The following is a 264,679-nucleotide window of genomic DNA, read 5'->3' as shown; positions in this document are numbered from 1 at the left end:
TTTAGCTAATTATTATGTACTCCTGCGCCGCTCCACAATATCTCAAGTTCGCTCGTCGCTGACATATCGCGCACTTTCATAGCCCGTTTAAACACAGCTATTTTATAAAAGTCCATCGTTTAGTGTATACGTACTAAATATAGCTTTGTAGTGCAATAAACTAAAAAGTAATGTCCTTAACCTTATATATATTAAAGTGTTCAAAAATATTTAGTTACGACGTTTTAACAGCCTTTTACTCGGAAAATAGTCGCCTCATCGTCTGGCCGAATGGCAAAGTTGCACGTGACGCACCGCAATAAATTTCAAAATAATTAATATAGAAATATCGCTTAATTAAAATTAAATTAAGGTAAAATATATCAATAATCAATATAATATTAAATTAAGTTAAGGTAAAGTTTGGTTAAAGTTTTTAATTTTTATTATAAAATATAAATAGTCACCAACTTTAGTATGATTAATGATTTAGTTATAACAATTCAGAGGTAAGAGTAATAATTACTGTCAACAGTGTAGCAGGGCCGATCAAGAGCTAAAGTAAACAGTTGCCAATAATAATCATTTATTCGATTTAGATGCGCGTTTACATTACTTTTTTAACGTGAAATTTGAAATGTATCGTTGTATCGGCAATTAAAATATCCGCCGATACCAATATAGCGGTCAACACAAAGTATCCCAGTCCCAAAGTACCCATATATCGGTATCGAATGCATCCCTAGTTTTTAGATATATAAATAAAACTAGCCAAAAAAATCATATTTTTTTCTCTCTTCGTGTTTGACTATGGCTTGTCATATTAAATCTTATATTTCTTATGTACCAATGTTGTAGTCGCATCAGCATGCGACTCTCATCCCTGAGATCGTAGGTTCGATCCCCGGCTGTGCATCAATGGACTTTATTTCGCGTGCGCATTTAACATTCGCTCGAACGGAGAAGAAAAACATTGTGAGGTAACCGACTTGCCTTAGACCCAAAAAGTCGACGGTGTGCGTCAGGCACATGCGGCTGATCGCCTACTTGCCTATTGAAATAACGAGTGATCATGAAACAAATACAGAAAATCTGAGGCCTAGTCCTAGGGTTATAGCGCCACAGATTTTTTTTTACGTCAATATAATACTGGTTAAGTCTAAAGTTTCCGTACATACTATGTGCTGTAATTGCGTTGTAAATGTAAATAAACTTGCGTTGAATAAAGGTTTTATAAAATATACCTTACACTTTATATAAATATATCATTTAACAAAATTATTGGTTTTAGTGCCATCCTATTTTAAGCGATAAATCTTTGATTCACAAATGTGTGTCCGATTCAGCACATCACAGGATATTTAATTGTCACTGAAGCGGTTCGTTTGACATCATAAATTATGATTAGTCATGATTTAAGGTAATTCTACACTGTTAAAGATATACTTTTACCCCTTAGAAACAATATGTTTATGAAGGAATTGATCCTAATTACCCAATACATAATATAAGAGAAAGAGTTAATAGATATAATAATTTGGATGACACGATTTAATTATAAACTTATTTTGTTAATTCGTGGTTAATCTTGGATCGGGGTCTTGGTTAGTTACATCAGCAAAACATTTTTTTTAATATATTGGGACCAATTCGATTGAAGAGTTCGTGCAACGTGTGGAACTACCGTCCCCGTCGTAAATTAGACCCATACGTCAAATAATACACTAACTGTCTATTGAAAAAAAAACTAAAACTAGATACAGAAATCTAATGTTGTCGAGGGTTGTAGGGCAACTGAAAGTCTTCCACGTTCCACTTCACAAGAGATTTTCTTTTGCAAACTAGCAAATCGTGGAATCGACGGGAGTCCAGGATCTTTCCTGGGAGATTTACAACTGTTAAAAAATATACTCAAAGACTGGCAACAACCTACTAAAATGGGTGTCCATGGGCTGTGAAGACTATACTTTTTGGGCGACCCTGTACGTTTGGCTGGTTTTATTTGTTGATCATGCGGTATTTAATAATAAGAAATATATTTCATAGGACGCGAAGACAAATGTTTTATAATATGAAATCTTATTCTCTTGGTATCTTTTAGTCACAACAGAAGCTACACTGTAGTATAGTACTGCATATTATCGCTGTTTATGTGACTCGACTTTTGAAATGATCATGAATGGCAACCCTCGTCATTGTACTGACAGGAAATGGCAACATTTTTGAACTAAACTTTTCTATGCAAAGGTTTCGTACGAAATGAATGACTCAACAATAATAGAATTGATACAAATTTTCATTATGAATTTGATTTTATAGCCGTTGGCTGGGGCACCTTGGCCAAGATCGGGCGGTGAAGGAAGCTTACCCGTGTAAGTGGTCGGAGACCAGTAGGCCTAGGTAGTGCTGGACTGACAGTGTGGAGTAGGAACTGCTGCAGCTGACAGCCTGCAATTGGCGGGAGGTGGCACAGAACAGGGAGCACTGGTAGTTTCTCGTTTCGGAGGCCAATACACTTTTTGGGTCGCAGTGCAAGAGGAGTGTGTGTGAGTAAATTTGCTTACGGAAAAAAATATTTTTGGAATAGTTCTGATATTCTACACGTCGTAAAAAATAAATAGCATAATTGCACCGCAAATACTCGTCTGTCCTTCCTTATTACACCATAAACACAATTGGAAAGAATGAGACAGAAAAAGGACCTTTGTCATAGCGCTTTCATTCAAACTATAACACGCAATTGTTTGAGGAAAGCAGCCAAGACTTAACTCACTTTTAGGAATGATCCCAATATTGATTAGTTTTATTTGCAAATTGCATGTTAATTCGAAACAATTATATATAAATATATCCTATATAATTTCGTCCACAGTTACACATCTTCAAAAGTATTGAAATCAAAACAAATCAAATCAAAATTATTTAATTATGTAGGTAACACAATGTACACTTTTGAATATCAAAAAATAAATAAATATTGAATTGATTTGAGAACTGGCAGTAAATGTAAACATTTACTACAAGGGCGTAGAAAGGAAGAGAAGAACTGGCAATAAACTCTCCGCCACTCTTTTATATCGCCATTTTTTTTGTTTTACATAATATCTGTAAGGAGCTGCAACCATTACACCATGCTCCACATGACATCTTCAGTAATTAATAATAGTAAAATAAATTAAATACAGAGATTTGATCCTCCTCCTCTATCAGCAGGAGGCATGGTGAAATAGGAGCACGCACTTACATTCTCGTGGGAACAACACGCAAATACATAGGCGAAATCACATCACCGTATACACGAATTCAAGTGTGACCAGTCACCACAAGTAGCACACCAAATTTCTACAAGATACCATAAAAACACTATGTTTACTTGGCTTGCTGTCAATAATGTAGCAGGACCGAGCTCAAGTAAACCAGTTGCCAATAATAATCAGTTATTCGATTTAGATAACACAGATCCATTTTAGTAAGTACTTAACTTAAAGACTAATGTCCAAGAAATAATCCTAAATTAAAAATGAAATGAATTAAACTGCGATCACACTTGTTTCCCAGCTTCTTTATTTTTTTAACTACCAGGTGTGAAACCTGATGTTAGATACCTAGGACACTTAATGCTAGAGGGCTCGCGAGTGCGTTGCCGGGCTTATACGAATTGCTACGCTCTTTTCTTGAAGGTTTACTGTTTCGTTAGGATTCAAACGGTTAAAAACCTGAATACATTTAAAATTTTGTTTATGAACGTTATAAATAATAATAATTTATTTATATAAGCAGACAATTATAAGTTGTTAGTAACATTGTCTTAAATATTGTATTAATAGGCTAATAATATGTAAAATAAAGCAGACATTATTTTAAATAACCGTTAAGAGAAAGAAAATTAAAATACATAGTTTAATTAAAAATGCGCTAAGTAAAGCAATAATTAGGTAAAACGACACCGCAGGGTACCAAACCCACTTTTATGTCCCCAACACAATGAGCTTGCTCTAAGCTGTGTTAGTTACGGGATAGTGTTGGGTCGATAACTTATCGATATCGAATCAAATCACTGATGTACTCTTACTAATCCTAATCCTAATCGCGGAATGTTTTGAGTAGTATAATAATAAGATTGTTTTCCATATAACATTTACAACAAACAATAAGATTACAGTATTAGGTATTGGGAGACTGGGCTCCAAACTAGGTAACAACATGTGATTAATATTGATTAGTATTAATATTGTAAATACTGTATATTTTTAGGACGAAAAACAACTCAAGTTCATTGCTTTAAAATACATCTTTTCTACGAAATATCTCGCCAAATCATTGAATTACTAATATTTATAAATGCTTGAATAAAGAAATGTTTGATTTTATTAGTAAATAAAACTATGGCCAATAATAAATATTGCTGATACGTACAAATAAATCTTTCTTTTAAAAATACACTCCTGAAAATCAAATATCAAATCGAAAATATAAGCTATATATCGATAAAATGCACGTCACTAAAAAATTTAATGTGTTCTCATTTAATTACCTCTACCATGACGAACTAAGCCCAAGAAATTATATAACACACGTACAGTGGACTTAAAAGTATAATAGCGCTGGCTTTATGCTGAAATCTAGATTTTTATTACGAATTTTAGCCCGCGGCGTGGTCTGACATGTTTCGATCGTAATTACCCCAGTACTGGCAACATCTACATAATGGCTAGGTATTTTATTAAAGTAAAAATATATTTTTTATTAAAATAACATGTCTTTGACACGGATACATATCTCGACACGACCCTTCTTTTCGTTACATTCTCCAAAACTTGGTATAAAATCGACCAAGGTCAGAGAATGTGTTTGCCGCGCAAATTAGTACGCGTCTAAAAATGACAATTTACAATAAAATCTGTCACAACTGTCAACCATAATATATACGTCACTACAGGCTTTAGTATATTCAAAACCAGTTTAAACATCTAAATGAAGATAAATAAATAGTAAATATAATCCCAATATCTCTCTATTAATGGAGAATAATCCCTAAATCCTGAGATTTTAAAAGTTCTTTAGAAAGTAACGCTTCCACGATTATTTTTCTAATAGGCAAGTAGGTAGCAACCTTCTGTGTCTAACAGTGGCGCTGTCAACTTTTTGGGTTTCCGTTTTGTTTTTTTATATATTTTCTAATAGAATAAGAGCCAAACGGGCAGGAGGCTCACCTGAAGTGCTTGCCCATAGACACTCAATGCTCAGGGCTCGCGAGTGCTCGTGGCCGGCCTTTTAAGAATTGACCCTAAGTCGAATAGGTTCGTTCCGTTCAAACGAGTGGTAAATGCTCTCAATGCACACAAAAAACGCCTTGGTGCTCAGGCGAGGTTCCTATCTAATCTATGACCGATGATGTGAATGGCGTGATCATTGCTTTTAAACAAGCTTCAATATTATTTATATACAGTAATATGATTGTTGTTTTTCATATAGAATTCCAGTGCTAAAGGTTTAGCATGAGTCACGCGTTGTCTACATTTCACTAAATTCAAAGGACGACCCCACATTTCTAACATACTTTTTTCTATGTCAATGTGATTTTTTCTCACAGAAGCCAATAAGCCGATCATCGATCAACTTTCGCACCTGCTCTATAAAAAATCCTTTGTACAGTCTATAGAATGCGTCTAAGTAGCATGAACAAATATTATTAAATTATGGTATTCTACCTCACAAGATATCGAAGTTGGTCTAAATTGCAAATTAAATATTCAAAGCATATAATAAATTCGTAATGGTACGGAGCAGTTGTAACTTTCTTATTTTAAATGGGAGTTATCTGTTAGAATATGTGTATTTCTTGTCGTATTCTGAGCTCGTTGTCATAGTTTAATGACATATGCAGATGGCAGTAACGTCATTGCAGAAAAACACCATTGTCGCTACTCTTCTTAAAGCCACAGCTAGCATCGGAATACTTGGCGTTGACATGTCAAACGACGTTCAGTTTTAGCCTTCACAAAGCGCTTGGTGAGCACACCCAGGCAAGTACCTCCTTGCCAAGCAGTTTGATTCTATGGCGATGAAGAAAAGAGCCTACCAATTTCAAACGTCTGTCAACGCACTCGAAAGCCTTCTACCTTCTACCATTGAGAATGTCCATAAGCGGCGGTATTACGTAACATCAGGTAAGCCTCCTGCCCGTTTGCCCGTTGTTCTATATGGAATAAATATTTTATATATTTGTATGTTTTCTATGAGTAATCGTAAATGCCAGTGCGTATAGGACTTGCTATAATTGGGTGCAGTGTCTAGAACTGCCACTTATTTGGCTGTTCTTAGTATATGGATAGAATTGATAGCTCACACAAAACTTTTACATTTTAGTAACGTTTTTAATTGTCTTATTCAAGAAACGAATGCGCGCTCTATGTTGCCATCAATGACGCAGAGACATTTTATTAGGTGATAAATGATTGCAACATTACTTGCACTATTGGATCACCATGTATAATTAACTGATTTCATTTCAAATGTATTTTGGAAATTCCTAACAAGAATTTTAACTTTTTTATGTTTAAATACTAACTGAGAGTATATATGTACGATTTGTTTATCGCAATAAAAAGAGGAAATGCTGCAACAGGGACCAAATTTGTTTTAATTTTCTTTTTATTATATTATGTAGGTTAAGAAAATTGTAAATAGCGTTTATATTAGTAAATAAAAAAGGAAATTTTAAGGCCAAAAGTTGGAGTTTTTACTGATGATGTTTTTACTACAACAAAACAGTATTATTATCTAGGCATGTCCAGATTACGTTGGTTCAAATATTATTATTAGAACATACAGTTTATTAAACTTTATATTAAAGTTATTTTCGTTATAAAACTCATAACTTGTTTTTATTCTTATAATATAAACTAAACTTGCAGCAAAAGGCTTTATGTATCAAGTAGATTAAAAAATATATTAATTTGATCTAAACAAATAATCATATGAAAAATAAACACCTTTGTAGGTATCTTGTGTGTATCTGTTTCATGATCATGTATCAATTTAATAGGCAAGTAGGCGATCTGCCTGAGCAGAGGAAGCTGATCGCCAGTCGCTGTGGTGTCAGCACCATCGACTTTTTGGGTCTAATGCACGTCGGTTTCATTGCGATATTTTCCTTCACCGTTCGAGCGAATTATCGTATCGAGATCGTACCAACGACTTCAGGGGTGAGGGTCACACGCTGAAGCCACTAACACTGCTATAAAACATATGAAAAATAAGGATTAAACTGAATAAAATAGTTTATATTAAAGAAATGTAGTTATGTAATCGCAAGCCACCGTGTAACCAGAAATAACCAACAATATCATAATTATGAGCCATCCTAAGTAAACACACATACACACGAGTTCAACGGACATATCTAAAGCGTATTTTGACTTTATATTGGGGATTATTAATTTATTATTATGTTTATGTTAAACACTTAATGTTAATTGTGAACCATCGCCCATTGACACCCGCAACACTAGAGGTTTGCATTAATAATAATATTCGTAAAAGGAAGAAATCATGGCTTTGTTGGGGAGTGGGGTGAGAGAGGAATTTTTCTGCATTTGGCACAGGATAAGACACGCTTTAAGAGACAACCTCCAGTAATAAAGAGGCTCTAAAAAAAAGAAGTATCTTCTATGTCTATTTTTCATATAAAATTGAGTAACAAATTGGTAGCTTGATGAATAATTTCTATTTTTATTAAAATATGGAGGTTCCTGGGACCTTTTTTACCGTTTTAGAAGATATAGAAAGCTTCTCACTCGTTCTGCCACTACTACCTACTACTCATGCGCTTACGCATGGCTCATGCTTGATTTGCGATGCATCAGATTTTTATAGATTAGATTATTTTTAAATATATATTTTTTTTTGTAAAAAACGGCTATATTTTATTATAGAGATCTCATATCTTACCCATAATGCCATAGGTTGCCCTTATTTCATTTATCTGTTAGTTTTTAATAGGCACCAAAGCGATAGAAATAAATATTCACGCCAACGTAACAGAATAATAAGGGTTATTAAAACACGAGTGTTTTTAATAGCATGTAAGGACTATAAACGTTATCTATGCCGTAACATAATAAATCTATGTAATAAAACGTCATAGAGTATAGACTGTACAAATTGTGAGAGAAATTGCGAACTTCTTTGACGAATAATAATAAAAACTTGTTGGACATAATCGTATCATAATAAATCGTATTCTTGCATTTAGAGCAATATTTTCGCGTTTTAATATTAGCATAACCTATGTTATTCGTATACAAGAGATTTAAAAATTACATTTCCTTATCAAAATGTCTACTATACTCGTATCCCACTCGTTCCAATGTATAACAATACCGCGCAAATGAGCCGGCCATGTTGTAAAAAAACATCAACGCGCCTTCGAGCTGTTACGTCGAGCTGTCAAAATAGGTTTTTTATGTTAACTGTGTGATTGTATATCTGTATTTTAGCTTTTGGATGGTGTGAAATATACAGGTATTATTTTTATAAATACACCAGTAATGAATTGATTTAAACTATAAAAATATAATAGCTAGACCGTAAAGCCGACCAAGTGCTTTTTTATTTAATGATGTGCGATTTCATTATATTTAACTATGTCAAATTAAATAAAGATGGAATGCGTTACTTTATGGCATTAATTGTAATGGGGAAGTTTTATCAGCCATTGAGGTTGTCCATTCTTATGTGTGGTTCTTACGTATATTTATGTGTGATACTAGCTCGTACGAAATGTGTTAAATATAGCATAGGATTTTGACATGAGTCAAAATTCGCTCTAAATTACGATTTTAAACGTCAGACCCTAAATTGATGTGTAAGGCAGACCACAGATCACATGCACATTAAGAGTTTTTTTAATAATAATAGAGGCAATAATGTGGAACCCTGATATCGATGTTATGTATTGTAGACTTCGTGCTCAAAGTATTTAACTCCCTATTTTCATCAACCATTTGATTTCTATAATCTACATCTGTCCTAAGCTTGACAATTGACATATTTGAAATCCAAATTCTTTTTTCGACCTCGCTCTGTTTACTGAGAATCCCATTCTAGGTCGGATTTTGGCGGTCCTTTGTTTGACGTATACAAACTCCATGATCAAAAAAAACCTTCGCTCCACAGATTACATAATGCTTTTTATTATCTGTGTCACAGAATTAGAATTCGTTCTTTTTTGTTGGGGAATTCGAAGCGTTGGTTTCTATTGTACGTACTAATCCAGAGAGAATAGTTTTTTTGTGCTAAATTCTTTGTGCTCCGCGTAACCCAATACCCGTAGATTCATTGAACATTTTAAATTGAATTTTGCCAAATATGTAAGCGTAAATCATTTATTATCTATTGTAGAATGTGTCATTTTTTCCGACATGTGCGAATCGTTAATTGAACATAAAATGTATAGCAAAAAATATATATTACGTTTTGGCGGATATACGTAATATAATATGTAGAAGGCACGAAAATATTAATTTATAAATAGGCTTAACTCAATACTCATAACAAGCTTATTGACCAATAAATAGAAGTATTAACTTAGTCATTGAAATCATTTTTCGCTTATTAAAAATAATTAGTCGTATATTTTTGCACACTTTTTGTAATTTCTATTGAGTTTATTAACGAAACCACAGGTAAAAGCTTCTATGTAATAAAGGGTGATACTAAAGCAGTGAAAACAATGTCCCCAAATATTTACACTAGCGCCAGCTCGCGACATTCGTCGACAAATACGATGTTCAAACAGTCGTAGCACTAATTTTATAACTACATAACACTTATATGACATTTATATCACTCACTTCTTGAAATTCACGGGATTCCACAATATTAGTCTTAGCCGATAATAAAGAGGTTTCTATTTCTATTTTTGTTTAACATTTTTGTTTGATGTTCTTCGTCAAGGACCTAACTATACCTTCCATAACCATATATTACCTTTTTATCGATACACCTGTACTTCATTCAACCTTTTTACCTGGCCAAGCACCTAGCACGCGTTTACCAATTTCGCAACAACCGTTTTTCCAACTCTTATAACAAACATAAGTCATTATGTTTAGTACCTACCAAAAAGTTAAACATCTAGCGAAACCGGCATGTCTCAGGATAAAATTTAGTATTGAATTTTGACACGAGGAAGAGACAAGACACGTCTTGCTTTTCCTATTTTCCTATAAAACACGAAAAGTTCGTTGCCAAAATTAGGAGACCGTCGAAAGGTTGCCCTGAAGATCTGGTATTTGGTTACTAAAAATACCTTGGACGTTCCAACAGTTCCATCCTCAAAGAACTTGAAATACAGAAAAGGCTTTCGTCACTTGTACTGAGGTACTTCTATGGGCATATTTCATGGAATGAAAAATTTAAGAAAGCCTTATCTATCTGGGCCATGTGGAGGATTAGCGTGCGTGTGTCCATTGGTCGGTCCAGCGTCCGATCTCGAACTCGATCTTGAATTGTTAATTTTAATCTGTGTCCAGTTTGTACTTCCACCACACTGATATAACTTATTGTTATTTCAGATTTTGTATATAATAAATAAATCAAATAAATTGGTGTCGCAACTGGATCCAAATGACGAGGATAGCCAAAAGTAGATATGTATAAATTGGTTCCGGGGGACCATAAACCCACCCCGACCACTCTAGTAAGAGTGCACGATTAAGAAAAAGAATCAATCAACTTAAGTCATAGGATTATTAATTAGTTAAGAACGAAGTAAGGATTTAAGTTGGTGCCTTTAAGATACCGGCGGCTCCAGAGCTGGTGCTTTCCTCGCTCAAGGAATAAGTATCGCAATACAACGAGTAAATGCTGCCAGCGTTAATGATACACAGGGACCAACCTATTTAAATATGTTTGAACTTTCCTAATACTTAAACAATAGAACCTATGTATTAGATTTATGTATTGTTAAATGGGACAGATCCATCGGTGGACGTCAACCGCAGCCTCATTTCAAAGGATACTACTGATGAAAATGTCGACAAACCTTTCAAAGATAAACAAACATAACCACAGTCACTAGAATTTACATGACATTACAACTTACAGAAATCCTCGAGCAGTTAGGACACTCCGTGAAGCCTGCGATGTGCCCAGCAGACTTCTGTGCCTCTGCAAGGAGATAGGCTGGCTTAATTTGCCAGAACTTGACGTACAACAGATCAATTATGAGTCAAAATGTGAAACTTTTATATAAAAAAAAATTAACACCAGTGTACTTGAACCCTATGACCCAAGAGTCTCTACTACAAAGAGAAAGTACAATTATTTCCGCCTGAAAGAACTTTCTAGTTTGCCAAGAGTGACCGCAGGACGTAAATCCCGCAACTCACTTCGCAAATGACATGCAAAATATACAGGTGACAGACGGACATACGATTTAGATAAAGACAAATAACTTGTGCGCAGGGCGAGTTATTTGACCGATTATATGCAGGTAGTGAGTGATTGGCTTTATATAGTGGGTTCAGTATTAATTCCAGTATTGAAACCTGATTCATTTCAATCACTCTCGTGGAACACTCCTCCTGACATCGTCAAGTCAAATTTTACGTAAATTTGCCATACTTATAATAAAAATAAAGTTTTTTTTCTATATGCATAAATGTTGTTAGCATTTAAATCAAAATAAATCAATGGCGTTGCAAATGCCTTTTTAGGTCTGGGCCTCAGATCTCTGTGTCTGTTTCTTGATAGTTTTTTAAAATATAATAATAGGCAAGTAAATGTTCCCTAAGTATCTTCTGTGCCTGACGCACGCCGTCGACTTTTTTTTAAATATAACACGAGCCTTTCCCGACATTCGTCCATTAGTGCACAACCGGGGATCGAACCTACGCCCTCAGAGATGAGAGTCGCACGCTGAAGCCTGCACGCTCAACACTGCTATTGTTGCTAGCGTTTATATATAGCTAAATGTTGATTGTGGATACAGGATAGTCCTCTATGGTGAAGGTCACTATCTTCTCCAGCTAAAAACTAATTAGCAATCTTAAAATACATCATTAACAAATTGTTAATGGAATCAAACTTAAAACCGATAAATTAGTATAATTTATCTCATTTCTGTAAATGTATATACATTTTTGGTTTCAATAAAACTTGAATGGATAAAGGTTGTTAAGATATTCGTGAATAATAGTTGTCCCTTATGGGCTGACGGGAGGCCCCAAGGCCTCCATTGATCGATCCTTTCAGAAGCGTGTTTGATGTTTTTGCCCTTACGTTTGCCTATAAGTGCTTGTGATACTAGTACTTTATTATACGTACCAATGTATCAATGTGCCCAATGTTGACAAGCTTTAAAATAAATGTAAAATTAAAGGTATATAAAAAAATATTATTACAATGCTCGAGTAACAGAGTCTATATTTAATTCCAATTTAAAATCTGCGAAGCGGGCACAAGCAGCTGATAAGGAACCCTGAACTACTCAAGGGCTGGCTTAGTATTTTAAGTTAAAAATCCTTTATGAATCATGAGCGTTATCAATTCGTTTAAACCTTTCGATAAATAGAGTAAAGTAGGGCTCAAAGATTAGTTATCCACAGATGGTAAGTATACTGCGCTGTGGTTCACGTGCAGTTTAGTAACATTTAAAGACAAACTTGTTTGTAGAGCGTAGGCATTATTGGTAAAATTATTGGCTTAATAAACCGAAACAGCTATTGTTTCGCTGATCATCAAACCCGTTATAAGACAAGAGAATTTTACTTACTTATTACTATAAAACGAAATAAATAATAATAATTATTATAAGACGAAAGGATTACGTCTTCAGCGTGGGACTCTCATCCCTGCGAGAGTGAGTTTCACACCTGCCCATACTGTTCAACACTGGACTTTCTTTCTATGTGCGCATTTAACATGCGCTCGAACGGTGAGGAAAAACATCGTGAGGAAACTGGCTTGCTTTAAAACCAAAAAGTCGACGGCGTGTGTCGGGCACAGGAGCCTGATTACCTACTTCCCTATTAGATTGGCAAAATATTATGAAACAGTTACAAAAACCTCAGACCTAAAAAGGCTGTAACGCCACTGATATATATTTATATATAAACAAGGCAAAACGATGCGTTCGCTGATTATTTTATAATTGGACATATATAGACATTCTAATCCCCTGGACGTGAGTTCGATGTATATTATTTCGTATAGTGTTACTCACGAAAAATTTTATACAATGACCCATCTGCGACGTAATCTATGACCACAACATATGCCGGGAGGTCCGGACTTGACAAGCAGATAGCTTAGTTAAGTGCCATAAGTACATGTTTATATAACACTAACGACATGCCCTGACTATGTCTTTGTATCAAGTAATTTTTATGACCTAACACACACGTTGTGTTAGCGAAGTTAAGCATTTTCAACGCGGAGGTCGTGTATTAAAATCCTGACTATCTTTGCATGTCTTAAAGGCGGTGCACTTGCGACCCTCCTGTCAATGTGTCTATCACTTAACATTAGGTGAGCCTCCTGCCCGTTTGCCCTCAGTGATATTTAAAAAAAAACTTTGTCTTTTATTAGACTCGTTTCGACAGATTAGCCAGTTCGCTAGCTCCAGTGTGGAAGACTTCTAGCCATCTAGGTAGTGCGGATAATACCTAAAATTATAACGGCTCTAGCGCTCATGTAACCACGAAGCAGGCATTAGCCCCAACAGTTCAGAACACTCCCCACACATAGTGACGTTATGTCCCTGCGTAAAAAAAGAATCAAGCCGATGAAAAGACCAATTGACAAGACCGTTGAATTGGGTCAAGAAGAGGCTCGAAATCTAAACGGGACCGCATGCAAAACTAGTTATTTAATATTGATTTTTATAAGATTTAAAGTTCACGCCTCAAACGTGTCAGCTAACTGCGGAATTATTTAAATTTTCCATCATTATTTATTATAGATATCAATGGCTATGTATAATGGTTAATGGATAGGATTATGCATTTATAAGTAAGCGTAAAAGCGCCACAAAAATAAACCTTTATTACTGGGACCAACTTATTAACAATAATGTTTTAGATCCCACTACGTACGTCTCTCGCTATGTAACTCCTTAATAGATTTATTGGTTTTGTAGAGAACAAGAACAAGGGAAGAATGATGGAATAGTGCGGTGAATCTGATAAAAGGAAATTATAAAGAAGCAAATAGTTTTTATATTTACTAACACTTCGTTGCAGTAATACAGAAATACAGTAAAAAAAGCGATGGCAACTTTCGATCTCTTCCGTTGTTTCGATGAGAACTGTTAGAATGAAAACATTGATAAAGGCAGCGCAAAAAGTGCAAAACTTTGACAAAACTTATTGAACCAAGCAAAACAATTAAAAGCATATGTAAATAGTGAGAGGGAGAATAATAAAAAGAGAAAGAATATTACGATAATTTCAGATCACTTAGTAGGATTAAGAATATGAGGAGCAGGAGATGTCGAGAGGTAAGGCGTGGACAGTAGAGATTTAAAGGAAGGAAATGGAGCGAAGTGGATAGGGGTGGAGGCGTTAATTCCATAGCCTCACTGCAGAGACCTTAAAGTCAAGAATAAATGAGTTAATTGATAGAAATTCAAGAAAGGAGCTATGTGCTCCTTTGAAATTGTTTTGAGATAGGATTGAAAAAATGGAATATAAGAGATGAAGAACCTGAGCATCACGCCGCTGACGAATGGGTAACCAGCGTATCCACTTATGGATCGCAGAGTTGTGGTCGTACTTTCTTAACCGAATATAAAACGGATATAGTCATTGTGGAAAGGATCCGTTTAATAAGCGGGTCTTCGTTTAGATCGGAAGAGCAAGAAGCAGCGTAGTCTAGTCGTGGCAGAAGGAGAGATTATGCCGAAGAAGTAGTCATTAACTATAATTAAATCGTTCCTTTAAAGCAAATGTCTAGTATACTAAGTATCTAGTATTGACATACGGGATCCGAAATCTGATACGTTTTTGATACGTGGAAGTCATACTTAGCGCTAATACTAGACTCTTCAAACTATTAGTTCTTCGAATGCTGTGAGCGGCGGTATATATTTTTAACCAACCTCAAAAAAGAGTTTTTTTCAATTCGACCAGATATATACATTTTATGTTACGGTTAACTTCGTAATTTACGAACCGATTTTGGTGCTTCGTTTTGTGTTGGAAATGAGATGTATCAAGGGTTCTAGTATCCCACAGAAATCCAGAAAGTTGTCTGTTAAAAAAAAAATATGTGAGGATTCCTTTAAAAGTCGATGTTTTGTTCAAAGTTTTTACATATACAATTAGTAAATAAAATAAATCAGTGGCGCTACAATCCTTTTAGGTCTAGGCCTAGGTTTCTGTATTTGTTTCATGATAAACAATACAATTATTAGTAAACAAATATCAATTTTATAAAAATAAGATTTAAAATAATATTCATAATATCGGCTACCTATGGTATGACGCCATCCAATTGACATTTGGCTAATTTATTTGTATAAAAAATAACCAACTTGGTGGGTCTATTCGGTAACTTATTCAAATTATCACCTATCGCCTAAAAATATGTCTAACTCTATTTTCTTCAAATTATATAAGTAAAATATAAAAGCATAACAGTTCATATAAGTGGCTTTTTTATAACAGAAATCAAACGGGCTGTAGCCTCATCTGATGTTAAGTATCGCCGCCTATAGACACTCACATTGCCGGAATTCTTAAGTGTGTTAACTGCCTTTTAAATTGGTTCGGAAATACTTTAGTGGGCAGCTGGTTCCACAGTGGTAGGTCGCGGTAAAAACTGTCGAGGTGACACCGCTGTTATTTCGTATTCTGCCGCGGTGCCCGATGAAACTCAACTGCAGGTATTAACCTGAACGATGCCTCTGAAAACATTCCATGGTAATAGCAAAAGAAGATGCAGAGAGACTCCGCATTTTTTCGTAACGCCATCAAGCCCCTCGGAAAGGGATTGTTCGTCGAAGATTCGAATCGCTCTTCGTTGAATAATTAATGCTTTATAGAGTTGCAAGCGATGGACCGGACTGAAGTACCATCTTCAGGCTTCTTCTACTTTACAATTCGTTCTTATATTTTTTATGGAGTTAGTTTCATTAATCTTGTTTGCCGGCCTATCGATTATTATTAACAATAGTTTCATCCAAAATCGAACGGAACTAAGTTTATTTATTATAGATCGTTTCAGTATTTTTTTATTATAAAACTTATTAATCAAAGACATTGGTTTATTTAAATACAATTTAGTGCTAACAGATACACTGCTGAAGAGACGGAGCAGGCATAGGAGAGGTCTATGTCAGAAGACAACAACCATAAATTTGGTTGTTAAAACAAAAAACTAACCTTACTTATGATTTTTTTGTAACTTATGGTTAGAGAAAAAAGGCTTTATGTATATTTTATTTAAAACTAGTGCCAAAGTCCCGGGTAAAAAGTATATAGTCGGGGCTATAAGTACCTATGTAATTATTTAATGCAATGAAACGTTTTTATAAACATTTTACGGTATTTTTCATGCGTAATGCATGCAAAAAGCAAAAATAATATTTTATTTTAATTTTGTCATATATTTTAGAAAAGATAGCTTATATATACTGTAAATATAGAATTAATGTGGTAATTTCAATAAACAATATTCAGTTATAAGTCTATTCTTAAGTGTGATTCTATTTAAAAAAACTATTCTTTTCAGGAGCTTTTGTTAAATTATGATTATACACTTTAAAATAACTAAAATGCATAGCTTATCATGCTTTTGAATACGCCCACGTATCCTCGGCCTAGCTGTTCTTTTCAAAATGTATAGAAAACTTAAACTGACGTAAAATCAAAGAGTTTATATTTGTGTCTTGTTACACAAACTATTTAGTTTCCGTTCTAAGACTGATGCTTTGGTACGCGAATTCAATTATACATTCCAATTTTTACCTTAAAATAAACAGGGCGACCTCTACCTCGGCTGACGAATTTAAAAAAGTTGGTTGGGAAGATTGGGAGAAAATTGCTCAAAATGGAGAGATATGGAGCTAGTAAGAGAGCGCTACACTATATTCTTATATAGTGTACCTCTTGGTATATGAAAATAAGTGTGTGAATCATTTGTACAGATAGATAATTATTAATATCCTATTACTTAACGTACATAATGGTTTTAATCCAAGAACAAAAACCGATGATCGAGAATTATTTTAAGCTAAACTGTCAGTCAATATATTATTATGTTTACCACAGATCCAATTTAAGCCAAAAACGTTTTTCTGTCCTGTACTTCTTTAAATAAACTAATCGTACATTAAATTTCGTAGATATAAAATTATCATATCAATCATAGTGATTTGAAATATTTTTATAGAAAATACTGAAATTTGCAAGTAATTAGCGAAGGTAATGTTTAATTTGTATTACGGCAACCCAAAGTGACAAATTCCCATGGTAATAAATATTAATGACTACATACTTACGGAGGTATGTAATGGTGATTCTTATCAGATAGTTACATTACTTATAATTATTTAACAAATTTAAATAGATCTGTTTTCGTTAATATACGACTAATAAGGGGATTTCATACTAGGGGCAGTAATCAGCGTTTTTACTAAAATTCTAACGTTTTATTAACTACATTATCTTAGTAATAGCTTTTGACACTATTTATAGTGCAGTCATATATCTCTATATATCAATTGTTGAACTAACTTCATACATATTTACACAGCTTAGCAGTAAATTGCAGAGCTTAGTAACTTGCGTTCACTAACAAAATTAAGTAATGTACTTATTTATTTAGGTACATTGCAAAAAAATATTAGTTTCACGTTGATATATAATATAATATGCAGTAAAACTGTTATTATTGAAATATTTTAGTATTAAACTAAGTAATTACAGCAATAACTTTATTTTACACGGATTACTAGCCGTGATAACATAATTATATCTCATGTACTTCTGTCAAATGTCGTAAACTATTCCTTTTAGAAACAAAAAGTATTATTGTATTAATGATTATTTGAGTGAAAATTAATATTAATTTGATAATGCAATAATATATTTTAATAATGTGAAGATGTAATGACAAAATGATATAAAAATTGACTATGATGATAAGATTAATATGTAATGTGTAAAATTCTACCTCTAAATTATGTTAAACAAATTTTCACGCCATTACATGGACAGTATATGTTTAGATTGAACCACAACAATATTTTTATACCATGTATTGCAAATAAATTTCACCTATTTATACCAAAATAATAAAGTAAAAATAAAAAAGCTAGTGAATGAGTACACTTCTTTCCGCGTTAAAATCGCTGTTGGTGTGAAACGCCTTAAAGCAATTACAATAAATATAACGAGATGCGATATAAATGCAAATGTATCGTATTAGACAAATTATAGAACGCAAATAAAGGAATTCATTGCAGATTAGGAGTAATTTATTGCCATACAAATTTACATTAAATGGTATTAAAATGGCGGAGCTTGGTTCAACGGCCAACGGATGCGGGTATGAGCAGACATATTTTTGTGCTTGTTTATTAATAAATACATTTTTATTACCTACATTATTGGATATAAATTTATTTATTAAATTTAACTTAAAATAAGTTGAATTATATTTTCAGTGAAAAGAAAGTGTCTTTTCGACAAACAACTAGAAACTATATTTAGTTAAATTCCGAACATGGACATAATAAAAGATAAAAATCACCGCACTAAGTGATTTCTGTTATTTTAAGATCTTCTTATAATTAATCAAAATAAATAATGATACAATAGATTATACCAGGCTTAGGCAGTCTTGAAACTTTTTAATCTTTTATGAAACTAAAATAATTTGAATGTAACCTATTTTAACAATAACAGTTAAACATTTGTAAAAAAATCAACATGAAATAATATCACGCGTATATTTTTGTATCAAAAAATTATGAAACACAACAATTTAGTATTATTAAATGCAATTACTAACTAATAAAGTGAAATATATAATAGAATAAAGCATGAAAATATTAAATAACCTTTTACATTTGAACAACATTTGGGGCAAGTATAAGAAACAAGACTAGTATGAACTATGACTCCTATATGTCAAAATATACAACCTTAGATGCCTCCACGCTAGCTATGAAGGTTGTTTTTAAGTAGTAAAGATATATTTAAACGAGTCATAGTATACGAGCCAAGGCGGTACATTTTGTTCAAACAGGCTTTCTTAATTTTATAAGCGTGGTGATTACTCACTTAAGAATTATCAATTCAGCATGAATAGCATTACTAATTTGTTGAAACGTAAGTGGTTAATATAGAGTGAAAATGTGTGTAAAGCATCTCGTTGACACAAGAACCATACTAGCAGCATATAAAAATGTCTAAAGTTAACTATTTTATAGTTATAATATACCCATCTTAGATTAACATTTCAAGTTTAAAGAACTGACATTGTTCTTTTGAACAATTAATATTCCATGTAATACGTCGACCTGTCAAAAAATAATAAAAGAAAGCTCCAAATATCGCACTGATCAAAAAAATAAAAGTATCAAGACGTCTCGAGTCACGCTATGCTGTCATGTTATTCAAGCGGACACAATTATATTCAAAATGGCTATTTATTGGATGCCAATATACATACGTATTTTTGTTGAGAAATTCCTGTTCTCTAGCTGGTTTTGACTTTGGGTTAAAACAAAAAAAAAACGCTTATGAATATGATTTTATTTTCTCTCATTCCTGTATAATCATCTAGAATAGAAAAATATACCACCTCAAATGTACATCACAGTACATCAGTCTAGTGTATGGCACATTCTCTGTGAAAAATAAATGTTTCATGGAATATAAGCGAAAAATATAAACAATTATCCCCGTGATACACGACAAAATTCCGAAAAATATAAGAAAAAACTCCATATTTGTAATATTGTGAGAATTTTGACATTTATTGAAGACTTAACCTTATTATTCAAATTAAAAGTAAGTTTAATAAATATGTTTTATACACATTTGTTCTATGTTGCGTTTCATTCTCTATAAACCGTCAAAATACATCATTAAGGCAAATACATTTATAAAATATTTTTCGCCAGCCATAATGGCGCAAAAAATCACTTTGGCTTAAATTTTATTAGTTCGGATGACATTCAGAATATGATGCTGTACATGGGAACGACGCGATTTTTTTCCAAATTCCACAACGATATCTGATTTCAAAATTTTTCCCGCGTAAAAATAAATGATTATTAATTAATTAGGGTCGCGAGAGACAAGGGTAATTGTGTAGTACAATAGACGAACACGCAGACGAATACCAGTCGTATTTTTGAAGTCATACATGTGCAAACCGTATGAACATATTGTCAAAAGAACCCTCTTTTTAGTCGTTTTGAAAGAAATATGGTCCTAATGCATTCAATATTAAAGACCAATTTCATTAACAATATTTATAAAATTAAAGGGGTTGATGTATCAAGGAATTTTAGACTTTATACCTTTGGCTAAGAGTACATTTTTGCTCAGTTTTGTCTGAATACAGCGGTTTAAATTTCATATTATTTATATTAGCTTTAAGTTATAAGTTAGACATAAGGACTTGGTAGTCCAATTTTGAAATATTATATTTCGTTTATTAAAACAAATACAACCATCTGCCTGCAATTTTGTCTGATCTCAACTGGGTTCAATTTTGCGAATTCAATTTAATTATGTAATTATAAAATATACGAATACGAAATCGGAAAATCGTTTTTATGAAATATAATAGCTGAAATCAGATGGTATCTCTATTGAGATTATATATCGTTGGAAAATATATAGGTTATTAAAGATTACTATAAAATTCATTTTTGGAACGTTTGTTTTTTTCATCGCAAAAGTCATCTCCGTCTAGAAAAAGTACAAACTATATTATGAGTCATAAGTCGGAGAAGTAAGTGAAAGTATATATGAATTGTCATTTAACATTACATATTATAATTATTCCCAATGTGTTCGTGTGTTATGTGTTTCGTGTTATTGTCCTAACTTACTTACTAATTTTCTCTGCAATAACCTGTTGTGAACTTTTGAGATATATTTAATATAATAATATAAAATATAAAAAACCAATAAAGATATATATACCAATATATTGGTACATTTTGGTCTCAGTGGTAGCCAAATCCTGATACCCGCTGTGGTAGAGCACTGTGAACACTTCTTGCCTTATCCATTGTCTAGGTCCATAACTAAATTTGAAATATAGTGTTATGAACGTATGGGATCAGATATGTCTATGATCTTACGCTAATCAAAGCAGACCTTTGATTTTGTTTACAATATTTAGAAATAAAATTTCAAAGACTTATAAACTTGTTAGTACAAGAATACATGTGTAGATTTTGTAAACATAAACAGTTTTTTTGCCATAGTTCGCCAGCTTCGCACGAGTAATAGTGACATTCTATATATTGGTGTGAAAACCGCAATCAATTCGGTGCAGTAGTTAAGTTTATCGCGAACATACAGACGACGGAGGACAAACATTGTGTAATTTTAAAGTTGGACATACTGACCTTATTGTAGGTATTTGCAAGCTATACTTGTTTCTAGATCTCAATCATATATCTCTTATCGTACGGCTTTTTTATTATTATAAGAACTGAGAAAACGGGAAGGCTAACCAGATGTTAAGTGCCCATGGATACCCTCAATGCCAAATGGCTCGGTGAGTTGCCGGCCTTGAAGAATTGGTACGCTCTTTCATGTGACCCTAAGTTAAATTGGTTCGGAAATACTTCAGTGGGCAGCTGGTACCATATAGTGGTGATGCAAGGCAAAAACTGCAATAAAACAACGCTCAGTCGTGGAACGGCGGACGTCGAGGTGATACGGGTGGAATTTTGTATTCTGCCTCGACGTCCCATGGTGAAACATTTTCTTTCATTAATTTTCCTTCGACTTTGCAAATCTTAATACGCCTACGACACACCCAAATAACATAGCTATCTATTTACTAACATTTCGTCTTTATAATAAATGCGTTTTTAGGATAGATATGATATAACTAAATGATTTTGTATTCACATATTAATAATAAACTTTACTCTTAACAGATACTTACTTTAAACGTATAACAATAGTATTTCCGTCGAAAAAATTGTGTATGTTTAAGGGCTGCCAGGTGGCTGTGGGTGGAATACATTAAATGACAGTTTATTTTACATCTCTCGGTTGATGTCCTGTAAACTTAAACAGTTTTTTGCATTTATTCGTTTTTAGTACACGAAACGTTGCGTAGATGCGTTATTATACGGAAATACTCCCAAACATACGTAACATCACATTCTTTTGTTTTTGGATTATTATTAATCGTGTCATTTAGAGTATCTTGTAATAGTAGAGGGGAGCTTATTGCCTGTTCTTCGGTTTCACCCCCTTAACTGGAGAACTAAGATTAAATGTATATTAATAATATATAATTTTGTAATGTGTTTCATACCAACCTACGGTCGTAACATATTAGGTCCTTACATATGAAATTGGCGTATTTCGTACTGGCCACTTTAATCACGATGTTCTCCTCTTTGGTAAGGAATTCCAAATTCAAATTTGGACAGCTATTTACTCATGTATGTGTGCTTCGATGACCGTCATTCATTTGTTTTTTTTTTCTGTTTTTTTCTGTTTGCATCACTCATTTTACAAAATGGAAAACTTAAAGTATCGCATTATTTAAGAGTACGAGTTTCGCCGTGGCACTAGTGCTGCGGAAACGACTCGAAGGGTGAATGATGTGTATGGCGGTCATATTGCAAAAGAAAACACAGTTCGTTTTTGGTTCCAACGTTTTCGTTCTGGAAATTTCGACCTGCAGAACAAGCCCCGTGGACGGCCTGAGACCCAAGTTGATAATGAAGTATTGAAGGCTATTGTGGAAGCGAATCCATCGCAAACCACGACCCCCAAAAAAGTTACTTGTAAGCGTTTGGTGGACTAGTGCCGGTATTGTTCATTGTAGTTTTCTCAAATCTGGCCAGACTATTACGGCTGATGTCTATTGTCAGCAATTGCAAACCATGATGGAAAAGCTAGCGGCTAAATAACCTATGCTGGTCAATCGCTCCACGCCACTGCTACTTCACGACAACGCTAGACCACACACTGCACAACAGACGGCTACCAAATTAGAAGAGCTTCAATTGGAATGTCTAAGATATCCTCCGTACTCCCCGGACCTTGCTCCAACAGATTACCTTTTTTTTCGAAATTTGGACAACTTTTTGCGATGGAAAAAATTTAACTCTGTTGGGGCAGTTCAAATCCGCCTTCACAGATTTTATTGATTCCCGTCCGACTGGTTTTTTTAGTAAAGGGATCAATGAACTGCCTATGAGATGGCAAAAGTGCATAGAAAACAATGGTTATGAACTTTGATTAACTAAATATATTATATTTTAAAATATTCGACTTTTTGTTCCTCCTATACAAAACGCCAATTTCATATGTAAGAACCTAATATATCATATGAAGTTCTCGTTCCAGATTTAAAAAAACTATGTATATTTTCCGGATTGTGCAAATTTGATACGATTCAAAGCTGAATAGTGTTTGGAGTGAGCAGCAGAAAAATACGATCTGATGAATGAAGGTGTGTAAACGGTCTTATTTAGCTGTTTTTTATATATTCTTAGACCAGTGTGTACTTTTGACATAACTTATTTTTGAAGTGAACACAAATCATGTAAGTGTAATGTGAGATCTATGTGTGATTATATGTTATAATCACTGCTTTAGACCCAATATATAACCCTAATAAATACAAATATAGGATCCGTAAGGTTTTGTAATTAAACGTTTAGTTTTTAATATACATCGCACAGGGGGCTAACGGTCAGGAGGATCATCAGCCTAAGTGATAACGCCTTGCCTATGGAGACTCTCAATGTCCTCTGGGCAAGTGCCGGCTTTTAAGAATTGTTAAACTCGGTTAAGTTGAATCGGTTCGAAAATACTTCAGTGAGCTGATTTAACATAGTGGTGGTGCGTGGCCTCTATGTTAGGATATTTAGGTAAAGATACCTTATAATTATAAGTATTGTCGCAGGCAGCGCTACCTTATAGTGCATTAGGCGTTGCTTGAAAGTTGTATTGTCCCCTTAAACATCAATTATGTATGAAGGCTTCTTAAATAAACAACAAAGACTTAAACATTCATTTTATTATAATTACATAATATATTTTACATATATTTACATAACTTAAAGCTCGCTTCATGTGGAATCCGTGACAAATTACTTAAGTTATGTACAATGCATTTAACAATGTCTTTTTCTGAAACCAATTGTTGGGTACTGTATGGCTTTTGTGTTTCGTATAACATCTTTATTTAAATTAATTTTGTATTCGGGAAATTACTATGTTATTTTCATATAATACTACTATAGTAAAAGCAATAAAGACACCATTTTCCAAACAGATACAACAGATATGATATATGCCAAATTTGAAATAAATATTGAATCTTGCGACTTGCTAAATAAAATGAGTTCATTATATTCCACTTGGCGGCTAAAGTATTTACAAAGTTAATTAAATATCATCACATATTACTGGCACATATATTTTACAATAAATAATTATATTTGGTATCAAAAACGCTATCACTTTTCTCACATATACATTAATTTTATACAAATTTTAAATTCGATTTAGTCAGTTACAATTCATTTATAAAAAGTTGTTTTAACAAATAGAGATCTGTTACAATATTTATACATTGTAAAATGCACTTTAATGGATGGCCATAAGATATAATTTCAATTCACAAAGTACAATCTCATAGTACAAACTGCCTTTTTGTTAAAAACCTTTAATTTTTTTTTTCGTTTAAATTACATTAAACAAATGTTGAAATGATTACTAAAGTTTCTCTGGGATAAGAATCTGAAACGTATCATTTGATTTTAATTGGTCAACGGCATTTGTAGTCCAATCAAAAACACGTGTTTGAACTGTCACAAAAACAAACTAAACACCATTGTCTCGTCCTTTGGTTTATACTCTTAATCCCAGGGCTTACTTATTGCTAGTAACCGTAGTAGGTGAACGAATCTTAGACGAAGCCATGCTAATAAGTCTAGTCGATACCATTCTAATCAGTAAAAGTGATACCTTTATTTCAAATAGTTTTTATGAATTTCTATTGTAACTGATTACAATTGCACTCCTTTAGCATGACTCCGGAAAATATTATAATATGACTATTTCATGGATTTTTATATTATCTGGTTCCAAACAGTCTCTCGCATTTTTCAATTTGACTTACAACTTTACTGATTCTATCTTGAAGTATTTTTGCATTCTTCTCCGGTAGCGGAGGTAATATATCTCTAATTATAGCATTATTTTTCCTATGAAATATCTCACTTAATTTACTACCTATAGATAAATCACTTAGTTCCTTTATAGAGTCAACTGTTCTTTTTCTAAATACACACAAGTTATCTAGCATTAAACTATGATACACATTATATTTTTTTAATAGTCTATAACCGTGTAACAAGCCAGATTCATTATCTAAGAACATAAGTAGTCCACTGTCCATCTTTCTGGCTAAATTATGAGCGGGACCGTCCATTATATTTACATTCCATTGGTAGTTAAACAAATTATTTACTATTCTATCTAAATTGGCAGTTAGATAGTCGAAAATAATCAAATCTGACCATTGAGCAAGTTCTACGAACAATTCTTTCGTTTTCTTATTCAGTTTCATATCAACATGATCGAAATCTTTGTCATCAATTATAGCTTTTACATTCTTTAATTTGAGTTTGTTTATTAAAATTTGTTTGTCCATATCTTTTTCTTTCATCGTTATTTCCTGAATGTCTTTTTTGTTCAGGTGGCGATTTGAGGGCTTAAAAATATCAGGTATAGTAGCCGATTCTAGAGACGGTATATACTGAGTTAAAATAACTGCTCTATTTGAATTCCACTGAGCAGTCGCTATGTCATTTGCTACATTAGACCACAGCTTATCTTTAACATCAACTATTTTAACAACTGTCGGTGCTAAATTAGTAAGATTAAGCAACCTAGCGACATAGAAACTAAATATCTCTCCTTGAATTTGATCTGTATTTTGTCTATACCGCACACAGGCTTGTATTCCATCTTTGAAAGTAACAAGACGATTTTGCATCCTTCCGCATCCGGCTTCCATTTTGACGACTTCACTTTGGTTTACGTACTGTTCCCATATTTCCGCCGTGTTCTCTCCATATCCTTGAGGCATTGAATTTTCTACTTCCGTCCCCCAGTAGATATTTCCGTAGAGTACAGTGTTTTCATTTGGAACATGTAACGTTCGATTGAAATTAAGTTTTTTGTGTTCACGATTCATTTTATTATCTTTCAAAATCTCTTTCATATCGTCAGTGAGACTTTTGGGGTAAATGTCTTTGTATTTGTGGTTGTCTCCCGTGAATGAAACGGCAGAAAATGCTCTTTTATCTAAAATTTCTAGTTCTCTCGTGTCTTTGGAAACTTTTAAGGAGTTCAACGTCCTTACAGTCGAGTTAAGTTTTCTGGGATTCTTTACAGCGATACTTGTTTGAGCGCCCATTAACACAACTCCAATTATAAAACCTAATATAAAACTAATACATACACTTATGAAACAATAGTTGTAAAAACTATATTCTCTTTTTAGAGTTATTCTTTTTAAGTCTTCTTTGTATAAATTGTTATATATTACATAACTAGGTTTTTTGCTAAACATTGTGATGGGTATATTGAATTTTTCAATCATATCTTCTGAGTGTGTTTCTTTAGACTTTATAATGCTCTCAGTGTCAGCCATGTTTGTTTTTCTTACACCATTATAACCTGAAACAAACAGAAGAAATAAATAATTTTGTTCATAGTTGAAACGTCAAATTATCATAGAATTATTATATAGTTTTTTTTGTCAAATTGAGTCATGAGCAACTCAAATGAAGTGGCCAGTAATCCGTGTCGTGATTGACACAACTATTTTTGTTAATCTCTTAATTACTACGATACAAGATAAATATTACTGATAATGTTTTTATTAGGTTTCCGGTTTGTTTTCTATTACGTGGGATATATGTTCATTTGCGTTACATGAAAACATGTATTTAATGGTGGGATGTTCATCATTCGATTATCTATCTACCACAATGCCGGATTTAGAGGTCTGAAGGCCTCAGGGCAACAAAGAAGTTATTTTCCAAATAAAATGGTTCATTTTATTCAATTGAGTTTTTCCATAAATAACTTATTTTGATCTATACTTTGTGTATAGATTATTTCGTCTCTACTGTGAGGGCCCCGTAGATGTAGCCGTAATTCCGTTTGACCAAAACCGTAAAATCAAAACTAAAGCATATTATTGCGAATTTAATTCATATAAATCCGAAAACAGCCCATAAATCAATTGTAATAGCATCTTTTTGGTTTCTCATGTCTATGAATACAGAGAAAATACATAGAAATAGTAAAAAAGTATTGCGAAAGAGGTCTGTTATAGACTTTACGTACTCTATCGGGTTTCTTCATAAAACTTAAAACTCGTAAAATATAAACGGTGAATTCATTTTTAATTTATTCCTTGTAAAAACTCAATGTTTAGGTAGCCATAACATAAATCAAGTAACATTATATAAAAATAATATGATATACTGTCGGCTTCGGTATCTTATTACATGTCTTATAACTTTAACCGTTACTATGAACGTTAACGAAACATTTTTGACTTTTTTAGTTGTTCGTGTTTTTAAATTATAAAATAATGTTCTGTAAACCAAGTACCTGTAGGTATAGAGGATACCTAAACATTATTTAGCTGTAAATCGAATTGACGACCTGTGTTTTATACGCCACAAAGGCGTTTCGTATATTTCCTTCTTCTGATTTAATCACTCGATTTCTTCATATATGAGAATACTCCTTACGTTATGTTCATTAAAATTATAATATTTGATGTTAACAAGTTTCAATAAAATACCATAAAGATATGTTTATAAAAAAATGTACGAGGTAGCTTTAAAATATCATAGACAAAAGTCAATCAAATGTCACAAATCAAGAAACATATCGTCTACCGTTCAAAAACACAAAAACGCGTACAAAAAAAATAAAAAAAAATAACGAGCCATGACACAGAATGTGTTTAACAAAATTCTTACAAGCGGTTCTTACGAGAAATAAAAAAACTGCCCTCGCTTCGATGAACACAAAAAGGCTTGTTAGGTGTTTTTTTTGTAATTATATAGAGCTGTTAATCGTCTTTAATTTGCCGCGACACTGTTTTGTTTTATGTTAGAATTGAACTGGGTTTCAGCGATATGATTTCCTCTATCGCAGAAGCAAAAACATGCCCCAGGTTATTGAAGATTTTGATATGAGTAATTTTTACTTTTACTATCTTTTCTTGGTCAGCATTTGTTCCCATTTACCATGGTCCGAGGCTATATTTGTTTAATCATTTCATTAGGCATTAATTCTCAAAAATATATATTTTAAATATCTCATCTGTAAAAGGAAAATAGTTACTCATAAAAAAAATGGTTATCGGTAATGTTGGTTTTCGGACGATAGTTTCACGTGACAACGTTATTACAAAACATTGACGAAATTATTGCATATTTAAGTCTTCGAGTGGAATAGAAAAATATGCAGCGCAAGCGTACAATGAGCTTAAATCAATCATTCTAAACCTAACCGAAATAACCTGTCGCATTTGTTTCATATCATATCAATTAAGATATCAGATAAGTAAGAAGTACCTTATAAACCAACAATTATTCAAGCAAAATTATTTAAGCACACAATTCTTAAAAAGGCAACAATAAAAATTAATAGAGCTATAAATGAGATAAAATAAAAAACCTTAATCGTGTAATAAATTAAAATTATCGCTCATTTAAATGTTGTTACAGCTCTATAGTCATCTTTGTAATAACCGGTTACCATGGCAACGATATTGTTAATTAAATTATTATAGAACTAACTTAATAATTGGGGGTGTTGCCTGTTTCATAATTTTATTTGTAAAACTTGGTGACTTTCACAATACAAACACACGTTTTCAAATTAGTATTTTTTATCAATTACAAAAAGTCTTATAATTATAGAACTATTAAGCTTAATAGCTTAAAAGTTCTGTATATAATTCCTGTTATAACAGTTGTGTATTAATAAGCTGACATTTTAATGTTTTGACAAGTATAGCTTTCTAGTGATTATGGAAGATGACATGACAATTATCATTCGTTTAATAGAGCGCGCACACTGTGGCATGAACCACACAGCCAAAGGCCACCGCGTCCTACCATCAATTGAACTGGCATTCAATCGGTCCTTTCCGAAACTATTTTACATATAAAACGGTCCTAACACATGTAATATGACAAATAAAACGGATTCATTTATAAGTCCTAAAACATAATGCATGATAAAATCCAAGAATGACGTCACATCAATTATATTAGAACATGTACTACAAACTAGCAACGTATTTGACATGGGCCAGTAGTAGAAACTAATTCAGAACGTCATACAAATTATATATTATAGTGATTAGGTAGTTGTAAAATATATCAATATTTTAAATAAAATTGTTGCATTACAAAGAAAATCGACACAAGTTCCAATTAAATATAATATAAGTAATATTTATTCTCTTCTACAACGGTTTCTCTTCTTTTATCGAAAAAGAGAGTTTGTCTCCTATAGATCGATAGTACCTATCATATTATAAATGACAGGCAAAACATTGAGGCCCGTTTGATTGTGATTGGTCAATATTCCAAAACTTCACATTAATACGACTTAAGGTCCTTCAAGAAAAGAGTTTCTAAATTATAAAGGCCGTTAACGCACTTGCGAGCCTTCTGGCAGTATGAGTGGGGCAGTATCACTCCTCGATGAACCTCCTGCCCGTTTGACGTTGTTAAAAATAGCCTTTTGCCTAATTACTGCCTTTGGTACATTCTACCAGACTTTTTCAGTAAGATAGTTTATATATCTACTACTTAAAGCTATCTATGAGCAGTCTACTCGCTCTATAGCTTACTCAAACTGAGTGAGCTCTTAACAAAACTTGCCATACTCGACCCCCTTTTAAACTAACAAGCTTCCTGAGTGATATGCTTAAGACTTTTTCATAGACAAGAGTCAAATTAAACTAACATACAAGTTAACAGACACAAAAATTAGTTGTGTCAATTTTTTAATCATGAATTTTTCCTTGGGTACTTACAAACTAAGAGTCGTTTATCAGCCATTATAGCTGTTGTCTGCAACAACTGAATTTAGGAATATTTCTCCTTTCATAAAAATTTCCTTACCAATAGCAACATTTACTTGTATGTTACAAATGTCCTAGATACAAGTTAACCACTAAGCCACAGGCTGTTTGACCATAAATAAATATTCTATGAAACGTCAAAAAACTTAGTCATTACCATCTCGGGGGTCCAAGTATGGTATTTTAATGAATTAAACGAGGGAAGGGAATTCCTTAGAGATAAGTGGATTCCGCAGAAAAAGGGTTAGTGCAAATATAGAGTTGCCTAAAGATGTCTGCACAATGGGTTTTAGTATTTATGATTATTATTTTAATTTATCTTAATAAAAATCTCATCGCTTACCTGGCTAAAATCACCACTGTTTTTAACCGATTTTTGGCAACTAATGGCACTATAACCTTTTAGGTCTGGGCCCCAGATTTCTGTGTCTGTTTCATGATTTGTCAATCTAACATTGGTACATAGCCGGGTTCAAACCTACGACCGCAGAGATAAGAGTCCCACGCTGAGGCCACTAGGCCAACACTGGTCTATAGAGCAATATTTTTTTTTAAAGTCGTGGGCGAACGGTTAGAAAGCTCATCTGTTGTCCAATGGCGTATCGACAACTGCCAGAAGGCAATTAAGTCAATACTTTTCTGCCGGCCGGCCTAAATAGTATAAAACTAGATACAATTGTATTAAAAAACACTAAATAACTATGTTTTCGGCCCATGATTTCAGCTATAAATGTATTTTTTTATATCTCATTGTATCCAAAGCTTAACATGTACCGTTGTCGTCTCAAAATCGGTCAAACAACGCCTGATCTCTCACTTATTTGAAGCGCTTTGTTACTTCAACGATTAAATCTCAAACAACAAATTCACGCCATACTTTAATTGTATTTCCAACAGTACGAAAACATTTCAAATAAAAGCGTTATATTTATTTTGTAAAAAGCATCTTTAGGTATTGATAAAACGATAAATATAAACTACAAATATATTATTTACAATATTCTTAACTTATATAGTAATAATTACTAAATAAATGAAAAATATAATGGTAAAACAATTCAAAAAGTTTGGTCTCTGTGGCAACGTAACTTGAAGTTTTGGTCTAAATAATAATTGTTTTTTCATATAAAAAATTTCTTTTTAGACTTATTAAATATATGAAAAACTGCCCCGTGAGTGGTTGACATCTCGCAAGCCAGGAGTGGGGTACGGAAGGCATATTTTGTATTAATTTAAATCTGATAATATAAAATTATATCATATAAAGGATATATACGAGGTGAAAATGACATGAGAAACTAGGAGCCGCTGCGCTAACCAGATTCATGCAACTTCCTCACAATTGAGTAGCCCGGAATATCACAGCTCACAATTCCCGAGGGCACTCTTTGTATCGAAAAATTTCCCATGGTTCCGCCACTTGGCGAAAGGGATCTATAGAGTTGCAGATAATGTCCATGGAGTTATCATAACAGTTTTATTGTAAATTCACTGTGTCGTTGCCCGAATTAAGGAGTATCCAGAAACTGAGTGTCACATCTCCAGTTAAAAGCATGTTATGCCAGTACCAGTTAAGCTATAAAGGGCCAAGGCCCTTGGTAGAAATATAATGAAAAAATATGTCTTATGTAATATGCTTGGGTGGATCATGTGTCAAGTTCCCTCATCCTGTGGGGCTTTGATCGGGTTTCTCTTTAATTGAAACCTTTAAATCGTTACACGTTGGTTACAACAATACAAATCAGCTACCTTTTCTAATACAACAAAGAACGCGTTTTTCAAGTGAAACTTCTTTATCGGCGTTGGAAACAAAACTTACCGTCAATTTTTTCCGTTACGCGCCATCTTTTTCTGGTCCCTACCACAGTTGATTCGAAGAGTTTCGAAGCCATTAATAACAAAAATATATAATAACGATAACAATGATAGTAATAATTATATTACAATTAATGAAATTCTGTAATAATCTTAGTAGTAATAAGATAAAATGAAATAATTGTATTATTTGTATTCTTGTCTTTGATGATAAAAGCCTTTTGTTACACTTTATGTAATTTAACTTTATTTAACCAATTTCTGTGTTGCATATAGTAGTAGCATTTTTCGAAAAATAAGGTCATTGAGAAGTTTCACTTCTTACGTCTGTACACTAGTACTACACACATATTTTTTTTTATTTTACACAAACTCTGAGTGAGATAAAAAATAGTCTTCTTACAACAATTTTAATAAGGTAAAACCCGGAATACATCCGGCAATACTAAACTAATGAAGTAGGATTATTATTTTTACTTGCTTACGGCTGAGAATGCTAAATTTATATTTATATATAAGTCGATTTTCACTACCGAAGTGAAATAAATCAACGATATATTTTGATTTCCTGATAATCTAAAATCACAGTAACAATGATCTACGTCTCGATATAGACAATAATTTTGTCTATGCCCACGTCTAGGCTTTGTGCCTCCTACGCAAACTAAGTCCTGAATATTGGCGCCAGAGAATTGTCCCGAAGTTTACTAACTTATATTATTTTACCCCTTTTGCCATATTCTATACTTGACAACAATTCATTTAGTAGAAAATAAAATATGTAAATCATAATTGTATGGTCAGGGATAAATTAAACCCAGTTGTATAAATAACTTCGATAAATAAAAATAGCCTTGATACTATGTCATTGACGTTTAACAGTACTCGACCTTCGGTGGAGTGTCAGATTTCTGTATCTGTTTCATGATCATTTGTTAATCGAATAGGCAAGTAGGTGATCAGCCTTCTGTGCCTGATGCCCCGCCATCGACTTTTAGGATCTAAGGCAAGCCGGTTTCCTCACGATATACTCCTTCACCGTTCCATTGTTGTACAGTCGGGGATCGAACGTACGACCTCAGGGACGAGAGTCGCACGCTGTAGCCTCTAGACCAACACTGCGACGGAGTGAAAGCCTTCTCCAAATTCTTAAACGAGCCGATCTGGGTTTTGCGCTTATAAACATATTTTGCCATTCATTTTTATTGATATAGATTACAGATTGTGCTATCGAAATTGCGTGATCCATCATATATACTATACTCAGAGCAAATAAAATATGTATTATTATAATTAATAAAAACGTCTTATCTTATGTTAATAAGTTCACCCAATATTAGGTGATACCATAAGACACAATTTTCTAAAAGGCTCTCAAGTGCGCGCCTTCAAGTAATTTAAGTAATAGACAAAACGCACTTTATATTCATACACACACATATATATGATATATATATATATATAACAAAACAGAATTTTAATAAGCGTTTAGCTATGTTACAGTATAAAGCAATAAAGTTAGATTACCAATTACCCACAACTAGACGTTACGGTGTGTGCCGCATTAATCATTTCGCTGCGACAGAGCATTCAAGTTTAACTCGTAAACAGTATGGAATGCGCGTGCGCACACTACACGAGTTATGGTATTTTTAGGAGTGGGCTAATATGAAAATGCTTTAGGAAATATTGTAATTAATGAATATTTAAATACATATGTTATTTTGATAGGTTACCTATAATATTAATATAAATACAAATTAACTATTAAATAATGAATAATAAGAATTAAAAAGTCTATTGTTTTTAACTATTTATATACAAATATACATTAAATATTTAATATCCAGGCACTCATATGTTTCTATACACACGTATAATATACAGACGTGTAAACCCCCTTTATTTAATTTTTAAACCATTTTACGAACAATTAAGAAAAAGCTAAATTAAGCTGTTTATTACTTTTGAAAGGCATACAAATTTCCTTAAACTACATTCAAGTATTGATACTCAAAATTAATTTTATACAGTGTATCAAATTTGAATGATAAACAAAACAAAATTCATTGCTAGATTGTATGTGAATCGTGCAAAAATCTCTGTTAAAACTACTCAACTTAGTTTAAATAACTCAAGCTATAAGTCTTGGTTTCAGATTTATTTATATGTTTTCAATGGGTAATGGCTTTTGTTCCTGATACCGTCGATTTAGGTTGCTGGTTTCCTAAAGATATTTTTGTCACTATTATACAACTAATAGTTGAATGAAGACCACCTCATAATCTTCGCAGCTATCCATTAAACTATCACTGCCTTTTTCCTATGTAAAACTACACATCACCCCTTATAACTACCTATAGTGTGATGTTTCGTAATACCCTAAATTTATAGTTAAAAATAAACATTCTTTCATCAGGAATCAAACTCTGAAAAACGTTGAAACTCCTTTCGTAGCCTCACTAGTTGTAGCCTTTAGCGCATCTCTTGAGCCCGCATTAAAACTGTCCATGGGTCATCATATCACTTAACATCTCGAAAGCCTCCTGCCTGTTTGTTCCCTGTTCTATAGAAAATACATATGGTAAACTATCACCCCGTGTAAAATCCTTTTCAAAAACCCATGGAAATTTAATTACGCCGTAAGCTCCCATTAGAGAAACAATTCTGTGTGTTTGTCACTCTTCACCCATGAAAATGATTTAATATTATTGAAGGTTCAGTTCAAGATGCAATTGTTGTAAGTGGGAATGTAGATTTAATGAATTGAAGGTATTCTTAGAATTCTGATAAACGTGTGCAAGGCATATAAGTCAGTTATTCTGTGTAATAATAGTGGATTCAGCGTGCGACTGTCTTCATTATTATCGTAGGTTCAATCTCCGGCAATGTACCAATAGACTTTCTTTCTATGTGCGCATTGAACATTCGCTCGAACCGTGAAGGAAAACATCGTGAGGAAACTGCCTTGCTTTAGAACTAAAAAGTCGACAGCGTGAGGCATATGATCATAAAACAACAAACAAACATACAGAAATCCGAGGCCCAGACCAAAAAAGGTTGTAGCGCCACTAATTTTTTTTTATTTTTAAAAATGAATTTGAAACATTTATGAGCAAAGTACTATGCGACCGTGAGCATTTGCGCCTCTGGCATTCTATACTTCACTAGCTGCCCGGCGAAATTAGTTTCGCCTTAATATGGTTTACTAAGTTTTTTAGTAGCTACATACCAATAAATGTAACATTTTTCTACATAAAGTGAAGGTTTAAATTTTCTCCCCATAAAAACCTTCCTCAGGGTTCAAAGAATATATAAAAATTTACTCCAATTGGTCCAGTATTCCAGTTGCGCTTAGCAACATTTTGCGATTCATTTTTATATCAATATAATTTTCCAAGTAGTATTTTCATGTGAAAGTTACGTTTGACTTGACGAATAATTTTGTTAAATAGACTTATGACACGTATAGAATAAGTTGGCTTTATGGCTTAGTATAATATACGTAGTGTATAATACGCAAATATATAATAATAATTGTGAATGAGTACCAAAAATCCACTATAATAATACATTTTAATTTACCCTACTTTTATTGCCCATCTTTGTGCCTATGGAAGACCTGTGTCACCAGTCTTCCATCGTGGACAGAAAGTATACAAAAAGCGTGTCTAAATAAAACAAAATCTAAACCACAAGCGGTTCTGGGTGTGTGTATATGTGTAAGGCTGTGTGAATTAAACGTAATGCAAAGCAAAACTTAAATCCTACGTACGCAACGAAGATAGCATGAAAAATATTTCATTGATATGAATATATTGAGTGGGACAAAAATCATTGACCTCATACATTTTTATGGGCCACTTTGCACTAAGCTATATCCTTAAGTGCTCAAAAATGCATCTTATGGCACCTTTTTCACTAAAATATTTGATATTTTACATAAATTACATGTTATTTGACATAAACTACGGCGTTCAGTTGTCCAAGCTTGGGTTTATATAACGCGTTTATATCTGGTACTGGATTCCTTCATTGGAATAGAGATTCAATCAAAACCCTACGGGGCGCCCAAAAAGTGCTCATCGCAGCCCTTGGACAACCATTTTAGTGGGTGCGTTCCCGGCCTTTGAGTGAGGACTATTATTCCCTTTCTTTAAACAATTGGAGATAAGAAGACAAAAACCTTAGTCATACATCTATTGTATGTATTATCTTGTATTTATAGTTCGATGTTTTGTAAGATCCCTAAGTATTTGATAATTCCCCTAAAACAAGCCTTCTTTTTTACCAGGAATCAAACTTTATACTGCTTTTGGACGAACACGTTGAAACTTCTTTTTTTAGCCTTAAAATGATTTGGTCAATTAAAAGTAATACGTATGTAACCCATACATTACTTGACGCCCTTTAAGGTACTAAAAATACTGCCTTAACATTTTATTTAAACAGGTAATAAAAATAAAATTTCAAGATACTGAGACATCCCTAACATAAAGCTGTAACTATCAAGAACAAAGATAAACATTGCGAATTGCAAACGACTATTTTCATATCAAATTACGAGACAATATGGTTAGGGCTGGCACAACAATATTCAAAGGTAATAGACGCCAACATATTTATTTGTCAAGGCGTAACTTTTTTCACAATCAATCACAAACAATAAGTGCTTTGAAATTTGGCTTCAACGTCTTGCCAGTTACAAATACTGAAATATACTTGGTAAAGACTAAATTACTTATGAAATCCCAGTTAATATGGGTTTAAGCTTTATAATTTCAACAGTAACGTGTATGAGGTTAATGGATTTGTGTTAGGACGTTAGTCTTAAGTCCTAAACAGTGGTAAGTGAAAAAATAGAACACAAGAACAGATTGTTTTCCCCTTTATAGAGACTGTAAGTAATGTTATTGAACACAATTCTTATTATTATTATATATTGTATTATCATAAGGTAGGTTTGATCGTAATGTTCCATGGAACATTGATGACCATCCATGATCCATGACGAACATGACGTCGTGACGTTACAATGAAGAGACAATTAAAAATGTTTAATAGTTTATGCTATTTAGAGAGAGAGAGAGAGAGAGAAATCATATATCAGATAAAATGATCGTTTAATAAGAGCACTATGTGAGAACAACACCCACATTAGACCAAGCTGTTCTGGACCAAATGTTCAAGTTTTCGTGCAATATTCGTGAGATACAAGAAATATATTATATTCTAATAAATGTAGAAGCGTTGACACTGGTTAAGGCAAAGCTAATCGTGTAAAAACAAACACCGCGTGTCTCCATTTTGGCGTCAAATTACTCGTGAGGTTTTAAGTCATATTTGCAATGGTGTTACGTACACCGAGGTGTCTGCAATTTCTAGTTAATTAACTTTAAAGGTATGACAAAATTGTATGGTCTATAAAGCTAATGTTATGAAATATCTATTTTGAACACATAACTATTCAGTATTTACAATATCTTTAAACTACATAATAATAATAATTATTTTTTTTTAAAAAGAAAGTTAAAACAAGTTTAAGAAGTGTACATTTAACGGTGGAAGCATTTCCCCGCTGTATTGCGATACTTTTTCTGACTATAAATAATTGTTCTTAAGACATCTTTGTCCCTCTTTTGTCTTTTATGCCCGCTTTCCACTCTGATGGGTGCCATCTCCGCTTTGGTGGAAGCACATGTATGAAAATCATCGTAACGAGTGTAGCGGAGTCCGTAATGGGTCCATTCCGCTCGCAGTGAAAGACGGGCATTATACTTATAGTAAGAGGTCTCTGGCTCTGGCAATTTATTAAACATTTACTAACCTGTATTATTTTTTATGTGAGGATAGATATGATTACTGACCGGAAATTATTCTTTCATCTCTCAAATGTCTCAAAAAGGCGCTAATAGAATCCACAATTTGCATCGAAATTCCACAATTAGCGGAGCTCCCAAATAACGAGTGTAGCAGGGACCCATAACTAGTTTACACATTAGCTCGGGAACAAAAAAATATACAGGTACAAACATGAATGATATGACCGACTGTAGGGATAGCAACGGTCAATTTCGTAATAATTTTTGTTTCATAGTATTAACCTCGTGTCCTTACTAAGACACACCTCCCTTTCGACACTTGACCACCTTTTATAGACATGAAGAGAGAGGAAAGATACTTATTGTGACAGAGTGCATGGCATTAGACCTTAAGGCCATCTCCTACTCTCTGGAACGAGAGTAAAAGCTCTTCCAGCTTCCCCTCACCTAGGCACTGACGCTTACCAATAACAAGTGGAGGAAATTATGCGGCGTCACTAACACTACCTTCAGAATTAAGACATGATATAACACATATAACACATTTTATTCTAGATTTAAACTAGGAGACCATTGCAGGATACACTTTTCTATGAAAAACTTATCGGGTCGAATGTGACATTTATTGTATAAAAGTTTTGTATTGTCTCGAATGAATTTACTACTTTAAATAGCATATAATATCGTCAGGGAGAGAGCCTGGAAACTTTACGTAGTTATATGGTCAGTACAGAGTTTACAAAAGTACATATGCACGTTTACATATGAAATAATAAATTTAATTACATATGAAATAATAAAATTGTTCTGCACACCGTACCCACTATCTCAGCTGGAATATTTGGAATACCGTCGGACGGGCGATCGTATCACAGCTTCGATGCTCGGCACAGACGACTCTATTGGTTTAAAAAAAGGATTAACTTTATAATTTATTAGTATCTGAGTTCAAATAGTTTGGGCTTGACCGATTTCAATAACTTATAAATACTTTGTTAGTAGTTAAAAGTGTTAGTTAAATGATAACGATTGCATTCAAATTGATATGATTTAGTGGATTTATTAATAGGGGGTCAAACGAGCCTAGGGGACGCCCATAAAGGGCAGTCATTGTCACCCATTTTCGTGGGTTGCCTTTGAAAGAGGAGCATACTCTCTTTTAAACAATTGGTAATCGTAATAGTCAAAGTCAAGGTGGTGGTTTGGTCATGGAAGGATGAATGAAGGCTTACAAATTGGGTACCATGGATGGTGAGGTCGGTAGGCCTTGTACTTGGACCTAATTCAGAACATACTATGGAACAGGAAAGTGACAGATCAATAGTAGACCTATTAGGAAACATGCCTGGTCAATGTCATGAAACTGGATGAAGCAAGGAAGTATATGAGGGCTGTAGAATTTGGAGGACGTGGTCTCTGCTTACCACTACAGGGGAAAAGGCGTGAAATATAAATAAATAAAGACACCCATCAAGAAAGTCGTCTCAAGAAGTATTTCGTAACATCACGAATCCACTTGACTATCCCCGTCTCAAAATAGTATAAAACCGTCAAGAATAATAATTATTTTAAAAAATTCTTAATCGTATAATGTAACATTTAATTTAAAATAGTAAAAAACGAGTTTCCGAAACGCGACATCATTTATATGTTTTTATGTGCGTATAATTTTATCGATTCCGCTACGCTTATCGACTCGGAGGTGTTGCAAATTAATTAAAGCAGTTAAAGAGATCTTTATAGCTTTATTTGTATTGCTTGTTAGGCAAATAGTAACAGTGTTTAAATCAACTTGTTTACGACTGATAAGAGAACTGAATGAAGAATATTTCACTTATAATGAAATAAATAAGTACGTTCGTTTAGCCTTCCAAATAAATAGACCACAGAAAAAGACCTCAAAAACAAAAGGATTTGTTAATCTGTATATACAAACATTGTATTAATCTCAAAATAATTTTACCAGACTTGACGGACTTGACTGGAGATCCTGGAATTCTAGTTAAGAAACACAAGGATCAATGGTGTTACAAAAGTGATGTATTTATATGATGTATATCCCCATAGATAGCAATGTCCCAAGATTTTGACAAAGTCATACTTGCTTTCAATTGAGTAAAATATTTATGCATAGTCTACTCGAATGTTATGATTATGCTTTTCAAATGTGTAAGAACTTCTGGTCTTAGAGCCTCCCTTAACCCTATTTAGCTGCCTATTACCATTACCTATTACCGGCTCCAACATTAATTAAAACTAGCTGTATGTAATATGGTTAAGCAAATTTATAAAATATTTGGGACAAGTACTTAAAATACTTAAAACCGAGAATATTGAGTAATAATTTAATTTTCAAAGTTATAAAACATTTGGGACAGTTACTAAGGATTATTGAAAAATAGACAGTCTTAAAACAATGAAAATCAATAAATAATTGCCAACCATTATTACTATTATGAACCATAAGATAATCAGAAATTTATAATACACTAGAGAACATTACTAAAAATATTTTAAAAAATTACGGAGTAAAACATTGAAAATCAGAAACTTATCAAACACTTCGGACAGTTAAAAAGGGTTATTAAAAAATAGTCTTAAAATCCCAGGCGTGATCGTACGCGTATTTTTTTTAAAACAATTTAGCAACAAAAAGCACCATCAATTAAAACAATAGCATCAAATTCTGATGGGGCAGTCGTAATTGTGTTTTCTTCGAATGAATACCTTGACTCTGACATGGGACATTCCGGTATCATTAGCTTTTGGGTTGGTTTTTTATAGTATCGATTGGCAGAATTCCGTTTGAGTCTCGGGCGATGATTAATTTTATTATTTATAACTAGGCAATTGTGCTATAATTTTTAATATAAATTTAATTAATTCAGGTTAAAGTTCATCTGTTAAAGTAAACATCAGAGCTGCTTGTTAAGAGCTATTAGATTTATTCGTGAATATAAAATGTTTAAAGCTTCTTTAAAGGTTGTCTTTCATATATATAATATGATAGACTAAAAATTATGTCATAATAAATCTTGAATAAAAATTGATTCAAAGTAATTGTACTTGGTGTGCTTAAGGAAAATAATGAGTCTTAGTCCTAAATTAAACTAAGCAATTATTTACATGTATGGAGCCCAGTATCTCAGAACATGTTTAAAAAGAAACAATAAATATAATACAACTTATTGTATATTTTTATCATATCATGCAACCAGTACAATATGGTGTTGAACATAAACCTTCCACCGGAGTTTGGTATGCAGCGTGATACCTAGCTGAATTTTGAAAAGGCGTTTTGATGTTATGTGTACTGATTTAGACGTAATTTAATGTAATCTGGCAATTTTTGGTCCACAAGCCACAAGTATTCATGGCTTTTTGTAGTTTTACTACCGCTTCCTTTTCAGTAGCTGACGTAGACACGTTAGCAGCATCGTTAGCATGGCCGCGATTACGTTATCTTCTTGTTCAGAAATATCGCATGTGTATAGGAGGTACAAGACCGGACCTAATACACTCCCTTGCGGCAACCCAGCTTTTATTTCTTTCAATTCTGAATAATCTTCTTCTTGTCTTACCCTAAACTTATTGTATAACAAGGGAAATATCAAGTGCTGTTATAATTACACAATAATTAAGGAGGCGTTGGAACTCTAGTAAGCTGTTGACTTTTTTTTACGAACTCGGTATTTTGTCAGTACCAAGTTTATATAACTTGAAGCAGTTATTTATGACTGTAAAAGCATCCAATATTATTCAAAACATTTAAAGAAACTTGCATATATACCCAACACGGCGGCATGCTGCACCACGATGTATCCAAAAAAATTTTATGCCTAGGCTATCAAACGATTTACTCGTCTTTCTAGAAGTTATAGATCACCGCCGTGTAATTCTTTCAAGGTGATTAAATTTTTAAAGACAAGCGAGTTCTTGGACCATAAGTTTTACACCAATTATAAATAACTTAACTTATCATTATATGACACTATAAAAATTAATGACATTTGTATGCCGATTTATTGTGCTTATTGTGCGGAGTTTTACAATTAATTGATCTAATTATACCACTTCTTTGCAAATAAATAATTAAATATTAAGGAATTTCATCCATACTGCTAAAGAAGTTGCAGGTGCCAGCGAAAAATAAGCAAATTTCACATTAATTTAAAACGTTTTTACGACAGTGAGACAATTTCAGTGAGAATAAAATAAAATTTACGGCTAACTCATAAACAACTTGTATAACGAGCCATAAATTTTGCGAGCCCCGTCACTTCTAAGATCATAATTGAGTTTATGACTTTATATTTAAGATTGATTTCGTAATACCTTTTACATTATAAATATATAAAAAATAATTAATTCGTAAAATAAATTAGGGTCAATTGACTTCTATAGTCTCATAACATTTTCATAATTGAAAATATTTTTTTACAGATGACGTATTATTATTGTATTATTAAAGTTAAATGTTATAATGGGAACCCATCAAAATCGAACCCGTTGCCAATGTTGCTTGACTTTACTGATCTATTCCCAATATAGATATTTACACAGCAACAATGTATTACAAGTGGTGGAACCAGTTTCTAAATTTGTCAAAGCTGTAATAATTTGTTATACATAGTATTATGAATTTTATGACTGGGGCAATAAAGTTTGAAGGTTGTCTCATTTTTGTATAAAGAATTATAAATAAATATTTCCTTAGAATGTAGATATTTAGCCCCTTTAGTTTATGCTACGGAAAAGTCTTAAGGCTTCTGTTACCCTAGTACATTATGTAAAATTGTCAATTTATGTGTTTCTCGATTCATAAGTGTTTTGTATCAAATGGATGCATAATGCATTGCGTAACTGAAGTGGTACTAAGGAATGACAGGGGTTTAGGAATTAGGACTAGAAGCTATGTATATATCAAAATGTGTTTTTCCCACACCGTCATTCGATTTAACACATGCTCTCAAACATCACACATGTTTAGGTTAGGACAATCAAATACTAAATATGTTAAAAAGATATATGTGTGAAAATGACATCAGAACTTAGGAAGGCGTAGCGCGAACGTTGCAACTTCCTCACAATCGACTATTAGTTTTTAGAACAATTTCTCGATGCTGCTAAGAATATCTCAAAGCTCGGATATCTTGGAATTCTAACGACACAAAGTAATTATCCGTGTCAGTAAAATCGTTGAACTCTATTGCTCGTGACCTGACGATTTCAAGCCCGGGTCACTCACCACGTTCCTATTGTCAATTGTATAATATAGGAATCCGGAGCAATTTCAAATCACGAAGTTTTTTCAATTCATTCACTTCTGAGAAATATTATTTTATACAAGGTATAGTAAAATTACTTTGAAAAACTTTAATTTTCTTTCAATGCGTTGCAATTTACATGGTTAACACGAGTTAATTTGGCTGGTGGTTGTTGGAGGGATATTCGTTAATGTTAAACGAAACGCAACTGGCTTTAATCGTTTAAGTTTATCAGCTAGTAACTAACATAAAATTAGGAGCAGGGGGGCGGCGATGCTTACAAAAACTAACTTGGCTTATTTAAGAGTTCTTAAATCTAAGTGACATCTCAATTCGAATTCAATCCCAATGAGTGTAGTTGACCTAGTGGACGTTATCAGAAACTAGAATGTTATATTACAATTTATGAGTGTCGGAAAACTAAAGGGCTCCTTTTTGCTTCCAATCTAAGATGATTGCTTAGCGCTTCTTATTATTTAAATATATGTAACTTATGTCATAGTTATTGTTATAGTTATGTTAACTAGCGCAATACAAGAAATGATATTGTCTTGCCTACGTGGCCCCAATATTCCGACCTCGGGACCAATTTCCGGCAATAATTTTTATACGTTGGCAGGCACAGAAAACCGAATTATTGCTTTATAATGTTATTAAAATAGACGTAAAACCAAGTATATAATGTGTCCGTTTTTTCAGGTTTCCCATGAAAGATAATTTTTATTCGAATCCGATTGTAGTCGTTAAAAAATCCATTATTTATGTTAAAATTATTCAAATACCAAGTCTAGACACAATAAATGTCAAAACAGTTGCAGTCTTTTTAATCCCGATAATTTATTTGAAGTTTTATTATTTGATTCTGTGGAAAATAATATTTCAATAAAAATTCTGTTTTTATTAAAGTAAAGCGCGTTTACTTAGAACGTTTTACGATGTTTGTAGTTCGTAGACTATTATTTACCTAAAGCAAATTACACATTTATGTCAAGCTGTTTCCGCAAACACATATATCACTATGGATATAATAATTTAAACACTGTACACAAAATTAAATAAGAATCGAAAGACTATTCACAACGACTTGGTCTTTGAACTTGCAAATAAGTTTATGCATAGATTATCACACACACATAGTTGCAGTTTTATTTAAATCCTTATTTAAAATTTGCTTACCTACAAAATTCATTTTAATAAAAGGCTTATTTAATTGCAATAGAATTATTTGTTACCATAAATCCAAATTCTTTTTAACATGTCATGTTATAACAATATATTATAAAACATTAAGATGAGCTTTACGTTTTATTAGTATACATTTAAAGGCAACCCTGTTTCTAAAAAAATATAACAATAAAAATGTCATACTAAAGAACTCTATTGTATACTTTTAATCATTAATTAGCAATAATATGTACGTACATTAACAGTTATTTAACATTAAACCACGAAAACAAAAGAAAAACAATGTTATTCATACATGCGATAAAATGCAGATAAATGCACTTCCCGAAGATTAAAAAATATTTACAATGACATTCTGACATCTCACGCCACAAACAAAATATTTGTTTTGCAATATTCAGTTTTAATGAGCCTTTCAAATGATGTGTGTTATTTCGACTGTTTTAATGCAAAAATAAGAATAAAAACAGTTTGTTTGTGTATTTAATGAGATTCTCGGGAGGTTATTTTAAGTTTTAACAGAGTTTTAAATAAGTTTATATAAATTTATTGATATTTAATAATATTAGTAACTTTTTACAGATCAAAAAAGGTATCTATTCTTTCATAGGCCTTGACATTACCCACGAGTATATGTATGTTTCAATCAATTATAAATAATTAACACTTAATTTTAATACATATATATTATGTTATTATTTAGTGAAATTAAAAATTAACGACTATTATTATAGTGGCTTGTTTGTTGTTTAATGGTTATAATCCTTAAATATGTAGTAGATACTACTCTAGTACACCAAAATATACAGTTAGGTATTACGTTATTTTACGGAACGACGTGCAAAACTAATTGAACTAGCTAGTAACATCATTGAAGTTATCATCATTTTTCTCAGTGCTTTTTTTCTTGAATATATATTTCCACAAACTTAATTTAATTTATGATGGTTTCCTGGCTCAAGGAATAAGTATTGCAATACAGCAATGAAATGCTGCCATAAAGGTACACTACCACAGGGACCAAACTTTGAAATGTGTTTTAATATTATTTTTATTAATTTTTAATTATTACTATTAAGAAAATTGTAAATACTGTAAATATAATTATTTTTTTTAATATCCAGAAACTAGTATATTATATCAAAATTTTAATTATATTTAATATGTGATAAATATTTTCCAAAATAAGATGTTATTACCAAAATTGTCCAGGGTTAAATGAAAATATGTTGTAAAACACGTGGGTTTCATTCCGTTTCTATGAAGGCATAAACTATTATAATATATAATATTTTGTTGTCTAGGCTATACATAGTAGACTAAAGCTACCTACGCGTTTTGTTAAGGACATAAAGTCCTGATAATGTTATCTTAAACATATGCTTTAAGATAAAATGCTGAAGTTCCTTATATTTTAAACGTATCACGCATTGTAATTCATGATATTCTATCTTAGTTTATTTAAAAGTCGACAAGGATTAATATCTTAGGAGAACTTCCTTCTTCGTTCCTATATTAGTAAATTAAAGCTTTTTGTGTTACTACTAACAATCATATTTTTCACAAAAATTCACAAAGTCATGGAGTGGAGGTTGTCTTATTCTAAGACAATCCTTTTTACTTTTCGCACTCGGACAATAATTATAAAATCAAAAAATGTGCTACAAACACTGTTTTCCGCGTTAAGTAAAAAATAAAAATATTAATAAACATCTTTATAAAATATCTTCAAAAAATCATAGCGAAAAATTCTCTCCCTGTAAATTCCCTCGTACTTAAATGTAATTTCAACAATTTTTCAACCGGATATCAAAACATATTGCAAGCTTAGCCCTGAGCTTTCTCTAAGAATGCATAAATATACGTAGTAAATTGCCTGAGAAGGGTCACCTACCGTAACGTTTTTATGATCACTATGTCAAAGCTAGCGCCAATAAAATTAGAAGAATGTATAAAAGAGGTTTTATAACCTGTTTTACTATTTCGTAAGATTATCCGATTCCATTTCATATGTTAAAAATAAAGTGCACTAAAATATTATCAACAATTGTAATACTTATTATAACTTTAATAAATAATTGCAGATAAGTTATTAATCTAACAATTCAGTATTGGTGAGATATTTGATATATTCCTTAGCATATAGCTTATATAAATATTAATATCTGAAATTTCTCAATCGAACTAAAATTATAAAATAAGCTGAAATAAAATATGAATTGTACGATGTTGTTGCATTTCAATAAGTTGTGCGATAAATAAAAGGAAACAAACCTTAATATCGATTATGAAAAAAATCCCAAACAACACCAAAAGCACATCAGTTTTAACACAACACAAATTCACAGCACCTCCAACCTACACGAGCTTCAAATCTCGACTGGTGAAATAAAAACATGCCTGGTTGAATAAGAAGTATTTTGTCTCTCTTCAACACAATGATTTACATGCGTTAGAATGAAACAGGTATAATGGCATGCATTATGGGCAATGGCGTTCTTTTTTCGGATGATTTCTTTGAAAGATCCAGTCGATATTATGGGTATAGAGTATAGATGGTGAGCTATGGAACACAATTCATTGATAGGGTTGCCTGATTATGAAATTATAAATCTATTATGCGTACGGGTTTTTATTTTACGGTTGTTTGATCTATATTTTTTATATCGGCTCATAAATAAATATGATATGAAATGATTAAAGTAACGTAGAACTTTAAATTATATAGATGAAAAACGGCTATCATTTATAGACTAAGTTATAATTATATAACATAGTAAAATTAACCAGAAATGTTCCATTTTTCACGATACTAAAGAATTCAACGCACGCAACTATTTTTTAACTTTTCTGTTTTATTACCCAAACTATTATTTAAATATCACAAAGTGAACAGTTAAAGTTTTTTATAGACTTGAAATTACTTATTTTAGCTAATTGATTTTTAGAATCAACACAAATTTTTATACGTATGAAGTATACTTTATACATGATTAAGTGGGAACCCAATTACGTTCTGAAGCTTCTTTTACTGTTTGATTATAGATGATAGAAGAAACTGGTTTAACTATTTGAATGTCAAATAATATACAATTTTTATGAAAAATTTGCTTCTGATACAACACTAAAGTTTTTATACAATACCTGGTAGAGCTAACACTATTTTCCGTCAACAAAGCTAGAACATTCATACCAAACAATTAAATTATTCATTTCATAAGTGTCCGCCCCTTGCCCCATTTACCCGTGCCTAGATAAAGATGTCTAATAAATCTATGAGTCACTACTCCATTTAGTCGTAACCAGATAACAGAATATCAGCGCCAGAACAAAAAACAATGTTATCTTTAAAAAAAGATTTGTGTCGATCCTTATCGTTTTTGCAGGTAGTCTTTTGAAATTCATACTTTTTTTGCAAATTCTTCCCTCTTTTGTTATACGTTTGTTTCCAAATACAGATTAAAACTGTTTTCACATTAAAGTGTCGAGTATTAAGACACCCAAATATACTCCCGTTGCATGAAGTTTCATGTTACAACTAAAGAAATGGATAATCTTGATATATGGCTTTTACTTGTAAATCCAAAGTTTCTCATATTTAAATTGTAATTTATTTCAGCATTTAGCATGTTAAATTGATTTAAATTTATGTGTAATGAGCTGTGTCAGCCTAGTAGCCAGGTCGGTAACGATCTTGTATGATCTCCAGCTGTTAACTAATGAACTTTTCCACATAACTTTCTCATATGAAAAGAACACTAATAACATCTCGCATCTGCTGCCACCGCTGCGTCCTTCGTATTCTGGGTCTCTACTGGCACGAGAAGATCTCCAACGAGCATCTCTGGGAGCGCCGTTAAGATGCCCAGTAAAGTTGGAACAAGTTGAGCGAACGGCATTGAGACTCAGTATAGACGCTCTCTGTCCCATCCACTGGACAAGATTCAGTATATCACTATGTCCAGATTCAATAAAGAAAATATAAAATCCGAGATCATTTATCTATAAATCTTTAGATTATATTAGATAATGCACAATCAAGCAAATATTATAAAAATAAATGGCTATAAAAATTATATAGTGAGTACGTGTATTAGGTCGCATAAAAAGATAAAGTGGATAGTGTTCAAATTCAGCTGCTAAACTGAGTTTATAAGTATATTTGTATTCCACGTCATGAGGTCTGAACCATATTTTGACATTTTTACAATATTTTGCGTGTAATCATGGCCATCTTATATATATATATATATATAGATCTAATCGCTAGCATTAAATAGAAATACATATTTAATGTTTCTAATTTTACATTTACTACCAGTTTTCAAGGACGTAGAACGGATGAGAAGAACTGCCAATAAACTCTCCACCACTCTTTTTAGCATCGACTTACTTCAGTAATTCAAACCAAAGCACGCTGCATTTTTATCTCACCGGGATTCAAACTAAAAAACGAGTTGTTAGCTAAATGCTAGGCGGTTACTCCATAATGGATATTAAGTTATTACCTAGGAAACCAGTTATTAGGCTGTGGTTTGGGCAACGTTTTTTGTATGTAATTGGCCCCGCCTCGGCTACTGTTTAATGATATATTATTATACAAAGTGATATTGCCGTAAAATTGGTTTATCAATAATAAAACTTGAAAAGTCCAGATACTTTTATAACTTGATATTTTTATGGAAGTAAATGGCGAGCTTTTTGTCCGTATGAACTAAAATTATTAATACTTTAGTTTAAAACTATATTATAATAGTATATCGATACCATATATACTATTAGAACCTTATCCTAACTTAATCTTAATGTTACCTAATCAAAGTAAGAACCTAAAGTTTTTATATATACAATAACCACTATTCACTATATTTTAGTTCTTCAAATTTGCTAGCTATGTCTTAGCCATTGTCGTAGACCATAATATACAATACAATTAACTGCACAATTAGTATGTAAAATGTCATATGTATGGTGACGAAAACCTATAACTTAAGAACTCTCTCGTGTTATAAAGGCACTCGTTATGACCTTTCCCTTTAAAAGCATTAGAATGTATGTAATTGAAAGTTTTAGAAGTAGTAGATGATTTGAACTACCTTAGATTTTCTGTGAAAAGGCGATGAACACAAATGACTAAAGGCGCCATGACAAAATTAACATGAAACAAAAGCGAACATGGAAAGATCGCAATATTTCGGTAAAAACAAAAAAGATTAGTTGATGCTATTGTTTCCTATTTACTTATACCGCGCTGAAATTTTGACGAACATCCGAAAGGAGGAGCAAACCCTTGCAATGTGGTGTAGGCTCAAGTTCCTCTGTACAGCGAACAGGATGAATTTATCAATTTTCAGACAACTAAAACTGACGTCCCGTCTTTCTTCATTGTTAGCAAAGGATCCTGGGTTTTTTCTACATATAGCACTCAGAGGTCCCGATTACTTGGAGAAGATTGTGGTGGCCGCTAGAGTGACAGGCAGGAGACCCCGAAGCCGATCCTCTACTCGCTGGACAGACCAAGGTCCTTACCATCTCAGTATACCACAGACGCTAAGGCATGCCGAAGACAGATGGGAAGATATGCAACCTTTAGTAATCAAGGACACGACTTTATAAGAGGAAAGATGTAAATTTTAGAAAGATGATTAAATGGTTTGGTCACCATGGAGTAGCTATTGTAAACAGCTGATTAGATAAGCTAACTTTAATTATTTTTCTACAATGACAGCGTCTAGAATAAATAAACTTGGAATTGTTAAAAACGCAGTATCTTATAAATTGGTCTACACATTACAACTTTTTGACTAACAGAATTATATTCGCATCTAATGAATTTAATTAAAACTATGTCAAAGCGCAAAACTAAGGCAACAAAACAATGATATTGAAGTTGCGTCACGAAACTTTATGAGTTCGGCTCAAACACATAATTTGGTGTAAGTTGATAATATGATAATTATGTTTCCAAGTCAGATTTTGGTATAGCGTTACCCCTAAAATGTGATACTTCTTGATTTTCTTGGTTTTTCTAGATAATTAATATGCCGACAGCAAATTGTATTTCATTTCGGCCATTTCACAGAGGCGATGAAAACTTGGTGAAACTAAACGTGGTTGGTAACACAGAAGGCATGGGTAAAATCCTGGATTAACGTCGTCTTGGTAGAAGGAAACAATAACTGTTGCATAACGTTATGCTTCCGAACAAGATAGGCTTCACGATACTGTCGGCCATCACCACCAATAATGGAATAGCACCAAATGAAAAGCATTTTTTACATAACACTAAAACTATAATTTTTAGTAATCTCCTCATATTATTTCTCATTATCAGATAATTTGTAGTTGCGGGCAGTATATATTCAGATAAAAAAATAAACTGTATTAACATGTATTTGTTTTATTCGTTTTCTTTTTTGGTGCCTCTCCATGACTGGAGCTTGGCCGGTAGTCTCGTGATTTGTATGATTAATTTTGTATAAAGAGACATAAAGTTTTTGACAAATAAAATATCATTAAACCGCAAGCATTCTTAATTCACACTATGCCATCATAACCCTAGTCTTACCTAATGAGGATTGATTCACAAATTTTATTCCCAAGGTACCAAGACGCATCAATCTGTATCAGTCTTTTTGGTATTTTCATCTTTTTGGCCTTTTTCGTGAATGTAATAACAGTGTGACGTGTTGCCAAATTAACGTTGCTCGCGTGATGGATTTTACACCTGGCTTGGATAAGGGCGCGGCCAATGTATTGAAGGATACACAATTATAATTTCTAAACATGTCATACCGTAGGAGTAAGTGTTAATAGCGCACAGTGAAAGACCAATCTATTGGCGATTGGCCTCAAATTTGAGAGATGCAATCATAAATAAACATTATATATATATATATATATCCAGTTACCCCTACGGTTTGACATGTTTAGAAATCCAAAAATATATGACATGTCAGGCTGATTTATAAGAATCGTGACTCATGTAGGGTTGTATATAGCGCCACTGGATTATTAAATATATATATTTACTATTAAGGACTTTTATGTATTATTCATTTAATACGGAGGATCCTGGATCAGTCTACCCACTGGCTCAATCGAAAGCCCCCAGTAGCTTCTCTCATCTATTTCTCTTTAATTATATCTTTTTTTATAACATTCGCTCGAACGGTGAAGGTAAACATCGTGAGGCTGGCCTTACTCCTAAAAAGTTGATGGCACATGAGGTGTATTTTGTGCTCGTATTGCGCATGTATGAAATATATGTATCTGTGTGAAATATACAAATTGAATTAACATAAGTAATAATTAAAGTATATACTTTAAGTGATTTTAACAGTTTCGTCCCAAAGTCGTCCACTACGGACGAGCCCTAAGTCATCAATCATTATCGTGGATACCCAATTCAATGTTTATAATTAGATTTTGAAAAAAAAACCAAAGGTATGTATTGAGTTTTGGCAATAATGCGTTTTTAAGGAGAATTTTAATGAAAAAATTCGTGATTTACCACAATTTGATTGCTGTAATTAGTTATTGGATGAAATCATCCTCCAATGTTTGAAATAATGTATATGTTATCAGAAGTAATTGAGAATTTTCCAACTGACAAAAATATTGTATTTACAATATTATCAACCTAAGTAATAATAATAAGTAAATAGAAAATTAAGTTTCAGTCACCGTGACCACGCACTCTGTAAAGCACGCGAAACGTCGAAATTTTTTAAATTTAAAATAATTAAAGTTTATAATAATACAAATAGCTTTAATCTGGTTAAAAAAATTGTTTTCTATCAATGTGTAAGAGCTATGTTAACCAAAGCCAATACTATAGAAAATTTAAACAAAGTTTCAAAAAGTTTGGTTCCTGTGGCAGTGTACTTATTTCTTGAACGTGGAAAACACCAACTCTGGAGTGACTGGTACTATCTACCAGGCGCCAACTTAAATCTTTAAACGAACTCCACGACCGATGAATGGGGAATAAAGTTGGATAAAAGACGGAAAGTTTTATTTGACCCGTCTATAAGTTTCCGCCTGGTCTGCGGCAGCGCCAGCTTTGTGCTTGTCCGAGGAAAGTGAGACGGGGCTAACGTGTCCACATAAGTAGCATCCAAAGCTTATAAAGCAATTTATTTATATAATAATATTTTAATTGTAAGTAAAAGCTACTGCAACTTAAAACAGCTAAGATAGTGTACGTCAAAAATTTATTGCATTTTAAGATACGGGAGCCAAAGTTCGCACTAAGTCTCGTTTCTGTTCACTAGTAGATTCACTTACTGTTCCTTAGTAGATAAATCCTTTAACTAAAAATCTTACAAATTAGTAAACACTGTTTTATAACTTTTCACTCTTATATGAACAGAAATTTTTCCAAATTCCGTCTGCAAAAACCAATCTAGGAATTCAGGTACCTCTTTTTCGAATCCTTAAAGCAGTACTTATACTTCTTATACTTAGTTCGGTAGTGATCTGATTAATTTTATAGAAAAAAATTGGTTGCCTGCCTATATTTTTGCTGCTTAACAAAAAAAAATGTTTTTTTTATTATATCGTGTATATATTTTAATTATCTTGTAACATTTATGTTTGCCTAAATCATACAAGAGTTTATAACATATATCGTAGATATAGTATAATATGTGATGTGGTAAACTTGAATAAGTAATTTCACAAATCTCTTACAGTGAGGCTGATGACTTTCGAAAATAGAATAAGCGTTGCCGCGCTAAAGTTATATTTTAAAACAAATTACCAGAGATTCGGGAAATTTATGACAATATTGTAACTAATATAAATTTCGATTAATACTAAGTTCTCTTATTGTACATATCAAGGGATACTTTTGCTCGAATTGTATGAAATGAATAACCAGGCTAAATAGGACTCAAAAAATATATAACTCAACATGACGCCGAACATAGTTATACTAAACGTTAAACAAACGTATCGGTTACTTGAGTACGTCACTACACATTCCCTAGTAAGAATGTCTTAACATAGCTGGGTTAAGGCGAAGGTATTATTTGGGTAGTCAATAAAGCGTATAGTTAAAAATGGTAAAAGTCAAGTTTTTAACAGAAATAGTTCTTAGTCATATTAGATACAAATGGTAGCGATACAATATACACGTTACATACTTACGATACTGCCGACGACAATATACTCAGGAAATTAGCTGATTAAGAATTTACCTTTTTTTATAAATCGCTCTATACTCATATTTGTATAAAAAATTTGGTGTTTGCGGAACACAATATTACTTTAATACTATCATTTAGTAAAAATAATTGCTATTAATGGTCTCACCAACCATTCGCTTTGATACTTACCTTGTTCGGTTTAATTTTCCCTAGCCAGATATCCCGAGATAGAACCCGAGACCTCACCTGAGCCCAAAATTGCGTTTTTATACATAACACGGGGAAAACAGACAGGAGGATGTCCGGATGATAAGTGTACTATCACTTATCATTCATAGACACACGTTGCTATTAAGACTATGTCATATTTTGTTTATTCCACTTGTACATCATGTGTGAGCTTCGCCTTAAGAGACGCATCCACACGCAGGCTTCGTTCGGTGAATCTTTGAGTCGCTATCGCTCTGATTTATTATGTATCCGGCCTCAATACGTGAGCAGGTTGTTGAGAGGAGCGAATAGCGATTTAAAAGAATGTCAATGTGAATTGAGACCTTATTCGACATATTTGTAGGGACACCATCTTCACACAATCACAATCTTCAAATAGTACGATGATGGTACCCTGTAACTCGCTAACATTATTCCGAACGCTAATGATATCTCGTTCAGAGAGACTCAGAGCAGTGTTGGCCAGTGGCTTCTGCGCGCCACTCTCATCCCAGAGGTTGTAAGTTCGACCCCGGCTGTACACCAATGGATTTTCTCGAACGGTAAAGGATACCATCGTGAGGAAACCGGCTTGCCCTAGACCCGAAAGTTGATGGCGTGCGTCAGGCACAGAAGCCTTATCTCCTACTTACCTATTCAATTTACAAATGATCGCGAAACAGATACAAAAACAGGCCCAGTCCTAAAAAGGTTGTAGCGCTATTAATTTATTTATTTAACGATATCTCGTACATCTTCTTGCCTTTAGCCACTGGGGCCTTTGAGACGGCCCGACAGTGGTTAGTCTGGTTGTCACTCTTGCTCCATAAATTTAACAAACTTGACGTATCAAACAGAACTACTAACTTAACATAGTTGTAAAATATTGCATTGTAATGCAATGTCTGAATAGGATTATTACGTATATCGCTATTAAGTAATTCGTTTGTATTCATTAAATGCACAGATTAATCAAAACAATTTAAAACAGATTCAGTAATAAGTCATACAACTTTTTGATATCATTTTTTTAGTACGATTAAGATTAGATTATTTATAAAGCCTCAAATTACACTTCATTTCAATTACCTCTTCGTTAGTGAAAAAATTATGTCCAGCGAGCATGCTCGCTCTTGAGGTCTGAGAACAATTTTATAATGACAGTACATAAACACAATAAAATAAATGTGTGTCAAGCAGAAGTGTGTGTTTGAAGTGCACAGACTTAAAATTAATATCCTTAACAAAATATTTAATAAACAGAACAATGAAAACTCCAAGTGAGAGGTTACGCTCCGCTCGTAAACATAGCACAGCCCAAATGTGTCCACTTTGTTTTTTTAACTGTCTGTTTGTCATAATAGGTGGTTATCTATTTAGTGTCTCTTTTCGGGTGTTCGGTTTTTTGGGAATTTATCCGCCCTTACATTATGTTATTAATGATTTATTACTAAATGTTTTGTAAGTGTCAAGCTAACTTAGATACTTACATAACTTATATTATAAATGTGAACGTCAATTTGGTCTGTTGCATTTGAATTTGATTTAACTAGGTACATATGTGTATAAAGTAAGATGACATATAATAATTTCTGTATGTAACAAATTTATCTTCTTTGACTTACAAATATATCTAGTTATATAAAAAAACAATACAACGATTGTTAAATATAAGGATTTTTATTAGACGGTGCAAATTATGTATTAAGGTCAGAGGGAGGATTGAGAATTTGTTATAAAATGTTTTGTTTTATTAAATTGAGGATTTAGTATTGAGGATTTTTTAAATTTTAATAAGAATTAGTAAAAAAAAACACTTTCTTTTTCCCCATCGAACCCTTAGTTGCCCCACGACTTTTTGGTCACCCTGAATAATAAGAATTATATAAAGCGCTTTCCACGAAATCTGTCGGTGGTGGAATGGAATAAAAGTCCAAGAAAGTGTAATTTACTTTATGGTATATTCGAATAACTAAAAATTCTTCAAATCCGCAGACACGCATTAGCTCCTAGTGCTACATAACAATGATATAAATGACATAAAGTTACAATATTATAGATCTGTCTTACTTATTTTATTTCCTATTTCTATATTTTTAACCTTTGTTTATTTAAAGTCGCCCAATCTGAAGTATTGTGACGTAAAACCTTGTGAATCAAAAATAATATAAAGAAAACGCTACCGCAACGTAAACGCCCCGCCATGTTGCTCTAAAATGTACTTTTACTATTACAAATTTGGCTCCAATGCCACAGACTAAGCAAAACTCTTTGAATCACCATAGATTGCTGTACAATGATAGACAACGGTAAAAGTTGACAAAAGGTATAATATTCTATAACAATCCGTTTTCCTAACCATTATTTGTTCTTCGTAACTGTGTATTTTCCTCTAAAAATATTTTTTTTAAATTAACCGTTTATTAAAAGTAAAATATTCAATTGTGTTGTAACACATTTAAGGTAAACATAAATTTGAAACAATTCTTAGTCAATGAGTCAAGACCGGTAAATTAAGACAATGGAAGAACAAACAAAAGGGACACCTATTTTAGGATCACCATATTTTGGGAAATAAGGAGAATAACACCTAATCTATTTATCTTTATAACTAAAAATAAAATATGATTATAAAAATTTTGACAGTCATAGTGGTATAATATATCCGTAGAAATTCGTTCAGAAACAAGACCTTTCACAATAACTCACCCTACCTTAATCTCACGCACTCGAGAATTTCTGATGATTATATTTTTTACTAATCTGATCCTCTATTCGTGACGGGCGGCCATATATATATATAAAGGCCTCATATTTGGTGGAGGTACTTAACCGGATATAAGATATCCCCCCCTGTATACTAATCTGCCACGCTGTAGTAAATCCCGAAATCCCCGCTTGTGCTTCCCTACTACTACAAACTATACGTGTTAAAATGATAATCAAGTTGTTGATGTTCAATAAATGATGATAAATAAATAAACGTTACATTCAATTTTGTGTTCTTCCAACTGAAGGACTTTAATCCATGGTCGAACAATACATTAAAAATTACACTGCTGTTTGCTAACAAGTTAATTATAGATTATATATAGAATAGGGTATATATAGTTCATGCGGAAATGTATGCCGTTTCCGTGTTTCTTTTATCGTTTATCGTTATACAGTTAAATTATTGTTGAAATTTGTAAATAAAAAAAACTCTTTAATTGTGAAATATCTGCATAATTTCAAATGCATACGCACCCTAAATCAATAACAGTTGCTTGTTTGGGACATGTCCTTTTATTATTTTACAACTTTAAATAAATATTTAAATTATATTGTTATAAGGTGCATTCAATAGGGAAGCCATAAATTTTCATTAATAGCATTCATAAAAGTTTAACGGGACTGTATTCGTGACTTTCTCAATTCTTCTACGTACAAGTGATTGTTTTTGTTACTAAATATAATGATTAAAAAAAACTATATAATATTTTATTGAGGACAGGCTGAAAGGTTATTTTACTGACGGATAACTTAATTGGTTTTAGGTTCGTTTTGACAAAACAATATTTAGAAGGTTATGTTTATGATTAATGCCTGGACCATAGATTTCTGTATCTATTTCGTAATATGTCAATCAAATAGGCAATGTGATCAGCCTCCTGTGCCTGTCACACGCCAACGACTCGGTCTAAGGCAAGCCGGTTTCCTTCCGATCTCTTCCTTCACCGTTCGAGCCAATGTTAAATGCGCCTATATAAAGAAAGTCCATTAGTACACAACCGAGGATCGAACCTACGATCTCAGGGATGAGAGTCGCACGCTTAAACCACCAGGCCACAGCTAAATATCTGCAGATATATCTTAAACACACGATATGAATAACAAATTAATATCTCAAGATTATCTTCTTAAATATTATCACAATAATCTGTGACATAATCGTAAATTTTGCCCAAATTAAGAGTAATATAAAATGTGTATAAAATTTTTTAAATTACGATAATGACCACATTTCTGTCCAAATACACGATAAAGCCAAATTAGTGGTTATTTAAGTTCGAGATCGCTAATATTAAATATGGTTATTTATACACGTACAATAAGTTTTAATTATTTATCAGTCACGTTATTGCAGAAGAATGTCTTCTGAATTCAACTTACTAAGCGACTTCTAAACCTGAACAGAACCAATCTCAAAACAATGATAGGGACAATCACGGGCCATTGTCTTCTTGATAAACATCTTTTCGTCCTAGGCGCGACAGACAGCCCCTTGTGAAGAGGCTGTTTCAGCGCAGAGGAATCAGTCACCCACGTAGTCCTGGAATGCGAGGCTATGGCTAATCAACGCACAAAAATCCTCGGAACAGTGAGGTCTCTCCGCGAAGCCTGTGAAGTGCCCGGGAGACTTCTGTGCTTCTGGAAGGAGTTAGGCTGGCTAAATTAGCCAGGGCTTTTACGCACAACGGACCAACTACGCGTCTAAGTGCGGAAATAGAGTCCCCCTTACCTACCCACCTACCTACCGTTGATATAGATCGACATTCAAAGCCAGGACGGGTTTTTATATACTAAAACTTATACATAGTAGTATAAGTTGAAACCACAGAGCGCCGTTTGCGGTGTACTGCAGGAAGCTATATGGGCCCCGTATTTATTGTTAATGTCAAACTTTATGGCTATCCCACATTTCTATAAAAAAGGTTCTACATCTCAGTGAAAATAAGATAAATTTAAGTGTAAAATAATTTAATAACGCAGAAGCGTTATTGAATTATTTTACACTTAAATAGTTAGTTAGTTATTTTACACTTAAAGAAGATATAAGTTTGACTGGTAGACAGTACTGACTACCCCTGAGCTGGTGCTTAACTCGCCCAACAGTTAAGCGAGGCGAGCGAATACAGCGAGGAAATGCTGTCACAAAAGGGACCAAACTTTTAAAATTTATTTCAGTTATCTATCCATTATTAATTATTATATGGTTAGGTAATGTTGTTATTTGGGTTCATATCATAGGCCGGACATAAGCCTCTCCCGTAAATTACCGCAACCATACTCACTATAAAGCAAAACGTGGATGGTTTTTAATTTTATACACAACATAAATCGAAACACGTTATTAAAAAATGATTGAAACCCCTTGATATTAAATGGTTATTTCTTATGTATTATTCTTGTTTAAACAAGAATATTACATAAGAAATATTAACTCAATGTAGGTTTTTTGTTTGAGTAACGATTTATAAAAAAGGATTTGCTGAAGCGGCTCAAACAAAAGCTATTTTATTTAAAGGATTACCTTTAAATAAAATAGCTTATTAAATACTGTAAATATTACTTTTGTACTGTCTTAGTTAAATACGGGCTTTAAATAGGGGAGGATTTTGTTTTTACTCTATATTAACCACTCTCGTAGAACATATATGTATGTGAAATAATTAAATGTTAATTGCTATGTAACGAATGACTTTAATGTAGAGAGTGCCTACGTCTGGTAATACTAGGGGCGTAACTATGACGACGGAAATCGCCACGCTTATAAAAGTCTGAGTGAGCAAAATGTACTACTGCCTTGCCTCGTACAACTATTATGGTTGTATACAACCTAAAAATCACTGAATTGCCAGATTTACATCAGGGTTTAGTGGTATTTCATGAACGTTAAGAAAAACACTTTTTGAATGGATTAAAGCTATGTATTATTATTAACAACTTATAATTATTTACATAATTCTAATTTTTTTTTTTTTTGTTCACCGTGACCACGCACGCTGAAAAGCACACGAAACGTCGGAAAAAATTTCTTAATTAGTTGTTCTTAATGTGTAAAAGCTATTTTAACAAAAGACAATACTTCATGAACGTTTTTAGAAAATGTAACACGTTCCATTACAATTATAGATGTACAATTATGTTTGGCGCTGAGTTAAGGAAAACCTATATGAATAAGTAATGGAAAGTGAGTGCTTCGTCCTTATTACGTTACGTTTAACGTGATAAATTATTAACTAATCCCTCTCCTCTCCGAGCCGCTTGATCTTTTGGAGTTGTGTATAGATGTGGGGTCATAATGCATTGACCACCACCACATTTACCATGGAGAGTGTTCAGAGGAGTTGCTCCGATTAGTAGCTGCAACTGAGTTTCATCATCGGATGTCGAGGCAAATATACGAAATTCTGTATCACCTCGACGGCGTCGTAAGATAGCTTTTGCCACGCACCACCACTATATGAAACCAGCTGCCCACTGAAGTTATTCAGAATCAATTCGACTTAGCGTCCTTCAAGAAAAGAGCGTACCTATTCCTAAAAGGCCCGCAACACACTCGCGAGCCAGAGGCATTAAGACTGTCCATGTTCCGTTTGCCGGTGTACTATAAAAAATGTGGTCATTGAACCCTGGTTTAAATCCTAAGAATTTTTCTATGGTTGCAATTAATAGTCACTCATACAGTAAAGGGAATCAAGGGCAGGAAACTTTTGCGTGTTGAGTCAAAGGACACAAATCTGAGGTCCAGACCAAAGTTTTTAAAAATTTATTATTCAAAACTGTATGCAGATTATATCATAGAAAATAAAAACTATTAATCAGCCTGACCTGATTAATTTCTTTGTGTAGATAAGATGAAATATATCTTAATCGAAGTTTTGGATTGTATGATTGGTTTCCCATGATTTGTATATGTTTAAACATTAATAGATATAACTAGCCTCACAAAACATTAAATGGAAGTCCGATCATTCATTTTACGGGATTAAGATAGGATCTTTCCCGTTTTTATTCAATAAAACTAGATTTTTATCAAAGGGTCACCCAGTCAGACGGCATGGCAAAGCGTGAATCTTTTTATAATGTATGGGTTCTATATCGACAGCTCATTTACTATTTAATACTTTAAATCTTAAATTAATAGACTATGTTTACATTTTATTTTTCATGTAAACTATAGGAATAATGACCTTTTATGAGAAGTTTACTAAAAAATTGTATTCGTTACATAATGTTTTAGAGTAAAAAGTGTAAACATGGACCATAGATTTACTTATATCGCTTTAAAATATTCAAAAATATTATAAAAGTACCAAATCAGACTCGTGCGCTTAAACAAACTTCGTGGAATTTTAGTAGGCAACCCTAAAAGAATAAAAATATGACCATAAAGGTAATATCATTTTTAAATTCTTTGTGATCGAACTGGCAGCAAACATTTCCCTCCCTATCTTATTCATACAGGTAAATAGAGACGGCAAACAAAGGAAAACCTTCTTTTAAATTCAAAAAAGTAAACCTTTTTTAGGACGTTTTTAAATCACGTCACACGCGGGGAGACAAATGTGAGCCATACGTTTTGTTCATGTATTTAGATGTTCGATTTTCGACTTCCTTTGATGTTTGACAATGTCAATGATTATCTGTGCGTGGTTTAGGTTGACATGTTATTGTTTTTTATTTGAATTTCGAATTCTTTAACGTCAAATTGTAAATGTAAAAAATAAGACTTGTTGTTTTTTGAGATTCCTTTAGGTATAGCTATACATTAGGTATTCTAACTTTAGTTATCAATAAAAAATAACTATTTGAATGTTAACCCCTTCACACGTCAATCATGCCTTATTATCATAATAAATAAATGATACTGCGCTTACATCCGCGATTTTTTTACATATCTTACCGTTTTAAGCGTTTTACACCATTCATGGATATACTATATACGCTGAACTATGTGATACCACCGCCCATGGACACTCTCAATGCCAGGGCTCCCGAGTACTCTTTTTTTGAAGGACCCAAAGTCAAATTGATTCGGAAATACTTCAATGGGCAGCTGGTTCCACTAGTGGTGGTTCAAAAAGTGCCTTAAAAAACGCTGAGTTGTCGAACGATTCAATGGACTTCGAGGTGATACGGGTGGAATTTCGTATTCTACCTCGACGTCTGATGATAAAACTCAGCTGTAGGTATTAATCTGAACATCTCCTATGAACTCTCTTCGTGGTAAATGCGCTATAAGATGAATAGATACCCGACATCTCTACGCAACGCCAAGGGATTATAATGTTTTAGTTAACACATTACTTGCATGATAAGGATACTAATTAAAACACAAGTGTATTTTATTTAGCTCATGTGTATAGGAAAAATATTAATGTAAATAAATGATGGCCGCAATATTATTTAATCGAAAACGAAGTTCATACGCTTTTTAATCTGTTTTAGTAATAACAATTCAATATAAAAAAACAATGAGGTTATCTTTGTTTTGAAATTTAGATTAATAAAATTATTAGAGACTAACCTCTAACTCTAATTTTTAGTCTGTGAAATTGTATTTATGCTGTTATCAAAATTTCAGGTTATATAATCTAGATTGAGTAGTATTGGTCGCGTGGTTTCAACGTGTGTCTCTAATCCCTGTGGACGTAGTTTCGAGCCCCGGCTATGCACTAATGGAATGTCTATTAGCGCATCCAACTCTTGCTCGTACGGTGAATAACAATATCATAAAGAAATCGACTTGACGACGGCGTGTGTCAGGCACAGGAGGCTGATCACATTGTCTAATAGACAGAGCAGCCTCAATGATTGACAAATCATAAAACAAATACAAAAATCTGTGGCCCAGACCTAAAGCATCATTGGTGTATAATATATATTATGTTCTATATTACTCATGTCACAAACAAATACACAATGTTTATTAGCAAAATTTTATCAACCCTTAATTACGTGATAAATAGTAGGTACGTTTCGTGTTTCGTACATTTTATTTCTTTAGAACGTATTTTTATGAGTGTAATAAAGTGTCAATATTACAGTTACAAGGAACAATGCCCATACTTTGAAAGGATAAGAATATTCTCAAAAGTACAGTATTAATTGATACGGTATGAGAAATAAAAATGTTTAAATGTATCCATAACTCAGGTAGGGGCATTCAATTTGACAGCTCATATGATAATATTAAAAAATAAAAATCGCACCGCGCTTTTTTGTATTCTCTGTGTAAGGGTCTGTGCATATGTTGATATTATGTATTTGTTATAAAGCTTATACTAAAATAAATACTTCTTAATAAAGGTTTAACTTATTTATTTCTTATTTGGAATTTACATTCACATACATGAGAAAATGTAAAAACTAGTAATGCTGTAATTGGGCTAATAAACTAATTGCGTCCACTAGTAAGAAAAAAGAAAAAATATAACAGTCGAAGAAAAAATTGAAGACAAGATAAAAAACAATTACAAACTAAAAAAAATAAGATGATACAATCAGTGATTTAAATTTTTATGATGCCCAGAGAGAACAGAGCCATAAATGCGAATTTATTACATTACAAGACTCTATGGTCCGAGTAATATAAATATTATTAATAGACTAGAGTTTGATGTTGTTTTGAGATGATGTCTGATTCTCACAGGAAGTGCATTTCACCACGTATTTTATTCATTTTATTTACATATATGAAGAAATCGCATTATTAATTGAAATAAAACTCAGTATTAGACAGACATATGTTTAAGACCTTCGTATTCAAAATCCCATAAAACACTTCGAATTTCCTTCTGTGACCGAATAATCTAACGGCAATTACAAGTATTCTTTTAGCGGGTATAAAACAGTGAGATATATGCCATTGCCATTGAGGAGGATACATTTGCATTGCCCAAAATGTTACAATTTTTATGAAGCCTTTTAAATTTATTTTGATTTTACATTTATATTTATTTATAAATAGAAAACTTAGTAGGTTATAAAAGTTGATAAATTCAGTTGTGGGCTGATAAATTTAAAAACAAATGTTGTTAAGCACATATCAGACGCTTTATCTACTCTTATCTCAAGTACATAATTCGCAAATTAAGTTCATTTAAAATTTATACATGCCTTATCCGTAAGTGTAAAACATCCTTAATTACATGGTAGAAAATTGTGTTATAAATGAACAAAGAAAATAAAAGTTAATGTTTATATAACAACATTGTGGTCACCGCCTTATATATAAAGTTGTATCACAAGAAGTGCCCCCCACCTGAGTTACAAGGACTTCGCACGTACGGACCGAAAATACGAATTATTTATTAATACCTTAAACTTTTTCTATTTGTTTTTCTACCTGGCAACTAATGTGATCAATGCAATACTTATTTATGCCATGTTTTAAATTGTTCTTCGGATTACAGTAAATTTATATATATATGTCGCAGTAAAGTATTTAAATTAGAGAGTTAATTGAATCTCTAGACAGTTAATTAAACATCGATATTCAATCAAGTCGCTAAAGTTCCGTCAGACAAGTGAGTGAACGAAACGTTTAACGAGTTTCCTAAACAACAAGACTAACCTAACCATTGACAATAAAACAAAACACGGAATTTCCAAGCTCTCAATTCTGCACGATCACATCGAAATAACAATAACAAATGAAATTATCATGGCGGAGTCTTGTTTTACATTGTAAATCAACACGCTAGCTTTCGGTCAGATAGATAGTTAAACGTTTTCGACACTGCTTTATTTAAATAAAAATGCTACGACTTCATTGAAAATCGATCTTTAATTAACTGTCTAGAGATTTAATTAACTCTCTGATTTAACTACTTTACTATGACATATATACTAACTCTGTCAAGACGACACTGTGTCCAATAATAATTAATTGGGATATAATTACAATTAAAACCTCATTTTATCAAGTATTATCTCTACTAAAAGGGCAGAGTTAGTCTAGTTACTTCACCGTGCATCGTTGCGGTTTTAGGTTCAAACCCCACCTGTACACCAACTGATTTATGTTTCCATTTACACCAGTTCATACGGTGAAGGAAAACATCGTGAGGAAACCTTATCTTAGATTCAAAAGTCGACGTATCAAGCACAGACGGCTGATAACCTTTCACTGAAACAGAGACAGACATCTGAGGCCCAAACCACTATCGCTTTATTATACCAGACAGGCCAAAAGAATGTGGGCTGATTACTTGATAGAATTAGCAGGAAAATACTGGCAGACTATTGGGCAGTATAAAGGGTTGGAGGAGGCCTTCAGCCAAGAACACCAATATCCACAGGTGACTAACATTTAGCTATAAGCAAATACTACAACCACTAACATTTATAATTAATAAGATTTTTATCTTGATAGTAAAAAAAACCTCATGACAGTACATTACGTTGGTCAGAAACTATTTTTGAAATAGAAACTTTGTAGACTTGTATATGGCGCCATTTATTCCATCCAACTTATGGTTCTATCAATTCGGGTGCTTCAAGAAAAGAGCGTTCCAATTTTTAAAAGGCCGGCAACGAACTTGCAAGCCTTCTGGCAATGTGAGTCTCCGTGTGGGTGGCGGTATCACTATCATCAGATGAACCTCCTCCCCGTTTGCCTCATGTTAAATAAATAAATATATATATATATATATATAATGGTAATGACTAGCGATTTCATGATAAATGTATATTTTGTTACAATTTCGACATTATAATGAAACTTTTATAATATCTCAATAGGGCACAGAGTAGAGTTAAAATATCGACCATAAACAATCGTTTCGCTATCAATCGAACCAAGTAGTCCTCATGTGCAATTATAATATTAATAATAAATAAAACCAATGCTTTATTACACAGTAAAACAGAATTATGAACCTAACCATATCGCTCGGCATTCACTCGACAAATTTAAAATGTGTGTAGCAAACTAAACATTTCATGGATATTTCTCCGACCTGCACGGCCGCAGAGCCGCCGGAAAGTAATAAAAGGCAAAAATATTTCTTATATTTGGGCCACGGACTTCAATTAAAGATTTAAGTTGACACCTGGTAGGTGGTACCGTTGTCCCCAGAACTGGTGCTTTCCTGGAATTTCCTTGCTTCAAGTATCGCATACAGCGAGGCAATGTTACCAGCATTTGTGTTATTAAATTTATTAAATAAAAATAAATAAACTAATCTTTATAGTATACCATATATGTAAGACGATATTTACTTTAAGATATGAGTATGAACACAGATTGCTCCAAAACAAATACTCGATGATTCACAAAGGTACCCTTCAGATAACGAAGATAATAAAACTTTGAGAACATTCCGCCACTGTGCCTCATAAGTCACCGGGTACGGTTAAGCGATTTTGACATTAAAATACAGGTTTATTTACATCGTACTATTCTGGTCGTACGATTCTTGATATCGTTGATATTCAAATTTTATCGTAAACATTCGATTATAAGGTTTACATATTTTAACTTTATTTTACACAAACGTAACAATGAAACTTTTGTTATTTAAAATTGACACTCATAGCCGATTGATGTAGATCGATCACCGGAAAAATAATGAATCTTCGATAAAGTTCCTGCTCTATGCCTCAATGGACATACAAATAATTGATAAATTTTGTAGACATTTAGTTCATTTCGTTAGTATATTCAATTGTGTCTTTATGATATTAGACATTATCTCATTTAGTATTAAACACTAAATTAACTTATTTAATTTCCATAAACAACATGATATATAAAATGATTAACGGAATAGTGTACGGTACTTATAAAACACAACTAGTATTATAAAACGAATATCATAATAAGAAAATCAAAAATAATTAAAAAACTACGATTGATTGTGAAGAAAAAATTAAATACACGTTTAAATAAAATTATATTAATAAAAATTTAATTTAATTTGACACATTTTAAGAACTAAGAAGCTCAGACGGGCAACTTTAGTACATCATATATTTTGTGTTTTTCCTTGCTTGTTTGTAATTTCTTTTCTAATATGAGACTGTGTGTAAAATTTGTAACGTCATACTTCATCGCATTTTGGAAGTTATTAATAAATATTCATCTTATGTTTATATACATATTTAGTAGACGATAATTTTTTATTTCAATTATTCAGAAATCATCACACTCATTCATACTTTACTAGCCAAATCTAATTTAATTTATCATATATTTATATGTCGTGTCGTAGCTTATAAACCTTCCAATAGTTGTTATTATTGATGACTGTGGGGCAGATGGAAGGTTGTTGCGGCAAAAAATGTCGAAGCAAGCTCGGTATTTATTTTCTTCTTTAATTTATTATTCAAGGCAAAGGAATAACTTTGAATATCGAAAAGTTGAAGTCCGCTAATAGCTACATTTCTTAAAATCGATATGCATATTTCTTTCAAAGTATATTTCTCCGGAGAAAGAACCTGTCGCTGCTAATGGAGAAAATGTGATCATTCGAATTTAGCTTATTATTGTGTGAAACTAGTAAAAACTAAAATCTAAAAAACTGTGAAACTATATGAAATTATAATAGTTTACATAATGAACTCAAACTCACCCAGGAGCGAAAACTTGACAGCTTTTTAGGCACAGAACATTAAAAAGTATTAAAAACACAGACTAACTAACACTATTTAAGAAAAGGTAGATTTTGAAAGTGGTAATTTCGCCAAGCAAAACTTCTTTTTTTTTGGAATAAATTTCCTCTTATTTTTCGGTACATTTGAAGAAACCTTAATGATGTAATAATTTGTACATATAATGTGTCTGTAATGAATTTACGATGAAGGCGTATAATTAGGATTGCTTTAATGATAATTAATTAGTAATTATTAACACTAATATAAAGAAGTTGTGGGATTTTTGTGTTTGTTATTCTCGTCGTTACTTTATATTTACAAAACGAGTAGATATGTGGTGGACGGAAACTGTTCCTCCAACCTAAAGGTGGCATCTTCGACCAGTTTAAAGTCAAAGGCCGGCAACGCACTTGCGAGCCTTCTGGCAATGTTGTGTCCATGGGCGGCGGTATCACTATACATCAGGTAGGCTTTTTAAACGTTTGCCTCTCATCACATAAAAAAAGATGTTATGGTGGGATTGTACAAGCTTCAAATTGATTGAAATCAGTTAAGGTATTTTTTTATATATTTATTTTGTAGAGATGTTTAGTTAGATACAACAAATTAATAAATGTTAGAAGGTTAGGTCCATATTTATACCGCAACTTCTAGGTGAAGCCGGGAACATGAACTAGTTCATGAAACCATGGTTACTTGACGCTGTAAACACAAAACGGCTAATCACTACTTTATCGAACAAAATTAAGTAGCTAAAGTGTTTGGAATGATATTAAGTTTAAATACAATAATAAATTATCGAGTTTATTTTATTCGACTTTTTAAAATAATTCAATTAGCTACAGGTCATATCATTACTTCTTGTTTCTTTTATTATTTATGCTTTTCATAGACAATTAAGATCTGTCTTGATCACGGCGTTTTGGGTCTAACGGATAGGATTCAGAGTCGAGTCTTACCGCGAAATCCGACTCCCGTATGTCAAAAACTATGGTTTTGAAGTGTCAAAGCTTCGATATGACGTTTCTCATGACCGTACAAGCGATAGGAACACAACAGATTAATAAAGAAGAAAGGAAGAAGAAGAAGAAGACTAAATAGAATATGAGCTGCTGCAGAGGAAGCTGAGTAAAAAGATTGACGTTTCTTTCTTCAGTTTTTAGCGGTAATTTTAATATTATTATTATATTAACCAAGCTTTTTTTAAATATTAAATAAAGAGTCCTATAGATACTTACATCACCATATTTGGTTTAAATAAAAGTTAAAGTATACTACACTTATAGGAATGTAAGGTTTGGTTTGATGAAAGACAATCAATAGTGTAACTGAACTTTCTGAATGAAGACCGACACATTGTTAGCAGAATTAACAAGATGGCCTATCAGATCCTATCCCAAACATTTTAATTGTCATCTTTAAAATGAACCATCATTATCATAATAATACTTAATGTGGCCACCGCGTACGACATTCCTGCCCCGCGTACAACAGTATACTGACAAAAAATGCATTTAACATTGCCCACGCAAAAAAATATTTTCTTGCCATAAACGAAAAACCATCTCAAGTATTTCGCCTCGCTTAAACACGTCATAACTGAGTCGTGGATGGCGAAACTTTGGAGGTGGTATTTTCTGTGAAAATGATAGGGAATAAATAATAAATAAATGAATCTACTAGAGGTATTGTTTTTTTTTTAAAGATAATGTTTAATGTTAAAGCACTCTCTTAACATTTTTCAAAAGTTAATAAATAAGGAGTATAATAACCATTATCATATTTATTTATTTATATGTATATGACTGTTAATTCTAATAAAATAGTTTTTCTGCTTGTTATCTTTTAGTCTATAAATAACGATAGCAAAATATTCCAATAATATCTTAGACATAATATAAATAAGTCATACTTTTCTCCAACACAATGTTGAGAAAACATTACCCTCTAATAAACATTAAAATCGAGTAATACGATTAAATTACCATTTCCGCAATTCATACTTCCATGCACATCAAAATATCTGTCCCAAAAAGTACTCGATCATCAAAAAAGAAATACCACGGTGAAACAAAACGTACCTAATTACCAACAATTGCTCGCAACCGGTACGAATTATTTTCGATATGTCCAAATGCCTCGTATCCAATCTCAAACCTTATGCCAATAGAATACAGACTATATTCTTTTTATAGTTAGTTACACCGTGCGTAATTTGGCGGGTAACGCCACGCCCGGTTTGATTTTTTAAAGTTAATTTTCGGTTAAGGTGGAGTCTTATGGTACCACCTACATAATGGTTTTGTGTATTCTTGTCTTTGTACTAGGGGGGACATTCATTAAGGAAAGTTTTAAATTCAGACAGATATTTAATCTTAGTATAAATATAAATTTAAAAAAATAGATTATTAGGTGACCGAACTGTATTATAAAATATATATATGTATAAAGTATATATTTACATACAAAACAGATATATACTTGATAGTTCTCAATTTAAAGCTTCATTTCCCTGGATACAAGTTTAAGTGCTTTTCTTTTTTTTACCTCTTTGTTCGCTCGTCTCTTCATTGTTGAAAACGCTGAAAATTCAAAGCATTTAAAGAAAACGAATTTCCCGAAGGGACGTCTCTTATAATTAATGAAAGTTACTGCTTAGCCAGGTTCAAATAACATTTATATCTTTTAAAATACTTACAACAATCCACGCTATTTGTATTACCTAGTTTACCAGCAGAACTATAGGTAAACAGGTTCCAATATAATATGACTACTATAGATTATAGAGCATGCTATGTCTATGCTAGTAAGGGAAAAAACTTTGTCAGAAAACTAAAAAATTACTCAATAGTATACAAAAAATTGTCAATGAATTAAACGTAGAAATTTGTCTGCCCGATACCACACAAGAGTTGTGGAGCTTTATACCGTGAGTGTCTTTACAAAGGCTATTTTTTCTCAGTTTAAGGATATTTAACGATACTGTCTTCATAGATAGATAAATATTTACCATCCTTTTTCTCCTTATCAGGGCCAAATTGTACAACTGTTTGAAAATCCGCGTGGTTGCCATACGCAAAGCCAAAACCAATACGCGATTCTTCTGTTGCTGCAATGAAACTCGATATTAAATATAACAGACTTATAGGAGTTCTATTGAAGTCTGTAATAATTAACAAACGTCAATATAATAAATACATAAATCCGGTAATAATGAGGATTCTTCTACTGCAGTATATACATTTACTAACAGTAGAATTTTTTGAAAGTACATGTTTGACAATATTTGATAAAGTAGTTTTTTTATAGAACGGCTAACGGGCAGGACAGTACCGACCCACCTAATGATACCACTCAGTGATACCGCCCAATGCCAGAGCACTCGCGAGTTCGTTGTCGGCCTTTTAAGTATTGTTACTCTCTTTTCTTAAGTCGAATTGGTTCGGAAATACTTCAGTGGATAGCGGGTGCACGGCAAACAATGCGTTAAACCCTCAGTTTTGGAATAAGTATAGTAAAAACTAAATTTCATACCTGATTAACGTTAACCAAAAGCATCATACCTGTTTTGAATGGTGGTAAAAATTTTAGTATAAAGTCTATTAAAGTGGAAATCTCCTGAGGTACAATGATGGAAGCACTTCCTAAAAACAATTAGCTTTGATTAAATGATATTAAGCCCAAACTGAAGTCATTCTTTGATATCAAAGAAAGTAGTGTCTTCAGTAATTTAATCATAATAATATTTATAAGCTTCTTCCCGCAATTATTGTCTAAATGTAGACTTTTCGATTTTGTTAACAGTTGGGCCGATCACAGGATTATTTAACTCATCGTATTTCGCTCTTAATTCATTTCTACCCATTATGCACATATTTAGCTCATCTTATACATAAAATAATAAATTTTCTATTTATTTATATATAGGGATCTCTTGATTAATTTGCTAAAGTTTTAAAGCAACTTATAGCGTCGATCGTTACATGATATCAGCCCTCTCCTCAGGACAGGAGCCTTTTGCCCTAATACAAGATTTACTAACTGTTGTCGAAATACTATTCAGATATTTAAAGACAATCCAAATCAGTCACTTATGCATTATAAATAAACAAATTTGAACGGACTAATTCATAATTTGTTTAACATTGTGTACGCGTTAACAAATTCTGTTATCCTCCTTTCAGTGGTATTATTCATTTATTTACTCATACTTCGTTACTTCATCGGTTATATAAGTAGTTAAGCAACTGGTGGCATTATCGCTAACAAGCGATAGCTTCCAGGCAACTCTTATATGGAACATTAAAAAGAAACACCTACAGAGGTTAAAGTGCATAACTTTAACAAAAAATAAACAGAAAATAACATGTACACACTAAGACTAAATATAAATAAAGTAAAATCTAAAAGGAAAAAAAATGTAATAATAACATATAAAAACAAAAATGTAAAAACTAATCCAAAGGTTAATTGAGTAACAATTAATATGTATAAGTAGTAGCTAATTACGAGGTAGAAAGAAAATTATCAAAAAGACGGTTTTGAAATAAATTTAAAGATCGAGCTCGTCTAATATCAATTGGTAAGGAATTCCATAGCAGGATACTTTGCACCGTAAGCAGCCAAAAGAAAGCCAATTATAAGCCTCTATTTAACTAACACTCCTAGTGTACACTTCACAGATAGGCTAAAGTGTACACAAGGAGTATTGTAATATTATCAGATATTGTTTATTTTTATTTCTTTAGTTACTTTAAAAGATCAAAAGATTTGTTCTACGTTGATATTGCGTTATTTTTTGGGTTATAAAATCTTTATTTCTGTTTTAAATTCATTGTTTTTTAATCCCACGAATACAAATCACAATAACACACGAATCTATTATATTGTCAGACACAAAGCACGCCAAACGTCTCTTAAAAGTACCAACTGTTGGAACTTTTGATTGACACAATGTTAAATAATTGCTAGTCAAATGTCAGCATTCTCTTACCGCTATTCTTGCGTATATTTATATTATAACTTTAAGAAATACATTAAAACTCACCACATGATACCATAAGCAAAAATAAAATTGACGTTTTCTCCATGATTTACTTGATGTAACTGAATGTTTAAAAGTCCGTCACCCGTATGTTTTACTATAATACTGACATAGGATTATAACTTTCACTATTAAAGTTTGATGTAATGTTGTGATGTAATTCTTATTGAATAAATTATATTTTTATCTAAAAATGGATAAGTGATATTGGGGATACTGTTTACCTAATGAAAATTGCTACTGGTACGGTCGATAGCACCGAGCTGTTAAGCAAAATTAACCTACGTACATGTAACAAAACTCTAAGACACGTGAACCTATTACATGTACCTTAAGTGAATACAAATTATAGAGGGAGGAACTTTATGGTTAGAGCAGTGAACAGATTTAATGAGTTGACTATAGACATTGATATGTTCGCCACGAGTGTCTTGGCAGCAAGGAGAGTTTTGACACAAAATTATTCGATCGTGATGGATGATCCATTGTCAACTAATTCAATTTTCTTTTTTGTTCTACAACCAAAACAAAATAATTGGTATGTTTCCTGTTTATTTGAAAAAAAATCTATATGTGAAGATTTTTTACTGGCCCAAATTATTATATATATATGTATATATATCTGTATTGTGATGTTAATCTTCTTAATAAATAAATAAATAAAAAGTTCAAATTAATTGTTACCTCAGAATCGTCTGTGAACCGGTGTGTCGCCATCACCTCTTAATACTATGGATTTATGTTTAAGAATAATTTCGTCATTAAATTATTGTTGCTTAATGATTCGAAGCTATTAGATTTAAATACTTTTTTATGGTTTCGCTACGAAATATAGTGTATGCAAGTTTTTTTAAGTAGAACGACATTAAAAAACGTAAAATGTAAATACGATGCCGAGGATAAAAATTTTAGATTAGATTTTTACTTTATTCCTTCATTTGGTCCTTCTTATTTTAAATCTTGTTAGATTTACATGTAATTAATAGAGTAATCTTCCTTTTTCATGTGTAGGCAAATGTTTGCCTACATTCCTGAGTATGTTTTAAAAATTAATTACTAGAATAGTTATAAAAGAAAAAAATCTCACAGTTTTTGGGATGGTTCTCTTAACTTCTTTTACTATTATTTTAAAGACGAGTTCTTTATGTGTCACGCTTATCACGCTATCACGCTTAAAAAACCGAACCAATTTAATGAAATTTTGCAATTTTTTGGCCAAGAACGTAAGTTAACTCTTATTATATATTATCCTAAAATAATAAAAATACTGCTCAACGTATACGAACGCGAACGAAGCCGTGAAAAACTTGAAGGCGTAGGAAAAGAATAACATTTATTTGGTATTTTTCAATAAGAGCCTAGCCTCTTTAGATATTTGGACAAGATTAATAATTGCACACATTATAATTATTTACATAATTAATAAGTATATATATAAGTTTGTAATAATAAAACATAGCTTCCGTTTAAAAGTGTTTTCTTAATGTACATCCATGTTAGCGGGTGCGTTACCAGCCTGCATATATCTAATATAATTTTTCAAACCAGACATCTTTGTGTAATTACTAATCTTGTCCAAATATCTAAGGAGGCTAGGCTCTTATTGAAAAATACCCAAAAAATGTATTCTTTATCTACGCCTTTTAGTTTTTCACGGCTTATTTACATAATTAATTATAAGTTTATAATAATAATATATAGCTTCAATCCGTTTCAAAAGTGTTAACAAAAGACAACACTATGGATGTACATGTTATATGTCATATGTGGTGTCCGAAGGCTCGTTTGCCTATCGTATTAATAAAGATTCTGTAGCTATGTTTAAAACATAATCAAGTCGTTGAGTCCTGATTCTCTTCCTCACTTACTGGCTTAGTATACAAAATTATTTCGTTCGTAATTAATTGGTATCGCTTCTCTGTTTTAATGGTCAAAAGTTCATGCACCTAGTTGAATTTAACTTTTTATGGTAAGAATACCCGTAAACACAATACACATACAATACACATGAAGCACACATATTCCTATCTGTTTTATTGATAATTAAAATAAATACGTTATCAAGCTTATCCTTCCAACCCGAAAATCAAAGACATTCAAAGAGTAGAAATTGTCACGCTTGAAACTAAGCCAAAAAATAGTCAGTTGCGTTCCACTATGTGGAGCCACTTAACAATTCGACTTACGATCCTTCAAGAAAAGAGCGTAGCGCAACGAGCAACGCACTTGAGAGCCTTCTGGAAGTGTAAGTATCTATGGGGCGGTATCATTTATCGTCTCCAGCCCGTTTGGCTTCTGTTCGATTAAAAAAACACCGCACACAACGCACAAAGATAACCAATATTTGTGTTCTGCGTATCATTAATGATTTAGTTCCCACTATTTGTTTATATCTTCTTAATTATGTTGCTTTGGTTTTTGTATTGTTATAATAATATTATGGTTGTTTGTTTCGAACTACAGCCTTTCTACCGTAAAAGAGTTTTTTAAAAAAACAATACGGCCCTTCACCTTATTATTATTTGTGACCTATTGCAATGTTTTGTATAACGAATCAAAAAAATATATTAAGTTGTAAAAAGGCAATACTAATTTATTACTTTTTCGACATTGAAATTGCTTTTTTCGCAATTTTTGTGCATATATATTACTTAACAAACACACCTTCCAAACAAAGGTTAGGCAGCTGTGATGAGGTTTTAGTCAGTCTGTCTATATAAGTGTTGCGTGTTTAGGAAAAACAAAGAAACAAATTTCCACCACACATTTATTCTAAATCAACATTCGATAGATCTTCCGTTATCTTCCGAACTTCTTCTTTACTTCTCTTATTATTCTTCGCCTCCGTTTGTTCTGTGGAATTTTCTTTCTCTCCGTACAGTTTTTTCAAACTGTTCATTGCTGTTTTTGACAGATTTTCCGGATGTGGCTGGTGTATTTCGTACTGGCCTTTATCGTTTTTCACCAATTCCACCATGGACTCTTCTAAGTTGGGTGTTTCTGTTTTTACTGGTTTCTTAACAGGTTTTGGATTTTTCATCTTCTGCGCCCAATTTTGTAAATATTTACCGGCCTCAGTTTGTAAGAACTGAAATAAATTATAATTTATTAATATATCTAGATTTTTTTGTTTTGTTCAAAATATGTATTGGATAAAAGCTTAAGTAATATAAAATATACCAGATATGTATAATATTTAAAAAACCTTTTCTATTTTCATTTAAAAAAAATGAAACCCGTGACGCTACAACCTCAAGGTCTGGGGCTCAGAATTCTGAACATTTTTCATGACCATTTGTTTTTTATAAGGAAAGACACACGCTGGGTACTAGGGTTACCAGTTTCCTGGCGAAGTTTTCATTCACCATACAAGTGACTGTTTAAATGAGCATATAGGTAAAGTCAATTGGCACAGCCGGGGTTCTACGACCTAGGATGAGAGTCACACGCTGGAACCGCTAGTCGATGCGAGATTCTATACAAAAAAGGGCCTTTGGGTATGTCAGTGGCCAGTCACTGGTTAGAGTGGTCGAAGTTTAGGTTTGGAGAACTGTTCACTATCTTTCCTCCACATATGAAAGAAGAGAACATACATATGGTTACGTACCTTTTCTCTATTCTTATTGACTTTTTCGACTGGGTATGCAGCTTGACGCTTAGCATTTGTAGGAAAACCTTGGCCATCTGAAAAATACAGGAAGACTTGATTTAACTTCTGGCCAGTCAATGAAAAAAAATTATATCAACATTAACTGGCATATCCGAAAACGTAATGCATACATGATATATGCGCAGACTTATTTACATATATTAATTATTATAACTTATATAGGCGGTTAGGTGCTCTCAAATTTTTCTTCTACTAAGCAAAATCTTACTAATTACTGGGCCAGCGCCACTGTATGTATTTTTATTAAAAGGAAATATGGATCAAGACTTGATTAAGTGATAGGTTTTTTTATTCGTTATGCTATTGACATTCTTTTACGCTAAGGCATAGTGAGGGAATCTAAAAATGTATAGAATATGATATACACGTGTCTCCTGTTATCCTGGATCCTAATGTCATCAATAAGCCCTTGGCCTTTGCCCGAGAGCCTATACGTTCAATCAAATTTAACGTAATTTTCACTTACTCAAAGGTAACGTGTTTGTCTGCGGTCCCAACTCGAACATAACTTGAAAATCGGCATGGTTACCGAACGCGAAGCCGAAACCGACACGGGAATCCGTTCCTGAAATTTAAAAGGCGAATAATTTAATATATTATAACATATTACCTATATTTTAATCTAAATTACGTATGAATGTTTTAATTTCCAATACGCGTTAATCGATCAATATGTTCAACGTTAGATAATGTCGACGGCGTGTGTCAAGCACAGGAGTCCACTTAGAATGTAATTTTTCTAGACAAAAATCTGATACCCAGGCCTAAACAGGTCGTAACGCCACTGGTTTTTTTATTATAAATTAATTAAGGAATTAATACAACTACATTAATAATACTGATCACTGGATAAGTGAATTGTTCGAGTCTTATCATAAACTTTGTAATCTACAGACCTTTTTTAATGGGAGGTATATTCGAGTAGGCCACGGACAGTAATGATGGCAGCTCCTCGGGTATGATGATGGAGCAACTTCCTGAAAAGAAAGAATACAGAGGTAGTGCGTTAAAAAACCTTTCAATCGCCGAAAACTGAATAAGAACTAATTGCAGTTATTGTTTTTCCGGGAATCCAATCACACGATTGGTGGAAGAATTATGTTTAACGATAATCGAACCCAAGGCCGCTTGATGATGCGCTGTTTGTCTCTAAGCCTCAGAAACTATATTACCGATTTATTTTAATTATTTATGCTGCTTTCCGAAAGGATAGGCAGAGTGCCTCTCTCCTTGCTCTCCCCTTGATACGGTTGTGACATTTCTCGCTTCACCCACTTTCATTAAATTCACTATGCGCCTTTTGTGTAAATAACGAAACAAGCATTCGAGATACTGCGCCTCGAATTGTTATATTTGCCTACTGCTTAAAACCACTAACAATCAAATTTTAAAAGTACGGTGTTGGGAGTGTGTAGCATTAGCCTTTCTTTTTCCCACGAATGTTGAGCATGACGCGAGGACTGTGGGGCTGGGTCTACATTAAAAGCCCTCTGCTATTCAGAGAGGTAGTAACTAGCAATCTACACACCTTTGCGATTGGCCCTCGGGGTTCGCCAAGGCATTCAACCCAAAGCCGCTCCCTTGGCTTACATCCCACAAAGAGCTCAATCAAGACCTGCGGTTCTGGGCTGAGCCACCGGCCAGTTTACGCTCAACCCCAGACCTCTCCCTCAACCGCTCAGTTGCCTCATGTAGCATTGGTTGCCTTATCATAGTTAACATGGTATAACTTAATTATTCGACAATCTAAATCCAAGGTAACATTCGTGAGTCGATTATAATAATTATATATAAAAACTGACATTCAATCTAGGAAATCCGTAACGTCGAGAAAAAGTTACGTATTATTAGGTTTCCGCATATAAACATGGTTGTATAATTATCAGGAAACCAAAGGCAATACGATATTGAACAGACTTTTAGAGGGTTTTAAATGAAAACGTATCGCATAATTTCGTATTTTGGTCACTTAGTGTATCGGGGCAACGAGAATCAAGAGAAGCTCGTCATGATTGGCAACACCGAAGGCAAAAGACTTAGGGTCCTTCAAGAAAAGAGCGTACCAATTCTTGAAAGACCGGCAACGCATTTGCGATATTATTTAACATCAGGTGAGACTCCTGCCCTCCTATCACATAAAAAAAGATCCAGTGGACGTCCCAAACGAGAGTCATTTAATGACTATCCATTGAAGTACCCATTTCACTTTTTCTCAGAGGTCCACTCGATGACTTTTGGTGCCTTTTAATGGAACTGAAGGAGGATTACTATTTCTCACGAAACGTTTAGTATACATGACGCATCGTTTAATGAATAACGCTTAATCACTAATAATAATTTCCAGGCAATTATTAGAAACAGTGTAAAAGTGCAACTACATGTAATAACCAAACTATGTAGTTACTGTTACATTTCAGATTCACCTCTTAATAACTACGAAATGTACATACATAGAATCTAATTTAAATTCTCTCCCCCTCCATGAAGATGATTTCGTGCGGATTAAAACATTTCTCTAGTGGTTCCATTATATAAAAAAGAAAGTTGTTTGGGTATAAATTATCAATCCCTGCGGTCGTGTGTTTGAATCACAGTTTTGCACCAGTTGGCTTAAAAAGGTTTAAGATTGGTTGACTCAATTTTCGCACTAAGATTCTCAGTTGGTCCGTTGTACTGGCTCCTTCCAGAAGCACAGAAGTCTCCTGGGCTCTTGGCAGGCTTCATGAAGCGACCTCACTGCTCCGAGGTGCTGCTGCTTCTGTTGAACCTTTTGGGCTTTTCTTATTACTATAATCTCTGCTTTTTTGCTTTGTTGCTCTTAAGCATCGTGTGGAAACCAGTGTGTCGGGCAGAATCCTTGGTCTGCCTTACTTCATTATAAGAAAAACCAGATACAAAAATCCGAGGCTAAGAATCGACATTTTTGAGGAGACTGAAGAGCTGGTAGCTACCTCGCACAAAGAATGACTCTAGCTATTCAAAAGGGGAACGCTGCCAGTATCTTCGGAACATTGCCTAAAGGGACTACTTTTAATATTATATTTTAAGGTTGATTATTGTTTTATAACAAAAATATTGTTTTATTTTGAATAATAATAATATTACAAAAAAAAAGATTTGCGTTTTTAGACAATATTCTTTTGTTATGTGTCAGTTTATTGTCCACGATATTTAAATTTAATATTCAACGTGTGATAAACTTGACTTTTTTAGACGCAGATGACTAACGTCTGTATGTTATGTTGAGCAACCTGCTGAGTTGTTTACACATTTTTGATAATAATCTTTAGCTTTTTAAAATGACAAATACTTAAAAAAACATAATATAACTTACAAGATATTACAAAAAATATTGTGAAAAACATGTAAAGATCACATCATGACTTTGACCGCGCCAACTGTTGCATAACTTGACATAAGAATGATAATAGTTTCTAAAAAGTGTTGCGTCTATTAAGTACCTAACATATATTGGTTTTAACTTTTCTTTTTAATTATTTTTATTACTACTTTGCAGGTTAAGAAAATTGTAAATACAAATTATACGTATTTAGCATGATTCAAGAACATACATATATGTAATTACTTAATATATGTGTTAAGTATGAAGTTTGATGCCTCATAATTCTCCTAACGGTTTTAAATTTAGGCAAGTAGATTTCGAACATTTTTGTTTTGACTGAAATCCGGTAACAAACCGTCCTTTCTATAATAAACACTAAGCCATGGACGATGATAAGTAGACAACTTGAATCTATGTGAAAGAGTATTACGTGTATAATACCAATAGGAATTAAAAAAAATAGGAATGGCAAAAGTGGAAAAGATGAGGAGTGTGTATAAATGTATTTTGGTTTATTTTATATTTTGTTAATTGGAATAGTTTGTAAAATACAGCGTACACTACGGAATATAAGAATTAGTTTCATGATTGACTAAAACTTCTTATTAATATAATATGTACTTATTATATATTTTAGGAAAACAGCAAGGTTTAACATACAAATTTAATAGGAAGTTGGTTCACTTTAGGTAATAGATGTTTCATTTAATTGGTCTTAGATAAATTCAAAATAAACGAATGATAGCAAAAAATTACTTGATTTTAAACTAATGTCTATGGAAACCGAAAAATACATACGATACATGTTTTTTATTTCAATAAAATCTTGTGGCGGATGTTACGTAAAAGACATAAAATTTAAATACTCACCAAAAGAAAGTAAAACCAACGAAATTAACACTTTAATCACCATTTTATAATACGAAATTACACTAATCCAAACATAATTTAAAAAAAGGCAAATGTATCTGTCACTGTCGAGTTTTGCCGCCAAACTGACTATAGAACAACTTTCACTATTACGACAATTTAACTTTGGTATTCGTTACACCAATATCAACCATACGTGCATGATACTAAGTCGACTTTTGTTTGCGGTAAATTATAAGTTGTGACATTATTCTAATGAGAATCCCTTTCGAAAATTTAAATCGGGTGGAGGTAAATAAAAACATTTGTCTAAAGAAAAGCGACTTTATATATAACCAATACAGTTTTCTTTTCTTTAAACAAAGCCTGTCGTAGAATACATGTCCTCATTCAGTAAGAAAGTATTCATATTAAAAATAACGCATCTCACTCTGTAACATTATACAATTTACATCCTTATATTGTAAGAAATACAATACAAAATAGGAAAAAACGTACGAGGCATAAAACTTTCTTTTACGAAACAAATTGATATGGAAAACATTAGTCTATAGTAAAATCACACGGAACAGCTGATTGTCTTCGTGTTGGTAGACAGGTCTATTGCCTTGTTCCTATAATTAACTAACGATTCAAGTTAATTTATGTGCACTTTACTAATTTTGTTTTATCCATTTTTAATGAGTCAATGACAGGTGAATTATTTTAACTGTTTCTCGTTAGTACTTTTACGGGGCAATAATTCGACATCGAGTAAAAATATTACCAAGGTTGGTATTTGCTTGAATAATTAAAAAGCATACGCACCTTTGATCAATAATCGACGAATTCACAAATTTTAAGTAATAAATAGATATTTCAATAATAAAATACTCAACGTCTTTATAATAATAAAAACTGCAGTCAAATGAATAGAAAATATGCATTATTGTTTGTCTTAAAAGGTTTTCTGAGGACAATAGTTTTAAAACTACATATATTTTCAGTGTTTTCTTGTATTTACTTTTTTACCATATGTATAGAAAGATTTTTGCAATTTGCAATGTTTTTTTTTTATAGAACAGGAGGCTCATCTGACGATAAGTGATACCGCCGCATGGACAATCAATACTAAAGGGCTCGCGAGTGCGTTACCGAGCTTTTAAGAATCGGAACGCTCTTTTCTTAAAGGACCCTAAGTTGAATTGGTTCAGAAATACTTTAGTATGTAGCTGATTCCACATAGTGGTGGCAATTTTTAAAGATGCAAGTGATGGCCTGGTATGAAGTACCGTCTTGCCTTGCTGAGTACACTAAGCTTCTTGGAGGCTAATTTAGCCTTTCCCTCCAAATGACCACAAAACTGAACCTCTAACGTTAAGTCTACGCCATGTAGTATTATTTTGCGGGAAACGCTCAAACTTGTGTGTTCTTGGTGTTAAATTGGACAAATTTGGTCGACCCAACCGAAGAGGATTTCGACTTCAGACACAAGTTTGTTCCATCATGTCCGCTCGACTTATGAATGTCCTAAGAAGGTGCTTTGCGAACAGCACGTTGCCAGAATATGACTTCCGTCATCGGGGAATCACACCGTGAAACGGTGGGTGGTGACTTGCTTTGGTCATCCAAAGTCGAGTTGGACGTGAAGAGAGAGGCCTAAAAAGGCCTTCTTCTTCTTCTCGGTGCGGGTCAGCGAGTCAATCAGTGTGCCGTGGTAGAATGGAGGGCTTACAAAAATTCCCTTGGACAGCTTCAGCCAGAGACCAGAGGGCTCGAGTCTCTAATCGATCGAGCCAATCTCTCGCCAAATTTGGCAACGTATTCAGACTTTGCCCTAGCAGTCTCCTGTTTGAAGGAGAGTGCAGAGTTATATGCCGAGTGCTTTAATTTGATAGATATAAATATAAACAAACCGACAATATCATTGTTTGCATATTTTTATAGTACCTAATGAACTTAACAATAGGACCTACAGTTTTCTCATCATAATTAATCATTTAAGAATAGAGCTACAGCTGTGTTTGAAAATCATAATTGAGGATTGTCAAAAAATGGCGCGCGTTTTATTAGTTGCTTGTGTGATTTATCTTTTTAAATGTAAGTATATTATGACGTTTATTTATTCTACTTTACGTTATGTTGGTACTTATGAATTGGTTTTCGTTCATAGAGTTTTATTTTATTTTATTAGTTGATTTTTACTCTCTCGATTTCTATCCTATTAAACCATAAATGCGTGAGCGCGTCGTTGTTCTACAAAAGCCGTAAGAAATTAAGATACAGATGGAATAAAAAATATTTTTTAATTCGTCACATTATTAATTCATTTATCTGATTATATGCATCGTTTATAGCCTATATATCATATTATAATAATTACATTTCATTATTAAAAGAATAAATGTAAAAACGAGAAACAATTGAACATGATTTAGAACATTTATTATAACAGTATTTGTTAAACATAAACTTAAGTAGCGTAGTAGTAATTGAACTTGCGAGGTCGTGGATTTAAACCCCGGGTTTGTATTAAGGGATTTCTTCCTACGTGGGCTTCATATTTGCTCGTGTTGTGAAGGTTTATAAAAAATTGTTTTAAAGCAGCAGTTGAAAAATCTACGATGAACATAGTTATGTTGAACACAAGAGGCTGAGTTAAATGTAATCAAAGTAAAAAATGTAATATGATACGAAGATCCAAAACGTCAGTGCATTATTATTTTTGTATAATGTTCAATTGTTTATGTCCATGTGTGAAAATAAGTGACAATCGCACAGTTGTAATCTGTGCCAAGGCTGGGCATTCACTCGAAGCCTGCACCGATTATAAAATAAAGTCTGACAGTCACAGTATTTATTTGATTTTTCAGTTTCAATATTAATTCTGTAAAGTTTATTCTTTATGTTTTAGTCATAAACAACCCATATTAATTTAAATAATGCTGTAATGTTAATTAAATTGTATAAATTAATGATGTTTGGACCCTTTGAAGAGTACCATTAATGTTGTTGGCATTTCCTCGTTGCACGATTTTTGCAATATGCGCCAGCTTTTCATTCTTTGGTCTAACAGGGCAATGATAATATATAAAGATTAATATGCGTCTGTACCTGTACATCATTATTCTATTTATTTTTATAATCGATACTGCACGCTAGGCCGCTAACTACTGTATCGAGGAATTACTACACACAGGAAGCGTATTTATTTCCTAATTATTGCCTTGTCTTTTCAATTATACAAATGTCATAGAACAATTTATAATCAATAATTCATAGTGACGGAGAATTCTAGAGAAATATGCGATACTATACGGAGTTCTTATCGACCTAACTCATATAATCGAACAACTCTGGCTAAGTTCACAAAAATACTTTTATGAACTCTGTCAAACCAAATAGGTCCACATCCGTAGAAACTAGGGATGCATCTAATACCGATATATGGACGATATTTTAATTGCCGATATAACGATACTTTTCAAATTTCTCGTTTTAAAAAGGAGTGCAAACGCGTATCTTGTTTAATCTAGTTCGCAACGAGGCGCAGACTATCTATGCCCACGTTTGAAAAAAAATCAAACTTAATATATTTTACCTTCAATTAATTTTAATTCACCAAGCATTTATATCGGTATCGGTATCAGCGATATTTCCATAAGAGTATCGGCAAAAAGGCGTATCGATGCATCCCTAATAGAAACCTATGACGCCTCGCTAAATTTCGCGGTACTTCTGACAGTAGTGAGTTGTGTTCTCCGACTTAGACTCTTTACGAGACCCAGAATCAGATATTCTCTAATATATTCAGCATCCATATTATACTCCGGACCTGTAAGAATCCTAAATAGGTTTACTAATAGAGTCTGACACAAGGGTTCGGTATATAAGTGAATAAACATTTAAAAAAACATTATATGCATTAGAGTTTATAATTTGTGATATTCAAATTCACATTCAAAAATAATTTAATATTGATAACCTTTACCTAAGCTGTATATAAATAGAGCTAATGATCTATAAAACAAAAAAATCCTGCGGCGTATATATTAAATAAAAAAGAAAATATTCTATAATATTTATAAAAAATTCTTGTTTTTTCGTATTCTACTCTACGCATTGGGTTGATGGCGTCATTAACAAGCAAGTTAAAAACGGAAATTATCCTTGGCCTAGTTACTGAAGTAAAAAGTTCTCACTCCGGTAAATACTACGCACATATTAAGTAACCTTATGACCAATATGATCACGTAAATCTTTGCCAACTTTTTTATGTACATACTGAATGTTCTGCCATTACACTTATGAACTAGTCGTCCTACAATATTGCATGTTATTTACGTTTTTATATTATGTAACTTTTGTAGAGCTTTATTTCTTTGGGATTTATTATTGCATCATTATATTAAGGGTCTGTTTCACAATGTATGGATAAAGTACCAAATAGCTATGCAACAGATAAATCATTTGGAGGATAAAAGTTCCGAATAAGAAACTTCGCGTTTCATCGGACTCATAACTAATGATGGACTTTATGTGACGCATAGCGCTATCTGACAGTCGTGAAACGCAACAATAGTGTTTATCCTACCAATGTATAATAAATAGCTAATTGGAACTTATGTAGAACTTATCCGTACATTGTGAAACAGACCCTAAGACTTTTCAAGTTCAAAATTCTGTGGTATCCTTTATCGGATTGTTGCTTTGTTATTACTTTTTTATTTTGAACATATTTTAATGACAAATGCATCTTTTGGTATAAGTAGGTAATAAAAAATGTTTACTGTGTTTGCGTTTTTCCGTTTCGTTTGTGGTTTTTGTGTATAATATAATTGTTTAGACATTGCATAATAAGCATCTGTAGGAATGCTGATAATCAAATAAATAAATAAAACCATATAAATAGCAGTGTCCCAATATTAAATCTAAGTATATTTTATGATATTAATGAAGTAAAAATAGTGCGTGCCACTCACAATGACTGCATACTTTTAAAATTACAACGAATAGTTCTGATTGATTACCTTATCTTTATATATATATAATTCTCGTGTCACAATGTTCTTTCCCTATATATATATAGGGAAGTTCGACTCCCCCGAAACGGCTCGACTGATACTTTTGATTTTTTTTTATGCATATTCAGTAAGTCTGAGAATCGGCTACTATCTATATTTCAAACCCCTAAGTAATTAGGGGTGTCCACCCCAAATTTTACTTTATTGACAACAAAAATTGTTTTTATTTTTTTATGATACCTGATACAAAAATACGTACAACCCAAAATTTTCATCCCTCGAAACGAAGTTCGCGGGGGCAGCTAGTAATGTATATTTATTTTTAGGCCCTGATGCACAAGGAAGGTTTCTTGTAGTACCGGAGGATGTCGCTATGCTGTTTACTACTATATACGGCTTTGCACCACCTATACACAAAGGTTTTATTAGAAAGAAAATTATATTTATTATATAAAAATATATATTTGTTTGTCTTTAAAAAAAAAGACAATTCATTTCAGTAAAATTAATCGGTACAAATAAAATTTGCCCTGACTAATACAAAGGAACTTACGAGAAAATTTATCAACTTTTATTAGGTACTTCATTCAAATTTATTAAAATATTTCAATAAATAAACTACATATGACTTTATTTCTCTGTTAATTTTATTATATAATATATTATCGAATTATAATATTATTAATTTAATATAAAATTACTATCCAACTGGGATCATTGTTTGTTTTCTGAGTTTGCTTATTATTAATTTCTAGGTAACGATCACCGGATTGGATTCGGTTATCGCTTTGGGAACCACGCAGATTTCCAAGTGCTGTATGAATTAGGACCTCAAACTACTACTAAGGAGTTGCAGTCAATCGGTATGTATTTTTTCTGTAATTATAGTGTTTGTATAGTTTTTTTCCAAACACACATCGAAAATTTTGTCGCGATGTTTTCTAGCTAAGCTATTGCTATTTGCTAATATACCCCAGAATTTGAATTCTTTATTCATATATACACAGTTTAAATGTTTCATATTTAAATCGTATACGATAAACATAATTTCCTATTTCAGACGTAAGATCCCAACCACTGTTGGATCGCAAAAGCCGAAGACCTCTAGTAGATTTGTTGGTGCGCGCTGGTCTTGTCAAAGATGCATCTTATAACAACAACGTTGTTCACGATGAACCGAAATAGTGTTTAGTCCTTGCAAAATAAAATAGGAGATGGGGTTGTAAGACCTTTTTTTTATAACTCGGGCATTAGTTTAAAAGGTACTTATCTCAGAAATATCTTCTACTTTCCTACTGGCAAATAAACGTAACCGTAAAGGGTAAAAAAAAATTACGTTTTTGAGCATTAAAAAATTAGAAAATAAAAACATACAAATATTTGAAATTATATTGTATTATCACTCCTATATTAATATTACACATTAGTCTTTTTCGTTCATGGCAATACAATTTTGAACATTAAATAAAAAAGTTATCTACATTCTTACGAGAAACGACCTTTAGAATAACCCGTCTAACGTCATCACAAGCGGACAATCTTTTACGGTTCCTCGCAGACCAAAAAGTATCGTTTTCTAATACAAGCTTAGTAATAAAACTATAAAGTTTATATCCGCCAAAAGTTTTATTTTTACTTGCATAGATAAAAACAAGTACAATTTCATTAATTCGCGGCAATTGTCGTAAGACACTGTCATTTTGTGACAACTACACTACAGATAAAATATAAAATGACAGTGGAAACTCGATTACCTGGCTATTCAATGACAATCTGTGGTTACTCATAATCTGACATATAAATTTAAGAAAGTTTGAAACCGAATAACCAAGTTTCAAAAGTGTTTTCTTTAATTTTGTAATGGATGAAACATTAAAAAATAAAATAGGTACATAGAATAAAAAGACATGATCGACGATTCTTTGATTAATAAAGAAAGGCGTAATAGAAATAAACAGTAAGATTATACATCCATTACAAAATTTAAGTAAAATATTGAAAGTCTAGTACTTTAAATTTTCCATTTTAGTTAAAAAAAACTTTAGTAATACTCATGTTTTTCTAAACTAAAACAAAAATGCTTACATCTGCTACTTGAAATATGTGAAATTATTATCGACTTCTCTCTCAAAGGTTTTTTATTGAATTAAATGGGTGATCAAAATTTTAACCTGTGTCCGTGTAAAGCACGCCACTATGTTTTTTTTAATTTGAAATACAAAATAAATATTATATAATTTGCGAGAGCAAAAATATAGTGATGTCAAAAGAATTGAAAAAAAATACTATGGAGTACGCTGTATAGTGTCAAAATTAATTTCACAGATCAAAATTTTAAACAGAAGTAACTTACGAGAAATAGTTATTATAATTATGTATTATATAATTGTGACGATAAGCTTAAATACTACATTGACTTACAGGACGTAATAGTTTAAAGTTATTTTGGTTTTCGCTAAAATTCTGTCGGCAACATTGTAATTTCAAAACATATTATAATTGCTATAAATTTTACTCCATATTAAAAATAATACGATATTATCGTGTTATTTTAACATTTACAATTAATATTTCTTAAAATACAATGTTACCTGATCAGATTTTGACTAACGACTGCGATTTTTTCATTATAACAATAATGATTTACATGCTGCATCATGCATAAATGTGCTTTAGTCTATAGTGAGTAAAGTCTATATTAGACGACGCGAAAATATATTATTAAAATGGATAATACATTGGATTATCGCACATCGTAAGCCTTAAAACAGTTTTCAATTAGAAATATAAAAGGAAAAATCGCAGTGTAGTCAATCATAACATGAATTATTAAAATTCACATACTATTATTAGCGTAGGTAATACTTTAAAAATTAAACACATGTATTATACACTTTATTTACAAAAGTCATGCACATATTATAAATGTTTTATGAGAAAACTGACATGATTTCAACAGATTATTTTCAGATTCTATCAGTAATTATCACACAAACGATACACTATGTGCACGCTCATAAATCCCGCGTCAATTTGACATTGACAACCCGAGTGCCAATTTGACATGTCTAAGATGGCGGCCTTGCCTCCAAAATTGGAATGATTTAAATGCGTTTAAGGTTAAGATTTTAACCCATTATTTAATTTTTATTTTTCAAAATCGTTTTATTTCTAACGAAGATTCTAGACTTTATGATGACTAAAGGTCCAATCGTTTTCGTCTGACAGCTCTGAAATTTTCCTTTGTCAATTGTTAAACAGCACACGTATTTTTTTAAATAGCAGATCTTTGTAAAACAATTTAATACTAGCCATAATAAATACAATGTATTCATAAGATTGTCAGCAATTTTAAATGAAATATAATTGTAATAAGTGTTCTACATGTTCAATTCCATTACAAAATCCGTTTTAAGTGGTTCAACCACGATAAAAATAAATCCCAAATTATACAAAAAAAATAGTATTTTAAGAAAAAATACACTTATATTCATATCTACTTATAACAGTTTTTAATTTTTTTATCAAACCTTCCAATCTATTCCCGTCACATATTTAATTATTTTCCAATATATTCAAATAATAATTTACCAAATTATATGTTATCTAATAAGAAAATAAAATCCAGTTACAATTCCGTTAAACACTAACGATTACCATAAACATAAATTTTATTCCATAAATAAGAACATATTAATTCAAAATGGAACTTAAGTAAATATTTTTTTATTTTATATTTTCATATTAATTCCGTTTTTGTTTCCTTTACAATTCCACTTTACACTTATCAATTCCATTTTACACTAAATATACTTCACTTCACTAATCACTAGCTTTCCCCACCCGGTTCTCTTGGGGTGGGGGGTAGACTTTGTGGACTCTGTGAGAACTGGTTCACCATTTTGCTCTGCATCATGTTGAGCAAGATATCCGAGTATTGCTCTATGAGAGTCATTGCTGGGTTGCCAGTTGCGGCGCCTTCTAAAAATTAAATTTAAAACATATTATTTTTACGACGGACATTATTATATATACATTTATGTAAATGACTATACTCTGATTTTTAATTCCGTAGAATTCTGAAAGCTATCATTTTTTGATATGTCAGATTACAAACCTTTTTGGCCGGGCCAATTTTAACAACATCAACTTGGGCCAACGTCTTAGTCTATACATACATTTTATTTCTTAGCGAATGTATCCATTATATTGAGTGCGCTCCTCCACATTAAAGGTGAATTTAGGGCGAGTGATAATAACGTCCCTTTTCATCACAAACAGTAAAAAACGTACAAGTAAAGAATTTTTTTTAAAGGCTTATTCATCCTGGAATTAATAGGCAGTAATGCCAGCGAAAGAATAAAATAAAGTTCGTGATATTGAAACATTTGTTATTTTAAACATAAAAAATAGGTAATTTTTCGGTGGAGAACTTTTTAGTAACAACATTTATGAAATGTCAGAATTCTACGGAATGAAAAATCAGTGTATAGTAATATAATTTATATAGAGTCTTAACTTTTCTTTTCTTATGTCAAAGTTAAATAGACAATCAAGTAAGTCGCTACTAAAAGTTTTACATACGTACCAAAATCTTAACTAAGTATCGTTTATGAGTTAACAATTTAAGCTTGATAAATACCTTCCACATTCACAAAAAAAACTCACCTTTTGAAAGAAGATTGTCAATCCTTTGTCTGTTATTGTCCGGTTCCCCTTGAACAGCGCCGCGCAGGACTTTCTGTGTCTCGAGGATTGCTGCTTCGAGTCCTGTAAATGAAATGAAATATTTGAGTTTAATATATTCTGAGCCCTACAGCATCCCCCCTATGTTCTCCTAGATGAAGCAAAGGGCGTCTACAGTGAGTCTCCATTGCGTTCGGTCTCGGGTCTTCCAACTCTTTGCCTCATCTGCAACTGTACGGCGCCATGTTCGCCTGGGACGGACACGCTTCCTTAGGGGTTCCAATCAAGCGCCTGCTTGGGTATTCCCAATCATATTTGATTGGGATCCCTTTGGAGTGTATGGCCTATCCAATTCCATTTGACTGCTGACTAATCGGGGTTTCTCGGCAGCGCTCCCATAGTTGCTCGTTAGAGATCTTTTCTGGCCAGTAGATGTTCAGAATACGGCGAAGTCAGCGGTCGACGAAGACTTGGAGTCGGTGCAAGATGTGTTTGGTAAATTTCCACGTTTCACACCCACAGCGCAGCACAGATTTGATATATAGCAAGATGTTGTCTCCAAATATTTACTTACCACTGATATCGGCTGCAGCATTTGGTTCCCTCTGCAGTGTGCGATATAACTGAACGACTTTACTCGCCGTCTTAGTTAGCTGTTCCGTGAGAGCCGAACATAGCTGAGATGATGACACTGGAATTCAAGGCATCAAATAAAGATACAGAAGAGGAAAAATAAAAATAAACATACAAATTATCTATTTATATTTATGAATGTTGGTGCGCTTGTACTTTAAATTTTGACCAGTAATACCAAACAGAAGAGAAACCAGACAAATTACCATTATCATCAAGAAAACTATGTATTACGGTTTTTTGTGTTGTTTTCATAACCGAATGAAACGTATCCAGCAACGCCAAGATTAAAAAATATATTTTTTTTAATTGTTAGTCTCTCACCTGGTACCTATTACCCATTTACGAAGGAAGACCAATAGAGCGATGGGCCGACGTGATCAAGAGAGTAGCTGGTAGATATTGGATGACGATGGCACAAAATAAATTAGGGTGGAATAAGTTGGAGAAGGCCTTCTCTCGGACAGGGGCCGCAACTTAGTAAATTTATCATTGTACATCAAGTGTATGTGAAAGATGTGGAATAAAGGCTTATTATTATAATTAAATTAAATAATCAAAATTGACGTGCGCTATACAGCGATCTAATAAACTGGATTATTCTAACGAAAGTAAATTATCACACTGGTATCAGACGAAAATTGTTGACGCAGGATTGTGAGTAAGCGCAATTGCGCCGCGCAGTGTCACCCATACATAAAACAACTTACCATTATTATCAGTAGTCTCTTGCTTGGGCCTCTGTCGTGAGTTAGAGGTGAGCCGATTCGTCACCTCTCGAGCCTTCGCTGATAAATCACGCTCGCTGCCGCTGCGACCTGAAATTTAATTCATTTTTATTTAAAATAAATAATGTTGCCAGAGGGTAGAAACAAAAACAAATATGCTTCTGAAGTCCTACCCACATAAACACTAAATATTATTTTAATTTAATTAATATGAAATTTATTTAAACATTACTAATACAGTGAAGTAAAACTTAGTGTTTATGAATATATAATCCGTTATCAGTTAAATATAGCAACTCACCGGCCCCCAGTCTCCTAGACGCCCTGTCCACCGAGGCGGCCCTTGGTCTTGTTTCTGTCCGTTCTTCAGCCTCAGAACTTGATTCTGAGCGAGCGACGTTCGCTGAAATTGTGCGTATACGCGTGTATGTTAAAGCATTATTGTGCTTGGTTCCGATATATTTGTGTTTATTATATTATTAAGCATTATGTGAATATTTGAATTTAATCAATAAACTTAGTTTTCTTAATTTAGTTTTCTAAATTACTAAAATATTTGATTTTAATAACTCCATAATCACCTCAAATAGCGTTTGAATATTTTTTCCTTATCAATTCCGCTTCAAACAAACAGTGACACGGGATTGCCATTAGAATAGTATTTCTTTAGTTTATGTAACACAAGCTAAGTTGTTTCACGTTTGTTAATCATTACTAAATATAGGTTTTAATAAAGCACTATTTAATAATTAAATTAGGTACTCTTTAGTGCGCTCCTACACAGATAATACGTGAAATTCAGCTATATATTGGCAATTGTTTTCTAAAAGGTTTTATTAATACCTGTACTATACGCATTAGATAGACCACGCCTCCTAGCGGTTGTAGGTGCTTGCTTGTTCATAGAACTTATCGTTGGTCTCATTAGACCTCCGACTCTGGGCTGTCGAGTCGGCTGAGGATCCGATTCAGAGTCACTCTGAAAAACAATAAATCTATAAAATAAAAAATAAGTAAATAAATCAGCCACACAACCTTTTTTGATCTGGGCCTCAGATTTATGTATCTGTTTCAAGATCATTTCTTCAATCTAATAGGCAAGTAGGTGATCGGCCTCCTCTACCAGACACACACACCATCAACTTTTTTGGTCTGAAGCAAGCCGGTTTCTTCAGGAGGTTTTCCTTTACCGTTCGTGCATATGTTAAATGCGCACGTAGAAAGATCGTCCATTGGTGCACAGTCGGGGATCGAACCTACTAACAGAGGGATGATGGTCGCAGGCTGAAGCCAATAGGCCAACATGGCTCTCAAATCTTTAAAAAATCAAAGCCAAATACTTTGGAAGTCCTGTAACTCTGGGGTAGACAAATATTTTATTTTATAAATTACTTTTAATGGGAAGTCCTGTCGGTACTAACCCGATACTCGACGTATTAATAATTCAGATTCATCACACTCACATATCTCTATCTTTTTGGACAAATTTCATAATTTTTGACAAATTATAAATTTAAGGCAATAGTAACATTACTTACTTTTTGAAGTTATACTTCTTTTGGCGCGTTAGGGAAAAATTATCAGAGTAAATTATCACGATGCGCGCGCACATCGACACAAAAAACCGACACCCTGAAGTTAGCATAGCCAACATTTTAAAATACAAAATGTCCATTTCTTTTATTATGCATATTTTGTTGTTACATATAATAAACTTTATATAATGCGTTATAACAAAACTTTCAATTTATTAAATACCTTTTTTCTATTGTTAGCTTCGTTTTTTCTACAAACGTGACATAAGATAAATTTTTTTTAAAGATTTTTATCTTTTCACGCCGAAGAATTATAGCTTCTAACTCGTGTACATAAACAAATCCATACTTTTTTTTAGGTTTTTGGCTGGTTTTATACCCTTAAAACGTAATATATCAAATAAATTTTACCTGGTTCAATACACCAACGCTGCTACTCCTAGTCATATTAGATTTTGTGTATCGTGGTGCAGGGCGGACGAAGCCGCTGGGCGATTTGCTGGTGTTTGCATTTGATGGCACAGGTTTTGAAGGACCTAAATACAAACGATATTAGTGAACCCGCCAAAAATGTATATATTTTGAGTATCGATTATATTCGTAAATGTCGTTTTTCAGTTCATCAGATCAGATCAGAAAATCACTTAAATGAATAAAAAAATATCACTTAATATAATAAAAAGATTTCTAACTACAAATACAAAAAGCGTTAAAGTATAAACATTTTTATTAATGGTTATGCAAGCAGATGCAAAGATGAAGACATATGTTATTGCATGCATTTTTATGTTAAAATTATTCATGCCTTCAGTGTAGTCATTATTTTAACGGGAAATTCCGAAAGTGCGCGTATTATTTTTTTTCTTGTGTCACTATTATCACAAAGTTACTCTAGTAGACCCCATTTTGTACCTTTTTAACATATACGTACGAAATTTCAGTATATATTTACTGTTAATTAAATTATATTCATAAACCCTTCCCATTTCTGGTGGTTAAACCCAACACCACAAGCGTCCCCCATGGCACTCCTATAAAACCCACCTTGCGGCGTCCTGGGAGCCGGCACTGGCTTGGCCGCGAGGTCCGACAGTGAGATAGCACGACGCATACCTGTCTCACTCGCTTCCGGCGTCAGATGCGTGCGCGCTGTATCATATTATATCATGCTTAACGCACAAGGTATGAACGATTTTTACGATATTTATTAATTAGACAATTCGAATCTATTAGATTATGGTAATCGTCCAATACTTTAAAGCAGAGCATGATTAAAAATTCCTAAATTTTTGACCATGCTTATAAAAATTCAAAACACATAAAGTACAATCGTGCAATAAAAACATGCTGCAATCTGAAAACAACACAAGAAGCAATGAAGGTGAAATGGTGAAACGTACAATTTCATCATTTCTAGCATACCCAAGATATCTTGTCATAAGACTGTAAAAAAAATATCTTGTCAACAATGTGATTATCATCATATCTTGGCTACGTAGATCATTAACAATAGATATCACAACATTTGGGTGCTACACATACATTTGAAAAGGCACTGCGAACCTTGCAAATTAAAAGTTGCTTTAGATTTAAAATTGTATATTGAATTTATAAATAGCCAGCATACCACTAGCTCATTATCTATAAAATTATTTGATTAATTAAATAACCAAGTGCCCAACGGAATGTGTAACAACCCTGAGGGACTAGGATTCGCTAAACAAAGCGCAAATTAAAAGAACCGACACGACATCTATTCATGCGATTCGCACCTGGTGAGAATTTCGAAGGCAGCACAGGTACTATGGGACACTTTTTAGCTAAACCCCTTACGGCATTCCCCGAAAAGGGTGGACGCATTCGAGCCTGATTGTCCATATATAACCTGGGTGCTGGTTGACGAATCATTTTTCGAAAGGGTGTTTTCGGACGATTAAACCCATAAAAAGTCATACGTTTCGGTGAATTCGTACAACTCGAACTAGTTGTAGACGATTCGTAGTTTTCACTATCTAAATGCACGTCTGTTTTTGGGAATACCATTTCGTTATACACTCTTTGAGGCAATGCTTTAAGCGGTTTTGGTTCGCTTTGTATTGTATTATTTAATTGTTCGTACGCGATATTAGGGCTATCGTTAGATGCTTCACCACAACCAACTGTCAAGCCAATTTGCTCTGTATCGAGTATGTCCGGAAGGCTTAAATTGCGTTTGATTTCTTTCCCTTCTATATTTTCTGGATCTTCAACTTCGTCTAGAGTGAGGGACGCAAAATTAGGTACAGTAGTCTGTTTCGTTGCTAATTTTTCAAACTTTTGCGACAAAACTTTCACAACCCCTTTACCGTCGTTAATATTAGTTTCTAAAGGTTTCATACGGAATTCCTTCAAAATCTTTTCTTGTAGTATTTTTCTTTCTTCCATTTCGACTAATTTATTTATAATTTCCAATTTGCGTTCAATGTACTTATATTTTTTTACTTCCTCGCTTTCGGGTGCGATGTTTTCCTTAGAGTCATTTTGATTGATTTTAGAGGAAGAAGATGTTTCATTATAGCTTTTCTTATTTATGTTAAGATTGGATTCTTTTCGAGGCTTATTAAAGAATCTATTATCCTGGTCTGCGTAGTAGTCTAGCGAATCTTTAGCAAAATCATGATTATCATCACTAACGTCTAAAGAATCCAGGCTCATTTGCTTTTTCTTTTCTAACTTCTGCATTGCATATACTTCTAAACTGTCCATCTGCATTTCACATTTATTGTCATTTATTTCTTTTTCTTTAACGAATATATCAAAGGTTTTTTCGGTGCCATCTGGCTCCAAAGTATTTGAATTTTTGTCCTCCATTTTTTTATTTGTTATATAATTTTTATTCTGTAAACCATCAAGCTTCGCCTTGTATTGCGAGGATATAGATGAACTTAAACCAGACTTTTCTAAGTTACCTTTAAGTCTGTTATTAAGCTTTGTAGATGAAGTTCGTTTTAATGGTTTTGGCGGTTTATGTGGAACGAACTCCATTGTAATTTTATTATTGTTGTTATTATTTTTTTGACTAGAATCCCTTTCAAGACTTTTTGTAGTTTTGTTATATTTGGAAATATTGACTTTCTCCTTATTCTGTTGATTTTTGTTCACTTTGCTTTGCGTATTTTTTCGTATTTGTTCTTCAAACTTCTCCAAGTTCTTTTGAACGTGCGAATTTCGTTTCTCCATGAGATTTTTAAGTGGATTTGGCTTGGATGCAGGTTCTAAAACAACTTCAAAACTACAACTCTTAGATTTTACCATTGTGTTTGGTTCACATCCTTCCATTTCGTTCTTATATTTTTGTTTTTCAGCGAATTTTGGTTGCAATGACTTGCTTGTACTTGCCATATAATCAGTATTTTTTAATCTAGGTATATCATCGATACCTCTTTTTTCGTCAGAATACTGTCTAATATCACTACCATCAAAATAGTATGCAATATTCTTCGGAGGCCGGGGTGGGTGTTTTGAAGCAGAGTCGTATAAACTTTTTGATCTTGTCACAGTCTTGTGTCCAGAAAATTCAGAAGCTGGTACCTCAAATCCATACACTTTATGAACAGGCGGCTTTTGCACAACTATAGGAGTAGGTTCGTGGTACTCCACTCCCGGGGTTTCGAAATAATTATTATACATATACCCAGTTAAACAGGGCACCTTATTAGGACTAGATCCATAACTTTTGGAACTATTGTCAAATTCATAACAGCTTTGGCTATTAGGGAATTTGCTACGCGTTCTTTTACCTTCAAAAAGCATTTCCAGTGGCGCACTTTTCGTACATTCAGAGTCATCTGATAAAACGCTCTCTAAAGAATTACAATTAGTACGTGACATCATGTGATCATTGTCAAGAAACTCATCCGACAGAATTGATTCTTGACTGCAACTATTTTTCATATACTTCTTTTGGTTTAAAAAGAAACTGGCACTACTGTGTCTATGCGCTTCTAAATATTTCCCATCCGGCTCATTAATATTTTCAAAAGAACAATTTTGGGAGTTTAAATTATATCGACTATCAGTAATTCTCCCTTGTTGAAAGGCAACTTCATTACCGTATTTCAAAAAGATTTCATTAGAAACGCTAGAACAGTTAGAATTGTCACTTAAAACGGACTCATTTGATCTGGTTATACACCTTTTAGTGAGCACACTTTGACATCTGTGCATAGCAAATATCTTAGTGACGTCCTCGTCCATAATATCATCCAAATTTGATGGCATATTTCTAGGTAACGTCGAACTTTTGTGTTCAATACATGGTTTAGTTGGAATTTTAGGCTTTTCGTAAGTCCCATATATTTCGTAATTTGATACTGCCCGCCTCGGTATGTTCCTTGTGTTTTGTTTGTTATGCTTTTTGCAAATTTTCTTAGAGTACAACTTATTTTTGCAACTGACATCTTGGCTTAAGCTGCAGTCTTCTAAGGAATCGGATGAGAAGTTACCATCATCCTTTTCCTCTTTAGTGGGTTGTAAATCTAGATCATTTTGTGCATTCGGTTCAAATTCGTCTAAATCTCCATATTTCTTTGTTATTTCTGCTATCATTTTCTCCGTGTCACTTTTTATTGTATTAACAATGCTTTTACCTTCCTTCATTTTATCAGCCCCAACAAAGAAACTAAGAGAGTTACGTTTTTTAGCTTCTGAAGCATTGAATTTCAGCTTATCATTATTTTGCGCAGGCGGCACTTTATCTGCCCACTTACATTCTTCAGAAACGGGTGAAACTGGGCATGATTTATAGTTTTTAAAAATACTTCTTGCATTTGGCTTCGGAGTTTTTGGTTGAGGTTTATCGGTAAGGTTTAAGTGAAAATTTCTCGGAGGTATTTTCGGTGGGTCTTCTTTTGTCGAAAATAATCTACTAAACACTTTAGAGTTTGTTTTCTTCATATCTACCGCAAAAGCTTGGTTTTGACTATTTTCTTTGTAATGTGATTTATTTGTTTGTTGATTGTGTTTGTCCATTCTTGCTCTGGGTGGGATAAGCGGAGGATTTTCATAATATTCAGGTATTATTTTATGGTTTAAATTCGCGGGAATGGCGTAAGGGTTTTTGTTTCGATAATCAAGATTTTGATAGTTAAGGCTATCAAAGAAATTGCTAGAAAGACTATCAAAGTTTTCCTCCGGGAAAGTAGGTATTTGGAATCCTGGTCAGCATTAAAAACAATGATGTATGTTAGTATGACATCGTGATATGGCAATAAATTTAGTGTTATTAGCAATTTAAAGACAAATATATGGTTCGAGACATCTGAATATTTCATTAAGAATATATTTGTCTTTCAAGATTATTTATGAAAAACTCGCTTTTCTATTACATGTGTAGCAACATTTAACAACTTTAAAAAAAAACGTGTTTTCCACAGCATACACTTTGTTATTAGCTCAGAGAATACAGCCTTAAAATATCTTACCGTAATTCCTAGAGTTACTAGGTGATCCTATAGATAATCTATTCCTATTGGAGCCGTCTTTTTCAGGAATATACGATAGATCTGTTGTCGACTGACTCGACTTTAGATTTGAACGGTACGCCAACTAAAAATATTATTAATATGCATAAAAAATAATTTGATTAATTACAGACAAGGAAAAAATAACTACGCTGGTTCTATGATAGAAGAGTCTAATTATGTCAAACTATCAGTAACAGTTTGGGCGTTCGATTTCTGCAAATTTCTGAACTGATATTATGGCATCTGAATAATAAAGAGTTTTGAAATGGAAATAAATATGAACGTAACTCAGCCATGTACCGTATACCTCCAGATTATAACACAAATAGATATATTTAATGTGACTAAAGAATGCTTAAAAAACTCTGGTCTCTTTTATTAATAATGGCTTTGTTATTCTTCCTTTATATTAAATATTTATTATAATGATAAATGAATCTTAGAACTATCTAGAATTTAGTATGAATTTGTACTTTGTTATATTTTTTGTATAAATAGGTAAAACTGTGCTTTACGTTTATGTTTGAATGTGTATTCCGTTTTTGGATTTTGTGTATAATGTAATTGTTTGAATATTGTTTAATGAGTAGCTGTAGGAATACTTTAATAAAATAAATTATTGTTCTATAGCACCAACAATGGTCGGCTACGAATCACTGCGTTATCGTCATATCCCGAAGTGCGCTAACAAAGTTTTTCAGACCGCTAAGTATGTAGAACTTCTCGAACTAAGCCACTTTGGCCTTTGGGTCAGCCAGTAGGCGCTTAGAGTGGTTTTGAAGGATCCTCGTTAGGTCGGGGAAGAGCATTACCAGCTTTCCTCTACAATTTAATAAAATAAACCTCAAGCTCCTACTATGTCCTAAGAGTTAATCATAAGTAAATAGCCAAAAAAAAATTCCGCTTTACTTTACATCAATTACTTACACTATCCAACTGCCTTCTAGTCTCTTGTATCCTTCTCTGCAATTCTTCTCTATTTCTGATGGCTTCAGGGTCCGGCCTAAGTGTCGGTCCGCGGGATAAGTGTTTCGCCGATAATGAATTATGACCCGTGTTCGCTGAAATATTTTTTTTGTAATTATCAAAGTTATCATAACAAAAATGGAAGGTGAGTATTTTAACTCTTACGCCTTTTGCAATAATGTTGGAGTAGGAGAAATAGAATCTAGATTTGGTTGATTTATCTCTCTAATAAGTAGAGTTAATGCGGTAAGCAATGCAATCATATATAATTAATAAATACATAGTTTAAAATCTTTCATATCAAAATGATAACTGTCTAACTAAAATGAAGTTAAATGTTGAAAACATAACAAAAAAAGGTGAAATCTGATACCATGACGCCTTAGAGTTTCAGACTCTAAGGCCGCTAACTCACCGAGAGGCCATGGCGACGTCGTTGGCTACGTATCTAAACAATTCGTATACGTGGTCCTGGCTGCCAATTCGGCGACGTTGCCAAACCGTTAGTTAACTGCCATAAATTTCAATACAAATTCTTTGGATACGTAGCCAGCGACGAGGCCATGGCTTCCCGGTGATTTTACGACCCAGCAACTAGGAATTCGAGTTTTTTTTTAATTTTACGAATGAACAAATTTTTTATTAAATTCAATAACATGATCACAATTTAGTAAATTATTTGTGTCTTGTTAACTACAGCTTTTTTATAACCACTCACCAGCGTTACCATTATCCATGTCCACTCCACTCAAACTGTCAAACGCAGATTTAATATACTTTTCTCTTCTCCCGGCCGTGTCTATGGACTCACAAGAACCGGAAAGTGGATTACGATCCGCGTTATCACCAGATGGCGTTGACACCTGCAATATAAAATAATAGAGACACACGAGAAATCATTAAATTTTCTGGCCTCGCATTTGAATATGGAGTGTGTATTAAGATTAATATAATATATATTAACTTATAAATAATAAGGGATGGGGAGCCTTCCTCATACGATCGTTCACACACACTCACACATATCACATACACGCAAATTTATCTAAAAAAATGACTTGAATTTTTTTCTTTTCTTGCGTATTTTAAATACTATGTTTTGTACCTCGGAAGAGTCTGGTCACCTACAACTCATTTCCAGTTCTATTGTAGGGACCAGCCCCTGTTAAATTATACAACAATAGAATAAGGTTTAATTTATTTAATATTAATACATTGTCAACGCCATTTAGATATTTTTCTATAGGATTCTGGGTCTTCGATTTTTCGGCATAAAGGAATCTTGCTACTAACCTAACAAGCTTATACTTCCAATGCCTCTATAACGCAAATACGAACCTCATCCTCGTCAGAGTCGTGCGGCGATCCACTCAGAGAAGCAGCGGGAGGCAAGTCCAGTCTTGGTGTTTCGCCTGTCCAACGCTTCGAGCGACGCATTGAATGCCTTAGCTCAGTTTCATCCATTGCTGTCACCATAAATTCACTGTAGAAATAAGAAAAATACTTGTATATTTTTTATTATACATAGTTTATCTAGGTGTATTATTGGTTAACGTGGTCAACTTTCATACAAAATATATTTAGAAAAATCGATTTAAAGTGACTATGTAAAAACTATATTTACCTAGGAGTCTCCGTATCATTGTTTCCCGGGTAGTAGGTGGGTCTCCCTCTCTCTGATGAAGATGTCCTCTCTCCATCAGAAATGTCCTCAACATCACCATCGTGTTCTGTCGATTCTTGATCCTACGTTTCAGCATTAATTACAAGTCAGTAATGGAAAAAAAGTATTTTCCGACATTTTTCAAATACATTAGAACAATAATATAAAGAAAAAAATATAAACCTCAAACTTAAGACTGCCAAGCGACGAGTCGTCAGTGTGGTGTCGCACTCGAGACTCTTGTGTTCTTGTTTTAGTTAAATTAATTGTTACCTAACGAACATACAAAATGAATCAACTTAACGAAAAAGCTGTGTTGGAGCAAAATAAACATTTTGTAAGAACTAAATTATTTTTTCTACGTGCATATTAAAACAAAGTTATTTACTATATTATATCTACTGTTATCGGTATGTGAGTTGCCAATATAAAAGAAAAAAATTAATACTCATAAGAGAAAATTAGTACATAGGTTACCATTTCCACGCAACTAGAAATTGAATATAAATTTGCATACTGAAATTAAATGTCTGTATTTAATTTTAAATAAAACCACTTTATTATGAAAATATATTATCATTAATGAAAATCAAGCATATAAAAAGCACAAAATGTTAAAGCAAGCTATGATGAGTTATACATGCAGCATTCCAGTTACCATCACCTTTCTACATTCAAAACAAATTCAAATATGACATCATAAGGCAAGTCTATTAACTCTTGAAATAAAAAAAATATTTAAGACTTGTACCTAACTGCATTAAAAAATAATATAGTTGTTTTACCGACACAAAAACAATAATGCTAAACACTTATAACTTTACAAAAAAAAGGTGAAATGATATAAGATTGAAAAAGCAATTGAACCCCCCATAATATTTATACTGGCTGCTAATAAAAAAACAACACTTGTCAAAGCGTGACACACGTGCGACAAAACAAATGCAAAAGAACAAAAAATAACCTTCTCTGCTTTTGGAGATATCGTCAAAATATCGTAAGTAGCTCTCATGTTACGGTCAAAATTCCTGAACAAAGCTTCAACACGGGGGAGTTGCGACAAGTTGAGCGATTTCGGCCTCTATTGCAACCATTACCGTAGGAATTAATGACTTTTCGGTCGACTGATCGATCAATTTTATCGACTCAAATTTTACTGCTTTTCGTAGTACAATATTTTTTTGTTGTAGTACTAATAGGACTTTAAAACAAAAGATACAAAATAAAAAGTAGGTTAAACGAAAAGTAAGAAAACCATGCACCAAATTTAAGTCGACATAAAATTAAAAATGATAATAGATTTACAAACATCTTCAAAAACAATGCCATTAGCCGCCATCGTTTATATTTTGTAAAATTACTAATCTGTGTATATATTCATTTTTGATTCAAAACTTATAGAAAACAACTGAGATCTGTGTAATTCATGTTTTTGTTCAGCATTCATTGACGTTACATTAGCGTTACATCAGCTGACCGTCAATTGACACTTGTCAGTTGTCATTTTGACTTGCAGGAACCCAGTATTAAAGATGTTTGTAAATCTTGATAAAAATAACCATCACCACACCGTGTGAGTGATTAGACATGTTACACTAATTACTAACATCCAATATCAATATTTTATCAATTATATATTCCTTGTAATATCAGAATCTGATACTATTTCACTAAGTAAGAAAACTGCATTTTTAACTTATCCATATTGGAAGTCCTCGACCCTAGTTAATTTTTTGTTAGATATTTATTAACATTATTGGAACTATCTACAAATTATCGAAGTTATATTATATTTGAAAAGCGTTTTGTGCTCGCTAGAAATAAAATAATTAAAAAAGAAAACAATTAACATGTAAACGAAATAAGGTACAAAATGTTCACATAAAAAGTTACATTTGATCAAATCAAAACTTGAATAAAAATAGAATTTTTAAGGTTGAAACAAAATTATTACTTCTTTAAGGGGAAAGAGAAGAAAACGTAATAAACGAAAGTATATGGCAGAACTAGTCCCCTAATCATGTTGTGATATTCGTTTTGTTCAGGCAGTATTACACAGTCAAATGGCAACTTTGGGGAAACACATATTTCTTTCTGTCTTTTATTAAGATCGTAACTGTTTAAAAAAATATCAATTATCGCTCGAGACAGTCAAGACTCGGAGAAACTCCCTTACGTCGAAAGCGTATTGGATTGTTAAACTATTATTATGTTTAGTGAAATTATATTAGTAACTGTAATTTATAACTTTTCTGTGAAAGAAAATGAAATTCGTGAAAGAAGTTCGGCTAAACGACTTGACAATTTCACAATTGGATATAATGGTATAGTGTTCGATTTTTATTCAAGTCGATATTTTAAACTGTGTACGTATACACGTATACGTATAAATACCTGTTTTACCCCCTGTTCCCTTCTTTTCTCAATATACCGTGTGTCCGTACCGCTATCTAGCGAACTATCCTTAGAACCGTCGGAATCGCCTCGTTTTTCTGAAGAAAAAAAACATCGAAATGAGGTGCTAAAGTTACAATTTACAATAATTCTGTTATAAAATGAAATACGTATAGTTTACATTTATCGATAGCTCCTTTCGTTATCTTAACCATCGCTAAATTATTAGCAAGTATTGGCTATGTTTACCCTAGACAGCTTATATATTATAAAAGTAACATAAATTGAGTACACAAAAATTCGACTACAAGGATAATTACTGACTTACCATTAGCGGGTAGTATTCGAGTAGCCCATTTTCCTCTCGCAGGTGGCTCTGGGGGTGTTTCCGGTGCTGTTAGCTCATTTCCTAAACTTTTCTTGGCCCATGAAGGTAAGCGTCCTATTCTTAACCTAATAAAAATCGTGGTAAATTAAATATTAACTACAAAAACATATGAACATATTAATCAGGAATAAAAATTGTTTAGAGCCTTAAGAAGCAACACTTAGCACTGTTGGCCTACTGGCCTCAGCGTGCGTTTCTCTCTATGTGTGCATTTAACATTCGTTCAGAATGCTCACCACCTACTTGCCTATTAGATTAACAAATGATCATGAAACAGATACAGATATCCGAGGCCCAGACCTAAAAAGGTTGTAGCGCCATTGAAAATAAAACTTACGTATAGTCGGGCACAACGGGCGCAGCAAATTTGTCGTCAGCCGTCAGTTCCCTGGGCGGTGAACCCAAATGCGAGTCGGTTTCGCTTTCCAAACCTGACATACCGTTAGATGGCGCTTTTCTGTAAATAACATGTTTAGTTTAATAACTATAAAGAAATGATTCGCTTAGTCATATCATGTGGTAATGCAATAGAAAACCTCAAACACTTATTATTGCAAGCCTTTCCTATTCTCCTAATTTTACCATTCCATAACGAAATTATATTATGTACAATTTAAATAACATTTCGATTGGAAAATCTCGCAATGTAATTAAAAGTCGCAGGTCCGTGTTCTAGAACGTCATCCAACCCTTAATCGAGTTTTAATAGCCGTTTTCGCTGTATGTTTTGACAAATTTGACAGCGCTCTAGAAGAGCTTGTGACCCGAGACACGAAGTAATATAGAATGCCACGACTCTGAATCTTATGCTAGTTCCAGATTTATTAATTTTTCCATACATATCGCTTCTTACTTTAAACGTATCCTACCAGCTTAACATCTAATATTATATTCTCCTTAAACTAACCTCCCCTGCCGAATTGCTTGCTGCGCCAGCCTCGCCCGCATAGTGACAACCATGTCATGTGGAACTCGCCATACGAATATACATCCGTCCCCACTCGCCGATATTAAGTGCTGGCAGTCGGGGGTAAATCTGGAAAACATCATTATATATTTACCAGACTAAATCATTTCACCAATTCAAGAATCTCCAAAAATTGCGTAACATATTTTGTATTTGTTTTAATATGGATAAAAGTATTTTTCCTAGTAGGATGACAGTTTAAAAAAAGTTTAGTATGAAAACCAGTAGCTTACCTAAGACCAGTAACAATCTCCGAGTGTCCATACATAGTAGCCATACATTCGCCGGAGTAGTAATCGTACACACTGAGTATTTTATCCGTACTAGACGTTGCAAGATAGATACCACTACTGTCCAATGCAACCTGGCGACAAAATGAAATAAATAAATAAATACATAGTATTGTCCTTTGTTAACATAGCTTTTACACATTAAGAAAAACACTTTTTAAACGGATTGAAGCTATGAATTATTATTAAAAAACTAACCGTGACCACGCACGCTGTAAAGCACGCGAGACGTCGGAAAAATTTAAAATTATAATTTTCTAATAATAAAACATAGCTTCATACCGTTTAAAGTGTTTTCTTAAATAAATACAGTCTGAAGATGAGCAAGGTCAAGTTGTTTAAATTTTCAAAAATCATGTTGTGTGGAGCCAAAATATTTCTGCGTACTTTCTTTATAATCTTTAAGATGCCATCTGTGGAAGTCTTGGTTATACGCCATATACACTATTGCCTGATATAGACAAATAAATAGATTTTATAAATATTAGGTATTTTACCTTGATCAATGTGCCGTCTTCCGCGGTTGTGCCTCTGAATGTCTTCGTATGACGTCCGTGAGACGCGCTGTATACTCTGACGTTACGATCCTGGAATATAATAATAATAGTTATTTTACATTATCTTCAAGAAATCTATGAAATACTCATCGTCATTAAAATTACACTGTCATAAGAGACGCTTTCTTGCTGACCACGACGCTCAGACATGAGCTGTCGATTAAAAAGAGAGAGTTGGACATATATTAGGTCCTTACATATGAAATTGGCGTTTTATCGTACTGGCCACTTTGACCTCAAATACCTCCTATTTGGTTAGGAATTCCAAATTCAAATTAGCACAGCTATTTACTCATGTATTTGTGCTTCGATGACCGTCATTCATTTATTTTTTTCTTCTGTTTTTTTTCTGTTTGCGTCACTCATTTTACAAAATGGAAAACTTAAAGTATCGCATTATTTACGAGTACGAGTTCCGCCGTGGCACTAGTGCTGCGGAAACGACTCGAAGGGTGAATGCTGTGTATGGCGGTCATGTTGCAAACATTGTGACAGGAGATTTATATATATTAAGATATATTTGTGTCAAAACTTAATCCAAAAATAACAAACAGATCGGACCTAATAATACAGCTATGAAACACATATTTCCGAACTAACATATTTTTTTTCTAAAAGACAAAAGAAAGTTTTATTACCAGTCTAGGAAAAGTTTTAATGGAAGATTCATTCAACGTTATAACCATTTTTCATTAGTTATTTATGTTTCCCATTTCAACCGTCCCTGAACTTCAAGAAATATTTCAACATCATAATTAACTGAATGGGTCTAGCCAGCCTCAAAGAGACAAACTGACAGAAATTCATTTTTATATTTGTGTATAGGTAGATAATAACAACAAAAAACAGACATCCTTATCGGTAGGGTTTAAATTTCTTTATTGGATCAAAATACAGCCTGTGCCTAAGCGAATAAAAAATAAACAATAAGCCACAGGGGCCAAATTTAAGTGAATAAAAAATATTGAAATTATATGTACCTGACAAGCAGTGAGTATATGCCTTCCTCCAGCGTCCACCTCCATGTCGTACAAAGTAGTGCGGCCTGATACATTTTGTCCACGAGCGAATTGGTAACTGCCATCTGGCATCTGTAATCAACATTATTGACACTTACAGATTACATACCAGTTGATGTGTGGCCATGTCATAAAATAATAGAAATTGTTAATTTAAAAATTAAAAACACTTACTTAGAATCGTTTGCAGGAAAAATACTTGATTCTAATTAAATTCTATTAAAGTCTTTCTAGTTCTTGATACTTTAATTGTAGTTTACTTTTTTTGTATGCAGTCAAAACCGCTTACCACGCATCGTTTAGAACAACATACCGATTATGACCAAAATCAAAGGTCCCGGATGAATTCTATGAATTCGGTACTTCATCACAACGTCATCTGGCTGACTATCGGTTTTACGACCAAATCAGAGTAGTACCTTCAATGTTCATACAACTGATTTGACTGTATGGTATATTAATTGTTGTAATTTCTTAACATACATTTCGGCTAATTAATTAAAGAAATTTGATTGTAATCAAGAATGCTTTATTATAAAACTTGTCTTCATATAAATAAAAATCACAATATTTAGATATCGTCCATTAGAAAATATACCTTAAAAATAAACATAATGAGAAACTATAAAATTGACATGATGATATATTTCTGTGCTTACCGTACTCAATTGTCTAAACAGGATAGTCTTATCCGCGCCACAGGACGCCATCTGCAGGCCACCGCCAGAACTAAGAAATCGAACTGCTGTTATGGAAGAGGAGTGTTCGTCCAATGTTTGGAGGATTTGGTAGCCCTGTAAAAAAGCGTAAGCGTTAATAAATACGTATACACGGATATATTGATCTATGAATCACCAATCTAATGTTTTACCAGAACATGGATCCATTATTTTTGTTTTTAAGATTCTCTTTTATTTTATTTGATGATGTTGTTGTTGATTTGATTATCAATATTTTGTATTTTTTTGCTAAAGTTCATCTATACCTAGCATATCCTCTCATAAAGCCTAATTATTAACTAAAATACATTTCAACAAAGGTTAAATTGTCTTAGTAATTTATTAGGAACGTCTTTTTTACAAAATTACAAATTGGTCCAAATAAATAAAAAAATGGTAAAAATTTATACAGTTTAAAAAATTATAAATAAATGAAGCTCACCTTATCAACTAAGAAAACATGTATAAGCCGATCTCGCGAGGCCGAAGCCAGCAATCTTGGTCGTTCGGAGTACTCCAGACACAGGACTTCAGCGTCATGTGCCTCTAATGTATGCGCCGGCGTTCCATTTCCATTAACATTATGGATCCAAATGTTTCCAGCCCTGTCTCCTGCTGCTAAGTGACGCCCGCAAGGGGATACCCGTACGCATCTAAAAAATTATATTAACTTATATTAAAAAAAACCACATTTTAGAGCAAGATGAGTATAACAGTTAAATTAACTTCTTTTGTTAGTTAATTTGTCTCTGAGAACGCAACTCCAAGTACAGTAAAGTATAATTTAGTATTCAGTTCTTCAATTTTAATTTACATACACAGATTAGTTGTAAGAGTTCGATATTAACTGCCCCCGCGAACTTCATTTCGCCGTAATATGCCTTAATATTTTTTTTTACTTAGCCTACCTTTTTAGTAGCTAATTACAAATAGTAGCAACATATTATGCAACATGCTATGTTTATAAAATTTCTGAGAAATTTTCATGTCCTTAAACACCTCAAATAATATTATTTTTTTTAATGCTTGAACTGGTACAATCTAATTTTGCTATTCATTTATATTTAGAATCTATTGCAATCTACTCCACCTATTTATTTGTATTTTTCTACCTTTATAGCATCGGCTGTCTCCCCTATATCTTAAGAAATATATTAAATTGCGACTTTTACCTGACTCCAATCTTATCATCATAGGTCTTTGATTTATCGCGATCGCTGGTGGCCGTGAGATCTACATCCTTGAGGAACTTCAATTCTGGGTCTATATATAATACCTTGTTTAATTCCTGTAAAAAACAAAATATTAAATTTTCAATTTAAATGACGAATAAGTATTTATAACATATTGAAAACCAAACAAGATGTGTCTAGATTAAAAGAAAAGACTTTTTTTTTCAACATCGGAACAAAAGTACATCTAAAATCCAAAACAAAAAATAATAATTTGTTATGATTCCTTTATAGTCAATATTAAATAGGAACGTTTATATTTTCCTTTTACAATATTAAACACGTTTGGGAACTTACATTACTATAAATATTCGGTGGTTCCGGTTTCAAATGCCATAGTCTAACTGTGTCATCGCTGGAACACGTCAGGAATGTTCCTGGTGGTAAAGGACCCCCCATCCCAACCATGTCTACGCCCCAAATGCATGCCGAGTGGTATAGCGCTGAGTGGGATTTGCCGACCTAAGTATGAAAGAAAAAGATTAGGTATGTAAGACACATATTAGATTAGCTAAAGAACAATCCGTCTCGAAGGACCAAAATATCGAAATTTTTATACAAGCAATTCAGGCTAAAGTAATATATGTCACTAATTTACCTGGACCGAATATAAACAATTCAAGCTCAACAAATAGATTTAAAAAGATTATGATTTTTTTTTATTATGGATCAGTAATTGAGTACATACCCGTTTAATATCTCGTACATCCCATACATATAGACTGTGGTCGTTGTACACGCATGTTAGTTTGTGGTTCCTCTCATCGTATGTCAACGCTACTGCGTCGGGATACTTTGCGTTTGCTGGCTGACTGAACATATGGCTGAAAATAATACATTAAAAATAAATAAATAATTAACTATAATTTTGAATAAAATAAATGAACAAGACAAAGTGTTTTTAGCCTTATTTTTTAATCTTAACAATCCTGGAAATGTTTCATTAGGTTATGAAAACAACACAAGTCTAAGTAGTTTTCTTGATAGTGTAGTCATTAGTTGCTGGTTTCTTCTATCTTACTTTATTTCTAATAAAAACGTTCAAAGCTATAACGTTGGAATATCTAGGAATGCAACTAAAATTCAGTTCCTTATTTTCATACAAGAGGTTTTTTGTACAAAATGTTGTATTTAGTCTCAGAAAAAATTGTAGTCACTAAACATTCCTTTTATTAAAACATACACGTACATTCTACCACATAGTATATATAGAGGATCCCTTATAAAACGGAAACACTATAACAATAAATATCGTATATGCAAGAGATTTCAATGCGTTTCAAATTAACAATATTTTTTATTTGGTTAAAAACAAGGTTAACACCAATTTATACATACTTGATATTAACACCCTGTGATACATCGACCCCTAAATAATGTGTCCTTGGTAAAGTTGTTACGTATTTTAGGGAATCCGGGGCAAAACACCTTACAATTCCCTCCGCACATCCAACAAATATATAATTTGCTCCTATCGCCATACAATTTGCACTCGTTGTCTGAAAAAAAAATGAATACAATATTTAACAATAATATTTATAAGGTAACAAAAAATCTATAAAATTATTATAACACATTTAAAATTACTTCATTAGACTCTGCTTTAAATATTTTTTTGTACCTACCCTCAATTCCACCCATTTGTCAAGCAGTCTCCGGCTATTGAATTCACATAGAAGACCGCTCCTCGTAATGGCATATGTGCTATCTGCCGCTTCTCCTCTCCCACAAACGACGTCACAAAACTCATTGTCTTTCTGCTCTCCGAGGATGGCAGACCTACCCATGAGAGGAACTGGTTCTTTGAACTGGAAATTTTATACATTTTATTTGTATGATTATATATCAATTGTAAAATATATAAAAATTGTGTTATATGCAATTTCAATAATATAGTTTTCAATACCTATTGGGTACAGTGTACCAATGCAGGTCTTCATAGTAATAAATTAATATGAACATAGGTAAACCCATGAGCGAAATTTCGATATGATCAAGTTATTAGGTTTGTTACCTTAGCACTTCTTGAGTACTCGAGGAACCAAAATTTGACATGTCTGAAGCCAACTGTCACGAAATAATTCCCTTGTTCTGAGAAACTGACAGCCTTCACGCGTGATGACACCTGTCAAAAGTATTAATAAAAAGTGTTAAAACCATATTAACCTTATATTAAACATATAAGATATAGCATATTAATGTTAACTAAATAATAGTTTTTCTTTATTTATTGGTTCGGTGGATTATCGAAAGTAAGAAAAGAATACCAGAATACAACAACCTTTTTAGGTCTGAGATTTCTGTATCAGTATTCTGTTTCACGATATGTCTAATAGACAAGTAGGTGTATAAGCCTGCTGTGCCTTACACACGTAGTGGACTTGCTTCTAAGGCAAATCGATTTCCTCGCTATGTTTGCCTTCACCGAGTAAACAAAATCCGCACACAGACAGAAAGTTCATTGATGCACAGCCGGGGATCGAAAGTAGGAAATCAATTAATAAAACGTCTGAGTAGCACATCATAGAATGAAAAAAAAGTATTTAAATTTAAGCGTAATGATGACCACAATGATGGGTTAACTTGAACATTTTAATCACTAAGTAAAGATACATAACCTTATTGCTAGCTAATTTGAGGTTCGCTCTCCAATCCCATACATTCACTATCATGTCATGCTGCGAACCAACTGATACCAGGTACTTGGAAGACGTTGAGAATGCCTGAAAATAAATATGAAAATTGAGATTAGTATTGTCTTTTATTAAAATAACTTTTACACATTTAAAGAAAACACTTTTTCAAGGGGTTGAAGTTATTAATAATACATAACTTCCATCCGTTGAAAAAGTATTTTCTTTAAATTGAGATTAGTATATACAATCACAAACTTCAATACTTCGACCAAATTTAAGGAAAAACAACTATTTTTAAGGGTTCTGTCAAACAATAGATTTTAAGCAAAAACACGTACAATGCAGGTAGAAATTAATTTGTATATATTTTGTGTAAATATATCGTCATAATGCAACTAAATGCTGGCAGATCCTGCCACCTCCACTACGCGACATCCAAGACGTCTTTCAAGATAAAATGTAAAAGTTATCTTTCGCATGTCAGTCGGCTAGGTTGGGAATTTAGTTGCATTGTCTCATTTTTATGATAGATTTTGTTTTCTTAGTTATTTCAATATTTGTTTTTTTTATTTCAATGCTTATTTATTATATTTTGTTCAACTGTCAAACCAAGATTGTATGAGTACACTGAAATTGCCGTTGACTGCAACTTAAAGCTGTGTTGGATCCATTTTTTTAAAGTGATTGTATTTATTTTTTGTGTGCTTTAATCATATAAATGTTTTTTTTCTTTATTTCTTTCACATTTATCCCATTAGACCCATTTCGTTAGTATATTAAAACCATGTCATTTTGGTCATCGCAATTAAAAAGCAACCGCTTATACATCTCAATGTACACAAGACAAACGGGTTTTCAAAAACGACATAAATCATATCCTCTAAATATTTTTATTACAAAAAATACACAATAAAAACAAGTTTCCTTCATACGCCTAAACGTAATTGGTAAATATATTAAAGTATAGACCTAGACCTAGCATACACCTATTACAATAGTAATAATTAGATAATCATATTATGCATTATGAATTTACTAGAACAATATTAAACAATTACTTACAACACAGTTGACTCCATGCGTGTGACCCGGAAATTCAGCTATTTGTACCGCACCCGACGCCATGGGATCCTATAATATTACAATTGTTTTAAAGTAATCAAAGTATATGTACTCATATATTCTTAGGAAACACTTAAAATGCAAGCACACAGTGAAAGCTAACCGCTGAATATTTATTTGTAAATTTAAATAACGTAACGGCTTTATTATTTTTATTTTTAACCAACAATTTATCTCATATTACAAAAAAAAATTACTTAATATATTATAAAGAGTTTATCATACAAAAATTCGCCTGCCAAATCGCGATTTTTATTATTTTAGTAGACACATTCCAGACATTTCTTATAAACCCACAAAAAAATCATGATTGGACTACTCATATATTCGAGACAGGCGCTACAGAAAACGACTTTATAAATACGAACGATGAGAATAGTAATGTAGACATACATTGCGATACAAGAATGTTATTTTGAATTTACCTTAAGATATAACTGTATTGTTATAAAGAGCAATGATTTGGACATTTGTCCTTAAAGCAGGTGAGAGAGAGATATGTTAGGACCATAGCAATAGATAATATAAGTTAAAAAAAAGGTATTTTTGATATGTTAGTATTGAAAAAACTCAAACCCAACTGGACCAATGCCAAATTCGGTAGTGGTTTTCCAAACTTGATTAAAATTGAAATTAGCTTTTAACCTGTAGGTCCCAAACTCGGACTGCCGGCGCGTGGCCACACTCCCCCGTTGCCAGGTAACGTCCATCGGGTGAAAAGGCAACACACGTGACACTCTTACGTGAGGCGTTCAAAACGTGAGCCTGCCTGTTCTTGCGTACATTGTAGAGGACTACTGTGCATCTGGAATTGATAGGAAATTGTCAGCCTCAGTGAATGTATGTTGTGTAACTGTCACCAGCGGTGCCTAACTAGTGTTCTCTTATAATCATTTAGTATTTTTATGAAATAAAAAAAATCAATGGCATGGCCATTGAAATAATAAATACACTTGGACACTTAAATCACGATTTATGGCAAAAATCTTAAATTTGTATCTACTTAAATTAACACTTAAGAAGTATTTATCACACGAACTCTCTACGACATTTTTATTATGATATAGCTTTGCTACATACACTGCGACCATAACCATAAAATAAACTGTTTAATTATTATTTTATATATACAAAATCATATCACACTTATTTTATTAAAGAATTATGTCTTTTACACGGGGATTACTAAAGCGCTGGGATAAAAAGAGAAATTGAAACTATCATCGACTAAGTAACTTTCCATAGAGTAAAGAATTTAAGTGTGAGTGATACACTTTGGGCGCCTCAGATATCTCACCATTGTTTCTTATCACTTCATAGGCAGTTTATGACAAACAATAAAACTGTTAAGCAAATATTGACGGTGGTATGCGGCCGTGAGAAAGGACGTTCGAAACTGTCATACATACGAATAAGGTGTATTTGTAGACAGTAATAGGCGGTTCTATGGGCGGGAGCGTATTTGTTACGTTGACGTAAGGCGCAGTTAGCAAGCGTTTCAACTATTGTGATATCAAAGCTCGTGCATTATAGAAAACTTCAATTGTTTTGTTTAACTTAAGTTTAAACCATACCCCTAACTTAACTAACAACTTTTAATTTAAACAAAAACAGTGAACGCTTGTAACATTTTTTAGATCTGGGTCTTCGATTTCTTAGTATCTGGTTATCATTTGTAAATCTAATACAGATAGGTTATCAGTGCTCCTGTGCCTGACACGTCATCGTTTCAAGTCATTTGAAAAATAAAGTCCATTGGTGCACAGCCGGGGATCAAACCTACGAGCTCAGGTACAAGAGTGAGATAAGAGTCACACGCCAATGGTAATTAAGTTACACAACTATCGCATTGTCTATTAGCTGTTAGGGTTGCTGTAACAAAAATTATAATTTTCGGTATTATTTCGAAAAAAAAATTGAATAAAATCGCGTTGCTCACTATCGCGGTATTATCCATTCTCATAAACTCATAGTTAACATTCAGGCGTGACTGTGAGACATTATAATATATTCTAAATACGTAGAAATAACCGCTGTTATGGCGTTTGAGTTGACCATTACAACATTCTAATAGTCCGTCCTGCGTTATAACGTTTTATTCATCTTTAAGGTTTGTGTTATTCCATTTTTTAATATTGTTTTAACTCTGTTAACGAAATTATATATCGTATCACATCATATAACTTCCGTTCTACGCCCTTGATTTCAGCACTGGCAGTGAATGTAAAATTAGAAGCATTCAGTATGTATTTCTTCATTGACGTTCATAAGTGTACGTTGTATTACCTATATGAATAAATAATTTTAAATATGAATTCAAATTATTTGAAACATTTACCAGATTTTGGTAGGTAATCTTACATACTAAAAGTATTTACTTTATGTATGTATATACAGTGCAACATTCTGAAATACAATCGGTCTCATCCAGGCACTCAGATAGGAAAAAGCTTTAAACAAATAGGTGTTTTGATAAAATTGGAATCCAAATTCAATTCACTAAAATATTAAATAAGTTGTCTGGAAGACATCGCTCGATAGTGAGATGGCCGACTTTTTTATATAATTGATACCACCGCCCATGGACACACATAGCCAGAAGACTCGCAAGCCCGTTGCCGGCCTTTTAATTGTTCAATAAGTGTTTTTTTTCGCAACAAAGTTTCAAATAAATGTGATGATCTTTACCTATGGCGACCGACAAATTTGCCCATAAATATTGTTTATGTCTACGATTAAAAACACTAACTCATGACTCACTAGGAAGCTACTAGCTATGGCGAGTTCAACGACCTCACGCGACATTGTTTTAGGGTTCAAATTACAGCTAACCTGTTTTACCGAGCTCGAAAATTAAGGAATACTTAAAGTTATATGCACGGAAAAGATTAGAATCGTATTTACAAGGGGCCTCCTCCATGTACGAATGGTCACCATGGTAACAAAAAACAATGGCGTTACAACCTTCTAGATCTGGGCCTCCAATCTCCATATCTGTTTCGCGATCATTTGTTTTTCTAATAGGCAAGTGCGTCATCAGCCTTATGTGATTGACACATGACTATTAGAGCCAAAAGCATGTCAGTTTTCTCACGATGTTTTTCTCATATTAAACGCGCATATAAGAATACCCACGACCTCACGTACCTCACCACCACTGAGAATCGTACGCCACTAATCGGAAGCGTCCACGACACCCAATACAATAATTGTATTACTTTCGTTGCAAACCGCTAACGTTGACACGGTTACGTGAAATTATTGCGGTAATTCTATGGAAGACAACTGGAAATTACCGATAAAATAAACTCCAGATCCACTTTGAATATATGATGAGTTATAATTAATTCTAAAGCCAATTTGAAAATAACCTAAAGCCGAATTATAGCATAATGTGCATATGCACCTTAAACATAGAAAACAGCTCTTAAATTATCTTTTTTTTATACTACAGAATTTTTTATTTAGGTAGAAAATAAAAAAAAGATATTAAAAAAAATCATTAGCTTTACAATCTTTTTTAGGCCTGGGCCTCAGATTCTGTATCTGTTTCATGATCATTTGTTAATCTAATAGGCAAGTAGGTAAACAGCCTTCTGTGCCTTACGCACGCTCTCCACTTTTTGGGTCTAAGACGACTTCTGCCGGTTTTCTCACGATGTTTTCCTTCACCGTTCGAGCTTATGTTATGCGCACATAGAAAGAAAATCTATTGGTGCACAGCCGGGGATCGAACATACGACCTCAGAGACCTCAGGTAGACAATAACTTTTATATAAAATTACAAAGCTACGAGTAATAACAGAGAATTGCCTGTCCTAGTAAAATATAATACTTATAAACATTCGTGCCTGGGCGTACGTGTGTGTTTATGTGTTTGTGCGTGTTTGTGAGAAAGTATGTGTGACTATTTACTTTATAAAATATTTTGTATATGAATTTTGTAGGAGAACTTTGTTTTATTAAAATTTCTATATTTATAAATCAATAAAGTGATAAACAATAGTGTAGTAGTCGTGCATTAATTTAAATTTAAAAAAAAACTTTAATTTTAGTTATAAATGGGCTCCTCCTTGTAGTCAGTAGTACGGACAGATCACCCTTTAACTTTATTAACTTTAGTTAGTAACTTTATTGTGTATAAAATCAATAAAAATAAATATATATATATATATAATATATACTCGACTTGATATATGTATTTCAAGGCTCCGTCTGACCCCCAAAAATTACATAAATATCAAAATGAGATAATAAATCAGGGAGCAAAATTCTATTTATTTACGTTCCGATGAAAGTTATTTTTATTTGTATTTACACTCATATCGTGATATTTAAAAACTAAATATGTGTTTGTTACCACAATTATGATATAAAAACAACCTACTTTATGTTCGACTGGTCGATTTTAATCAAGAGATACAATAATTAATCGCGAAATATGTATTAATGCTAGGTACAACACTCGGCTGGAGCAATAGCAGTTTCGTTTTTCATTTATTACTTAAACTCTGAGGAAGGTTTTTATGGATAGAAAAATTTAGTTTTCATTCCGGAAAAGCGAACCGCCTCTATAGGATCGCATAGCAAAATATTCCATATTGGTATGTAGTTACGAAAAAGGTATGTAAAACAATCATATTAATACGAAATGAAGCTCGCGGAGGCTATATGTAAATATAAGTGAACACATATCTACATATAAGTGAATTCATATATTAAAATAAAATATGTTTATTATGTAATATACGACACAGGTATGGCTGATTCCACGTCATTAAATTTGAATCAGTAGACATCCCTACTCATCGGCAGAGACAGGGTTTAGGCCGAAAGAAAAAGCCGGCGTAAAAAACTCTTTTACAATAGCAAATCATCGAACAACACTTATTTAAAAACAAATATCGCAAATTAATTAGAATACTATAATTATACTAAGAGCAGTGTTGGCCTAGTGGCTTCAGCGTGCGACTCTCATCCCTGAGGTCGTAGGTTCGATCCCCGGATGTGCACCAATGGATTTTCTTTCTATGAAAGTGAAGGTATACGTCGTGAGGAAACCGGCTTGCTTTAGACCCAAAAAGTCGACGGTGTGTGTCAGGCACAGAAGGCTGATCACCTACTTGCCTATTCAATTCACAAACAATCATGAAACAGATACAGAAATCTGAGGCCCAAACCTAAAAAAGGTTGTAGCGCCATTGATTTTTTTAAATAATTATACTATACTATAAAACTTGCTCGTGTTTGTTTTAAATAATTGTTACCCCTCATAGTTACCATGCGTCTGGATAGGGGGACGAACCCAAAAATGGGTGTGGTCTAGGTGTGTACACGATCGATAAGTCCAGCGCCGGTACTCTGTAACTTCCAAGCGAAGAGACTGATCCCGACATTTATATGTTCGAAGTTGTTCTTTCAATATGGCTAATTTCGCTACCTTTGCATCGCGCGGTGCAAATCTCAATTTTGGTATCGCTATTTGAAGTTATAGAGCAAGATCCTGTAATGGCCTGTCAGCTTCCACTTCAAAGAAATAACCGACTTCAGAAAAAGTTTATCCGTTGGACTTGTGTTATTTTTGATATTGCAATAATTAAAGAGCATCTACTAAGGACTCTAAGTACTAAACTCTGTATACCCTCTCCTATTTGCTGAAATATATTCCAACCAACAGTGTAAGCTATAACAAAATCGGTTGCGTAGTAACCTAGGTAACAAGAGGCCTTATCAGTTGATAAGTATATAAATTCGATTTTTTTAACAAATAGTGCGTTTATTCTTGATCTGTTTTTCAGGATCTTTGATTGTTTCGCTTCTAGATATTATTAATCAAATATAGATTCGATCCGAAAAAATTCAGGTCGAATTGATCGTCTTTTTCCAGTTTTTTTAAAGTCTGTTCCAAATAGCTGAAAGCCACAGCAAAACATATGAAGTTAATTGAGACACAGACAAAAAAGTTTCGGGACTAATTTGCTAATTAATTATATATATATACTTGTAATGTCCCGTGGCTTCACATGCGTAGACACCGATCTCGTGGTAGTGAAAAGTCTACTAAGTCGGACTATAGATATATTTCTGTTAACATAATGTTTTAATTTACTTAGTTTTTAATTACTTCCTTTCAGATTATTAGATACACACTTGCATTTATAATCTAATCAATACATCGTTTATACTTTACAACGAATATATATCTAATATAATTTTTTTAAATTCGTAACATAATTTACGTAGAATGTCCAACATTAGTAAATTTCAAAGTAATCTACAGGTACTGAAGAATTCATGATATGAAGTAGATACATTTTCTTGTTCTATCATCAATAGTTTCCACAGCCCACGCGATGATAGATTTTTTATTGATAATTTTTTCACACGTTTGTAATATTCATTTTTTTTTTAAATTTAATATTGCCTATGTCAGTCAGTGAAGATGCAGCTTTGTAATGGTACTACTAACTAATTTTTGTGTGAAAACATAACAAACATACAAACAAAAACACAAATGTTTATAATATTAGTATAGATATATATATATATATATATTGAACATCATTTATATTATTGAGTACCAATAATAAATATTGTATAATCTTCATCATACTAATTATAAACTCTGATGAAATTGGTTTGCAAAGCACCATTAAATATGACCACAAGCGAATTGAATAAAAATGTATAAAAAAATTCTCACTATTTCTAAAATTAAATATTTAGTACATACTTTAATACGTTTAATATATTCATGTTAGTTTATTAATTCGACATAGATACATATAATATATTACAGGGCAAACATGGAGGAGTCTCGCCTGAAATGATACCCTGAGACACACTGCCGAGAAAGCCCGGTAGTACTTTGCCAGCCTTTGGTAACTTGGTACGCTCTTTTCATATACCAATTTCATTTACTCAAAATATTATACAGCTCATGAACGACTCCGTCTATTAGTGTATAAACATTATGTAATGTTTGTGCTTATCGTGGTCAGATGCACGACAAAACACAGTTGTTCGTATATGCAATGAAACCTAATACATACTAAGTACCATTGACACATCATTTGAATTTAGAACAGTCCTTTAGATTGGTAATGCATGAAATTTGCAACTCCAATGTATATACATAATATATTTAATTATAAAACATGATGCCGCGTCTTTTCTTGTGCACTTGGACTTCCGCTTACTACTGAATACTTCTGACAGAACAAACGCTGTAATTAAATCTTTCACACGTAACTTATACCAGATAAAAGTTAGTTTAAGATATTTGTTTCATAGAAAGTATTTTTTTATTTAACTAGTCTGGGCATAAATACTGTGACATAAATACTTTTTTTTTTTTTTTAATTACAATTTTGAATTTGGAACACGGCAATGGGGGGTCGGTCGGCCGTCGGTCATATTCCAGACACTTCAAAAGCAAAATATCGTACTATCAACAGATACAACAACACTTCGTCTGTTAGAACTACAAACGCTGTTAATGCTGTTAAAGCCAGAATTCGTCGAAACCCCATTAGAAAGCAAAAAATCTTATCGCGAGAAATGGAAATTACCTTCCCACTAGGATTATGTCGCGTAAATAAGACTTGAAGCTCGGGGCTTATTGTCGATATACAGGACATGCTCTACAACAATATTTACAATTTGAAGAAAGTGGATCGACCAAAACGCCTTCTGTAGCGATACTATAGGTGAAAAGCACAGCTATGTGATATTTACCGATGAAAAAAATTTCACGATTGAAGAACACTACAATAAGCAAAATGATAAAGTTTACGCTCAAGTTCTAAAGAAGCTCATCAAGCGATCAGAAAGTTACAACATGTTCATCATCCTGCGTCAGTGATGGTCTGCTGGAGCGTGTCTTATTAAGGAGTCACAAAACTACGTTTTGTGAAAAAGGAGTGAAAACTTCAGTCAAAGAGTATCAAGATACAGTCTTGAATCATGTTGTTAAACCTCTCAGTAATAAACTTTTTTACAAACCTACCAGCAGGATTCCGCACCTGGTAACAGGGCACAAACTACCCAAACCTGGCTTAAAACCAACGGGACTTTATAAGAGCTGAAGACTGGGCCTCATCTAGCCCAAACCTTAACCCTTTATACTTCAAATTATGGTCAGTTTTAGAGAACATGGCCTGCTCTAAACGACACGGCGACATTAAGTCTCTTTAAAAATCTTTGGAGCAAACAGTGGCAAAATTTCCCTTGGAAACAGTGCGTAAACCTATAGATTCGTGGCCAAACAGATTAAGGGCCTGTATAAAAGCTAAAGGTGGGCTTTCGAATAGAATTTTCTTTTTATGCTGATACTTTAATAAATACGTAGGTATTCATTATAATAATATTACATTTCTTAATTATGTAAAAATACATTTTCATTTGTAACTTATGGCTGGACTAGGTAGATTCTTTAATAAATTTACCTAAGAATGTTTGAACTTTGTCGGTGAAACAATTTTGATGACGAGCCAAATCACAGAGAACTAAGTTGTGAACGATTGCTATTAAAAACTTGGCTTCGCAACCAACGGCAGATCGTTCGGAGTACGTGTTCACCATCAACATATAAATAAGGCGACGGAAACGAACAGACAGACATGGTTATGTTGCGTCATTTTGCATAATTCATTGACATTGATGACAAATTTAAAATCAATACAAAAAATATCATAAAGCTAATATAAAATATACATTTATTTAAATCAACACTTAGTCACTAATTGGATGCGTAATTGAAACGATGCCTTTTACACGTAACATATAATTGTAGGTTTAACATATAATAGTAGCGGACCCGACAGACGTCTTAAAACCAAAAATTTCAAGCTTAAAAAAATCATTCAGCAAATTCTGGAATCCCCTTGAACACACACAAAACTTTATTTAGAATGGCCACAAAATCTAAGATTATTTATCATTTTAGGGACATTTTGAATTTTTCAGGTTTCGGAAAGATTTTTCATTTTTATCGTTTCGTTTATTAATGTTCTCTATGTTTAGGATTTTTAAAAAACCTTTTTTTATTATAAAGAATAATCAATTGTTGAAATATTTATAAATATGTGAGCACTAACATGTGCATCTACATAACAAAGTTATCTACTGCATTGTTTTTTTTTTATAAAAACATGCGCCTATTTTATTTTAGTATAGTAAGTTTTTGTCACATCGTATCAAATCAATGTATAGATAATATTATAAAAACTTTTTTAAAAGAGTAAATATGTAGTTTCTTGTCCATTCTTCACCATATGAAACCACAGTTGTTTTCTTTGTTTTTTATTTATTCTTCCCCCATATAACATTTACAACAATAAATAAGATTACAGTTGAGAAGGTGTTTGGAAGGGACAATTAGAGATAGTTTTAACATGTAATTTTGACTTTCTAAAGCCTTTTTAAAATGCCTAATTGAAATACATGACAAACTTTGACTTTAATCATATTGATTACCTTAACCTACTATTAAAATTTCGTGTATTGTCCCTCTCATCAGACGAAACTTCACCGATATCCAGATCCAGCATTCTGATAAACGAGCTAGGTCTGGTACAGGTCTCCCCTCACTTTAAAATCAATTCTACTTTAGTATCTTGTATGTTATTTTTCTTAAGTAAAAATTTATGTGTGCCAAGCTTTTGTAAATAAATGTAAACTTCGCGCGAATAAAAACTCATTATTAAGATCTGGATTTTGCTAGTCAGTGAAGACTTCAGAAATGAACCATCGGTTACGTCTGACTCTACAGCATCAGAAATTTGAATTTTCATAATGGTTTGCATCCCCTGACTAATACCTGTACTATACATAAAATAAAAAAAATAATCAATGGCGCTACAACCTTTTTAGGTCTGGGCCTCAGATTCTGTATCTGTTTCATGATCATTTGTTAATCGAATAGACAAGTAGGTGATCAGCCTTCTGTGCCTGACGCAAGCCGTCGACTTTTCTGGATCTAAGGCAAGCCGGGTTCCTCACATAGAAAGAAACTTCATGTGCTTTACATAGAAAGAAAATCCATTGGGGCACAGCCGGGATCGAACCTACGACCTCAGGGATGAGAGTTGCACGCTGAAGCAACTAGGCCAACAGTGCCTGTACTATACTTGCAAAATTATTTCGAAAAATTTAATATCCAAGGCCCTATATATATACTCTTTAAACCGCATTGCAGTCGCAATTGGATTAAAACAATTTGAGTGGAAGTCGGATCGCATTTCAATCTCAACCAAGGTCTGACCCACTGACCTATCAACTATTCGTTTATAGTTGAATGCTCATAATGCATTTAAAAAGCCTCTTACATAAGTACTAATCAAGTTTATCTCGTTAATAAATAAACTATATCAAAGAGATTTGAGGCGGGCTGGTAAAAGGTAGAAGTCGTGATTGCGGAACGTACTGGAGTGGAACGGCATCAAATCCGCCGAGGAACTGTTTAGACTAGGACAAGATGCCCGGCAATTCAAGTTGTATACAGCCATCCTTAGAACTAAAGTGGCACCAGAAAAAGAAGAATGTTAAATTTCATGGTTACATACGCACTGTAACTTCACCTTTAAATATTTATACTAAATACAAAATTTAAAGTCTCTAAAACTCAGCCAATAGTTCTAATGCTTTTGTTTATTTATTAAAGTTCACCACATCCTTTAATGCTATGTTACAAGCTAGCAATTTTAGTTAGTACTAGTAATTTCTTGATTTTTAATTCGGACTAGGTACCAAATAGGCGCTGAACAATGAAATTCATCAGACCAGTACCGAATGTGTCAATCTCAAGTAATGTATATATTCTTATATACATGAAGAAACGTTACCGATTGTTTCAATAAAAAAATTCATCTGAATGCTGTGTCTTATTATATTATGAATATGTATTTGTTGTTTATAAACACCGTTATAAGGTATGACAAAAACATCAGGTTAAATACAATATTTTTATGCGGATTTGACTGTTGTCATAAGCTAATTCATAGTTAATGCCGCCCCTAACCCGCCTATACCTAGATAGTTTTTACATGACAAGTCCGTGTTAATATTATGTCTAAGTACAAAGCATTATAAAGAGTTCATTTTAAAGCAAAGGTAATATACAAATTTCTAACAAATTAACCAGATGTTTTTAACAAGATGCAAGGGGAGGAGGCTCACTTGATGCTAAGTGATTCCGCCGACCATAGACACTGTCATTACCAGAAGGCACGCAAGTAGATTGGCAGCCTTTGAAGAATTGGTACGCAGTTATACGATTTAAGCAACATCTAGACACTAATCTATCCGCTGGATAACACTTATGTTAAATAATATAAGTTATGGAAGATTTCAAATGTTCATAGTAACGAGTATAGTTTTCTCTGGTTTTTCTCACGATGTTTTCCTTTACCGTACTAGTGAGTATTGTATGCGCACATAGACCGAAAGTTGCAGAGCTGGGGATGGATCCTACGACCTACGACGAGCATTTTAAAATATTGCAGTTTTACCCTATCGTTTTCCGGTAGAAGAGGTTATATTAGATAACTTGTAAATTATCTTCCGCCACACGGAAATCTATCTATCTATGAAAATTGTTTTGCCTGTCGAGATCTTTGAATTTTACAATTATAAACTCACCCGGCTGGATATGCTACTAGTTCAGAATTCGGATCGCAGTCCAGTGCCGCATTACTGCTCACTGTCAAGCCATACACAGTCTCCAACTTAATCTGTGAACAAACACACAATATTAATAATAGTTAACCTTGGTGTATAATGAAGAAATAATATATATATAATTAATTTTAATATTACATAGTCATCTTATACAAATGGTATAATTAATTTAAGCTATAGACTGCGCATGCGGCCCATAACGTAAGCTTCAATTCTCAGGGTACGATTTAGATTAATTCATTCATCAAGTATAATAGTATATACGATATATATGTATACAGATATACAACAGAAATATCTTTGTCCCGTGCTCCATTTTTTTATCAATACACATAATTAACATACATACATTAATGACATGTATGTAAGTATGTATGTTAATTATAACGTAGAGTAAATATTCGTTACTTCTTTACTTTATACTTTACGATATGAAAGTAGTATTTCTGAATCGTATCACCGAATACATTTCGGATTACATATCTGTCACTAAATTTTAATGATTGAAATTAGTTAAAACTATATATACTAAATACAAAATTTAAAGTTTCTAAAACTTAGCCAATAGTTCTAATGATTTTGTTTATTTATTAAAGTTCACCACATCCTTTAATGCTATGTTACAAGCTAGCAATTTTAGTTAGTACTAGTAATTTCTTGCTTTTTAATTCGGACTAGGTACCAAATATGCGCTGAACAATGAAATTCATCAGACCAGTACCGAATGTGTCAATCTCAAGTAATGTATATATTGTTGTATACATGAAGAATTCGAATGTTATCTTCACAACTCCAACGCGCTCTATAAATGATACAAAGGTATTTTTTTGTTACACTCAGTATTAAGTGGAAAATCCTACTGTACATAATATATAAAAACAGGTTTCAGTAATCAGTATTATTTACTTGTAATAACCTACAAATATTATATACCTTTGTCTTTGTTTGACATTTAGGAAACCATATTAAACATACATAGACTTAATAATAGCCTAGCAATCAGATCTGTGGCCGAGAAGCTAAGCAGCAATAATAAATTATTGATCGAAACTATTGCGTTAGGTTCATTTTCATGTGTAACAACGTTTGAGATTTGCCGCCAATTCATAAAAACAAATGACAAATAAATGCAATATACTACATTATGATACCAAAGAGTTCTAAAATTGAAATTCGAAAAAGTTTTCATTAGCAATGTTTGTAACGGGCCAGTTCTAAACATTTTCAGTGTTACCCACGTACACATATTTTTCATGCACACATTCACATAAGTTAGTATGTCATTCACACGCACAAAATCACACAGTCATAGGATATATTTATTATTTTTCACTACCATCGTTTTAAAACGAACTGTGTTATTTGATTTGTTAAAAAATGTTAATAAAGAAGAGCGAGGCTTCGCTGTCACAGGTTTTTGACAGACTAAGGAGCTCGCAATCTGAACTCTATATATAGCTAAAAAAATAAATATTTTTTCGACAAATAAAGTTTCATAGTTCATGAAAAATTTGTCTATTCTACCGCTGGTATAGTTTTTCAGACTCATTTACAATATAATTACTAATAGAAATAACATTACTACACGATCTCTGAATTTTACGTCAAAATACTGAAATTCCGATTTAAAATAATGTATACGTATAGGTAGCACAATGTACACTTATGGACGTCAAAAATACAATTTTCATTTACTGCCGGTTCTCAAATAGTAACATATATATCATGTACCATACTTTTTACGCATAGTTATTATAGATAATAAAGACTTTCCTTTCCTTTTTGACATCATTTATGTTATTTAACTAGCATAAAACACTGAAGTAACTAAATACGTAATGCAATCTTGAGTTATAAGTGCATATCAAAAACAAAAGAGGTAAACCCGTTTTAACATAATATGAAGGCACATTTCACAACAACAGAAAATATAATAATATGTAGAATAAATTAAATTAAAGATGTATATTATGTTTAAAGTATCAAAACGTTGTTTTTCTCTCTGTTTGTGGAAATATTTTCTTTTTAACACTTGTTTATCAGGCATTTAAAATATATACTATTTTTTATGGTGGTGGTATACGAGCAAGGAGGCAGCTGATGTTAAGTGATAGCGCCACCCATGGAAATTCACATTGCCAGAAGGCTCGCAAGTACATTGCCGGTCTTTTAAGAATTGGTACGCTCTTGAAGGACCCTAAGTACTGTGGTGTAGCGCTTCAGGACTAAGGAAATATATACATATATATGTACCTCCCACACTACATACATACCTATCCCGTTTTCAAGTATACTATTAAATTTTAATGATTGAACGATACGTATTGAATATTTTTTTATTAATATAGTTTTAAAATTAATTAAATACTCCACAATTTGAATTATAATAAAACTAATATTAAGCTAAGCCAGTCAATCTTTGACGACCTTAAGCCTAAAGCCACTACAATATATGCATACATTTTGATTAACAACTTATACGTAAAGAATAATTATTACAATATTTTTTATATCCCAGTTATATTTGTCAACGAATAAGTTAGTAGTTATCCTACAACTGGGTTTTATTAAAAGCATTGATCATTAATCCTACGGAACATTTAAGTTTAAACGTGAGTAATATAACAAGACTATAAAAATTTTATTACGATGCCAAGTCAAGGCCGTGAACCGGTTTTGTCGTCCTTGCAAAGGCGTCTTCTGAATGAAGATTGTATTAATCTGTTTTAGGTATTTTCTGATTTGTTATTCGTCTTTTGAGCCAGACACGGCCCTCAATTTCCGTCTACTCATACGTCCTTGATTGAAATGATAAATCAATGGCGCTACAACCTTTTTAGGTCTTGGCCTCAGATTTTTGTATCTGTTTCATAATCATTTGTTAAACTAATAGGTAAGAAGGTGATCAGCCTTCTGTGCCTGACACACGCCGTCGGCTTTTTGGATCTAAGGCAAGCCGGTTTCCTCAAGATGTTCTCCTTCACCGTTCGATCTAATGTTAAATGCGCACATAGACAGAAAATCCATTGATGCACAGCAGGGGATCGAACCTACGACCTCAGGGAGAGTCGCACGCTGAAGCCATTAGGCCAACACTGTTGGCATGTTTGAATTACATATTAATAAAAGTTATTTTTATTTTATAACGAAATGACATTGGTAGCCTTTAAGACCTAAGAGATAGCAGAAAGCTACGTTGATTAAGAAAAAAGATACAATTATTTAAAGCTTACCGCTTTTGCGACCTGCATTCCAGCAGTAGTGGGCTTTGTACATAAACAAAATACATTTTTTGGTCACCAACTAAGCTTATAACAAAATATGCACATCACAATTTCACAAAAAGGAGTTTCTATAAAGAAATCAAATTCACATATCGTAATTTTCGTGTAATGTTGTACTTGTCTATGCGAGTCAGTGACAAACTAGTCGTCCATAAACAAACATTGTTCCCACAGAAACACGTTCCAAATCAACAATGTTTTTATAATAGTGACATTACTGCGAGACTACCAGTTTTTATAACTCTACTAAGAAAACCGTTACTGCTGAATAGCTTTCGTGTGAAATGAAAATCCAAGCCAATAGTAGTAAAATTAATAAAAACAATACCTTAAGAAAAGCACTTCTTGAACGGATTGAAGCTATGTATTATTATTAAAAACTTACAATTGTTTACATAATTTAAAATTCTTCAATCCGTTCAAAAAGTGTTTTTCTTAATGTGTAAAAGCTATGTTAAAAAAAGACAAAACTATAAAACAATACCTTTTTGTATATTGTATCCTACTAAAATCCAGCGATGGATAGAAGTATTCTTGGAATTAAACTGAGTTCGAACTAACAAACAGAAAAATAAACAAATAAGCAACATGCCCTACAATTCAATTGGAGATTTGCTGGTCACGTAGCCCCTTATACAGATGGTCCAAAACGGCAATCGAATGGACTGGCCCAAACAGGCAAGGAAACAAGGGTAGACGAGCGATGAGGTTGATTGAGATTGAGGTTGAGGTTGCAAAATGAAATAGGGTAGAAAAAGTTGGAGACGGCCTTCTCCCTGTCTTGTTTATATATTTTATGTTATTTAATTCATTATGTGTAAACAAATAAAGGGTTATTATTACACTATCACTAGACTACTATAAGTCTCCGAAGTGTCCGATAGATGTACTGAAATAAGTTCTGCTTTCCGTCCACATCGCTTCGAAATAATATGTATAATATACATATAGCCCTAATCGCACCATACTACTCTTAGATATGTATCTAAGATATCCCCTCGATTAGGAGTTCCCAGATTACAGCAAATTACATAATAGATACGCCTTTAACAAATTTGTGCACTATGCTTTATCAAATCTCGTACCAATAATCTCAAAGCTCGTTCTATTATGAAATAACATATATGTTGTGCAAGCACACACTGACACAATTCCAATACACGTTCGCCTACGAAAAAATATCGCAGCCTATAATATCATGTCACGATTAACGAGTAAAGCACTCCATCAGATGTGATGCAATTGTTCGTTGAGGAGCACGGCCATATTCGATTTCTAAAGAACGAATGTGTAAGATTTGAGTAGTTGTTCTACAGAAAACAATATATTTGAGATTGATGCTTTGAAGCGTAAACGCATGAAGGTTTATACCTTAATAGGTATTACTTTGATAGTCATAATAATGTAGAAATTCGTTTTATAAATAAACTATTGAAATCCGGTTTGTGGTTGAAAGTAATGAATTTTTTTAATGTTTACTTGCCGACCCGTCACACACTGTCATGCCATCTAAAGATTATTACAGTACTAACATCTCTATGAAAAAATAGGGGTTTGGCGGTAGAAAATTAAGCAAATATGTCAACTGTCAAGTTCTGACGTTTGACGTTCTAGAATAGTCACTTTAATGGAAAATCACAAACAAATTAAAATGAATTTTGTAAATAAATGGGGTTGGTCATCGTTATTACTCAGGGGAAAAGTTTACGCCCTGTTACCAGACCTACCCGCTATACAAAATTTCATAAAAATAGGTCAAGCATACGGAGGAGTTTAGCCACAAATACTGTGGCAAGATAATTTTATACATGTTATCATGTATGATTCAAACGCAGTTCTATTTATATGATACACATGCAGATAGTTAAGTAGGTACTAGTATAAGTACTCTCAGAGCATTCCCTATATAGGGAAAAGTAGGTATGTACTTCTCTTTTAACTTTCCCGGTAATCAAACCGTAATAAAAGTAATATTCAGTCTGACTCAATACTGACTCAGAGCAACTTTTAAACTCCAATTTAAACAATAAAGTCGTCACAAAAATGATATCATTTCAAACAAGAAGATTACTGTAATAGTCGGTGATAAACATTGTTTGTGTGGGTTTATCAAACTACCTTCAGACACGGCGTAGCTTACCTATCATACACTCTTTATATTAATGAATATTTCAACATTTATAACAACAACTCTGGCATTGAGTGTTGTCCCTTGTTCTATAAAAAAGAAACACCTCAGATCTGACCGAGAACGAACTATGTACAGCATTCAACCCTAAGAGTAAGCATATGTCAAAATGCTATATATTTTTGACATACGCAAGTCGCACTTAACGCTAAGTTTTGTTTTTGAATATCACTAAATCCTCCTTGGGTATTTTAGTAGATTTTTTTAGAGTTGTCTAACATGTTTACAAAGTATTAAAATCACTGAGACTCTTTACTAAATTCAATATAGTATATATAAATTCACGTATAAGAAAACATAACTAAACTATTCTCTACAATTTACGATACATTACGTTTTCTATACCTGACCCAGAACTCCCATATTTCTATGTCGTCTAATTGTATCCGGTGAAATTTCAACAAAAACATAATTCTCCTATAATTTCCTGATTGATTACTTATAGTAAACTCACCTCATACGCCGGTGTATGGATGCTGTCCTTAATGACAGGCGCACTGTTCCTCGGTCCAATAAACGCCATGTTCTCATTTTAAAATGTCAATATCAATTAAAATTGCGTTGACACAAGGTCAACTGTCACTTAACGGGACAAATATTTCTTCGTAACAAATCACGCGCCAAGCTCGATAACACAATGACACTGTCAATTTTGAATATCGAATTTAAATGTCACTTCAACTCGTGCACTATCACTGCATTCCAATATAAACTCAACTCCGGTCACAGAATCAGTTTCCCGTTACCATGGCAACGTATGAAGCGTGTAATTGCTGATAATACAAATGGTTTAGAAAAGGTATGATGTCAAACGAATTAAAACGAAGTATACTATTGACTTGTTGAAGCTACGGCGGAATATGTAATATGATCATTTAATAGAAGTATTAAGAATATCCATAGCGCTAATTTGAATCTCCTGCATCATGAGCACACCCCACATACACACCCACATTCACACTATCACACAGCACAGCCGAATTAGATATTACGTTTTTTTTTCCTTTCGTGTATGAACCCTTTTATATATATATATATTGTATTCCATCTTTGGCTAAATTTTTAGTGTAATTGTTTTTTGATACATATAACTTATGTTATCTGTAGGATAATAGTTGAAAAATATAAATAAATTGATTTCTTCATAAAATTAAAAAAAATGTCAAACATTTTCAAGATATTAATTGTAGACTAACAATCGTTTCATAAACCTATGTCTTATCAATATCACACCGAGTCAGTATCAAATAATACCTAATTTGATTGCTTTTTCAATGAAGCGAACACACGAAACCGGTAGATGTAGCGACACAAACTAACGTATTATCACGTTTTTATCAAATGGACGTAAATTTGTTCAACCTTGTGTAATACCTGCACGATAAGGCTGTATAAGGGACCTATTAAAGGTATTTTATAAAAGCAATTAATTCGAGAATTGACTTCCAGTAAATGTTAAATATACCTTCTTTAAGAATCGTTTAAACCCGTGTAGCAATTATTCCACTATAAACAAATAATATTGTTAATAGTTTATTTGTGGAATGGGTTGACATTTTGTTCGCGGACTTAGTTTCATTAAAGGTTTTTATTAAAATTTTAGTATACGGTTATGAGACTCACAATCCATTTTTAAAATATGTACTGTTGCGTAGAGATGTGGAGTCACTCTGTACTCTCTAACGCATTTATCACGGAGAGTGTTCAGAGGAGTTGTTTGAAGCTGATTTCCATCATCGGATGTTGAGGAAAAATACGAAATACCAGCTGTATCACTTCTTACAATATTCAAGACAGTTTTTGCGCACCTACTCTATGTGGAGACTACACTAGCAACACGCTGAAGTATTTCCGAAGCAAGTCGACTTAAATCCCTTAAGAAAAGCACTCGCAATGCCTATATGTATACACGTATGATACACATATCTATACTTATATTATAAAACGAAACATACTATTAATCAGATCATTTAAATGTATGACTTCATGTATGATTGTAACGAAGACAACATAGAACATAAATATGATATCAAAGTATTATAAATGAATATGCAGCCGTACGAAGCCGGGACGGGGCACTACTCCACAATCATCAGTTATCATTAATCATGCATAAAGTCAGTAGAAAGTTGAAGCATTGCCAATTAAAAGGAAATATTTCAAGAGAAAGTCATATCAATTGTAGGGTGGCAACATTGAGTTCTTTAGACCCTTCACCGCAATTACTGCGATGAATTTCGTTATAGTTACATAGGGAAATTAATAATATGGACACATACAACTTTTGTGACAATCACTACATTTAGCGAGCCTAAAAGCAAATTTATTTCTGGATCACCTATAGTCGCATTATCAACGAAGTCTTCGGGTCATAAATCATATTTATCTGTCTGTCTCGCTCACACTTACAGGAGAGGTGTAGTGATGTGCGTAAGAATTGTAGAGGTGCATATCGAACGGGAAAAGTACGATTGATATGCGAAATTATGTTATGTATTATTAGACTATATCCGTTATTTCTATTAAATACTTTCATCCATCGGGATTTTTTTAAACTTGTAGCCGACCTTAGTCAAAATTTTCCTTATTGAAGAATTTTCTAGAATTCTAGCCACTGATGGATATTCCTCGTTGTTCTAAAATGAATCAGTGGTATGTTTTATAGTACGTGCGCGAAGCTACATAGTAACGAGTTAAAGTCAAAGTCAAAAATCATTTATTCATATAGGTAAAACAATGTAAACTTATGAACGTCAATAAAAATGAAGTATACATTAAATGCTTCTAATTTTACATTTACTGCCAGTTCTCAAATCAAGGGCGTAGAACGGAAGAGAAGAACTGGCAACAAAGTTGCATTCGACTCAATTTAAAATACGTCGAATTTTGCGATTTTACGTTAGCGGAAATAAAAATGTCTCTAAAATGGATTCAGTATTCACGGTTACAAGACATGAAAATAGGAGTTTCGGTCCTTAGACACTTGATCACTTAGTTAAATTCCCGTACTAAAAGACATATTAATTCTAATTCAAACATAAATACGATGAACCCTTCACTACACTAGATATAGGAACTGGTAAATGGTGTGTGGGTGACCTCAAACGTGCGGACTGACCTTGTGAGGTTATCCCGTCTGTTGGATTACTATTTCAGTTTTAATTTAATTATATCATAATAATTTTAAATATACATTATGTATATGCTTTGTGAAATATTTTTGTTGCTGTGGGTAGGACGAAATGTTTTGCAATGGCTTGGTTTGAGTGTAGCCACAGTGCCCACGATTTTAAATCTTAGATAAATTTGTTCGAAATCCTCGTGGCCACAAAGTTATGTATAATTTATGTTTCCACCACAGTAATATAAACTTTGATAAACTATGTTTTATAATAATAAATAAATGTAAATTAATATATTTTTTTTACTCAAAACAAACCAGGTTTTGATAAAAAAATTATCGGTTATGTTGACGACAATTATCGCCAATTTTCTTTTGAATATTTATATTAAGAAAAAAATATTAAAGTATATATAATTTATAAAAGAAAATATCTGGATTTTTTAGGCAACGCTCGCGGCGTCGACTGTAAGCCCTTACTTGTAAGTTGTAATAGAACTCTCACTTTCAACTTTCATTTATATAACTTATACCTGTATTGTCTTGTATGAGATGTGATAGATCTTGCTACGCAAGTCAAGTCATAATAACTTTTTGTCATGATAATATCGTATCATACATTGACTAACAAATCTTCTGTCTTATAATCCTGGAAACATATTTCAGCTGTCATTTCTGAATCCCTAACACCTAATGGACTGTGAGTACAATATAACATACCGTATAGTATACTTCGTCATATATGACCACATAGATTCAAATGCCAATTTTAAATCCCCTTACATTACATACTGTGACTGTCAATACTCCAACGAGCCGTTGTGGAATCAAGGTACATTTACTTACCACATGTAAAAACTTAACCAATTTTTCTTTTATTTAAAGTAAAGCTATACTAGACACTGTATATGAACTATGAACTATTCCTATAAGTTTTTTTTATCATTTAGAGAGATAGCAGTATAATAACTATAACAATCGTGATGTACAACATGCATCAATTCGTGCAAATATCGATTATTCTAGAGAAAGTCGATTAATCGATTCACTATTACGATAACTTTTACTATCACCGGATGGCTTTACCGATTTAGTATAATGGTTTCTTAACATTTTAATTATACATTTTTTTCAACGATTTATAAAAAAACTATCAAACAAATGCCAATGCCAATGCAAATAAAAATAAAAATATGTTTTCGATAAAATTATAATTTCGTTATATTTTTGTCTTTAAGTCGCAAAAACCTGTTTAAAGGGCTAGTGCGAGTCCAATAGTCTTATACCTAATCGAGTGCCAAAAATTAAGTATACAATCGCTGATATGAAGATGGGTCAAAGTGGTGTATTTGAATTTATTAAAACATTCATAAAATTCCAACAATAGTTAACGGTAAAGCTTAATACAGCCTTAAACATAATTACGATTCCATATGCGGACATATGCAATAAAAAACCGGTAACTTTCCATTTCTAGCGACACTCGATTTACGGAAACGTCGCCATCTTATCCGGAACATCGGGCGCGGGAAATTGCCGCCATATTTGTTTCGAGGTGACGCCTTAAGTTCTATCATTTATGGTTACCGCCATACGCATTGATGGAATCGAAATGAATGCTTGAATATTCCTACAGTACCTAATATAGAACTAAATAAATTTAATACCGTTTACGATGAACAAAGCATTAATGATGGATTCATGGACCAACCCGAGGTGCAATATCGATTTATTTGTCAAATGTCAAATGAAGATGTCAGTCAAGCAGATGGCAGTCAATTCTCTAAATATTACGATTTATGATTGTTACTGCAAGCAATGAATTAATGTTTAATGGTAATAAACTATTTCAAAACAAGATTATATTGCGTAGTATTATTTATTATTTTATAGATAATGTTTGTGAAACCAGCTGCCCACTGAAGTATCGCCGAACTAATTCGGCTAATAAAAGGACCCTAGGTCCTTTAATATAAGATCGTACCAATTGTATAAGGCCGGCAACGCATTTGCGAGCCTTCTGGAAGTTTGAGTGTCTATACATGGGAGAGGATATCACTCGGTATTTTGCCCGTTATCCCACTGTCCTATAAAAAAAACATATATGTAAAAATAGATATTTAAGGTTACAGTATCTGTCATTTTAAAACCTGGTATAACCTAACAATTTCCGAACTCAGTGATTCGTATAAGGCAATTTCGTGGCAATATGAAAGCTATCTCGTTTCCAAGATGTATTCGTTATAATTTAAATCCTAATACATATTTAATTATATGCACAGTCTTGCAAATTGTTTACTGAAAGTAAGTTATAGTTAAGTAAATTACTGTAATTTGTATATGAATATAAATCAGAACCATAATATTTCCCGTGTCTCTACAACCTTTTTAAGATTCAGATTTCTATATCTGTTTCATGATCTTTTGTTAATTTAAAAATCAAATAGGTAATCAGCCTCCTAAACTCGTAAGAATTTTATGAAATACTTCTATATTTTATTTAAATTATTTAATTTATCGATCCTTAACCATTACACTTACTTTTTAAATTATTACAAAAGAAATAAATGTTATTTCTTCCGCTACTTTTAAGACTTTATGAAATATTATAATTTAATATCCTTGGCCCGCTTGTGTTATAAAGCGTAAAATATTATATAACACTATTATTGTCTTTATGTACGCTTCTTCATTGACATCATATGTTTTGTTGAACAGCATACAATACTTACATATATTCAAAGTTACAAATAAAAGTTTTGAAGCAGTGTTGGCCTAACGGCATCAGAAAACATCGTGTGGAAACCAACAAATCACAAATATCCGCAACGTGACGGACATAAGGCTGATCACCTGAAGGCTTGTATAAAAATTATCAAATAAACGGATAAAATCTGAGGCCACACCCATTTACAATTGTAGCGCAGAAGACAGAAAAGAATTTATTTTAAATAAGAAAATAATTGCCACGGTAGCGATTGGATTATATTTAAACAACTGCTTATGCAACTTTACGTTATCAATTAATCTATCAAGTAAGAACGAACTGAATAATTTAACTTATTGATTCGTAGCAACGTTAGCCTCGCTAAAACGTGCTATTCTCAACCCTGAGATACATATGCAGAGCTATGCACCAATCATTTCTCTTATAAATACAAATTAATGCAGTCAGCAAAAAAATACAAAACTACTACAATCATAACAGTTCTTCTTCCAATAATACCTTGGTAAATATAGACAATCTTTTAGCCAATTATCTGTGGTGCCACAGATTCCGTCTGGCGTTGTCGCGGAACGGAATGGCAGTGGGTTACCAGACCGTAACGCTACATTCGGCAATGCGGGCATCTTCCGAAATCACATTTTGACACGATATCTAGATTATAGATTGAAATGAAACACGCAAGCCTTACTGTATCGAGCTGATATAAAATATTCTTATGAATATAAATAACTCATTTCAATACTTACTAGACTAATAAATAAAACTTTTATAGACCTGTATTAGGCTTAAAAAGTTCTAAGCGAAAGAAGGACCGTACAAGTCGAAAAAACTAGTTATTCTAATTTGCTATAGTCCTAATGTTGTAACAGTGTGTATCGTTCTTATGTCACCCCAAACGACCTTCGATATTGCTTTGTATTACGTAACGTTTAAGTATTTACGTAGCACTTATTTGTAATGTGAAAATTTACCAAAACAGCTTATTACGTGATAAATTTGTTGTTTGATAAGACTACAGCATTCCGTCCTTTTATTTCCATACGTAAGCTTATTTTATACACAAACATTACGTACTTTATATTTAGATACCTTACAAAAGCTTTGTTCAGGTCAATTATTACTTAAGCCACTAGCTTAAGAACCATTTTCAATTAAGTCTAGATATTCTGGAGTTTACACATTTATTCACAAAGTTTCACACATAATAAAATTGAATTCAATAAGACGCAAATTTACGACATCTGTGGCACCACGTATAATTTCAGTTTGTTTTGTTAAATGTCAGAAATTATTTGACAAGTAATTTAATGTCTTCAGCCTGTTATTTATATAGATTTCTCATCATATTTATAGCCATCGTAAGGATTGATCGTACCTGATACAAACTGCGTAGATAATCCATGATGTCACACATTATGCAGTTCCAATAAGGAATCCGATAATTATTGAATTTTAAACTGTGGCTTAAGCTTCGACAATACTCGATATTTTCTTTTATTTATAACGATGGACTAGAAACATACCAAGTATTTACCAAAATTTGTAATACTCTAAATCCGTATAAAGAAATCGCAAAATATGCTAAGCTCAATACTCGAAGATTTCTGAACCAATTCGAGTAGATTTTTATTTATTTCTTGAAATTTGAGGAAGATTGTTATGGACGGCAAAATTTATTCGAGAAAATCGAAGTGTCTATATACGGGTAGCATAGCATGATGTTCCAGGTACTGTTATTAAGTTCTTTCGACAAAGTCTAAGAACGCCCACTATGTCCATTTTTACTTGATTAGTACAAAGTGAAATCGAAAAAGTACTCATTGAAGCATCGCACATCGAATTTCATATAAAAAGGTAATAAATATTCAATCAGCAATTATTGATTATGCATACTTATGACTGCTGATTACAAAAGATATTACATACAATTCATTGTTTACAGATACCTCTTGGGAAACCGCCTTACTTTTAATATTACTACAAGTATCTTTAAATTATTGAGAGCCACGAGAGTGACAAGGACAAAATACTTAAAAGTTTATAAATGAGAGAGTTTTCAACAAATCATACAAATACCGTAAAAACGCATTTTTCACTCAGTGGACCATGAAATAATCGTTGCATGTTAAGTGTTAGATTGCATTATATAAATATATTTAAACCTGATTCTGTATGGTTTTCGAACAAACCTAACTCGTGCATTCATGTAATCGCGAAAGTTTGTATAAGCAGAAAACCACTAAATACATACTTTTGAATTCAGCCTTTCTCTATACCATTTTGGTGCGATAAAAGGAGATATAGTGCGGAAACCAACATTCTTACACCTTTATTCGGCGGCGTGTATCACTGAAGAAAAAATATCAGTGATATATAATATATAACATTTACAACAATAAATAAGACAATAACATTTGTTGTTGTAAATGTTTTATGTTATATATATATGCAGAAATCATTCTATAAAGGGTGTAGGTATCTGGGTTATAAAGGCAGCTAACTGAATTATTATACACAATTTTTCCGGAAGGATCAAACCGTCCATGGACGCTCACCATGACAGAGGGCTCGCGAGTGCGTTGCCGGCCTTTTATTAGATACGCTCTTTTTCTGAAAGACCATACATTTCTGAAATACTTCGGTGGGCAGCTGGTTCCTTATAGTGGTGGTGCGCATAGGAGCAAATAAAACTAATCTATTCGACCTTCAATAAAATAAATCCAAGTAAATAATATTCTTTCCGCATTTATGTAAACAAGTCTATAGAAGGCTTACTCCATTTGAGGCCTAATGTATATTTATCAATCGGAAGTCTTAGGCGGCACTTAAGTCCCATATAAGTTAAGAAATACGATTCTCCATTGACAAAAGACTATGAAAAATATATTAATACCGTTAGTGGTTTTTTTTTTATAGGATAGAGGGGGCAAACGAGCCTAAGGGTCGCCCCAAACGGGTAGTCGTCACAGCCCATGCACACTCATAGTGGGGACATTACCGACCTTTGAAGGAGGCGTATGCTTTTTTTTAAACAATTGAAGGTATATCCCAGGTAAGACAAAGCAGTAGGCAATCATTTGGTAGTCCGATCTTCTTAAGTACTCGAAACAGGTTAAGCTAGTATTTAAAGACAAAAAGAACAAATATAGATTATATTTACTATCTGAAACGTATGTATATGTTTTGGTAAATTATAATACCAAGGACACTGGCCGATTTGAATCATATTCAAACATTGACACAGAAATACGACCTTACCGCCAAAAATACAGCCTACTTACATTACAAACCCACAGACGACAATTAAATCCAACACATACACATTTACTATATCAATTATTCCTTCTTTCTGCCTTCGACAATAGTTTACTAGGTCCAATATTTATATTAATTAGCAATCAAAAAGTTTGTTTCTATTGAAAATTACATTATCGCATTGTTTTTTTTTAATATTATTAAACAAACGAATAGAAGACGACAATTCACCTGTACCGGTATCGATTTGAAATGAACCCTCATTTTTGATCGTAATTTAAAACCTTCACTTCTAAAATAATGTTTTCTTCTATAAATACCGACAATTGCTTTTTATTTTCTTAATTATTAATTACTTAAGAAGTCATGTGGAAAATGGTGTAATGATTGCAGCACCTTACAACATTGTGTAAAACAAAAAAAGTGGCGGAGAGTTTATTGTCAGTTCTTCTCGTCCGTTCTAAGCCCTTGATTTGAGAACTGGCAATACTGGATATGAGTAAATGATTTTGACTTTGACTATATAAGGATTTCCTTTATAAATACCACAGTATGTAAAAACTTTAAATGTGGCATTAGTACCACGAGTATTTTTTCTAGCCCAGATGACGACTTTGCGTCTAAAGTGATATAGTTTCGCCCTAATCGCGATTGGACCATGATCTATGACTTACTCGCAACCGTTAAGACAATCTTTGCTTAGACAGTAAAAACAAGACCTTATCGATATTAACTTTACCGACTTGTTTTCGCTTCAGCTTATCTACTTAAGATTCAGAATTACGGGAATTTCAACTTAATACTAACAGCATAAGGTTTACATTGAAGACATAACATTTGCGACAAATATTACAAATAGTTCTAAGATAACAAATATGCAAATACGGTTAATTTGAGTTAAGCAGGTGAACTATTTTTGGGTTAGTTGGCAACTTGTAACTTCGAACTTTTTTTTAGCAGCCGCTTTTATAAATAATATAAATAATTATCCTTCTAGTGTTCTCTCAAGTGAATCAGTTTAATATGTCCTAAGCATTGAAATTAAATAGTAGGTACTACACCGGTCTTTCCCAATTGCGACCCACGCCCCTTTGATTCTTAAGGGGCTCTAAGAAAATTTATAAAAATTGTTCGGAATTTGAAATGCAGTTTTGTCATTTCAATTGACTTACTGTGTTTCGTTAACAATTCCGTGGTAATTTCTTCTTAAAACCTATCATTTGAGTTTCTTAAGTGAAGTAAATTTTTTGATATTAAAAATTATGTTAGATTCGAAGAGCTTAAGAATTTTAGAAAGGCTAAAGTGGGACATAGCACATAAAATATTCGGAATCACTGTACTAGATGAATTCGAATTAAGTATTTCACGGTGAAAATAATACCCGTAAAACGTTCTAACAACGTTAAAAATTACGCTACTTTGTGGTAGCAAAGCACATCCTCAATTATTATTAACCTCCTTTCAACATCCTAATTCCCTTTTAAACACAGATTTTCTCAGAACGCATGTTTATGGTTGTAATAGTTAAAGTGGTTATCATAACCTAAACCGTAAAAACAACGACATACATTTGCCGTATAGAATCATTTTATTACTTGTGTCATTAATATAAATTTAATTAGAACAACTTTGTTTATTATTCACTATTTATATATAAAAACATTACTTAAATAAAAAATTAACCCCTCTGACCTAATAATATGCAACCTAAAATCTTATTCATTAATCAAACGCTGTATATACAACACATATATTTAATAAACCTATTTAAAATCACAGGTCACGATTAGCGAAACGAATTCTTCCACGCAAATCATATGAACGTACGGAAAGCGATAAAAAAATTCTAAAATTTCAAATTTTCATTTAACACCATACCATAAACACTATTAAACCTTCTTAACACAAAAACTGGCCACTACCACAATTTTAACAAAACTACTCTTATGCAGAGCAATTTTTTAAATTCTATTATCTGTGACTGCACGCTTGTCTAGCGCGCGCGGCGCGTGAATTGACACTGTTTAGAATGTGCTGGTGGGAGGCTAAACGTCGTGGGTTCAAATTGTATTGCAGGTTGCTCGTCAAATTGTATAATTATTACATTCATTACTTTTTTGCAGCTGCAATCCGGTTTTTAAGTTATGAATATAATCTTTTTATCATGTAGATTTATAACAATATAGAAGCAGTATTTTCAACTTAATCATTAAAATCACAATTTGATGTTTCCGTGGTATTATGAGAAATCTTGAGTTTAAAAGACTAAAGTATATGTTATACTGTGTTGTATATCTGTGTTTTTATAGTTACAATTTTATATATGTATATGCGTATCTGTAGCATTTTTTTAATTTATTATTAAAACAAAATCTCTTTAAGGTCGGTAGCTTCCAAGCGTCCTGGTCAGGAACGTAGCATCTGGAGTTGATTATCTGTGTCCCGCACATCTCTGAATGTGATCTGATTAGCATGATTTATCTTATGCCTGATTTGATATTTGGAAATTTGAGATACCAAATATGTAACACAACGTGCAACGATGTTGATGCCAGAACTATTGCAAGTGAAATTCTGGAGCTCTTCCACCACATCATCAATTTGGGTTTTGCTTTATTCACTGCGAGGCTTCCATCAGTTTAACACTATGCTTTTACTCCGACAACCTACGATTTCAATTCTACTTCGAAACAATTATGTGGTTTTCATAGCATTACCGACAGGCTGTCGTTTTGGATGTATAGTTTCTGTTTAAAATATTAGCGACTCCGGTGTAATTTAATCATTCATTACGCGTTCTCTGGGCATTTCCTCAAATCTCCTTCTGAGACATTCACATTTGCTGTTACTTGTCCAATAGACAACATACATAAACATTTACAATACTTATTCACGAGGTCATCTTTGTGTAATACCTTGCTCGGTCTATTTCTCATGCACTTCTTTTTGCTTCTAGTCTCTGTCTAGTGTTAAAAGTAGTCAAATATTGTACCATAATTTTACATTTTCTACCTTATTCTAATTCGGATATTATTAATGTTAGAAATATATTTTGCATTTGATAAACTTACGCTGACAGTTAAATGGCATTATGATAGTTAAATAATATTGTTTGCTTGTTTAATCATAAACTTTACGTAAATGCTTTTTTAATTGTCACACTTTACGAAATTATTGTGTCAAATAGTTTTATGAATTACTCTTTGTTAACATAACATAGCAAAATTACTTTAACAAACAAAGTGAAGGTTGAACCTTATTCGAAGATTTTTTATGGAAATCGCCGTGGGGTCCTTCAAGGTTTAAAAGGCCGGCAACGCAGTCGCGAGCCCTCCGGCGTTGAGTGTCCACGGGCGGTGGTATCACTTAACATCAGGAGAGCCTTTTGCCCGTATACTCCCTGTTCTATATTCAAAAAATTACATTTACTGAAACATAAATTCTAAGTAACTTGTGTAATAAGAGTTTACAGATCTGCTGACAGCCTGCAATAATTGTTCATTATGTCAAGTAAGTGGCACTGATTATGACATCACACGTCAAATTAACACAGCTGAGCATACATTTGCTTTGCGCGGGAAGCATTTACTTGTTGAGGTCAGGGTTGTTGCATTATTTTTGGCCTTTATAAGTCACAAACCAAGATTAATGGTGTAATTTCTATACTAATGACTAAAGAGTATATAAGCACTATGTTAATAACAGGGCTGTCATTTTATTCTTGATAACCTAAGCCATTTACCCTTCGACATAGAAATCGTTACACAGGAAAATAACAGATATATTTATAGTTCGAGCCTTGAAACTATGTAGGCAGTACTTAAGAAAAACCGTAATACGCCCAGAATTAAAGGGCTCTTGATAAACAAAGCCATTGTGCCAGCTTTTACGCAGTTAAATATACATTAAAAACAACAGTATTCAAACATTTAAAAAATACTAAAGACCCAACTTATACATATATTAACATATACTATCTCTTTTAATCACACCATAAACTAGTTGATAGAAAGAGACTGACATAGACGTAGTAACGCCGTAATTAGCCTGATTAGATTTTTATAAATATGGAGTTATGATAATAATAATAATTAAGCCTCATTTATTCCTAGACACATTCAACTTTACAAAAGTTACACACACTTAAAATTTTATACAGATTTCTTCTTTTGGAATCTCTCGAGATCTCTGTCTCTCTCCTCCAACCAATCTCTCGAGCATGTTTCTCCCAATCGTCACCAACTTCTTAGAGCTCGTCAGTCAGTATAAATTTATCATATACACATTATATACCATTTAATACGAGTAGATAAGACAGTTATAATGAGATTAAGTTCAAACTGCATTTTCAATACACGGTTAACTGTGACAAAACGAATATCTAGTGGCACTGCGAATCATGTTTGTGTCAAAAACAGCTTAAAAAATTCTTAAAATGTCGGCAAAGCACTTAAGAGCCTTCAGCCAACTGTCATTGGGCTGCGGTATCACTTACCATCAGATGAACCTCAAGCCCGTTTGTCCCATGTTATTAAAAAAACCTACAAACCTATTGTTGTCTAATAATAAATTGCCACTACTACTAAAGTTTTCTATGTTTTCGAGTACTAAATATTAATAAAGTTTTTTTTTAAATATAGAATGGCCGCTGTATTGAGACTTATTCGTAATGCCTATACAAATACTTCTAAACTCAATTGTTATATTAAAGAAACACGGCAAACAGGCAGGAGGCTTACCTCATACCACCCATAGATCTCTCAACGCCATAAAGCTCGCGAGTGCATCGCTAGCTTTTTAATAGCTAAGATGTTTATAATATCTTTATTATACTTCCATATACAATGATATTCAAATATGTAACTAAAATAAACCTTAAAATCTTGAAACAGCCTCCAATACTCATCTCTAGTATACTTGAGCGGCCTACTTCTGTGTTCCCATTTCCAACTTCAACTAATGATATTAATTTAATCTGTGAATTATGCATTTCGGTTTTCGGTCAAAATATAATATTTTATTTATGATATACGGCGCAATATACAATGCATAGTTTTTATGTATCAAGTGTATTGGTATCTTTAATTATAAAAAGTAATTGAATAAATCTGTTTATATCATTTATTATATTTGATTGTATACAAACACGTGTGTGTACACTATCATTAAATTATCACAGTCATTATCAATGCCACTTCCTTAACTCGATTAATATTTGTGCGATATATCTCAGTATATGCGATTATGTAACCTTATACATGGTTAATTCATTTAGACATAACATTTATAACTGACGAAACACACACAAAATAATAATAATAATCAGAAAATAAAATTAACAAAAAAAATATGAAAAGAAGAAAAAAATACGGTAATGTTGTTGTGACTGGCCCTGGCTCAGCATTATGCTGAGGAGCAGACGTGTTCCACAGCGCTGGTCATTCTACCAGAAACCACAACAGTTAGTTTGCGCCTCAGACGCAACAAATAAAAAGAATGTAAGAATAATAGTAGTAGTAAAAATTAACAAATTTGTGTGAAAGAGTTTCTACTTTGTAAATAAGATGTCAGCATTAAATATATAATTGATAGAATAAACCAAAACTAATGTTAATTCCATGTAAAATTACATGTGATAATTATTCTTACACAATTAAGCCTAGATAATAAACAAATGTACGTGTAATCTCCACTTGTACCAAAAATTCAATAATGTACGATTAAAAATCTACTCACCCGATCAGAAATGGCCTCCTCCATTTTGCCGCGTTTCAAACCGGGCGCGCGAACTACATTCGCCGGTGGCGCCATAACGGCTGACTGTAGAACTTGTGCCGCGCCGGGAGCGCTCACCGGTATATAACCGGCCTCCATTGTCAACTTAACATCACTATCCCGCAATAGATGGCGCTAATATCAATAACACGAATCAATCAATTTTTAACACAAATATTTACGACACTAAATCACTATTCAATTCACTTTTTGGACGTAAATAATCACTAGCCATTTCAAGGAACTATTTCAGTCTTGAGCAATAAACACTTGAGCATATTATGAACGGAATCACGTATTTTTCACTCACAAATAACACTATGGTCGGCTTCTATCACATCATTTCCCTATTTTAAATTATTTACGGTTGTTTTTATTGAAATTTAGGACAAAAATGCGCTAACGCGACGGAGGCTAGGAGAACTCTGCATTTCCACTAGACGACGATCTGCCATCTCGCTCACTGCAGTACCTGTGAAAGAGAGAAGCGATGATTATTGTAATTGACAAAACAAAGATATGAATGGGACGGCGTTCTGCCAATAAATATACGTTATGCGATATCAAAGGATGAATTAATTCAATCTTTAAAAGCAATTGCACGTATTTTGATTTTTATACAAAAAATAAAGCCTTTAAATCTATTCTCCTTATTGTGATAAGTTGCACAAAGGTAAAAACCGCACCAAAAAAAATTTGTTTGTATAATATGATACATATTTGTTTATTGGATAATCCTTTTCAATTTGTTACCATAATATCTTTACAGCATACTGGTAATACATTTTAAAATACCAAACAACTCTTTAACAATTTATACCAATCGATACAATTTAATAGAGAGCCAGACGGACCCTCTGCGTTGGGGATTAAAAATGTACAGGACTTTCATAGATCTCGTTAACAATTGATGTAACCATTGATCTTTTAGCTAAAAATTGTGAAATAAATAACCTTGCCACTTGAACCGATGTTCGGAAAGCTGTTAAGCGTTTATTTATTCAAATGTTTTGCGAAATGAACCTTGTAACTTTTATAACATTTTGCGGACACATAATCTAAAGAACATCATCGTTTAAAAAAGAATAAAACCTCAAGCTAATATAGAAATTGTTTTTTTACTGTCTTGAAAAAAAGTCTGTTATCTATTCGCCGCGTATTTTTTTGTCTATCAATCATATCGATTTTTTATTTCTTATCAAATCATTATACTATCTTTTTTATATAGAATACATAAGAGGAAACTCGACCACATAATGATTAACAGACGAGCAGTTTCAATGTGTTCTTGTTGATAATATTCCTCTCGTAATATAATTATTTAAGTTCGCGTGCATCAAAATGGCGTCTTTAGTACTTTCTGTATACTTCTTAAAACAAATAAATAACGTAAGTTATGTTGAATGAGTCTTGTTCTGTTCTTGGTTACACTGGAATGGTAATCGGCAAATGGAATTCCAGAATAACAAAATACTAACAGTTAGCTTAGGTACTTAGCTAATTAAATGTTACAAAACTTTACTCCGCCATAATTAAAACTATATTTATCGAAATTCCTTCATGTTTGTAGTTATTTATAAAATATATCCTCATTTAAACCGCAGTCAGTAGATAAAGAGAAAATTGAGTATAATAATTGCATTTTCCGCCCATCTTTGGTCAGAGACTTTCATGTGTAGTATGTGATTGGTATGCTCTCAGAGAATTATGTAAACTAACAATCGCGGCGGCTCTTTATTGATACTTTACTTTTGTGTGACTTCTGATCTGAAGCTAAAATATCGTAAACTGCAAATGTAAAAAAATAAATAAATAAAAATCGAATGAATTACAGTAAGAACTGACTATCCATGGTGACTTATATCAAATTGTAAAACTCCTCCGGATCAGTTAAAAAAACAGTACAAATTATTTAATTATTTTCGTAACAAGGTGACTTCAGGCCCACACTTCATACTATAGAAACTAATTAACAATTTTACATTTAAATTTCATCCAAATTCGGGCCATATCAATACAAATACAAAATTTAGTTATTTAATACTTTTTAGTATACTTTGATAACACAATGGGCCTATGACAGAAGAAAATACTTTTATAGTCAGATAAAAGTACATAGATGTAAAAAAGATTTTTTTAAATGTTTTTCTTACAAATTTCTGACTTTGTCGTTTATTTTTATCGGCGTAGAAACCGATCTCGTGGTGGTGTAAAGTCTACTAAGACGGACTATAAATATTTTTGTTTAACATAAGTGTTTTAATTTACTTCCTTTCAGATTATTAGATACACACTTGTATTTATAATCTAGTCAATATACAAATTTTACTTTACAACGAATATATATCTAGTAGGTATATTTTTAAATTGCTCTGGGGCAGCACAATAATTTGGATTTCTGGATTTCCGACTTGAGATAGGCCAACATAGGCATAGGACCATGGGTAAAACATTAATTTATTTAGATACGTTCTATAATACTACACCACATTTCTTTGTTCTATCACTAGTTTTCACTGCGCACGCGATGACAGATTTCTTATAGATAATTTTGACACCTTGGCTTATATTATTACATTTTTATAAGGGATCCCATTATTTTTATATGTAATATATGCCTATATCAGTCAGGGAAGATGCAGCTTTCTAATAGTGAAATAATTTTGATGAAATCGGTCGAGTAGCTTTTGGGAAAACATTACAAACATACATACAAAATGTTTAATATTTATAATTTTAGTAAAGATTGCATTCTAGATCTGGCATACAACTCGTCTCAGTTCTCAGCTCTACTACAAGAAATTTTCATAAATTTTTAAAAATACTTGAAAAGTAAAACCTACTTTATAAATATACAAATTTTACTTTACAAATTATCGCGTACAGATAATGAAGGAATGGCTTCGCACCGTTGCTACCCTCTATATAATTATCCAAAGTTAGTGCTTGTTATATCAAGATGAAAAGTAAACAATTGAAACCTTTCTCTAACAAGAAAACAAAATGAAACCAGAGACAAAAGCTCCGATATAATTTAGTTAATTTCTAAAAATCTGTAATGAATTCTCTTGCATTCTAATAGTACACTTTTATTATTATCTTAAAAGCGTAAAAGCTTCCATGATCACAATCTAACTGGTGATGATTAATAAAAAATAACATTAAAATTCTTGTTATATAGAAAAAGCCACAGGTATCGCTAATATATAATAAATTATGTGACCACATTCCTATGTAAATTCATTAGGTGTTTTCACGAAAACATATATCTTAGTTTTACATGGTGTTATTTGTAACTACATAGACTAGGTTATATAGGACCCTAATATGTAAATGGGTGACCCGTTCCGCAACTTAGTCTGCTCCCCCCAACCGTTTTCGTTGCTAAGGTTACCATTGTTTTACAAAACATCGTAACCATAGCAACAAACACTGTACAATATTTAGTCTATGCTTTAAATTATGTCTATATTATATCAGTTTTTAGCTACAACTTGTTATATAAGTTTAAAATTCCACGAAGGGCCGAATACGTTTTTCTTACAATGTATTTTCTTTAAATAATTAAACACCACAAAAACCTTGACTTTGTACGTCTTTTTATTTTTGTTTGGGTTTTTTAAATGAATTTACTCTCGACTGAGACAACCTTGGATCTCTTAGTCTAGCCAGTAGTCAATTCCAGCCTAATTTACAAATCAGAATATTAATCTTAAGTGTATCTGTATTAAGGGGGAGACATTGTTCTTATATTTTATTCACATACTATTATTTGGGACATAACTAATGCACTTAATTCACTAATTGGAAAGCCTTTTCTCTCTAGTTTTCTTCTAGAACCGTGGTATCAAAAGACATGTGAACTACTAAACTATAGTCTGGAAGCGACTTGTGTTAATAGAGGTGGTTTCGTATCACCTCGAGGTCCGCAGTTCCACAACTCAGCGTTTTTTAAGGCACTACCAACACTTTAGAAATGCCAAATGAAGTATTTCCAATTCAACTTAAGGTTCAAGAAAGAAGCGTACCAATTCTTAAAAGGCCGGTAACGCATTCGCGATGGTCCTGGCATTGAGTGTCCATGGGCAGCAGTATCCCTTAGCATCAGGTGAGGCGGTCCGTTCGCTTCGTGTTCTATCAAAAAGAGGTTAAAGGGTACGTTATAAGTGTCTTGTATGTTTTTAATGACGATAAATTTATTTAAACCTAAAATGTAATCTCTATATATATAAAATTCTAGTGTCACAATGTTCGTTCCCATACTCCTCTGAAACGGCTTGACCGATTCTTATGAAATTTTTTATGCATAGTAAGTCTGAGAATCGGCTATTATCAATATTTCAAACCCCTAAGTAATAATGGGTGTCCACCGCATTTTTTTTAGACAGTTTAAAAAATATATATATATAACCCTTAATTGTCACCCCTCCACGATCAACCCCTAATTTTTATTACAGTAAATAGTTATTTTAATAAACTTAAAAATATTTCCTATAAATAATAAACGACGTTTGCCGGGTCAGCTTGTAGCAATATAAATAAATCACTGGTAAGAATGAAACAAAAGATTATTCATTCAACATATGGAATGTGACTTCATTCAATCCTTTCTTGAATGAAGTGATCGTCATTCAAGCGAGACATGTGAAACTGACTAGGACCACTAATAACACAAGCAGTCATTACTGACTATGCAAACGTTATTACAATGACGACAAAATAGATTCAGCTGGACTGTCACAGCGCAAGTATCGGCATTCATTCCTATTAGATGTTTTAATGTCGATAACATAAATTTAATTTCATAATAGTCTTCTACTAGAAAACCTCCAATGGTAATGCAAACCGACCAGAGCTTTGGGTCATTATCACAAGAAAAATCTACTGGAGTCTTTTAACAAGGATTTCCGTTCAACTATTATTATAATTACAGCAGACCAAACAATAAAAGCACCAAACCGCAAGGAGTTACAAGGAGAGAAACAAAAAGGAACCGGTGCTGGTGGAGTTGTACTCCGTACAGGAGTGGACCTCTGATAGAAAGGAACAGCATTAGCGAAATCCGCGAATTCTGGAGGTCAGTTCGCGAGTTCCACTCAGACAAACATGCCTCCGGGATCTAAGCAAATACAATCTGAGCGTTTTTAAGGCAGATCCACCGCTATGTGGAACCAGCTACCCACTGAAGTATTTCCGAAAGAAAAGAGCGTACTAATTCTTGAAAGGCCGGCAACGCACTTGCGAACCTTCTGGCAATGTGAGTGTCCAAGGCGGCGGTGTCACTTAACATAAGGTGAACCTCCTGTCCGTTTGCCTCCTATTACATTAAAAAAAGCATACTTTAAGCAATTCCGGAAAAACAGTTCGCGCTAATTCACATTTCTGAAATTGCCAAAAATATATAACATTATATGTCAATTAAAGCCTTAATTGTAAATTTCAATTCTGTGAAAATCTGTATTTAAATTGGATAATACCAAGTTCCTTTATTACGTAAAATGCAACACAAATTTTAGAATATATTTTTTATTTTCTAACAAAGGTTTTGTGACCTTTATATTTTGCACGTATTTATCAATTCAGCGAACATATTAGGTCACTTATGTGTCATAATTTTTAGAAACACGTTTTATTATAGCTAAGGAAAAAAGCTTTTATATTTAAATAATAACAAAATAACTTTGATTTTGATAAGAATTATGTACATTCTTCCGTATATAAAAAATAAAAAGTATTCAACAATAAATAGTCAATCCAAAGTGACTTTGTCGAGTTAAATCTCAAAAGACTATCTCTAGGTACAACTACATAATAAACGACAGGTGTAAAATATTTTTTCTCTATAGCACTTACAATTAAATATAACGGCTAAATAAGTTTAAAGCTGCATTAGCTACTGAGGCGGTATCTAAAATATCTATCCATAATCTAAAGAATATTCGATTTTCAATTAAAACATCCATAGATAACAAGTGAAAGCACAGTTATCAATAAATACAATCTTATCTGTAGAAAGTAATTGCAAAAGCTATTATAGGCAGATCCGGTCCACCTTCACTTTTGCTAATACGTAATATTCGCCTACACCAAAATAACACAAGACCCACAGATTAAAATCCATATTTAAATTACCAAGGTTCTATTTGCAATACATATTTCTCGAATTGGCAACTCCATATATATCATAATATACTTCCAAAATGTAGGAAGGAAGAAGAGTACAACAATAGTTTATTTAAAACATTGACAAAATACTACTTGTATATTTGTTCCGATAATTATGTCTGTAAATGTTTATTTAAAAAAAATGCTGTATTGAATTAACTAATAATGGTAAACATTGTCAAGCAGTTAAAACATCATCCAGCTATCGACGGAAATGTCTGCCGTTACGCTCCAATTAATTTATCTGTCATTATAGAACCGCATTTGTAAACATGTACTGAAGTACTGTTATGATATTAAATGGCTGGATCATAATTCCTTAAAAAATGTAACCATATATCGAAAAGAATAAGTTTTAATTTGTTTCTAGTTGTAGCATTTGTAAACATGTACTGAAGTACTGTTATGATATTAAATGGCTGGATCATAATTCCTTAAAAAATGTAACCATATATCGAAAAGAATAAGTTTTAATTTGTTTCTAGTTGTAGCATTTGTAAACATGTACTGAAGTACTGTTATGATATTAAATGGCTGGATCATAATTCCTTAAAAAATGTAACCATATATCGAAAAGAATAAGTTTTAATTTGTTTCTAGTTGTAGCATTTGTAAACATGTACTGAAGTACTGTTATGATATTAAATGGCTGGATCATAATTCCTTAAAAAATGTAACCATATATCGAAAAGAATAAGTTTTAATTTGTTTCTAGTTGTAGCATTTGTAAACATGTACTGAAGTACTGTTATGATATTAAATGGCTGGATCATAATTCCTTAAAAAATGTAACCATATATCGAAAAGAATAAGTTTTAATTTGTTTCTAGTTGTAGCATTTGTAAACATGTACTGAAGTACTGTTGCAATCGAAATCAGTTGGATATAAAATCTCTGTGCAGCAAGTAGCAACCATCAAACGAAAGGAAATACTAAATTAATATATAATATAGACATTAAAAATATTTGGAATTTTTCATGATATTTTGAAAACTTACTTATTGTTTCGTTTACAATTACTTCCTAAAACATCCATCATCCTCCTTGCCAAGGAGTTACTGTAAGAAAATAGCACAAACTTTTACCGATTGAGTTTCTTGTTCGACCAGGCCAAGGCCCGATGGGTACCTCGATGATGATTAAAATGATCAACCTTCTATGTCTTGGGCATGGTACAAAAATGCTTGGGAAACACTGATCTGAACTAACAAGTCCGAATTCGAAAGGCATATAAGGAAGGTTGGAAAAATCAACTCTGCCCTACCAGAGTACAGTATTATCTTCCAATCTTTTCTTACTTTTTAAGTAATTTTTCACTGTTTAAATTCGCTACAATTTACTACTGACCTAGTTACAAATCCGTGCCAATGACAGCAATTAAAACTGTTCTCTATAATCGATAGAGTGATCGAAATTCGACATCGATTTAATGCTCTTTCGTTCCGCAATCGAATCATTACATTGCTTTAGAGTAAAGTATTATACAAAAGAATCATCATAGAAAAAACTAAATACGCCTAGTAGACATCGGGATTATTCTTCTTCTTATCCGGTACACTCTTGACAGAGCGGTCGTGATCGCTATTGAGTAGTGGTAATCAAAGGGGCAGATGTGATGCGCTTCACGACGTTTTAGGGATTATTATAATTGCATTTATTTATTAAGGTTATCTGCAAATAACATAATCCCAAATTACATAACTGATAAAGAGCTCTGGTACGGGTTTTGTTTTACCGTACCAAAGAAAGCGTTCATTGACTTTACTATAACAATAACAAATTATCTATGATTTTCCATAAGCCACAGATGGAATACTCGTATAAAAGAGATCGCATTAAAAATTCATTGCTTCCGCCACATCCTGCCTTTGTCTTACCTCCATTGTTACCTGAATATGTGGATCGAATGTTCAATACATAACTGGAGGAGTGGCAACACTACAATCTTATTACTAATAAAGCAACCCCGGCAGCGTATACTACAATCTGAAACTAATTTTTTATTCCCATTCTGTAGAAGCAGTCTTAAAATTATGTCGCCTGTCGTGTATAAAGTATAAGTATACTTTTGGCAAAATAACTTTATTGTTGTTAATTTTTATAATATCTATTAGTTTAAAAAACAAACATCTTAACATTATCAGTGTACATGCACCAGAAGATCTTTAATACTCTTCCACCATCACTAATACCAGACAAATTAAAAAGAAATCTTTTCAATTATTGACCTTACACTATGTCAAGAAAAGGCACCGTTATCGTAGCCTGCACGCACACACATACGTTAATACTCGAGGTCTAATACCTAAGCACTTAAGAGTAACAACTTTGGTGGCTCTAAATGTTCAGGTCCTATAATAAACATTTTATTATCTATTGTACAGAATCCCTGAGATTCACATAAATAATTCTCGCAACGCTGCGGTTAAATTAATATTTAACGTTCTTCCGAGAACAAATTACTTTCCGATAAAACTTAGTGAAACTACTCAGCACGCGAACTACAAACGTACATAGTATATATAACGGTTGGGCCTTATTCGATTTGCATAGTCTTCATTTCGTAATACCGGGGCACAATTACTGGACATAGAGGATATCGTCCAAAACCCTAGTAACATCGGAACATTTTTCAGCTGTCTTAAACAATAAAAAATACAAGATATAAACTATTTTTATTACATTTATTCTTTAGACACGAAATACATTTATTAAACTCTTGATCGAAGTTATTTTATTCACTGGATAAACTGTACAGACTACTGCTTTAAGTTGGCCTGAAAACTGCGTTACTATGATATTTTTTGTGCGTAATTGTTATAAACTCCCACAGCACAGTTAGCGGGTAACTGGTTCGATGCCCGCTATGAATCATTGAGGTCGCGATGACTCTGCTAAAGGGATATTTTATTTAGATCAAATTGTATTTAATATAAAATAGTTTAAAACTGCATTTTTTGTTTATTGTTAAAAACTAAGGATAAACTAAATTCTTAAATTATTATTCATATTTTATTTGGGTAAACGAAATTAATGACGTCGACAATACTTATTTTTTAAATTAATCCATTTTTTTTTTAGTTAAAATATATAAAACAGCAGCATATAAGTATATAGTTTCAATTATCTAATACGATTAATCAATATAAAAACACGAAAAATTCTTTAATTTGTCCTTCGATGGAACACATCAGGCTTCTCGTAAATTTCACGTAACATAATCCGATTATCATTTTATTGTATTGCGTAAGTGATCTATGACAAAATAGCTACTTATAAAATGGATTAAATTACTTATCTCTGTATATGTAACAGTTTCATTTGAGTTTTATGTTAAAATTGGGGTTTGACACTTACGGGCTTAAATAGTTAAACTATTCTTTAAAAAATAATTTCCTACAATGTTTTGCCAACCCAACATTTTAAGAGTTTAAAGCGTCTTATTTCGAATAAATGAGCAGTTAGCTCTACAATAAGTTTTTGAAAGTGCGTGGTAGTAAATGTGTATCAGTGAACAAATTTACTTTATCAACTAAATATGGCTTTGACTGATAAAAATCCGATATTCAAGATAAAATTTACAACTGATAACACTTTCCGTACTTGAATATTAAATAGAGATTTCCATATTTTTTACCAACACAATATCACTTGAATTTCATAATGCAGTAAGTGATAGGAACCCTTTTTTGCACATATTTTCTAGAAAATTATAGAGCAGCCAAACTTTTTTTTCTTTTTAAACTGAGATGAGAGACCGGATTTAAAATTTAATTTGAAATTGAATTAAGCCAGAAAATAATGCAGCTCATTTTTCTTTTTAATAACTAGCAGGTAATTTAATTTAAAATTTCACAACACTTTATTACTGTCTGAAATAAAGATATTAATTAAAACTAAAAAATTCTTAAATTTACCATCCTAATTATACTTTCTAGTTAATGTACCAGTAACTAGAATTCCACCAAATGCATTTAGAATTATATAAACAAAGACTAGCTGAGGATTTCATTACCAAGGTCATTATTATTTTAATTGGCAAATATGAATGCTTACAACTATTAGTGTCTATAATTAAAAAATAACATTTACAATTTTTTTTGGGTAATTCATATCTGAAGCTGGTTTAGAAGTGACTTAATGTAATTTTTCTTATCTTTAATATATAATTTTTGTATCTGAAATTTAAAAAAAACTTATGAAACTATTGGTCCTGTACTTCATTTAAATAGATTACATTATACATATAACCTTACAAGTGGACCACGAGAATCATGTGTCATTATTATGTGTTGTAGATAACTACAACATTAAAATGTCACTTTAGAAGACTAATAATATTATCTGACTAACAGGTTATATTGAAAAAGGTTATAATATTTTTGTTAATGAAGTTTGTTTATGAAGACTGTAACTACTCAGTGTTTGAACAACCTTTGCAATTACAAAAATATAAAATTTAAAATAATTATTGTATCATAATACATACATTTTTTATAGATTTAAATCAATTGTGACAAATGCATATTTTTAAATGTTGTTCATAATATTTATGCTTTGATAATGGTTTGTAATAGTAAAGCAAGGTGCAATCAATTCAAGGAAAAAATCAGTATCTCTATTAGGGGGTTCAAAAATTAGATAAAGACAAAAAAATAATATCATTTTGCCACGCAATATTTAAATATTAATTAAATATGGTAAAAACTAAAACTATGTGAGCTTGTTTTTATTTATTTTATGTATTATAAATATACAGAATAATGCTAAGCAGTGGACAACTTGTGGACATAAAGATATATAAATTTTTAACTATTAGAAGGCTGTTAATTGCAACTTTCACATGTAACACTCATGATAAGGTACTTACTAACGTACCGTACATTTACATCAATCAATTGCTATATCATTAAAAATGACCTTTTCAATCACTTTCACTACGGATAGCTACTACGGCTGGTTTACAACTAGGAAAAATAGTAACGTCTATAGTTAAGGAAAGTAGCACTTACCAAATAGTCACCGAATTCGTTTTTTAATAACACAATTGAACACAGTCAGTCCGAAAAATTCGTTACAGGCAAAGAGACAAACCTTTCTTCAAAAATGCTTAAACAAACACAACATGTGATCAGTACACAGTATTCACTAAAAAAAATACACATTACACCTTACATTCACCCAATTCTCACGAGTTTTATGCAATTCCCTCCTCGAAAAATACGGCAGCCCGACTCACAGTCTGATCTTATTATTTAATAAATTTACAAATCCACTAGGCAGTGGGCGCCACAGATGATCTAGCTTCACAGGCTACTAACAAGCATAGATAAAGTATGTAATAACTACCTCTTAAAACTTACTTACTTTTAAAACTTAGTTTATCTATTACCTTATATAATACTAGACTGCAGTCTGTGGTCCCTACAACATACATTATTTGCAGGTATTGCGTTTACCTCCATTTCATTGTGATCTCAACCCCATTGAAATGGTCTGGGCTTCAATGAAACGCAAAGTGGCTATGGTGAACATTGGGAAACTGGCTAATGAAATGCCAAGTATGATAATGAATACATTTAATGCTATTACTGTTGAGGAGTGGCGCAATTATTGTTCGCACGTCAAATAAAAAATACAAGTAAATGCGCGTCCCTAATCACATAAGGGACGCGCATTTGGACGTACCGTTCATCATAGACTTAGCCTCTGAAGCAGCGACAGTGAAGACGAAGACGAAGAATTGGACGATATTCGACCACTTAATATTGTACACCTTGATCATAATTATAATAAAACTATTTGAGACATTATTCTTTTTTGCCACCATATGCTTATGTTTGATGAATGATAGGTATACATGTTTACTTTTATAGTTTACCATTTCCTAAAGTTCTAACAGTTAAAAAACTTAACATTCTACTAATCCTATTGTCTGATATGTTCATTAGGCCCTAAGATTTCGGGATAGATACATATGCATGTTCTCAGTTTAAAATTAAAACTACCTATAGTATCTCTTTCAAGTGGACCCTAAATTAGGCAATTTTTATTCACCGGTAACCCCAGCGTTACAATGAAATGACGCTTCGTTGCCAGGTTTGATTTTGCAGGCCACGTTTCCTTTTGCCTTGAGGGTTCCAGTCAACTTACTTGGCCATGTGACTTGCATTTTTCCAGAAATTATAGTAAACCCATTACCTTTTCTCTTTGTTACTTATCACGTTTCGCAAACATACGGTCTTTAGGAATACGGTATTTACATTGGACCAAAAGATTTGCTTGCTAAGTAAATTTTCATGATTGCTAGTTTTGTTACAGAAAGTATCTTATGATCGTGTTGTACTTAATAATTTATTAAAAGAATTAAATGAAACTTTGTTTTCCCATTATTTGCGAAATAAGTGACAAGCTTTTGATATGTTCTCAAATAATAATTTATTCGCTTCGCATCTCTCTTTCTCTGGATTTTTTTTGTGGAAAATGGTCCAAGTCACTGTGGGAATAAAGTAAACGAGAAAGCCGATCAGCTTGCCAAAGAATCTATGTAAAATTATTGTCATGATTTGGCCGCCCAATTTTTGGGAGTCATGGAAAGTTGTTTATGTTGTGTAGTGTTAACGTTTATGCTGAAATTCAACCCAGGTTAAATCCATGGTTCTTTAAAGTTAAAAATTATTCTAAAATTGTCACTTCTACCATTTTCACAATGCGTTTAGGACATGTCTGAGCAACGTTTCGTATTGTTGATAGTAATATTTGTGAGTGTGGAGAAAATATTGGTGACCTCGAACATATTCTCTTTTCTTGTTTCCAATATGACCGCACCTGCTTTCTGAATTCCTTACGATCACTACATGTTCCGTTTCCGACTGAAATCTCCTGCCTTTTGCTTTAACCTTTATTGTATATAATGTATTATCTTCTTTTATAATCAATAATAATAATAAGATTTAATGTGTTTACGTCCACATTTTGTTTTTAACTAGCTTTTGCCTTAGTTTCCTTTTCATGTGTTTTTTTATTTTTTCTCGCGGGTAGTTTCCCTACCTTTTACTTGAAACTGGCATAAATATTAAACAATTGTCATAAAAATATTAAAAACCAAGCTACCAAAAATATTAATTTATTTTTTATATATTTTATCTTACGCTTTAAAAACCCTTGTAAGGGCTTTGCTTTTGGTCTAGTGACGTTTTATCAATAATGTTGAAAGTAATTTCAAATATTTGACACGAGTTAAAAATCATTAATAGTCTGTTCTTTAACGTACTTTACTATTGATGAAACGATTCTGTGCAAAGATAGAGCATAGGTAAAAAAAATGGTTCTAAATATCTGTCGATGAAATATACAGATGACATCTAAAGTCTTTTGCCTTTCCCATTAGGGATAAATTAATATCATCATACAGATGACATTTGATTTATTTATCATTAAGCATTCTTTCTAATGTTTACAAATATTATAGGCTAATAATTAAGTTAAATATTATAGTTAAGTATTATTATTCGTAATTTGTTGTCATAGTAATTCAGAACGTTTTGACTTCTATAAATCCGTGGTGATGGAAGAGACCAATGACAAAAATTCTCACTCTGAGAATATAGAATTTAAAAAGCCGGTCCTAATAGGGCGTATTAGTAAAGTGCCTAAGAAAGTAAAATCTGATGCTGAAAAACTACCGCAACCAGTAGATAACTCTAACGAAGAAAATTCTTTAAAAGCTAGCGAATCGGTAAAAAGTCCATTGCCGCCAGCCGTTCTGTTAAAAGAATTGTCAACGCCTATTCCTTACAAGGAGCCTAAATGGTCTGGGATTTGCCCTGATGGTAAGTCTATATAAACATATAGCCACAATATAAAAAAAATTAGATCTGCATGCCTAAATGCTGTTTTTTTTAAATTGAAGACACTCATGCCATTATAATAATTAGGCATGTTTATTTGGTTTTTGATTATGACAATTAAACTACAATTATCTGTATTCATGTTTTAGGAACAGAATATGCATTAGAAGTGTTGAAATCAGGCATGATTGTGGAGAAAGTAGAATTAACCAATAAACCTTACTATGTGTTTGGGAGACTTGCAAACTGTGATGTTGTGCTGGCACACCCTACCATATCCAGGTGCTGTCACTTGCTTTATACCAATATTATAATTAATTGAATCCTGATCTTAGTTATAAAAGTGTATGTCATTTCATTTCACAGGCACCATTCAATCCTTCAATATAAAGCACTTGCTGATGAAAATGAACAGGCATCTGGATGGTACTTATATGACCTGGGCAGTACACATGGTACATTCCTAAATAAAGAGAAATTGAAACATAAACATTATACAAGGGTGCGTGTCGGACATCAGATCAAATTTGGAAGTAGTACTAGGACCTATATTTTATTGGTTAGTTTAACTAATGCTACTTTAATTTTCTCCTCATTATTTATTTATTACTTTAAATAAGCTCTTTTTATAAACTCAGGCACACTGATAGTTACTGCTAGCACAGCAAACTCTGAGTACACTTCTCATTTGTTTCATCTTTCCTCAGCCGGAAATGATTGAGGTTTTAGCAGCAGTATCCTGGATTATCTATACATTTATTTACTTAATTTTACACATATGTAAAATAATAAACCCATGGCGCTACAACCTTTTAGGTCTGGGACTCAGATTTCTGTATCTGTTTCATGATTGTTTGTGAATTGCATAGGCAAGTAGGTGATCAGCCTTCTGTGCCTGACACACCATTGACTTTTTGGGTCTAAGACAAGCCGGTTTCCTCTCGATGTTTTCCTTCACCGTTCTAGCTAATGTTAAATGCGCACATTTAAAGAATATCCATTGGTGCACAGCCGGGAATCGAACCCACAACCTCAGGGTGAGAGTCGCACTCTGAAGCTACTAGGCCAACACAGCTCTGCAATAAAACGCAATGCAATATTATAGAATTAATACTTATGTACAGCAACTGGCAGCCTTATATCACTTAAATCAATCTTTTAGGCTAAACAATATTTTCCAGCTATATACCAGACCTGATTATTTGATTCCTGTAGTACCTGTGCATACTTTATTGTTAATATTATTGTTTCATAGGGACCAGACTATGATTGTGAAGGTGAATCAGAATTAACAGTTACTGAAATCAAACGTAGAGCAGAACAAATGAAGATAGAAAGAGACCGAATGATACAAGAGGCAAAGGAGCAAAGAGAGAGAGAACGTTTGGAGGAAGAAAAGAGAAAAGAAGAACAGGGAATTGATTGGGGAATGGGTATGTAGTTATTAATATCTATATTTCTTCAATTAAGACATATTCACTCAATATTGCAATATTTTTCAAATAGGTGAGGATGCAGATGAAGCTTCAGATTTGGCAGACAACCCATATGCAGTGACAACGAATGAAGAATTATATTTAGATGACCCAAAGAAAACACTTCGAGGTTATTTTGAGAGGGAAGGTCATGAGTTAAATTATGATTGTGAAGAAAGAGGGGTTGGCCAGTTTATTTGCAGGTCTGTAGGATATATTACTTTTCTAAACTACTCTATCTTTCAAGGGGTTTTCAGTTTTGGTCAGCAAGAGACGGTTGCTGAGAGCACTATCAAAGTAGTGTTTATATACATTATCATTTAAATGTTTAGTACTTTCATGAAACAAAGTATGATATTAAAACACAAATAGTAGAGTTAGAATGATTATTTTAACAATAAATTGGATGTAACATATTTAAGAGCTGTGCTTATTGCTAGTGATAAGAATAATTATTTATAATGTTTGATGTGACCATTTTATTAACATAAGATTAACACTTGGTTTTTAAAGTTAACTCGGATTTATTATTAGATCTTAATATAATACAATTTCAGAGTAGAACTTCCAATAGATGATCCGCATGGTAGACCAGTAAAGGCTGAAGTAATACACCGTGGCAAAAAGAAAGAAGCAGTGGTTGCTTGTGCCTTGGAAGCCTGCAGGATACTTGATAGGGCTGGACTTTTAAGACAAGCAAAGCATGGTAAATACCAATCTTTCTTAAAGTAAATAAAGTAAATGCATAAAGTAAATAAACAAAAATTATTTGTACTGGCTGAGCAATACATAGAACTAATCTTCATTTCCCTTTTTTCAATTGTTTTTGCAATGGAGTGTTTTTAATGGACTTGGTAAATGATAATTCAATAAAAATAGTTACAATAAATTTGCCTGTGTCTTACCAGTCTCTACGATGCAGGCAAATGTATGTTTAACTAGTTAAAAAATATCTTACCAAGCCTTTGTCATTTATATTTGTATGTACATATTGATTAAGTAAATAAATCTCAAAATCTATTCTTACAGAATCACGTCGAAGAAAACAGCGGGACTGGAGTGCAGATGATTATTATGATTCAGATGAAGACACATTCTTAGACCGAACAGGCAGTGTAGAGAAAAAGAGACAGCAGCGTATGCGTAAACATGGAGTTGTACCACGTGAGAATGAGACAGCACTAACATACGATCAGTTGGTAAGCATATATATAAGTAGCTAACAACAGTATAAATCTTATTCCTTACTATCTATATCTAAAACAATGACTCATTGTTTAACATCAGTTCTTTACGAACTAAAAAATATTTTTATTCAGCAGCATGCATTAAATAATTAAATTTTATTTCAAACATTCAATAGAAACCATTTTTAAAATAAACAGTAGGTAGCAAAACTCATACAAATTTTAAACAGAATATAACTAAATAAGTGATTTGCAGAAACTAATATTTATTATTTTTGCCAGCTAAAACAAATATCAGAAATTGAGATGGCAATAGAAAATGAATCTAAATCACTTGAGAGCCTTCGATCAAATAACAAACAGGCAGCCAGTGATGACTCAGATGCATTGGATGAGTTCATGAAGACACTTCCACAGAGTATGGCACATAAGGCTGATATTTCTGCTGCAAAGGTCAGTAATTCAGCAAGGCGTGATGATGGATTACACTTTTTATTTTTTAAACAAGAAACCTTATTGTAAATTAGCAGCAGTGTTAAAAAATGTCAATGTTTGATAAGTTAAACAAATAATATTTAAAACCGTAGGTGTTATCTCTTCTATGAGCTTTTCTTTATACATATTAAAAAGTATACCTACCTTACAGATGAACATACAAAAACTAAAATCTGAATTAGCAAAAACACAGCGGCTGGCAGATTTAGCTCGTCCTGCACATATGCCTCCCATTATTAAGAGAGCTGAGAATACGACATTGTCAAAGCAGGTGAACTCTGTTCTTTATGGAAAGAGGTAATGATAAAATTGTTTTATTTTCATAATTTAAATATTACAACTATATGAATAAAAGTTTAAATTACATATTGAGAATGTAAATTGGATAAACTGTTTTTAACTATAATTATAACTTACAGGATAAAGCTTAAAGAAGATCTTAGTAAAAAAGTCAAAGTAAAACCAGAAAAAGATCAGATTGATCAAGAGTTTGTGGAAGAAATGGACTCTGATGAAGAAGACAAAACCGGAAACAAAGATTCTAGTATGCTTATCAAAATTGATGAGCCAGAAGTTTCTAATGAAAGTAATAATCATAAAGATTCTAAAGAATCTCAACCCATTGAAACACAAATAACTATGGAAAGTACAAGTGATAAGAAAAGAGTATTTGGCCCAATGCGGCCCCCAGAAAACTATATTGTGCCAGAAAGTTATTTTGATCAAGAATCTGATAGAGATTTACCTGAGATTGAGGAAAAAAATGTGTAAATATATTATTTTGTATTTAAAATTTAGTTTTTTTTCTTTAACAATGTTAACAATACATACAACTAATGAACATTACATATTCATCTGTTTTGAAAAAAAAATAGGATCCTAAGATAGGTCTGGTTGAAGATTACACAAAATGAAACTAAGTTTATAGATTTAACAGCTTGGACAGAGAGCTTGCTGTTTCATCGATGTTATATATTATGTGACAGAATATATTAAATTTGTATTATATGTAGTTATTTAATTTAAATAATTTATTTTTTAGATCTTTGATAAGGATTTTTTCGTTTGAGATGGAAAGAAATGACATTTCTTATATTACCTTTATTAACGTTTAATCTTACGAGTAAATATTTACAGCGAGATTTCATAGGTTATGTTCATCTTGTTGATACTGTTGCCTCTTTCCTGGCCGCGTCTTGTAAAAGTTGGGTATCTACCTCATCTGCTGGTAGCTGCACATATCGAACTACAGATCCTCGGATAAAGCAATTCTTGACTGATAACATATGAGGATACTTATCGGGATCAATCACACTAATATCCGACAATTTTATGTTAAGATACTGGTCTACCGAATGCAATGTTCCGCAGATACTTAGATCATTCTTCAATTCTACAACTACGTCTTTTCCTACAAGAGACTTAAAAAAAGAGTAAAACAACATTTTGTATTAAGTCAACGTTAAATGTTACTAATAAAAGTAGAAAAAACAAAGCCGCTGGCGCTCTGTGATCTGCGTGCTAATATATGTATTATGTATTGTTTTGAGTCACAGACGAAAGGGAGATATATATTAATAACGTTTTAAGTTTTAACCATAGATAATAATATTGCAGCAATATATTTATGCCAACTAAGCAACTGTACGGGTAAGCGCAACTAAGTATTACTTAAAGCCTTTGAGTAGGGTCTACTCATCAGAGATGAATTTAAATCATTTGAAATTATTTAACAACAAATAATCAAATAAGTGTATATTTATTACTTCATTTAACAGTTTAAGTTTAAACAGCATCGATATTTTAAAGTTCTCAAATATTATGTATGGTTTGTTGGTAACACTGCTAAGGCTCTACACCTATGTAGTCTTTGATTTAGGATAAATTGCCGTCATTCGATACTGCTGGTTGTCGCAGGACACAGAGTACTTTTGTAATTTTTATTTGCTATGCGGCTGTTTAGTGGTGGCAGATCAGAGGATTTTCCCCTAGTTTTAGGGGTTTCTCAACTGAGTTAGGGGCAGAATAATTTTGAGGGGATTTTTTACGGGACATTTCAAATACACGCCAAATACAGTTTTCGTGATTTTGGAACTAAATTTAAGTACGAACACATCGTAAGAAAAGGATCTGTGTGGTTAACCTTACTAATTTTATATTCATTTAAACAAAAATCGAATAAAACTTGAACCTGTCAATACATTTTCTATTATAGATAAATCCACTTAACCTAGGGGTACTACGGCGAGACCATCTGGCAACACTGGGCTGTTAGTGTTTTCTGAAGCCACTAGCCGCAGCCACTAGCCAGCAAACTCAAAAGAATCTAGACAGCATGGTGGATAAATCGTCATAGAAGATTAATTATTTTTGTTATTTAAGTTGGTTGTAGTAGTGCTATATTATTTCAGTACATATATTGACTAACGCAATCAATAATGTCGATAGATGAAGTGGAAATCGTAAGTTTAATTGAACCTTCTTAACCCATGTCCTAGCGTTAATAAATTAAGTTGTATTTGTAAATGTACATATCTTCTAGGATTGGGGTAATGAGCGTTTAAGCAGGGCTCAACGTGCTGTAGAAGCAAATACATATGATGTGGATTCCTGGTCTCTCCTAATACGGGAGGCTCAAACACGACCTATCAACGAAGTTCGGACTGTGTATGAGAAACTTATTGCTGCCTTTCCTACTACAGGAAGATTTTGGAAAATTTATATAGAGCAGGAGGTAATTAAATGATACCATATTTTATTAGTTTCGTATAATCTTTCAGTTAGTGTAATCTATAGCTTTGAATATAAAATTACCATGTTTTAAAATTAAAATACGTTAAGCAGCATATTTGGTTTCATAATTTTTAATGCTTCCATAAGTTGTTGCAATCAACAATTTACAAATAAGTGAATAATAAAGATGTGCTACAACAATTATGTATAAAGTTCATTTAACATTAACTTTATGTTAACTTATTACAGATGAAAGCGAGAAACTTTGAAAAAGTAGAAAAGGTCAGTATGTTTTAAATTGTTAGTTATAGAGGTAAAGATTCCAATACACTGTGATATTAGAGCTTGTAAATAGTAATAAGATGAAATAAAGATTGTGATCTGTTTTTAAACCACATGTTTTCTTTATGGCTAGGGTAATGCGTGTTCAGACATGTTGGAGGTGATTTTTCAGGCATCTTGGAAAAAAATACATGCTAAGAATTCTGTAATAATATAAAAATATTTAAACCATATTTCAGGAAAGCCTGTAAAGGTCACTTTGGACATGTATATCCCTTTCCTCTTAAATATATACTACCTTTTTTAAATTTGCTAGATACATATTATTAATTACATCAAACTATTTAAAAAATAAACTGTAGCACTAGTTCTACAGTGGAATATAAGTAAATTCTGAATGTTTCATACATTTGTATCTGTGGATTATAAATTCCAAGGACTGGTACATTTTTACCGATTTTGTTATATTGTTCAGGTGAGTTTTTGACTATATTATACTTACATATCGACTGTAATCAAGATGATTTTATCTAGGAATGGTTTAGTATATTACTATATGCCTCCCTAAATTGTCCCTGGTGAGCATAGAAATAAAAATACACTCAAAGTTTATTATTTCAGTTAATAACTAGTATAATTAATATGGTTAGAGGGATTACTGTTCTTATGTCATAGATTAGATTTTATAGGGTAAGAAGTAGAGAATCAATACTATTATTTTATATTATTGTGCAATAATAATCATGTGATGCTATACCTTATATGGATCTTGTTAAGTTTTGAATTAACAAATGCAGGAAACCAGTAGGAACTAAAAATGTTGTTAACTAAATAAGTATAGAAAGTTCAAATCCATAAGACTGAGTGGCATGTTTAAGCTATTAGGCCAACACTGGTGTTATGATAGAACATTTAACTAAATATGGATTGTGATCTAAAATAAATAATCATCATACTTACTTTGCACTAACTAGACTTTCACAACATCATGTCTTAAAACAAAACATTTTCTATAATTATTTCGCAGTTGTTCCAGCGATGTCTTATGAAAATCCTAAACATTGAGCTGTGGCGGTTGTATCTTAATTATGTTAAGGAAACAAAGTGTATGCTGCCAACTTACAAGTAAGTTAGCAATGCAGTTATGACAAAAAGTTATTTTTTTGTTTTGTTCTGTATTATTTACATACCATAGATAAAAATCACACTTACTATAACTGAAACTTACACTCAATACAGAATTAACTTTTGCTAAGACCTAATGACCTAAGTTATGAATGATTCAATTAGTTAAATAGTATTTATTCTAATTATTCAAATTAGAATAAAGAATACTGGTGTGAGCTTGTCTCATTTCGTTAGACTTCTATTAATTCAATTGTTTTCTCTATGTAGAATCATATGTATATATATAATATGCATATCTTTAGGCAACTATTAATCCTATACAAAAAAATATCAAAATTGGTTAATAACTTTGAAACTGGGCTAGGCATCAATATGACTTGTAATTATTTCAGAGAAAAAATGGCGCAGGCCTACGACTTCGCATTGGATAAAATTGGTTTGGACATTCACGCCTACCCAATATGGAATGACTATGTGACCTTTCTGAAGTCTGTTGACGCTGTGGGATCGTACGCTGAGAACCAAAAAATCTCGGCTGTTAGAAAGGTAGATTAGGACATTTTGTTATAAATGTCTATAGTCATGTCTATGTCTATATGTCTGAAGACCGTCTCATTGGCTCAAGGCAATTGTGCATTTGATAAGTATGCTAGGTTTAATTAAAAATATCAGAAAAGTTATTTTGAAACTCACTAAAATATTTCTTCATTTCAGGTGTATCAAAGAGCTGTTATTACTCCAATTATTGGAATAGAGACTTTGTGGAAGGACTACATTGCCTTCGAACAAGGAATTAATACTATTATAGGTAAATGAAAGCTTATTACACCATTTAACACATATTTGGGAGATATTTTAAGTAGATTTTTGTATATAGCCGATAGATCAACTCTTTGCCATTTAATATTCAAGCTAAACTATCAACTAATTAGATAATTATTAGTAAATTAGTTGGACGTACAAAAAAGATGGTACATCGACCAGTATCTCTAGTAAAATATATAATGCCTGGTTAAAGAAAACTTACATACATACAGTATCTGTCTATTTTAAGGGTTTCGGGTATTATTTTAACTTTATATTATTAGAAATAAATAATTTTAAAGTGAATAAAAAAATAAATATATATTATAGCGGAACGTATGGCAATGGAGCGATCTAGGGAATATATGAATGCGCGGCGTGTGTCCAAAGAGCTGGAGACAGTTACTCGAGGCCTTAATAGGAATATGCCGGCAACACCACCCACAGCAGATAGAGAGGAGATGAAACAGGTAAACAACGCTAAAACAAATAACCTTACATAAAATAATGGTTATTATTATATCTAGTGGTATTTCAAGGATGGCAACACAGATTGTAGGAGGCGTCGCCACTTGATGGCCGAGTTAAACTTGATAGATATAGTTTGTTCGTCTTTAAATTCTACGACTCACAAATTCTTTTTATCAATTAACTATCGTTATTGCAAAACCTTGTTTCATTTTATGTTCAATAGCATCTGTTTCATCACAGACGTAAGTAACATTTTCCTCAAGTATGTAGTAGATGCCTCATATTTGTCTAACATAATATATTCTTAATTTTCAAGCATACATTTGGTAATTTCATAGTTGTGTAATAAAAGCCTTATATCACGTTCGCCTTATTACCTATTTTAATTTGATAAAAGTTCTAATATTGAAGTAAAATACATAATTTTGAAAATGTTATGATTTTATTCCATCATAGTTTACTTTACATATCACGCATCCTTATGTATATTGTCTTTATTGATTCGATTACACTGATAATACAGGGTAAGCTCTGTAGAAAGACTACCGCATTTCCTAATATAATACAAAGTTCTCTGAAAAATTAATAATTCTACTATTGTAGTAGCAAGCCAACTAGATCTGTACACTTATAAACGTTACTTATAAACGTAAATTAAAAACATAAGTACCAAAATTTACATAAACTACCAATGCTACTTTTTTTTTAATCGAGACGAATTTTCTCGATTAAGGGAATTTCACTTTAAAACGAGGGATGAAACCTGGAATTTACACTGTATATGGAATAATGGAATTTTGAGTTTTATTTATAAAATTTGTCTTAGGTGGAATTATGGAAGAAATATATATCCTGGGAGCGTTCTAATCCTCTTCGTTCTGAGGACACAGCATTAGTGGCAAGACGGGTTATGTTTGCCATAGAACAGTGCCTATTGTGTCTGGCGCACCATCCCGATGTGTGGCATCAGGCTGCACAGTTCTTGGATCATTCTTCAAAGTTACTGACGGAGAAAGGGGTAAGTTTCTTAGAGGCTATTACTTCAGGGTTTAAAATACGCCCTCTTGTCAAAAATGTTTAAAAAAATCTTTCCAAATGTAAAATTATCGTATGGTTTTTTCTATATTATGTTTATATCTTTAAAAAACCATAAGTTCGCGTTTGTAACAATTTAAGATTTTAAATAATTTAAAATTAAATTCAGATAATCATGAAACTATTAATATTTTGACACTCTTTACAGTATATATTTATTTAGAAAAAACACATTATTTGCCCTAACACGTGACCCTCATAATCAACGAAAATGCATAACCAATTGAGATTCAAACACGAAATAAAAAAAACAAACATTAAAATGAATTAGAAAAAAACAACGTAAAGAATTACATTTAGGTACTAACAAATAATTGAACTTTAGTTTATCTAAGGACAATAAAAAAGGCCAGTTAAGTTATGTATTTCGTTGCCTTATATATATACAAACAAAAGTTCAATTATTTGTTAGTACCTTTATGAAAACCAATAAGCTTTTCATATAATATAATATCTTCACAGGACTCAAACGCTGCTAAACTATTCTCTGAGGAAGCGGCAGCGGTATACGAGCGAGCGACGAGCGGTCCGCTCAAGCAATCGACGTTATTGCATTTCGCGCATGCTGACTATGAAGAAAGTCGGCTGCATTATAATAAGGTATATTGGTTATTCATAAATTATATACAATATTATTTATATGCCTATTTCTACTTTTTGTAGATATTTTTATAAAAATTACAAAACCCCTTATACAATATACAAATACAAAAATAATACATACATTAACAAAGAGTTACCGTGAACGGTCTACCCTAGTAAAATATACTTATAAATATTGGTGTACTGTGCGTACGTATGTGTTTGTGTGTGCGTATTTGTAAGAGGTTATGTGTGACTATGTACTTAATATATTATTTGTGTAGAGGAGGCCTTTGTTTCATAAAAATATCAAATTGAAAAAATAAATCATTATACTGAGCACAAATTGTATTTATGGGTGCGTTACGAGAAATTGTATTAACTCAGATAAGAGTGTCGAGAGTTGTTTTCCGTCTAGGGACAGAAAATTTAGCTCTATTTCAAATAGAGGAGATCTGGGCAGTCATGGCGTCCACGAAGGAGGTCTTGCAGTAAGCATTGGTCCAGAAGTGTGCGTCAATCCTGTGTTATTATAATAAGAAAGCTTGTTCGTAGTATTAGATAACGAGCAAACCATGACTGATATACGTCCTGGATCACGCATTTGTGTTACTGATTTTAGCTTTATTCACCGATTTGAAAAAACATTAATGTTGAAACTTTTTTTTAGGTACACCAAGTGTACACCAGATACTTGGACATGGAAGATATCGAACCCACACTTGCCTACGTCCAGTACATGAAGTTCGCTCGAAGAGCTGAAGGGATCAAATCTGCTCGAACTGTGTTTAAAAGAGCAAGAGAGGATCCTAGGTAAGATTGTACTTGATTTAATTTGTTCTTTTAAAACCCGGATTTGGAAGGAACAACCGGGGCTCCAGCTCCGGGGATAAAAGTCACTTTAATAATAAAATAATCTATATTTAGTTTCACAATAAACTATATATGTATTGGAAAACTTCTTTATTGGACATAGGACCAAGACCTCTAAATCCGTTACTAGCTGATTCGGTGTTAGCGGGAAATTAAAATGCTTAAAGAATAACTTGATAAATTAAAAAAAATATTTCCGGCCAGGAATTTTTGAGGTTAAAATAAAAAAATGTTGATGTGAAACTTTATCGGCGTTGGAAAAAAATGATCGTCACATTTTTCCGTTACGTGCTATCTTTTTCTTGACCCTACCGCGGTTGATTCGAAGAGATTCGATGCCATTAATAACAAAAATATATAATAACGATAGCAATGATAGTAATAATTCTATTACAATTAATGAAATTCTGTAATAATCTTAGTAGTAATAAAACTAAAGTGAAATAATTGTATTATTTGTATCCATGTCTATGATAATAAAAGCCTTTTGTTAAACTTTATCTATTTTAACTTTATTTAACCAATTTCTGTAAAGTTGTTCATAGTAGATCATTTTTCGAAAAATAAGGTCATAAAGAAGTTTCACTTCGTACGTGTGCACAATAGTACACGCACACATTTTAATTTTTAGCTTAATATTATGCATTTCAGATCCCGCTACCACGTCTTCGTAGCAGCTGCCCTTATGGAGTACTATTGCTCAAAAGACAAGAATATCGCGTTCAGGATATTTGAACTGGGACTCAAGAAATTCTCACATATACCCGAATACGTGCTGTGTTATATTGATTATTTATCGCATTTAAATGGTAAGTGTTTTCTATTATTTTTTACGGGAAAGTGAATTTGACCTAAGTCTATTTTTATTGTATCTTTATAAAGGAAATGTAGTATTTTTGTATGTCTGTAACAAATATTGAGTATATTTGTTACAAACTACAAAAAAATATTTATCCAAAGTCAAAGTCAAAAATTATTTATTCATATTGGTAACACAATGTACACTTATGGACGTCAAAAAAGTATATATACATTAAATGCTTCTAATTTTACATTTACTGCCAGTTCTCAAATCATGGGCCTAACATGGAAGAGAAGAACTGGCAATAAACTCTCCGCCACTCTTTTTGATTGGCAAGATTTTTTCTGTATTATATAAAGTTTTTATGGAGCTGCAACCATTACACCATGTCCCACATGACATCTTCAGTAATAATTTATAATAAAATAAATTAAAAACAATAATTGACTCGAGATTGTCAAAGATCTGATTGAAATATACTAATTTTATCCTTGAGTAACATTTGATATATTTGATTCCAAAATATTTTAAAAGTCACCCAATCGTCCAAAGCTAGCTAGTGTATAATAAATACGAATGTGCTCTAAATTAATATAACTTAGCAAAGAGTTACACAAAATAGTGTAAGTATTGTAGAGTAACTCGGTTTTAGCCAATAGATGGCGCAAGACGTTATATTCAAATAATATTGACAATTATTTGATTTTCATTCAATTGAAATAAGTTTAATGAAAATACACAACGAATTCAATTTTAGATTTAAATAATAAAATTATCACTGAACTGATATTTAGTTAGTATAGAAGTGAAATTTTGAATATTATTGTATTGTCTTTCGTTAACATAGCTTTTACACATTTAAAGAAAACACTTTTTACCGAATTGAAGCTATGTATTATTATAAACTAATAATTATTTTACATTATTTTAAATTTCTCCGACGTTTCTTATAAGTTTATATTAATACATGGCTTCAATCCGGTAAAAAAGTGTTTTCCTTAAATTTGAATATTATAATTCATTAAATTTTGTACATTTTTAGAGGATAACAACACGCGTGTACTCTTTGAACGGGTTCTATCTTCGGGTAGTTTGAAGCCGGAGAGCTCAGTTGATATTTGGAATAAATTTTTGGAGTTTGAGTCGAATATTGGAGATTTAGTGAGCATTGTCAAAGTTGAGAAGCGGAGACAAGCTGTATTAGAAAAGGTATGTTTAAAAAAGAATTTCTTTTTATCATATTTCTATAAGCGAGCAAACATTTGTAGTAACTTTGTAAAATTGAAAGTTTCCTAAATATTGTTTATCAAGTTGTTTTGAGATTGTTGGCTGATCCTTATGTTTCGTTAAACATCTTTTTACTTAAAATATAGTAAGATGTAAATTACTATGAGACTTTAAGCTGTAACGTTATTTTCAATGTTCCCATGAAGAGAATTTTATTAAATTATTTGAAGTATGTATAAACTAAAATATGTTTCACCTATATATAAGGCTATGTATTATCATGTTTATTTATTTTAAAGTGAATTTTATAAAAATTGATCACGAATCATATGGTGGCTGTGATGTTTAATGTCATTGTTTGTGACAACCGAAATCAGTGTTGCTAGGTTTTGATATTTAAGCATAGACAATTTGAAAATATCGTGAATTTTTTTATCTATATTTTATAAGTGAATATTTCAATAATAAAAAAACAAATTTTAGCTTTGAAATGTTTGCTTGAGTAAAATTACGGCTATAAATATGAATGTCTATAGTACTTTTTAAAGAACATAAAGAACATTTTTATTTTCAACCTTATTGAAGATATCCTAAAATATAATTATTTTTAATATTTCAGATAAAAGAATTTGAAGGCAAGGAGACAGCTCAATTAGTGGACCGATACAAGTTCCTTGATCTCTATCCCTGTACGATTGCTGAGTTGAAATCAATTGGATATACTGAGGTAAAAATATATTTGGTTATGATTTTGTTAATTAAATTCAAAATGGCGGCAAATGATACCCTGTCGAATACTGTTTATACATTAAAAACGAAAACAACTAGAATTTTATTTTACTATATTTCTGTGTGAATAACATATGTTTATTTAATTGTATAAAAGAGAAATCAGAATGTCTTTTATGTTTTATGTAACGACCATCTTTATTCTTGAAGAAAATCCATCATATATCATCATATCGATCAGGTAATATCAAATATTTTCACCAGGTGGCAGCAATGTCAAACAGATCCTGGGCGCTAGGGGGCGCTTTGGCCGGAATATCACCAGAACTTGCGGCTGTCATTTTGGGGCAAAAGTAAGAATTTTACTTACATTTATAGAATAACAAGAAATATACAAAAATTAAGGATAAAACTATTTAAAATATATAGATTGAGGAAGTGCAAAGAAACTTACATACATATGTGTTTAGTTTTAATTAAGGAGTGGCTGTTATATAATAAGTATAACAAATGTTTTCAGAGATAACGACCCGAACAAGGACATAGCCCGACCTGACACAAATCAGATGATTCCATACAAACCTAAATCAAACCCACTCCCTGGGGAACATCCTATACCTGGTAATGTATAAAATATTGTTTTAATAACAAAAAAATGTCAAACTATTTGTCTAAATCTTCTATAAAAGTATAATAACTGTTTAACAGATCTATTCTCATACGAGTTTTGAGCTTAGCAACATTTATTTATATATATATATAGCATTAAGTGTAAGGTCCTAACTCTATGCTTTTTCAGGTGGGGCATTCCCCGTACCTCCAGCGGCAGCTCACCTGTGCACCTTGATGCCTCCGCCATCTTCATTCCGAGGTCCATTTGTGGCTGTGGACCGATTAATTTCACTCTTCAATAGGATATCGTTGCCCGATAGACGTAAGTATTGCTACGAAAATACCACTTCAAACCCTTTTCCTTGATCAGACTAGGATTGTCTATGGTTCATATTCTTGGTACGTGAAACTTTTGAAACGAAATTTTCATTTCTGCCTCTAGGGCATAAGGTTTAGTTTTTTGGATGTAGCTTCTTTAAACTTAGTCTAGGCTAGTCTTGTCTTCAAACACACTTGTCTAATAATATTATAGGTTAACGTTATGTCTATTATAACGTTAAGCATGTATTAAAATTTAAATAAAGCTATCGCTAATATATAATATAATTTCTGCATTTATAATATATTTTTAAACTTTTAGTTTTAAAATTACTCATAACAAATTCGATTACTTGAATGACGAAAGTATATCTTTCGTAGTTGTCAAAAAATTACCAAAGTCTAATTCGGGTTACCATTAATAAATTTATTTGTATTTTTAATAATTTATTGATTCGTCCCTCATATTATTATACGTAAGGTACAATTCACTTAATTAAAAAGAAATAGTAAATATTTTAAGCTCATATAATAATTAAATCTATATTCTAATAATCTTTGTCCAGCACCTGCGCCGACGCAAGAAAACGGATGTGACACGAAGCTGTTTGATCTAGCCCGGTCAGTTCACTGGATTGTCGATGATGACGGCCTGACTACTGTTACAAATAAGGTAAATTTGATATTTAAATCGTTTTTAAAACATTATACAGAAGACCGTCATGATTATGTATATAAAGAGATGTTCGTAAAACTTAAACATGTACTGAAAAATATTTTTTTTAAAAATCAGTAAATAAAACTAATTGTAAATTTTACACAATTTCTTATAGTAATAGATGAAACGCAGACCTTATTTTACCATAATTACAGTCACACAACAACACGTTTTATTTTTAATACAAATTGTATAGTTGTAACATATATTGTATGTTTGTTCCTTTTAGTTAAAATACGAAGAAGTTTATATGTGTTCGTGTATAAATCGCAGTAAAGTAGTTAAATCAGAGAGTTAATTGAATATCTAGACAGTTAATTAAATTTCGATATTCAATCAAGTCGCTAACATTTTCATTTAAATAAAGCAGCGTCGAAAACGTTTAACTATCTGTCTGACCGAAAGCCAGCGTGTTGATTAACAATGTAAAACAAGACTCCGTCATGATTATTTCATTTGTTATTGTTATTTCGGTTTGATCTTGAAGAACTGAGAGCTTGGCAATTCAGTTTTTGCTTTATTGTAAATGGTTAGGTTATGTTAGTCTTGTTGCCTAGGACCGATTAGGAAACTCGTTTAACATTTCGTTCACTCACTTGTCTGACAGAACTTTAGCGAATTTTAATTAACTGTCTAGTCATTTAATTAACTCTCTGATTTAACTACCTTACTGCGACATATATACGTGGAGACAATGGTAGGGTTGTCTCGCGAAAAACTTTGAGCAAACACAAATTTGTACAAATATAATAAAATATCTCTCAACATAACAGGCCCGAAGAAGAAAAGCCGGCGAAGATTCTGATGACGACGAGTTGGGAGTTGCGCCTCCTGTCAACGACATCTACCGCCAAAGACAACAGAAACGGGTTAAATAGTGCAACACCATCGATACTTGAAATGGCGAATCTGTTCTGCGCAAGTAAAATATTCACATTATCAGTTTCATTGATATCTTTGATTAATAAAACAAAAAATAAGGCATGTGGTTTTCTTTAGTTAGTTACTTTTTTAACATAAATTTATAATTTTTTCTCCGTTTTTATGTTTTTTTTTAAAGAGGTAGACTCTTTTCAATGAAAGGAACCATCTATGATTCATTAATAAATTATAACATAATTGATTTTAGCAGCCTAATTCACTTTTTTATATAGTTTACGTGTTGACGTCCGTGTTCATTGATAGATTAAGGAATCTTCTCAGAAATATTGAAAAAGCCGTACCATAACTATAAAAATGTGATTTTAAGGATTTAAATATATTTTATACATAACGACGTGTTTTATTTTACAAATATATGTAATTAAGTAGCTGGTAAGTAGGAGGACAAATACATACTTTGAACAATCTCTTGCAGTATGATGTCTACAGCACTTATACCCCAAAGATAAGGAGAAAGAAGGTTCGTTTGACCGAAACTATCGTTTACGGTTAATATATATATATTCCGCTACCTTACATAATGAGCGTAACAAACATACGTTTGACCCATGATCGATACGCTTTTAATTATTAAGTATGATTTGAATCGGTTATGTCTTAGGGAAAATCGAGAACTTATATTACACATTAGTGATAATCTTTTAAAGTAATATATGGTTGGTCTTTACAGTTAGTAACTGCATCATGTCAACGTGAAGAAGGAAAAAGAAAGAAAGAAACAAAATGCTGGTTCGATAATTTATTTCTTAAAATTAAGACTTTACATAAACTACTAGATACAATTGATTCCTAGCTTCAGAACAGACGCAACTCGAGATATAGGTAGTACAAAATTTACATATTTTTTTGGAACAAATATTTTATGCTAATATTTAAAATAAAATTTATAAATACAACAATATGTGTAAATAGTAAAACAGCGCCATCTAGGGATAGATTTTCGATTTACGGGAAAATCCGAGTTACGTCCATACATCAGTTTATCGGTCGATTTCTCCGAACACAACATCTAGTGTTCCAATGATAGCTACGATATCTGCCAACATGAGGTTTTTGCCTACTTTCTCTAACGCCGCTAAGTGAGCGAAGCCGGGTGCCTTTATTTTGCATCTGTGGAAAAAATTACAAAATGTTACTAATGGTAAAAAAAGGATGTTCAAAAAAGCAACAAACCGATATTAAGAGTGAACATTTTGAATAACAAAACTGATTATACCACCATTTACATACATTTATTTATATTATTAGGCCAGGTAAGTGCTTGGGGGACGTATTACGTAAGCAGATTTACTGGAATTAATCCCCCCTTAGAGAAGGGGTCTCTTGTCATCAAAAGTAAGCAAAGCTCTCAAAAATAATAGTACACGTAATTTTTTGTAGGAATCCTCAAATGCATTTTGTTTTCAAGCATAGACAATGTATGGGTAATATGTGAATAATTGCTGTCGACGTAATTATCAAATAAGAAAATTAAAGACCCCCCTCCCCCTATAGTGATTACGTAACGTACGTAACTTGAACGGCCCCTTGGTAATAAAATCGTAGATGACTATATAGCTTCTGTCATTTTCATAGGCTAATGACTTCATTAGCCTATGACTAGACATACAATTTAAGTTATATGATGGGTTTGATGATAGTGACTGGGTTTACATAATCTGTGAGACATTTGAAGAAATATTTATCTTGTTTAACGACCCTGACAAACAACTAATATGTAAGAAACTAAAGTCTTATTATAGATGGCAATACTATGTATGTTTATTTATAATATCAAAAAATCATAATTTATTAAAAAATACTCAAGTTCTTAATAATTCACCTGTAAGGCTTTGAGCTGCCATCAGATACGAGATAAATCCCGAATTCTCCTTTGGGAGCCTCCACAGCCGTGTAAGTGGTTCCAGGAGGGACTTGATAACCCTGAGTGAACAGCTTGAAGTGGTGGATTAGGGCTTCCATGGATGTCTGTAAAAGAGATTATTTGTCATGTGTACTCAGCAATTGCAGTAAAAACAGTTATATTTGGCCCTTTGACAATTTAATTAAGAACCTTTTATTTCGCTTCTTCATAATTAATAGCAGCCATAAATTGCAGTTCACCAACGATTTTTCGTCATAAGTTTAATTGTAATAAAAATATAATAACTTTTTTAAACTACTGATTGTGTTGTGCTTTCAAAGTTGTCGAGCCCATCTTTTACCATATTCAAAGTACATTAAATCTATAAAACATTTACAGTGTCACATAATTTTCACACACTCGTCCGGCGGCTGAAATTGGTACTACCGTCGCCATTTAGGTGCGTACAATAAATAATGAAAATCCAACTAAAGGGTGTATTTTTAATTCCTTGGGTTATTAAATACAATGGCAAAGTTTTAATTATAGAACGGTTCTGTTTGTTAGGTATCTTAAAGATACATAGTACTTATAGCCAAATTCATTTAAGCCTAGAACTGTATTTTATACTAGTATACATTTGTTTTACTATATATACTTACTTACTTACTATATATACTATATTTCAATAAATTATTACGTTAGCCCGCATAGCTTTAAATTATTCCCCTTATAAAGGTTAATTTTTATTTACTGGCAATATTAACATCTATGACAGCGACGCTCTTACCGGCCAAAAAAGTATGTGTCAACATTTAGTGATACGCATATACACACATACTAAAGATATATCTTTTCTAAAATTGTCTAGTTTATAAAGGTACCACACATTTAAACAACATTACTCTGTCCGGAATAAAAATATGTAAGCGATTGGAAGTTGAAGCGCTAATTTGGCTTTTTTATGTTGGCAACACTGTTACGTCAGCAGTTTCACAGTAAAAAAAAGGTTTAAATGCCGGCAACGCTCTCGCGAGCCCTCTGGCTTTGAGTGTCCATGGACGGCGGTATCACTTAACATCAGGTGAGCCTTATGCGCGTTGAACCCTGTTCTATAAAAAAAGGAATCATCTTGATCTATAATATTAAAAAATTAAAATATATAATTTTGAATACAAGAAATGAGGTGTATTTCCGACACGTGTTCGGCACAGAATTTATAAGGGAATTTTCAATTTTATCGTATTTTTAATTTGTTATAAATTAATTAAATACCTTCATCTCTTCTCGGGATGGCGGCGTCAGTTTGGCATCATCAGTCTTGACCTCTCCAGCAGGCATCTGGTTAAGGCACTGTTCGATGATACGCAGAGATTGGCGCATCTCTTCCACACGGATTAGGTACCTGTAATCATTTATTATACCAATGTACCCAAGAAATTATAAATTCGTTAGAGTATGTAGCAGAGATTCACATACATTATCGGTAAGGGATTTAGTTTTTTTTTTAATGAGAAAATATCTTTCTTAAGTAGTTGTTAAGTTAATAAAACCATATTACTTAAATCAAAATAGGGAGAATGATTAGATACCACGTTTCCTAGCACGCGATGCCAAGTTTCCATCAATAGCGCTACAGATATATGCCAACAACAAATAAGGTAAAAATCCGTATAGAATATTTTCGAGATCAGTTTTTCTTTATAGAACAAGGAGCAAACGGCAAGAAAACTCTCCTGATGTTAGGTTAAGCCGACCTTTAAGGAATTGGTACACTCTATTCTTAAAGGAACCCAAGTCGAATTGGGTGGGCAGCTGGTTCCACATTGACAAAACTGTCATTGTGCCACTGCTGTTGTGGAATGACGGATGTCAAATTTTTGTAAACGAAGTCAACAATGGTTTCAAGGAATTCGTTCATCCAAAGTAACAAAGTTAACATTAATTTGTATATAACAACTACTGATGGACACTTTTAAGGAAATCCAGGATTTCCAGGTCATATGCCATCTATAAACCACAAACCGGTTCTAAAACGATTTTCCTTAATGTGTTATTATACATATTATTGCACATTTTTTGTTTTGCTTTAGATTTTACTTTATTTTTGCTATCGGTAGTGTTACATATATTTTTTTGTTAATTATTTATGCACTTCTTGTAGTTTACCCTCTGTATGTGTTTATGTATAAGGTAACAAAGTGTAAATATAATGATAAAAAAAATAGTATTCTTTCTCAACAAGGTAGAGCATAGAACTATGTAATTTTTTATGTTAGATTCTTGTAAACGTTACATATATATATATATATATACCTATCATAGCAGTCCCCGTTGGTACCGATAGGCACGTCAAAGTCCACAAGGTGATACGCGTCGTAAGGTTGTGTCTTACGAAGATCCCATTTGATACCAGACCCACGGAGCATTACACCACTGAAATATTATTGAAATTAATATTCAATAGAAATTCTTTCATTGAACTTGTTTGGCTCACAATAACTGAACTGATGACCTTTAACTAAAAGGTTAACAAATAAATATGATTCATTATTGTTTTCAGCCTCCCATGTTTTGAACAGCTGAAATACTCTTCTTATAATTAATTATAATACACTTCAATACATTCAAGAATTATCAAAATTGGCTTAGGAGTTAAAGATCATACAATAACTCATCAGATCATCTATAATATATTTGAAATCAAAAGATTCTATTTTTTTATACATGTTTCCCTTTCAAAACCTTCCACAAATATTTCAAGATCAAAATTAGTCAAACCGGTCCAGCCCTTCTTGTGTTTTAGTGAGAAAAACGAACAGAAATATATTTATACAAATTCATAAGGTCAAAGAGAACAAATTCTGTCAAACTAATTTAGTTTTCAGACTCTATATAGACATGACGAACAATTACAAAAATACTATAATATGTACATAAACATAATACTGTTGTGTGTGTAATGTTTAACATACTTTTTAATCTATATTCTTTATACTTTTATATCTTATCTATATTAATATATTGAAATTCATGATTATGTTGTAGGAAATTTAATCATTTTCAAAAATTCTATGAAAAATGGTTTAGCCAAGAACTCAATTTGTAATAAACATATATATAGTCAACAACTGCATTATTAGTAAATATTACCTAAATCCATAGTTTAGCGCGTCCTGCGCGCTCACAAACCCAATATCCTTGGTCCTTTGTACCCAAATTCTGTTAGTTGTAAGAACATCTTCAACTTCATCCAATCTTTCTCCAAATTTGCTTGCGAACTCATATATATCATCCATTAGACCGAGAGGCATGTCCTGGAATACATATTGACCCAATGTAGCAATTAACAATACCAAAATATTTTGTACTTATCAATTTTTTTTTTATTTTTTTTTTATATACATGTGTCTTTACTACGACATCATGGAACATTACAATCTAGCCTAATTTAAGACTAATAAGTAATTTAAGTCTAACCTAATTTACTAAAAAGGATTGTAATAAGTAAGTGTCCAATAACGCTACTTATAGTCTCTATTAAAGGGAAGACACTCTGTTCTTGTGTTTTCATTTTTTCATTCACTGTTTAGCACTTAATATTAAAGTACACTAACACTAATTCACTAGTTCAAATGGTTTTATCCTTTTCAATCTTCTCACTAGGTCAGTGGTATCAAGGAGTTGAATAGCCTCGACATTCACGTGATGGTGGAGCCTATGTTCGTGTGCTCCAGCAGCCTTTTTTATTAATGTGGTGACGTCCTCTACATTAAGGTCCCGATGGAGGTCGTAATTGCGAATGTACCAGGGAGCATTGACTATTCCCCTGAGCACTTTGTTTTGGAATCGTTGGATTACTTGGATATTACTATTACTGGTACAGCCCCACAGCTGGCAACCATAAGTCCATACAGGTGTCAGGACTTGTTTGTAGATCAATAATTTATTTTGTACTGATAACGTGGAATGCCTTCCGAGCAACCAGTACAATTTAGAGTAACGGAGATCCAACTCTTCGCGTTTCTTTTTAACATGGACCTTCCATCGGAGTTTGGTGTCTAGCGTCATACCTAGGTACTTAGCTGAATTTTGGAACGGCACTTTGACGTAATCAATATATACTGGCAGGTAATTTGATGTTTTGTTGGAAAAGTTTATGTGAACTGATTTAGACTGATTTAGTTTTATCCGCCATTTTTTGGTCCACAAGCCAACAATATTTATGGCTTTTTGTAATTTTACGACTGCTTCCTTTTCAGTAGTCGCCGTAGACATGATAGCAGTATCATCGGCAAAGGTCGCGATAACGTTATCTTTTAGATCAGGAATATCGCATGTGTATAAGAGGTACAGGACCGGACCTAATACACTCCCTTGCGGCACCCCAGCTTTTATTTCTTTAAGTTCTGAATAATCATCATCTTGTCGTACTCTAAACATTCTTTGTGTTAAATATGACTCAAGGATATTTGAAAATTGACGAGGCAGTAATTTCCTTAATTTATGAACAAGTCCTCGATGCCACACTTTATCAAATGCTTGAGCTACATCCAGAAAGACAGTGGAGCAGACTTTTTGTTCTTCTAGTGCTTTTTCAATATTATTTGTGATTCTATGAACTTGCTCTATGGTAGAATGTTTTTCTCTAAAACCGAATTGGTAATCTGGTATGAGCTGCTTTTTGACAATAATAGGGTTAAGACGTTTGAGAAAGATTTTCTCAAATAGCTTTGCTATAACAGGTAACAGTGAGATTGGCCTGTAAGACGTGACTTCGTGTGGAGGTTTTCCTGGCTTGGGAATCATTATAACTTCCGCAACTTTCCACATATTGGGAACATATTGAAGTCGAAATGAGGCATTAATTAAGGTTGTCAATTTAACTACGGCTTTAATCGGTACGGTACTTATCAATTGATATTTATTTATATGCATGAGTCATTTATTTCCTTGATATATGACATTTATGAAAAATGAAAAGACAAATGATTCTTGCTTACTTATTACAGAACAATGTTACTAACTCACCAACGACACTCCCCCTGGTCGTATATAGGCCGCGTGCATTCTCGCGCCACTGACCCTCTCGTAAAATTCCATCATTTTCTCTCGCTCCTCAAACAGCCAGAAGAATGGTGTCAGCGCTCCTACATCCAAGGCGTGTGTTCCCACCGCCATTATGTGGTTAAGAATACGAGTTATTTCCGCGAATAAGGCTGGAATTTGACAACAACTGTTATTCACACACGGGATTTTACTGTTCTGTTGATTTAAGGACTGCTCTTGATGTTCATCAGTATACGGTGGCAATATATTTAGAATTCGTAGCTAGACCTAGTTAGTACCTATTTATATAAAATATTTATACAAAATAAAGGCTATCAAACTATCTCTATAAATAGTATAAAGTGATTGTGATACCAAAACGAAGTTTACGAAATGTTTGAAACAAAAAGTTAACCTGGGCAAAGTAGCTTAATTAGTATAAAATTTTCTTGCCAACAATTATTGTTCTACATTGTAAGTCTTAAGAGACATCAACGGGCTTAAAAAGGAAAATAATAAATTAACAACTGTTCTGTTACAGGCTTTACTAACATAGTTATCTTTATACAAAGCATTGAACTGTGTATGTTTTTTACGCTGGTCAATTAACCCAACCCAACTCCACTGTTCACTTTTTGTGCTACTTAAAAGAATTTTTTTGGCATATAGCTGGGATTTGAACACACCTCAAGGTTAAGAAAGACATGTTTAAACCACTACGCTGATATTGCTCACTCACTTATAAGTTTTTTGTCAGACTGTCACATACATGAACATTATATATTATGATAGTAATTTCAAACTTAATTTAGCACTTACTTCTTATGTACTTTGCTCTCAGTGGTATATCAATATTTAGAAGCTTTTCTACTGCTAAACTGTAACATTGTTCATTGCACATCATAGACACATAATCCAATCTGTCAAAGTATGGCAATGCTTGCGTGTATGTTTTATATTCAATTAATTTCTCTGTACCACGGTGGAGTAGACCAATATGAGGGTCTGCAGCTCGAACTATCTGAAATGGACATATTATATGTCATATAGGAACATGGACAACTTCATATAAAAAAATTAAAAATAACAAAAAATAATTAAGTAAATAAAACTCTAAAAAGGTTTTACTTGAACATTGCTTCAACTTTCATAACAACTGCTCAATTCAAATAGCACTTTAATATTAGCTATTTGTGTCGAACAATCAATACCTCTCCATCTAATTCTAGCACAAGACGCAGCACACCATGAGCAGCAGGGTGTTGTGGGCCAAAGTTAATAATCATGTTTTTAACTTGTTTCTCAGTTGGTGTTACAATACCTGCAATAAAGAAAAATTACGAATTTTTAAGAAATTATAACTTTTTATTCTTGTAAGTGGAGGCCCAAAAGCTCTCAATAGAACACAAGAGATATTTTGTTATATAGTCTCATCTGTTTACTTTATTTGCTAATACTTTCAATTCTGGTTTTAGTAATGTAATAATTATTTTATATAACTATAGCTATCAATTTGTCTAAATAATTATAAATACTCTAGATTTTAGATGATCATGAAACTTATCTATTTGATAAAAGGACCAACTCTGAAATCTTACATACCATGGTATGGTGGATGAGTCAGTGGAGTAGGGAATTCATCCGCAAATAAAACAGGTCCCTCAAATTGTTTCATAAATGTAGGGTCTGGCAGCCATCTGTGGCCTTTTCGGTCTTGGCTAAAACAAAAATTACAATTATATTTCAAAGACTTATCAAGAGAAAAGAAAATCCTCTAAAATGAGCCTGAAAAGTACTTAAACATTAAGTAATGTAAATAATGGAAAAAAATTCTTGTTGATATTTATGATAGTAATTTTAAAAATTTATATTACTTTACCTACAATAATTACTACATATCATTACGTATGTAAACACACTAGCAACTTAAACTCTTGTGTGTATATTGGATTTGGAGAAATCATTAAGTCCTTTAACAAAAGAGTTATTCATTACATAAAGCTAGAATTTGTTTAATTGACGCTAATTCGGGAACTTATTGTTCGAATTCAAAAATTAATTTATCGAGGTAGGCATATTGTTATACTATATCATCACCCAAAAAACTAATGTATGCGGGATATATAATGTTTGTCTAATAGGTTTCTCAACATAAAATATCTATCTTAATATTAGTTCGACAATAAAAATCTACAGTATTTTGCGCCAGTTTGTTTGCGAAATCTCGTAACAATTTAAAGGTATTCTAAAATCTAAGAAAATTACGCAGACAACTTAACCTAAACGTTATTACATAATTTTTATATCCCTCAAACTCGAAACAATAAGGCAGTAAAGCGATTTCACAGTAATTGACACTCACTTCACATTATAAATGGCTGGGATATTCTTTAAAAGTCCTTTAGAATTATTTAAATTTGCGGATTTTCGCAGCAAAACATTGACCAACGAAGCCATTTTACGAGACTACGTTTCGTAATACGGCTCAATGACGTCTAGATATTATTTAATTTTAATTCTTGCTATGTGATTTAAAAATTGTAAGCGTTAAATAATTCTATGAATTGCACATGAAATGAATGAACGTGAGATTTTTTGTTACACTGATTGGTTTCCAGTAAAGTAATGCAAATTTTAACTTCTACGACTCCTTAGAAGAAAACTAAGAATGCTAACTATTTCCGTTTATTGGAAATCGTGTAGTCGTGTAATGAAACACCATATTTATATATGTATTGTATTGTGTGTAAATATTGTCATTGTCAATGTCATGTTTCTCCTTCGAATGTTGCCAGAACAGTTGTATATTTTCAAAGTTTGGTCTAAAAAATTTTTACCTTTGTTTCATCAAAACTATATTTTTAATTATATCTAATAATGGAGTTAAACGTTTTTGAAATTTTTCTTCATTTTTACTCTACAACGCCCTGTAAAATACTTTTATAATTGCGCAAAAACAACTTTAACTCTTCTTTAACTCTTTAACTCTTAAAATTAAAATAATTACTAAATAGTACCTGTTTTTTGAATTTTAGAAATCGATTCTAATGTGGGCTTACTTTAATAGCAACTTTAAAATTTGACACTTGCCATTAGCCAGAAGAAAAGTTGCCCGACAATTGACTACAACCACAAGAGTAATAAAAAAAGTGGTAGTCTTGAATCTTGACGCGAGTGATGCAAGATGTTGGATGCTGAATTTAGCGTCCGATGTTTATAATTTTTAAGTGCAAGTGTACTCATTTACCGTTTTCGTTTACAAACTCGTCTTTTGCTTAAAAATTTAATTTTAATTTCGTTAAAATAAACAACGCACAAAATGGACATGAAAGTTGATCGTGGGTGTAAGTGACTGGTGCAGTGTAGTTTTTTTGCTTCCAGCTTTCGTTCGAGCTTTATTTTATTTTAATTCAGTAAGTATTTCTCTTGTTCTAATCTTTTGTATGTATACGCGTGAGCTGAATGGGTTCAGATTGAGAAATTAACTATGTTATGAATTGTGCAAATCAAAGTTAAGTTCGTTCATGTCTTAAATATGAGTCAGACTAGCATTTTGCTTTTTTTACATTTATCATATTTATACCAGGCGATAATTTGCCGCGTCTGTTGAAAGTGATACAAATTAGCGTCAATTACTTCAATTTATTTCGTTTAGCGATATGTTGTATATTTTAGGAATGCTTTGATGTACAAATTAGTTGAATCATTATTTTGCAGAATATAGTACAGTTTGTTTATTTATTTATATATAATTTTTATTAAATGTACATGGTCAGCTTATCAGGTAGAACATGAATTAAAATATATAAGCAGCTTACTTAAAAATAATTTAAATATAATTTAAAATTTTCATGTTTCCAAATTTTATTAAGAGTAAAAATACAATGAACATCATGTAGTATTATTAGAAAACTATAATTAATATAGAAGATTTGTGGCAATTGTCCTTTCTTGTATGATAAACTGAAATTTCATATAAAATAAAAACTGTAATAAATAGTTTAATTCTAAAGCCTAAAAGTGCCATCAATATGAGAAGCCATCCATCACTGGTATGTGGAATCTAAAATAAATATGTATAGATAATAATCATATTTTACATAAAACTTTTCAAGTAACTTTCACTTTCTACTTTCCTTACATAATTAATAAATAATAATAATATAACCTTTTATTCAGATCCACTTAGGTACACACATAAACAAAGATCATTATATTAAACTAGATATTAGACTGCTGAAAAAAAACTATTCTAATATTTGGATCTTGTTTGATTTCTGCAGATCTGTTTGCCATTCTGCAAAGGCCTCAAAAATTAATTAGAAATTATAATTAATCATCTGCTCTAAGACTAAAATATAGTTATAGTAAGTAGTATATTAACTGTTATTTAAACATAACTGGTTATTGTGTCATTACTATAACAGTGAGATTGATAACCTGGAAGGAACCTATAAGGAAGCTTGAGTAACCTAAATGATGAGTATATTATTTTATATATCATTAAGTGTTTCCACTGTCTTCTAATTTTTGAAAGGGTTTCTAATTTGATTAGTAAGTCTTTTATGAGTGTCATCCTACATGCTAGTAGTGTTTCTATTGGTTATTGTTTATTAAGAAAAAGTTTATCTATACTAACAAAATAAATAATTTGAATTAAGCAAAATAAACACACACTTGTAGTGTGCTTTGAGGAAGACATAAATTTTAATGGTTCTTCACAAACTGTGTCAGAGGTTCTGAGGTCAATGTCAATAAAATGATTTTTTTAGCTTAAGATAATTGATACAAATTTTGTTGCATTGCTAGTTCTATCAACATCTTCTATGTACTTTTTTATTTTTAGTTAGTTTAATGCTTATGATGATAGAGCAGAATTTGGACTTACTCTTTTCTCATCCATTCAAATAAATTTGATTTTAATACTAGTATTCCACAGAGAAAGCTTACATAATCCTGTAATATTGAGTTGAACATATCAATGCCTTTTCAAATTTTAAAGTGTTGACACCAATTGAGTCCAGTAGCTTTTAATTTACTGTAGTTCCTTGAATACTTAATGAACTTAATCAAATAGTGCATACAAGCATTCACTATTTGATTAAGTCATTATTTAGTTTGCAGAGCAATGAACTTTGAAATTTTGTGATAGTAAGAGTTCTCTATTATCTTCTCACATGATTGCAGTTGTTTAGCAAGATAATTAGAATAGAGATAAGATTTATAAACAGTATTTATCTTAGATAACCCAGTGATAACAGATTCTTCACTTATCAATGCACAGATTGCAAGGCATGAAGTACATATTGAGATTATTACCATAGTCTCGACATGTACTTCATTGATTTTTTATATTTATTTCAAGTATTGATTTTCTTTATGGATCTGATGAATTATGTAATATTCTAATACTTTATGTAACATCCTATTCCTTTAGCCGTAAAATAGTTCAGAAGTAAAACCATGCTAAACATAGTTAACAATAATGTATAACGATTAAACGACGAGAAATGTTATCGTGAATATACGTAATAAAGGTTTTTTTTCCGAGCTGATGCGATATAATAAGAAAATTAAAATTCCTTATAGCAACCATATTTGTTATAAATTAATTTAAAAAACGTAAAGTCTATTTAAAAGGATTTGATCCCTCTCTGTGGTGGGGGACTAATGACCTGTTATCTGAATCGCTGATACGGGACTAGGGAATTGGCATTTCATTATTTTACGGATATTTATCAGTTTAATTATATCTTAGACTACTGCATATCATATAATAATATTTATTATTATATAACTGCTTACTACGGCTGCAAGGTGACTCAATGTGCCGCAACGCAGTCGAGCTATGAAATATTGTAATAAAAATATTATATATCTTTGCATAGCGAGCATTTCTTCATTCCTACATATTTTAAAGATAAGACAATTTACCTTTCCTTACTAGATATGACCCTAAATTTAAATTACCGCTACATTATGTACATAATCTCGCGATATTTTAAATGTCGATAAATATTGATACGTTAACACACTACGACTCACTACATAATTATTTTTTTTTAGATTATCGACCCAAGACTTTAATGATCGATACCAATTAATTTAATCTATAGAAGAAAAATGTATCATTAACAATAACAAGAATGTACACAGTATGTTATAAATTTAAATTTGCGATATTTCGTGAGATGGATTTTAATGTAAAGGTATCAATTTAACTGTATCGGATGTTAAATAATTTATTAAAAATTACACAGCGTATCGTTTATTTGATGTGTAAATAATATCTAAATCGATTAATCCATTTCGTAGATGTAGTTCCAGTTACATTTTATCAAGTCATCATATTTAGCTTGGAAAGTATTTTCTTCAGCGTAAATAGGGTTTACCTAAGTGTATTTCACTCTGGTGCCATTTGGCGAGGCCTTTAGAATTTTTATTGGGGTCAAGATGCGCAGTGTCAACTGTCTGTTATCTCCATCAATGTTTTTGCAGTTTGCTATGGTTAATATAGCCAACGCTCATCTATTAAAGCTTTAATTATGATTTAAATATCATAATCGTCCCATTGTAAGTTTCCTAACTGATTAATCCTAGATATGCAAGTGATTTGTTTGTGTGGTCAATAAAATATATTTATTACTATAAATAGAACATTGTTCATATTCAAACCATGAGAAACACGAAGGTCTGCATTAATATCTTTACTTAGTAATATAAATTAATTTATAATTTTTAATAGTAGATGTGACTTTAACACTGCTACTACTATGTTGATGAAGAAATATTATATATTACTTACTAAGTTAAAAGCGAACGGACAAAAACGATTCTAGGATTTAAAAAGTAGTTTCCTCAAAATCGTAAATAAATAAATAATATATTTACTTATACCTGTAATTGTCGTACGTTTATATAACGTCTATTCGGCTTTCATCTTTTTAAGTAACAAATATGATAAGGACAAACGTGCCATTAAGGCAAGAAAAAATAATAAAAAGTTCTGACAGCGGTGGGATTCGAACCCACGCCCTTTCGGACTGGTGCCTAAAACCAGCGCCTTAGACCGCTCGGCCACGCTGCCTTATGGCTTGATTATGAAATATGTTATCATTTACAGTTGGTAATAATTTATTTCAACAGGTTATCGTAATATGCGTATTCATTGTTTTAAAGACGCAATAATAATTAGTAACTTTTGCATATTATTTCTTTGTTTTGATAATAAATAAAACTAAAATTTACTTTGCTTCCTATTTACGAAGTTACGAAAAAGTATGTACCTTTGTTTTTAAAAGAAAAATATTCAACATTATGACAAGGTGTGTTCATCAAAATATGTAAATAAAACTTTTGAATATTCAACCAGGGATCCTTATTTTCAAGTCGAGGGTGTAAACTTTACTGCGTTAGTTGATACTAGATGGGACAATTTTATTCATAACTAAGAAAGGAAAGATGTCAAGAGTCTTGGATTTTGTATTCACATTTCATTTACATAGTGGTTGATGCTCTACTTAATTTTAATTTTAATACATTTTCTACTATGAGGCTTTGGTTAAGTTAATTATATATCGTGGTAATAATCTGGTCTTTAAAAGTTGTGCATTGTATCGTATGTATTGACTCAAACTGGTCTTATATTTTTATTTTATAATTATTTGTGAAATATTTCTGTTTAACTTTTTCATGTATTTATAATTTATTTGTATTAATTTTTTATGTATTTATAATTATTTTTCCTATCTAGTATTTATATGTGAGTGTAGTCGCTAGACGGCGCTATGCATTTAATTTAGCTAGGGCTTCTCTAATCATTGACAGGTCGTTGACACGACGTCAGACCCGTCAGGTCAAGGGTGTGTCGGCGAACAGCTGATTTTTCAGCCTGACTGGATAAGGGCGATGAGTTCTTTGTGTCTGCGGATCCTAATCGATTGAATTGATCTTTAGATGTCTGAACGATCTTATTCACAAACGAAGTATGTTTTATTATGTTTGTTTATTTACAAAGTGACATGAGAGTGATAGAACAGAAAATGTCCTGAAATAGCTGTTTCTAAATTTTTACTACTAATATAAACAGCTGACTAAATGAATATTTTGTACCTACTTCACATTTTTTTGTGTTATAAAATCAATTGACGTGACGAGTTTAATAGGGGACGGTGTGGAGGCTCGGCTGATGTTAATTGAAGAGTGTCCATAAACACCTGCATAAGCCAGTTGGCTCGCGGGTCTGTTGCCAAAAAGTACAGTTAGTAACGTTACTAATCGATGGGAATGGCTGTAACTAAAAAAAATGTATAGGTCTTTTTATGAATCATTTCATGTGTACGTAGTATATAGTAGATGTATGTTTGGTGTTAAAATTGTCTATAGAAAACATAATGAAATCTAAAACGATTGTGTACCTATATATATTGTAGTGCTGGTAGTTTTGCCATTTATGATATTTTGTGAACATGATCTCAGTTCAAAAATAACCTATGAGGACTATGAGTTCTTTTAAATGACCATTGCGTAAACTTTTTACGAAATTTACACGGGTTTTAGCCGTTATTTAAATAATGTATTTAAATTAGTACATAATAATAAATTTAGTTCTTGATTAGGTCCGACTAGGTGCTATATTTCATCGATAATTCCCATTCAAATAAATATAAACATTGCAGCCATTCTTAATAATAATAATGAGAGATCTTGGTTTTAAAGAACAAAATAAGGATTTGTCCTTAAATTTTATGTTTTGGTGCAAATTAATATATGTTTAAAATAGTTCTAGACTTTTCTATATCGATTAAACTTTAATTTGACGCGTTTATGCGGTTAATTAATAAATTATTTTTTTAATAAAACTAAGGCACAGACTGCTCAAAATATTAGTAAATCTATATTAAAAATCATATAGGTAACACAATGTACACTTATGAACGTCAAAAAAGAAATATACATTAAATGCTTCTAATTTTACATTTACTGCCAGTTCTCAAATCAAGGGCGTAGAACCGAAGAGAAGAACTGGCAATAAACTCTTCGACACTCTTTTTAATCGCCAAGTTTTTTTGTTTTACACAATGTTTATAATGACTACACTAGTCTCGACTTATTCTATATTAACTCCAAAACTTTTGTTGGTAATAAGCAAATTGAATAGATTTTTTTAGAATAAGATTTTAATTTTTACAATTGTATATTTTTTACGAAGCTGTTGATAAAAGTTTATAAATCACTACAAGTACATTTTAATATCATTGACACCAATGTCCAATTTGATTGATTCGGGGTTTTCCCACTCAGCTGTCTGTGGGGTCTAGACTGGGGGTTCGCCCAATCAATACTCAACATTGAGGGAATTCAGTTGTAGGGTGAATTGCTGACATCAATAGACGTTAAAAGGCTTGTGGTCGTCTAGTAGTAATGATTTTCCTGTAAAAACCTATATTAAGTCTCATCTTAAGAGAATGATGAAGATTTGATACTTTAGAGTGTCTCCATGTTTAACATATTTAACAACGTACATACACATCTCCCGAATTATAATCAGCGGCGTTAGGCTTTCACTCGTACTCATATGAAGCACCCAAATGTCGAAGTCGTTAATATTTTAAATAGGTGCAGGTTTTTTTAGCATTGTTTGCGTCTCAACTGAGGATGTTCCACACGCTGAAGAAGGTTAAACCCCGGCTGTGCACCAATGGACTTGGTGTCTGAAACATTGTGTCTATGCTGTGATGCAAAAACAGATGATATACTTAAAGTATATTACAGTCAAAATCTATTATAACGATTTAGAAGGGATTACTGATATTTGGTTGTAAAAACCTATAGTCGTAACAGCCGATGACGTTGTTATTAAGTACCTAATACATAGAATTCAGCCGGGATTTTGAGTTTGGTCAATATAACCGGTATATTGTTCTAAACGATGTCGTAATCGGTTTTGATTGTATTTATTTAAGTCAATAGAACTTTTTCTCTCTTATCACGATTGTCTGGAAGAGGTCGTATATTAGCTACAAGGATGGCAGTTACAGTGAGTTTAGGTTAGGATAAATACTATTTAATAGTATAAAACGTGTTTATGGTAAATTTTCTAAACGGTTAACATTTTTGAAATCAGTTATATAATAATAAAATTCTTTTAAAATGCATTAAAGTAAGCATTCCACAAAAAACGTACTCGCTTACATACACTAAGGTTGTCTTAATTTTTTATTTTAAATACTGAACCACCACGAACTACTAGAAAAAGATAAAAATAAAAATGCATTTTATTTTTATGAATACAGTTGTGATACAATGTTCGACGTTCGCGATCCATTGTTCCGTTGTTAGTAGGGTGAAGTTTGTTTATCTCTTGTTTGTAATGTTATGGAGTTCCGCTTGCGGCTGAATTAAGAGGTATTTCAGTATTTTCATGAAACATAAATTGTTTTTTTTAAACCGACATTGAGTAGTATTAATATGCCCTAGTACTTGTTTTAAACGAGAAACTTATCAAGAAGCTGTACCCATTAACGTTGTGTATTCATAAAAACAATATTCTACTTTCGTCCTTATATTATTCGTATTTTTATCAAATTGTGATAACGTGTACTTAGTTTAGTATTGTAAATAAGACTTTTTTCATTACTGCTATTATGTTAACTGGTATAGTGGGTAGTACTGTATTGCCATATTTCACCACGAAAAGACGAGGTATCGCTATCGCTTTTAAGTTCGCCAGTGAGTTATTAATGTTTCTTGGAAATGAGATAGTAAAAGATGATTTCCGTTCGAACTGTATATAGATAAAATTATATTGATTCCAAGTATTTTTGGGTGTTTTGTTTTTGCTTGATACTGACGTAAACTAGTAGATTCTTTTGTTGGACCATAGGATATGCCCTCATGCAGTCTTTTAATCGGAATTGTAATTTATACGTATAAAAATACTTACTCAGCTGACTCTGCGACACAGAAAGTGTCTCGGCCTCCGAAATGACAACATCCAGCGCACATAAAAATAACATACGAAAATGGATGCGGTTTTTTGTTGTGACCGAAAAATACTTTTGTCTAGGCTTGTTTAAGACGTTATGATTGAAGCTGTTTGATGTGATTTGCTAGGGACATTCATGCATGATCACGATTTGGTCCTTCGTAGTTAAAAAGTTCGAACCACATTGCGTTGCGCATCGCTACCGTGGCATTAACTGTTCGAAGCATTTCAAATCAATAAAAAAAAATCAATGGCGCTACAACCTTTTTTAGGTCTGGGCCTCAGATTTCTGTATCTGTTTCATGATCATTTGTAAATCGAATAGGTGATCAGCCTTCTGTACCTGACACGCCGTCGACTTTTTTGGGTCTAAGGCAAGCCGGTTTCCTCACGATGTTTTCCTTCACCGTTTGAGCTTATGTTAAATGCGCACAGAAACGAAATCCATTGGTGCACAGCCGGGGATCGAACCTACGACCTCAGAGATGAGAGTCGCACGCTGTAGCCACTAGGCCAACACTGCTCCCAAATCAATACGTCCTTCGAAAAAACGTAGCTTTAGATTAAGCCCGCAACGCGATTCTGTTTCAGAATTCTATATCTTCATTCACCACTTTACTTCGTTGGATATAAAAATGAAGAGAATCTATATATTTTCAGTTTTCTTAGTTAAAATGATGTACGATGCATTTAATTTGCCTAATTTTTCGTTGCTGCTATTGTTATATTGTTCATGTATAGTCCCGTCGACCACGTTGAAGTTTTCACTTGCTTTTTACTATCTACTTTTCTTATACTCTGTGTATACTTCTACTTTCCTGACATTTGGCTATTGTCAGCTCTATTCGTAGATTACTACCACAAAGGCAGCATATGTTATGAAAGTGTATTTTATACTGAGGTGGTGGTTCGTGCAAATATTTTTCTATTACTTCCTAAAACTAAAACCTTTAAAATTGGTGCCTGAAGGGTCACACCTACAAATACATTTACAAACTATAAGAAAATATACCATCGCAAAACCTCGGTAATGCCGATAATTTGTACGAACAAAGATGTTACACAATCTGGGGCATTGCTTTTAGTGCACACACGGGTGCACGGTACTGTTGAATTGTTAGGAGTACGGTTACGTGATTTAGACGTTTAGGTGAGGTGGCTGTTGCATTAACTCAGCTGTCAAAGGTACAGTTTTTAAAAAAAAATTAAATTAAATATTTAAAGGTCAATTAACAATACATTTTTGTGTTCAAACTGGCTGGTTCATTGGCTATGAAAATATGAAGTTTAAATGAAAATATCGCCTTATTGCTATATTAATTCAGTCTGCGTTAATTATTTATTTCGTAATCCTACAGCTATGAAAAATTAAATATGGAATACAACAAATTTTGCAATTTCAAACATTTACAAGAAGGTAAAAACAATAAAAATATTTAATACAATTTAACTAAGTAATACCTATTGACTGTGTTCTGTGATGGTGTAAAAGGTGGAGGTATGTACATGAAGGTGTGGATGTGGGGTATGCTCATGATGCAGATGATTTTGCGCTATGGATATTCTTAATACTCCTCAACCATATTCCGTGATTGCTCATACAAGTCAAGGCTTATATTGGTCGTAGTGTGTCCGGGCTGCGCTATAGTAAGTAGTTAATTATAAGTATTGTTTTTGTAATGAACGTCAACCCTTCGGCGGGCGGAGAAATTGTGATTCAGTTTGTGTTCCAGCGTCACCTTCATTTCTGTGTTTTTTTTAAATAACAAAATAACTGTAATTTAAAAACTATGTTGTGTCAAGTTGAGATATTCGATATTGTAGTATTTAATACGGTTTATTCTGACTTCAAAAGTCCTGAAGCGAAAGGTTTAGGAGGGACCACGACGCATGTACAGGTACAAAAATACGCCTTTCTTGGGCTTACTTGACTTAATGGGTAGTGGGCGTCCACAGTTAGTCTCCATCGCGTTCGGTCTTGAGCCTCGTATTTCACCTTGCACCAAGTCTTTCCGGCCCTCTTGTTCAGTACTGTTTTTACAAATATAAATTCATGCTAATTCTAAGAGATTCTGATAATAGCTTGTATAAATCTATGAAGCATGAATCGTTCTAAGAATGTAAATATGAGCAAGAATTATCATACGTAGACGTATTTAGTTTCGTCTAGAAATAGCTTTATTCCAAATAAATCAGTTGGACAGACGGATGAAATGGAGCGTGGCTTGCGGTTATATACACGATATATATTAATATCTAAATGTCTCTTTGTCTGGTGGTAGGTAAACACTTATACAAATGGAAGCAATTTTGATATTGAAATGTTTTTACAGGAATACGCGTAGGTTATGATCGCCTAAAAAATCTTTATGTACTAACGCATTTCGATTGTTTTTTAGTATGTTTTGTTGAATTGTGGTGCTTCTTCATATATATGAAATTGTTTAGTCGACGCCATATGGTTATGGTATGGCGTCCCCAAGGGCCTCTTGTGGTCGTGTTGGCAATACCTGGGGTGATTTTATTGGCTATAGCTCACCCGGTACTCTTAGTAACTGAGTGCCTGGAGTGAGTCAAGTTAAGGGAAATGCATTTTCAGAGTGTTGTGACTTGCTATAACTACCTACTAAACCCCTCGCACCCGTCCTGAGGAAAAGCTTGGGGTCGCGTTAGCATTATATCAAGAGACATAAGGGAATGTTTAATTGCCAACCACCTACTCAACATCACAGTCTCCTCTCTACGGTTTGATGCTCTCTGCATGCTTAATTAATTCGCCCGGTACCGTACAACGTTGCCAAAGCCAGACAACATATTTATAAACTTACACTCCGACCGGGAATCGAACCCGAGGTGAGTTACATCTACTAAGACGCTCTTGAGTCGTTCTGCTGCATTCAGCGTGTGGGATGCGCATAAACGAATTTCCCCCATTGTATAAAAAAAGTATGAATAAAAATATAATTGTTATTTCGTATTTATTTTGATTACTTTAGTATTCTAAAATAGTACAATACATTAATCATGTCGCTTGATAGCTATTTGAACTTACGAATGTCAATGTTGATGTCGTTAATTATGTTATGGGTTGCTTATAACAGCCCGTTATCTCTGGAAAGGAAATGAGTCTTTATAAATTAAATAGATACTTTAATTATAGATTTAAGATTAGATTTATATAAATAAAAATGAATAGGAAAATGTATTGCTAAACGCAAATCTGGAAGTTGAACTTCGTGTAATTTTTGTATTTCTTTTATTTATTCCTTGGAGGTTAATCAATAAAAATTGAATATCGATTATATAGCTTAGCAAAATAAATATGTTGCCAATATAGCTACTAAAAGGGTAGACTAATTCAAACAATTATATTAATACGAAATGAAGCGGGTGTGGCATTTAGTAGGTAGGTAGGTAGGTTCCGCGTACATATGTCCCTAAATTGGGGGTAATAAATAAAGACAAAAAGATATAACGAATAATCCTAATCATATGGCGTTATCCAACGTTTTATAGGCAATTCAATTCTGATAAAACAATTGGTTCATCTAGGAGAAAAATATTGATGTTATTATTATATTTATATATTAAGAGCAGCGTTGGATCCCCGGCTGTGCAGTGCACCAACGGACTGTCTTTCTATGTTCGCATTTAACATTCGCTCGAACGGTGAAGGAAAACATCGTGGGAAAGCCGGCTTGCTTTAGACCCAAATAGTCGACGGCGTGTGTCAGGTACAGGCGGCTGGTCACCTACTTGCCTTTTAGACAAATGATCATACGTTTTAAAATAGCCCCTTGTCTCCAGAGCCGAGCCTCCTCAAAATGGAACCGTCCAACAGAAACATACATGAAGTATACAGAAATCTGAGCCCCAGACATAAAAGAGTAGTGGTAGCTCCTCTGATTTATTTATTTTATATATTTGAAAGTAACGGTTGGTTGCTGTGTAATGTCATTTCAATGTCCAATGAAGTATTAGTGAAGATTTATGATAAAAGTGTTATGATTAACAAACATTTCTGTTAATAAAAACGTGTAGCTCAAGAAACGTTGTGGGACGAGTACTTTGAGTGTCACTCATAGAGCTCAGACTTAAGTGCACTAAAGGAAAAGAGAAAAAATATTTCTTCAAAGGAGCAAGGAGCAACATGATTTCATTAGTGTCTCTTCAGTGCAAGTTGATAGTGTTGTATTCTTCATATTGAAAGTTGTAAAAGTTTTCATGCCTTCGAAGGTCTGATCATGTCTCTGTTATTTAATGGGACTTGAATTATTAAAATATTATAAATTTCATGATAAATATTCCATGTTTCATGTTCCACATGTGGGACTACTGAAGTTTCCGAGACAATTCATGTTAGGGTCGTTCAAGGCCGGCAATGCGATTCCAAGCATTCTGGCTGTGTCTTTATACCCTTTGCCCGTTTGCACCCAGTTCTTACAAAGATTTTTCTAATAAATTAGTAAAATCGACCGAGTTTAACTCCTGTTTAACTTGATAGAAAATAAACATATTTAGACTAAAGTCGTGGAATCATTTAAGAGTAAATTAGTAGTGAATCACTATTGAATACATTTATTAATCAATAATCTTTAATCAATTTTTAAAATTTAATTCAAATCGCAGCGGGCCCACTGGCATTAAAAGTGTCCATTAGCGGTATCACTTATCATCAGGTGTGCCTCCTGCCCATTTTTCCCCTTTTATAAGTATCGTGTTCGTTTGATAATTAATTCGACAAACCATCACATTTGAACTTAACTCGTAAAATTGTGTAAACGATTAGATTGTATGCCCTTTAAGAAAGTTATATGAATAAAGTGAATTATATAGGTTTTAGTTAAAATTATTGTTATATAGAATTGCAAAGGAGATATTTGACTAACGCCCGAGTATTCAATGTTTATGACATAATCTCGGAAAGATATGAAGTATCTAATTACGGAAATTGCGGAATTATTTATTTTATACAACGCAACGCTTACGTCAGAAGCAGATGTCGCAATTCCGTTGTTTCAAAGTTTATGACTCGGATGCTTGTTATGCCCTATTTATGATTCTGTTAATGACATTTGAAAAGCCATTATGCAGAATGTTACCATCTAGGCATGAAGATTACAAATTTTAAACAAATCTATCTATCTTAGGATGTACGGTGTGTTCCCGTACTACCCACTCATATATCCGACCCTATTTATCGTACGAGAATTCTCGCCAGTGTAAAACTTAATAGAATTGTTACATGGCAAATTCAGTAATTCAGTAGTACTGTACAGTAGCTTCAATGTGCCTGATGGGTACGTCAGAAGACGAAATCGTCCGTCGTACTTCATGTGGGCACATGATGATGGCTAGGACTAACCATCTGAAAGGAGCGCATATGATTCGCTATATAATTTTTGTTAACGAATAACATTGGTGAACGTTCTATTTAATTGTCCATTGAGTGAACTGACAAAAGTACTATTATTTGTTAGTGTCTTAAGTAGTTAGTTAATTTTGTTTTTTTCCAAATATTTGTTTATGTTTGTTTTCGTGTGTAATTTTTTTCATGAATGCATGCACACTTGTCGATTTAGGATCACCTGTTAGGACAGTATTGTTTTTGAAGTGAAACTTCTTTATCGGCGTTGTAAAAATATTTACCGTCACATTTTTCGGTTACGCGTCACGATTTTTCGTTACGCGCCATCTTTTTCTTTTCCTTACCACGGTTGATTCGAAGGGATTCGAAGCCATTAATAACGATATCAATTACAGTAATAATTCTATTACAATTAATGAAATTCTGTAATAATCTTAGTAATTAAATAAATGAAATAATTGTATTATTTGTATTCATATCTATGATAATAAGAGCCTTTTGTCAAAATTTATCTATTTTAACTTTATTTAACCAATTTCTGTAAAGTTGCATATAGTAAATCATTTTTCGAAAAATAAGGTCATAAAGAAGTTTCATTCCTTACGTGTGTACACTAGTACACGCACACATTGTTTTTATAAATAAATAAATAAACATCCAAAGATGTTGAATATTTAAAACGCGTTACCCATTGTATTTGAATAGACTACTTTTGTTTGAACACAATTGTTAGCTTTCTGTCTGCGAACCGTGTTTGATTAGCCCCGGTCCAGCCAAGTTTAAAGATTCAGTAGAATGACAGATGACACTGTAATCTGATTAAATTGCGGTGGACACTATGTGATGTTAATACTTATGTAAGTAAAGCCTTGTCCAGCTGAACATTTGATGCGTACAATGTACAAACGAGAAGACAAAAGATGTTTCATGATACTGTTATAATTGCTGTATGTTTAATCAATCAAATCATTACAAATATTGGAACACAATCTTTGTTATAATCATCATATGTTTGTGATAAAAATGGGCGTGTCTTAACTATGAAATGCACTTAGTTCAATTCGAATTTCCTCTGACATATTTCTGATTCGGAAATCCGACATGACCGGAAGAGACCGGAAGTCGGAATGACGGATTAACCTGCCTGTGGTTCTGTTAATGTCCGAAATTTAACTCTGCTAGCCCAATGCATAAATTTCCTTATTAACTAGGCACTTTTATATTTAAAAACGAAACCAATACTTGAAGGATAAAAACTTAAAATAAAATATTTTGTTTCATAGGCGTTTACATCTAAACATAAGAATTTAACTCTAAACGCAAAGGTTTGTTTAAATGTATATGTATATATTTTCTTTATAGATATAATTCTACTGTACGTGTGTATGTCACTGAACTGCTCTTAAACAGCTGGACCGATTTGAATGTTTTTTTTTACGTTTAGGTGGTGCCTTGGATGGTTTATATATATACAGTCAAAATCTGATAGTCGTAACAGCCGATGAGGTTGTTATTATGTGCCTAATATATGTATGTATACTTTTACTCGCCGGGACCTTTGATTTTGGTCAATATAACCGGTATGATGTTCTTAACGATGTCGTTGTGAACGGATGTGACTATAATAGTATGTCTGAATAACTCTACCGAACATTAAAATCTGTACTGTACCTGTACAGTACTGTCAATGAAATTATGAAACTATTTTTTAAGTAGTTCATCAAAATACAATGCAGGCAAACAATAATTTTACAATGAGACCAAAATTAGTTAAAACTATATTCTATTAGATGAAGATTGCCCCAAGGAGGTTGACTATAAAGCAACAGCTTCCTCATCTCAACGGTATTGTACGCCTATTATAATTACGCTTTACGTAACCTAAATATTCCCACATGTGGTTGCGATAAACGTTTTACCGCAACTAGAATTTATTAATAATGGCATAGAGTCCATTTTAGTTATATGTATTTTCGACAATGGTAATTAATTCATGTGTGGTAGATTGGTTTAATAGACTTATGGGGTACTCAAGCTTCTGACGAATGAAATGGATATGTCGGCCGTGGCCACATTAGTAAGATTTTAGATTTTGTTTTGAAACCCTTTTATTTCGTATTATATATTATTGTTCTGTTACATAAATGTAAATGTAAAATACAATTTTTGCGAATAAATCGTAATAGGAAAATTTTCTAGAAAAATACTTCTTGACATTACATGAATGTCTAATTTGATAATAAATATATAATAGTTGGTAAACTCGTGGTTTTTTATCCGTAGCGTGTTGTTTCATAATTGCACTAACCGTAATCTTTGGATTCGTTAACAGATTAATGTAGTTGGTTTAAACAGAAAGAGCACAGATAATTTTGTTAAGAAACTACGGCCGAATTTACAAACCATAAACTAGAGCACAACCCAAATTGACAGCGAATAAAGTCCTTTTCATTCCGTACGCGTAAAAAAGCACACAGTTACGTATTAAATATACAAAAGCGTCTGAAATAGCGTTTGCGGCCGTGATACATGATGATTTTTTAATTTCAAACGCCTGTGCAAAGTGCGGGAAATGAGGTCCGCCATAATGGAATGAAGAAGCCATTCAAATTTTGAACTATGGTCTGTAGGGATGGTGTGGGGTCGATATTTATGATTTTTACATTTTGATTTTTTTGAAGAAATTTTGAAACTGTCTGTGAGTGGGTAATAGTTAATTGGGTTTACATCGTATTGAGCAATGTCAAATACTCTAAACTTTATAGAGAAAAAACGGTTTGACGGCTCAGGAAAATTTCTTTAGTTTGACGTTTGACGGTTCGGATTCTAGAACGTCAGTATTTATAAAGGATTATAACTACGAAATTATTGCTGTTCTGTTCCATAATTAAAAATAATTAATGTGCTCATAAAATTAATATTTACGAAAAAAAAGTTATCGTGACTTCTAGTAAAAAAGTTTTGCACTGTTTCTTTGTGGATGGATGGATTGAGCATTCTTTGCATTTTTTTTTAACTTTGTTTCACATAATAATAAGGTTTAAGTACGTTCTAAAATAATAATAGGTTTATTATAACATACCGGAACAGTGGTATGTCGGTTAAAAGTTTATTGATATTTTTATTTACAGGATTCATAAACGCCTACACGTTGCCGGGTTATGATTATGATATATTTTAGAGGTTTTTTAATGCTTTCCGTTCTTGATCTTGACTTATCGGTCTTTGTATAATATTTACATCATTTAATATGATTTACATTTGTTTTTATAGAGAACTAGTTGCCCCTGCGAACGTAGTGTGATTTTCTTAGCCTAGCATTTAGATGTTTCTCTATAAAGCCACAGATTTCAAGAAAAATGGGGTTTGATCTTAGAGGGGTGAAAATTAAGTGTAATGTATTATGGTGTATTATAATTTTTTTCTTCTCAAAAATAAAATTATGGGCATATATAGACACAACTCGATCAAGCTATTTCGGAGTTGAATTACAAACTTCGTGACGCGAGAATTTTATTATGTTAATCATTAAGTATACGAGGTGTTATTGTGTTATATCATTAAGTATACGAGGTGTTATTGTGTTATATCATTAAGTATACGAGGTGTTATTGTGTTATATCATTAAGTATACGAATAAATGTGGAAGTGAAGCTTTCGTATATATACTATGAAGTATAAAGTATAACTATGGACTCTATCAGATTTTTTTTACTAGAAGTATTTATACAATAGTACCTATCCAGATAGATAAGTGGTATATGTTAATGCATTAAGCATTAGTTTTGCCTCCTGTTGCATATAGCCTTTATATCTGTGTTATATGTGTAAAGAAAAACATTATAAGTATTAAAAATCGTGAGTGCACTTATGTACATGCGTTAGAAGTGATATTTCTTTGGCATGACAAGATAAACATCTTTTCAAAATTCTTATTAAACGTTTGTAGAAAAAACGACACCAACAATAGAAAAAAAGTTATTTAATCCATTAAAAGTTTTATTATAAGATATATATATATACAGTAAAACCCGCTTAAGACGATTTGTCAGGGACCCTACCAAAAACGCGTCTTAAGCGAGAAAGCGTATTATACGGGATAGGAAAAATAAAGCGTACTACATACTATTACGTATTATGATCTAATTTTGGTATATATAGGTATTAAATTATACATTTGTGAATTATAATTAATACGTATTGTAATTTTAATAACATTATTAAAAATAATCACTTATTTTGGTTTGACAGAATGATGCACTAGCAATTAAAAGATTTTCAACATAATTCACCTTTTTCAATGCATCTTCGCTTTGATCCAAAGAAGCTACGTAGCGACTTAAATCATTAACAGCTGATAATGCCTAGGCGTTTGACAAAACCGGAGTTGATTCATCATCGTTTTCATCGGTATCATTATATTATAATGAATCGTATTAAGCGTTAAGAAATGTATGAAAATATGTCTCAAGAGAATGTAGTAGTCTGCTGAGACTGGCGTAAAGTGGCGTATTATGCAAGAAATCGTATTAAACGGTAACTGTATACTTATCTCGACAATGTGGACTATGGCTAACTTCAGGGTGTCGGTTTTTATGACGGTGACGCATCGTAAAAATTTACACTCATCATTTTTAACTAACGCGCCAAAAAATTTTGAAGCATTATTTTGTTCGTCGCCGGATTTGATGAGATATCATGTATGACAATCAAGATCAGGTAGATTTTTTATATTAATAAGACCACATGATAAGTGTTTCCTGAATTTGAGTTTATCGAAAATTACAGGAGACTCATTGTTCGCAATGTCGAGATAAGACATGTACAACGTACCTGTATCTAGTTAGATATTGCAATGTTTTTGTGTCTGTCACGTCCTAAAATATAATTAAGGGTATGAATTATACTTGTAAAACTGTTGCGGGTTTTAAACGACATTAAATAGTGGATGTTGTTTTTTATATAACAGGGGGCAAACGGGCAGGAGGCTCGCCTGTAGTAACTGACATCCGCCGCCCATAGATTAAAAATACCGGTAGAGGTTAGTTTGTATTCGAGGTGTTGTTTTTGTTGATATGGTAACATAATTGTCCTTGTCTTCATTATTGACACTTAATTTTGTTTAGTCAATTTGCTGATCGCTCGGCCATACTCTGTCTTAAGAACACATATTTAGTAGAAAAATATAGTTAAATTGGTGGAAGTCGAAGTGGCATTTATATGCAGAATCTAACCTTCGTCTGAATAATGTGAAGAAAGACCGACCTTATAAGTCTGGGCCTTTCTGTATTATTTTCGTGATCCTTTTTTTTTCTAGTAAGACTTACTGTATTATTATATATGTCGGAAAACATCGTCACTCCATCGATATGGACATCGTCAGCGGGCTTTGTGAGCGTCATGTAAGTAAAGTGCATAGGCACTACATCTTAATATATATAAATCTCCTGTCACGATGTTTGTCCGCGATGGACTCCTAAACTGCTTAACCGATTTTAAATTAAATTGGCACACCGTGAGCAGTCTGGTTCAACTTAAGAGATAGGATAGCTTAGATCTTAAATTATAGTCGCAATTTTATTTTATTGCAAATTATTTGTCTATAATTAATTGACAGTCACAATTATCTGTTAACTCCAAAAGATTCTAACAGATGTCGATACTTTTCGACTGGATTGAGTAAGTAATCAATAGATGGCCGATAGTAAACCGAAAAAACGTGTCATAAAAGCTACAATTCAATATCATGATTACCACGTGTTATTGAGGCTAAAGTATAAATTAAATTTATTTTGTAGTAAACGAAATACCGTAAAATTTAATTATTTCTACTTTTTTTTAATTTTTTGTGTTAGCATAGCCAACCGAAGTGTAAATCAAATTTAAATTATAGTGACGATAATACAGTGAATTAGGGTATTAAGGATAACTAAAACCACATTAAGGAGAAACGAAGTTCGCGGGGGCAGCTAGTATGTATATATATTTTATTTTTTATAGTCTATAGCATAGTAGCGCACAAGCTGTTAGAGATGTGTGTCGCACTATCTATGGATAGGTAAAAACAGGAGGAAGAATTTGTAAAGTATCGATGTTTCTAATTACCATCTCTACTGTTTATTGTTGGCAATGCATCGCTATTGTTTTCAACTTTATTAGAGCCGAGTTTGGAGTTGGTATACATCCCAATGCATTAGCCTCATTCACTATTCAAAAGTTTAATAAAATACGGATTTTTAATCGATGTGTACACAGGCTGGTTTCCAAATGAGGGACATTTTGGGTATAGACTCTTCCTTTGTACTGGAAAAGCCTGGAGGTACATCTCTGGTTCAGACTATTAGTGTTAGGTCATTCCTTCCAGTATGTTATAAATATTAACATTAAAAATATGCCAAGGATAGAGGACATTACAAAAAGTATTCGTACAAGTGGAGATGGACAGGACACACCTTGCGAAGAGCTGAGAAGTGGAAATTTTTTTAAAACAGTATGGGTTGGTACCCAATAACTGGAAAAAAGAAAAATTGCGGACAGTATAAGTGATGGGGAGGTGAAATAAAACAGGTCGCAAACAGTTTGGTCAAGAGTGAAGCTAGTAAGGGCAGGATCTCCAGGAGGCCTTTGTTTGTTTTTAATTGATTGTGTGTAAGAATAATTTACTCGCCGTTATAACGTATATTGTAATTTTTTAATTCTTTCAAAAAATACATTTATTTTTACAATATTTTTTTTTAATTTAAGTGTAAGTTAACTTACTCTTGAGAATTTCGTGTACATAAATGAAATTGTCAATTCCTAGCAGAATATCAAAACAAAACTAAACTTTGTTCTGTTTTGATTATTCTTAACCTTAAATTATGTTAAAGTTTTCTAGTCACCATTTTATCATTATGTAAGCAAATATTGGGTTATTGCAGCAGTGGCTATCATTTAAGTAGTACGCTTATATATTTGAAAATATATCTTAATAGCATAAGCATTAGTTAATATTGAGTATCGACTTACCACGTGAGATAAGACACAGTGAGAAATTACTGTTATGAAAATATATGATATTTCATGATATAATTCGAAATTTCGTACTCTATTATAACTGGTTCCGTGGTGTAGTGGTTATCACATCTGCTTTACACGCAGAAGGCCGCCAGTTCGATCCTGGCCGGAATCATATCTTTTTTATTTTTTTATTGAGCTTTATAATTTTTTTTTAATTTTGTGACCTCTTTTAAACTAACAATAGTTACTTAAACTGATTTTTTCGATTACCTATTTTGGTAGGTATGCCGATAAGGAAGCATAAGTGCAATTTGTAATTAATTTGCATAGCTACAATTAATTTAAATATGGTTTTGGTAATCCGGAAATAACTATTTCCGTTTATTTCCGGTTACTTAGTGTTAAAGCCTTATAAAGTAGGCAGATAATATTATTATCGACGTGTCTTAATGGTTTTAATTTTTATAAGAAAAAATTGTTTTATTAATGTACGTTGATTATTTTAATTGTAATTAACAATAAAGAGTTCTAAATATATAATACTTTTCTTCTTGATCTCCAATTTTGTTTATGTTAATTTTTTATTTAAAAAACAACGACTATAAATCTTTGTTATTTTTACCTGTTTGTTAATCTGTGCATGTATTTTTATATGAGGTGAAGGGGAAGATAGTTAAACATAAAGTCAATGTGCTTTTTAGCTCGCGCGAATGTTTAGATCATAAGTTTGACTACAATTATAAATAAATTCACTTATGACATTATTTTTTTTAAATTATTATGACTATGAAAATTAATGACATTTGCAAGCCTATTTTATATGGCTGATTGTGCGGGTTTTTGTAATTAACTAGTAATTGTAAAACACTTAATATAAAAATAAATAAAGCATAGGCGCTACAACCATTTTAAGTCTTGGCCTCAGATATCTGTATCTGTTTCATGATCATTTGTTAATCGAATAGGCAAGTAGGTGATCAGCCTTCTGTGCCTGACGAACGCCGTCGATATTTTGGGTCTAAGGCAAGCCGGTTTCCTCATGATGTTTTCCTTCACCGTTCGAGCTAATGTTAAATGCGCATATAGTAAGAAAATCCATTTGTACCAGCCCGGGATCGAACCTACGACCTCAGGGATGAGAGCCACACGATGAAGCCACTACTGCTCAAAACACTTAATGTATCCATAATATTATTTTTTTGTTTGACATTAATGTGAATGAAGTGTTATTATTTATTTAAACAACAATTACTTATTTGCAATGAGCACCTTTACACGTAAAATTACACGCGTAGAAAACAGCGATGGTAGTGTTTAGGCACGGAACAAAGTGCCTACGGAACACTTAAACGAAGTGGGGCCTTTGTTTCGGAATAAGCGTGTCTGCGTGGAAAAAGGAAAAACTGGAGCTTGTTTGCGAGTTATGAAACGTATTTTCAATTTACAATAGGCAGACGTAACTGAGTACGATAATTATTTTATACAGTTTACGAAAGTATTTGTTGGCACGTGTTTTGTATTACAATGTATTTTCAATTATTGTTCAATTTATTTCGTCGGAAAAACATCCAATTTGTCTAATGACATTCTTATTAATTATTTTACAAATCATAAAACTAATATTAAATTATACGCTAAATTATAACTACAGGGATAGGTAATATATCAAGTATTTTCTAAATTTCTCAGTGAATCCTTAGCCACCACCATGACCACTGGTCATGCTACAGACTGAAAGTTGATCATTCCATTTTATGATAATCAGCTTCTCACTAAGCTTTTATGTTTCATGCTATGAAACACAAAAGATCGGAAATAAGCTTTCGTTCTAGTAACTGACAAAGCATTATTGCCTTTATAGCATTCGTTCCTTACTTGAAAAACATTACTGTGGGACACGTAATAGAAATTAAGTTAGGCCCACAAATTGTATTCTTTGTATGGAAAGCGCGAGCTTGACGGACTTTGGACCTTATTTGCATAGTTTTATAGTCCAGAATTAATCGAAACAATTATTAACAGCTTCCGACAATTGAGATGAAGAAGGAAGTTGGTTTTAATTTAATTATCAAGCGAATTTAGATTTTATTTCGAGAACACGTAGGATTATGTTGGATTTTGTAAGGTTTGAGTGGATTTTGGTGTAGGCAGTGAGGGCCACTTCCTGCTTGGTAAGCGTAAATTGTAGTACATAATACGAAATAAAGTTTATTTGGCTTAGATAACAGATTTTCTGGCTTCAATCTGGAACATTGTAAATAAAACAGATATGGCGAAAGTTGACTTATGTAAGTTAGATGCCTTTGAATGTGGACTCTGAAACTAGCACCCGTACATGAACAATACGTAAGATCGAAAAGTATAACGTAACAAACAAAACAATAAAGTTTTTGTATAGAAAACTTTAGTAGCCCTTCGTGGGAATGTTTTTGGAACTAAACGATAATATGAATATACTAAATGAGCTCACATAAAGTAATATCGCAATACATCGCAGAATATCATTTATAATTTCATTCAAATGGAGATAAACAGGGCACGTTTTACAGATGATGGTCTAAAAATTTTACCGAATACTGCACTAAAAGGACAAAGAAACATAGCAGACCAAAAGATAGTTCAACGAGTTGAATGGGTAGTAAAAATTTGGTACTGATAGCGAAGGATAAAATGGTGTGTACAAGGGTTGGAGGAGAGGTCTCCTGGATGAGGAAAAAAATAGAATAACAAAAGTGTGTAGATGTTTCTTTTTATTAATTCGTATAATAAACAACTTATAGCTGGGTTAAACAGAATAGTACAATTACAAACGTCACGCCCTAGAATTTTTAATGTTGCAGTGGTAGTTTTGGTCGCGTATAATATCAATTTCTTGGTGAATACTTGATAATTGTAAGTATTGTAGCGACACCTACATTCTACGGCTACAATCACTTGGATGACGTCACCTGAAACGCACTAACTACGTTATTGCTGCCGCTAAGGATATTTACAACTTCACGACCTTAGCCATTTGACCTGGGGCATTTGGGTCGGCCAGTGGTTAGAATGGACAAGGATCTCCCTTTAGGCTCAGAAACTCAGCTCAATTCTTCGACCACATAAGTTTGTTATAACCTATGTGTTAGCGAATTTTTTTGACTAATTTCGTTCTTTGTTCTTTTTTTCTTTATTGTCCATAGTCCTAATTCTCTAGCATTGTCTTAGGTTGTAAATCATCAATATTTTATTCTATTAAGGGTAGCCAATAGTGTATATTTGTGTGACGAAACACGTAATCGTTTTTCCTTTTAATTTTACTCAGTGCTCGGATATTTGCATAATCTTAGTATTCTACAAGAGGCGCTTTTAAATTATTTTTAAGCTTTTGCAAAATTCTCTATAGCTAGTACTGATCGTGTTCTGGATATAAATCTAATATCAACACCCCTATTTTGTAATACGAAGCCTATAGACAAACTCTTCTAGCTAATATATTCAACTGAATAAGGATTAAACCTTTATTAATTATTCAAGAGACAGCTGACATCCTCTCATCTTATAATACGTAACCTTGATCGGATCATGTAATCCTATTAGATATAAATAGATATTGTGTTATGTTTACACCGCTTTTCAACGTAATGTACTCTTGTAAGACATAGCGTGATTTTTATAAACGGAGTCAATTAGATACATTATTTTGCGTGTTTTAAAAACGGTTATATGTTTATTAATAAATTACTTTTCTTATTGAATTTTGTTTAGATTATTTGGTTGTTTCAATAAACAATGGCAGTTACTATCAAGGACTAAGACGGAAAGTAATGCTAAAATAATTTTATACATCAATTTAAAAATACGAGCGGTATGACAGAACCTTTAACTGTATGTCAAATTTTATTAAGAACCATAGAGCTGCTGATACGTAGATCATAGACTCAATGCTCACTACCTACACCACTTTAAGATTTTCAGAAGTTTTTTGTTATTTATTATTGCTTAATATATACTTATATAAACTAAAAGTACATAGAACATCAAAAATGCACCAAGGTGTTTAGGGTTGGTGTCTGAAAAATTTGAATACATGGGCGTAATACATTGATATTTGGTTTCAATATTGTCATGACTGACTGAAATTTGGACTATACTTCATAAGACTTCTTAAGAATAGAAAAAGAAACGCTAAGTTCGAGTTGTTGGTGAAATTAAGAAGACACTTTTCCAGTTTGAACAGATAACTTTTGATGATGATACATATAAATAACAATCTCACATTTTAATGAAAAAATATTATTAAACATGAACTTTGTTTTCATTGGGCGAGGATATTTTTTAAAATAAATCGAACCTTACCTTCGAGTGACGTAAGTGCAGTATAAACCTACGTAAGAGACATAAAAGCTAGTTTTAATATTAAAAAGAAGCACGCATCCAGGCACTTGAATGACGCCGAGGCTTGAATGGCCTTTTGTGAAAGCTTGGAGACGCTTTACTTAAGAAAATGTTAACCGACTTGTAAAAACTCGCGTTCTACCCTAGACGTTTCCGAGTGTATTTTTTGTTTGGCTTCTTTAATTTTACAATCGAAATGTAGATGTTGCCAGTTTTTAATTGGTTTATAATTGAATTCGTGAATGGGTAAAATAATTTAATAGAAAATTGTTTTTGTGTCTGTGGCTCCGCAACACAAATATTTCGTTATCTGTGTGATTTGATTGAGGTATGGATTTAAATTACAAAGTTTAAGCTGTTAATTAAATTTTCCAATCTGAATAATTTTGAGTCATTTTATTTCATATGTTGTAGATGTAATATATATTATATCGTAATGTGTGTGTTATCCTATACTGTAGCTTAAGTTATACCATGAACAGATTTTCTAGGCCACCTGTCGTTATGCCTTTCGGATCTTTCATAGAACGGCTATGTCCAATAGAACTTCTTTTAACTTAGCTACTGCATTATATAATCGGTTTTGACTGTTTTTCAGTTTAGAATTTTATCTTGGTCATTGGGCAGTTAACCGTGATTAAACTAGAACTTTATATATATGTACTGTTAGTGACATTTTTAAACACCTGTTTGAAAGATATCTGTACTACGTTATAAAAGACGGAACTTGTATACAGTGAAAACGTTTTAAGTTTATTTCCGAACCAATTCGACTTCGCGTCCTTCAGGAAAAGAGCGTGAAAATTCTTAAAAGGCCGGCAACGCACTCGCGAACCCTCCGGCATTGAGGTGTCATGGGCGATATCACTTAACATCAGGTGAGCCTCTTGCCCGCTTGCCCCGTTCTTTTAAAAACATATCTAAGTTATTTTCATTATTTTCTACATAATATTTAATATTTAATTCTAAATGACCCATCTATCTGTCCGACTTCTAGAACATCAACAACTCTTAGTAATAAGGCTAGATTGTAATATACTTTGTCTTTGTTGCAGGTGTCATGACGCTGCAAGGCCGCCCCGACCAGTCTCACAATTGTGATAGACGTTCCTCTAGATAATTACGTCAATTAACCAAATTATATATCTACCAAAGTTAGAATAAGATGTCACAACCTATATACAGTCAGGTCGCACCGAAACAAATAAAGAAAAAACCGAAACCCCGGGACTTTGATCCCTTAAATTACAATCACGGAGGAAATGTTCAAATTCTAAATGCGTCGCAGGAGAGTAGACTGGAGAAGATGGAGAAACGGGAGGGGAGGAGAAAAGAAGAGACTAGGAGGAGAACGCAAAGGGATCCAACTGAGGGAAAGGTATGTTGAGTAAAATAAAAGATTTTTGTGTTAATATTTCAGCCTTACTCAAATTATGTGTTTTAGGTGGAGGCCTATTTACGTCAGAATCAAGTCAGTATACGACAACAGCAGCATCGGCATTCCGCGGTGCGGCAGGCGGAACATAGAGTTAACCTGAGGTTAGTGCAATTTCTGTCGTCTCCTAGTGATTTAAGCCAAGGGTACATCTGCGACTCTTTGACACAATCTGGTGATCATTCTTCCGTGTATTCTGAACAAACACATTTTGTTTTAACTAGAGGTTGAGGATGATAAAGTTGCAAAATCAACTGAAGTTGTAAAATCAAAACAATACTTAGAATTAAAGTTATAGTATAGTAGTCGTAAATGTTGTTTTCTATTTAAGCAACGCTATGTGGGTGTATTTGGAACTAAACAATATCGAATACGTGTATACCTGCTACTGTAATAAAATTATCATAAAATACTTCCTAAGTACTGGTGCCCAATCACAGTTGACGGTAACGCCCGGATACTTCCTCGCTTAAATTCTCACACCCTAGTGGTGTTACGTGGCAAAATTGCTATATACAATATGTCGTAGCCTAATATTATATGAATGCTATATACACTTATGAACGTCAATAAAGAAGTTCCATTAATTTTAAATTTACATTTACTAACAGCTCGCAAGTCAAGGGCGTAGAAAAAAAGAACTTGCAAGAAACTTTTCGGCACTCTTTTTAATCGCCAAGTATTGAGTCATACAAATTGTTTGAACTAGAGCAAATCAATCTCAAGGATTAGGATCATTTAAATATTCGTCAAATTTATGTTTTATTTATTATTGATTAATTTACGTATAACGAGAGGTTTATCTTCTGGAGCCTGGTTGGTCGTACACTCAAAATAGATCTGTTTCGAGTATTATACTGGTGAAAGTCACCGTTTGTTTTAATTTAGGCTAGGCTGTTGATTAAACGTCTATTTAAGCTGAGACATAAACACTTTACTAACGACGTGAATCTATAGAATATAGAATAAAAGTGAAGTTTTGCATTATGCCTCTCCGTCCATACAAAACTTAGCCTTTGGATTAGTTTGTGTCGTTAACTGCAATTGAGCTTCACGGTACAAACACTACTTATATAACCGTAATTACGGTTATATATATTTTTTTTATTTTACTTTTACAGATCTCTACCTCTCAACGAAGTGACCACTCGTGGACACGATCGAACGCCGACTGACAGACATCGTGGCATTATTGATAGGAGAGAACGAGATAGGGATAAGGAGAGAGAACGGGATTTTGATTTTGATGGTGGTAAGTTCATAAATGGCAAATGTTTTTTTTTGAAATATTATAGTTGTTTAGGTGATTATAAGTTGGACGGCACTAATAAATAGAATGTTACGATGGGTTGACTGAAATGTTTCTCGATATTTCCACAAGTTGGAGTCGTTTTCAGCAGACTGAAACATGGTTTGCTACCGTTTCAGTAGAGGGTCAATAACATATTAGAATAAATTTTTAGGCTGTTTCAAAGCATGTGTAGTCGAAAGGTACGGTCTGCAGGAAACCCGTTTTCAGGAATTAGAATTCAGTGTCGAGCGCGATTCCGAGAGATTAACATCGAAGAGATAAAGTGTGAATATTGAAGACAAGTGATACAGTACTTTGGAAAGTGCGCGTCATTGACCTAATTAGTGACATAATTAGTGTATTTTGCGGCTTTTTAGTGTAAACAAATTCCTGTTGATTGATTTTAAAATAAACCCTTGAAGCTGAAGATGGAATTTTCTACCCGATTCCCTAGCTTGTCTCAATATTTTCATTATTTATACTGTAATTTTGCGAAATGATTATTTTTTTTTACTTTTTGCAGGTACACCGCTAAGCCCGATAGCACCACGGGCGGAAAAAGATTCTAGCCGTCCCTTTCGGAAGTCCTCATCATCGCAGCGTGTGAGCGAGACGTCTATATCAACAGACAAAAGACGTTTCTTCTGTAGAGAGTGGGTTTTTCAGAAGATAGCATATTGCCTGGAACAAAGGGCAGTTAGTAAGACATGTGGAGCGTTGATTCTAGGTCAGTAGTCAGTAGTTTTTTTTTTAAATATTATGCCAATAGTTTTAATTTTATGCCAGTTTCAAGCAAAAGGTTGGGAAACTACACGCGACAAACATAAACACAGACATCAAAAGAAAACAAATGGATACGCGTAGTCAGTAGTTTGTACTTTTATAACATATTACCCATACATTCTCTATGCTTGAAATGCATTTCGAGAATTCCTTCAAAAAAATTATACATTTATGTACTATTATATTTGAGAGCTTCGCATACTTTTGCTGACAAGAGAAGTAGGTTTTAATCGCAGCAAAACTGCTTACGTAATACTTGGATGGCCCCATACTTGTGAAGGGGGTTCCTAATTTTTTTTTAATTTTGCATTTGCCTAAAACATTCTTTCCGTCTTAGTAGGAAATTTAAATATCACTAACACCATGATCTATTGGTTTAAGACCATTATATACAAAAAATAAACAATTATTTGGGTTTCGATTAGTTTAAATAATAACAATATATATTACTACATGTTTATATATACTACTATGTATGTATTTCAGGCGATGCCGGAAGCGGTAAGACGGCGTTATGTCAAGAGTTGAGTCAGCCAGGTCCAGGGCCGCAGGCGAGGCAGCAACGCGCATTAAATAGAAGACTTTTGGCTAGACATTTTTTACAGGTGTTCATTATATACTTACTTATAAGCTTTGTCTTAACATGGTTATTTAAAGCATAGACGAATAGGATTTATAGTACTTTACTCTTTTCTCTGTTAATAAAAAAAACTTTTCTCGTAAGGCGCGTAAATAGAGTTTGTGCCCAGTATTTTAATGGAACAGCCTCCGAGGAAAATTATATACAAACTAATTTATCAAGTAAATAATCACATACATACGTACGCAGTACACCTATCCTGGTTCTTTCATGGTAATTATTTTTAATAGATTTATTAAGTAAAAATATATTTTTTTTGTTTGGCTCATCTGGTATTATGGGATACCGCCGCCGATGGACACTCGCATTGCTGGAAGGCTCGCGTTATGTATATAATATGACATTTGTATCTGCTCTTATTTACTCTTGTTAAAACTCTCTGAGAAATCTATTATACGTATATATTTTTTTAAATTATTAATATAATTATTTTTCCTCCTCAATTACTGCCAATCTGCTTACTGCACAGCAAAAACATTATCCTCCAAGTAACATTTGGTTTTGTAAAAGCTGTAAGCTACCTCAATAAAAATAAATAATCTGGACATGTTAAAGTAAGACTGGTGAGAAAGTAAAAACATAGACAAAAGATAGTTCATTTGTTTGTGATTGGATAAGGGAGCGTTCATGTATTACGTCACGCAATTTTTGGAGATTCTTGGACATGGGGGAGGGGGGCATGTAACGCCGCCGTAACGTATCTGTATCCAATAGTAAAACGTTTCGTGACCAACTCCAGTGACTCTTTAAATCTAAAACTTACCATTATGTGGTGTAAAGTACTGGAAAGTATAAAATAATATTAACGCGTAATTCAATCCCCGCCCCGCATCGTAACGTTTTACAAAAGGACCCCCCCTCCCTAAATGCGTTACGTAATACTAGAACGCTCCCTAAATGGACGTATCATGTCGTGTCGTTTATTGTTAATCAACAGCATGTCTAGTCAGTCATTCTGTTCGTGCCATTCGTCTTCTCTTTAAACTTCTTCCATTTACATTCTCACCTCACAGATATTGCGAGATGGGAAAAAGTATAATGGTACTTTTGGGGGGAAAACTTTTGAGCCACTTAGGCCAATGTATATTTATTTGCCTTTTACTTATCGTTAAATTTTACAGGCACCAGGTGAAGAAATACAGCGCCCTGGCGAATTTGTTCGTTCTCTTGCGATGCAAATACTCAGTCATTCATCACACGCGAAACAATCCGATAGAGAACAGTCCCCTAAAGATGATCAGCGTATGTTTAATAACAGGTAGTGTCTTCTTTTTTTTATAAAACGGCGCAAACGGGTAGGTGGCTTGTTTGATGTTAGGTGAAAGCGCGCTTGGGCACTTTCAAACAAAGAGGGCTTGCGATTGCGATGCCGAGGAATTGGAAGGGAAAGACCCTAAGTCGTTTTGGTTCGGAAATACTTCAGTGGGTAGCTGGTTCCACATAGTAGTGGTCGCGTGGCGTGCCAAAAATGTGCCTTAAATAACGCTCAGTTGTGCAACTACTATTAATCATGTATTAATATGAAGACTGGAAACCGTGTTCGGGGTAGTTCAAGTATTACTTAAGCACTGTAAGGTGAGGGGGTGGGGGGATTCTTTAATTTTTTATTTGGTGATTACGTCAACAGTAATTATTTACTTTTATCACATATTAACCACACATTGTTCATGCTTAAAACGAATTGCATTTTCGAGGAATCCTCCAAAAAATGTTTATGTACTTTTAAGAGTTTTGCTTACGAGAGGAAGGAGGGGGGGGGATTACAGTTAATCTGCTTACGTAGTACTTGAACGGCGCCTTCAGAGTTGTTCGGATTAATACATGATATATCTACGCAACGTCAAGAGACCAAGCCGGTACAATACATAAACGTACCTACTATATTTTATTGATCTTCATTCTATTGTTTATTAGTATGACATAGACGAACAATTGATTCTTCAAAATTGTTACAATTACTCGTATGATTAGGTTTTTTGATACAGCGACAATCCTACAAATATATAATAATTATAGAAATATTCCCGACAAGATAAATGCGGAAAGGTTCTACTAGAATAAAATTAATTTCAGGCACAATTCAGAAGAAAATTTAATACAAAGATTTCGAGAGATGGGCGAAGACACGGAGGATAGTTCTAAACCACTTTTGGGGGATAGTGAAGGTATGATTTTAAATTTATCGCTTTTGAAAGTATTTTAATGTTTAGTATGGGGTAGGGTTTTAGTATAGGGTAACTAGGTTTAATAAAAAGTCTGGCACAACATTAATAGAAAATTAATGTTTTTAGCTGGTCAGAAACGAGATTCTATATTTTTTTTATTAATATAATATTTCTGTGTAATCAAAAACTGTACGTTTTTGATTACAGTAAACCCAAGTAATATTGCGTATAAACAAACACATTCTGGATCATTACTTTTCTTAACAAGACAAGACAAGACATTATATATACTTTAAAAAGGTTCAAAATGATCTGGTATAAACCAGAGACACAAAATAAAGAAAAGCGTATATATTTAAGTTATCAAATCACGCCTGCCTCAAAAACTTTTAGTACATAGCCGGTGTAACCTTGACCTGGCTTTTACAGATTGAGTTAAAGTAAAAATGGATTTGTACCATATTTCCAGATCGCACTGACGATGATGACGTGGGCAGCAGTCGAAGGAATAAGACCATAGATAGACTGCACGAGCAGGACTCTTATATGGATTGTATGGCGGATGGCAACGATGTAAGTAGTACCAAGTACTATAAAGAATTATAGGCAGTTTTGCTTTTATTTTGCCATTTAACTGTAGACAAATATCATTGATATTACATTATTTATTTATTATTATTGCCTTTTATTATACATATCATAGTTTAACGATAAATTAGTTCATACCCATTTTATGGAGCAGCCGAATCCCTGAGGTTCGAATTTTGCATAGACGGACTTTCTGTCATAAGCGCACAACACTCGCTCGTACGGTGATGGAAAACATCGTGTAGAAAGCAATTGCCTTATAAGTCGATGGCGTGTTGGTCAGAAATGTATCACCTACTTGCCTATTAGAAAAAACAAATAAACACGAAACAAATACTGAAGCCTGAAGACCAAGGGTTTAAGCGCCACTAGTTTTTTAACCGCAATAATAATGGAAATTATCGACGCAGTTTCGCGAGACCCAAAACACCTGTAAACGATTAATGAATTCCTCTCCACTACAGGTGCCAGAAGTTTTACCGAAATCAAATGTAAAAGCAACGAACCCGTTCCACGACGACGACTTTCAACTCTACGCGAACCACGAGAACGTGTTTCTAAGAAATATATCACAGAGACAGTCGAAGGAGTCCCGAAATTCTCGCCTCTTACGCCAAAGTTCCGAGCCGTTGAACGAGAAGAAACCAACGCTGCTACAAAAGAGCCTGTCTACGGACACCGAAGAGAAGAAACCGGATTCACCACCGAAATCGAGAATACCGGTCGCGAACTTCCGTTATCCGAATAAAACGGATCTGAAACCGGAGTCGCCGAAGAAGACTGAGGAATTGCCGGAGTACACCAATATTGTGCACCCCGTTAAGGATGATCCGCAGACAGATTTGGAGAAGTTGTTGGAGAAAAAGGTTGGTTAATATGTATACATTTGTCTTTGGTGATGGAATTTTACTTAAGAAAGTTAATCAGAAATCTATTAACTTCTAGGTACGTCTTAATTCATGATACATATTTAGCAATCTATAAGTATTAAGAAAAGTTCTTGCTAGTTTTCGGTATATTATTCGGATTTTATATTTTTTTAGAATTTAATAGAAGTCAAAAAGATTCTCAAGCGATGTGACTTTAATAAATAACTTTTTCCTAATAATTGTATACCTTAGTATAGATTCTTTGTTTTTTTTTAAGTTCTAAAACAAAGTATGCATAAAATTATATAAGAAAATATGACATTTTATACATCATACATCATATTAGAGCATAAGCAAGCTATCAAGGGACAAAATTAAACAAGCAACCGTCAAATTACCAAAAAAAGCTAAAATAATAATAATAACTAAAACTAAATGAAAATTTAAACCTAATTAAGATCATGATAAACAAAGGTACGTTAAGTTGAAAGACTGTTGTAAAATATATCAATACATATTTTTATCAAGTTGTAAGAGCGAGATAGCCTATTCACTGGACCATTCAAAGTAGCAAAATATATCTGGATTCTCTTTAAAAAAATTCAGTGTATTGGCAAGAAATTTATATAAAAAAAATATTAAAGACAATATTCAATGGATTTAAGAGATTACTTTTCCTTTTAGCGTTCACAAGCAGAAGAAGCTCCGCCCCCAATTCCCACACTACCGATAAGTCCACGGACATTAATATCGAACGCCTATTACGACAAACTGCTGTCGGACTGTGAGATACAACAGGCGTTGTTGCCTCAGAATTTAGAGAAAAATCCCGATGAATGCTTCAAAAAGGCTATACTGTTTCCGTTGCTGGAAATTGACCCTCCGAAACAGTGTTTGTTTTTGCTGGTGGACGGTATCGACGAAGGGGGTAATGGTGAGATATATACTAACATAAGACTTAAGCACAGTTGTATATATACATATACATATTATCTAAACACATACGTTCATTGTATAATAAATTAACCGCAATTGATTACGACTAAATTTAATTGATCTCTGTCTTTAAACACTTTTATTCGCTTGACTCCATTACACACGAAGTTATCGGTTTTAATTTCTGGGGAAACAGGAGTTTATGATTTTAGAAATCTGAACACATGATGAACACAGAAACATTGATCAATATATATTTTTAGGAAAATCGGAGAATGAATGTAGTGTGGGAGCACTATTATCGCGACACCAACACCTGTTGCCACATTGGCTTTTATTGGCCGCAACTGCGAGACGACACTCTCGGCATCTCACTAAGATGTTCACAGGTAAATGTTCTAGAAAATAATAATATGAACCGTAGATTAATGCAAAAAATCGATGATGGTAAATTTTAGATAAAAACTGAAACGTCCTCAATATTTACTTTGCGTGTTTTATATCTGTATTAGTAAAACTTTATTTAAGTGATATTATTAATTAATTTACGTATTTTGTAGGTTTTCGCAAGATAACTTTAGACGAACTTCAGCGTGCGCACGTCTCCGCTGACGTACAACGGTACGTGCTCGCGCGACTGGACAGCGAGCCAAGATTACGGTACGGTTCAATACAGAGTGTATTATATTTTTGTTCGTTCAATATTTGTAAACTTATCTAATTACTGAACTAAACATTTTTTAACAATATATTAAATCCGCTTAGCGAAATTTCATTAAAAATCTTATTAATTTTATAATTAAGTCGAAGCATTTGCGTCATCAATTTATTTCCGTAACGTATTTTGACTCGTAAACATAAGAAATTATCGCTATGTTGTTGCATAATTATTTAAAAACCAATGTCTCATTTAGTATCTGATTGAATCAAAGGCGATTTCGTTAAGCAAAATGTTAATAATTCTTACATATATTACAGAAGCCGCGTCTCAAGTGATTCAACGGCAGCTGCTGCGGCAGCGGCGGCTCTAGACCATCTCAGGATCAAGAGTGACGGTTGCCTATTGTACTTGGAGAAGGTAATTAATAAAACCGTTCAGGTAGAGCAGGGGTGGCCTCGTGGCTATGCCCGAGCTATGCGCTCGACTAACTGCTGTGTGCCAATTTGTAATACTCTTTCATACGGTGAAGAAAAACATTGTGAGGAAACCAGCACGTCCAGACTGATGTGTTAGGCACAGAAGGCTGATCACTTACTTGCCTAGTAAGAAATAAAAGAGAATTCAGAAACAGATATACGAATTTTAGTCCAAAAAAAGACCAGTGAAATGAATTCAGTCTCTAAATAAATAAATTTATTTTTAGGTACTAGATGGCGTTGCTGACGGTTTCATTGCTTTGCGCGAAATAAGGGAAATTCCAGGAACCCTAAATGGATTGTATCTATGGCTGGCGCAGAGATTGTTTCACGGTCGGAGGTTTACTAAGGTAATATGTTCTTCAATTTTTGTCGTGTAATTTATTGAACGTTAAAAATATTTACGTTTGTACAAAAAGTACTGGTACCAATATATTTTTTAATATATTTAAATATAAACTCTATTTGCTAAAGATATTTGTTCCAGCCTCTTAAAATAAAAATCAACCAAATCATTAAGACACCACTTTTTAAACGGATTGAAGCTATCTAGCTAGCTACATAATTTTAATACAATTCTCTACAGCTGTGATAATTTTGACATTCAACACCTCTTGTCTTCAGTCACCGTGACCACGTAAGCTGTAAAGCACGCGAAACGTCGGAAAATTTAAAATTATGTAAATAATTATAAGTTTATTATAATGATACATAGCTTCAATCCGTTTAAAAAGTGTTTTATTAATGTGTAAAAGCCATGTTAACAAAAGGCAATACAATCAGCATTACGTATATTTATCGCAGCCAACTAGCTTAATAAGCCGTTCAATTAACAGCCTAGCCTCGTAACTAAACAGCGCTAAGGGCCTGAAAGATATAGGCAAATGACATGGATCGATGACATTTTATTACTTGCCTATCCCGTCTTAAATTTAGTTCCAATTTCTGCCACTCTCACAATGAAACTGTTCTTACTGTCAAGACGGCGTCGGCAAACCACAGCTTTGATGATGTTTTTCATAGTTTACTGAAAGACAACAAGTACAATGGAAGTATAGTTACAATAATAATGTGAATTTAGCTGTTACTGACACAAGGAATTAAATTTAAAAAAAAATCATTTTTATTAATGTCACATGGATCAGTTTATTAGGCTTTCTTTCAGGCCGCTAGTTAGTTAGGCTAGGCTATTAATTGAACGGCCTATTAGGCTAGTGACATATATTTTGAGAGAAATCGCATTAAGCTGGTTTTACGGTATATCTAACTTTTCCAGGTACGAATGCTTCTCGACGTGCTATTAGCTGCACGTTGCGGCGTAACAGAAGAGATGTTATACAAATGCCTTCTCACAAAGGAGTACAGTGTTACAAGAGAAGACTTCAATCGAAGGCTGCATCTCTTACGACGGTAAGTCTAATGACAGTTTTGACCTTATTACCGCTCGTGATTGTAATTTTTTCTTTAGAACAGAAGAGCGTCATTTTGATTAATTATATTGACTTATTTATTGTACATAACAATTTGCTCAGCTTTAGATAAAATCGAGTAATGGTGATGGACTTGAACACTTTTTTTCCAAAGCTATAAAAGCTTTTTCTTAAACTTTATGAAAAGAAACGAACACGCACTATTTCGAATACATCTGCGTACTCGGTGTATCGTGTACCAGACGTTTGAAAAACTTTTTAAAAGTCCTGACAGTAATTTTCTGTCATTAGCTTTGTGTGAATCTCTCTTTGAGACGTGAGAATTCTACGAATTTCTTAAATGTAATTAGAATTTCCCGCCTTCTTAATAGAATATAATTGTCAATGTAAACTTTAGATGTCTCTCTCGCTGTTCGCCCTCGTTGTTTCCTTTATTGTAACATAATTATATAAGTGGCCATGCGAAAGGCTATTTCTTTTTAATATTTCATTGATAGTGTGAAAACATAGAAGGACGATTTTTTCTCTTTATATATGTATTAAACTCAAAGAGCTACCTTATACAGTCATGTGTTTATCAATATATTTTATTTAGAATTCTGGTAATGGAGCGTGCAACGGGCTATCTATCAATTTTTCATCATTCGTTCGCGTCGTGGCTGTTGGATGTAAAGCATTGCACGCGACGTTACTTGTGCTGCGTTGCGGACGGACACGCGGCGCTCGCTATGTATTATACGCTACTAGCTAAAAGGTACAATTACTATTCAAGATTATTTTAACTCACGTTCCAGTTTACAAACGAAAAAAGAAGACATGGACAATTAAGACTCATGATTCGTCATTCGTTTCGTTGATTTTTTTTTTTGCTGAAAACGACGATTCATGATAGTTTTAATTTAACTTGAGCAGTGCCTAGTGCCTTCAGTATGCGACTCTCATCCCTGAGGTCGTATGTTCGATCCCCGGCTGTGCACCAATGGATTTTCTTTCTATATGCGCATTTAACATTCGCTCGAACGGTGAAGGAAAACATCGTGAGGAAACCGACTTGCCTTAGACCCAAAAAGTCGACAGCGTGCGTCAGGCACAGAAGGCTGATCACCTATTTGCCTATTAGATTAACAAATGATCATGAAACAGATACAGAATCGGAGGCCCAGACCTAAAAAGGTTGTTGCGCCATTGATTTTTTTTTAATTATCATATTTATATTATTGTAATTTTTCATAATCATGATTTGTTTTACTTACAGACTGAGCGCCCTTGAAATTCACAATTACGTTTATCACATGACCTACCTCGAACAACATTTATCGTCACAGAAGAAAAATAAGAACAAGTAAGTGTTTTTAATCATTAAAAATTCAATTAAAATGCAATAATAACCCATAATTTTCTATTTCGAGTATTTTTGTTTGTTTTTAGTTTGGTTCAAAATTTTCCCTGTTTTGTTTATTTGTGATATCAACAAATTTAGAGCCAATAGCATCCACAGATAGTAGCTCAGCATGCATTAGAACAGCTCCATTTCCTTATGATCAGCTAAATAAATTCATAAGTATGTGCTCATAGGCAGGCATATTAGGAGTCACTCAAAAAGTCTAGTTGAATGTACAATGTGCAACTTAATGGTAAAATTAATTTTTGGTTAAAGTTAATGTTTTTGTAATTTTGTGTATGTTGCTTAAATCAAAAGCTATTTTTTGCAAATGTAATGGACTAATTAATATTTTTGTTTTCAGCGAAGACGATGTACTAAACCTTCACACACTAGTATTGCTGTGGATTCTGGACTCTGGCTGTGATGTGGAACTGGCTTTGAAGAGAGAGACAGATCTTGTCCGGGAGATGGAGACGGATGTACAGGTAGAGAGAATTTTGCACTTTGTTTATTTGCCCCAGATAATTTGTTATTTTTGGATTTGGATTATTAAAAAATATACTCAATTTCTATAAGTACATTTTTCTATCGCATATACCTATGTTAAAAATGTATATATCTAGTGAAGTTTATTACTTGTCGAAATATTATGTTATTTATTATTTATATTCTTATTATATAGTCTTGCCTTCCTTATCTAATTTAATACATTTTTTTCTCTTCTCACCGTGGTTTCCTGGAAGAGTTCGCTCGAAAGCAATAAGGCCGCCAGTTGCCTTCCTTTTAATTTAATTATGTTGATCAATTGATATATAAAAGTATAATTGTCCACTTTCAGAATGACTCGAAGGCAGAAGATAAAGATTTAGATCCCGAGTCTGAGAGCAAGGAATCCGTTTCGAGTATGTATTGTCAAGTAAAAATACACATCTAAATTTGTATGACACAAAATAGCCGCTTTCTTCTTATATTATATACATACAATATACATATTTAATCATCTAACGTATAATCTTAAAGGTTCAAGGGGGATTATTTTTGTTTCGGGTTGATCGGTATTCACATCAAACAAATATACATGAAATTATGCCTATTGAGAAGTGATATATATATTTTTCTTTATTCAATTTATTGTTAAACCAGGTTATTATTAGTCTGTTTACTAAATATATAACAATGACTTCCTGTTGCGGTGACTATTGGATTTTGATTTGCGTGATGTTTAAGGTAAACTGCCTTCATACAAGGAAAAGTATTATTTCAGCAAAAAGGAATGTTATTACGCGCCTAAAGGGAAGGGAAGGGAACACGATGAATTTTAGGAATATTTGTGAATATAAGTGTGTGAATTTGTTATATAAGTAATAGTGCCCTATAAATGTGTTTATGATTTATGAAGAACTCGTGTTTGCTCAAGGTAATTCGCAATAGTTTGACTAGGTTTAGGTTAAATAATAGCCAAACAAAAAACCTGCCAATTTAATTAATATATTTCAATTATGGTTTAAACATTCCTCTTTGTCAAGAGTAAGATGGTGTTTGAATGTATCTGTAATTAGTAGGGTTTTTAATAAAAACATTACAAATAAAAACCTAAAAATTCACATAATATTTGTTTTAATTATAGTGTAATATAATGTATGCTTCACAACAATTATATCCATCTTATTTTATCGTTAGCAAAGTTAATTGTAATAAAGGTAGAGGAAAAAATATATATTAATTAATTTTTTAGTGGAACCGTCCACTCTAGAAAGCATAATGCCTGAACTGGTGAATGGCGAGATGACGACTCCATGGCCGAGGGACAGAAGGGTTCTTCGCGCTTTGTTGGAACTGAGCCGGGCTGACTCAGTACCCACCGAACCAGAAGTCGATGAATTAAATGATTTGGTAAGTTTTTAGATTGTATTTACTAGATATTGCCTGATCGCTCTTTTAATATCCTCCTGCTGATAGAGGATCTTTGACAACCTGAGACAAATCTTTTAATTTATTTTATTATTTTTAATTACTTAAGAAGTCTTGTGGAACATGGTGTAATGCTTGCAGCTTACAAACATTGTGTAAAACAAAAACCTTGGCGATTAAAAAGAGTGGCGGAGAGTTTATTGCCAGTCCTTCTCTTTCGTTCTACGCCCTTGATTCGAGAACTGGCAGTAAATGTAAAATTAGAAGCATTTAATGTATATTTCTTGTTTTGACGTTCTTAAGTGTATATTTTGTTACCTATGTGAATAAATGATTTTTGACCTTGACTTTGACATTATATCTTTACTATTACTAATAATAGGCAACGCAGCGTATAGCGTTCGATAAATTTACGGAATACCTACGAGCGAGACGTAAATATTATAGATACGTTCTCTTGTATCTGAATACAAATTCAGATTAATAGGATACGATTGTTAACGTTTTTGATGTTCATATGTAGTATGAAAATTTAAAAAAATCTCAACTATAAACAATATCTGCCGAGTAGCCCATCGTAACGAATCGATCTCGATTTTAATTTCAAAAAGTTCCTTCAGGAATTTAATAGAAAAACATTACGCGTTTCTAAAAATTCCATAGGATCGTTTGATTATATACTAAAAAAAATAAATAAAAAAAAACCATACGTCATATGATTTTGTTATCTTTACACAAAATATAGTTGTTTTCCTAGATGCGAAGTGAATAACACGAAACAGTACTCGGCGCGCGACTTGCTTTGAACTTTTGGGCGACATTAAGGATTTTTGTGCTATGTTCAAAATTTGTTATAATAGTATAATCTATCATAACAAAAGAGTTATTCTACTGTATGTTGCATGTACGACGATTACATTGTGTATGGAAATTATTGTTTTATAACGTACGAGGTCTTGTTTAATAAACTGCATTTTTGGACATACAGTATTACACTCAGCGCTTACCTCGGACCTTGAATTTTACCCAAAGAATTCTCAGAGAGGCTCTCATTATTAATGAGTTTAATTTGCTTCTTCTGATTATCTTAAAATAAATTGCATTTGATTTTTTTAATTGTTGTTGGCCTTTTAAAGAATAATAAAAAAAAAATGACAGCCGTTTATTAAATCTATTTTTGACAGATGTCAACCGACCAAGTCGAAAGTGAGGACGTAAATGACGCAACGGGTGATGAGCAAGATGAAACATTGTTACTGGACCCCAGCACAGTGCACGAGTTGGCTACTAAGGGTGATGATGAAACGTTGTCTGCGCTTTTGAAGGTATATTGATGTATTGACATACTTATACTGTCGAAGAGGAAAAATACCGTGTTTGAGCAAAAAACATATTCTTTTGAATAACGTTTCCATTGACGCAAGTAATTTATGATTATTTTTAATATTATTAGCTATTACCCGCGCGATTCAATAGCTTTAACGTATGATAGTGTTTATTTGTTTTAATGTTTAAAGCTCAACGCGAGCAAAGTTAAATAAATAATGTATTATTTCCATAACAAAATAAAAATAGTAAAAAAATAACGCCGCTTTAAAAATAAAAAGTAAAAATATATGATTCCGGCCAGGATCGAACTGGCGGCCTTCTGCGTGTAAAGCAGATGTGATAACCACTACACCACGGAACCAGTTGGAACTGTTAACGAAATATAGCGTCTGAATTGACGCGATATTTCGTAATTGAAAGTGAAAGTTGGACGGAATGTTTCGGTTACTTTCAATTATTCAAATTTTTTATGTAGTTACAGATTACTAGCATTTAATTAATTATAAATTGTTTAATGTTTTTCAATATCGTGAATATTTTAATTGGTGTCAAACGTCAAAACTATGTCAATTTTGTTTGTGTAAAATGTAAAAAAATATGTAAATTTTTTATACATATCAAATTTCTGTGTCTGTTTTATGATTATTTGTCAATCTAATAGGCGAGTAGGTAGGTGGTCAGCCTTCTGTGCCTGACACACGCCGTCAACTTTTTTGTCTAAGGCAATCTGGATTTCTCTCAATGTTTTCCTTCACCGTTCGAGTTTAAATACGCACTTAGAAAGTAAGACCATTGGTGCACAGCCGGATTAGAACCTACGAGCTCAGGGATGAGAGTCTCTGAGCTTTCGTACTGTACGGTTAACAGGTCATTTCCAAGCTCACGGTTTGGTTTTGAGGTCTCACTAAATATTTAGGGAAATAAATTCAGCTAGTATAACAATAGCATATTGTATTGATCTGATGAAGGTTTTTCGCGTTTATAACTGTTTTAAGTTAATATCGAGCCAATGTTAAATTTTCTGGTGTTTAGTAGTGTAAAGTAATTTAGCCATTTGAATTTAAAATCAAAAGTACCTCGCATTTACAGCGATGCCCACAGCTAGCTGATACGCGCGATAGCTCGGGAAGTACGGCTTTGCATTCGGCTGCGCGTAATGGCCGAGCCGCTTGTGCTGCCCTGCTACTGCAAGCTGGAGCCTCTCCATCCGCTGCTGATGCAGATGGCTGGAGTGTGCTAAGAGCTGCTGCTTGGGCGGGACATAGCGAGGTGGGCATAGGGACTAATTGTGTTGTACTAAATTGAAATGGGTTAGAAAAAACTTTTTTTCTTGAATTATTTAAATTTACTGAAGAAATTTTACGTTCATTTTCAGGTAGTCGATGTTTTGTTAGAACACGGCTGTGATGTGGATTGCGTGGATGGTGATAATAGAACTGCTCTGCGGTAAGTTACTTTGCCTATATTGTATATGGATTTTTTAAATTTTAATTTCATTTTGTCATTAGTTTGTCATTCACTTAATTTAACTTTCGCCCATTAAATAATTAACGGCCTAAAACAGTATTGACACAGTATTTACGTGAATCAAGTTCCAGGGCTTCAGTCTATTTTTTTGGGTTGGAGATAAATCGATATTTTTTTAACATATTGTTTGATTTTTATGTTATAGTGCTGCAGCATGGTCAGGTCATGAAGCGGTAGTCGCTCGCCTTTTAGTCGGCGGTGCGGCGCCGGACAGAGCTGATGCTTCCGGGCGCACTGCGCTTATGGCTGCAGCATATATGGGACATGCAGATATAGTAAAAATGCTGTTGGATGCTGGTGCCGACCCTAATAGACCTGACGAGGATGGTAAGTGTAAACTTAATGTGGTAGCAGAGAGGTTATATATTATCTAATTCTGCCTGTGTTTGCCTCTCGCGAGAGTTTTCAAAATGATATTTAAATTCTAGGTAGAACATCTCTAGCGGTAGCTGCATTGTGTGGTACAGGGGCCTCTTGCGCAGCGTTGCTGATAGAACGCGGCGCAGACGTCAATACGCCCGATAGAGATAAAGCCACGCCCCTATTGGTCGCTGCTTTTGAGGGACACACGTCAGTACTTGTTGATATTTCAAAGCTAAAGAGATGTTGTTTTACTGATATTTTTTAAAACCATGTATTATAGCATGGCAAGCTAAAACAGGACCAGCTATCCCCAAACTGCGAACTGCTTAAACCACGAACTGTTATTACAATTATAGTGAAATCTGCGAAGTCCTTCTCGAAGCGGAATCGGATATAGAAGCCACAGACTGTGCGGGCCGCACCGCGTTATGGGCAGCTGCCTCAGCGGGACACGCGGACACCGTACGGCTTCTGCTGTTCTGGGGTGCCTGTGTTGATAATATGGATAACGAGGGAAGGACAGTTCTGAGTACAGCCGCTGCACAGGGTAAGTACTTGGCGTAAGAAATTTTGTGTAAATCTTTGTGTACGAGCAAAGGTTGCTAAACATTTAAATTTCATGATCTCTGGGAATCTTCCCATGTATCAACATAGGCTAGTTTTACTCCATTTTATATGTGAATATATTCTATTGCCGTCAAGGCAAATAAGAAGTAGAAGTAGGAATTTAACCTAAAATATTATTGAATTGAAACTTCTTTATCGGCATTGTATAAAAAAATACCGTCACATTTTTCCGTTACGTGCCATCTTTTTCTTGTCCCTACCAAGGTTGATTCGAAGCCATTAATAACAAAAATATATAATAGCGATAACAATGATAGTAATAGTTCTATTACAATTAATGAAATTCTGTAATAATCTTAGTAGTAATAAGATAAAATTAAATAATTGTATTCATGTCTTTGATAATAAAAGCCGTTTGTTAAAATTATTATCTAATTTATTCGTTTAACCAATTTCTGTAAAGTTGGATATAGAAGATAATTTTTGAAAAAATAAGGTCACAAAGAAGATTCACTTCTTACGTGTGTACAGTAGTACACGCACACATTTTTTTTATTTTACACAATAATACAATGTATATAAGGTCTTTATAAAATATTATGTCTATATTTTAAAACCACTGTTTATATTAGTATGACATTAGCAGTCTTGTCAGGAGCGCGACAAATGCAAAACATGTTGTTTGTTCTCAAAGTATAGAGAGGAACATACGTTATATCTCGTGTTTGTACGTCATGCTCAACTCGTTTTTTCATGTCATCTCGAAATATACCTATACATAAGTTAAGGTGACAAAGATATAGGCTATACATATATACAAATACGTATTTTAAAAACAATTGCTCCCATAAAATTAAAATCACAACATAAAGCGGACTACAGAAAGCTACTTGCATTTTTCAAAATTATACCTATACACGAGAAAGTGCAACTAGGATTATTAAATGAAAACTACTTTACAGAAAATTACCTCAAAACAATTAAAACTCACTATCACTATTCAACACGTAGAAAATTAAAAAACGAATTTCTATTACCCAAATACAATAACTTATATGGGAAAAAAACATTAGATTACATCATTCCAAATTTAATAAACTCGATACCAGCTACACTTCTTATTAATATAACAAGAAACAATATTAAATTTAAATTAAAAAAATACTACATAAGTCAAAAAATTATAAATTATGCATAACAAAAATTATGCTATATACGTCCTTAAAACATATTCGAATATAGGAACTCATCCTCCTGTATGTGATTGAGAATTCTCGACAAGAACAGGTTTCTTGCATCGGCTACCTATGGCGCGTCAGTGTTTAGACGTTTTACGTGCAATTTTAAATCGTTTGAATGGTTTGATTGTTATAAATTTACAGTTTATATGTCACTGGCCTTAGTATATATATATATATATGTTAATGATTTAAATATGTTCGACGTCCTGGTGGATAGAAAAACTGTGTACAGTTTGTGTTTCCACCACACCAACTTCCTTTATATTAAGAACACTTATACAATAAATAAATAAAATAAAATAAAATAAAAATGTACTCTACTTTACATTTTTAAATTAACAGGTAACGTGGAAGTTGTCCGTCAGTTGCTAGACAGAGGTTTGGATGAACATCACAGAGATAATTCTGGGTGGACACCACTGCACTATGCTGCTTTTGAAGGTAATAAATAGCTGATACTTTAATCTAAAGAAGAGGTATTTGTAATTCTATCCGGTGTTTTGTTTAAGCCAGACTGTAAATGTCTTGAAAATGTCTTTTTTTATTTGATATAAACACAGCTTAAATAAATGAATATAATTAAATAAACATAAAACCTTACAGTAGTATTTATTCTGCATTTTCAGGTCACATAGAGGTCTGCGAAGCCCTACTGGAAGCTGGCGCAAAAGTGGACGAAGCAGATAACGAAGGCAAGGGTCCTTTACTTCTGGCTGCGCAAGAAGGCCATTTAGACCTGGTGAAGCTGCTAATAGACAAGGGTGGGGCACCGGTAGACCAAAGAGCTCACGATGGAAAGACTGCGCTCAGGTTAGTTGAGTGGTCCAAATCATACCAAACCTTACAGATCCCTAATGACATTGTAATTTTCAATCGAAAACTATTTTTTTTAAATAAGTAGCCGGGACTTAATAGAAAACAATATTGTCAAAATTGTAAACAAAAATTCAGCACACATATTAGTTAAGTGATTTTCATAAGATGTTCTCGTAAAATTACGCAGTCGTATTTAACAATGATTAGGTCTAAGTAGGCCTTAGCTCTCCGAAATACGACTCGTAATTGCTTCGAGATATTTTACACTTCATAACATTAAAAATATATATAATATATATAGATATATAAAAGATATAAGGTTGAAATCAAAAGTAGCTCAGTCTAAAGTAGCTCAGTCTAAAGTAGCAAAATCTATTTTAAACCTTAATTCTCAGGCTAGCAGCTCTTGAAGGCCAATTCGAGGCAGTCTCTTGCCTCCTTTCACGTGGGGCGGACGTGGACGCTGTCGATGCGGACAGACGTAGTACGTTGTACGTACTCGCTTTGGATAACCGATTGGCCATGGCGCGGCAGTTATTGGCCGCTGGGGCTAGCGTTCATTGCAGTGATACAGAGGTAAGTGAATAGGATAAGTAATTATTACAGGTCATGTTGGTAATGAAATAAGATTTTAATTTGAAATACCGGCAACGGACTCGCGATCCCAGTGCATTGAGTCTACGGGCGGCGGTGTCGCTTAACATCAGGTCTCTTGCCCGTTTGCTTCTGTTCTATAAAAAAATAGATTATGGATGTCCTTATATTGTTCCTTTATCTATTTATCAAAATTATACATCGCAGTCTAAACGTTAACGGTTTAACTATATTGAATATTTTATTTTAGGGTCGCACACCATTGCACGTATCCGCATGGCAGGGGCACACAGAGATGGTTAATCTGCTCGTCAAAGTTGGTAAGTACTGATGAAGAGAGCAAAAGGATTCAGCATCTGGTAGTTTAAAAGATCTCTTTTAAACGAAACTATTTGTATACAGACTGACTCGGCTGATCATGTGCTTTATATGTATTTATCAAACTATCTATATAAATGTCAAGATAGAGTTTATTTAGTATTTAATTTAAAATTATAAAGTACAACAGCCTATACTGGATGCTAGGCAGAAACTCGAGACTTTCTCAAGACAGCAAACTCGTTATATATAAGGCCCATATGGCCTCCAACTGTGGGCTGGAAGTGATACAAACATAAATATACACCAGCGACAACAAAACAAGATCCTAAGAGCAATTGCAAAAGTACCATAATACATAATCAACGACGAAGTTCACGAACACCTTGAAATGAGAACAATCAAAGAGGAAATCCGGAGACTGGCACCTAAATATAAAGAGAGGTTAATTTGTCACCCGACTAAAACGTCACACTATGCTAGAGTTAAGACCGGCAGTAGATGAGTAGATGCTATCAATGGGAAGCCACGCCATGTGATAGCAACACAGAACAGATTCGCTCATAGCCTTGAGCCTGATTGCAAATACCCGCAGAAGATTTTTTTTAAATGCATTGAAAAATAAATCTCTGTAATTTCGGCATAAAGTCTATGTTACGTGTTGAATGAAACGCGCCAATAAATTATTTTTTTATTGATATAGGTGGCGCTGAAGTGGACGGCCGTGATCGTTGTGCCAGAACAGCTTTGCACGCAGCCGCTTGGAGAGGGCGCACGGCCGCGTTACGTGCATTGCTCAAGCATGGGGCGTCTCCCGCAGCTGTGTGTACTCAGGGCGCTACGCCCCTCGGTAAGCATTAATAAAACATTTATTATAGAATAAATGTTAGTTACTTCATGCTACATATAATCATGTTATAACAAATAAATATTAAAAGGAAAATATCTATAATTGCTATATACCCAAAAAATATGGCAAAAAGACTTATTGATATAATATCTACAACAACAACAAAGAAGAAAAATATTGAAAAAAAAATGGAATTCAGAACATTTGAAGTGTGTAATGTGTGTGCGTTGTGGTTGTAACTGTCCCTGGCTCGGCAGGCATGTTCCACAGCGCTGGTCATCCTGCCAGAGACCACAATAGGAGCCTTAGTCTAGACGCCTTATGTGTACGTATGGATGTATGAATATTTGTCGACAACAACTGTCTTTTTCATACATATTTAGTTTGCGACTTTTTACATACACAAATGTAATAATGGAAGTAGTAGAAAAAAAAACGTAAAAATTAACAGTAAGTAAAAAGTCTTCGGAAATTTATGTTTAATTATATAGTTAATAAAATATAAGAATAATTGACCAAAAAATAGTTAGATGTATTGTAATCTCTAAATGATTAAAAATATTAACAAAAATATATATTTGAAGATTTTTTTTATTCTTACCTATATACTGACTTAACTTTTGTATTGGAATCTTTATACGTGATTAGGAATGTCGATGTTCTGTAGGCATTGCGGCTCAAGAAGGCCACGAAGAGTGCGTGATGTGGTTATTACAACACGGCGCTGATCCGTTGCAAGCCGATCACTGCGGTAAGAAAATACGTAATTAAATTACTATTTTATATATAAATTCGAATATTGAAAACAATTTTAAATAAGCAAATTATTAATACATACTAAAATTTTATTATTACCATAGAAAATTAACTTTAGTTAAAGAAGTATAAATAAGACTGATGTACCGTACGTAAACGATGACGTGCTTATAAATAGTTGTTAATTTCATGAATATATGGTTTTATTGGCGTAAATAATGGATATTAATAAAAATGAATTATGCAAACTATTTAAAATGCAGGTCGTACACCCGCCAAAGTAGCATGGCGCGCGGGACACGGTAACATTTGTCGTCTTCTCGAGAAATGGACCGCGCCTTCTGCGCCTACGCAAATACACGATGACGATTTATTAGCACCGTTGAGAACCGGTTAGTATAACATAATTATATTTTATGTGTGCCGAAGATTACTAGCATTTGTGATGGATCCGCTTCCAAAATAGCCTTCAATACTTCATTATCAACTTGGGTCTCTGGCCGTCCACGGGGCTTGTTCTGCAGGTCGAAATTTCCAGAACGAAAACGTTGGAACCAAAAACGAACTGTGTTTTCTTTTGCAACATGACCGCCATACACATCATTCACCCTTCGAGTCGTTTCCGCAGCACTAGTGCCACGGCGGAACTCGTACTCGTAAATAATGCGATACTTTAAGTTTTCCATTTTGTAAAATGAGTGATGCAAACAGAAAAAACAAATGAATGACGGTCATCGAAACACAAATACTTGAGCTGTACAAATTTGAATTTGGAATTCCCTACCAAAGAGGAGAACATCGTGATTAAAGTGGCCAGTACGAAATACGCCAATTTCATATGTAAGGACCTAATATATCTCTGAACGAATACATATATTTATATCTATCAAAGTATTATTATATTAATTTTTTGTTTATTAAAGCATCACCGGACTACAAACGTCGCAGCGTACACAGCTCCAACTCTACCAAGTCTTCGTCGAATCTCACTGGAGGATCGAACAGGTCTCACGAACAGGAAGATACTGTGGAGAAGGTATTTATTATTTAAATATTTTTTAATATTAAATTTTTGCGTTGCTCGTTTATTATTGCGTTTTAAAAATGTCTAAAGTTACGTTTCCGTTTTGAGTCTATACTTGATTCGATGTAGGTGGAATAATTACGTTCTGTACGGCTTTTTCTAGTTATATTTATTATGGGTCTGTATCTGTAGTTTGTGAATATAACAAAATCAGCAAGTTTATAAATTTACCACGAGATGTCGCAAATTGATAAATTGGTGTAAATGTAGGCGTAAAATAATACAATTTATCTCTCGTTTAGACTTTCACGAAAGTTTATAAATTTCCTAAGACATTTTATTAAATTCCGGTGACATATCTAATTCAGAAATACGATTTGGTATGGTACGATCAAGCGGTATACTAGAATTTAATTGTAAGAATTAAGTTAGGTACTTGTTTTTATTGTGTCAGTACTCAAAATTGCGGGTATTAGATCTGTTAGTTCAAGAAGAGTAAACCAAGAATCGGATTGATTTCGGTCACTACATACAATAATTATGATATCAGAGCCGGACAAACTCGTCTCTAACATTCGCTCAACAAGTGGCGCGATGCGGTTGGGGAAGGCGTGACTTGGACAGAGATGAACCCATACCAGAACATCACGTCGTTGAAAACGATCCTAAGTTGAGGTAAGGCTTATTAAATCATATATACAAAATTATTTTTCTCGGATTAAAAGTGTATCCGTAAATTAATTATGTAAAAGTAAGACGAATAAAAAATAAATATTTTAAAAGAAATTTAAAGTTTGCAATTGAATAAGGTATACCTAGGTCGTTCTGGTCATTGGGTACTGGAATTGTGTGAATAATTGTTTTTATTCTTGAAACTTACCAAGGAGCTACCAAGCCAACGAGCGTGACGTGACTCTACGTGGAGGTGTGTCACGATCTCGCGGCCGGGAGATGCGTCACGGAGATACTTCGCCGTTATACGCGTCGCCGCCACACTCGCCACAGAGGGATAAAGACGATAGTGAGTATCTTCTTTATAGGAACGCATATTTTTTCTAATTATATCGCCCGAACAGATGTGTTGCTAAGAATAACACTTTTTGCACGGATTAAAGCTATGATTATTTACATAAGACGTTTCGCGTGCTTTTCAGCGTGCGTGGTCACGGTGACTGAAGACAAAAGGTGTTGAATGTCAAAAGTATCACAGCTGCAGAGAAAGTTGTGTTATCCGTATTTATTGCCCCGAGGTTGATATCGACTAAAAGATGACGGGTTTTTGCAAAATCCTAATCCGTTCAAAAATTGTTTTTCTTAATGTGTAAAAGCTATTTTAACTAAAGACAATATTAGATGTGTTGCTTTTGAGCTATACAGGATGGTAAAGCCTTCGAATCAAAATATTATTTTTCATGTAACTATTGAATATTTAAATAAATGACTAAATTTATATATTTAAGTGATATTTCAGTGCCTGGTGCACGTTTTGAATCGAAGACATACTAGTATTTCCTTTGCCATAGTGGAAGTGCATTTGAAAATCTATAATATTTTCGCAGGTTCCCAACCGCCAAGTCTGACGTCACAGCCTCTAGTTACAGATACGCACTTCAACAGGGACACGCATATGCGAATTATTTTGGGAAGAGAAAGCAAACCCGATAGGAATGAGAGGTCAGTGATATTGGATCCGTGATTGTTAATTTATACAATAATAGAGCAAAAATTTCATAGTCTAGAACTCTAACTAGCTATAGAAAAATTGTAAAGATAAAACAGTACAAAAATGTAAGTAGCATCAATTAAAACTGGAGGTCACTTCAATAACAGGGACAAATGAATGCCTTAAATTAATTAAATAAAAGAAAATCGTACGTAGTATACTCGTAGTGATACGTACGTATGTATAGATATAAACATATGTTATATGTACATACATAAACTATAACATAAATGTCTCTTTTGTTCCTTTATGATTATTTATACATTATTGTTTTTAATTTACTAAATGATAGCGTGGTGTTTTTGGCGTCGAGGCTTGCGTACAACAAGTTTGTAGGCGGACTCGGCAAAGCGAGAGGGAAGATATTTAAGAAAACGTGAGTGATAAGGATGACTACAGACGCAACTCAATAGCTTACGATTACTTTGTCACAATCTTAGAGATTTTCAAGCTTTGAATGCAGTGTTACGTAGAATTATTCCCAAGTATGAAAAATGGCAGATTATATTATCTAATTATTAAAAAATGGACGTGTTAATGGAGTCTGTGCTGAAAAAGAACCGATATTTGTGGTCGCATCAGTGTTTACCTATTTTGTTACGTATAGTTTGATATTGTTAGCTGGTCAACATCTCGATACTTGAACATATTAAAAGTACATAATATATATGTATATGATCGCGTATATGTACGTATGTATACGTGTCCAGTACGTACTAGCTGTCCTGAACAGTCAAATCGTATCAAGCTTTGCACGGTAAAAGCGACTTTATTTTTAATGTCATAATGTCGAATGTAAGCTACTGAGATTGTAATGCGTGAATGCGATTGGCTGATGCTTAGGAAGTTTTCTCTTCTTCATAATTTGATGGAGCCTTTTTAGGTTTTATATTTGGCATTCGTTTATTCTGCTGATCATGTTGGTCAAAGGTTTTCTAACATCTGATTTTGGTGCTATTTGCTGTTTTGGCACATATTTCTCCATATATCACCTTATGCTGATAAACGTTAGTTAACGTTTTTAATCAGTTGATCATCTATCAACCAGAATCAATCGTTAAAGGAATCGTCGATTTTGAAAAATGTCACCACTTTTCTTCATCTCATTCCATCACCACATTGTTGAACGCAAGTCTTGACACGTGACGCTTAAGAGCTTGAAACTAATACGGTCTGAAGGTTATGGTTGCATGGTTTTTTTTCAATTAAATTAACATAAAAATATATTATTTGTCAGTATATTACTCAATATATTATTGTTTTTCAGCAAAAACAAAAGGAATGGAATAGTAACTAATCCGGCAATGAGATTGGTAGCGAATGTGAGAAACGGTTTAGGTAAGTGACGTCATATTTGTGGTTGTATCATTCGTGGACATGTATAAAAGGCAAAAAGGCCGGCTCACTGATATTTCCTAACTGTAAGATGTTTCATGAACATTTTTTTTTCTCTAGATAACGCAGCGGCGAATATTCGTCGAACGGGCGTGGCGCTAGCTGCAAGCGCCAGTTCATCAAACCCAGCTGTTAAAACCAACGCCTTTCAATGGAGAAAGGAAACGCCGCTCTAGATACGAATTTCGTTACAAATATTTACGAAGGTTTGTTCGAATGTGTATTGTTTACGATATGTTAATTGGATTTCTGATTAGTTAGATATCATTACAAATTTTCTGTCTTCATATAATCTATAAAATCATTCAGTATGTATAGAGTCGATACAGATTGTAAAACTCCACTGTCAATAGTTAGAAACTTGTAATATTTAAGAAGAATTAATAGATCAATCCCTGCAAAAAAATATTTGACCTACCAATGTTCGTCTAGTGGTTACACGCGTGACTATTATTAAACAAAATACCGAAATCCATAGCCAAGAATTGTATCGCAACTGATTTAATTTTACAGATTCATCACAAACTGGTCATGCAAAAGAAGTAATTTCTTAAATTAAAATCAGAAAACAATCAATATTCAGGTACCTCATAGTTTAAAACGACCGAAAACATATATAAAAATATGCTTACTCTAACATAGTATTAAGCGCATAAATTAAAATGAGACAGCCTGATTGCTTATTAGTAATTAAAAATATGAACACTGAAATGAATAAAATTATCTTCATTATAAAAACTATCAGGTATTCCTTTTACTCACTATATTTTCTTTACTTTATTTATTACTTAAAGTATTTCTTCGTTCATCTTATGGTCCTTCGAGCCAGAATACATTTTCGTATCAAGATTCTAACTTAGGACCTCCTATCAAATGCTTATTATCAAAACTCATTAAATGTTAAAACTTAACTATTCTAGTATTATTTTAACTGTAACACGTGTATGTACCTATCTATCGCTCCAAAAGTTAAAGAAAATATTTTTTACACGTGATACAAAAATCTATATAAAAATTACAGCTGGTTTTATTAGAACACGCTGTGCTGCATAACTACGTGTGTTTTTGTAGAAAGCAATATATTATACAGAATATATTTAAATATGTACTTATTCTTTTAAAGTGCAATCTAATATTTCATTGAAATTACTTTCAGGGTAAAACATTTTGTGTCCTATACTTGTTAATTTCCTTTTTCCATTTTTTTGAATATATTCTGTATACATTAAAATATATATATGTAGAAAATATATAAATTAGATGGTCATAATAAGCTCTGTTTAAAATTAATATGCCCACGTGACTACAGAGTAAAAAGTCCTGTGACCACGTTGGGTTAAGGGATTTCCCGTTTTCTATTCTTCATTCTTCTCGTCTTAATCAGCGCCGGTAACTTCCAATGGTAAAGAGTGTAAAATTGTACTCAATTTCGAGTTGGTTCTTTCAATATCCGTTACACTGATGTTGCAAATTTGGATTTGCTTGGTACTAATATGCCGATCACTATTTGAGGTTAGAGTAACTGCGTGCTGGATCCAGATTGGGCAAAATTGGTTTTCGGAAGTCCCTATCTTGTTCATGAATAAATGTGCGTGTTTTCTCTTTTTTCCTGTAATTGGCACTAAGATATTTTTAAGCTATTTGAAAGAGGCAATTTTTTTTAATTTATTGTATAAAGATCTCAAATTTGAACAATTTTTTTTAATCGCATTTAAGTAAACGCTATGTTATCTAAAACATTCATCAAGTTTGCCAAATATTGAATTTTAATTTGTTGTCTCAAAACTTACTGAAATGCACGAATATAATGAAGTATTGCGATTAGTGCTTATAATATACTGTCAATAATTAGCAAACTTTATGAAGATGGTCATAGTCGGTCGTAACTATAGTTTAATGTAAAATTATGAATGCCTAGTCGTTAATTGCGTAGGTGCCTATTTCTGAGCGAAGGCAGATTTTTGAATTTTTGATATATCGAAGATTTGGGCCTGTCTTCGTATACTCCTAAAGTGAATCTAAAAATTATTTCATATTACAAAAATATTACGAATCCAGTCGCTAACGTAAGTGAAATTATCGTGAGATGTGTTGTAATCAAACTATTTAAAAATCTGCCTTAATGTAGTTCTAACATATATTTGGAAATAATTGCCAGTGCAAAAAAAAATATTCCTTTTCGCAAAAATATTATTTTTATAACGCATTTTTTTCTAACTACAAATTTTGGACTGGCCATTATTTCCCGGGTAATATAAGTAGGTTATAAAATTGGTAACACCAACGATGTTAAAATATTTTTGTGTGACAAATGTATAAAATATACGTAATATAAAGCCTAAAGTAAAGCCTTAACACATTTTTTAGTTATTATATATTTTTTCAATACGGAATTAACTAAAAACCCAAATGGACTGGGCGATTTCGATTCAGCTTGACTTTGAAAACTTGTATTTTGTTACTTACTATGATTATCTGCGGGAAGGAGACAGCACATATAACGTGTATAATTTATTTAGGTGTAAATTGCCTTGACTAATATTCGATGTATTCAGGAAATAATTGCTTAATTGAAACCATTTAGCCAAAAGCTGTAAGGTTGAGTTTATTGACCTTAGTGTCAATGACCTTGTATTGTTTTTAGTACTATAATATTTTTCTTCTATTATGACCATTTTAAAAGAACTTTGTGCCCGAGATAACTTTACACGTTTTATGAAACCTTGGGAATCGGAAAGATCTTTCGCTCAGTCCATTATTTGTTTGGTTTAAAGTTACGCTTTAATGATATAATTAGAAATGTCCGAGTCACAATTGTAAATTCCTAAATTGTATTAGGACAATTAGTATCTTTTTTTTATTGTGTTTACATTCTGTATAAAAAATCGAATCTAAAACAAGTGTATATTTTTATTGTGTCAAATTAATGCCAAATAATCTTTTTTTGGGTCGTAAGGTGATGTAAAAGTAAGAATTTTCGAAAATTCTCAATGGGTAGTCGTAGCAATGGAGCGTGCGTGATTTTGAATTGCTTTTTGCATCGAATCTTTTAGTATTATCTTAAGTTAGGTGAAAATCGTATCAAGATTTCTGTCAAATATTTAAAATGACTTCAAAATGTCGTTTTTTTATTAACAGTTGTAAGTTGTCTCTTGATAAATAATACGTCAAATTAAAACATAAATTGTGTAATATTTTTATAGTCTTAGCAAAATCAATGACTCAATTTGAATCTTAACTTTTTTGATTTCATAAAAGTAGTACAAAACTCTCATAAATGTTCGTATTATTTGACACTATTGCCATGTAAACGCCTATTTTGTAATTTATTTATATAATTTTGTATGTTTGTGTGTGAAAATTGTGATTTAGAATAAAGAATGTAGCTGGTGCCGTGGTATATGACGTTGTGAAAATATATTGAAATATACGTATTATTTCCCTTTTTATTGTTTTATTTAAATTACGCGAACTTCGTACCTACATACTACAGCTATGAAACGCATTTTATGATGGTTATAAATATATGAGAACCAAGTGACAATTTTTAATTTCTTAAAGACATGTGACATAAATATTTAATATTTTTATTGTTTTTATTGCAAATTCAATAGTCGTTTTTAGTATTTTTCAATACTTATTATTTATGTTTCCCACTTTTTAAACCTTCCCTGAAACATAGTTCCTCCACATATAATTAAAGATTATAATTAGCCAAGTCGGTTTAGCAAGTTTTAGCGGGACAAACGATAATAAATATATATAAACATAATTGTTCGATGTGCCGTGTCGTTGTAATATTTTAAAGCATAGACAATTGTTTTTCCTTTAAAGTCTTAGGCTTGTAGATAATGTTTCTTTGAAGATATTCAGTTTAAAAGTATACATAACAATTGGTAGTCAAACTTCATAAAACGTAAATTAATGACGTCGAGGACAATAGCATAACAGGTTTTAACACAGTTTATTAAATACTGTACATTTTAATGGTAATGTTAAAATACAGCAAATATTTTCTTTTTTTCCCATGTAGTGTGTAGAAGTGTTTATGAAGTTTATATGCATTAATTAAGCGTTACAAACGTACTATTGGATACTAGGTGGCAGTATTCACAATAAAGGTATTAGTTTATCTACCTAACACTAGATGTCAGCACCATCCAAAAATGTAGTAATTTTTATTAAATATGGATAGATCAAAATATGGAAGATGAAATTAAGATAATTTTAAAATGAATTAAATTAATTCTTATCTAAAATATACAGAACGATACGATTTTTGAAGATTATCTTATTCATAATATCCAAGATTTTTTTCTACCTATTACCTTTATATCAAATCCTTCGAGTTCCAAGAACTAGTTAATTGACCCTTGTTTATAAAACATCTGACAATTAACGTTATAAAAAATGTCAAATGTAGTGGAAACCAGAAATAATTGGTGTATGATTGCAAAACCCTTGTTATTTGATCCACCCTTAGAGATCTTACTATAGTCCGAGAGCTACATAGAAATCTCAATACAATTCAATTGTAATATACAATATACAATTTAAATAATTACAAATATGTATTCTTATTCTGGAACATTAACATTAGTTATAAGTTGAATTAATTATTTAGAGCTTACCTAAAATTCAATTTTTTTGGTCCGTTAAAGACAACAAAGTATATACAGAGATAATATGTAATTTTTACGTTATTTATACAGCATAAAACCATTTGCTTTACATTACTTTAACTTTAATATAAAAAAATTAAATAAAACACTTAATTACATAAGTTTAAACATTAATTTTTGTAATAAAAATGTATGTAGCCATCTCTTGAGTTTTTGTGTGCTTGATCCGTTGATGTCCATGCTGACATCACTGTTGTGCACACAACACGGATAGGCAAAATCATACCACGTCATGATTAAACTCGCATAACATGACTTCATTGATAAAATGTTATTTGACTACAATTCCTGAAGGGAAAAACATAAACGCCCTGGAGAAGGCGCAGGAGCAGTGATAGCGGGTTCGAGAATAACTTTCGAAAAGAGTTTTGTTATTATTTACCGCAAAGGTCGCGTTGACGGCTATGTCCTTATGAAATCTTTAACCTTATCTTTTAATTGTTTGCATAATAGTGTGTGATACGCTAATAAAATACCCCTTCCTGACAATTAAGTTCGTGTCAAGTTACAATTTGATGTTTACAGAGAGGGAAGTTCTCGCCGCGTGTCGTGCGCGTGTCACAGCTTTTGTTTTTTGACGGAAGTTCTAGAGACTCTAAACGTCTTAGCGGTCTTTTGTTTATTTCACAATTAAAATAATGTTATCTTGATGCAATTGATGCAACGAGTTTTCTTTAGACATGGTAAAAAGATTCAGATTTTTTTTGTAGTTGTTTGAAGACCATACATTTTGTATTATAACGTCTTAAAATTAGAATAAGAGATTAATAAATGATTAAAATTCTTTCTATTCTAAGAAATATATATATTCGTTCGTATGCGTTACGATATTTCAACATTTATGTATTTTTATTTTTATCCTTTTTATAGAGAATAGTTAGTTTTCTTTGATCGTAGGTACTTGATGCAACTAAAAATAACTGTATCAATGTTAAAATAATTTCAAACGTAGAAAGCTTTAACTTTATCAACAAATAACATCATTTTTATGAAAAATTAAAACAGAAATAATTGGATAATTGAAAGTTTACACAACAGAAAATCATCAAAATTAACATTATGAGTATTAAACCTACAATACAACGTATATATAATTTAATTTAGAATGTATTACAAAAAGTTTAGTATGTGATTGGGGCTTTATTGTGGAACATTGTTGCAGCTTCTAACAAACATTGCGTAAAACAAAAAAGTTGGCGATTAAAAAGATTGTCAGAGAGTTTATTGCCAGTTCTTCTCGTCCGTTCTACGCCCTTGATTAGAAAACTGGCAGTAAATGTATAATTAGAATTCTAATAAAAATATTCTTACACACGTAAGAAGTGAAACTTCTTTATTACATTATTTTTCGAAAAATGATCAACTATATGCAACTTTACAGAAATTGGTTAAATAAAGTTAAATTAGATAAAGTTTAACAAAAGGCTTTTATTATCATAGACGTGAATACAAATATTTCATTTTACCTTATTACTACTAAGATTATTACAGAATTTCATTTATTGTAATGGATTTTGTTATTAATGTCTCTAATCTCTTTGAATCAACCGTGGTAGGGACAAGAAAAAAATTGGCTCGTAACGAAAAAATGTGACGGTAAACGGTTTTTTTCCAACGCCGATACAGAAGTTTCACTTCAAAAACTTATCAATGAATATGTTTTTCTTTTTTGACGTTTATAAGTGTACATTTTGTGACCTATACGAATAAATGATCTAGACTTTGACTGTAGTATTAAATCCCCCCTTGGTTCAGGCCTTCTCCAGCATATGCCATTCATCTTTATTTTTCGACACATCTATACACTTGTACACTAAACATAATATAACAAAACAATATATCGTGTTCCTGTCTTACATTTGCAAAAGGCGATAGAACTGTTTATAATACCTTTAACATACAATTTTATATCAAGTATGAATAGACACATGCCTTAATTAGAGTCAACCGTTAAGTGTCACGCGATTTTTGATATGACACGTTGTCTGTCAACATACGGTAGGGATGTGTACATCGTGGTTTAAATAAAACTTTAACAATAAACGTTCATTTTATCTTATAACTTACCTACATAATCGTTTCGATTCAGCAGTCGTGAGCCACAGACAAACCATGGCCATTTTAAAATGCTGGTGAAATAGTTAATTCTAGAGTTTTTAAAAACCGATTCAATCAACTTTAGTAAAAAAATATTATTTGAGTGAAACATTGGGATGATATACTCTTAAAATTCTACTTTGTAATTATGTAAGACAAATTTGCAGTCGATTATGTGTGGCAGAATATGCAAAGTTTAGATTGTACCACCATAATATTTAAGTACTAAACGTTTAAAAAAAATGATTTCACAGTCGCTTACAATTGTAAGAGCCAATCATTTATGCCATGCAAAAATTACATGAATACATCTAAGTATGTATAAGGTACATTGTCTGAAGAACAGATGGGGCGAAAAAGGCTAGGACCTGTCGGCGAACCCTTGGACTTCCTCCCACTAGGTGAACATGTCTTAGTTAGGGTGGAGGGACGGCGTGGATGCAAAGCGTGGAGAACTAGAAATACTGGAGATTTAGAGGACTGTGTCCAGCAGAAGACGTCAGGCTGAAACGTATAACCGAAAAACGAAACCGTATAAACGAAAACAACATTAAGCTTAAAGGTCTCTTTGAACTACTTAATCTTAACAAAAGTAAAACCAAACCAGACACATATTCTACTCTTGTTAACTTACACATTTTAAACCATAAGCTTAAACAGAAATCCGAAGCAGGCAAAACTTTGATAAGCTTAGTTTGACAGCCCTACGCATCAGGTAAAGTTCCCATGGCTAATTATGGGAAAGCACGTATGAGCCAATCAAGAGGTCACTTGTGATAAATATCGATTAGTTGACTAAACAATTTTATTGTAACATCAGGGGCATACAATAACATTGTACTCTACGATTTACTGATTATATATAGTTATTATGTTGGGAAGTTTATTGAAAAAGGTTAAAATAACAAAGACAATTTAATGTAACATTACTTTATTGCTCTTGGAGACAGACTGATAAATTAAGTTGCACTTTGGCTGAATTCAGATTATTTATATGTGATAAGTTTATAGTTTATTAGTATTAAGTTACTGTGACTATAGAAAATAATTGAATACATTTTTGTGATCAGCCTTTTGTGCCTGACACGTGTATTTTTGTGTCTGATACGTTTTCTTTAGGAAATTTTCCTTCACTTTACTTTCATTCACATATGTTACGCAAAATCTATAGGTAACTTCAGCAGGATTCTCCCACCTCAATAACGCGAAAATAAAGCAAAATTATCAATACAAGTAGCGCACGCGTCCTCAATCATCGCAAACTCTATTATCTACGGCAAATTTATTTTGACAGCTACAATTTGACAAGGGGGTATAATTTAATTTGACTTAATAATGCGTGCGCTCCTTTTGATTGCACGAATTTGTGTTTATTGAAGCTATAAACTAATTTAGATGGGAATTTTAGCCCTTGGCGAAGTGGTTTATGGAAAGGGGTTTGAGGTCTTAGAGGACAAAAGAAGTTATCGTATTGTAGTTATAAATTTCAGTTTAATATCATTATGTAGCAAATGATTTTTTCAATTCTTTTAGTGTCTCTCCATTATTGGAGGTTGGCCGTCAGTCTCTTAAAGTGTGTCTTGTCCTGTGCAAGATGCAGCAACTGTACCGCAGTTGCAATACACGTCCACTCCCTGACGTTGCAAAGGCATAACTTCTTCGTTCTACCAACACGCTGCTTACTCTGGATTTAACCCATTATAATTGATTGTAGGAGGCTGTAGCAGTTAGGGTGCAACACGTGGCCCAGGTACGCTACTTTACGTTGTTTAATGTTCTGCATAAGTTTTTTTAGGCGATAAACTACTTGGGGGTCTTTGAAAAAAAGGCCCTATTATGCTTACTTGAATTATGATGTAAGGCAATATACTAGAACCTTGTAAAGATAATTCAAACACAGATTAGATAAATAGGGCCACAGATAGAAACTAGACTAAGCGAGAACTATGACCCGTTTTACTTTTTTATAGTTTAGGTGACAAACGGCTCACCTGATCAGTAACACCGTCGCTCATACTCCCAGAAGGCACGCAAGTGTGTTGCCAAAATGGTATTTTTTTAATTTCAACCAATACATTTTTAAATTACGGTAGTCCAGTTCTGAATCTTACCCGTAAAGTATATTGAGAAAACCTCGTGACCACGACAACAAATAACTTGTCTGGAAGAGATCGCTTGGTTACAACCACCCGCTTCGATATGTATTTTTGTCGGTTTCTTTAAAATTGTGTGTAAAATGTAGTCTGAGTACTGTAAGATTCTCGAACACTCGAAACGAAACACGTAAACTCAGGTGTAAGCACAAGTTAATCCATAAACGGCGATAAAACGTCAAGCGACCCCAAATCTCCGCTTTTGATCCGTAATTGGCGCCCTCTGATTGGTCGACTAGATATTTATGCGCGCGTTCTTGCTTCAGATTGGTTGTTCGGATCCCACCCCTTTGGATTAGGGTGAGATTCAGGGTGTTAGTGATGGCACAGTTTTGGTACTATGAATCAAATTAAATTCAGCGTCAATGACATTTATTTATTATCATAAGTGTAGACTTTGCTCTGTTTGTAATTAAATTTAAACTACTATAAGTATATATATTACAACTTCTACCATAATAGTCGCATAAAGGCAGAGAGGTAAAATAGGCATACAGTACTTCTCTAAATTATTTTCATTCTTTTATCATCTTCAAATTAGTTTTGAAGATTGACATTCGGAAAGTCTTAAATTGATTGATTATTTGTATCTATAGATATATTAGATATATAGATAGATTAACAGACGTTTTTAATTTTCCGTTGAGTGAACTAACAAAAGGTTTGCTGCACGTCAGTTCCTATAAGAATTTGTTTTGTATTTGATATAAATGTAAATAGTTGTGACATTGGAGAAATGTAATGGTAGCATATTCTGTTAAAAAATATCAACGGAAATAACTGTTAAAATAAAGTACCACACGCAACGATCGCAGTATAGTGATTTTGCATGGATTATCCCAAATGCTTCTACTGAGACTCATAAAGATGCATACATACTAGAATTTGATATTTTTTATTTAAATATAGAAAATAAAATGCCCCTGACCTCACCGTTTACGTTATTTGGAATACCCATCTCCCTCAAATGAATGTAAAAATCCAATCTCCTTAAATAAGAAAATATGGGTGTATTTTCTTATTTAAGGAGATTGGATTGCAGCAACTGTTATATAAAGAAAAAGGGCACACAGATGTCTAGATACTAATAGGATATAAATAAGAATAGATATTAATAAATGTAAAGTATCTGAAAGAGAAGGCTTTTATAATTATTATACTGGGTTAAAACATTTTATTTTACCTTAATTTCTGAGAAATACCTATTTTAATTACCCTAATAAGGAATTATTTTATAGGTATTTAGGCGATTTTAACAATTTGCAGAGTACCTAACAACTGTATTATATTTACATATATTACATGACTATTAAAATCATATTACATGTTACGAAACGCTAACAAAAGTAGATTTGTTATTCGTTCTTCGAAATCAAACGCAGAACTCGACCTTTTAGTATCGAATTAAAAAAACGTAAAAGTTCTCGTCAACTATGCCACCCCTTAGGGGCGGGACGCGAGCACTCATCCCTCCATCCCTATTACAACAGTTTACCGAGGTCCGTAGACGAAATAGCCTCGTTTTGGCACACAACGAGCAAAGCGACAATTATCCGCGTTATAATTATCGATTTAACGTTAAATTTATGTTCTTTCAACATTTCGTTTAATCTGTGCAAACTACGCGGGGTTTTTCCCAATTCTAGTTTCTTATTGTTTTTCTTCATATTCAATTACTTTTAAATTTTTAATAAAAATATCGAGTCAAATATGTAATTTTGAAAAACAATAATATTATTTATCTAAAAGATTATGTGAATTAAATGAAAAAATGAATCAAGAAATGCGCAGTGATTCACCAAGTGAAAAACGTCAAGATTCCAAAACGTCTTTTTTAATTGAGGATATTTTGTACCGCGGTCATAGACAACCATTCAAACAGCCAGAACCAAGAAGGTTTGATAGTGAACCTAAATATTTTCCATCGGCCGCTGAAGTGAGGCCTCATGTGCCAAGAGACGGTTATTTGCAAGTGGCTATGGGAGCTTTAGGGGCATATTTACACACGCCCAACACTTATAAGGCTGTGGAGACACCGTATTTTTTGTCACAAGGTAAATAGCTTTTTATTAATTAATACATGTACAATAATTTGGTAAATATGAAATTGCTAGGTGTATGTTTTGTTTTATAAAATATATTATTTTTACTTAATACCGCTACTGATATAGTGATAGGTTTATTAAAATGTAAAAAATAATAGTGCAATTTGTTACGCTATAAATTTTGTTATTCAAAAAAACAAGGTCTCGGTTTCGATATTAGTCGTAGTTAATAAATTAGGCATCACGGGGATGGTTAATCTGGTATTCAAACTTAGGAGAAGAATTGACATTCACGATTATTTGAACCAGAGGGGATTTTCCAACACCACCAGGAACGACGATAGGGTTGTCTTCAATTAAAGCTGGGCTGGTGTCAATTTGTTCATATTCGTGCTCGTCTACTAAAGCTGGATCGGTATTGATGTCTTCGGTTTCGTCTACTAAAGCTGGGTCGGTATTGATGTCTTCAGTCTCGTCGACTAAAGCTGGGTCGGTGTTTATGTTTTCGGTTTCGTCGACTAAAGCTGGGTCGGTATTGATGTCTTCAGTCTCGTCGACTAAAGCTGGGTCGGTGTTTATGTTTTCGGTTTCGTCGACTAAAGCTGGGTCGGTGTTTATGTTTTCGGTTTCGTCGACTAAAGCTGGGTCGGTGTTTATGTTTTCGGTTTCGTCGACTAAAGCTGGGTCGGTGTTTATGTTTTCGGTTTCGTCGACTAAAGCTGGGTCGGTATTGATGTCTTCAGTCTCGTCGACTAAAGCTGGGTCGGTGTTTATGTTTTCGGTTTCGTCGACTAAAGCTGGGTCGGTATTGATGTCTTCAGTCTCGTCGACTAAAGCTGGGTCGGTATTGATGTCTTCAGTCTCGTCGACTAAAGCTGGGTCGGTGTTTATGTTTTCGGTTTCGTCGACTAAAGCTGGGTCGGTATTGATGTCTTCAGTCTCGTCAACTAAAGCTGGGTCGGTGTTGATGTCTTCGGTTTCGTCGACTAAAGCTGGGTTGGTATTGATGTTTTCAGTCTCATCGACTAAGGCTGGGTTAGTGTTGATGTTTGAAGATCCATCTTCAATAATAATAGGTCCTGCAGATTCAACATCTAAAATGCCAAAGGTGGAGGGGCGGGCAGCCGCGGCGACAACAAAAGCAGCGATTATAAGTAGCTTCATCTCTGAAAGATTATGAAATCGTATTAATCATACACATAAGAGTCTAACCACTGACAGGCCAACCCGAAAGCCTCAGTAGCTGATCGGGATGTTGAATATATACTCAGCGGTCGGAAACACTTCTCTGGCACGATTAAGGGTCATTGTAGCCGCAGAAAAAGACATTTTATACTATTATAACAATATTTGTTTGTGTGTATTGTTTTATGTAAGCCTTAAGAGGGTGGCATTGTCCTTAGGCGCTAATTAACCCCCCTAAATACTAAAAACCTTCCCGTAACCGGCAGTAAATAAATGAATCAAAATAACAATAAAAGTATTAATATTTATAAGTAACAATATATATAAGGAATTTATTTCTCGTATGTGATTATTTTTTTATTTATTTATTATATATAGTCACTGTCTCTAGCCATCCGTAAATATAATAAAAAAATATATTATACAAATAAACCAAGTATATAAAGAGTTTGAGATAATTTCAAAGGCGGAAACCATTGATGGATATAAACTTTATCACGTATAAAAACCCCTTGTGGGGTTAAAAAATATATATATATATAACCCATTAAAAAAAATATAGAGAGAAATAAATAAATAAAATACTCTCTAAACTCGAAAAAGTTCTAGTGTGGTCAAACAAAAGATATATTAAGATATTAATATGTAGACTTCAGTTCATTTTAACTTAAAATTTTTGTATGGTTTAATTACTAAATTTGGCGAAACAATAACATGTATAGATTTTGAAAGCTTCGCCTAGTTGTAATGTAAAAAAAGTCCTTTGTAAATTACATACCTGTATCAGATTAGTAGCTGATTGACACAATATAAATTTTGGTAATTTCATTCGATTATATAAAACTTACTTATCTCAAATTTCTTAAATCTAAATAGCGCAGCATTAACATTTTATTGCAAGGAAAAAAGTAACTAAATGATTAGCCAATGATACGGATATTTTATTACTTATTGGCGAACATGTATTTATAAAAAGGTCGATAGGTATATTCCACTACTTTAGCAATACAAATTTTCCAACATATTATAAGCCCTTTGTACGGTTTTGCACGTGGGTAACACTGAAAATGTTTAGTACTGGCCGGTTATAAACATAGCTAATGAAAACTTTTTTTAATTTCTATAAAACTCTTTCGTAACCTAATATAGTATATTGCATTCATTTGTCATTTGTTTTTGTGAATTGGCGGCAGATCTAAAACTTCTATTCCTCGTGAAAATGAACATAACGCTCGAAAATTTCGGTCAATGATTTATTATGACTTTCGTTGTGGGCTTACTCAACAACAAAGCTATGAGAGGCTGCGATTAGCATTTCTTAATGAAGCCCCGTCTAGTCCCACTATTTCGAATTTGTTTAACGAGTATAAGCGTAGATGTAGCAATCTCAATGCTCAATCTCAATAAAAGCGACTACTGAAGATAACAGCAGTGCTGTGGAACGCACGATAGAGGAATATAAGAGCAGCATGAAACCTATCAGCAAATACGGGCAAGCCTAGGCATTGGTATGAATCAAGTTAAAAAATATTACACAAACATTTAGGCGTCAGGAAGCTTTGTACCAGATGGATTCCCCATACTTTAACCGACAACCAGAAACACCTTCGCATTGATTTGTGTAGCCAAATGTTAGATAATGTTGAGCCGATGACTCAATGCCATATTTGAAATCGTCACAGGTGATGAACGCTGGATAAATTGCTACGAACCTCATTTCGCGACAGTTGTGCTAGAAGATGGAAGGGCAGTTACTACAGACTGGTATATCAATCGCTGTTTGCCTGTCTGGGAAAAAATTCGACTGAATATTTGACTATGGTAGTTGTCGAGATAATGAGTCTTCTGCCATACAGTCCTGACCTAGCGCTCTGCGACTTTCATTTATTCCCAAGAACTAAAGATACAATTCGAGGTATTCGCTTCTCGAGCCCGTTCGAGATGCGGTGAAAGCGTACGAAAAAGCCATAAAGGGATCCTTAAGGAAGACTGGGCCCACTGCTTTTCTCAGTGGTTCCATCAAATTCGACAATGTGTAGAGAGGAACGGAGATTACTTCGAAAAACAATAAAAGTATTGGCAACTTTCTACATTAAGCTGTTATTATTTTCTAAACATTTTCAGTGTAATCTAGGTACTTAACGTTATTTTCAAAATATTAGGTCCTTACATATGAAATTGGCGTTTTGTATGGGAGGAACAAAAAGTCGAATATTTTTAAATATAATATATTTAATTAATCAAAGTATGAACCATTGTTGTCTATGCACTTTTGCCATCTCATAGGTAGTTAATTGATCCCTTTACTAAAAAAAAACAGTCGGACGGGAATCAATAAAATCTGTGAAGGCGATTTGGACTGCCCCATCAGCGTTGAATTTTTTCCCTTGCAAGTTGTCCAAATTTCGAAAAAAATGGTAATCTGTTGGGGCAAGGTCCGGGGAGTACGGAGGATGTTTTAGACATTCCAATTGAAGCTCTTCTAATTTGGTAGCCGTCTGTTGTGCAGTGTGTGGTCTAGCGTTGACGTGCAGTAGCAGTGGCGTGGAGCGATTGACCAGCCTAGGTTGTTTAGCCGCTAGCTTTTCCATCATGGTTTGCAATTGCTGACAATAGACATCAGCCGTAATAGTCTAGCCAGATTTGAGAAAACTGCAAAGAACAATACCGGCACTAGTCCACCAAACGCTTACGAGTAACTTTTTTGGGGTTAATTTTTTGGCTAGCTGGCCAGGATCCAACCATTGCCCTGAGCGCTTCCGATTATCGTAAAAAATACATTTTTCATCACAGGTAATGATTCGGTTTAAAATACCTTCATTATTGTGCCGGTTCAGTAATGTAATGCAGCAGTCGACGCGCGTTTGCCGGTTTGCTTCAGTCAATTCGTGACGTACCCACCTTTCAAGCTTTTTAATCTTCCCAATTTGCTTCAAGTGAATTAAAACAGTTTTATCACTAACACCGCAGCCTGGAGCTAACTCGGACGTGGTTTGCGATGGATCCGCTTCCACTATAGCCTACAATACTTCATTATCAACTTGGGTCTCAGGCCGTCCACGGGGCTTGTTCTGCAGGTCGAAATTTCCAGAACGAAAACGTTGGAACCAAAAACGAACTGTGTTTTCTTTTGCAACATACACCGCCATACACATCATTCACCCTTCGAGTCGTTTCCGCAGCACTAGTGCCACGGTGGAACTCGTACTCGTAAATAATGCGATACTTTAAGTTTTCCATTTTGTAAAATGAGTGACGCAAACAGATAAAAACAGAAGAAAAAAAACAAATGAATGACGTAATCGAAGCACAAATACATAAATACATGAGTAAATAGCTGTACAAATTTAAATTTGAAATTCCTAACCAAAGAGGAGGTATTTGAGGTCAAAGTGGCCAGTACGACCAAACGCCAATTTCATACGTAAGGACCTAATATAACGGTACCATGGCAATACCTTTTGAAGCAGTTTTTGTACATTTATAAAAATGTAAAGTGTGAAATTAAAATTATGTAGATTTTTTCCATGTACTTAAAGATTTTTTAATAAATTACTATACTCCCTTAAATTCCTACTACACCCAGGTTCAGGTCCAACGCTCCTCCAACGTCTTCAAATAGTAATCAATATTTTTTTGTCTTTTGTTAAAATAGCTTTTACAAATTAAGAAAAACACTATTTGAACGGATTAAAGCTATGTATTATTATTAAATACTTATGATTATTTACATAATTCTAAATTTTATTTTTTTCCGACGTTTCGCGTGCTTTTCAGCGTGCGTGGTCACATTTTCTTAATATATTTTTTATTAAATCACTGCCCTTGCACTACATAGATACAACTAAAGAATATAGGGCTATTGTGAGGTGCAGCACCGGTTTCACTGTCGGGAGTGTAGAACAGGCTTCCCAGCTATTACGCCAATACTCTATGCTTGTTCTAGCCTGCTTTTAAGGCACCGCAGTCGTTTCCGCTTCCTGGCTCACAGGATCGCCACTACCCTTACTACACTACCTTAACCATAAATTCCTTCCATGCCTTGAAGAATGTACTTAAATTTACTTAAAATACGAACATTAACGTTTGACCACCGTAGTCCGGACGGCTACCAATGTAGCAGGAGGTTATTAATTATTAAGCATTAATAATTATTAGATGCCGATACGCATTTAATTATTTTTATTTAAAATATTATATTATTTCAGAATAATATAATGTTACTACTCATAATAATAATATAATGTCCATATAGAAACATGGACAATAGTAAAATTATATTAATTAAATTAATAAATCACTCCTATTTACAAAAAGGAGGAAAATATTAAATATAACTAATATGATCTGATCCCTTAAGCTGATAATTTAAACAGTTTATTGGGATATAATATAATTTCGTAACTCATATCAGATGTTTATTGTCAATCGTTTACGGTATTAATAATAAGCTATTGAATAATCGTCATATCTAGAGATAAAAAAAACCTAGGTTTATAATCGATTTCCGAACGCTTTAGTTACGTATTTTATAAAACAAATCCCTTTAAGATGAAAGAATAATCTTTTTCTTAATATTATATAATAACATGTCTGGTCTAACAACAAGGTCTGCTAACGCTTTATCAATCTCCGTTCCAGCATGTCGTTCGTAGGGTCCATCATTGGTCTGTGATCTGATTTGATGTCATAGAAAGTGGCTGCACCAAAACTACTGAGAATATTGGAAGGAAATGGAGGCACTTTTCCAAGATGGGATAAATCTCAAATGATGATTGTTATTAGTGTTTACTATTAACAATTAATTAGGTTAAATCGTTCGTCAGTTTCTAATACCAGTGCAACAACAACAATCTTGGAAATTGTTGTGTAAATAATATAGATATAATAAAAACTATTAATAAAGCTTGCATTGATTGTGTGTAACCAAGATTAGTTAAGTTACTTCTACGAGCACATGATGTGTATCGTGAGTTATGAGTAGTCGACGTCGATTATTGTTACATTATTCTTTATGTCTTGTCTTCTTAAGTCAAGTTAGTTAGCACCGCAACCGCAATTCGTCACCCCTAATTTTATGCTAGTCATAATGATTTAAACGATTGAATCAGTTGTTTCAAACAAGAGTTTAATTTAACATACATTTGAACATCCCTTAAACAACAGCCACCGAACTTAACTTTCAACTTATAACCGTGACCAAATTTAATGAACTACCTTAACGTAATTCTTCAAAGATATATTCTCTTAGTTACAGTATTTATCTAAATAAAAAAATAAATCTATGGCGCTACAGCCTTTTTAGGTCTGGACCTGTTTCCTGATCATTCGTTAATCTAATTGGCAAGTAGGTGAGTTAATCTAATAGCCTGACGCATGCCGTCAACTGTTTGGGTCTAAGGCACTCCGGTTTCCTCGCGATGTTTTCCTTCACCGTTCAAATATTGAATGCGCACATAGAAAGAAAGTCCATTAGTGCACAGCCGGGGATCGAACCTACAACCTCAGTGATGAGAGTCACACGCTCAGTACTTATGTATTGTTTCTATAGCATATAGTTATTAATTAGCATTTTTCACATGACATGACATTGCGATGTTAAAACTTTATCTCTTTTTAACTGATCCAATAAAGAAATTCGTTAAATATAAGAGTTTGTTTCGTGGCGTGGCCTCCATAAAGAAATAAAAATAATCACTAAGTTTACTCGTAGGCTGAGGTACGCCCAAGAAACTCAAACTCATGGAACATTCATGGTCCTTTGTCAATTATATACAATGTACCAATTAGCAATCTTGCAATTACAAATTTCCGGATCTAGCTCAAATATTTATAACAATAACGACGTGGCTTACTATTAAAAAAGCCTATACTTAATAGCGATATACAATAATTAGCTGGAATACTGAGTCTGTGCTAATAAAAGTTAATTATGTGTTCGGAACCGCCTTCCAAGTTACAGGCTAAGCCGACCTGATGTTAACGTATTAAAATGCATTATGCATATTTTTCTCTATACTACTTTTATCTAACCACCAACTGAATCTAAAACACATCTGAAAACTCTTAAAATTTTTTGTAATCATCTATTGTATATACGAACGTGCTTGGAAAAAGGAGACTTCATGGTTAGTGATAATTGTTAATTATCAGTGCCCCATCTTGAGAAAGCACTCACGTCCCTATAATTTTTTAATAATAAATGTAGGCTATGTATTTGTTTCTGTGGTATCTTATTATTATTATTATTACGTAACGTATACTGGGGCTACAGAATAGGTGTTATAATACCGTAGCTATGAATTCGCATAAACGTTATCTCATGTAACATATGCCTAAATGTATGTTTTAAAACTACTGAATATCATTAAAAGTTTTAAGTTTTGCTTTTGTGTGAGTTATAGTAATAACACTTATTTCTTGATGTTTTTAATAGATTTTAAAAGCTTAAAAAATACGGCGCGGTAAATGTTTTTAGAGGGATAAACAACGATGAGGTGTAAATAAACATATTATTTTGAATGGTTTCGTCTTCAATAATATCGAAAACCACAGATTTTGGTATGTATCGGTCTCCTAAACACAAAAGCAAATATTTATATCGTCTAATGACCACCTAAAATATCGAAATTATATGCATTAAAGTCAAACCCAAATTTTGTGTTGATCTGTGTAATTAATTGATTTGAATTATTGTCTCAGGTGTGCCCTACCACGCCTTATTTACTCCGTCGGAGCTGTCACTATCAGCATTGAAGCACTGCCGCCGAAGGAAAGCAAGGACTGTATTTTCTGATCCACAATTAACAGGTCAGAACCAAACCTATGTTTGTTCCATCTCTGTAACTGGTATAGACACCAAATGTTAGGAATTTTTGTTTTATTCCGTATTTGTTTTCAGAGACATTTTTGTACTCGATTCTGTTGCAAGGTAACATGTGATACCTATAATACCACGTATAATAAAGATAAAAAATAAATTAACTAAAATTACAGATAGTAACGGTGCTTCCTCTCCTTCCTCTTCCTTGTTTAAAAAACTGTGTTACGGATGGAAGGGAAATTTGTCAAACCAACAAATGACAAAAATATTATTTTAACAATACAAAACCAAAGAATCATAAATAGTATAGACCTAAAATGTAAACTAACAATGTATTCTAAATGCAATTAAAAATAATTTGTATTAATTGTTTAAATCACGACCGTATTCCCACATCCTCGTTTAAGCCTAAGAAGTTTTGACTTTAAAAATTGAATGTTATAAAGGTTATATATAATTCCTTGTATAGGCCTGGAAAAACGTTTTGAGTCTCAACGCTACCTGTCAACACCAGAAAGAGTGGAACTAGCTGGTGCCCTCAACCTTTCTGAGACGCAAGTAAAAACTTGGTTTCAGAATCGAAGGATGAAGCATAAGAAACAGATGAGGAAATTGCAACAAAAAGGTATTTATTGGTAGCTAAGAAATATTGGAGCTCTCTTTCTTGAATTTATGTTGTTTAGTCATTTGAATATACTAGAGGCTTGTATAGGACAATATATTCTCAAAGACTTTTAACTTGGGTTTACTTATATTACATTAAAGAGAGTGTTGATGATGAGAGAGTTATAATATTGTTTTTGTTGCTTTAGTCAACTGTAATTATCACTATATATTTTGTCTATACTTAATTCCACAATATATGGACGACATTTTATTTAGCTAAAATCAATACAACACAATTGTAAGTCGCTGACAGGAAAAAAGGAACAACTCATTAGATAATATAGTGGGTAATATCATATTATATAAAACGAGCAAGCAAGATGGGACTATCATCGTTCATTTATAAACAGTTACTTAGCCAGTGTTTCTACAATTTATTTCCTTTTTAATTAAAAACGAACCCTTTGAATCGAAAGTCAAAAACATTTAACTTATTAAGAAAGTTATTTAGGAACTATTTCAGCGAAGCAGGCGTTATTGCTTAGTTTATTAGCGAACGTATAACTATTAATTACTGTGGAATTTCTATCAAACTTTCAGGTCTTGGTAGAAACAGTTGTTCTCAAGTATTTGATACAAATAGGCTTTATTAGGTTTGGTGGTTATATATAACGTAACACTGTTTTTATTAATTTAAGTAGTTTTTAGAAGTGTAGTGGAAACATAAATTGTACAAAGTTACGGGCAGGTCGTCGAACAAATTAGCAAATTTATTTATAAACGATAATGTGACATATTAAAATTGTGGGTACTACGAAAATAGATTTAAATTCAGTCATTGCAAAACATTGATTCAAAACTAGCAGCCGATGCAAATTGTTATCTACGACTTATACGAATACGGTTATGGTACATATCGAAACAAGACTAATAGTCTAGAAGATTTAAATTATCACTAAGACTGAGAGTCTTATATACATTATTTTAATCACGTATAAGGTGACTGGCTATAAAAGTAGTTAGTAATTTATTATTCCTGATATATTTAATCTTAGTAAACAAAAGAATACATAAAGCTTGTTTCCTTACCTAAGGTACAGTTTACCTTACGCAAAAGTTACACAATTACTTGAAAACGTTGAAAAGCATTTATTACCTAATTTGTAGGTTCCAATATTAATTATAGTAATTATCCGATTTTCAATACATTATTGCTAGCTCGAAACACTTAAGTATTACGAAAAATTCTATCTTAATTTCTGTGCATTAAAGTCTAAAACCGATCGTAGCACTTTGTAGATACAAGGCACCTAATTGACTGAAGCCAACCTCAAAGACGAGAAAATTAAATTTGCAATCGCCGCTTTGGCGCCACAACTCAAGACGTTCCTTAACTAAATTACGAAGACAAGATGGCGGACGTCTTGGTTGCTATGACAACTTTCGTCTTGAATTGCATGCTGAGGTATTTTGATACTAAATACAAGGACTTACAGTTTATTGTCAAACTAGGGTCCATATTCTTCGTAGATAGGAAGGGCCCATTGCTATAAACGGTTGTGAAGTACAATATATATCATTATCTAGGGACTAACCAATCTTAAATACATTTTATTACTATCAACGACTGAAAGAAAAGCCATCCTTCAGTGTTTAAGCGTCAACAATTAATCTATGATCTGTATTCCAAAATTTATTTTGTTAAAGAATGCGGTTACACAAATACATAGTATTTATTGTTATGAAACTAACATGATATTTTATTCTAGGTTCTACTGCGGTGGACTTCACGACTAAACACACGATGAAATGTTCTCAGGTAAACCAAATATTCATAATTTAAATAAAACTTTACTGAATATAAACGTTAATTTATTGCATATAGTATTTACAATTTTCTTAACCCACAAAGTAACAATAAAAATAATTAAAAAGAAAATACAAACAAATTTCCTTTATAATACGCCTGATATGAACCAATAGCAAGTAGTATATTTAGCAATTCGATGCTCTTTTATATTCTTATGATTTTGTCAATACATCAATATGAGGATGAAGACGTATCGCCTTAGATTAACGTAATTAAAATTTTATTGGATATAAATACTAAATTATTACATTATATACATCTAGTGTAACAAGAGACTGCCGCATCAGATTGCCAGAGGTATATTTAAATTACAGTAAAACTGTGATGAAAAATGACTTGGTAGACGGTGGTGGTTTTCAGCAACTCCATAGACACCTCTCGCCGAGTCGTTTTAGTAACCTTGCATCTTTAGTTATTTGCTAGTATTATTATTTTCTTTAGCCCTACATAATTATGTATTCACATTGTACGAGTATATTCGCGCGAGACCCATGGAACTTCTTCGATACAAAACGTTCTCTGGGGTTGTGTGCTTCAATATGCTGGCTACTGGATTGTGAGGAAGTTTCATGGATTTGGCTAGTGCCAAGTTCTTATTAAAATAATTTAATTGTTGCCAAATTAAGCCATATATCGCCGTGAAATTGATATTTTTTATATTCCACTATTTTATTCACAACAATAACTATACGCAAACGTACAATATTATTAGTCTGCTTTCTAAGTGTTTTTCTTTACTTTATTTTCACAGGCATGTATTTAATTAACTTTTTGTAACCTAAAGATTATATTTATATTGTTTTACAGGATGATTCCCGAATATCAACAACTCACACTTCAGACTCCGAATCGGAACACAGTGACAGCGATATTGATATCGTTGGCGAATCGAATTACGCACATCACTACTCTAACACGTAAAGTTGTTAGACGTTCAAATAAAATACTGTTTTATTGAATTAAATCGATTTGAACTAGAAGACAGGGTGTCTTACACATTATATTTAACCTTTATCATTTGCCTCAGTCGTTACTATCTCTAAACACGCGTTGAAAATCGTACATTTGATTTAAATTAAATATTGTATTATTAATACTGTAATGTCTTACCCAGTTTACCTTTTTAGTAGATACACACCAAAATTTCGCCATAGAGTTCGCTTTCCCAGAATGAAAGCTGGTTTTTAAGTTTTTCCGTACAATTTTTCTCTCATAACCTTTCTCAGATTTCAAGGAATATTAAAAAAATTGGTATTGATCCAGCCGTCTTCAAGTTTTGCACTTAGCATATTTTTCGATTAATATCTATTTATATATATAATTTATAACAATACTTCTACTTCAAGGTTTTTTTTCAATAAAAAAGTATTTTAAAATGTTAGGGTCAATTGAACTGTACTTACAAATGAGGTTCTTGATTAATTTATAATAAACTAAAGAAATGACATCTACCACATAATAAATGAATGAGAATGGAAAGACACTGAAGGCGTGGCACTGGCTTCTAATTCTTATAATAAAAAGCATAATTGTGTGAAATGTTTGGTTGGGCTTGATGGGTTACAAAGCCGACATGATGCGACAAAAATCACACACAAAATTCGAAATTTATATTCCGTGGGATAAATAATTTGAAATTTCAAAATGCTATGCGTTTTTCTTAAGCGATATCTTCATCAAGTTACACTTACTCCCCTGGCTCTGTAACCTAAAGTGTGTTGGCCCCTGAAACGAGAAACTTCTACCGCCACTTTCCGCCAGTTGCTGGCTTCAAGCTGGCAGTAGATCCAAGTTTATAAATTAATTATAATTCTAGATAAACTCAGACCTTTGTGAAACGTTATCCCTGTTGTTTGGTGATTCTTTTACTTAAAGTTTATATTTTTTAAATTGATACCAGTCTTACCTCCCTAATTCAGCCATTTTAACAAGATAATTTCTGTCTCTTTTCATTATAGTCTAAATACAATTTGACAGAAAGAGACATGTATTGAGAATAAGTGGGTATGGTTATGGTAACCCCCAGGATTTCATATCACCAGACAATTTCAATTGGCGATAGCGGTTGACGTTTGCAGTAGTGTTTCGTAAGAAATCAGATATTTGTTTTTAGCTGTATGATATATCTAAGATTTAGTAATAAAATAGGTCATAAAATTTAGTCTAATATAATATTGTCTAGTCTTTTATCGGGTATGTCGTTAAAGTAGAAAATTGTGCAATAATTATGTGAATATAAGTATTAATAAAGATTAAATAGTTTTCGAAGCTGTCAATATTTAATTTAAATAGTATATTGTCAATAGATCAATGTAGTAGGGCAATAGCGCACTAGCGGTCGCAATGGTCGCGGCCAACCACCGCAGCCAATACCGGAGCTCTACATTCGTCAATGCAAATACAGCGCGCTTCAAACATAATCGTCGATCTTGTCGATCCGCCGTGGCTCGATGGGGCCGCTGGCCGCCTGTGGCCATGTGCGCGTGCTCTATGGCGATTTTATAATAATTTATCTATCTTGCTGGCCGCTGTGCGCTATTACTCATAGATCAGTTACCTGTTTTATTTGTTTATGTTTACGCGCGGTAGCTCAGCAATGAGGCTGGTAATTACATGCATATGCGTCAAAAAATTCTATTACAATCCATCCCAACAAGCGCGCTGCAAGCTTTTACTTTGTCAAATTCATAGTAAAATCACCATTAACGTACTATTTGTAATATCTTACCATAATATTACGTTGTATGTATTGATATATGAATTGGTGATTTAGCGGCAGGCTATGTTATAAATACCCATGTTTGGTTTATATACAAATTACATGTTTTAGTAGATTTTTTTTTGTATTCAATAAGATTATTTAAGTTTAATTTGTACATATTAACGTAGTATGAATGCTCAATAAATGAATAATCATACGTATTTTGTTTTATTACATCTAAATCTAATGAATTGTATAAAGCTAATTTTTTGCCAATATAGTTAAATGGAGAATTTCATTAAAATATCAAAAATAAAGTCAGTTGTTACCCAGCTTCAAACAAAGTGTTTCATTTAGTAAATATCTGAACAGATCCATAAACCATCCGAAATCGAACTTTACTTGAGACTTGTTTTTTACATGCAATGTTTTTGGTTGCTGGCTTGATGGCTTTACGATTACTTTCACAAAAAGCTCTCTTTACAGAAAACGGTTGATAAGGGAAATTTAAGCTTAACAAGTTCACAATATTTTGAATGAGAATAGCTTTTACGGCTAATAATTATTTAATATTTCATTCATAATCTTCATAGGCAAGTCGGTATCAGTTATTTTGCATTATGCCGATTTCTGGGTCTTAGACATACTGATTAATCGCAATGGATCTGGTTATTGTTATAATAATTGTTGGTTTTTCCCCGTTTTAACACGTGTGATGTAAACATCACATAAAACATATCATAAATAAAACAAAAATACATATTTTCGGCATGTGTTTAATGCACATTGAAACATACATTGGTACACACAATAACATATGGAACATTTTGCTAAGCTGTCCCATAGAGTCCGTACGATTTATTTTTTGTTGATTGACTGTTTAGTTTTAAGGTTTTTCCGTTATGTTTTCTCCTATATAAAACTTCATCAGAGTTCCAGGAATAACTAAAAACTTTTGCGCTTAGTTTTTATTATATTTATATATTTACTGTTATATATAATAACATTTGTGTAATAATATATTGAATCAGGATTCTTTTGTGTAGGTAAAAAAACAAAGTAGCTTTTGCAAGTTTCAGGACAATTATTTAGGGTAGGTAATTGAACGAATCAAAACGCTTGTTCGCTTGTTATGAGGCACGTGACGCGAAATTTTATTTAGAAATTTGATAAATTATTATAGGGATGCGGTTATTGAGGGTTACATAAAAGGTTATTAATTTGTTTTGGAAAGTATAAACGAATAATGATGTTTATTTTGACATCATCTATACTTTATATTTTTAATCCGCCCAAAAATATTTATTTATCTATTTCTTATAGAATTTTTAGTAACGATTATACTTAACTTTTTTTGTATTTACTTTTACACACAAATCTTCTGAGACTTCTTTACTTACCCTGTAAATTTTTTACCTTTATTATTTTTACTACATTTTTTTTTGCATATGAGGCGCAAACTAACTGAGGTCTCTGGCAAAATGTCCAGCGCTGTGAAACATGTCTCCTCCACAGCATAATGCTGAGCCAGGACCAGTTACAACCATAACAACACACACACACATTACACGTGTAAAATGTACCTTATTCCTTTTTTGTCTATAACTTTTTGTTATTTTTTTTTATTATTATTATTTTGTGTGTGTGTTTCGTTTGTAATAAATTGTATATCTGTCTCTGTAATTATCATTCATTCTTCGAATAATGTAGATATCAAATAAATTTCTAAAATAAATCACGATTTCCATAGGTGGGTGCCAAGTAGGCAAAGAAAGATTTAAACACACAGGACACATTGAAAAAATTATGCCTGATTTTAAATGGATTCGAGACGTAGGATCCATAGATCGTTTTTTCTTATAAGTTATTTATACTGGGATGTTACGTAAAAGGTAATCATTCTGAGAAAACACCACGGGGGTCCTCGCCTATTTGGCACGTATCAAAAGCGAAAACCCTTTTCAAGTTATTTTAAATAATAGTTCAGTCTTATTAAAAGCAGTTAATCCGTGTAATAAATGACATACGCTATAATGGAGACACGTAGAGATCAGTCACCTGTTTCAAAGGATGGATTGGATGAGGCTATGCAATAACTCAGTCTAAGAAAAATTAATAAATTTTCATTTTTCGCTTTTAATTTATAGTATGTACTGTAATTACATTTCTAAAGCAAAGTTCGTTTATAGCGTGTGAGTAGTTAAGTCAAGACTTGAGTTATGAAGAGAATTATAAACTTAACTGTACTTATTATTAAGAGATTATGATAGTTAATATGACATTTGCATGCCTATATTTAATTGGTGTGTTTGTGTTCTTTATTATTATACTCGATTTATTATTATTATTTATTATAAAGGTGTGGAGTGATAGTGCAGAAATCCTCGGAACAGTGAGGTCGCTCCGTGAAGCCTGCGAAGTGCCCAGGAGGCTTCTGTGCTTTTGGAAAGAGTTAGGCTGGCTTAGTTAGCCAGAACTTTACGCACAATGGACCTATTGAGCGTCTAAGTGCGGAAACACAGTCCACACATACAATACAACAAAAATGTGTGGAGTTTCCGCATTTAGGCCGTTGTGCGTTAAGTCCTAGCTAAGCAAACCTAGCTCCTTCCAGGAAGTTTCCTGAGCGCTCCGTAGTCTGCACCTCACTGCTCCGGAGATTTCTGGTCATTGGGAAGCCACAGTCACGCATTCCCCAGGACTACGTGGGTGACTGATTCCTCTGCACTGAATTAGCCTCTGCACAAGGCACTGTCTGTCACGCCAAGGAAAAAGATATGTTTATATAGGACTAGTAGCCCGTATTTGAATCTATTTGAAGATTAATTCTATTGAGGCTTAGAACTCGCTTTGTCACTGGCGAGTTTGCGGGCAGTACCATTTTGGATTGTCTGGAGTCCACGTTTTGCGACCAATGATGATTCTGGGGTGGATCTTTGGCCAGGTGAAATTCTGTGAATCGCAGTTGCGAGAGTTTATAATAGGACAGTTGTAACTTTGACTAAGCATTTACTTGTGGCAAATAAGATATATGGTACGGTTAAATTCAAAAACTAGAATATTTATTCCATACGTTAAAATTCTCACCTAATACATTTCTTGACGTTGACTTAGCACTAAATTGCGGCTGAACCCTAACCTGAGGATATTGTCATCAATACAACTTTATACTATGTGTTATGTACTAAAATTATAAGTAGTATCAAAGTTAAGCAGACATTTTATGTAATTTTTCACGTCTTACGATTTGTAAATATTCCCATGGCATAGAGCCGTCCCCATAATTAAATCACGGCAGCTATTCGCAAAATTAAAAAGAATTTCTCTCTCAATCGAGCCCTTTTCGCGCGAATACAGTATTGTTGATACAATGGCCAATCTAACTTGACCCCTACAAACATATGTTTTATTCCAAACTCAGTCTTAATGCTATGGCATAAGGTTAATATAAAAACGTATTGGACCTTAACAAAGTGGCGGGTTTTGATTGTAGAAATATGACCAATTTTTGATGAACTATCAAAGAAGTGCTTTGTACGAATTTCGGTTTTATTTCTATGAGTGAGAACTATAGGGTATTTTTTACGGTTCCTCTTAGACTGGTCGTATATAATTTGAAGTTATTACAAGTTGGAATGCACCGCTTTGATCGAGTTATGAGATCGGATTGATCTATTTGAGGGACTATAATTTTATTGCTATTTTTGATAGAATATGGCTTGGCACTTAGGGTTCCTTGTTTCGGTAAGATATATAAGTAATATTAAATTATGTAAATATAATTTGGCTATAAAATTAAATTGTGGGAATTCTGACGTGTATTTTACGATAGTTATATAACGGTAATATTGCAAACGACATAGTATGCTAGCTTCTTCCGAAAATTATTCTTCTACTTATCCAGTACACTCTTGGCAGAGCGGTAGTGATCGCTATGTAGTAGTAGTATTAGAAGGGCCAGATGTGATGGGCTCGACGTTTCGCCATCGTTGCCTATTAGAGGTCATCCTGCTGCACTCATAGAATGAATCTCATACGGCAGACCGATCTTGACTGGACGCGTAGGTAACACTCCGCGCGGTTTAGTGCCTTCTACCTTCCCTTGGACAACAACGCGTTCTATGGACTGATCACCACGCCGACATATGTGTCCGCAGAATGTAAGGATGCGAG

At 32.9% G+C, this 264,679-nt stretch overlaps 10 protein-coding genes, 1 long non-coding RNA gene and 3 other non-coding genes across 21 annotated transcripts; 5 read left to right on the top strand and 9 right to left on the bottom strand.

Moving 5' to 3' along the window:
* Positions 1-24,268: 24,268 nt before the first annotated feature.
* On the bottom strand, positions 24,269-46,793 carry LOC123717549 (extracellular serine/threonine protein kinase four-jointed). The gene is made up of 2 exons (XM_045673599.1): positions 46,709-46,793; positions 24,269-26,900 (listed from the first exon to the last, which is right to left on the bottom strand). Exon 2 carries the CDS (start codon positions 26,872-26,874, stop codon positions 25,291-25,293), a length of 1,584 nt encoding a protein of 527 aa, XP_045529555.1. The 5' UTR covers positions 26,875-26,900; positions 46,709-46,793; the 3' UTR covers positions 24,269-25,290.
* A 22,862-nt stretch (positions 46,794-69,655) lies between these two features.
* LOC123717399 lies at positions 69,656-72,504 on the bottom strand. Its single transcript, XR_006754813.1, has 4 exons — positions 72,209-72,504; positions 70,725-70,805; positions 70,172-70,270; positions 69,656-69,743 (listed from the first exon to the last, which is right to left on the bottom strand). It is a non-coding gene; the product is annotated as an uncharacterized LOC123717399 (long non-coding RNA).
* A 2,450-nt stretch (positions 72,505-74,954) lies between these two features.
* LOC123717314 lies at positions 74,955-80,196 on the bottom strand. Its single transcript, XM_045673236.1, has 5 exons — positions 80,089-80,196; positions 76,772-76,852; positions 76,342-76,440; positions 75,813-75,889; positions 74,955-75,293 (listed from the first exon to the last, which is right to left on the bottom strand). Exons 1-5 carry the CDS (start codon positions 80,129-80,131, stop codon positions 74,973-74,975), a joined length of 621 nt encoding a protein of 206 aa, XP_045529192.1. The 5' UTR covers positions 80,132-80,196; the 3' UTR covers positions 74,955-74,972.
* A 6,276-nt stretch (positions 80,197-86,472) lies between these two features.
* On the bottom strand, positions 86,473-155,617 carry LOC123717551 (mitogen-activated protein kinase-binding protein 1). 5 transcript variants are annotated; one of them, XM_045673603.1, is made up of 36 exons: positions 155,339-155,617; positions 144,123-144,633; positions 123,771-123,862; positions 112,776-112,935; positions 112,071-112,139; positions 110,991-111,095; positions 110,387-110,497; positions 109,998-110,180; positions 109,711-109,871; positions 109,061-109,196; positions 108,670-108,834; positions 108,313-108,428; positions 107,583-107,793; positions 107,081-107,215; positions 106,383-106,493; positions 105,343-105,432; positions 104,789-104,919; positions 104,496-104,624; positions 103,926-104,045; positions 103,529-103,653; positions 103,201-103,298; positions 101,771-101,887; positions 100,990-101,079; positions 100,768-100,889; positions 100,482-100,626; positions 99,862-100,006; positions 99,105-99,238; positions 98,136-98,259; positions 93,718-93,822; positions 93,085-93,209; positions 91,982-92,117; positions 91,440-91,541; positions 91,121-91,228; positions 90,352-90,468; positions 89,760-89,861; positions 86,473-89,072 (listed from the first exon to the last, which is right to left on the bottom strand). In XM_045673603.1, the coding sequence occupies exons 2-36, from the start codon at positions 144,258-144,260 to the stop codon at positions 88,921-88,923; spliced, it is 4,410 nt and encodes a 1,469-aa protein (XP_045529559.1). In that variant the 5' UTR covers positions 144,261-144,633; positions 155,339-155,617; the 3' UTR covers positions 86,473-88,920. The 5 variants fall into 5 exon arrangements, with proteins under 5 accessions (XP_045529559.1, XP_045529560.1, XP_045529561.1 ...); XM_045673604.1 differs by lacking the exons at positions 144,123-144,633; positions 155,339-155,617 and adding exons at positions 129,736-130,054; positions 140,265-140,400; XM_045673605.1 differs by lacking the exon at positions 93,718-93,822.
* Positions 155,618-157,672: 2,055 nt separating this feature from the next.
* Positions 157,673-162,120, top strand: LOC123717484 (kanadaptin). The gene is made up of 10 exons (XM_045673488.1): positions 157,673-158,158; positions 158,326-158,458; positions 158,543-158,735; positions 159,432-159,609; positions 159,683-159,854; positions 160,209-160,357; positions 160,681-160,850; positions 161,121-161,291; positions 161,485-161,630; positions 161,753-162,120. The coding sequence occupies exons 1-10, from the start codon at positions 157,894-157,896 to the stop codon at positions 162,102-162,104; spliced, it is 1,929 nt and encodes a 642-aa protein (XP_045529444.1). The 5' UTR covers positions 157,673-157,893; the 3' UTR covers positions 162,105-162,120.
* A 299-nt stretch (positions 162,121-162,419) lies between these two features.
* LOC123717247 (U6 snRNA-associated Sm-like protein LSm2) lies at positions 162,420-162,881 on the bottom strand. The gene has a single exon (XM_045673143.1). It carries the CDS (start codon positions 162,776-162,778, stop codon positions 162,491-162,493), a length of 288 nt encoding a protein of 95 aa, XP_045529099.1. The 5' UTR covers positions 162,779-162,881; the 3' UTR covers positions 162,420-162,490.
* Positions 162,882-163,569: 688 nt separating this feature from the next.
* LOC123717387 (protein suppressor of forked) lies at positions 163,570-174,691 on the top strand. Its single transcript, XM_045673350.1, has 18 exons — positions 163,570-163,795; positions 163,876-164,067; positions 164,316-164,348; positions 165,376-165,473; positions 165,869-166,022; positions 166,191-166,284; positions 166,611-166,750; positions 167,578-167,769; positions 168,309-168,446; positions 169,099-169,241; positions 169,953-170,110; positions 171,146-171,312; positions 171,950-172,057; positions 172,324-172,412; positions 172,580-172,680; positions 172,859-172,993; positions 173,556-173,662; positions 174,481-174,691. Exons 1-18 carry the CDS (start codon positions 163,772-163,774, stop codon positions 174,583-174,585), a joined length of 2,178 nt encoding a protein of 725 aa, XP_045529306.1. The 5' UTR covers positions 163,570-163,771; the 3' UTR covers positions 174,586-174,691.
* Positions 174,692-175,375: 684 nt separating this feature from the next.
* On the bottom strand, positions 175,376-184,061 carry LOC123717329 (NADH-ubiquinone oxidoreductase 49 kDa subunit). Its single transcript, XM_045673255.1, has 10 exons — positions 183,904-184,061; positions 183,144-183,259; positions 182,753-182,862; positions 182,361-182,562; positions 181,524-181,711; positions 179,646-179,809; positions 178,809-178,928; positions 177,768-177,897; positions 176,472-176,617; positions 175,376-175,759 (listed from the first exon to the last, which is right to left on the bottom strand). The coding sequence occupies exons 1-10, from the start codon at positions 183,996-183,998 to the stop codon at positions 175,630-175,632; spliced, it is 1,401 nt and encodes a 466-aa protein (XP_045529211.1). The 5' UTR covers positions 183,999-184,061; the 3' UTR covers positions 175,376-175,629.
* Positions 184,062-184,704: 643 nt separating this feature from the next.
* On the top strand, positions 184,705-237,180 carry LOC123716981 (ankyrin repeat domain-containing protein 50-like). 4 transcript variants are annotated; one of them, XM_045672738.1, is made up of 42 exons: positions 184,705-184,954; positions 210,328-210,650; positions 210,717-210,811; positions 211,829-211,959; positions 212,522-212,725; positions 213,268-213,386; positions 214,543-214,679; positions 215,495-215,586; positions 216,056-216,159; positions 216,639-217,040; positions 217,728-217,977; positions 218,243-218,368; positions 218,540-218,639; positions 218,958-219,057; positions 219,344-219,466; positions 220,393-220,526; positions 221,142-221,300; positions 221,802-221,888; positions 222,292-222,415; positions 222,769-222,832; positions 223,666-223,823; positions 225,026-225,166; positions 226,260-226,439; positions 226,546-226,616; positions 226,843-227,024; positions 227,126-227,267; positions 227,417-227,607; positions 229,211-229,309; positions 229,495-229,678; positions 230,080-230,260; positions 230,529-230,598; positions 231,300-231,446; positions 232,114-232,197; positions 232,466-232,594; positions 233,126-233,238; positions 233,777-233,901; positions 234,111-234,247; positions 234,786-234,900; positions 235,242-235,325; positions 236,217-236,287; positions 236,405-236,550; positions 236,858-237,180. In XM_045672738.1, the coding sequence occupies exons 2-41, from the start codon at positions 210,438-210,440 to the stop codon at positions 236,518-236,520; spliced, it is 5,484 nt and encodes a 1,827-aa protein (XP_045528694.1). In that variant the 5' UTR covers positions 184,705-184,954; positions 210,328-210,437; the 3' UTR covers positions 236,521-236,550; positions 236,858-237,180. The 4 variants fall into 4 exon arrangements, with proteins under 4 accessions (XP_045528694.1, XP_045528695.1, XP_045528693.1 ...); XM_045672739.1 differs by having other exon boundaries at positions 217,728-217,971; positions 236,405-237,180; XM_045672737.1 differs by having other exon boundaries at positions 236,405-237,180.
* Positions 188,549-188,628, bottom strand: Trnal-uag. Its single transcript has one exon. It is a non-coding gene; the product is annotated as a tRNA-Leu (tRNA).
* Trnav-uac lies at positions 204,995-205,067 on the top strand. Its single transcript has one exon. It is a non-coding gene; the product is annotated as a tRNA-Val (tRNA).
* Positions 225,459-225,531, bottom strand: Trnav-uac. Its single transcript has one exon. It is a non-coding gene; the product is annotated as a tRNA-Val (tRNA).
* Positions 237,181-246,789: 9,609 nt separating the features above from the next.
* LOC123717188 (brain-specific homeobox protein homolog) lies at positions 246,790-259,183 on the top strand. The gene is made up of 5 exons (XM_045673065.1): positions 246,790-247,330; positions 255,209-255,316; positions 255,799-255,954; positions 257,705-257,754; positions 258,613-259,183. The coding sequence occupies exons 1-5, from the start codon at positions 247,048-247,050 to the stop codon at positions 258,724-258,726; spliced, it is 711 nt and encodes a 236-aa protein (XP_045529021.1). The 5' UTR covers positions 246,790-247,047; the 3' UTR covers positions 258,727-259,183.
* LOC123717187 lies at positions 247,482-249,308 on the bottom strand. Its single transcript, XM_045673064.1, has 2 exons — positions 249,285-249,308; positions 247,482-248,487 (listed from the first exon to the last, which is right to left on the bottom strand). The coding sequence occupies exon 2, from the start codon at positions 248,483-248,485 to the stop codon at positions 247,556-247,558; it is 930 nt and encodes a 309-aa protein (XP_045529020.1). The 5' UTR covers positions 248,486-248,487; positions 249,285-249,308; the 3' UTR covers positions 247,482-247,555.
* Positions 259,184-264,679: the final 5,496 nt, after the last annotated feature.

This window comes from Pieris brassicae, chromosome 12, assembly GCF_905147105.1.
Source record: "Pieris brassicae chromosome 12, ilPieBrab1.1, whole genome shotgun sequence".
NCBI lineage: Eukaryota > Metazoa > Arthropoda > Insecta > Lepidoptera > Pieridae > Pieris > Pieris brassicae.
Note: the sequence above shows the minus strand (reverse complement) of the source record. Positions and strands in the feature narration are given on the sequence as shown.

Coding starts and splice junctions, on each gene's coding strand:
- LOC123717387 (XM_045673350.1), top strand. CDS start 163,772: ATGTCGATAGATGAAGTGGAAATC. Junction 168,447..169,098: donor GTCGGCTGCATTATAATAAG/GTATATTGGTTA, acceptor ACTTTTTTTTAG/GTACACCAAGTGTACACCAG. Junction 173,663..174,480: donor TGACTACTGTTACAAATAAG/GTAAATTTGATA, acceptor TCAACATAACAG/GCCCGAAGAAGAAAAGCCGG.
- LOC123716981 (XM_045672738.1), top strand. CDS start 210,438: ATGTCACAACCTATATACAGTCAGGTCGCACCGAAACAAATAAAGAAA. Junction 212,726..213,267: donor ATGTGGAGCGTTGATTCTAG/GTCAGTAGTCAG, acceptor TATGTATTTCAG/GCGATGCCGGAAGCGGTAAG. Junction 230,599..231,299: donor TAATCTGCTCGTCAAAGTTG/GTAAGTACTGAT, acceptor TTATTGATATAG/GTGGCGCTGAAGTGGACGGC.
- LOC123717314 (XM_045673236.1), bottom strand. CDS start 80,131: ATGGTGATTAAAGTGTTAATTTCGTTGGTTTTACTTTCTTTTG. Junction 75,890..76,341: donor GACAAACACGTTACCTTTGA/GTAAGTGAAAAT, acceptor TGTATTTTTCAG/ATGGCCAAGGTTTTCCTACA. Junction 75,294..75,812: donor TCAATAAGAATAGAGAAAAG/GTACGTAACCAT, acceptor AATTTATTTCAG/TTCTTACAAACTGAGGCCGG.
- LOC123717484 (XM_045673488.1), top strand. CDS start 157,894: ATGGAAGAGACCAATGACAAAAATTCTCACTCTGAGAATATAGAATTT. Junction 158,459..158,542: donor GCACACCCTACCATATCCAG/GTGCTGTCACTT, acceptor TTCATTTCACAG/GCACCATTCAATCCTTCAAT. Junction 161,292..161,484: donor CTGATATTTCTGCTGCAAAG/GTCAGTAATTCA, acceptor CCTACCTTACAG/ATGAACATACAAAAACTAAA.
- LOC123717551 (XM_045673603.1), bottom strand. CDS start 144,260: ATGGAGGCCGGTTATATACCGGTGAGCGCTCCCGGCGCGGCACAAGTT. Junction 100,890..100,989: donor TTGGCAGTCTTAAGTTTGAG/GTTTATATTTTT, acceptor GCTGAAACGTAG/GATCAAGAATCGACAGAACA. Junction 93,210..93,717: donor GGCTCCCAGGACGCCGCAAG/GTGGGTTTTATA, acceptor GTTTGTATTTAG/GTCCTTCAAAACCTGTGCCA.
- LOC123717247 (XM_045673143.1), bottom strand. CDS start 162,778: ATGTTGTTTTACTCTTTTTTTAAGTCTCTTGTAGGAAAAGACGTAGTT.
- LOC123717329 (XM_045673255.1), bottom strand. CDS start 183,998: ATGGCTTCGTTGGTCAATGTTTTGCTGCGAAAATCCGCAAATTTAAAT. Junction 183,260..183,903: donor CCAGCCATTTATAATGTGAA/GTGAGTGTCAAT, acceptor TTTTTGTTTTAG/CCAAGACCGAAAAGGCCACA. Junction 182,563..182,752: donor TGCTAGAATTAGATGGAGAG/GTATTGATTGTT, acceptor TGTCCATTTCAG/ATAGTTCGAGCTGCAGACCC.
- LOC123717188 (XM_045673065.1), top strand. CDS start 247,048: ATGAATCAAGAAATGCGCAGTGATTCACCAAGTGAAAAACGTCAAGAT. Junction 247,331..255,208: donor ACCGTATTTTTTGTCACAAG/GTAAATAGCTTT, acceptor TTATTGTCTCAG/GTGTGCCCTACCACGCCTTA. Junction 257,755..258,612: donor ACACGATGAAATGTTCTCAG/GTAAACCAAATA, acceptor ATTGTTTTACAG/GATGATTCCCGAATATCAAC.
- LOC123717549 (XM_045673599.1), bottom strand. CDS start 26,874: ATGGCTGACACTGAGAGCATTATAAAGTCTAAAGAAACACACTCAGAA.
- LOC123717187 (XM_045673064.1), bottom strand. CDS start 248,485: ATGAAGCTACTTATAATCGCTGCTTTTGTTGTCGCCGCGGCTGCCCGC.